Source organism: Phyllobates terribilis, unplaced genomic scaffold (genome assembly GCF_046119375.1).
Source record: "Phyllobates terribilis strain yellow unplaced genomic scaffold, ASM4611937v1 Scaffold_5__5_contigs__length_657084704, whole genome shotgun sequence".
NCBI lineage: Eukaryota > Metazoa > Chordata > Amphibia > Anura > Dendrobatidae > Phyllobates > Phyllobates terribilis.
The window spans coordinates 269,184,938-269,473,295 of record NW_027362765.1 but is presented as its reverse complement, the minus strand read 5'-3'; the positions used below and the strand labels follow the sequence as shown (position 1 = coordinate 269,473,295).

Here is a 288,358-nt window from a genome sequence, read left to right as displayed (position 1 = left end):
CTGTATCTTCAGTTGTGACAGCATATCCAGTATGAAACCTGCCAGAGGTGTCAGCATATCTAGATCCATCCGTATATAACGTAAGTTCTGGGTCATCCAAGGGTACTTCCCCCACTAGAACAAGTGGAGTTGACTCCGCAGTAATTTGTTCCGGACAATCATGCGGTGGAGCCTCTTTCCCCTCTCCTTCTGGTGCTGGTAGCAGGGTGGCTGGGTTGATGGTGGTGCACCGGTGTAATTTCACATTTTCTGGCAAAATCAACGAACACTGCAGCCGCAGGTGTCTCTGTGTAGACAGATGTTAAGGTTGCTGTGTGGCGTGAACTGCTTGTAGACAGCTGGGGGAGGCCCTGGCTACCGGGTCCAGATGCGCTGAGTAATAACCGACTGGGCGCTGCTTTGTACAGTGTCTCTGTGTGAGTACTCTGGCTGCATGCCCTCCCATCTCAGAGACATACAGATGGAAAGGTTGAGCATAGTCCGAATTTCCAAGGGCAGGGGCTGTCATTATCCTTGACTTTAGTTGCTCAAAGGCTTGTTGCAGCTGTTCTTGGTGGTCCTTGTTGTTTACATCAGTCAGAGTGTCTTCTTTTAATGCATCATATAAGGGCTGCATCAGATGTGAGGCGTCTGGGATTCATTGTCTGCAATATGTACATAGTCCGAGGAACCGTTGCAGCTCTATGGGATCTTTTGGGAATGGTAGTGCGTAGATGGCCGTCTTCCTTTCTTCTGTGAGATGTCTGGCACCCTGAGTAAGGCAGTGGCCTAAGAAGACCACTTGACCGAGGCAAAACTGAAGTTTCGAGGCTGAGACTCGACAATTCAGTTATGCTAGATGCTTGAGGAGGCTAACACTGGCCCTGATGGACACTTGCTCCGTGGGGGCACACAAAAGAAGATCATCCATGTATTGTAAAAGTACTACCTTTGTGGTGCTACAACACCGGGTTTACGTGCTCCACAATTATAGCACGTCTTGCGCCATCCTGGATTAGTGACCCAACACACATTACAGAGCCAACCGTCTGGGTTATATGATGGTGGCTGGCTCTCATTGGGAAGTGTAGGGTATTTAATCTCCTTAGGTAAAAATTGCTCAGTTTCCGGATTGAGGGGCTGGGGTACTGCTACATTTGTGGGGGTAGGGGATGCTTCTTTAGGGGCTTCGGAGTTGGTTTGTGGACACATAAGTTGGGAAGGAGAATCTACTTCCGCCTCTATTTTTTTCCCATCAGCTTCATTTTGTAACATAAAACAGACAGTCTTCGTTTTTTATTATTAGCAATCCACTACACAAAGACTGTCAGTTTCTGTTTGCATTTACATATCAGGGCAGGCAAATGACTTGGACAGTGATGCCGCAGGGTGCGAGGAATAGCCCTAATCATCCAAGTACCCTTGGATGACCCAGAACTTACGTTATATACGGATGGATCCAGATATGCTGACACCTCTGGCAGGTTTCATACAGGCCAAAGGAAAACGTGTGAATATATTTACTGACTCGAGATACGCATTCGGGATTGCACATGATTTTGGGGAAATCTGGGCAAGGAGAGGATTCGTCACGACTGCAGGTTCTCCAGTGAAAAATGCTGAAAGCGTCAGTCAATTGATGGAAGCAGTACAACTACCAAGACAGTTGGCTGTTGTAAAGGTAAAAGCTCATACCCGACCAGGTGCCCTTGAAGCAAGAGGTAATGCACTTGCTGATCTCCATGCTAAGCGAGCAGCTCTTCTTCCGACATCCATGTCCATGGCTGTTATGCGGCAACAGGCCAAACAACTAAATTCTGTGCCAACCCAGCATCAACCTGCAGAAGAGCATCAACCGATCCCTCCAATCACAAAGCTACGCTCCACACAGCAAAAAGTCTCTAAAGAAGAATGCCAGTCATGGAAGGAGGTGGGTGCTAAGTTGATAGATGGGCTATGGAAGAAGGAACAACTGTATTGTTTGCCTCGACTTCTATATCCAGCCATTGCGGCCTGGGCCCATGGACCGGTACATCGAGGGAAGAATCAAGCTTTGCTACTGGTACAGAAGCTGTATTGGGCTCCAGGAATTTCTACCATTGTTGAGTGCACAGAACAAAGGTTGCACAATATGCCAAACCTGCAACCCAGGTAGATTACAGAAAGTACCGACAAAACACATTGCCAAACCAGAGTATCCGTTCCAACGATTGCAAGTTGATCACAGTACTCTCCCTAAAGCAGGACGATATGAATACTGCTTAGTGGTAGTGGATATGTTTTCCAGTTGGCCAGAAGCATTCGCCGTTCCAAACATGACTGCCAAGACTACCGCCAAGAAGTTGATCTCTGAAGTTGTTTGCCTGTATGGAGTCCGAGAGGTTATCGAAAGTGATCAAGGACCAGCTTTTTCCTCATGCGTGTATCAAGAAATACTTACCATGATCGGATTAACAGTGGCGCTGCATACTCCTTATCATCCACAGTCAAGCGGCAAGGTGGAGAGATTGAATGGCACACTGAAAAGGCAGTTGACCAAAATGATGCAGGAGACTACGGCCCAGTGACCTGAGCTCCTTCCCATTGCACTATATCACATACGCACCACACCCATAGGGAAACACAAACTGTCACCCTATGAGATACGATTTGGGTCACATACAGCTATAGCTAGATTTACCCCACAGCAATTATCAGAAGAAACAGATTATGTTGTGCAATATGTGATTCAGATTGCCAAAGCCTTAACTAACACCCATGCGTTAGTATCATCTTCTATTCCAGATCCAGCTGATGCAGAAGGTTGTCATACCCTCAAGCCTGGAGATTATGTGTATGTGAAGAAGCTTGTTAGGAAATATGGACTAGAACCACTGTATGACGGACCATACCAAGTGCTCCTGACAACCGCAACAGCAGTAAAACATGAATTTTCTGAATATAAGTCTAGTGATCCAACATGTGGCAATCCGAATGTTGGATATTGTAGCCCCCTGGGACAAATGCCTTCATGGTGTATGTTATCAAATAACACCGTTTTTATTGATTTGGTACATAAATTAGTATTACAGCACTCTGCTTTATGGGACCTGCCATCAGTCACATATTGGGTCTGTGGGAATAATGCATACAAATGGTTCCCAGTCGGAGTATGGGGAATGATGACCTTTACCCGCATGCCCCAACCAACCTCACGTCTGAAGATCAGAGCTTTATGATTATATCAACTAACAAGGGGGGATGGACATGTCGCGACAGCCTCAATTGGTAACAAGGGCACTGATTGAGTGAAGACCAATGTCCCTCAGGCTCAAAGCATGACCCTGAGATAGCACCTCTATTGTTGATAATAACATAATTTTTAGGGGGAATGTAAAGGACATATTGATACTCATGCTAGAGCAACTCCATTTTGTCTGCTTGCTTTAAAATCATGTTATTATTAGTGTTGAGCGAACATGCTCGACACTGCTCGGTACTCGCCCGAGCATCACGCTACTCGGGATGTTCGGCGAGCACCGAGCATTTCCGGGTTACTCGGGCGGGAGCTCGGGTCTCCGCCCTGCATGTTTGGTGCTCTTTACAGAGCCAATGAACATGCAGGGATTGCCAGCCAGTCACTGTAATGCCGCAGCCATGTTGATTGTGGGCATTACAGTGATTGGCTGGCCACACAGCGTCACCTCGAGTATTTAAAACCGGGCGCCGCCATCTTGGACACAGTCGCTCCGGATCAGACAGTGTAGGGACAGCGCTGCTGATTTAGGGAGAGATATATCCTGCAAAATAGTTAGTGTAGGGTCTGTAAAGGCTGCCAGATCAAACAAACAGTCCTTCTCAGGACTAATATCCATCCCAGGTATATCAGGCAGGCAGGCAGGCTGTATAGGAGACGCAGTGGTTATACCAGCAAACGCTGCATTACAGTCCTGTGTGCTGCTCCTGTTGCTGAAATTGCTGGACTTAGCTCCAGGTCCCGGGGGCCAGGAAAAATCCTTTTTTTTATCTAAATCCTCTTTTTTTTTTCCTCCTTCACAATGTACAAATACCCATCTTATTAACCTTTGTCCCCCCCCCCCCCCAAAAAAAAAGTGTGCCTCTGATCTTTCAGACACAAATATATCTGTTGAAAATAGTCTGGTGTAGGCCAGAGAAATAGAAGTGTGGTTTTGCAGTTCTATGGGCCATTTGTATCTAAAAAAAACAGTTTGAGTGTGTCGCTCACTGTTCAGCCGCAAATATATATATTTAAAAAAGTCTGGTATACACCAGTAAATTATTACTGTGGTTTTGATGTTCCACGGTAAAACATCTCTATTATCCTGTTTTTGGCATTTTTTGCTGTATAAAAATAATAATAGTGTCTCCCTGATTTTTCGGACACAAATATATCTGTTGAAAATAGTCTGGTGTAGGCCAGAGAGACAGAAGTGTGCTTTTGCTGTTCCATGGTAAAAAATCTGTATTATCCTGCTTTTTGCATTTTTTGCTGTAAAAAAAAAAAATAATAGTGTCTCCCTGATTTTTCAGACACAAATATATCTGTTGAAAATAGTCTGGTGTAGGCCCGAGAAATAAAAGTGGGGTTTTGCAGTTCCACGGTACAAACCTCTGTATTATCCACTTTTGGGCTATTTGTATCTAAAAAAACAGTTTGAGTGTGTCGCTCACTGTTCAGCCGCAAATATATATATATTTTAAAAAGCCTGGTATACACCAGTAAATTATAACTGTGGTTTTGCTGTTCCACAGTAAAACATCTCTATTATCCTGCTTTTGGCATTTTTTGCCATAAAAAATAAATAGTGTCTCCTGATTGTTCAGACACAAATATATCTGTTGAAAATAGTCTGATGTAGGCCCTAGAAATACAAGTGTGGCTTTGCAGTTTCACGGTTCAAACCTCTGTATTATCCACTTTTGGGCCATTTGTATCTAAAAAAAACAGTTTGAGTGTGTGGCTCACTGTTCAGCCGCAAATATCTATATTTAAAAAAGTGTGGTATACACCAGTAAACAATAACTGTGGTTTTGCCATCCCACGGTAAAAAATCTCTATTATTCAGGTTTTGGTAGTTTTTTCCGTAAAGAAAAACAGTAGTGTCTCCTGACTGTTGTGACACAAAAATATATCTGTTGAAAATAGTCTTGTGTAGGCCCGACATCCCAGTGTGGTTTCACAGTTCCACGGGTCAAATCGCTGTACTATCCAGTTTTGGGCCTTTGGTATCTAAAAAAAAAGCAAAGCAGTTTGAGTGTGTCGCTCACTGTTCAGCCGCAAATATCTCTATTTAAAAAAGTGTGGTATACCCCAGTAAACAATAACTGTGGTTTTGCCATCCCACGGTAAAAAATCTCTATTATTCAGGTTTTGGTAGTTTTTTTCCGTAAAGAAAAACAGTAGTGTCTCCTGACTGTTGTGACACAAAAATATATCTGTTGAAAATAGTCTTGTGTAGGCCCGACATCCCAGTGTGGGTTCGCAGTTCCACGGGTCAAATCGCTGTACTATCCAGTTTTGGGCCTTTGGTATCTAAAAAAAAAGCAGTTTGAGTGTGTCGCTCACTGTTCAGCCGCAAATATCTCTATTTAAAAAAGTGTGGTATACCCCAGTAAACAGTAACTGTGGTTTTCCTCTTCCACGGTTCTAATCTACTCTTTATTACCCTTTTTCCATTGATAGTGCAAGTGTAAGCTATTTTACTTCATTTACAATGGGCAAGGCGCGTGGCAAGGGACGTGGAAGTGGACGTTCTGGCGATGGTTCGTGCAGAGGACGGGGCCGTGGCCAAGGTGAAAATGTGCCACAACCAACAGCCACATCTTCTCGCTCCCACTTCTTGACCGAATTACTAGGGAAGCACAGAACAACACCAGTATTCAGAACTGATCAGTGTGAACAGGTTATTAATTGGATAGCAGACAATACTTCCAGTTACCTGGGCACCACCACCTCCGGTCTGTCTTCCACACGGTCAACTCTTAGTAGCCGTGAGTCTCGACTGCATACTCCTCCTCACCCTGATGCTCCTTCCTCCCACCATGCCGAGTGTCGTCAGACAGCAAGTGATCCCACACTTGGACACTCTGAAGAGCTGTTCACTGGTCCATTTCCATATTTGGGCCCCTCGCCTGATACGCTTGAAGTGGTGGAAGAGGAGATCCCATGTTGCGATGCCCAAATATTTGAACAGCCACGGCCACAGGAAGTCGACGTTGGCAATCTGTCACAAGAGGTGGACGATGACGAGACACAATTGCCAGGAAGTGAGGAGGAGGATCGTGGTGCGCAAGTGGAAGAGGAGGAGGTGGTGGATGATCTAGTAACTGACCCAACGTGGAAGGAGGACATGCAGAGTGAGGCCAGCAGCACACAGGGGGAGGGAGGCAGAGTACCCCAACAGGCAGGAAGAAGCAGTGTGGTGGCCGCAGACAGAAGGCAGGCAACCGTTCCCCGTAACACCAACACGAGGGACGTTGCCAGTGCAAGCGGTAGGTCTTCCAGAGTCTGGAATTTTTTTAAAGACTCTGCTGATAACCCCAAAAAGGCCATATGTTCCACCTGCCATGCCAGCATCAGCAGGGGTGACAAAACTACTAGCCTGACCACCACCAGCATGATCAGGCACATGGCAGCAAAGCACCCGACTTTGTGGGGCGAAACCCAGGGTCCACGACCAGTGTCAGCGGGTGTCACCACTGCTTCTTCCACTGTTGTGCGTGCAATAGAACCCCCTGTTGTGTGTGCAAGGCAATCCCCTGTCCATACTGCATGTAAAGATGCCCCCTCCTCTCAGTCTTCACTTGTTATGGCAGTTTCTCAAGAAACAGCATCAACGTCCACGTCCCACCGCAGCGTTCAATTGTCCATATCCCAGATCTTTGAACGAAAGCGGAAATTCGCACCTAACGCCCCACAGGCCACAGTCCTAAATTCGCACATTTCACGACTGCTTGCATTGGAAATGATGCTTTTTAGGCTGGTGGAGACGGAATCCTTCCGCAATCTTATGGCGGTGGCCGTCCCTCGGTACTCGGTCCCCAGCCGACACTATTTTGCCCGGTGTGCCATCCCCGCACTACACAAGCACGTGTCCCAAAGCATCTGCCGTGCCCTCAACAACGCAGTTACTGGGAGAGTCCACCTGACAACGGACACGTGGACAAGTGCTTGTGGCCAGGGACGGTACATCTCTCTGACGGCACACTGGGTAAACATAGTGGAAGCCGGGACCCAGTCGGACCTTGGGACGGAACACATCCCCCCCACACCGAGGATTGCGGGCCCTATGTCAGTCAGAGTTGCCCCCACAGTGTACAGCTCCTGCGCATCCTCCTCCTCATGTTCAGCCTCCATCTCAGATATCACCACATCAGTTACAAGCTGGAAGCATTGCAGTACTGCCTCCGCCAAGCGGCAACAGGCTGTGCTGAAACTCATAAGCTTAGGTGATAAACCTCACACTGCTTGTGAGTTGTGGACAGCTGTGAAAGAGCAGGCAGATCTGTGGCTGAGACCGCTGAACCTACATCCCGGCATGGTCGTGTGTGATAATGGCCGTAACGTGGTGGCGGCTCTGAGGCGAGGTGAGATCACACACGTACCATGCCTGGCTCATGTGCTTAACCTCGTAGTTCAGCGGTTTCTTAAATCGTACCCCGAGTTGCCAGATCTGCTCGTGAAAGTACGCCGCCTGTCAGCTCATTTTCGCAAGTCGGCTACAGCTTCCGCCGCCCTTGCTGTGTTGCAGCAGCGTTTGCAGCTTCCGGCACACCGACTGGTGTGTGATGTCCCCACACGTTGAAACTCTACCCTCCACATGTTGCAAAGGATTTGTGAGCAGAAGAGAGCAGTTGTGGAGTACCAGCTGCAACAAGGCCGTCGATATTCAGGTCAGACTCCACACATAAGACCGCAGGAGTGGACCTGGATGTCTGACATATGTACCATCCTGACAAACTTTGAGGAGGCCACCAAGATGGTGAGTGGCGATGACGCCATCATTAGTGTCAGCATCCCACTTGTCTGTCTTTTGCAACGCTCTCTGCAGAGAATTAAAGAGGAGGCATTGCAGCCAGAGTATGATGAGATGGATCAAGAAGCCGTAGCGGGCGATTACACACAGCCCAGCCTCATCTCATCCCAACGTGCATTGGGGGACAATGAGGGAGAGGAGGAGGAGGAGAAGGAGGAAGAACAGGAGCTGCTATCATGCGTTGTAGACGGTAGTACCTGTACAAGTGTCATACCGTCGGTTCAGCGTGGGTGGCCTGAGGACAGGGGGGAGGAAGAAGAGGAGGAGGAGGAGAGCATGGTCAGTCGTCATCTTGGTGAGGACACGGAAATCTTGCCCGTTACCAGTCTGGCACGCATGGCTGACTTTATGTTACGCTGCCTTAACCGTGACACTCGCGTTGTCAAAATGTTGGGTGACAGTCATTACTGGTTGGTGACACTTGTAGACCCCCGCTACAAGGAGAACTTTCACTCTCTTATTCCTGAGGTGGAGAGGTCTACAAAAATGGGGCAATACCAGAAGGCCCTTGCTGCAGAACTCTTAAATAAATTCCCATCTGAACATGCTAGCGGCAGAGGTCACAGTTCGTTGCCCAACCAAGGCGTACAGGCGAGAGAGATGCAACTCCAATCCAGCAGAGGCAGGGGAACACTGTCAACGTTCTGGGACAGTTTTCTGACACCCGCCCAGCTTACAGGCCCTGAGGCGCGGGGTACTCTCACAAGGAGTGGAAAGTTTCAAAAGATGGTGAGGGAGTACCTTGCCGATCGTACCAGCGTCCTCCGTGATTCTTCTGTGCCTTTTAGTTATTGGGTATCCAAGCTGGACACTTGGAATGAACTCGCTCTGTACGCCTTGGAGGTCCTGGCCTGCCCTGCCGCTTGCGTGTTATCGGAGCGTGTTTTTAGTGCCGCTGGGGGAATTATAACTGATAAGCGCACTCGCCTGTCAACTGACAATGCTGACAAGCTGACCCTTATCAAAATGAACAAGGGCTGGATTGGGCCAGACTTCTCATCACCACTAAATGACAGCAGAGTAACATAAAGTCAAATCCACTGTGTTATTTCGGGAGGTGTATTCACATGCACCGCTTCACACCCACACATGGGTATACGCTTCCTCGTTTCGGCTGTTTAATCTTCTTCTCCTTATCCTCAGCCTTCACCACCACTATACCACCAGGGTGCCAGCATTGCAAGTTCCTCCGTCCTAATTTTTGCCAGCTTTTGCTGGGAAAGCATAAGCAAATACCATGGAACACCCACTCCCCAATAATGGGACTTATGTTTGTAATATGCTGTACTGCATGGCTCTTGTAAGGGGCATTGCAAGTTGCTCCGTCCTAATTTTTGGCAGCTTTTGCTTGCAAGGCATAAGAAAATACTATGGGACACCCACTCCCCAATAATGGGACTTATGTTTGTAATATGCTGTACTGCATGGCTCTTGTAAGGGGCATTGCAAATTGCTCCGTCCTAACTTTTGGCAGCTTTTGCTGGGAAAGCATAAGCAAATACTATGGCAGACCCACTCCCAAATAATGGGACTTATGTTTGTAATATGCTGTACTGCATGGCTCTTGTAAGGGGCATTGCAAGTTGCTCCGTCCTAACTTTTGGCAGCTTTTGCTGGGAAAGCATAAGCAAATACTATGGCAGACCCACTCCCAAATAATGGGACTTATGTTTGTAATATGTTGTACTGCATGGCTCTTGTAAGGGGCATTGCAAGTTGCTCCGTCCTAATTTTTGGCAGCTTTTGCTTGCAAGGCATAAGCAAATACTATGGAACACCCACTCCCCAATAATGGGACTTATGTTTGTAATATGCTGTACTGCATGGCTCTTGTCAGGGGCATTGCAAGTTGCTCCGTCCTAATTTTTGGCAGCTTTTGCTTGCAAGGCATAAGCAAATACTATGGGACACCCACTCCCCAATAATGGGACTTATGTTTGTAATATGCTGTACTGCATGGCTCTTGTAAGGGGCATTGCAAGTTGCTCCGTCCTAATTTTTGGCAGCTTTTGCTTGTAAGGCATTAGCAAATACTATGGGCCAACCACTTCCCAATAATGGGACTTATGTTTGTAATATGCTGTACTGCATGGCTCTTGTAAGTGGCATTGCAAGTTGCTCCGTCCTAAATTTTGGCAGCTTTTGCTGGGAAAGCATAAGCAAATACTATGGGAGGCCCACTCCCCAATAATGGGACTTATGTTTGTAATATGCTGTACTGCATGTTAAGCGCCCCCTGGGCCGTGTGTACACGTGTGTGGGATACCCGGTGCCGGGTCTCTGGGGTCTGTAGTCTCCGTGGCGGTGACCCGGTCCCGTGGCTCAGGCTGGTCAAACCAGTGGCAGTCTTTCTTAGGTTTTGAGGTTAATTGTCCGACTGCGCCACCCGTGGATTGCGGTCAGGGAGTACCACCGCTGCGAGGCAGACCGCTGAGGCTGGTGTTGTGTGCGCAGCATAGAATGGGATAACTCCCCTCGGGAGGAGTATAGCCTCAGGGCAGTGAGTGTGGATGATGGGGGTGATGGTGCACGAGCGCAGCAGGAACGACTCAGAGTCTTTGCAGTGCAGTTCAGGGTCTTTACTGATGATTATAAGGTAGACCCTCCCGGGAGTACAGGCTAGCATAAGAGGCCTGGTCAGTCTGTGAGCAAGCAGGAGTTCCCCTGGCCAGGTGGAGTTGTAGGCCTCCCAGTCTGTCTGCACTCTTCCTGGCTACCTTGCTGTAAGCGGGTAGAAGTAGCCCACGTCCCTTAGTGTACCGTGTAGTGCTTACCCGTATGGCTGGTGACTTGGGGCCTTCTGTTAGCCTCCGCTCCACGACGGCGGTGCTGGTCCCTTGCTTGTGACTGAGCCTCCGGGCTTCTATGGCCAGAGGACCTGAAATCCCCTGCCGGCTGGTTTCTGCTGCTGGATATATAAGTCCTCACAGCTTCGGACTCCTGTGTCCGGTTCCTATTGTCTTCTGCCAGGGCGAGCTCTGCTCAGCTTCCAGCCCCTGGTCTTTAGCTCCTAGCTCCTACAGAGCTCCTTGCTGTTACTTTCCCTTGCTCTCACTCTGACTCTGACTGTTCTCTGACTCACTCAGCCCCGCCCCAGATCCAGTTTATAAGGGCAGAATTCTCCCCTCACAGGACTGGGGCGGGAGGATGTTGCATGTTTAAGGGATCCTGACCAGGAAACCTCCCACTTGCTCTCCGACGTAATATCTCTATTACTGTGGTGACCAGACCCCTGGGGTGCCACACATGGCTCTTGTAAGGGGCATTGCAGTTCCTCATAATTTTTGGAAAGCCTTCCATTCACTGCTTAGGCCAACTGTGCACGGGAGACCCAGTTGCTATAAATCGAAAAAAAGGTTTAGTTAACGCCCTCTGACCTCCATGTCATTTCCAAGGGGCATTGGAGTGGCTCGAAATTTTTGGTAGGCATTGCACTCACTGTATGCCCTATAACTGTGTAGCCGAACCGCTCCTTTTGTTACAGAAACATATCCTACAAGACATATCTGGTTGACTGGCCTGATATTGATGTGAATGGTTCCTGTTCCTCCTGCTCTTTCTCCTTTGCCACCACCTCATCCATCATTTATCACCTGAAGCTTTGTTTTAACGGGAGTCATAGAACTGGGATAGTAGCAGGAAAACATCCAGCAATCCTCGGAGGAGGTAGGATATGCGCCAAAACGCGGACCACCTCAGGCCTAGCCGCTACTACATACATGCGCTTGCATTCCAAGAAAACAAAGCAGATGCTAACTTCTATCATCATCATCATGCTCCTCACCTAGGCACTCTCAACTCCCCTGATGGAGAAGCCAGGGCCCACCGGAGGAGTCTGGTTCTCTGGTGGGCTCGTCTAATGCTGCCCTAAAGCAGGCCAGGCTAAGAAAAGTGTGGGGGAAGGTGACAGGAGAAATCAGGACGGCTGGGGACCGAGTATGGACACCTGGCCGCCACCTGGCGGCTGGGGACCGAGCGTGGACACCCGGCCGCCGGGCGGCTGGGGACAGAGTATGGATACCTCGCTGCCGAAGCAGCCACGAGGTAGTGGCCAGCTTCGGCCTCCTCCAAACTAAAAGGCCCCATTTCAAGTGAAAGCTAGCAGTATGGTATTGCAGCCTGCGGGTGGGTGGGTGGTTGGCTGCATATTTTCTCTTGCATTGCAAGGAATGGGGAGGTGCAATTGAACACTGCCCTGGGACAAGGACTTGCACGGGGATAGTTGCAAGTCTGCATCTTCTGATGCGGCAAGGATCACTTCTGATGGGCACACTTTTAGACAGTGACCTGGGGGTCAGAGATGCTTCCAGGGGTCTTCCCCATGCTGATCCCTTGTCTTTTCAGCACTGTATGCATGTGTCACAAAGCACATGGCCAGATAAGGTTGTAAAATGTTAAAATGACATTTCACGGTGAACGCATTTGTCACGGTTGAAAGCAATACAAAAGTGCAAAAATGCATGAAAAATGCTACTTGTGAACATAGCCCAAGGTGTGGAGGAGTATTTTTGTTTTTGGTTATTTATTTTACCTTATACACAAGTTTTTACCCTGGAAAGGAAATTCCTTAACATATTTCACAGGAAAACCGTTTCAGTTTCGTTTTTGAACGTTTTATTGTGAGCCCGCAAAAGTGGCTTAATACCTCTGACCACGTTGTTGACAGCAGTGACCTGGGGGTCAGAAATGCTTCCAGGGGCGATCCCCATGCTGCCCCCATGTCTTTTGAGCACTGTCACTATCGTTTTGGGCACTTTTTAGGCTTTCTACAGACTGCCGGGGGTGCTGCCGCAAAAATGCTCGGGTCTCTCATAGACTAACATTGGGCTCGTTGCTCGGGTCGAGCACCCGAGTATCACGGTAAGCTCGGCCCGAGCTTCGAGCACCCGAGCATTTTAGTGATCGCTCAACACTATCAGTTGTCATCTTGGTGAGGACACGGAAGTCTTGCCGTTACCAGTCTGGCACCCATGGCTGACTTTATGTTACGCTGCCTTAACCGTGACCCTCGCATTGTCAAAATTTTGGGTGACAGTCATTACTGGTTGATGACACTTTTAGATCCCCTCTACAAGGAGAACTTTCTCTCTCTTATTCCTGAGTTGGAGAGGTCTACAAAAATGGGGCAGTACCAGAAGGCCCTTGCTGCAGAACTATTAAAAAAATTCCCATCTGAACACGGTAGCGGCAGAGGTCACAGTTCGCTGCCCAACTAAGGCATACAGGCGAGAGAGACGCAACTCCAATCCAGCAGAGGCAGGGGAACACTGTCAATGTTCTAGGACAGTTTTCTGAGACCTGCCCAGCTTACAGGCAATGAAGCGCAGGGTACTCTCACAAGGAGTGGAAAGTTTCAAAAGATGGTGAGGGAGTACCAGCGTCCTCCGTGATTCCTCTGTGCCTTTTAATTATTGGGTATCCAAGCTGGACACTTGGAATGAACTCACTCTGTATGCCTTGGAGGTCCTGGCCTGCCCTGCCCCTAGCGTGTTATCGGAGCGTGTTTTTAGTGCCGCTGGGGGAATTATAACTGATAAGCGCACTCGCCTGTCAACTGACAATGCTGACAAGCTGACCCTTATCAAAATGAACAAGGGCTGGATTGGGCCAGACTTCTCATCATCCCCAAATGACATCAGAGTAGCATAAAGTCAAATCCACTGTGTTATTTCGGGAGGTGTATTCCCATGCATCGCTTCACACCCACACATGGGTATACGCTTCCTCATTTCGGCTGTTTTTTGCTCTTCTCCTTATCCTCAGCCTCCACGACCACTATACCACCAGGGTGACTGTGGTCCATGTTGCCAGCATTGCAAGTTCCTCTGTCCTAATTTTTGGCAGCTTTTGCTTGGAAGGCATAGGCAAAGACTATGGGAGACCCACTCCCCAATAATGGGAATAATGTTTTTAATATGCTGTACTGCATGGCTCTTGTAAGGGGCATTAAAATCGTCTTGTTAAGCTACTGTGACCTCCACGTCTCTTCCATGGGTCGTTAATATTGTCTTTTTATTCCACTGCAACCTCCACCACTCTTCCAAGGGGCATTAAAAGTGTCTTGTTAAGCTACTGTGACCTCCACGTCTCTTCCACAGGGCGTTGATATTGTCTTTTTATTCCACTGCGACCTCCACCACTCTTCCAAGGGGCATTAAAACCGTCTTGTTAAGCTACTGTGACCTCCACGTCTCTTCCACGGGGTATTGATATTGTCTTTTTATTCCACTGTAACCTCCACCACTCTTCCAAGGGGCATTAAAACTGTCTTGTTAAACCACTCTGAACTCCACGTCTCTTCTAAGGGGCATTAAAACCATCTTGTTAAACCACTCTGAACACCACAGCTCTTCCAAGGGGCATTGACATGTTGTTTTTAATTACCTCTAACCTCCACGACTCTTGCAACGGGCATTGCATTTCCTCCTAATTTTTGTCAGCTTTTGCCTTTCAATGCATAGGCGAACACTAAGGGAGACCCACTCCCCAATAATGGGTAGAAGGTTTTTAATACGCTGTAATCCACGTCTGTTTCAAGGGGCATTGCAGTGCCTAATAATTTTTGGAAAGCCTTCCATTCCCTGCTTAGGCCAACAGTGTACAGGAGACCCAGTTGCTATAAATGGAAAAAACGGTTTAGTTAAGGCCCTCTGACCTCCATGTCACTTCCAAGGGGCATTGAAGTGGCTCGAAATTTTTGGTAGGCATTGCATTCACTGTATGCTTTATAACTGTGTAGCTGAACCGCTCCTTTTGGTACAGAAACATATCCTACAAGACATGTGTGGTTGGCTGGCCTGATATTGATGTGAATGGTCCCTGTTCCTCCTGCTCTTTCTACTTTGCCACCACCTCATCCATCATTCATCACCTGAAGCTTTGTTTTAACGGGAGTCATAGAACTGGGATAGTAGCAGGAAAACATCCAGCAATCCTCGAAGGAGGTAGAATATGCGCCAAAACGCTGAACACCTCAGGCCTAGCTGCTACTACATACATGCGCTTGCATTCCAAGGAACAGAAAGCTAAGGAGGTGGATGGCCTGATGATCATGAATAATTTACTCGTTGTGTAGGAGGCCGACCACTGCTGCTGTCTACCTTCTGAACTTTGTGTTGAAGCCTGATTGACCCAGGACCCACAATCCTCTATGTCTGGAGGACGTGTTGCATCACAGTGTCCAACTGTGTCCCGGCTTCCAAAATATTAACCCAGTGTGAAGGCGTCAGTGAGATGGACCATTCCTGGCCACATTCACTTGTCCAAGTGTTTGTGGTTAGGCTGTCCTTCCCACTAAATGCACTGGGGAGGGCACAGGTAATGTTTTGGTATGCGCGCTTGTGTATAAGGCGCACCGGGACAAATAGGGGCGGCAGGGGACCGTTTATGGACACCCGGCCACCCCCACGCTGCTGGGGACTGTGTGTGGGCACCCGGCCGTGGGGCGGCTGGGGACTGAGTATGGACACCCGGCTGCCCCCTGGCGGCTGGGGACCAAGCGTGGACACACGGCCGCCGGGCGGCTGGGGACTGAGTATGAATACTAGGCTACCGACGCAGCCATGACGTGGTGGCCAGATTCCTCCTCCACATGCCTAAAAGGCCCAATTTCAAGTGCAAGCAAGCTAGCAGTATGGTATTGCAGCCTGGGGGTGGGTGGGTGGCAGGCTGCATACTTGCGCTTGTATTGCAAGTTATGGGGGAGGTACAATTGAACACTGCCCTGGGACAAGGACTTGCACGGGGATAGTTGCAAGTCTGCATCTTCTGATGCGGCAAGGATCACTTCTGATGGGCACACTTTTAGGTAGTGACCTGGGTGTCAGAGAGGCTTCCAGGGGTCTTCCCCATGCTGTTCCCATGTCTTTTTAGCACTGTATGCATGTGTCACACAGCACATGGCCAGATAAGGTTGTAAAATGTTAAAATGACATTTCCCGGTGAATGCATTTGTTACGGTTGAAAGCAATGCAAACGTGCAAAAACGCATAAAAAATGCTACTTGTGGACATAGCCCAAGGTGTGGAGGAGTATTTTTGTTTTTGGTTATTTATTTTACCTTATACACAAGTCTTTACCCTGGAAAGGATGTTCCTTAACCCCTTTCCGACCTGGTCAGTAATAGTACGCACCAAGTCGGGAAGGCCGGTTCAGCGGGGGCTCCGGCGGTGAGCCCGCACTGAAGCGAGCACATGTCAGCTGATTATTGGAATCGCAATCCACCCGCGGCTGTTAACATGTTAAATCTCTGACAGTGGCATTTAACTCGCGCTTCCGGGAGTCCTAAGCCCCGCCCATCAGTGACCCCGTCACGTGATCGCGGGTCACCAATGGGTGGGCATGACAACTCAGGGTCTGCAGCAGACGCCTGTGGTTGTCATGTCTCAATTGCTATGAGCGCCACCTAGTGGTCAGCGCTCATAGCAAGTGAGCATTTCTCCTGCATACAAGCGATCTGCTCATCGCTTGTATGCAGTAGAAGCAATCAGACAACTGCTGCTTCTAGTCTCCTCTGGAGACTATAGAAGCAAGCAGAAAGTGTAAAAAAAAAAGTTTTTAAAAAAATAAAAAATATATAAAAGTTTAAGTCACCCCCCTTTCGCCCCATTCGAAATAAAATATATATATATATATATATAAAAAAAAAACACATACACATATTTGGTATCGCCGCGTTCAGAATCGCCCGATGTATCAATATAAAACTTTTTCTCACAAGAACATTTTGTATTTTGTCAGACACTCCGCTCCTGTTATCTAACTAGTTTAGGCCAGGATTGACCTTGTAAAATTTCCATAGTGCTTCGAACTAACGATGATAATATGACCATATATGTGTTTCTGTAATAATTGTAGTAACATTGGTTCAAGCCTGTAGTACAGCAGTAGATGATTGGACATTAATAAACTCAAAACAATATAAAATGCTAAGCAAAATAAATGGGATTAGAGATTTTTTGAATCCTCCCAATACAGAGCATGCATTGCCTCCGTTTGGTTTTCTGTGGATTGCGCAATCAACATAATAATTTGACACTCACATGGTCAACCATGAAGGGTTATTGCCCTCCCTCAACACCATTAGAAAGGAGCGGGTCTGCTATACAGTTATAGGGTATGCAGAGAGTCCAACAGCTGACCAATTTTAGGAAAAACCCCACTAAGAATTTAAAGACACACAGAGCAGTGCCACAGTAACAAGTACGACATGTTCCCATTAGAAAGGAGAGGGTCTGCTATACAGTTATAGGGTATACAGCGACTCCAACGGCTGACCAATTTTAGGAAAAACCCCACTAAGAATTTAAAGACACACAGAGCAGGGCCACAGTAACAAGTACGACATGTTCCAATTAGAAAGGAGAGGGTCTGCTATACAGTTATAGGGTATGCAGCGACTCCAACGGCTGACCAATTTTAGGAAAAACCCCACTTAGAATTTAAAGACACATAGAGCAGGATCACAGTAACAAGGTACGACATGTTCCCATTAGAAATGAGATGGTCTGCTATACAGTTATAGGGTATGCAGTGAGTCCAGCGGCTGACCAATTTTAGGAAAAACCCCACTAAGAATTTAAAGACACACAGAGCAGGGCCACAGTAACAAGTACGACATGTTCCCATTAGAAAGGAGAGGGTTTCCTATACAGTTATACGGTATGCAGTGAGTCCAACGGCTGACTAATTTTAGTAAAAACCACACTAAAATTTTAAAGACACATAGAGCAGGGCCACAGTAAAAAGTACAACATGTTCCCATTAGAAAGGAGAGGGTCTGCTATACAGTTATAGGGTATGCAGTGAGTCCAACGGCTGACTAATTTTAGTAAAAACCCCACTAAGATTTTAAAGACACATAGAGCAGGCTCACAGTAACAAGGTACGACATGTTACCATAAGAAAGGAGAGGGTCTGCTATACAGTAAAAACCCCAGTAAGATTTTAAAGACACATAGAGCAGGGCCACAGTAACAATTACGACATGTTCCCATAAGAAAGGAGAGTGTCTGCTATACAGTTATAAGATATGCAGTGAGTCCAACGGCTGACCAATTTTAGGAAAAACCCCACTAAGAATTTAAAGACAGATAGAACAGGGCCACAGTAACGACAAATTCCCTTTAGAAATGAGAGGGTCTGCTATACAGTTATAGGGTATGCAGTGAGTCCAACGGCTGACCAATTTTAGGAAAAACCCCACTAAGAATTTAAAGACAGATAGAACAGGGCCACAGTAACGACAAATTCCCTTTAGAAATGAGAGGGTCTGCTATACAGTTGTAGGGTATGCAGTGAGTCCAACGGCTGACCAAATTTAGTAAAAACACCACTAAGAAATTAAAGACAGACAGAACAGGGCCACAGTAACGACAAATTCCCATTAGAAATGAGAGGGTCTGCTATACAGTTATAGGGTATGCAGTGATGCCAACGGCTGACCAATTTTAAGAAAAAACCCACTAAGAATTTAGAGACACACAGAGCAGGGCAACAGTAACAATTACGACATGTTCCCATAAGAAAGGAGAGCGTCTGCTATACAGTTATAGGGCATGGAGTGAGTGCAACGGCTGACCAATTTTACGAAAAACCCCACTAAGAATTTAAAGACACATAGAGCAGGGCCACAGTAACAAGTATGACATGTTCCCATAAGAAAGGAGAGGGTCTGCTATACAGTTATAAGGTATGCAGTGAATCCAACGGCTGACCAGTTTTAGGAAAAACCCCACTAAGATTTTAAAGACACATAGAGCAGGGTCACAGTAATGACAAATTCCCATTAGAAAGGAGAGGGTCTGCTATACAGTTATAGGGTATGAAGTGAGGCCAACGGCTGACCAATTTTACGAAAAACCCCACTAAGAAATTAAAGACACACAGAGCAGGGCCACAGTAACAAGTACAACATGTTCCCATTAGAAAGGAGAGGGTCTGCTATACAGTTATAGGGTATGAAGTGAGTCCAACGGCTGACCAATTTTAGGAAAAACCCCACTAAGAATTTAAAGACACACAGAGCAGGGCCACAGTAACAAGTATGACATGTTCCCATTAGAAAGGAGAGGGTCTGCTATACAGTTATAGGGTATGCAGTGAGTCCAACGGCTGACCAGTTTTAGGAAAAACCCCACTAAGATTTTAAAGACACATAGAGCAGGGTCACATTAACAAGGTACGACATGTTCCCATTAGAAAGGAGAGGGTCTGCTATACAGTTATATGGTATGCAGTGAGTCCTACAGCTGACCAATTTTAGGAAAAACCCCACTAAGTATTTAAAGACACATAGAGCAGGGCCACAGTAAAGACAAATTCCCATTAGAAAGGAGAGAGTATCCTATAGTGTTGGCCTATGCAGTGAATGCAAGGGCTGCCAAAAATTTGGAGTCACTTCAATGACCCTTGGAAGAGACGTGGATTAGAGCCTCATAAAAAAATGTTCCCATTAGAAACGAGCGGGCCTCCTATACTTGTAATGCCCATGCACTAAGTGTATGGGCTGACAAACATTTATCTCTGGGGAGTATACATGAACAAACTGTATAAAAAAAAATTTTTACGCTCATCATAAATACCCTTTAAAAATATTATGTGGGTGTTGCATCACCGACCACGGTCACCCTGGTGATATGGTGGTGGAGGATGAGAAGGAGGAGGACAAGAGCAAATAGCCAAAATCAGGAAGCGTATACCCATGTGTGGGTGTGAAATGGTGCATGGGAATACACCTCCCAAGAAAAGACACTGGATTTTGGTTTATGTTACGCTGCTATCATTCGGTGGTGTTGAGAAGTCTGGCCCATCCAGCCCTTGTTCATTTTTATAAGAGTCAGCCTGCCAGCATTTTCAGTTGTCAGGCGGATGCGCTTTTCTGTTATAATTAGTGTTGAGCGAGCACTAAAATGCTCGGGTGCTCGAAGCTCGGCCCGAGCTCGCCGTGATACTCGGCTGCTCGACCCGAGCAACGAGCCCAATGTTAGTCTATGGGAGACCCGAGCATTTTTTCGGCGGCACCCTCGGCAGTCTGTAAAAAGCCTAAAAAGTGCCTAAAACGATAGTGGCAGTGCTCAAATGACATGGGGACAGCATGGGGATCGCCCCAGGAAGCATTTCTGACCCCCAGGTCACTGTTGTCAACAACGTGTTCAGAGGTATTAAGCCACTTTTACAGGCTCATAATAAAACGCTCAAAAACGAAAGTGAAACTTTTTTCCTGTGAAATATGTGAAGGAATTTATTTTCCAGGGTAAAGACTTGTGTATAAGGTAAAATAACCAAAAACAAAAATACTCCTCCACACCTTGGGCTATGTTCACAAGTAGCATTTTTTATGCGTTTTTGCACTTTTGTATTGCTTTCAACTGTGACAAATGCATTCACCGGGAAATGTCATTTTAACATTTTACAACCTTATCTGGCCATGTGCTGTGTGACACATGCATACAGTGCTGAAAAGACATGGGGACAGCATGGGAAAGACCCCAGGAAGCATCTCTGACTCCCACGTCACTGCCTAAAAGTGTGCCCTTCAGAAGTGATCCTTGCCGCATCAGAAGATGCAGACTTGCAACTATCCCCGTGCAAGTCCTTGTCCCAGGGCAGTGTTCAATTGTACCTCCCCCATTCCTTGCAATGCAAGTGACGCGCCCCCTGGGCCAGTGCTGTTAGGGATACCCGGAGCCGGATCAGATGGGGGATGTAGTCTCCGAGTGGCTGTGACCCGGTCCGTGCCCAGGGTGTCAAACTCAGTGTGTGGCAGTCCTACAGATGTTATTAGATGTTCTTTTGTGTCGACTACGCCACCCGTTGAATCGCGGTCAGTACGGCCGCCGCTGCAACAGGGTCCGCTGAGGCTGGTGATGTATGTGCAGCTCAGGTAGTATAACCCCCAACGGGAGGGGTATAGCCTCAGGGGGTCAGTTGCAGAGGATGGGGGTTGTGGTGGTGCAGCGAGGATGGAAATGAGACTCAGAGTCGGGCTGTGCAGTTCAGGGTTTGTTTACTTACTGCAGTTGTTCTGGTCACTCCGGCCTTAAGTGACCACCCGAGCCGCGCTGCGTCCACCAGGTCCTGGACTCAGCCAACCCCCAGGTGATTCTGGAGCGTGGTCCTGAGCTCCCTTTCTGTCTTGTCCTCTTCTCTGGCCTTCCCCACCAGGGATCCACCTATGTCCGGCTCCCTCGGGCCTCTTGGTGGTAAACCCTTGTCTCTGGGTTCCCTGACCCTATTCCTGGTCTGCCTTCCGGGTGGATTTGGTGGGTGATCGTGGCAGATCCTGCCCACGACCTCCGGTTCCTGGCTAAGGTGTGCTGTAGCCTCTGCCAGCTTGGGATCCGGTACCCTGTTGCCAACTCTTCACCCTCTGGTCTAATTTGGGCTCTTGGAGTTCCTTCTTTCTCCCCCTCTGGGTCTTTCTTTCTCCTCTCTCTCTCTCTTGACCTTGGAGCTGCTCTTCTCCTCTGCTCTGACAGACTGACCTCACTCTGCAAAAGACTGACTGACCCTGATCTAAGATGGTTCCCACCTTATATACTCCCTCTATGTGTGAGCTCAGGTGACCAGCACCCAATGAGCTCCTAGCACTACCCAGACTGCTCCCCCTATCTGCCCCTACACTACTGGGATGTTCCACCCCCCTCCCACTCCAGCCAGGAACAGACACTGTCGTACCTGCACATTTCTCTAGTGGGAGTACCATCGGTCTGTTCCCCGGAAATGGGATGTGTGTAGTGCATGCAGCCTACTGAGCTCAGTTCCACACTCCATCCTTACCCGGGAGTGGAATATCACACCTCTGGGTTGAGGTGCAATACCCCTGTAGCAGCCGAATCCTCAGGGTGCTACATTCCCCCCTGGTAAATCACAGCACGCCCTCGGGCTGTAAGATATAAACATCCACAAACATAAATTTTTTTTTTTTTAAAACATAAACATATAAAACATATAAAACATCATCAGCAGCAATAAACTTTTCATATAAACATTCTTGTTTCTGGTTCCTCCGGTCACGGTGCAACTTGTGACCGGGTAAAGTGCGACAGTCTCTTTTGGAAGAAAACAGTTTCCTATCAAACCGGTAGGGGGCGCTTTAGGAAGCGCAACTATATACAAGGGGATATGGCCGCTCTCAGTCCTCGGCCAGGTATTAGGGAGGATTGACCGCTCTCAGTCCTCGGTCAGTGGGAATAGGGACACACGGGATTCAGTTCAATCTGCTGGTCCCAACGGGGACTATATTTTAACTAGAACAATTCTTATACCCTGACGGGTAACTATGTACAGTCTCTCTCTACCGTACTTCAACGACGGCGTCCTCCTGCTCCTTCTTTAGATTCTTCAGACCCGTCCGGGTCCTCTTGCTCCTCCTCACACCGCAGCTCCTCCTCCGTCAGGCGATGCACATGGAGGGCGTAGGGTCCTTTGGCACACTTGTGCCGGGTGAAGGTGACCTCGTCCCCTACATACAGGTCACGACCTCTGTGTCCCTCCGGCAGATGGCTTTCTACGTCTCTGCGGGTTACAATGACGTCGCCGGGGGTCTGATGGTCTCTGATAAAGCCCCATCCGTGCTGCATATTGAACTTTATCACAGTCCCGGTGGAAGGGGGACCATGTGCTGCACGGGGATTCCTCCTGGTCCGGCTCTTCTGCTCCGCGCTCCTTATCTGCGCTTGCTGTTCCCGGACCCGCCTCTCTCTCCGCTCCCTCTCGAAGACCTCGAGCTGCTGGCGGCAGCACTCTGCACGCTTCGCTGCGGCCGCCCGAGTCTCCTGAGTGAACCCCATGAGGTCTTCTCCGGTGGGGTCCCACTCGAACTGTGCCTCCTCTAGCGGGGGCGAGGTCCTCTTTACAGGCTTCGGAGCCGGAATCAGGGGCTCGCACATGGGCCTTGCTCTCTGGAGTTCCAGCTGAATGTACTCCTGGGGCCATATGAAGGGCTGCCCATCCGGGCACGTATGCTGGGCAAATAGATTTTCACCCAGGTGCGGCACTCTAGATGTTGAGGGCGCGTTGATGGTAGCGGCGCCCGGGTTGACCAGGCCTTGCGACCAGGCCTGGGGCACCTTAAAGGCAAAGGGCACCGTAAGAACGGCGGCGCCCTGGGTTATTCGGCCCTGCGACCAGGCCGGTGGCTCCGCGGAGGTAGGGGGCGCTGTTGGTATTGCGGCGCCCGGGGGTACTAGGCCTTGCGACCAGGCCGGTGGTATTTCCTGCTTGGCCACTCTCGAGGTCGAGGCGTGTGACGTCACAGGGGTCGCGGCCGCGGTTTCCGGTTGAGGCCTAGTCGGCGGCGGTGACGATGCAGCGACGGGCACGGCAGGGGGAATTTCGGGCTCTGCGACGGGGAGCTGGGGCAGGCACGCGGTTTCCCGGCTCGGGGTAGAGACGTCCCCTTTACCTGCCTCCGTCCGTTCAGCTCCCTTCTCGGCGCCGTCTCCTGCCTTCATTCCTCCTGCGCCATCCTCAGAGGCGGTCTGTCTCCTCGTCTCGGGTGGCGTGCTCCGCTGACGGATTTCGGTCTGCTGGGCCATCTCTCGGCTCCACTCCGCCAACGTCTCTCGCTGCACCCGGGCCATCCTCCGTGCGAGGCCCTCCAGCGCAGTCTGTGCACACTCCCGGTCTCGGGGGAGCTGTGCTAGGATCTCCAGCAGGCCTTCTGGAGTGGCGACCTGCAACAGGCTCCTGACCACTGGGTCGGTGCTGCCTGACTCTCCCTCCATCTCCGGGTAGGCTCTCTCTGGACTCTCTTCCAGACGTCTTGTCTCCGGGTGCGCTCTCTCCAGACTGCTCCAGGCGACACCCATCTTTGTTCTCTTGTTCTGTCTCCGCCCACATCGAGGGTGGTCCCGGGGCAACTTCAGTTCCAGGGGCAGTTCTCTCACGCTGATGGACACTTCCAGCATCACAGTCTCTGTTGGTGGGCGCGGTTTCCGCTTTTGGCGCCATTCTTCGACCTGGCCCACGATGGGAGGTGGCCTCTTGCCACCCTCTGGCACGCCCATAATGGCGTCCGCTCTTCCAAGGCGGGAAATCTTTGGAAATGGCGGGAATCGTCTCCCAGTGGCGGGAAACTCCATGGATGGCGGGAAAAAGCTGCAAATGGCGGACAACCGGCGGGAAACGACCTGTGATGGGGTCCGTTGGCGGGGACCCTCCGGAACCGGCGGGAGACTTCTTTTTGAGGTAACGGTGAACTTTTCTTCAGGCACGCAGTACCCGGTTGTTGCGGGCACGTTATCCTGCCGACTACGCCAAAGTTGACGCGCCCCCTGGGCCAGTGCTGTTAGGGATACCCGGAGCCGGATCAGATGGGGGTTGTAGTCTCCGAGTGGCTGTGACCCGGTCCGTGCCCAGGGTGTCAAACTCAGTGTGTGGCAGTCCTACAGATGTTATTAGATGTTCTTTTGTGTCGACTACGCCACCCGTTGAATCGCGGTCAGTACGGCCGCCGCTGCAACAGGGTCCGCTGAGGCTGGTGATGTATGTGCAGCTCAGGTAGTATAACCCCCAACGGGAGGGGTATAGCCTCAGGGGGTCAGTTGCAGAGGATGGGGGTTGTGGTGGTGCAGCGAGGATGGAAATGAGACTCAGAGTCGGGCTGTGCAGTTCAGGGTTTGTTTACTTACTGCAGTTGTTCTGGTCACTCCGGCCTTAAGTGACCACCCGAGCCGCGCTGCGTCCACCAGGTCCTGGACTCAGCCAACCCCCAGGTGATTCTGGAGCGTGGTCCTGAGCTCCCTTTCTGTCTTGTCCTCTTCTCTGGCCTTCCCCACCAGGGATCCACCTATGTCCGGCTCCCTCGGGCCTCTTGGTGGTAAACCCTTGTCTCTGGGTTCCCTGACCCTATTCCTGGTCTGCCTTCCGGGTGGATTTGGTGGGTGATCGTGGCAGATCCTGCCCACGACCTCCGGTTCCTGGCTAAGGTGTGCTGTAGCCTCTGCCAGCTTGGGATCCGGTACCCTGTTGCCAACTCTTCACCCTCTGGTCTAATTTGGGCTCTTGGAGTTCCTTCTTTCTCCCCCTCTGGGTCTTTCTTTCTCCTCTCTCTCTCTCTTGGCCTTGGAGCTGCTCTTCTCCTCTGCTCTGACAGACTGACCTCACTCTGCAAAAGACTGACTGACCCTGATCTAAGATGGTTCCCACCTTATATACTCCCTCTATGTGTGAGCTCAGGTGACCAGCACCCAATGAGCTCCTAGCACTACCCAGACTGCTCCCCCTATCTGCCCCTACACTACTGGGATGTTCCACCCCCCTCCCACTCCAGCCAGGAACAGACACTGTCGTACCTGCACATTTCTCTAGTGGGAGTACCATCGGTCTGTTCCCCGGAAATGGGATGTGTGTAGTGCATGCAGCCTACTGAGCTCAGTTCCACACTCCATCCTTACCCGGGAGTGGAATATCACACCTCTGGGTTGAGGTGCAATACCCCTGTAGCAGCCGAATCCTCAGGGTGCTACACAAGTGCAAATGACTCGCCCCCTGGGCCGTGGGGCACTCACAGCCAGGCAATCGGGAAACGATGGGGGTAGTAGTGGCAACCCGGTTCCGTGGCTCAGGGTGGTCAGACCATTGGTAGTCTGCCATGCGCTGTAGGTAATGTCCGACTACGGCACCCGTGGATTGCGGTCAGTGCGAACCGCCGCTGCAAGGCAGACCGCTGGGGCTGATGGTGTATGCAGCTGGGGTAGTGTGACTCCCCACGGGAAGAGTGCGGCCCCAGGGCAGTATAGTAGAAGATGGGGGTGATGGTGTAGGGCGTCCCAGCGCCGTTAGTGCTGGAGGAGCAAGGAGCACACAGACAACAGGTTGCAGTCCATTGTCTTTTCTAGAACAGGTGAACTGACCCACAAACAGGCCCGGCTAGGAGGGGGGGCCTGGACGTCTGATAGCAAACGGGAAATTGGCCCTGGTCAGGGTGAGGGTGTAGGCCTACCGTGCTCTCTGCGCTCCTTCTGGCTATTTCCCTCCTTGTAGTGTAACAGCCCACGTTCCCGAGCTCACCGTGTCCTCTCGCCCGTATGGCTTGCCACTTGGGTCCCTTTCTACTCCCGGTCTGGTACGGCTTTGCTGGTCCCTTCTGCTGTGGTGGAGCCTCCAGGCTTCTTAGGCCAAGGAACATACAGTCCCCTGCGGACTGGTTATCTGCTGTAGGACGTGGAATCCTCACAGCCTCAGACACCAAAGTCTGGTAGATTAGTCTCTTCGTCTGCCAGGACAGGCGCACTTCGCCTCTTGTCCCTGGCTCGTGGCTCTCCTACTGCCACACGTCCTCTTAGGCTGCAACACAACTGTCTGTCCCTGCTCTGGGACACTTCTCTATCCAGAGACAGGTTGTCCAGTTCTCTCTAACCCTGCACCCAGTTCCAGCTTTTATAGGGGCAGCCTGCTCCCCCTACTGGCCTGAGACAGGAGGTATTGCATGCTAATGTTCCCCGGACCAGAGAACCTCCCCCTTGCTCTCAGACACAGCATTATTATATTTGTGGCATCCAGGCCAGGGTGACACACAAATATGCAGCCAACCACCCACCCACCCCCAGGCTGCAATACCATACTGCTAGCTTGCACTTGAAATGGGGCCTTTTAGTTTTGAGGAGGCCGAAGCTGGCCACTACCTCATGGCTGCTTCGGCCACACACGGTCCCCAGCCGCCTGGGGGCGGCCGGGTGTCCATAAACGGTCCCCAGCCGCCCCAATTTCTCCGCGGAACATCCACACAGACTTTTCTTAGACTGGCCTGCTTTAGGGCAGCATTGGAAGAGCCCACCAGAGAACCCGACTCCTCCAGTGGTGCCTGGCTTCTCCATCAGGGGAGTTGTTTGTGCCAAGGTGAGGAGCATGAGATCATAGAAGTTAGCATCTGCTTTGATTTCTTGGAATGCAAGCGTAAGTGTGCAAACTGCCACCCACCCACCCCCAGGCTGCAATACCATACTGCTAGCTTGCTTGCACTTGAAATTGGGCCTTTTAGGCATGTGGAGGCAGACGCCGGCCACCATGTCATGGCTGCGTCGGCGGCCCTTTTATCCATACTCAGTCCCCAGCCGCCCGGCGGCCGGGTGTCCACGCTCGGTCGCCAGGGGGCAGCCGGGTGTCCATAAATGGTCCCCAGCCGCCCCGATTTCTCCGCGGAACATCCCCACACACTTTTCTTAGACTGGCCTGCTTTAGGGCAGCATTGGACGAGCCCACCAGAGAACCCGACTCCTCCGTTGGGCCCTGGCTTCTCCATCAGGGGAGTTGAGAGTGCCAAGGTGAGGAGCATGATGAGGATGATAGAAGTTAGCATCTGCTTTGTTTTCAAGGAATGCAAGCGCATGTATGTAGTAGCGGCTAGGCCTGAGGTGGTCAGCGTTTTGGCACATATCCTACCTCCTCCGAGGATTGCTGGATGTTTTCCTGCTACTATCCAAGTTCTATGACTCCCGTTAAAACAAAGCTTCAGGTGATAAATGATGGATGAGGTAGTGGCAAAGTAGAAAGAGCAGGAGGAACAGGGACCATTCACATCAATATCAGGCCAGTCAACCACATATGTCTTGTAGGATATGTTTCTGTAACAAAAGGAGCGGTTCGGCTACACAGTTATAGGGCATACAGTGAGTGCAATGCCTACCAAAAATTTTGAGGCACTCCAATGCCCCTTGGAAATGACATGGAGGTCAGAGGGCCTTAACTAAACCTTTTTTTCCATTTATAGCAACTGGGTCTCCTGTGCACTGTTGGCCTAAGCAGTGAATGGAAGGCTTTCCAAAAATTATGTGGAACTGCAATGCCCCTTGAAACAGACGTGGATTACAGCGTACTAAAAACCTTCTACCCATTATTGGGGAGTGGGTCTCCCTTAGTTTTCACCTTTGCATTGACAAGCAAAAGCTGACTAAAATTAGGAGGAAATGCAATGCCCGTTGGAAGAGTCGTGTAGATTAGAGGTAAGGTAATTAAAAACAACATTTCAATGCCCCTTGGAAGAGCTGTGGAGTTCAGAGTGGCTTAAGAAGACGCTTTTAATGCCCCTTTGAAGAGACGTGGAGGTCACAGTAGCTTAACAAGACGGTTTAAATGCTCCTTACAAGAGCCATACAGTACAGCATCTTAAAAACATTATTCCCATTATTGGGGAGTGTGTCTCCCATAGTATTTGCTTATGCCTTCCAAGCAAAAGCTTCCAAAAATAAGGACGGAGCAACTTGCAATGTCTCTTACAAGAGCCATGCAGTACAGCATATTACAAACATAAGTCCCATTATTGGGGAGTGGGTCTCCCATAGTATTTTCTTATGCCTTGCATGCAAAAGCTTCCAAAAATTAGGAAGGAGCAACTTGCAATGCCCCTTACAAGAGCCATGCAGTACAGCATATTACAAACATAAGTCCCATTATTGGGGAGTGGGTCTCCCATAGTATTTCCTTATGCCTTCCAAGCAAAAGCTTCCAAAAATTATGAGGAAATGCAATGCCTGTTCGAAGAGTCGTGGAGGTCCCAGTAGCTTAACAAGACGCTTTTAATGCCCCTCAGAAGAGATGTGGAGGTCAGAGTGGTATAACAAGATGGTTTTAATGCCCCTTGAAAGAATGATGGAAGTCCCAGTAGCTTAACAAGACGCTTTTAATGCCCCTCAGAAGAGACGTGGAGAACAGAGTGGTATAACAAGACGCTTTTAATGCGCCTCAGAAGAGACGTGGAGGTCAGAGTGGTATAACAAGATGCTTTTAATGCCCCTTGAAAGAATGATGGAGGTCCCAGTAGCTTAACAAGACGTTTTTAATGCCCCTCAGAAGAGACGTGGAGGTCAGAGTGGTATAACAAGATGGTTTTAATGCCCCTTGAAAGAATGATGGAGGTCCCAGTAGCTTAACAAGACGCTTTTAATGCCCCTCAGAAGAGACGTTGAGGTCAGAGTGGTATAACAAGACGCTTTTAATGCCCCTCAGAAGAGACGAGGAGGTCAGAGTGGTATAACAAGATGCTTTTAATGCCCCTTGAAAGAATGATGGAGGTCCCAGTAGCTTAACAAGACGCTTTTAATGCCCCTTGAAAGAATGATGGAGGTCCCAGTAGCTTAACAAGACACTTTTAATGCCCCTCAGAAGAGACATGGAGGTCAGAGTGGTATAACAAGATGCTTTTAATGCCCCTTGGAAGAACCATACAGTTCAGCATCTTAAAAATAATATTCCCATTATTGGGGAGTGGGTCTCCCACAGTCTTTGCTTATGCCTTCCAAGCAAAAGCTGACAAAAAACAGGATGGAGTAACTTTCAATAATGGCAACACGGACCACGGTCACCCTGGTGGTATAGTGGTGGTGGAGGCTGAGGATAAGGAGAACAGCATAAAACAGCCGAAATGAGGAAGCGTATACCCATGTGTGGGTGTGAAGCGGTGCATGTGGATACACCTCCCGAAATAACACAGTGGATTTGACTTTATGTTACTCTGCTGTCATTTGGTGGTGATGAGAAGTCTGGCCCAATCCAGCCCTTGTTCATTTTGATAAGGGTCAGCTTGTCAGCATTGTCAGTTGACAGGCAAGTGCGCTTATCAGTTATATTTCCCCCAGCGGCACTAAAAACACGCTCCGATAACACGCTAGCGGCTGGGCAGGCCTGGACCTCCAAGGCGTACAGAGCGAGTTCATTCCAAGTGTCCAGCTTGGATACCCAATAATTAAAAGGCGCAGAGGAATCACTGAGGACGCTGGTACGGTCGGCAAGGTACTCCCTCACCATCTTTTGAAACTTTCCACTCCTTGTGAGAGTACCCCGCGCCTCAGGGCCTGTGCGATGGGGGGGTCTGAGAAAATTCTCCCAGAACTTTAACAGTGTTCCCCTGCCTCTGCTGGATTGTAGTTGCATCTCTCTCGCATGTACTCCTTGGTTGGGCAACAACGAACTGTGCCCTCTGCCGCCAGCGTTTTCAGATGGGAATTTATTTAATAGTTCCGCAACAAGGGCCTTCTGGTACAGCCCCATTTTTGTAGACCTGTCTGCCTCAGGAATAAGAGATAGAAAGTTCTCCTTGTAGCATGGGTCTAGAAGTGTCACCAACCAGTAATGACTGTCACCCAAAATTTTGAGAACGCGAGGGTCATAGGAAAGGCAGAGTAACATAAACTCACCCATGCGTGCCAGAATGGTAACGGGCAAGATTTCCGTGTCCTCACCAAGATGACGACTGATCATGCTCTCCTCCTCCTCCTCCTCCTCCCCGCTGTCCTCGGGCCACCCACGCTGAACCGACGGTATGACAGTTGTAGAGGTACTACCGTCTACAGCGCATGATACCAGCTCCTGTTCTTCCTCCTCCTCCTCTTCCTCTTCCTCATTGTCACCCAATCCACGTTGAGATGAGATGAGGCATGGCTGTGTGTAATCACCCTGTATGGTTCCTTGTTCCATCTCATCGTGCTCTGCCTGCAATGCATCCTCTTTGATTGTGAGCAGAGAGCATTTCAGAATACAGAGAAGTGGGATGGTGACGCTAATTATGGCGTCATCGCCGCTCACTACCTTGGTGGAGTCCTCAAAGTTTTGGAGGATGGTACATATGTCTGACTTCCATGTCCACTCCTGAGGTCTTACGTGTGGAATCTGAACTGAATACCGACGGCCTTGTTGATGCTGGTACTCAACAACTGCCCTCTTCTGCCCACAAATCCTTCCCAACATCTGCAGTGTAGAGTTCCAAAGCGTGGGGACATCACACACCAGTCTGTGAGCCGGAAGCTGCAAACGCTGCTCAAACACAGCAAGGGCGGCGGAAGCAGTAGCTGACTTTCTAAAATGGGCATACAGGCGGCGTACTTTAACAAGCAGATCCGGCAGCTCCGGGTAGGATTTGAGAAACCGCTGAACCATGAGGTTAAGCACGTGGGCCAGGCATGGTACGTGTGTGAGCTCGCCTCGCCTCAGAGCCGCCACCAGGTTCTGGCCATTGTCACACACGACCATGCCTGGCTGTAGGTTCAGCGGTGTGAGCCACAGATCTGCCTGCTCTTTCAGAGCTGTCCACAACTCTTCAGCATTGTGCGGTTTTCCACCTAAGCATATTAGCTTCAACACAGCCTGTTGCCGCTTGGCCGAGGCAGTGCTGCAGTGCTTCCAGCTTGTGACTGATGTGGTCATTTCGGAGACGGAGGCTGAAGAGGAGGAGGAGGCTGAGGAGGATGAGGTGCAGGAGCTGTAGACCATGGGGGAAACCCTGATTGACCTAGGGCCCGCAATCCTTGGCGTCGGAAGGACGTGTTCCGTCCCAAGGTCCGACTGGGTCCCGGCTTCCACTATGTTAACCCAGTGTGCCGTCAACGAGATGTACCGTCCCTGCCCACAAGCACTTGTCCACGTGTCTGTGGTTAGGTGGACTTTACCGGTAACTACGTTGTTGAGAGCACGGCTAATGTTTTGGGACACGTGCTTGTGTAATGCGGGGACGGCACACGGCGAGAAATAGTGGTGGCTGGGGAACAAGTATCGAGGGACGGCCGCCGCCATCAGGTTGCGGAATGTTTCCGTCTCCACGAGCCTAAAAGGCAACATTTCGAGCGCAAGCAGTCATGAAATGTCAGAACTTAGTAGTGTGGCCTGTGGGGCGTTGGCTTCATATTTGCGCTTGCGTTCCAAGGACTGGGGTATGGACAACTGAACGCTGCGCTGGGACAAGGACATGGACGTGCTTCCTGATGCTGCTACTTGAGTGTGCAACGACAGGTGCAGGGCAGGAGGCGTCTTCGCATGCACCATGGACAGGGGATTGGCTTGCATGCACAACAGCGGAAGAAGCAATGGTGCCACCCTCAGACACTGTTCCTGGACCCTGGGGTTTGGCCCACAAAGTTGGGTGTTTTGCTGCCATGTGCATGATCATGCTCGTGGTGGCCAGGCTGTTCGTTTTGCCACCCCAGCTGATGCTGGCCTGGCAGGTGGTGCAAATTTCCTTTTTGGGGTTATCGGCAGAGTCTTTAAAAAACAACCATACTCGGAAAGACCTATCAGTTGTACTGGCAACTTCCTTAGTGTTGGTGTTACGGGGAACGGTTGCCTGCCTTCTGTCTGCGGCCACCACACTGCTTCTTCCTGCTTGTTGGGGTGCTCTGCCTCCCTCCCCCTATGTGCTGCTGTCCTCGCTCTGCATGTCCTCCTGCCAGGTTGGGTCAGTTACTATATCATCCAACACATCGTCTTCCACTTCCTCACCCTGGTCCTCCTCCTTACTTTCTGGCAATTGTGTCTCATCATCGTCCACCTCTTGTAACACTTTCCCACCGTCGCTTTCGTGTAACCGTGGTTGCTCAAATATTTGGGCATCGCTACACGCGATCTCCTCTTGCCCCGCTTCAAGTGGACCAGGCGAGAGGCCCAAATCTATAAATGGAAAAGTGAACAGCTCTTCAGAGTGTCCAAGTGTGGGATCAGTCGTCTCTGGGGACTCTTCGCATGGTGGGAGGAAGGAGAATCAGGGTGAGGAATATGCGGTCCAGACTTACGGCTACTGAGACTTGACCGTGTGGAAGACAGGGTGGTGGTGGTGGTGGCTAAGTGACTGGAAGCATTATCCGCTATCCAACCAACAACCTTCTGATAATGCTCTGGGTTCAATAGTAATGTGCTGCGGTCCCCTAGAAATTGGGACAGGAAGGTCCGGCGAGAAGATGTGAGTGTTGTGGCACAACTTCGGCTTGCCCACGGCCTTGTCCTCGGCCTCTGCATGCACCATTACCATCACGTCCAGGTCCCCGTCCCTTGCCATGTGCCTTGCCCATTTTAAATGGAGGACAGTATCTTCCACGCTCACTACAAATGACTGAGTTTAGAGCGAACTTATATGTGATTCGTGTGATGGAGAAACCAGAGTTTAAAATACCTGGCCTGTAGGTAAGTAGTTTGAACAGCAAACTGCGGTGAATTGCTTCACTGACACACTAAAGGAAATTTTTAATGGAGGCCAGAAATGGCAGTATTTTCTGACAACGTATATGTGATCCGTTTGACGGAGAAAACACGGTTTTAAATAGCTGGATTTCTAGCGCTCTAATATGGAAAGGACCTGGCTGTATTCCGCAGTGCCAACAAGCAAATGGTGCAGAATAACAGTGTTCTCTTGATTGCTTTTTAAGCAAATAATGAGGATTAAGATCCAAAGAAAAGTATTCCTGGCCCCTGAGACCTGGGCCTTTGAATAGAAATATCTAACAGCAGCAGAAGGCAGAATTGGAATGGAGCCTCTTGTGCTATATGCACTGCAGTCTGCTATATACACTGCCTGCCTATACACCCTGCCTGCCTGATATCTCTGCAGATGGATTAGTCCTCAGAAGGACTGTTTGTTAAGATGGATATGTGTAATGTACGTTTTTTCTCCCTACACTACCTAATACACAATCAAATCTGTCCCTGACGCGGCAGCAGCTCTCCCTACACTGTCTGATCCGGAGTGACTGTGACGAGCATGGCGGCGCCAGGTCTGATATAGACCTGATGACGCTGTGGGGCCAGCCAATCACTGTAATGCCCACAACCAACATGGCTACGGCATTACACTGCATGGCAGGCAATCCCTGCATGTTAATTGGCTCTCTAAAGAGTGCCAAACATGCAGGGAGGGGACCCGAGTTCCCGCCCGAGCAACCCGGAAAAGGCCACTTGCTCCATGTGCCAGGCCAGCATCAGCAGGGGTAGCAAAACTAGCAACCTGACCACCACCAGCATGATCAGGCACATGGCAGCAAAGCATCCGACTAAGTGGGCTTAACCCCAGGGTTCAGAAACAGTGTCTGCAGGTGACACCACTGCTTGTTTCGCTGTTGAACATGCACGCCAATTCCCTGTCCATGACGCATGCCAAGATGCCTCCCGCCCTGCATCTGTCATTGCACACTCTCAACTAGCACCATCAGCAATCACATCCAAGTCTTTGTCCCAGCGCAGCATTCAGTTGTCCCTACCCCAGTCCTTGGAACGCAAGCGCAAATACGCAGAAAGCGCCCCACAGGCCACACTACTAAGTTCCCACATTTTGCGAATGCTTGTACTCAAAATGTTGCCTTTTAGGCTCGTGGAGACGGAAGCTTTATGCAACCTGATAGCGGCGGTTGTTCCTCGGTACTCGGTCCCAAGAGGCCACTATTTCTCCCGGTGTGCCGTCCCCGCATTACACGAGCACGTGTCCCACAATATTAGGCATGCCCTCAACAACGCAGTTACTGGGAAAGTCCACCTAACCAGGAAAATGTGGACAAGTGCTTGTGGGCAGGGACGTTACATCTCGCTGATGGCACACAGAGTTAATATAGTGGAAGCCGGGACCCAGTCGGACTTTGGGACGGAACACGTCCTCCCGACTCCGAGGATTGTGGGCGCTGGGCCAATCAGGGTTGCCCCCACATTCTACAGCTCCTGTACCTCCTCCTCGTCCTATTCAGCCTCCATCTCCGAAATGACCACATCAGTCAGAAGCAGGAAACACTGCAGCACTGCCTCGGCCAAGCGGCAACAGGCTGTGCTGAAGCTAATATGCTTAGGTGACAAACCGCACACCGCTGAAGAGTTGTGGACAGCTCTGAAAAAGCAGACAGATCTGTGGCTGACACCGCTGACCCTACAGCCAGGCATGGTTGTGTGTGACAATGTCCGGAATCTGGTGGCGGCTCTAGGCGAGGCGAGCTCACACACGTACCATGCCTGGCCCATGTGCTTAACCTCGTGGTTCAGCGATTTCTCAAAACCTACCGGGATCTGCCGGATCTGCTTGTCAAAGTACGCCGCCTGTGTGTCCATTTTATAAAGTCAGCTAAAGCTTCCGCCGCCTATGTGTTTGAGCAGCGTTTGCAGCTTCCAGCTCACAGTCTGATCTGCAATGTCTCCACACGTTGGAACTCTACTCTGCAGATGTTGGGAAGGATTTGTGAGCAGAAGAGGGCAGTTGTTGACTACCAGCATCAACAAGGCCGTTGGTATTCAGGTCAGGCTCCACACGTAAGACCTCAGGAGTGGACATGGATGTAAGACATCTGTACCATCCTCCAAAATTTTGAGGATTCAACCAAGATGGTGAGCGGTGATGATGCCATAATTAGCGTCACCACGCCGCTTCTCTGTCTTCTGAAATGCTCTCTGCTCACAATTAAAGAGGATGCATTGCAGGCGGAGCACGATGAGATAGAGCAAGGAACCATACAGGGTGATTCCACACAGACCAGCCTTATCTCATCCCAACGTGGATTGGGTGACAATGAGAAAGAGGATGAGGAGGAAGAACAGGAGCTAGTTTCCTGCGCTATAGACGGTACTACCTGCACAACTATCATACTACCTGTTCAGCCTGGATGGCCTGAGGACAGGGAGGAGGAGAAAGAGGAGGAGGATGAGGAGGAGAGCATGGTCAATCGTCCTCTTGGTGAGGACATGGAAGTCTTGCCTCTTTGCAGTCTGGCACACATGGGTGAGTTTATGTAACGCTGCCTTTCCCATGACCCTCGTGTTGTCCAAATTTTGAGTGACAGTTATTACTGGTTGTTGACTCTTCTAGACCCATGCTACAGGGAGAACTTTCTGTCTCTTATTCCCTTGCAGGACTAATTTAGTGGTGCAGTACGAGAGGGCCCTTGTTGCGGAATTATTCAAAAACTTCCCATCTGAAAATGCTGGCGGCAGAGGTCACAGTTCGTTGGATAACCAAAGAGTACAGGCGAGAGAGACACAAATGCAATTTAGCAGAGGCAGGGGAACACTGTCAAAGTTCTGGGACAGTTTTCTCAGACCCTCCCATCGCACAGGCCTTGAGGCATGGGGTACTCTCACAAGGAGTGCAAAGTTTCGGAAGATGGTGAGGGAGTACCTTGCCGACCTTACCAACATCCTCCGTGATTCCCCTGTGCCTTATAATTATTGGGGAGCCAAGCTGGACCCGTGGCATGAACTGGTTCTCTACGTCTTGGAGGTTCTGGCCTACCCTGCCGCTAGCGTTTTGTCAGAGCGGGTTTTTAGTGCCGCTGGTGGAATTATAACCGATAGGCGCATTCGCCTGTCAACTGAAAATGCTGACAGGCTGACTCTTATAAAAATGAACAAGGGCTGGATTGGGCCAGACTTCTCAACACTACCAAATGATAGCAGCATAACATAAACTCAAATACAGTGGTTTTTTTTTGGGAGGTCTAACTCATGCACCTCTGTCTTCACACCCAGACATGGCTATATGTTTCCTGATTTTGTCTATTTGCTCTTGTACTCCTCCTTCTCCGCATCCTCACCCTCCACCACCATATCACCACCATATGTACCATATCAACATATCTACGTCTCTTGCAAGGGGCATTGGAGTTCCTCCAAATTTTTGGCAGCCGTTGCTTCACTGCATAGGCAAACACTATGGGAGACCCACTTCCTAATAATAGGAAAATTGTTTTCCGGAGACCCTCTGACCTCTACGTTTCTTGAAAGGGGCATTGGAGTTCCTCCAAATTTTTGGCAGCCGTTGCTTCACTGCATAAGCAAACACTATGGGAGACACACTTCCTAATAATGGGAGCATTTTTTGCAGGAGGCCCTCCAACCTCTACGTCTCTTGTAAAGGGCATTGAAGTTCCTCCAAATTTTTGGCATCAGTTGCTTCACTGCATAGGCAAACACTATGGGAGACACACTTCCTAATAATGGGAGAATTTTTTGCAGGAGGCCCTCGGACTTCTACGTCTCTTGCAAGGTGCATTGGAGTTCCTCCAAATATTTGGCAACCGTTGCATTCACTGCATACCCTTTAACTGTATAGCAGACCCTCTCCTTTCTAATGGGAACATGTCGTTACTGTGGCCCGCTATGTGTCTTTAAATTGTTAGTGGGGTTTTTCCCAAATTTTGGCAGCCCTTGCAGTAACAGCATGGGCATTACCACTGTAGGTGATCTGCTCCTTTATAAATGGGAACATTTTTTTTGCTTGGACCCTCCTCTATGTCTCTTCAAAGGGATATTTGAAGCCACTCCACTCATTAATAATGGGAACAACAAAGCATAGCCGGCTGATGGCTCTCTAACAATAGAGAGGACCGACTGCTGGCCCTTTAAGAATAGTAAGGGCCACTTGATGACCCTATAAAAATGCTAAGCACGGAATCTACTAATTTGCACATTTTTTGCTATACTATTCTTGATGTGACTATTTAATTATCTCATTGTGAGTAAGTACACTGCTCAAAAAAATAAAGGGAACAGTCAAATAACACATCCTAGATCTGAATGAATGAAATATTCTCATTGAATACTTTGTTCTGTACAAAGTTGAATGTGCTGACAACAAAATCACACAAAAATCATCAATGGAAATCAAATGTATTAACCAATGGAGGCCTGCATTTGGAGTCACCCCCAAAATTAAAGTGGAAAAACACACTACAGGCTGATCCAACTTTGATGCAATATCCTTAAAACAAGTCGAAATGAGGCTTATTATTGTGTGTGGCCTCCACGTGCCTGTATGACCTCCCTACAATGCCTGGGCATGCTCCTGATGAGGTTGCGGATGGTCTCCTGTGGGATCTCCTCCCAGACCTGGATTAAAGCATCCGCCAACTCCTGGACAATCTGTGGTGCAACGTGACGTTGGTGGATGGAGCGAGACATGATGTCCCAGATGTGCTCAATCGGATTCAGGTCTGGGGAACTGGCGGGCCAGTCCATAGCTTCAATGCCTTCATCTTGCAGGAACTGCAGACACACTCCAGCCACATGAGGTCTGGCATTGTCCTACATTAGGAGGAACCCAGGGCCAACCGCACCAGGATTTCGTCTCACAAGGGGTCTGAGGATCTCATCTCGGTACCTAATGGCAGTCAGGCTACCTCTGGCGAGCACATAGAGGGCCCTCCAAAGAAATGTCACCCCACACCATTACTGACCCACTGCCAAACTGGTCATGCTGAAGGATGTTGCAGGCAGCAGATCGCTCTCCATGGCGTCTCCAGACTCTGTCACGTCTGTCACATGTGCTCAGTGTGAACCTGCTTTCATCTGTGAAGAGCACAGGGCGCCAGTGGCGACTTTGCCAATCCTGGTGTTTTGTGGCAAATGCCAAGCGTCCTGCCCGGTGTTGGGCTGTGAGCACAACCCCCATCTATGGACGTCGGTTTCTAACCGTTTGTGCAGACACATGCACATTTGTGGCCTGCTGGAGGTCATTTTGCAGGGCTCTGGCAGTGCTGCTCCTGTTCCTCCTTGCACAAAGGCGGAGGTAGCGGTCCTGCTGCTGGGTTTTTGCCTTCCTATGGCCCCCTCCACGTCTCCTGGTGTACTGGCCTGTTTCCTGGTAGCGCCTCCAGCCTCTGGACACTACGCTGATAGACACAGCAAACCTTCTTGCCACAGCTCGCATTGATGTGCCATCCTGGATGAGCTGCACTATCTGAGTAACTTCTGTGGGTTGTAGAGTCCGTCTCATGCTACCACGAGTGTGAAAGCACAACCAACATTCAAAAGTGACCAAAACATCAGCCAGAAAGCATTGATACTGAGATGTGGTATGTGGTCCCCACCAGCAGAAACACTCCTTTATTGAGTGTGTCTTGATAATTGCCAATAATTTCCATCTATTGTCTATTCCATTTGCACAACAGCATGTGAAATTGATTGTCAATCAGTGTTGCGTCCTAAATGGACAGTTTGATCTACTTGGAGTTATATTCTGTTGTTTAAGTGTTCCCTTTATTTTTTTGAGCAGTGTATATACTCCTATATCTGTTGCACTAAGCACTTTATTTAATTCTGGAGCACTTTATTAAGGTCTACTTTTGCACATTGTTCTCTATGGAGTGGCATAGGGGTTCATATTTATAAAGGCCACCAAAATACAACGTGGTAAATTATATTGATATATAACTGATCCACTGATATATTGAACCTGACTATGGTCTCTATTTTCTGAACTTGTATTAATATAGAGTGCAGGCTCCCCTTAGTGGTGTAGTTTGGTATGACTTGGTTTCTTGGAATTTTTTCAAGCTAGTAGTTCTCCCCCTTTTTTAACAATTTTGTCAATAAAGATTGTTATTTTCATTCTACTTGGCTATTTGCTTCCAATGTTTTTGTAGGTTGTTGTATGGCCAGATAAGGTTGTAAAATGTTAAAATGACATTTCCCGGTAAATGCATTTGTCGTAAAAAAATAAATTAATTAAAAAAAAATAAAAAGACAGTAGGATCTTTGTTTAGTATAAAAACCCGACTCGCCAATGTAACCTCAATGTAATCACATTGTTCAGCTCCTGCTCCTCCTCCTCCAGTTCGGCCTCCATCTCCGAAATAACGACATCAGTCACAAGCTGAAAGCACTGCAGCACTGCCTTGACCGAGCGTTAACAGGCTGTGCTGAAGATAACATGCTTAATGCTTAGGTGACAAACCGCCCACTGCTGCAGAGTTGTTGAAAGCTGTAACACACCAGCCTGATCTATGGCTCTCACGGCTTAACATACAGCCAGGCATGGTCGTGTGTGACAATGGGCGGAACCTGGTGACGGAGAAATGACAGCCGGAGTAGATACGGTTTCCCTCTATTCCAGTCCTTTCACCGAGCTAAAGAATATGGCTGTGGTGAAATACAACTCCCACTGAGAAGCAGTTTCAAACTGGAGAAACTTGAACCTACTGCCACTCAGTATCTTCAGCTCCTTTGTGAGAAACTAATGTATTTGGGCAGCCACTCAGTCTACCAAATAAAATTCCTGAGGAGGAAATTGGGGATGGCTTCGACTGGTACTGGGGGCAGTGCTAATACCATGGCGTCGTACCATAGTTCACTGGAAATATTCCAGGTTGGTAGGAGGCAGATTCCCACAGAAAAGTACCAGCAGTAATGTTCAGGGACCCTTGCTCGTGGAAGGCGGAGACGACACCGGGAGAAATAGTGGTGGCTGGGGACAGAGTATGGACACCCGCCCGCCGCCGCCATGAAGTTGTGGACAGCTTCCGCCTCCACGGGCCTAAAAGGCCACATTTCAAGTGCAAGCTGCTGCCCAGAAATCTGGCAGTTTACTATTGCGGAAAAATGATAATTAGCTCATATCACCTGATACTCACTGGAATCCCAGGCTCACGGATTAGTGTCCAGCATACATTTGCAAGGATATATAAATAAGGTAAAATCCGGTGCCACATGCGATAAATCCTTTTATTCCAAAATTAAAAATCACAACATGTCCCTAGGAGGGGAACAACTGGACGCGTTTCGAGGACACAGCCCCTTATTCGTCAGCTTAAAAGGCCATATTTCAAGTGCAAGCAGTTGCCCAGAAATCTGGCAGTTTACTATTGCAGCCTGTGGGTGGGTTGGCTGGCTGCATACTTGCGCTTGCATTCCAAGTAACAGAAAACTAAGCAGATGGTGGCCTCTATCATCATCACGAGTCCTCACCTCGGCACTATGAACTCTCCTGATGGAAAAACCAGGACACATCGGAGGAGTCTCCGGTTCTCTGGTGGGCCCATCCAACGCTGCCAAGAAGAAGCCCTGGCTAAGAAAAGTGTGTGGGAAGGTTCACGGACACTCTATGGCTGCTTTTTTAATGTGACGTGCTTATGCATGTTATTTCTCAAACCGCATTGCAGATCAGGCCATTGTCCAACTTCTTAGTCATGAAATTAAATGTGCAAAGAAAGAGGTTTGTGTGTCAAAGCACCACCGACAAGTGCGAGCTGATGTTGGAGAGGCTGCCATTGCTTATGCAACAAGCTGCATTAGAGGACTTCCTGGGAGAAATGACACCCAGAGTAGGTACGGTTTTCCTCTCTGCCTTTCACCGAGCTAAAGAATATGGCTGTGGTGAAATACAACTCCCACTGAGAAGCAGTGTCAGACTGAAAAACATTGGGAGGATTTGATTCTGAGGGCCCACTTTTCTCCCCCGCTCAAGAGCCTCAAAGCAGCTGCAAAGTTTGCGCTTATCATGAACTCTCCTGATGGAGAAGCCAGAGCCCACCCGAGGATTCTCTGGTGGGCCCGTCCAACCCTGCAGAGAAGCAGCCCTGGTTAAGAAATGTGTTTGGGAAGGTTCCCGGACACTCTATGACTGCATTTTTAATGTGGACTGGCTCCGTAACGTCCCTGGCCACATTCACCTGTCCACGTGTTTGTGGCTATGTGGTACTTCCCACCTAAGTGCACTGGGGAGGGCACGGGTAATGTTGTGGGACCAGTGCTTGTGGAAGGCGGAAATGACACAGGCAGAAATAGTGGCGGCTGGGGACCGAGTATGGACACCCGGCCACCGCCACCATGAGGAATAGTGGCAGCTAGGGACAGAGTATAGACACCCGGCCACCGCCGCCATGAGGTTGTGGACAGCTTGCGCCTCCACAAGCCTAAAAGGCCACATTTCAAGAGCAAGCAGCTGCCCAGAAATCTGGCAGTTTAGTATTGCAGCCTGTGGGTGGGTGGCTGAATACTTGCGCTTGCATTCCAAGGAATGGGGTAGGGACAACTGAACGCTGTGCTGGGACAAGGACGTGGATGGTGATTGTTGCAAGTCTGCAACGACAGGTGCATGGCGGGAGGCATGCGCCAAGGATCACTTATGATAGGCACACTTTTAGGCTGTGACCAGGGAGTCAGAGATGTTTCCAGGGGTCTTCCCCATGCTGTTCCCATGTCTTTTCAGCACTGTATGCATGTGTCTGATGATGTGTCACACACCACATGGCCAGATAAGGTTGTAAAATGTTAAAATGACATTTCCCAGTGAATGCATTTGTCTTGGTTGAAAGCAATGCAAAAGTGCAAAAACGCTACGTGTGAACATAGCCCATGGTGTGGAGAAGTATTTTTGTTTTTGGTTATTTATTTTGCCTTACATACAAGTCATTACTTGTTCCTTAACATATTTCCAAGGAAAATCCATTTTGTTTTTGTTTTTGCATGTTTTATTGTGAGTCCGTAAAAGTGGCGTAATACCTCTGACAACGTTGTTGACAGCAGTGATCTGGGAGTCAGAGATGCTTACAGGGGTCTTCCCCATGCTGTTCCCATGTCATTTGAGCACTGTTCTCATCGATTTGGGCAATTCTTAGGCCCTCTGCAGACCACCAGGGGGAGCCGCCTGAAAAATGCTCGAGTTTCCCATAGACTTACATTGGGCTCGTTATTCGGTCCGAGGACTCGAGCATTCCAATTCGCTCGACTCGAACAACAAGTACTTGAGCATTTTACGCTCGCTCATCACTACTGTTCACTTGTCAGTGGTTTTAACTTTGTGGCTGATTGATGTATCTATAATATATAGTTTATATATTTAGGATTTGAATAACATTTTTTTCATCGGTATCTATGTATTTTTCTTGAAATACCTCCATAATCCACTAGGTGTCACTCAAATGCTGCTAAATTAGATACTTTTCTTGCTATAAAATGTGATTCTGGATGCTGGTCTGATTCTGCTTTGAGATTTTAAATGAATTGGTCTGGTCCTATTCAATGGTGCAGAACATTGGAATAGTTACACCATGATGGTTTGGAGTGCAAAAATTGTAAGAGCAAAATGTGTTTTTTTTCATAATCTGCAAGTATATGTTAAACCTATACTCACTACCAGAAACAAGATTAAAATAGCAGCTAGAAAAGAAGAGGAACTTAAGATCATGTGACAAAATCAAGAAAAATGGCACAATTTTCGTATTGGCAATGAAGCCACTGGTAACAATAATTAAAAAAAAAAAAATCCTTGGGTGCAAAAGGAGAAATAAAGCACAACATATTTTTCCATACAATTTATTAACCACTAGACTACTTAAATAAGCACTCCCAACTATTGTTTTGCTTTAATCCTGTTTATCTATGTAGTGTAGGTGCCGTCGTATACATACTAATAGCAGTCTTCCCCAATTTCCAACACCACTCAGGTCCTCTTCTAGGTCACACGACCACTCCTATTCTTTGCCAGTTCACACAGGGACTATTGTGTGGGGTGCTACTTCTTTCTTAGTGGAAGCTTGTGGAGATTCAGGTTGCATAGACTAACATTGTGAAAGTGACGGCCAGTCAGCTCATAACCCTGTGTGATCCGGTGAGTCGGAATTTAAGTTACATGACCTAGAAGAGGACCAGACCAGTGCTGGAAGTCAGGGAAGACTGCATTCAGTAAGTTTATTAATACATTTACACGACATTATATATAGAGTTAGGATTAGGAAAAAAAATGTTAAATGTTGAATTCAATGAATTTGCTAGATTTTTTAGACCAGCGTAGTTTTTCTATGAAAACTGCCTTCAAGGCTGGTGCTAAATTGCAACTGTTTTTGACACAGGCCACGCACCCATCGATCACTAGGTTTGCCCTTACATCACAGTGCAATGCAGATGAATGGTGCCGCATTGTGATTCCTAGGGTACCACACCTGTGTTAAGCAAGTTGCAACTTGCTATTCGTGGTAACCTAAGGGTTGAAATGCGACCCCGTTCACCTGCATTACACTGTGAAGTAACAGCAGCACACAGTGATCTTGGCCCCACAAACTGTGTCGCTGAAAAAATTACTATGTAGCCCCAGCCTAAAAGATGACGTGTGCTGACAGAACCACTTTAAATAACTTGGAATTAAAAAAAATATGCTATTGGGAAGTTTTATGAATCTTAAAGAGTTTGTCTCAAGATGACAACTATTATCCATATCCGCTAAGAGGCCAAAGCAGATTTACTGCCTGTAAATTGAGGGCAGGTGCCAGGGGCATAAATAGAAATCATGAGGCCCCTTGGCAATAGTCCTATTTGGGCCCTCCACAATAAAATATATATATATATATATATATATATATATATATTCGGGGGGGGGTCACGTAACAACATACCTCACAACCCTGCAGCCCTTACAAAGTTATTTTCCTCCTATTGAAGCCTCTAGATTCCCATTTCATTGCCCCCATAAAGTGTTATGCCAACATAAGTGCCCCCTAAACACTGTATGATAACCCCACAGTGAGTTCCTCAACAGTACCCTCCACATGCACAGTATGATGGTCCTACTGTACACCCCCTGACAACATATGATGACCATAACACAGTATGATGCCCCAATTGTGACCCAAAACACAGCTCTAAACAAAATATGAAGGCTCCAACACAACCCTCCACACAGTAGAATGGACCCAACACAGCTCTCTACACTATATAATGGTCCCCACTAGCCCTCCAAAATAGAATGGTCCCCACACAACCCACCCACAGTATGATGGACCCAACACAAACCCCCACTGTGTAAATGCTTATATACAGTACAATGGCCCCAACATAGCCCTCCAAATGGTGTAATAACCCCCACATAGCCCCATAAACCGTATAACAACCCCCATATAGCCATTTAAACAGTATAATGACTCCCAAATAGCCCTCCAAACAGTATAATGGCCCTCACACAGCCATCCAAATAGGATAATGGTCCCCCGCATATCCCTGCAAACAGTACAATAGTCACCTACATGGTTCTCCATATAGCATAAAGACTCCTACATAATCCTCCATATAGTATAATGGGCCTCACATAGCGCTGCAAATACTAAAATGGACCCGACAAAGTCTTTCATATAGTATATGAACACCACATAGCCCTCCAAACAGTATAATGACCCCCACAATGTACACTTTTGGTCTGTACTGTACATATATATATATATATACACACACACACATATACACACACATACAGTACAGACCAAAAGTTTGGACACACCTTCTCATTTAAAGATTTTTCTGTATTTTCATGACTATAAAAATTGTACATTCACACTGAAGGCATCAAAACTATGAATTAACACATGTGGAATTATCTACTTAACAAAAAAGTGTGAAACAACTGAAAATATGTCTTATATTCTAGGTTCTTCAAAGTAGCCACCTTTTGCTTTGAGGACTGCTTTGCCCACTCTTGGCATTCTCTTGATGAGCTTCAAGAGGTAGTCACCGGAAATGGTCTTCCAACATTCTTGAAGGAGTTCCCAGAGATGCTTAGCACTTGTTGGCCCTTTTGCCTTCACTCTGCGGTCAAGCTCACCCCAAACCATCTCGATTGGGTTCAGGTCTGGTGACTGTGGAGGCCAGGTCATCTGGCGTAGCTCTCCATCACTCTCCCTCTTGGTCAAATAGCCCTTACACAGTCTGGAGGTGTGTTTGGGGTCATTGTCCTGTTGAAAAATAAATGATGGTCCAACTAAACGAAAACCGGATGGAATAGCATGCCGCTGCAAGATGCTGTGGTAGCCATGCTGGTTCAGTATGCCTTCAATTTTAAATAAATCCCCAACAGTGTCACCAGCAAAGCACCCCCACACCATCACACCTCCTCCTCCATGCTTCACGGTGGGAACCAGGCATGTAGAGTCCATCCGTTCACCTTTTCTGCGTCGCACAAAGACACGGTGGTTGGAACCAAAGATCTCAAATTTGGACTCATCAGACCAAAGCACAGATTTCCACTGGTCTAATGTCCATTCCTTGTGTTCTTTAGCCCAAACAAGTCTCTTCTGCTTGTTGCCTGTCCTTAGCAGTGGTTTACTAGCAGCTATTTTACCATGAAGGCCTGCTGCACAAAGTCTCCTCTTAACAGTTGTTGTAGAGATGTGTCTGCTGCTAGAACTCTGTGTGGCATTGACTTGGTCTCTAATCTGAGCTGCTGTTAACCTGCGATTTCTGAGGCTGGTGACTCGGATAAACTTATCCTCAGAAGCAGAGGTGACTCTGGTCTTCCTTTCCTGGGGCAGTCCTCATGTGAGCCAGTTTCTTTGTAGCGCTTGATGGTTTTTGCAATTGCACTTAGGGACACTTTCAAAGTTTGCCCAATTTTTCGGACTGACTGACCTTCATTTCTTAAAGTAATGATGGCCACTCGTTTCTTTGCTTAGAATTTGTATTATGGCAAGAAAAAAACAGCTAACAGTCTATTCAGTAGGACTATCAGCTGTGTATCCATCTGACTTCTGCACAACACAACTGATGGTCTCAACCCCATTTATAAGGCAAGAAATCCCACTTATTAAACCTGACAGGGCACACCTGTGAAGTGTAAACCATTTCCGGTGTCTACCTCTTGAAGCTCATCAAGAGAATGCCAAGAGTGTGCAAAGCAGTCATCAAAGCAAAAGGTGGCTACTTTGAAGAACCTAGAATATAAGACATATTTTCAGTTGTTTCACACTTTTTTGTTAAGTATATAATTCCACATGTGTTAATTCATAGTTTTGATGCCTTCAGTGTGAATGTACAATTTTCAAAGTCATGAAAATACAGAAAAATCTTTAAATGAGTTGTCCAAACTTTTGGTCTGTACTAAATATATATTATATATATATTTTTTGCGCCAACATATTCCGCAGCACTTTACAATTAAGTAGGTACATATAGACAATCTAAACATACAATGTATCACAATTCAACAGTTACAGGAGGAGTGAGGGCCCTGCTCGCAAGCTTACAATCTATATGGAAAAGGGGGGATATATATAGGTTGTATACACACACACACACACACACACACACACACACACACACACACACACACACACACACACACACACACACACACACACACACACACACACACACACACACACTAAATGCTCTCGCTATCCCTACTTCTCTGCTCTTTAGTCTGTCCAGAGTATAGTTTTATATATATACACATGGTCAAAATTGTTGGTACCCCTCGTTTAAGGAAAGAAAAACCCCCAATGGTCACAGAAATAACTTGAATCTGACAAAAGTAATAATAAATTAAAAATCTATGAAAATGAACAAATGAAAGTCAGACATTGCATTTCAACCCTGCTTCCACAGAATTTAAAAAAAAATCAAACTCATGAAATAGGCCTGGACAGAAATGATGGTACTCTCAATATTTTGTTGAACAACCTTTTGAGGCAATCACTGCAATCTAATGATTCCTGTAACAGTCAATGAGACTTCTGCACCTCTCGACAGGTATTTTGGCCCACTCCTCATGAGCAAACTGCTCCGGTTGTCTTGTGTTTGAAGGTTGCCTTTTCCAGACGGCATGTTTCAGCTCCCTCCAAAGATGCTCAATAGGATTTAAGTCGGGGCTCATAGAAGCCACTTCAGAATAGTCCAATGTTTTCCTCTTAGCCATTCCTGGGTGTTTTTAGCTGTGTGTTTTGGGTCATTATCCTGTTGCATGACTCATGACCTGCAACTGAGACCAAGCTTTCTGACATGGGGCAGCACATTTCTCTCTAGAATCCCTTGATAGTCTTGAGATTTCATTGCACCATGCACAGATTCAAGACACCCTGTGCCAGATTCAGCAGACCAGCCCCAGAACATAACAGAGCCTCCTCCATGTTTCACAGTAGGGAGAGTGTTCTTTTCTTGATATGCTTCCTTTTTCCATATATGAACATAGAGCTGATGTGCCTTGCCAAAAACTTCCATTTTTGTCTCATCTGTCCATACGACATTCTCCCAGAAGCTTTGTGGTTTGTCAACATGTAGTTTGGCAAATTCCAGTCTGCCTTTTTTATGTTTTTTTTCAACAATGGTGTTCTCCTTGGTCGTCTCCCATGAAGTCCACTTTGGATCAAACAATGACGGATGGTGCGTTCTGACACTAATGTTCCTTGAACATTAGGAACACACACACACACATAACACACATACACAAGCATATATAAGCATATAGATTATATACAAGTAGGAAAATAGTTTTCATTCCATATCCATGTACTGGAATACATTGGATTTTTTTCTAGAAATTTTATATAATGAATTTTTTTTTTATTCTTTAATTAATATATGAAACCTGTTTTTGTTAGTTTTATCCCTGTCAGATTTTTCTGTTCTGGCATTCATTCATTTGCATCCGACACATTAAAAATGAAGGTTTGTGTAAAGTTAATCTTGCGGATTAGGTTGACATGACTCACACTATTAAGTGTCTATTTACAGCATTGCTTGACATAACTACTAAGAGAAGCTCAATACTTATCACTGGATGTCCGCCCAGAAGTAACAACCTTAACAGCATCATATTCTGAGATCATTCAACAAGTACAGTGTCTTGTTGTACAATACATTACATGATTGTCTTACTAAATATCAGCAATTCTTTTCATTTCTATTAGTTTAACCCTTCCATGTCACAGCTAATTTTCATTTTTTGCACTTTTGCTATTTCCTCATAACTATTTGATTTTGCCATGGACATATACATGAGCTTTTTTTTTTTTTTGCAAAAAATTATACATTTTGAATGGCACCATTAAGTTTACCCTATAAGTTACTGAAAAAAATCCAAGTATCTTGATATGGTAAATAAAGAAAACCTTAAAGGGGTTGTCCAGTCCAAATCGATAAGTCTGCAAGATTTGCCGGTTTATGAGCCTGGATCGGAGGGTATGTATGAGTTATACATACTCCCGGCCAGAGCTAGTCCAGTGGGTGCGGCCTCACTCCATATACTTGTGTCGGGGTGCGGCCTTGCTCAATGCCAGTGTAGAGAGCAAGGCCGCACCCACTATACGGGCTCTGGCCAGGAGTATGTGTAACTCATACATACCCTACCCTCAGGTCCCGGGTAAGAAACCGGTGAATTCCCGCAGTGCATAGTGCGCGCGCTGGGGCGATTCATAAGTCTACAGTCACACAGAGTGACTGCAGACTTATAGATTTGGACAGAACAACCCCTTTAATTCCATCTCTGTTTTGTGGGTTTTATATTAGTATGTTCAGTGTGCAATAATAATAACCCGGCAACATAAATCTTCAGGTCAGTTCGATTATGGCGATACTTAAATTGTATAGATTATTTTATATGTTAGTGGTTAAAAAAAAGTCAGAAATTTTAAAAACATACATTTTTGTTTGTATCATCATTTTCTGAGAACAGAATTTTTATGATTTTCCATCGACGGAGCTGCGTAAGGGCTTTGTTTTGTATGAGGAGCTGTAGTTTTGACTGGTATAATTTGGAGGTAAACTCAGTGCTTTGATTGCCATTTCTTTAATTTTTGTCAGGTCGTATTTGACAAAATGGTGGCTATGTTTTTCCAACATTTACCGTATGGGTACAATTATTTCATATTTTAATAAATCGAAACTTTGTGGAAGTTACAATACCAAATAGCTTTGTTTAATTCTTGATCTTGACCTGGATAAAGGTGGTGGTGAAGGGGTTTGGAGTAGTTTTGGGTTGCTGTTTTTCATATTTTTTCTACTTATCACTAGTGTTGAGCGATACCTTCCGATATCAGGAAATATCGTATCGGATTGGATCGGGCCGATACCCAAAAAGTATCGGATATCGCCGATTCCGATATCGGAAACCAATGCAAGTCAATGGGACACAAATATCGGAATGAAAATAAACCCTTTCTTTCCTTGTAGGTTAATTCTACATGAAGTAAAACAACTAAGAATAATGTAGAATGACATGAAAAGCCGGCAATTCATCAGCGGCATACACCGGTACCCGACAATTTACAACAAAAAGAATAGAGCTTCACACATAGATTAGATAGATAGAAACATGTCAGTCACATATATATGAAGTACAGTGACAGTGTTGCTTACTGTACTTGTCATTTAGTGTAAAGGATTTATTAAAAAAAATATTAGTGTTTTCGTGCACCGTCTCTTTAAAAAAGCCGGCCGGCAATTCAGCATCTGTACCCGACAATTTATAACAGACAGAATAGAGCTTCACACATAGATTAGATAGATAGAAACATGTCAGTCACATATATAAGAAGTACAGTGACAGTGTTGCTTACAGAACTTGTCATTTAGTGTAAAGGATTTATTAAAAAAAATATTAGTGTTTTCGTGCACCGTCTCTTTAAAAAAGCCGGCCGGCAATTCAGCATCTGTACCCGACAATTTATAACAGACAGAATAGAGAATCACACATAGATTAGATAGATAGAAACATGTCAGTCACATATATATGAAGTACAGTGACAGTGTTGCTTACTGTACTTGTCATTTAGTGTAAAGGATTTATTTAAAAAAAAAATTGGCGTGGGGTTCCCCTTAATTTTAGGCTCTAGCGGAGGTTAAGCAGACAGCTGGGGCAAATGTTTGAAGCCTGGGAAGGGGGTAATACCCACGGAGCTTCCCAGGCTACTAATATCAGCCCCCAGCTGAATACCTAGCCTTTACTAGCTATTAAAATGGGGGAACCCCCCCAAAAAAATAACGTGGGGTCCCCCCTAATTTAATAGCTAGCACAGGCTAGGCAGACAGCTGGGGGCTGATATTAATAGCCCAGGAAGGGTGCCATGAATATTGGCCCCCTCCCAGGCTAGAAACACCAGCCGTCAGCCGCCCCAGAAATGGCGCATCCATAGGATGCGCCAATTCTGGCACTTAGCCTCGCTCTTCCACGCTGCCCTGGTGCGGTGGCAGGGGGTAATAGGGTTGGGGTTGATGTCAGCTTATAATGCCAGCTGACATCAAGCCCAGGTTAGTAATGGAGAGGCGTCTATAAGACACCCCCATTACTAACCCCATAGTCAAAGTTAAAAGAAAACACAAACACCCAGAGTAAAGTCCTTTAATTGAAATAAAGACACAATTCTTTATTGTTCTAAATTAAACCATACTTACCATCACGCCCATTCCAGCTGAAGCCAACGATCTCCTGCAATAAAAGAAAAATAATAAAGCAACCTCATCCTTACCTTTCGATGGTTCCCAGGACAGCTCCAGCTCTGCTACATCGAGATGACAGGCTGGACCGCAGCAGAAAGCTGCCATCCAGCCTGTCATCCCGCAGACACTGAGAAGCGCAGGCATGCTTGCGCTCCTCAGTGTCTCTCTGTGACGTCATCCAGATGAGCCGAGTTCATGTCCAATGAACTCAGCTCACCTCATGCACGTCACTGACAGCGTGGGAAAATTCTCCTGCACTCAGCGCTTCAGCGTGAGAATTCTCCCACGCTGTCAGTGACATACATGAGGTGAGGTCATGTCCAATGAACTCAGCTCACCTCATGCACGTCACTGACAGCGTGGGAAAATTCTCACGCTGAAGTGCTGAGTGCAGGAGAATTTTCCCACGCTGTCAGTGACGTACATGAGGTGAGCTGAGTTCATTGGACATGACCTCGGCTCATCTGGATGCCGTCACAGCCAGACACTGAGGAGTGGAAGTATGCCTGCGCTTCTCAGTGTCTGCGGGATGACAGGATGGATGGCAGCGTTCTGCTGCGGTCCAGCCTGTCATCTCGATGTAGCAGAGCTGAAGCTGTCGTGGGAGCCATGGAAAGGTAAGGATGATGTTGCTTTATTATTTTACTTTTATTGCAGGAGATCGTTGGCTTCAGCTGGAATGGGCGTGGTGGTAAGTATGGTTTAATTTAGAACAATAAAGAATTGTGTGTTTATTTCAATTAAAGGACTTTTTTCTGGGTGTTGTGTTTTTTTAAATACTTTACTAGAAATTCATGGTGGTCATGTCTAATATTGGCGTGACCCCATGAATTTAGGGCTTAGGGCCAGCTGATAATGCCAAGCTGGCCTTAACCCCTTTATTACCCAGTGAGCCACCGCACCAGGGCCCTGGATGAGTTGGGTACAGCGCCAGAAGATGGCGCTTCTATGAACGCGCCATTTTCTGGGGCGGCTGCGGACTGCAATTTGCAGCGTGGGTGGCTCAGAAAGCTTGGGTCTCCCTGCGCTGCGGATTCCAGCCCCCAGCTGCCTAGTTGTATCTGGCTGGGCACAAAAATAGGGCGAAGCCCCACGCATTTTTTTTTTAAATTATTTCATGAAATTCATGGAATAATTAAGAAAAAAAGGGCTTCCCTATATTGTTGTGTCCGGCCAGGTACAAATAGGCAGCTGGTGGTTGGGGGCAGCCTGTTCCTGCCTGCTGTACCTGGCTGGACACAAATATAGGGCGAAGCCCCACGTCAATTTTTTTTAAAATAAATCCTTTATTTTAACACTAAATGACATTTGAGGAGTTAATAAAGATGCAGTCCCTAAATTATTATTTATTTTTTAATTAATTTTTCCCAAAACTTTTGACGTGGGCTTCGCCATATTTTTGTATGCCAGCCAGGTACAGCATCCAGCTTCTATGAACGCGCCATTTTCCGGGGTGGCTGCGGACTGCAATTTTCAGCGGGGGGGGCAGAAAGCTTGGGCCTCTCTGCGCTGCAGATTCCATCCCCCAGCTGCCTAGTTGTACCTGGCTGGACACAAAAATAGGGAGAAGCTTCACGTATTTTTTTTTTTTAATTATTTCATGAAATTCATGAAATAATTAAGAAAAAAAGGGCTTCCCTATATTGTTGTGTCCAACCAGGTACAAATAGGCAGCTGGTGGTTGGGGGCAGCCCGTTCCTGCCTGCTGTACCTGGCTGGACACAAATATAGTGCGAAGCCCCACGTCAATTTTTTTTAAATCATTTCAGGAAATTCATGAAATAATTTAAAAAAATTGATGTGGGGCTTCGCCCTATATTTGTGTCCAGTCAGGTACAGCAGGCAGGAACGGGCTGCCCCCAACCACCAGCTGCCTATTTGTACCTAGCCGGACACAACAATATAGGGAAGCCCTTTTTTTCTTAATTATTCCATGAATTTCATGAATTTAAAAAAAAAAAACGTGGAGCTTCGCCCTATTTTTGTGTCCAGCCAGGTACAACTAGGCAGCTGGGGGCTGGAATCTGCAGCGCAGGGAGGCCCAAGCTTTCTGGGCCCCACCCGCTGCAAATTGCAGTCCGCAGCCGCCCCGGAAAATGGCGCGTTCATAGAAGCGCCATCTTCTGGCGCTGTACCCAACTCATCCAGGGCCCTGGTGCGGTGGCTCACTGGGTAATAAAGGGGTTAAGGCCAGCTTGGCATTATCAGCTGGCCCTAAGCCCGAAATTCATGGGGTCACGCCAATATTAGACATGACCACCATGAATTTCTAGTAAAGTATTTAAAAAAAACACAAACACCCAGAAAAAAGTCCTTTAATTGAAATAAACACACAATTCTTTATTGTTCTAAATTAAACCATACTTACCATCACGCCCATTCCAGCTGAAGCCAACGATCTCCTGCAATAAAAGAAAAATAATAAAGCAACCTCATCCTTACCTTTCCATGGTTCCCACGACAGCTTCAGCTCTGCTACATCGAGATGACAGGATGGACCGCAGCAGAACGCTGCCATCCAGCCTGTCATCCCGCAGACACTGAGAAGCGCAGGCTTGCTTGCGCTGCTCAGCGTCTCTGTGACGACATCCAGATGAGCCGAGTTCATGTCCAATGAACTCGGCTCACCTCATGCACGTCACTGACAGCGTGGGAAAATTCTCACGCTGAAGCGGTGAGAGCAGGAGAATTCTCCCACGCTGTCAGTGACGTGCATAAGGTGAGCTCATGTCCAATGAACTCAGCTCACCTCCTGCACGTCACTGACAGCGTGGGAAAATTCTCCTGCACTCAGCGCTTCAGCGTGAGAATTTTCCCACGCTGTCAGTGACATACATGAGGTGAGGTCATGTCCAATGAACTCAGCTCACCTCATGCACGTCACTGACAGCGTGGGAAAATTCTCACGCTGAAGTGCTGAGTGCAGGAGAATTTTCCCACGCTGTCAGTGACGTACATGAGGTGAGCTGAGTTCATTGGACATGACCTCGGCTCATCTGGATGCCGTCACAGCCAGACACTGAGGAGTGGAAGTATGCCTGCGCTTCTCAGTGTCTGCGGGATGACAGGATGGATGGCAGCGTTCTGCTGCGGTCCAGCCTGTCATCTCGATGTAGCAGAGCTGAAGCTGTCGTGGGAGCCATGGAAAGGTAAGGATGATGTTGCTTTATTATTTTACTTTTATTGCAGGAGATCGTTGGCTTCAGCTGGAATGGGCGTGGTGGTAAGTATGGTTTAATTTAGAACAATAAAGAATTGTGTGTTTATTTCAATTAAAGGACTTTTTTCTGGGTGTTGTGTTTTTTTAAATACTTTACTAGAAATTCATGGTGGTCATGTCTAATATTGGCGTGACCCCATGAATTTAGGGCTTAGGGCCAGCTGATAATGCCAAGCTGGCCTTAACCCCTTTATTACCCAGTGAGCCACCGCACCAGGGCCCTGGATGAGTTGGGTACAGCGCCAGAAGATGGCGCTTCTATGAACGCGCCATTTTCTGGGGCGGCTGCGGACTGCAATTTGCAGCGTGGGTGGCTCAGAAAGCTTGGGTCTCCCTGCGCTGCGGATTCCAGCCCCCAGCTGCCTAGTTGTATCTGGCTGGGCACAAAAATAGGGCGAAGCCCCACGCATTTTTTTTTTAAATTATTTCATGAAATTCATGGAATAATTAAGAAAAAAAGGGCTTCCCTATATTGTTGTGTCCGGCCAGGTACAAATAGGCAGCTGGTGGTTGGGGGCAGCCTGTTCCTGCCTGCTGTACCTGGCTGGACACAAATATAGGGCGAAGCCCCACGTCAATTTTTTTTAAAATAAATCCTTTATTTTAACACTAAATGACATTTGAGGAGTTAATAAAGATGCAGTCCCTAAATTATTATTTATTTTTTAATTAATTTTTCCCAAAACTTTTGACGTGGGCTTCGCCATATTTTTGTATGCCAGCCAGGTACAGCATCCAGCTTCTATGAACGCGCCATTTTCCGGGGTGGCTGCGGACTGCAATTTTCAGCGGGGGGGGCAGAAAGCTTGGGCCTCTCTGCGCTGCAGATTCCATCCCCCAGCTGCCTAGTTGTACCTGGCTGGACACAAAAATAGGGAGAAGCTTCACGTATTTTTTTTTTTTAATTATTTCATGAAATTCATGAAATAATTAAGAAAAAAAGGGCTTCCCTATATTGTTGTGTCCAACCAGGTACAAATAGGCAGCTGGTGGTTGGGGGCAGCCCGTTCCTGCCTGCTGTACCTGGCTGGACACAAATATAGTGCGAAGCCCCACGTCAATTTTTTTTAAATCATTTCAGGAAATTCATGAAATAATTTAAAAAAATTGATGTGGGGCTTCGCCCTATATTTGTGTCCAGTCAGGTACAGCAGGCAGGAACGGGCTGCCCCCAACCACCAGCTGCCTATTTGTACCTAGCCGGACACAACAATATAGGGAAGCCCTTTTTTTCTTAATTATTCCATGAATTTCATGAATTTAAAAAAAAAAAACGTGGAGCTTCGCCCTATTTTTGTGTCCAGCCAGGTACAACTAGGCAGCTGGGGGCTGGAATCTGCAGCGCAGGGAGGCCCAAGCTTTCTGGGCCCCACCCGCTGCAAATTGCAGTCCGCAGCCGCCCCGGAAAATGGCGCGTTCATAGAAGCGCCATCTTCTGGCGCTGTACCCAACTCATCCAGGGCCCTGGTGCGGTGGCTCACTGGGTAATAAAGGGGTTAAGGCCAGCTTGGCATTATCAGCTGGCCCTAAGCCCGAAATTCATGGGGTCACGCCAATATTAGACATGACCACCATGAATTTCTAGTAAAGTATTTAAAAAAAACAAACACCCAGAAAAAAGTCCTTTAATTGAAATAAACACACAATTCTTTATTGTTCTAAATTAAACCATACTTACCATCACGCCCATTCCAGCTGAAGCCAACGATCTCCTGCAATAAAAGAAAAATAATAAAGCAACCTCATCCTTACCTTTCCATGGCTCCCACGACGGCTCCAGCTCTGCTACATCGAGATGACAGGCTGGACCGCAGCAGAACGCTGCCATCCAGCCTGTCATCCCGCAGACACTGAGAAGCGCAGGCATACTTCCACTCCTCAGTGTCTGGCTGTGACGGCATCCAGATGAGCCGAGTTAATGTCCAATGAACTCGGCTCACCTCATGTACGTCACTGACAGCGTGGGAGAATTCTCCTGCACTCAGCGCTTCAGCGTGAGAATTTTCCCACGCTGTCAGTGACGTGCATGAGGTGAGGTCATGTCCAATGAACTCGGCGCACCTCATGCACGTCACTGACAGCGTGGGAGAATTCTCACGCTGAAGCGCTGAGTGCAGGAGAATTTTCCCACGCTGTCAGTGACGTGCATGAGGTGAGCTGAGTTCATTGGACATGACCTCGGCTCATCTGGATGACGTCACAGAGAGACACTGAGGAGCGCAAGCATGCCTGCGCTTCTCAGTGTCCGCGGGATGACAGGCTGGATGGCAGCGTTCTGCTGCGGTCCAGCCTGTCATCTCGATGTAGCAGAGCTGAAGCTGTCCTGGGAACCATGGAAAGGTAAGGATGAGGTTGCTTTATTATTTTACTTTTATTGCAGGAGATCGTTGGCTTCAGCTGGAATGGGCGTGGCGGTAAGTATGGTTTAATTTAGAACAATAAAGAATTGTGTCTTTATTTCAATTAAAGGACTTTTTTCTGGGTGTTTGTGTTTTTTTTAAATACTTTACTAGAAATTCATGGCGGTCATGTCTAATATTGGCGTGACCCCATGAATTTCGGGCTTAGGGCCAGCTGATAATGCCAAGCTGGCCTTAACCCCTTTATTACCCAGTGAGCCACCGCACCAGGGCCCTGGATGAGTTGGGTACAGCGCCAGAAGATGGCGCTTCTATGAACGCGCCATTTTCCGGGGCGGCTGCGGACTGCAATTTGCAGCGGGTGGGGCCCAGAAAGCTTGGGTCTCCCTGCGCTGCAGATTCCAGCCCCCAGCTGCCTAGTTGTACCTGGCTGGACACAAAAATAGGGCGAAGCGCCACACATTTTTTTTTTTAATTATTTCATGAAATTCATGGAATAATTAAGGAAAAAAGGGCTTCCCTATATTGTTGTGTCCGGCTAGGTACAAATAGGCAGCTGGTGGTTGGGGGCAGCCCGTTCCTGCCTGCTGTACCTGGCTGGACACAAATATAGGGCGAAGCCCCACATAATTTTTTTTTAATTATTTCATGAATTTCCTGAAATAATTAAAAAAAAATTGAGGTGGGGCTTCACACTATATTTGTGTCCAGCCAGGTACAGCAGGCAGGAACGGGCTGCCCCCAACCACCAGCTGCCTATTTGTACCTGGCCGGACACAACAATATAGGGAAGCCCTTTTTTTCTTAATTATTTCATGAAATAATTTAAAGAAAATTGACGTGGGGCTTCGCCCTGTTTTTGTGTCCAGCCAGGTACAACTAGGCAGCTGGGGGCTGGAATCCGCAGCGCAGGGAGGCCCAAGCTTTCTGGGCCACCCCCGCTGCAAATTGCAGTCCGCAGCCATCCCGGAAAATGGCGCGTTCATAGAAGCGCCATCTTCTGGCGCTGTACCCAACTCATCCAGGGCCCTGATGCGGTGGCTCACTGGGTAATAAAGGGGTTAGGGCCAGCTTGGCATTATCAGCTGGCCCTAAGCCCGAAATTCATGGGGTCACGCCAATATTAGACATGACCACCATGAATTTCTAGTAAAGTATTTAAAAAAAACACAACACCCAGAAAAAAGTCCTTTAATTGAAATAAACACACAATTCTTTATTGTTCTAAATTAAACCATACTTACCATCACGCCCATTCCAGCTGAAGCCAACGATCTCCTGAAATAAAAGAAAAATAATAAAGCAACATCATCCTTACCTTTCCATGGTTCCCATGACAGCTTCAGCTCTGCTACATCGAGATGACAGGCTGGACCGCAGCAGAACGCTGCCATCCAGCCTGTCATCCCGCAGACACTGAGAAGCGCAGGCTTGCTTGCGCTCCACAGTGTCTCTCTGTGAGGGCATCCAGATGAGCCGAGTTAATGTCCAATGAACTCGGCTCACCTCATGCACGTCACTGACAGCGTGGGAAAATTCTCCTGCACTCAGCGCTTCAGCGTGGGAGAATTCTCACACTGAAGCGCTGAGTGCAGGAGAATTCTCCCACGCTGTCAGTGACGTGCAGGAGGTGAGCTGAGTTCATTGGACATGAGCTCACCTTATGCACGTCACTGACAGCGTGGGAGAATTCTCCTGCTCTCACCGCTTCAGCGTGAGAATTTTCCCACGCTGTCAGTGACGTGCATGAGGTGAGCCGAGTTCATTGGACATGAACTCGGCTCATCTGGATGTCGTCACAGAGACGCTGAGCAGCGCAAGCAAGCCTGCGCTTCTCAGTGTCTGCGGGATGACAGGCTGGATGGCAGCGTTCTGCTGCGGTCCATCCTGTCATCTCGATGTAGCAGAGCTGAAGCTGTCGTGGGAACCATGGAAAGGTAAGGATGAGGTTGCTTTATTATTTTTCTTTTATTGCAGGAGATCGTTGGCTTCAGCTGGAATGGGCGTGATGGTAAGTATGGTTTAATTTAGAACAATAAAGGATTGTGTCTTTATTTCAATTAAAGGACTTTATTCTGGGTGTTTGTGTTTTTTTTAACTTTGACTATGGGGTTAGTAATGGGGGTGTCTTATAGACGCCTCTCCATTACTAACCTGGGCTTGATGTCAGCTGGCATTATAAGCTGACATCAACCCCAACCCTATTACCCCCTGCCACCGCACCAGGGCAGCGTGGAAGAGCGAGGCTAAGTGCCAGAATTGGCGCATCCTATGAATGCGCCATTTCTGGGGCGGCTGACGGCTGGTGTTTCTAGCCTGGGAGGGGGCCAATATTCATGGCTCCCTTCCTGGGCTATTAATATCAGCCCCCAGCTGTCTGCCTAGCCTTTGCTAGCTATTAAATTAGGGGGGACCCCACGTCATTTTTTTTGGGGGGTCCCCCATTTTAATAGCTAGTAAAGGCTATGTATTCAGCTGGGGGCTGATATTAGTAGCCTGGGAAGCTCCGTGGGTATTACCCCCTTCCCAGGCTTCAAACATCTGCCCCAGCCGTCTGCTTAACCTCCGCTAGAGCCTAAAATTAAGGGGAACCCCACGCCAATTTTTTTAATAATAAATCCTTTATTTTAATACTAAATGACAAGTACAGTAACCAACACCATCACTGTACTTCATATATATGTGACTGACATGTTTCTATCTATCTAATCTGTGTGATGCTCTATCTTTCTGTTCTAAATTGTCGGGTACCGCTGCTGAATTGCCGGCCGGCTTTTTTAAAGAGACAGTGCATGAAAACACTAGTATTTTTTTAAATAAATCCTTTACACTAAATGACAAGTACAGTAAGCAACACTATCACTGTGCTTCTTATATGTGTGACTGACATGTTTCTATCTATCTAATCTATGTGTGATGCTCTATTCCTTCTTGTCTAAATTGTCGGGTACCGGTGTATGCCGCTGCTGAATTTGCCGGCCGGCTTTTTTAAAGAGAGTGTCTTCTGAGCAGTTTGTCAGCTTTTGGACACCTTTGCAGGTGTTTTCTATGTGTTTCTATGTGTTTTTGTTTGCCTGCCATTGGTTTTAACGGTGTTCGACGGTGTTCTAAGGTGTTCGACGAACAGTTCGACGAACAGTTCCTCGAACATCCCGGTGTTCGACGAACCGAACCGAACCCGAACACTACGGGTGTGGCTCAACACTACTCTTAATATCAGGATTATACAGCCAGTTTGATTAAAGGCAACCTGGCATGTCCAGAAATGTTATATATCTTTCAGATATAGGGTTAATCTGCAGGTAAGAAGCGTTTAAATCCTGTACAGCTTACTGGATCAGCAGCTACAGGGAGAAAATTAAGTTTTATCCTCCCTGTAACATTCCCTCCAAGTCACTGGGGCGGTGCAGGGGAAATATTAAGTCATCTCTTACTATACAGTGAGCACAGTAGTGATAATTTTGACAACCTGCAGCGCAGAGTGTGTATGTAGATTAGGCTGTCAATCGAAGTTTCAAGGAGTGATCACAGTTGACTTTAATAATTAAAAGCTAGGTACAACTTTAAAAACAAAACAACCTTTTAATTATCCTACATACAAATGTAAAATGTGGCAAATGAAATGAAAACTATACACAGAACACATGTTCTTTGTCCTAAATCTTTGTGTATTACATGTTCTATAAGCCCTTATAGAACATGACGACAATCAAAATGAAAGCTCAAACAGCCCTGGTAAAATAAAAGCTGCAAGGTGATTGGTTATTATAGGCAACAAGGACCTTTTCTTCTTTTAGTCAGTTTTGATAAATCTGCTCCCACTATAAAAGCAAAATATAGAAATGAACCGAGATTTTCATTTTTAGCTTGAAGAAGGGGAAGGTCCCTGGAGTCGCTAACGTCTCTGAATCCAGGATGACTTGCTCCCTTGTGAGCAACACAGCAAATATGTGGAAGCTTCTCAGTATCTTTATTGGAATGTACCTTTTAAAAGGTGAAATATGTAATAAGAAGCCATTTTGGAAAGAAGAAAGCGATAACTGTGGAATGTGTCTATTTCTAATGTGTTTTAGAGGAGTGAGCGATCCATCATGACCACATAAATCGAACTGGCTCAAAAAGTTTACACACTATTTATTGAACTTGTTTCATTTTTAGGCGCAAGTTAAATTTATAAAATTACATTCTTAATATATGTTTTAATTAACAAGTCGACAACAATTATATTTTATCCAGAAAATTAAGTTTTATTATTTTTATGCTCAAATGTATCAAGATGACAGATAAAAAATGTACAGAAAAAAAATGTTCAATTTCAAACATTTCTAGTAATGCTTCAAAAAGAGAAAAATAGGACGATAATTGCTACAATAGTCACAAACACAGTGAGCAGCTATGTGTGTTACAGTGGTTAATACCATGTGTCCATCGCATAAGAATTCATAGGAGCTGAAACAGAGACTTTGGGGGGGGGTAACCAAAAAAAAAAAGCATTGGAAATGGTTAACAATTAACTAGAACTGTAAAGAGTACAAAAAAAGTTTCTGTAGACAGACAGGCATTTAGAAATTTAGTCTGAATTCAGACATCTGTGGAACATTGTCTGTGTTATACGGAGTGACCGTGGGTCTCCTGACCTAAACTCCACAGCAGCTTCATAGGCAGATATGAGGCTGCTGACTTTGAGTTGGGATAGGTGCAGCCGGCCCATACATCATGATCCGTACACAGACCGTATTTTACGGGGGTCCGAATTAAGCCCAAGAAGTCTTTCAAACTGGTGTGGCTCTATCTATGCATTAAAGAACCATTCCAGTGTTTTTTCATTGCCAGTCAGTAATGTAAGTAGTGGGAGAATTGAAATTCTTACCCATTGCCGTCTTCTGCCGTTTGCAGCGCTGCTCGCTTCCTCTCCTGCATCACATGACTGCAATTGTGACCAGCTGGCTCACACACTATCTTTTGTGTGGACTGGAAGTCACTTTCTCAATGTCAATTTATAAGACTTAGAACAAGGTACTCAGACTCACATTAAGAAAGGAGCTAAGAGTCCACAGTATGAGCTGATGAGTGAGAGCTGCAGTCAAATGATACATAGGAGGGACTGAAGTGGTGCTGGAAACGGCAGAAGACAGCAACCAGTAAGTATTTTAAGTCACACATTGAACATACATTACTAATTGCTAAAAAGGGGCAATAAAAAACAAACAAAAACAAAAAAACACAGCAGTAGTCCTTTAAACTATATATTTTTTTCGAAACCCTTTTTTGACATTTTGTTAAAATTTTTACTTTTTTGGGATACTTTACAAAAGAATCATATCTTCTTAGATGGAAAACGCACACAATCATCATCACATGATTGCAGGCTGAAAGGTGGCTGTCGGTACATGCTAGAGGTGGTTGATTTACAAGAGGTGCAGATGTGAGACCACTTGTCTAGGAGATTGCACAGGTCCTAGATTGTGATACTCAAATATATCACTAACCCCTATCTCAATTTTGAGCAGTCACTTCTTATCTAACCAAGTCAGCTGAAATGGAGTATAAAATAATCTTGTTTCATCAATATAGCAGACTAATACGCTATACATCATACCAAGTATGGCCACCTGTAAGTATGGTTATACTCAAGAGATAATATCAGGTTGCATGGAATAAAATGACAAGAAATAATAAAAAAAAATAACCGCAATTATAATTATTGTAGTTCTGTGTGTTATATTAATACTACTAATTTAGAAAATCCCAACACACAAGGGGTAACACTTTGAATATTTTGTTTCTGTTTTTGTACAAAAATGTAAGCAAGACGATAAATATCACTTTTATACAACGAGTTGGACATATTCTGACCTGAAGATATAATTATGTGGCCTAGATATGCTAAAGAAACCTGGGGTTCGACTCTGAAAGTTCTGGGTAGAGGCTGGGTATTATTTTATTCCAAAAACGTGATGCCTATAAGTTTTTGAAGTCCTCAAAAAATGCCTACGGGGGTCGATGCATCAATACTGGCATAGTGCACGTTCATGATACGGTAAGAAGGTGCCAAATTCATTAAGAGGCACTTCTGAGTGGCATGAGCTTTGCCGGAAATGCTTATCCATTCAGGGACTGGAGTAGTATTTCTGCCATGGAAAAAGCTGGATGTGTGGGCATGGCCACTACCCGCTGTCCTTCATCGGCTCTGCCCATTTTGGCAAAACTGATTAAATTTGGCGTGAAAATGGTAAAAGTCACAAAAAAATTGCGCAACTCTGTTTCATGGTGTGTATACATAAAACAATGGCAATATAAGCCAAGGCAAATTGGAAATATGGACAACTGTGATGCACCCATTTATGCAACACTGCACGTAAAAAAGCTTTTATTCTCCTTTCTACAACAGGTGGACAGATGGAGAGCAAAAGCCGACAACTATTCCTAAGTCAATAGTCCAGCCTTAAATATGTATTTCATCTCATACAGTGATGGCATATTTGCAAGGATATACTGATACTTTATAGTCAATGGGGGGGTCCATCCTCCGGGATCCCACCATTACTTAGAATAAAGGGGTTAACCCAGCTATGCTATGAAAACAATAAAATTGGCCAAGGGACAAATCTCTCTGTGATAGTTTAACACATTATGAGACAGTAATGCTCCCATAGGGGCCTATATTTTATCTAATTCTGACATCTTTAAGAGGAAGAGGAATAAGTAGTTGCTTCTTGTATTCTTCTTCAACGTCTACAGTTAATCTTTTAGGAGATACTTATAACTCCTCACTACTAAACCATGAGAACTCTGTCAAATTTTGGCAATTCAAGGAATACTGATAAGAATATTACACTATATAAAAGGACAGACATTTTTCTGCTCTAATTGGTTATATAAGAGTCTTTTTAAATTAAATTAAAAGGGAAACAAATCATAAAACTCACACATAAATAAGACATATGGAAGGTGTGCTCAAGTATATGACAATCAATGACAATGTGCTAGTCAGTGTTCCTCATTGTAAATCAATCTGTAGGACATTAGGGACTTAAGGAATTTTGTACCTGTGCTACCTCCACCTCATATCACTGGGGCCTGTATACATCCTGCCATCTATTGATAATTTGAGTAAGTATTGGCAAGTATTTGGACTTCTACACTCCTGGGAGCTAAATGGTCACACCATCTATTGGATATATGTGGGATTAAGATTAAAGGGGTGTTCCCATCTCCAAGATCATATCCCAATATGTAGTAGGTGTAATAATAATAATAATATTAGCAAATACTTCCAGTTAGAAATGTAGTATAGTTATTCTGATTCACTGTCTTTCCTAATATGGAGGACCTTAGGTATCCATGGTTACGACCACTGATATAGTGACAGTTAGTTAGCTAGTGGTCATAACCATGGATACCTAAGGTCCTGCAATGCCTGCACATGAGGAAAGAGACATATCGAATCTGAAGAACTATACTAAATTTGTAATTGGAGGTATTTGTTAATATTATTATTATAACTACTACACATTGTGATAGGATCTTGGAATACCCCTTAAACACAGTTGGTGAAAAGAGAGTTTAAATGGATTTTTCTACTTGTTACTGTATGTACTACTTTATGGGGTCTTCCTTAAGGGCATATAAAACCTTGTGACTGGTAAGGCGACGGCATTGCTGGAGGTGCACCTAAAGTGACCCTAGTGCCTGTATTTATTATAGAGGGAGGTGACCGCCCATTGAAATAATATGAGTTATGGAAATCCACAAACAGGCTAATTTCTTTGACTTGTCAGAATATCGCCACCACCAGCTCAGACATTCGATGTAGATAAACTCCACCTGTGGTTGCACATGACAGTAAAACGATTGAGAACATTACCAATTCTCCAAAAACAAGGCTACAGACAAGAAAAGCACATAGATTTAAGAAAACCTTCACACACACCATACTTTCAAGATATGTTCTGTTAGATACTTTTTGAGGAGTTTGGTACAAAATCTCAGACACGTTATACTATATGTCCATAAATGCAAGAACACAAAAAAATAAAAAAATAAATGGAGAGCTTAAGGGAAAATATATTTCAGAAAAGGCAGCATGTATTTAGTACAACCATGTGAAAAATAGAGATCAAAAACATTAATGAGATATCTTAATATAAGACATTCAAAAAATGCATTAGGTTCCATAAAAATGGTGCAAAGTCCAATGGTTAAGGGTATTGGAATATAAAGATCAGATCTCAGGAAAAAGACATATGTATTAGCATTACTGCTTTTACTGATATAAATCAGTAAGAATATTCAGGGTAAACTTATACACTACTATTTGTAGTACGTGACACAGTGATTTTCTCTCGGATAGGTGCTTCGAATTCCCGTGCCAGGCATTGCTCCTCAAGACCTGCCCTGGGCATAACAGAGTATTAGTTTTGCCCGAATGCTCCTTTAATCTACATGAACTCCCTTTATAGGCGGTAACTTTTATTTATTCGATTATTTATAAGATTATCATCATTTATTTGCATCTGAAATTGGTAATTGTACATTATAAGTGTCAGGCATAATCTGTTCATACATAACTAAAGGTTACTGGGTAAATATCCTATATTAGGGGTTTCAGCAGTTGCCCCATAGTCTAAGAACCCCCGGGTTAAGTGCCCGATGCTACGGACATTATAGCACAAGTTGGTCATTACAATACTCATATACACAACATCAGCACCACAGAAATACATATTAAATACTTTGCGTCTCACATGTTATTATTTCGTTCTCACTTGCCTCATCTTTCTTAATACTGTTCAACCCCGTGGTTATAAGAATACGAGAAAATGGATAGCTCGACTCTTGAAAAGGTAAATTATAATCATTGACTTGTCTGCATTTTAGTAACGGATATCCAATGTTAGTGCTTCAAATTTCAGCAAAGCATCCTAAACTTTAAATGCTGTGTGGTGGGTACTTTTACAAAATAGCTTTTAAGAGTCAATTAGAGCAGAGTTACAGGAAGACGCCAGCGGTGTGGCTCAGGGGCATACCTACAAAAGTGCCAGGCAGGGGGCATCGACAAGTCAGCCTTTTCTAGCCAGTGTCTTCAAATACTCAAAAGAAAAGCCTAAGATAAAGTATAACGCAAAGGCCAGCTATGGCAGGACACCAAGACCATCTGCAGACTGGATCGAGGGGCTGTTAAAAAGAGCCCACCATTAGGGGGATGACCTCTTGATTAAATCATATTTTTGTGTTCAATTTATTTATTTATTTTGAAAATCTTAGATTTTTTTTCATATATCACAATCTGTATTAAAATGAAAATATAGCATTCTTGGAATTTTCACACTGGCCACTGGGGCTTTTTCAGACTTATACTTCCTTTTGTTTAAGGAAACAACAGATGCACATAGCCACAATGGTCAAACCCCAACCCTATCTTTTGTACTAAAGTGTCCAATGAGCCTGTGCATAAGTCTTTATGAAAGGAGAAGAAACGGGGAGTTGTGACATCGCCTTTTGTGATTTGTGGCTCTTCTATTATCACCCATTGTAATACTGCCTGTGATAAGAAAACTTTTATAAACCCTTCCTGAAAGAAGTACGAGTCTAAGAAAGCCCCAGTGGCCAGTGTAAAAATTGGAAGATTACTCGTTTTATTTTTTAATAAAGATCATGATATAAAACAAACAAAAAAGGAGTAACTTTTTTTTTTTTTTAAATACATGTAACGCAAAAACCTGATTGCAACAATAGGTCATTTTCCGATGAGAGCTTTCCTTTAAACCCTACCCTTAGCTTCAATATTTTATTTTAAATTTATGTCATGTCCTGGCTTGTTGCCACTTATTTCAGAACCGCTGGAGTTAAAAAATGAAAATCACATTTCTTCAATACTACGAACAAGTTTTGCAGGTTTTGTCCCTGTGACACATTGCTGAACCCCTCTAGCTTACATGGATGTGGCAGAGAGCGCAAATGGGGCATGATTTGTGAATGTAAGCGAGCCAGCTTTCCTTCTTCTTCAGGAGTAATATGACACAACCGTCTCCCTCTTTTACAAGCAGATGCATCGCCTGCTTTTGGAATGTAGAGATTGAGTTTTTACTTTTGTAAGTGCTTGTAGAAATGGAGGAATGAAAAATACCCTCATTTGTTGGCATTTTAAAACTTGAAATGTCTGAATTCGACTTGTAAAGAAATACATCTGTGTTTAAAAAGTGTCATCAAACCGTTGATAGAAAAAGAATTTCCCACGTTGTAAACATTAGATAAGCCTTTTGCAGGACCTGGCTTAACTGGCCCTAAGAGCTGGCTGCTGAGCACTTTTGTGGCTGGGACGAGCAGGAAAGCTTTCGACCATGCCAGCCATGGGCAAAATATTGGCGAGGAATGGGCCTCATTATTAACTGCTATTAAGATTCACATCTTGTTCACAGTAAGTTGCAGAGAACCGGATACTTCAGTGCATGTTCTGGAGAATACAATACCTCCTTCGCCTTGTCATACATTCTTTGCCAAGTCAAGTAATACTGATAGTGTTTTATTTTATCTTCCTCATTCTGTCATACGTGTCGGATCAGATCTGAAGACGGGCTTTTGTAAAGGTACTTCCAAATGGCATAATAATGCACAGCGGCTGCAAGTGCCACAAAGAGATGCCAAATGGCATGTGCAAAAGGAATGATTCCATCGCTCTTGAAGAACACAACACCCATGCAGTAGATCAGCCCTCCCCAGGCAAGTTCTTGTAAGCCATCTGTGTTATTCTGTAAAGTAAGAGGAAGTGTTATCAATGATTATGGCCAAAAGTACGAACAAAAAAACCAACTCCAAATGAACACTAAAGGCCTCAATGAACATTAGCAAAAAAGTCAACTGTACCTGCATGACTAGCCAACAACTTGATGTGTATATCCTCCTTCTAAGATAAGTAATGTTGGGGTACAAAAGTATACGGCAGTTGGAATTTTTATCATCAGATCCTCTCATTTACGTATGCTTGGCACAAGTGTATGGGGGAGTCGTGAGAGATAGTTGTCTGGCCGACAGCTGTCTAATGTGTGGCCAGCTTAAAGTGTAACCATCATTTTAATTTGTATTTCAGAAATCAAAAGTACACATGAAAATAAACAACTTTGTATTATGTATTATCAGAGAAATCTGCTTCTTCTTCCACGAGGACTGATGTTTTACTCTAAATTTAATGGTAAAATCTGTATTCAGTAAAGACAGATTTTCCCATTCCCGAGATAGGAGATGATAGTAGGCACTCTAATCAGGGCTGTAGAGTCGGTAAGCCAAACCTCCGACCTCTTAATTTCCATGACAGACTCCAACTCCCTCATACATGGCTCATGATTAAGTGATAAATTTACTGTAGCACAGATTCATCTCAGCTAAAAGTCTAGACCCTTAGATCAGGAATAGGACAGACATTTATAGGACATTTCATAACTTTCCCAAATTCTTATGACAAAATATTCCCCACAACTGCACTGGACTACTGTGCCCAATTTATTATATATTTTAGGAGTTGGAGTTGGTCTTTTTTATACCGACTCCATCAAAATGGACACCAACTCCGACCCCACAGCCCTGACTCCACATCTAGGGAGTTGCTGGAGGCAGACACAGAGATTATGACATCAGTTCTCCTAAAACAGAAGTTACAGTTCTCCATAGAATATAGAATTTTATGAACTCAAACTGCCATCTCCTATCTCAGCAATGGGAAAATCTGTATTCACTGAAGACGGATTTTACCGGTGAACTGAGAATTTTGAGAATGATCGGTCCATGAGGAGAAAGAAGTGAATTTCTCTAACATATATTAGAAAGTTTCTTATTTTCACGTGTACTATTGATTTATGAAATAAATTAAAGTGATGGGTACTCTAACAGTTCACATGTTAAAAAGACACAAACTTGAACTACCTATAAATGTCGAGTAACCTTGGGGACACACCTTAATATAGAAAGATGGCTTGACTTTTCAATTAGCAGCAGAGTAAGGTTTTTTTTTTCCAATAAAAACGGGCAATTTTACATCAACACTTTTTCAAAACCTCTTCACTTCTCTGAATAAGATTTATTCTTCTGAACTGCACAAATGTTTCCTACAGCACTACCCACTGAGAAAAAAGCACTTCCAAGGTGAATGACTTGGGTTCTACGGAATGCTATTGTTTACTGGGGATGCGTTGGTCTGAATAATTAATGTAGGTAAAGGAGCCTCCCAAGATATATACATGACGTATTATAAGGTCATATGAATGTGCTATTTTAAGTACTAAAGCAGAAAAGAAACAAAAGGCAGTAGTAAAAAATATATATGTATATCTAAAGAATATATTTTCTAGATTTGAAAACTATGCTTCAAAATGTAAAGGGGTTCTCCTTGGTGCCATTACTCCCTAAGGGCATGGATGAGAATAGGACTGAAATGGGGAAAATTTAGACAGGTCCTCTTCATTCTAGGTCCTATTGGTTGGCCATCAGTCTAATTCCATATTTAAAGAGGTTGACCACTACTTTAGCATTGATGACCTATTCTCAGGATAGGTCACCAATGTCTGATCGGTCGGGGTCCGACTCCCGGCACCCTCGCCAATGAGCTGTTATCAGTGTCAGCACCCGCTGCCCGAAGTACTCACTTGCGAAGCTGGAAATCTTCTGATAGTAGATGCTGCAGGGTACTACACATCTGCCCCCTATTGATTTGAATAGGAGGCGGACGTGTTGTACCAAACCTCTGCCACTATCAGAAAAAAAAATAGCCAGCTCTGCAAATATTTCCGGCCGGCGGCCGCCACCGATAACAGCTGATCGGCGGGGGTGCCAGGAGTCGAACCCCAACAGATCAGACATTGATGACCTATCGTAAGAATAGGTCATCAATGCTAAAGTAGTGGACAAGCTCTTTAACAGGTGATAATACCCCTTTAAGTGGACTCTATTGCACTTATGTAATCCTTAAAACTACAGTTGCAAAATTGCTAAGTCAGGGATAGAAGTTGCCTGTAATTGGATGATAACTTTAAGGCCTCATTCAGAAGTCAGTGTTTTTCATGTACACAAACATGGTACCGGTCTCAGTGTTTTGGATACGTGTCGCTAGAGTTCGGTCAGAGTGTCACCCGTGTGTCAGAGTTTTTCACGTACGTAAATCTTTACCTATCCTTTCCCATGTTGATCATGGACAGCCATTAACTGACCCATAGACTTGTCTTGACACTTTTCATTCACGCTGCCGGGAAAAAAAAAGGACATGTCTACATGATTTTTGCACGGACACATGGTCTGCAAAAAAACAAGGACATGTGAATAGCAGCGTAGAATACGTACCCACTATAACCCATCGGTGAAAAATACGGATAGAACACGTACGTGAAACACGGACATCTGAATGAGGCCTAAAAGATCTCTATAATTTATCTAATACCTGGAGATTGTAACGTAGTTGGCTTTCTCTAGAAAGGTTTTTACTTATTTCTTCTTTAGACAAACTAGACATTAGAGGTTACAGAAATGCATTAAGCGGAGCTCATGTGGGTCATCCAGATCCTAGACTGAAGCGTTCAGTAGAATCTGTTTAGTTCTATTTCGCACGACGCTCAACTCGTGTAAAATAAGAAAGAATGCATTCATTCCATGGATAATATGTATTACGACCTCCATGCACTGGAATGGCAAATATGTGACTCGTGCAGCAGTGTTTTTATGTCTTTCTCGTATGTTTATTAGCGCTCACTTTATGGTTTCCAACTTTTTCCAAATTTTTGAACAGAAAGCTAGAAGATGTGTAATATAAATAAAAGGCAACAAAAGACAAATACAAGTCAATGATTGAAAATTTATGTTCATGTTTCTTTTAAGAACAAATCACCTACTTCAGTATTTCTGTGAATATTGGACCATTTACACAGCCATATATTTGTGATGTGTGACCCAGCCATAAAACATTAAATGACAGGTTAAAGGGAACCTGTCTCGTGAAAAAACATTCTCCTGCAGATATGGGGTCAATCTGTAGGTTAATGGCGTTTTTTCATGTGACAGGTTCCCTTTAAATACAATTGGCAACTTTTGCTCCTTAAAGTGATCTTCCACATCACAATAAAAAAAATCACACTAAATACATAATAGTCAAAACACTTTTTGCCCTTTTTATTTTTCTGCCACTAGTCCATTAATTCCCAGTTCTCTTTTCATATATGTAAAATGGCTGCCAGCTTCCAGTCTGTACACGGTCCTTTTAAGGCCGGATTCACAAGTCTGTATAGTTCCGGTACCGAAAAAAACGGTATCGTAGATATCCGTGTCCGGTGTGTCCGTGTGTGTCACATGTGTGGCAACCGTGTGCCGCATCAGGATCACACAGACCGGCGCCTGGGAATCAGCGCTTCAGTTAGCGCTGTTCCCAAGCGCCGGGTGCTGAAAGCTGCCCTCATCATTGTCTCCAGCTTGCGCTGCGATCAGCACCCGGGACAATAATGAGGGTAGTAGTATGCTTCCACAGTGTCCCTGTGTAAAAATAAGATTAAAATAATAAAATCCTTATACTCCCCTAAGTGTCCTCCGCTGTAATCCTCTGACCGCTGACGCCAAGGAGTCGGAGATAATGAGTCGCTGCAGCGAGCGGCTCCGGAGCTGTGCTCAATAAGTGACAGGACACCGCTCCTGAGCTCAGCTCCGGGGCTGCTCGCTGCAGCGAGTCATTCTCCCCGGCTCCTATGCTGATTGGTTGCATGGATTACAGAGGGGGACACATAGTACAGGTTAGTATATGTATTTTTTAATTTTAATTTTATTTTTACACAGGGACACAGCGGGAGCAGACTACTACCCTCATCATTGTCCCTGCTGGTGCTGATTGCAGCACCGCCAAGGAACCATGATGAGGGCAGCGTTCGGCACCCAGAACTGGGAACAGCGCTAACTGTACCACTGATTCCCAGGCGCCAGTCCATGTCCCACTGATGACATACGGATGCCATCCGTGTGTGTTCAGCGCGAGACCATTTTGCCGGTGTCACCACAACTGCATGAGAGCCCCGAGGACAGCGTGTGCCGACATCGCGGGAACGGCACCAGCACGGGAGGAGAGTATAAGCTTTTTTAAATTTTTTTTCGGGTCCAAGTGAGAAGGGGTTGTCCTAGGAGTGGACAACCCCTTTAATGGTTCACTGCATGTGGGAGGTTTTCTTTTTTCTGACACACCATCAAATTTCACATATTTCATTTCTATAATCACTTGTCAAAAATATTCTTATTTTTGTTAAAGAAAACAGGATTTCACATGAACATAGAAATTCTTACCATTGATGTCACTACTAAAGCTGGAGAAAATCCCATTGCTAGGTAGAAGAGCAATTCAACAATCTTATACCTAGAAGAATGAAATACATTCTTAATAGCTCAAATGTGAAAAAATAAAATGCCAAATCATGAAAGAGCATTCACACACAAATTCACAGGACCAAATTTAATCAGGAACCATGTGTACTCTTAAAGGTTATATGCAACCTCTGTCATGAGAAACATGATTTTTAGATGACTATGTACAGTTTCTGCATTACTTTTGGGAGACGACCTTCCTCTAACTTTTGTCTGGGTAGATTTCAGCTTGGAGATCAGAGGCCATTCCCATGAAGCATGTTCTTACTCTCCCACGGCTTTAGCCAAGGAAATATGAAGACAGACACTCGCGTAAGTTTCAATTAATTTTGGACTTTATTCCATGGATTTGTTGAATACATCAAATGAATGACACGTTGCAGCTTCTGTCCCGAAGCCTTTTTCAAACCTTTGGCTTGAAAAAGGCTTTGGGAAAGAAGCCGAAACGTGTCATTCGTTTCATGTATTCAACAAATCCATGGAATGAAGTCCAAAATGAATTGAAATTTACGCGAGTGTCGGTCTTCATATTTGCATGACAAGTGGGACGCTACCCCTTGACAGGAGCTCCACCATCAGGGTGCCGACTGGAAACTGCTTTAGCCAAGGGATGAAGAACCTTTTTGTCAAAATGCGTCCAAAACTTATAAAACGTCTGTAAAACTACAATTACGAAAGCCCACAATTCCCTTCCCCATGTAGCCCAAGAGATTAACAAGACCCAAGAAGACTTCTAGATTAAATGACTGCCAAAGGACTATTCCAAGAAAAAATTACCCTGAGTGGGGGGGGCACCTATTTTGAGAATTGCAGATGCTAAAACTGTGGTTTGGTGGTAGGAAAAAAGCAGTTAGTTCACTTGACACTCAGTGGCACAAGCGCGCCACAATCAAGCCCTCCACCTCTTCTGAAGTCCTGTACACACAACAGAGCGGAGAACGGCAGGAAAATTGTCACTTGTGCTATAGGTTCACCACCCATGGTTTAGGAAGTGTGCCTGTGTCTTCTTTACTACTGCACACTGACATGGCTGTGCAAATCATAATTTCCGGGACAAAAATTAAGCACCGATGCCTCTATTGTGCTGTGTAAGATGCTGAAGCACAAGAAAGCGGAAGAGCTGTATACTTTAAACAATCATTTTTAATCACGTCTGCAATATTTTTTTAAAATTTATTAGACATGCTAAAAAAAAAGCTGCAAAAGGTACATGTCTCTAAAGATGAGCATTCTTACTTTCAAAGTAAGTACACCAATCCTATCAGGTCAACAAGGTCAATTTAATAATTTAGACAGTTTACACTGTGAAATGTGGGAACACATGTGCCCGTTAGTCGCCTAAGCACTAACAGTGCACATAGTTGCCAACTATCTGCCTGTTGTGTCTTGATCTCTGCCGGCACAGAGTGGTCTCAGACTGCTCCTGCCATTGATTTAGTGGATTCTGCTGATGTCGCTTTGACAGAGCATTGGCACTGCAGCTCTGCTCTGTTGACGAGGCGTGACTGCTGGAAGTCATGCTGATTGCAAGCCGGCATCCCGCTGCCTAACTGCGAGGAGCTGTCAATCAGCATGACACCAGCAGTCATGCCCCAACGACAGAGCAGCCCGGAAGAACGAGTGCTGCTCTGTTGACGTGCAGCAGCTGAATCGCCGACAGAAGCAGTCAGTGAACGCTCTGAGCCTGCAATAGGTACAAAAGGCAGGCAGTTGCCTCTGTTAGCAACTACTTGACTGTTTATTTTTAGGCACATAGTAAAAACAACAAAAAAAGAAAATTCCTGGACAACCCCTTCAACTTTTGAGACAGTGCTCGGTCATATCGGTATATTGATATAAAAGAACACAGACTGGTGTAGACAAAATACATAAAACAAAGAACAAAATAAAAGGTACAAACTTACCTTTCATGATATAGAAACACATAAATAGTTCCGCCTACAGCCATCAACCAAATAAACCACCTCATGTGAGAGGCCATGGGTCCCAGCTCACGTAGATTTAACCTTAACACACGAGGAAACATTAATAGGTTAGAATTCAGTAAACTTCCGCTAATGCCAGAGATTCCAGGAGAGAATAATTATAGGTTACTAAAAACAAAAGCCAATAATATCACAATGGAAACATTACTCCAATTATGCAGGGACTACTGTCTACAAGAAGAAATTAATATGATGATTCACCATGATATGTAGAGAATGTAGAGAAGCATTCATATATTATATATATATATAGGATGAGTAACATCTAGAGCAACGCGCCGGCTCGGTGTGTCGTCAATGGTGGTTCGCGTCAAAGTTTAAAATGCATAGAAGATTTTGGATAACCGTATGAAAAATACTACCCCAAAAGATACCAAAATAGGGAAACATGGATCTTAACCCCTTTGACTGGAGTTAATGAACTGATGACATAGTGAATAGACCAGGTTACTGAGTGGGTCATGTGATTTAAAGCACTTAATGAAATATACTGTTCCTAAAAAGGTTGTCAGGGTATCAATATCAGATCGATGAGAATACGACACCCAACAGCCCCCATGATCAGTTATAAGCGGCTGGATGTAACCTGTGAACAGAGTTGTACAGCACAGCTCCATTCATTCAATGTGTAGTGGCCATTGCTGAGAAATGCTCTTTAACTCTTACAATTTTAATTTCAACTCATTCTAGGATTAGGAGTCCAGTGGGCCATCATACTTACTGATGGTTAGCCATCTCTGTAAATACAGTTATATAAGGAAGGCTGTTGATCACTGACTAGACCACAAGAACGTGATTAATGTGTAGAGGCCGCTGTTGAGCGTTGCCCCTCAGCTCCGAGAATTTTAAACACTCACTTTAGGATTAGGAGTCCAATGGGAGGTCCAACTTACTGATTGTTAGCCATTTTTTGTGTATATAAAGGAAGGAAGACTATATAAGGAAGACTATTGATCACTGATAAGACCACAAGAAGGATTTTAAAGCTTTAGTTCCCACAATGAGTTTTTTCTACGTCTTAGTTTCCAGCAAAGTGGATCGGATTTATAGGAATCTCATGACTATTGTCCTTTTTTTGCTGCTGTAAATTGACATGCCATGTCACTTTCTTTTATGTTTTATGTGAAGATTTTCCCCATAGAACTGCATTAGCTGTAGAAAATCCACACAAAAAAATATAAACATATATGCGTTTTGCTGTGGAAATGCACTAAAAAATGAACATAAACCAAACATGACTCGATCAGTAAAGTTTTGTCAAGCCAAATACCAGGCAGTATCAAAAACACAGCAGCTTTATTTGACACATGACATACCAAAAAGAGACAAAAAACGCAGTGTCAAAAAAGCGATAAAAACACAAGTAACCTAATTTACCTAATAGGAGCAGTAAATCTTCATCATCAAAAACTCAAATACCGTATTTTTCGGACTATAAGACGCACTTTTTTCCTCCAAAATTTTGGAGGAAAGTGGGGGGTGCGTCTTCTAGTTCGAATACTATATACATAGCTGTGCGTGGTGGTGGGTGTGGGAGAGCGGCAGCGGGGGATCAGCGTAGCACAGGGGGCAGAAGCCGCCTGCTGCAGCCTAGCGCTGTGCCCACTACTAAAGAAAATGAATATTCCCTGCTCCCCAAGTCCATGGGAGTGGAGAGCAATGAATATTCATTTTTCTTAATAGCCGGCAAACTGTACTGCAGCGCGGCTCCTGCTGCCGCTCTGCGGTCTGTGTGCCCGCTATTAAAGCTCATGAATATTCCCTACAACCCACTCCCATGGGTTGTAGTGAATATCCATGGTCTTTAATAGCAGGCACACTGACCGCAGAGCGGCAGCAGGAGCCACGCTGCGGTACAGTGTGCCGGCTACTGAACAAACTGAATGGTCACTGCTTCCCACGCACAGAGTCCCGGCGTGGGGAGCAGTGACTATTCCAGCACAGCGTCTCACACTGTGTGAAGGCGCATGACAGGGATGCCATGCGCGGCTCACACAGTGAGAGTGTCGGCATCAGAGCGGGAGAGCGCTAGAGGAGAGAGGAGGAGAGTACGATTGTTTATTTTTTTTGTAGGCAGCGTGATGGGGGCTCAACGGATGCCATGCATACCAGGATGGAGGGCCTCAAGGGGTGCCATGCATACCAGGATGGAGGGCCTCAAGGGGTGCCATGCATACCAGGATGGAGGGCCTCCAAGGGGTACCATGCATACCAGGATGGAGGGCCTCCAAGGGGTGCCATGCATACCAGGATGGAGGGCCTCCAAGGGGTGCCATGCATACCAGGATGGAGGGCCTCCCGGGGGTGCCATGCATACCAGGATGGAGGGCCTCCAAGGGGTGCCATGCATACCAGGATGGAGGGCCTCCAAGGGGTGCCATGCATACCAGGATGGAGGGCCTCCAAGGGTTGCCATGCATACCAGGATGGAGGGCCTCCAAGGGGTGCCATGCATACCAGGATGGGGGGCTCCAAGGGGTGCCATGCATACCAGGATGGGGGGCTCCAAGGGGTGCCATGCATACCAGGATGGGGGGCTCCAAGGGGTGCCATGCATACCAGGATGGGGGGCTCCAAGGGGTGCCATGCATACCAGGATGGGGGGCTCCAAGGGGTGCCATGCATACCAGGATGGGGGCTCAAGGGGTGCCATGCATACCAGGATGGGGGCTCAAAGGGGTGCCATGCATACTAGGATGGGGATGGGGGTCAGGTATACCAGGATGGAGGGGCCATACATACCAGGATGGAGGATATTAACAGAATTGGGGGACATTACCCCAATACCAGTGTCAGCAGCAGACCCCCTCCCCCATAACAGGGCATCATGACCACATTTTTTGCTTAAAATTTTTTTTCCTATTTTCCTCCTTTAAAACCTAGGTGCGTCTTATGGTCCGAAAAATACGGTAGCATTGTGGGAACTTAGCCTAAAGGGATATATTACAAGTAATACTCAATCTATTCCCACAAAACTATATATAGTGGGTACGGAAAGTATTCAGACTCCTTTAAATTTTTCACTCTTTGTTTCATTGCAGCCATTTGGTAAATTTTAAAAAGTTCATTTTTTTCTCATTAAAGTACACTCTGCACCCCATCTTGACTGAAAAACAAAAATGTAGAAATTTTTGCAAACTTATTAAAAAAGAAAAACTGAAATATCACATGGTCATAAGTATTCAGACTCTTTGCTCAGTATTGAGTAGAAGCACCCTTTTGAGCTAGTACAGCCATGAGTCTTCTTGGGAATGATGCAACAAGTTTTTCACACCTGGATATGGGGATCCTCTGCCATTCTTCCTTGCAGATCCTCTCCAGTTCCGTCAAGTTGGACGGTGAACGTTGGTGGACAGCCATTTTCAGGTCTCTCCAGAGATGCTCAATTGGGTTTAGGTCAGGACTCTGGCTGGGCCAGTTAAGAATGGTCACAGAGTTGTTCAGAAGCCACTCCTTTGTTATTTTAGCTGTGGGATTAGGGTAATTGTCTTGTTGGAAGGTGAACCTTTGGCTAATTGAGGTCCAGAGCATTCTGGAAGAGATTTTCATCCAGGATATCTCTGTACTTGGCCACATTCATGTTTCCTTCAATTGCAACCAGTCGTCCAGTCCCTGCAGCTGAAAAACACCCCCATAGCATGATGCTGCCACCACCATGTTTCATTGTTGGGATTGTATTGGGCAGGTGATGAGCAGTGCCTGGTTTTCTACACACATAGAACTTTTTCGTGATAATTCTAAGTGTTATCTTGGTCTCATCAGAGCAGAGAATCTTATTTCTCATAGTCTGGGAGTCCTTCATGTGTTTTTGAGCAAACTATGCAGGCTTTCATATGTCTTGCACTGAGGAGAGTCTTCCGTCGGGCCACTCTGCCATAAAAGCCCGAATGGTGGAGGGCTGCAATGATAGTTGACTTTGTGGAACTTTCTCCCATCTCCCTCCTGCATCTCTGGAGCTCAGCCACAGTGATCTTGGGATTCTTCTTTACCTCTCTCACCAAGGCTCTTCTCCCACAATTGCTCAGTTTGGCTGGACAGCCAGGTCTATGAAGACTTCTGGTGGTCCCAAACGTCTTCCATTTAAGGATAATGGAGGCCACTGTGCTCTTAGGAACCTTGAGTAATGCAGAAATTCTTTTGTAACCTTGGCCAGATCTGTGCCTTGCCACAATTCTGTCTCTGAGCTCCTTGGGCAGTTCCTTTGAGCTCATGATTCTCATTTGGTCTGACATGCACTGTGAGGTCTTATATAGACAGGTGTGTGCCTTTCCAAATCAAGTCCTATCAGTTTAATTAAACACAGCTGGACTGCAATGAAGGAGTAGAACCATCTCAGGATCACAAGGAAATGGGCAGCATGTGACTTAAATACGAGTGTCTGAGCAAAGGGTCTGAATACTTATGACCATGTGATATTTCAGTTTTTCTTTTTTAATAAATTTGCAAAAAAAATTTTCAGTCAAGATGGGGTGCAGAGGGTACTTTAATGAGAAAAAAAATGAACTTTTTAGAATTTACCAAATGGCTGCAATGAAACAAAGAGTGAAAAATTTAAAAGGGGTCTGAATCCTTTCCCTACTCACTGTATCAATCTGCTCAGCTTTTTTTGCTCTATAGTACAATACCATTAAAACATTGTAAAAGTGTTTTCACCACGGTAGCTTGTAATAGCATTGTGCTTAAAAAAGTGGTTAGGAAAAATGTCCATTCAAATTTCAAGGGGATTAATACAAGAAGGATAACATTCCTGAATACGCCATGCAGGTGACACTCTCAGCATTAACGCCCGCTAATTGGAATTCTAATACCCACCATGGAGCATAGGATGCCGCAATGAAAAAGTAGATGACCATTCTGTCACACATGTGGAAACAGTGCTCTACAGCTCTGGAAAGAAGAAAAGAAAGCTCATCTAGACAGTTCTGTAAATGATCTGCTGTCACATAAATAATGCAATATATTAGGGAAAGTGGCCAATTGTTCTGCTGCTTGGTGACAACGCTCCAGTGAGCTCATTCACAAAGTCAAAAGGGAAAGAAAAAAAAAATGTGGTGAGCTCCATTATGGTATGCCAGCTTACAAGAGCGGTGGAAAAATGACAGGCTGTATGCTATGCATCATTAATGAAGATGACACTCCACCATTTACAGATATATATTCCAGTACACACATGTCAAACTCTGGTCCGTGGGTAAAATCTGGCCCACAGGGTGATTTTATTTGGTCTACGACACCAGAAGCACCCCCCCTATGTGGGGCCCATTATACTGTATGGAGGACTATGTGGGGCCCATTATACTGTATGGAGGACTATGTGGGGCCCATTATACTGTATGGAGGACTATGTGGGGCCCATTATACTGTATGGAGGACTATGTGGGGCCCATTATACTGTATGGAGGACTATGTGGGGCCCATTATACTGTACGGAGGACTATGTGTGGCCCATTATTCTGTAAAGAAGACTTTGTGGGGCCCGTTATACTGTACACTGGTTGGCCCGTAACTTTGTCAAAGTTTTTCATTTTGGCCCTTTGTGTTTTTAGTTTGACATCCCTGGTCTAGAAGAAGTAATCAACCAAGGACAAACAATAGAAGTAGATCATAAAAAGAAATGCAAATACAAGAACTGGGCTGTTCTGTGACCTAATCTGCCACTATGGTCAATTTCTTCATATTTGTTCTCCATCAGTCAGTGAAGCCCCAATGACTCATGTAACGTATAACCAAAAAAAGCACTATTTACAGTCGCTTTAGGGTAATAAAGGGATCAACTTGCTTATCTTTTAAAAGGGTCATATATATATGGTTTAGTATAGTAGAAGTTTCTGATAGGCTCTCTTTAACCTTTAGGGTAACAATAATGGACTCATCACATAGCGTTACATACCTAAGATGACTTTTCTTCCAGGTGACTATGTGAAACACAGTGGAAACTATAAAAAGGGCACACAAGCCCATTCCATAAATCCATGCCGTTATCTTTTCCCAACGATCATCTGACATGCGGTGTAATAAAGCACTTCCCACAATAGATGGGACGATGAGGAACTGTAAAATATAGATATTTGTAACGGATCATGCACAGACGAGGCATAAGGGTTTTATCACCTATGAGAAAACAGACTTTCATTGTGTATACATACTTTATTAAGATACGAGGTTAGAAAAGTCATGATATTATACATTATATTTGCAAAGATTTCCAACTTTTATGGAAATAGAGCTTAATGACAGTAAGAGTCTTGCTTGCTTGAAAACATTGATCTAGGGTAGTGAAGAGACTGAGCTGTCAGACACCATTAACAGGAAAGAGTTGGAGGATTTCTGGAATAGGAAAGCAATCTTTTTTTTTTCAATTTTATATAACCCCTTTAATACGTTTAATGGGTGCAGTTTTGCTTCATCTTTGGTAAATTGCATGGAATTGGCCAAATTCAGCTTCTTAAAGGGAATCCGTCGGGAGGTTTTTTTGCTATGTAAAATGAGAGCAGCATTATATTGGACAAGGAATCCTGATTCCAGGGATGTATCACTTACTGGACTGCTTAGTGCAGTTTTGATAAAATCCCTGTTTTTTCAGCTGTAGATGTAGCAGAGCCAAGACTTGTGTGCTGTGTATAACCCCGCCCACACCTCTGATTGCACAGTGCACACAGCAAGCTGCCAATGTCAGCAAGCTGCCAATCAGTGGTGGGGGCGGGGCTACACAGATTAGCCTGACTAGTGTGACCTATTCATGTAATGGTAATCTCCTGTTGGTAAAACATTAATTGAATGGAAACTACAACACGCAGCTTAGTAAGTGACACATCGCTGGAATCAGGCTCTATTGCCTTATATTATGCTGCGCTCAGATAAACTGCTGACAGATTCCCTTTAACATACCTCCCTCCCCCAAGTACCGTATATTCCTATTTATCATAATTAATCTTTGGGAATGTGATAGCATTATCAAAATACTTATCAGGTCACATTCCCCTTGAGTCTCAGTACAAACAATGCTGGAACAGAAGTGACTCAACCAGTGGATTCTAGGAAAGTGGCAAAGAAAAAGGTTTGTCAGCTGAGATAAGACTATCGCCAGATACTGCTCACCCTACTAGATTTTGTGTCAGTAATGTTGATCTTCAAAGGTCAGACAAATGCGGAGATGTGACATATATAACAATGCAACATCCATCCACTTGTTCCTTGTGGGTCCTGCACACATGAATCTTACTGTATAGATTTTAATTTCTGGGGTATGGAAACATATAAATGCTACCATAAGTATTAGAAATGTTCTCCGTGAATATTACCAAGAGATTAACAAATGTTAAAAGCAAATTACCCATCGTTATTCGTGGCCAATATCTCTTTTATTAGTAGTTATAAGAGGTCCGTGTTGTTTGACTTCAAATCAAAATATAGTCCAGAATACAGTGTACACAGCTGTATTTGCCACTGGGCCCAGAAGGTCCGATGCCTATGGTGGCAAGTTGCGGCGCCAGCGTGAAAGAAAAAAAAAATGAATCACCCCTCTCCTCAGCCAGATCTAATAACAAACCTTGCGTCCTTGCAGAGAGGAGGGGATTGCATTAATTTATATTAACATCTTTAAGACACAAATACAAATGAAGATGCAAGTCCATCTGTGCTTCCGGGTTTCAGAGGAGCAACAATGAGCTCCCTACCCAGACGTGCAGCATCGTGGTCACACTGTTGATGTCACTGCAGCGTGATGAGGTCACTTTATCATGCTGCTGATGCCATTGAAGTGCTACAGAGGTGACAAAGATGGGGGAGACTGAAGAAGATAAGCACTCCATGGAGCCGGAGATACAAAGGAATTTTACTATAAATGGGGGTGGGAGTGTTCAGCATACAGAGTAAGGAATAGTGTGACTGCACAGTACAAAGAGGGGGTAGCGTGAGGGTCAGAGTTTAATAAGGGGGCTCAGTATGGAGAGGGACACTGAAGGGGGGCACAGTATGGGGAAGGGTTAGCATGTGTGAGGAAACAGTGTAAAAAGAGTGCACAGTTTGTAGAGGGGGCAGTGTGGAGTGACATAAGGGGGTAAGCCTAGTGTGGAGAGGGGCTAGCAAAAGTGGCCAGTGTGAAGATATGTAGTGGAGACAGTGTGGAAGCCATAGTTCAAAAGGAGGATGATGTGGTGGGTATAATTCATAAGGGAAGAAGATGTGGCAGTCATAGTATATAATGTGGGGACGGTGTGGAGGCCATGTACCATAAGTGACAGTGTGGGAGTTATGTATTCATGCACTGAGGATGATTCTGGTGCTGTATTCATGTACTGATGGTGGTTCTGATCCTGTAGCAAATAGATGTAGTAATCTCCACATGCACACATGTACAACACAAAGATTGAAAATACAGCGGTTTGAACAAGGCCATATATGGCAGCCAAACAAGTGATTGACTAAAGACCCTACACACATTACATTGCTGTCTGTCAAACAATTGAACGGCCAATAATTCAGGCGATTGTTCAGCCATCAGAGCTCCCTATAAGAGAGCTGCGGTGGTAGTCTCAAGTCTGAAATTGGACATACCAGATCCTTATCTTCCCTGACATCGTGTGTCAGGGGACTCTATACACATTAGACTGTCAAGCTGAACTTGTTGATATTCGACAGGTTCAGTCCACCTAAAGCCCCCGTCTCACATAGAGATATCGCTAGCGAGATCGCTGCTGAGTCAAGGTTTTGGTGACGCAACAGCGACCTCACCAGCGATGTCGCTATGTGTGACACTTTGCAACGATCAGGCCCCTGCTGTGAGGTCGCTGATCGCTGGAAAGTGTCCTGGACCATTTTTTGGTCGTTGGCCTCCTGCTGGCCGGCACACATCGCTGTGTGTGACGAGCGGAACCAACGATCAGGCTGGTATCCATGGTAAACATCCGGTTACTAGGGGCACGCGCGCACTTAGTAACCCGCTGTTTACCATGGATACCACTCTGCTACGGTGCGCGGGAGGTTACCGCTCACCTTAGCAGAGTCGTATCCATGATAAACATCGGGTTACTAAGTGCACGTATACCCCTAGTAACCCGATGTTTATCATGGATACGACTCTGCTAAGGTGAACGGTAACCTCCCGCGCACGGTAGCAGAGTGGTATCCATGGTAAACAGCGGGTTACTAGGGGCACACGCGCACTTAGTAACCCGATGTTTATCATGGTTACGAGCCTGCTCCTGCTTCAGCAGCAGGCTGGTAACCGGGAGCAGGACATCGTGGAACGATTCTTTCCACGATATCGCTGCTCCCCTGATCGCTGGTGAGCCTGCCTGTTTGACAGCTCAACAGCGATGTATTAGCGACGCAGCAACGATCCCTGACAGGTCATATCGTTGTCGGGATCGCTGCTGCATCGCTTAGTGTGACGGGGCCTTTAGTCTAATCTGTATGGGGGATTTAACTACTATCTAAAGAGTATGGGCACTTTTAGTCCGACTTACCAGTAGGGGATGTGACCACTTAAATTGACTAGGGCAGCATGAACGCCAAATACGGCCCTGCAGTTAAGCAATTCACTGTTTTTTTTATGACCAGCAAAATTAGCACCTACTTTAAAGGGAATCTGTCATCCCCTGGGAGATATCAGACCTCTACTATGGGCATACAGGTTATAGAAAAGTAAATCTATACTTACCTTTATGGCCCATGGTAGAGGTTTGATTGCAGAGAAATGTGTTTTTATCAACTCGGTTTTGCACAGGCTTAGTGTCCCACGGACACCACAAAATCCCGGTCTACCTTTTTAGTTATCCCCGCCTATGTGTTATTTACCATATTCCCCCCTCCCCTGTACGTCACAGGGCCCTATGACGTGCACTGGTCTCCCTCAATTCCTGGGCATGCACAAAGCACCGCTCACATAGAGCACACTTCGTTTCCTCCCGGCCTCGTCTGTCTGTGCACTGCGCTGCAGGGTTCTATTGCGCAGGCGCCAGGAAGTGACAGTGACTCAAAAAAAAAAAACAAGTTGATAAAAACACATTTCTCTGCAATTAAACCTCTACTATGGGCCATACAGGTAAGTATAGATTTACTTTTCTATCAACTGTATGCCCATTGTAGAGGTCTGATATCTCACAGGGGGTGACAGATTCCCTTTAAAGAGGACATGCCAGTTCTCTTGACATTTCTGTGTTTATATTTCTTATGAAATAATGCTTACAACTGGCTTATTCCAGCCCCTTGTCATATCTACTGGAAATGCATGAATATATTGAAAACTGGGTGTTAGCTTTATCAGCGGGAAGTTCTCATTCATAAGTTGTTCAATCAGTGCGGACAGTGTCAGAGTCTATAGGCAGAACGCACTGAAGATGGCCCCTGTGCAAGAGCAATTTGTGGGCCCTTTGCAGTCCATAACTCATTATAATGCACAATATCACTTGTTTTGGAGGTCAAAATGTGTCCCTGACCTCTTGGGCCCCTGTGCGGCTGCACAGGTTGCACCAATGATATGTCCGCCCCTGGCAGAACGTTCAATTGCCAATTTGTTATATACATTTCCAGAAGGAATAACAGAGGAACAGCACATTGCCAAGTTCGGAGACAGGAAGCTAGAATTTTTAAAAACTTTGGGAAATGCCGACGTATTTACCAACATGTCATGATAGCTGACGGGTCCTTTTATGTGTACATTGATCCGCTTGGATTCAAATAAACCCACTGCCCAACCCATGTGATAAATGAAGAGATGAAGTTACTCATCAGCAGTTTACATTCCATTAGGTAAATCGGAGTTATTGTTTATTGTCTACTTGACTCACATACGGTTTTACTCAACAGCAAACAAAAAACATCTCATGTGCTACTGCTTCTAAAAAGGGACACACACATATACATATATATAGTGTGTGTGTGTGTGTGTGTGTGTGTGTGTGTGTGTGTGTGTGTGTGTGTGTGTGTATGTATGTATGTATGTATATATATATATATATATATACCTCTTAAAGGGGCATGCGCCTCTTAATGGGGTTTTCCCACAGACAAAGTACATTATTAAACAATATATCTTGGAATAATAATATGTTCCACAATTGGATGTGTTTTAAAAAAAATGTTCCTGTGCTGAGAAAATCTCATAAATGTGTCCCTGCTATGTACTGTGTAATGGCTGTGTCTCACCATGTAGAGCTGCTCCAGTTCATGGTCGTCACATACCACAGCTCCTGGTCAGGAGGAAGCATAAATTACTAATAAGGGAGTATACAGGTAAAAACAGCAGGGCCTCAAAGCTGCTGTTTTCTGAGGTAACACATTTCCATGTCTGTTTTATCACAGAAGTGTTTCTGTAGAGTCACCAGTCCTGTGAGCACATCATAAATCAAGTTGGTGACATAAGTTCAGAGGATGCTGGAGTTCCTTCCTCACTAATTTATGATTAGCTTTGAGGGTTGGAAATGTGCAGAAACAATCATGTGTTACCTCAGGGAGGGAAATGTTTTACCTTAGAAAGTAGCAGTTGTGAGCCCATGCTGTTTCATCTCTATACTTATCATAAATGACATATGCTCCACCCAGGTCAGGAGATGTGCAATGTGCCAACCATAAACTGGAGCATCTCTGCATGGTCGAACACAGCCATTACACTGTACACAGCAGGGTCACATTTATCAGATAACCACAGAACAGGACACCTTTTTTTTTTTTTTTTTTTTTTTTAAACACATACAATTGTGGAACTTATATATTATTCCAAGATCTATTGATTAAAATGTAGAACCCCTCTAATAAATTTGTCACATCTTTGGTGTGCAGCACAGCAAGAAATGTTATACCAGTCGGAGACTGAAGTACAGTTCTGTCGTAAATTACATCACTTTTTTGGTGCAAATAATGAAGAATTAGTCTGCCACACTTGGGAACGCCCCATCATAGATAAGCCCTGCCATCTTTTTAAAAAGTTGGCGGAGTCAACCAGGACTGGTGTATAAACCCCAAAAGTTGAAGTTTTTTGGTGCAATTATGAAAAATTGGCAGTTTTATGCTAGAAAACTGCTTGATGAATTGACTGGTTTCGAAAATCCATGAGGAAATATCTTATTAGTGGCACTCATTTTGGACCTCAATGAATAAAACAAGAGTAGAGAACAGCAATAAAGAAAGTGTACTTCTCTCTGAAGTACCCAGATCACCTGGAGATTACACAGACAAGGAATTGAATTCATATACTATCTTATTTCTCCTGCGGGGGCACTGCAGGAAACTGAAAACCAGTGGACAAGTTTCCTCTGTTTACCACTGATCACTTAGATTCCCAGCTGGAGGAACATTGTGTAATCATTTTCGGTTTGAATCTCTTCTTGGGCTGAGGTCCTAAGTTGTGTTTGTCCAAGTCACAGCTGTTTACAAAGCCTCTTCCAAAACTCCCAGCGGCTTTCCACTGCATCATTAACTATCATTGTGAATTATTAGGAAATTGCTTGCTTACTGGTGATAGCAGCAGGGTTTCTGCAAAAGATCATAAATTGATAATTCTTTTAGTACTGCTGTTGTCTATTATGAAGATAGTGCTCACTGTCTGGCCTCCGTCCTGGTAGTATTCATCCTTTTCCGTCAAGTGTGCACCTACCCTAAAAGCTCAGTTGTCATCTTTGGTCCAAATGTTGGCTGTTTGCTGGGTGGGTAGAACAAATAAATGCGTCTCAATGCGTTATCCTCTATCTGGATGTCTGGCTCTGTCTACTGCACATGTCCTCTTCATGAACCTCTGGCTGTCACATCAGATAAGAACAGATCTTTCATCTGTTTGCATTGGTAAAGGCTGATGCTTGAAAATTATATTTCTTCTGATGCTCAGCATTTTTTGCAATGGTCAAACGTGACAATTTAATTCTCAGCTTAGTCAAATCTATAGGCTTTAGTTCTCCGCCTGTAGCCTTGGCAGTGGCTCAAGACTACAGATAAACCTTCAACTTTGCAAGTACTTTAGATAATGAATTTCATAAAAAGTAATTTTCTAATATAATTTTTTAATTGCAGCTTATTCTTTTCGCGGCCGAATCATTCCAATAATAACCTGCAGGGAAATATTACCTCCCTGCATTTACCCTGTAAACCATCTCCAGTAGATACAACTTCACTACCATCCTAACCAATTATTCTACTGTCTCAAAACATCTTAAAATCACATAAAAAAACAAAACAAACTTACAATAGAAGAAAAGCCATAATTCTAAACTATTAGAAAATATTAAGTATTGCTTTACTTGTTCGTTTTCATGCATTTTATAAGTAAAAAAAAATACGCAAAGATGAACATTCCCGAAAGTAATCTGGAAAAGGGATAAGGTAATATTAGCATGTGGTTCATAGATTGGCCATTTGATACAGTTTTCTCATCATTACAGCAGGACTCAGATCTAGAACCACGTTCATTTGATTGGGGGATAAGGGGCTACACGTTGACGTCATCTGAATCATTATATTTAGGATTACAATGCATGACTGTGACTTGCGCGGCCTGATAAGTGACAGAGAGGATGAGCAGACACATCCACCTCTTTATTCAATCGATAGATGAGTCACTCTGGCTTCACGAGGGCAGATGTTACTTTATCGGTCAGTCAAGCCTTCTTTTTTTCTATTTCTCATGGGAAATTACAATACCTGATGGATTCTCTTCTTCTTCAGTTAGTCCACGCTTTGCAACAAAGTCATTGGTCATGATCTACTCAAAAAGCTACTCTAGTTTGTTGCTCAGAAGGCATAAAACGCTGAATCTCTGCCTGAGTGTGCGCACAGACCAGTGTACAGGCTCATTAGAAAGTCTATTTTTAGAGGAAAAGATCAATGGTGATGCAGTTTCTTAACTGATAAAGAGGGCCTGTCACTTGATCCAAAAAACTGGGTTAAAGGTCTTGTAAAAATCCATAAGCTCCCCTGATTCTGACGCTCTTTACCATTGTGCGCTGCGTCCCTCCATTGCAGAGATATTCACATTTATCTCTTCTGGAGTGCATCATGTGAAATCTCTTCATGTAGTGCAACAGGGCGTTTCTTCAGAGTCTTTTCTCGGGGCGTGGGCTTTCACCCCTCCCTCCCAGACACTGCCAATCACAGCTTATCTAGTAATCCAGCAGTCTTAGACGCTGCTGAGCTGTGATTGGCAGTGTCTGGAAGGGAGGGGTGAAAGCACACGCCCCCAGAAAAGACTCTGAAGAAACTCTCAGTTGCATTACAAGCAGAGCTTTTACATAGTGCACTCCAGAAGAGACAAATGTGAATATCTCTGCAATTAAGCGATGCAGCGCAAAATGATAAAGAGCGGCAGAATCAGGGGAGCTCTGGTATTTTTACAAAGTATTTTACCCAATTTTTTTTAGCAAGTGACAGGTCCTCTTGTTGTTTACAATCCAGTTTCTCTACTAAAAGATCAGTCACATTCATTGGCGAATCAGCCACTGACAAGAAGCTTACAGGGCACTGTATCATTTGGAAGACATTGTTGCTCGAGAGAATCGACTCAACTAGGTTATTGCACAACTTTCCTTGCCCTACATCACTGGCGGTACAACTTTGTGACCAGGGCTTCAAAATCTTATAGGTGAATGCATATAGGAAACTTCATCGGGTATAGTTCTGGTTTTAGGATCCAATGTTCCACTGTCTATCACACATAGTTGTTTGAAGGTGCAGGACATTTTGTGCCAAGAACCCCCATAGGTTGGCGCAATTTGTAACCATAAATTGGTATTGCTTAGTGACACCTGTTTTCTCCATCCTATCATCACTGATGACTTACAGGGAAGGTGGGGGAGTCATCTATGTAACTCTGGAATTTTCCGTTCGCATACTGAAATGTTGTATATGGCCAGCAAATGAGCTTGTATCCTAATTATGGAGCGCTTACAAGATATGAACTAAATGATGCGTGCAAGTCTTGTTTAATTATTTACAGGGAGAAGGAAACTTTTAGCAGTAAGAGCGAGGACTTGAAATGCTCGATGCAATTACTAAATGTTCCTGTTGGCTGTGGTGTGACCATACTAAAGATTTATGACCCTGTTTTTAATCTGTTTGAAGCACAACAACAAAGTATAAAAGTGGTGGGAAAGGCAGAATTTGCAACCCTTTACAGTATTTAGAGATATTTTCAGACAAGAAATCATAGAATAAATGTTCAACACCAAGCTGGTGACTGGAAAAGGAGGCTCCCATCACCAGCCCCAGACCTCGGGTAACAGGATCAGGGGCCAAATGGACAACTCCGATTTAGTTGTACCCATTCACTTGTACTCTAAACTGCTGTAGAATCCCCACTGCAAATCTGCAGAAAATCCTGAACATGTGAACACAGCCTTACCTCCATGTAGTGATGGTCATGCGGATTCCAGAACTCTCACTTACTAGTAGTCATGCACTAGATTAGATGAAGTCACACATTATTTGTGGCAGTACTTAAAATGGACCTGTCACCAGAGTGACCAGATTTTTCTCTTATTTTATTCTTTCTGCTCTTTTTTAATCTGCCACATGGTTCCAGAGATATGGGCCATTTTATTTAGTGCTATTTTTTTTTTTTTTACCAAGGGGACGTTGCTCACAGGGTAATTATGCAGAGCAGCCTAAAGACACACACCAGAGAATCCTGTGAGTCACACCCACTTGGTAAAGACCATAGAAATGAGCAGTTAATAAAAAATAGAAAAGAAAAACAAAATGGTATGCTTATGGGAGCAGCAGAAATTAAATACGAGCAAAATGTGGCCACTTTTGACCTGAAGACAAGTCGCCTTTAAGGCTCACCTACACGTTAGATAAAAGCTGAACCTACTGATTTTGGCCAACCATGTAATGTGTAGGGGAGCCTGCTGACTTTTCCCTGACAGATGGTCAGGGGAGAGAAGGTTCCAGCCATTAGAATATCAACTGACGACAATTTTGTTCAGAGGGGAGATAAGTCACTCAGACGGGTCTTGCAGTGGCTCTCTCAGAAAACAGAAGAGTGCTTGACCGACATGGGGGTCTCTGCTGTCAGATGAACAATGTGAACTCATGTGTATAGGGGCCTTGAGTCATGGTGAGTCCTCTCATGAAAGGCAGGCTCGCCCTCCGGCTGCTGATTGGCGGCGCTTGTATAGCAAGGACTCCACAATGCACATACAGTGCTGGCCAAAAGTATTGGCACCCCTGCAATTCTGTCAGATAATACTCAGTTTCTTCCTGAAAATGATTGCAATCACAAATTCTTTGGTATTATTATCTTCATTTAATTAGATTGCAAGGAAAAAACACAAAAGAGAATGAAGCAAAAATCAAATCATTGATCATTTCACACAAAACTCCAAAAATGGGCCAGACAAAAGTATTGGCACCCTCAGCCTAATACTTGGTTGCACAACCTTTAGCCTAAATAACTGCGAACAACCGCTTCCGGTAACCATCAATGAGTTTCTTACAATGCTCTGCTGGAATTGTAGACCATTCTTCTTTGGCAAACTGCTCCAGGTCCCTGATATTTGAAGGGTGCCTTCTCCAAACTGCCATTTTGAGATCTCTCCACAGGTGTTCTATGGGATTCAGGTCTGGACTCATTGCTGGCCACCTTAGAAGTCTCCAGTGCTTTCTCTAAAACCATTTTATAGTGCTTTTGGAAGTGTGTTTTGGGTCATTGTCCTGCTGGAAGACCCAAGACCTCTGAGGGAGACCCATCTTTCTCACACTGGGCCCTACATTATGCTGCAAAATTTGTTGGTAGTCTTCAGACTTCATAATGTCATGCACACGGTCAAGCAGTCCAGTGCCAAGGGCAGCAAAGCAACCCCAAAACATCAGGGAACCTCCGCTATGTTTGACTGTAGGGACCGTGTTCTTCTTTTTGAATGCCTCTTTTTTTTTCCTGTACACTCTATGTTGATGCTTTTTCCCAAAAAGCTCTACTTTTGTCTCATCTGACCAGAGAACATTCTTCCAAAACGTTTTAGGCTTTCTCAGGTAAGTTTTGGCAAACTCCAGCCTGGCTTTTTTATGTCTCGGGGTAAGAAGTGGGGTCTTCCTGGGTATCCTACCATACAGTCCCTTTTCATTCAGACGCCGACGGATAGTACGGGTTGACACTGTTGTACCCTCGGACTGCAGGTTTGCTTGAACTTGTTTGGATGTTAGTCGAGGTTCTTTATCCACCATCCGCACAATCTTGCATTGAAATCTCTCATCAATTTTTCTTTTCCGTCCACATTTAGGGAGGTTAGTCACAGTGCCATGGGCTTTAAACTTCTTGATGACACTGCGCACAGAAGACACAGGAACATTCAGATCTTTGGAGATGGACTTGTAGCCTTGAGATTGCTCATGCTTCCTCACAATTTGGTTTCTCAAGTCCTCAGACAGTTCTTTGGTCTTCTTTCTTTTCTCCATGCTCAATGTGGTACACACAAGGACACAGGACAGAGGTTGAGTCAACTTTAATCCATGTTAACTGGCTGCAAGTGTGATTTAGTTATTGCCAACACCTGTTAGGTGCCACAGGTAAGTTACAGGTGCTGTTAATTACACGAATTAGAGAATCATCACATGATTTTTCAAAGGGTGACAATACTTTTGTCCACCCCCTTTTTTAGGTTTGGTGTGGAATTATATCCAATTTGGCTTTAGGACAATTCTTTTTGTGTTTTTTTCATTAAAGACAAATTAAATGAAGAGAATAATACCAAAGAATTTGTGATTGCAATCATTTTCAGGAAGAAACTGAGTATTATCTGACAGAATTGCAGGGGTGCCAATACTTTTGGCCAGCACTGTATATAGAGGGGAGAACTACGGCATTTGGCGAAATCATACCACCATGAAATTATAGGATACATGGATTGAGATCTCTCTCAAAATGTATCGTGTCTTTAAGTTGAAAAGTCAGGCATTCACTGAACCATGCCATCACCCTTCACACAGAAATGCTTGGGAAACCTTCTGGTGAAGAGGACACACAAGAACTAAGATCTAAACAAGCAAGTTTATTATTTCCTTCCAGGTCCGGGCTGGCCCCGTGCCACATCTGCAGCAATAAAGCATAGAAAGCGTTTAGTACTCTTCCCTTTTACAAGGTGACTGAAAATACTTATTTTATTTTCCTGAACAACCACCAATAGAGGTCATGTAACTCCTGAAGAAAGTAGTAAAACGCTACTCAATTATATAATCCTTGCTTGTGGGATGAATAAATTTTCTAGCACCCACTGTAGTACCAGAAGGACTCCCGAACACCAATTAACAGGAATAATGTGTGGAAAAAGGCTCCTAAAGAAAATCATCAACCTTAAGACAGCTACCTAAGGCCTTATCAAGACGTCAGTATTTCTGACCGTTATTTCATCAGTATTTGTATGCCAACACCAGGAGTGCCTCCAAAACACGGAACAGGTGTCAAGCTTTCAATTATAGTTTTTCTCTGTCAGTTCCACTCCTGGTTTTGACATACAAACGATGCAAAACACTGACGTGGGAATAAGCCCTAAATGTCTACATCACCTCAAGGAAGTGCTGTGTGAACTATGGTAAAACGATCAAATATGGTGAAATAAAGCAACCACAAGCTGTGGTACATTAGGTTCTTTCCAGCATGGGCCTTAAACTAGGTGACCAACTATGATGGTCATACGAACGGAGGCAAAATGTGAAGATCCAGCAAACTGAGGAGCTGGAGAATTAGGTGTGTAGATCAAGAAGATAAGTCAAAGCAATTTCTTTATATTTTTTAGGTGGAAATATAATTTTCTAAGATGTATCATGGGACAGATTAGGAAATTATGTGATGTATATTGTCCAGCTCTACATTTACTACAGGATTCCCATAAATTTAATGACAATGTCCACTTACTGCATGTGTGTAGCAGTTGGCAGCATGTTCGTAGCAGGTCGGCTTATAGCGGCTGTTTGCTGGGGCTCTGTGGTTCATGAACCTGGGGAGAGAGGAAATCATTACAATCAAGGCTGCAGGAGTCAGGAGGTGCTGAGTTTTCTTTGCAGAACAATTACAGTGGCATGTAAAAGTTTGGGCACCCCTGGTCAAAATTACTGTTATTGTGAAGATGAAATGAAATGATCTCTAAAAGGCCTAAAGTTAAAGATGACACAATTTCTTTGTATTTTAGGCAAAAAAAAAAAATAGATGGTCATCTTTTACATTTGAAAAATTACAAAAAGGAAAATGGGCCGATGCACAAGTTTGGGCACTCTTGGAGATTTGTGTGCTCAGATAACTGTGACCAAGGTTTCCGACCTTAATTAGCCTGTTAGGGTTATGGCTTGTTCACCATCATCATTAGGAAAGGCAAAATGATGCAAATTTCCCAGCTTTATAAAAACCCAGCATCCTCAAACCTTATGCCAAAAAACAGCTGCCATGAGTTCTTCTAAGCAGCTGCCTAGCACTCTGAAAATGAAAATGGTGGAGGCCCACAAAGTAGGAGAAGGCTATAAGAAGACAGGAAAGCGTTTTCAAGTTGCCCTTTCCTCAGTTCGAAATGTAATTAAGAAATGGTAGTTATCAGAAAGAGTGGAGGTCAAAATAAGGTGTAGAAGAACAATCAAAATTTCAGTGAGAGCTGCTCGTAGGATTGCTAGAGAGGCAAATCAGAACCCCTGATTGACTGCAAAAGACCTTCGAAAAGATTTAGCAGATTCTGGAGTTGTGGTACACAAATATGGCCTTCAAGGAAGAGTCATCAGAAGAAAACCTATTCTGCTTCCTCACCATAAAATTCAGACTTAGAAGAACATCTAAACAAGACTGATGCATTTTGGCAACAAGTCCTGTGGACCGATGGGGTTAAAATAGAACTCTTTCGCAACAATGATAAAAGGTATGTGTGGTGAAAAAGGAGAACAGAATTTCATGAAAAGAACATCTTGCCAACCATTAAGCATGGGGGTGGATCAATCATGCTTTGGGGTTGTGTTGCAGCCAATGGCAAGGGGAACATTTCAGAGGGAAGAATGGATTCAGTGAAACTTCAACAAATTCTTGATGCAAATATAACACCATCTGTAAAAAAAAAGCTGAAGTTGACAAGAAGATGACTTTTACAAATGGATAATTATCCTAAACACACAACAAAATCCACAATACACTACCCCAAAAGGCGCAAGCTGAAGGTTTTACAATGGCCCTCACAGTTCCTGATCTGAACATCATTGAAAATCTGTGGCTAGACCTCAAGATAGCAGTGCATGCAAGACGACCCTGGAATCTCACAAAATTAGGAAGGAAGAATGGATGAAAATCCCTCAAACAAGAATTGAAAGACTCTTGTCTGGCTACACAAAGCATTTACAAGCTGTGATACTTTCAGAAGGAGATGTTACTAGGTACTAACCATGCAGGATGCCCAAACTTTTGCATTGGCCCATTTTCCTTTTCGTGATTTGTAAAATGTAATAGATGAAAATATTTTTTTTTTGCCTAAAATACAAAGGAAATGTGTCATCTTTAATTTTAGGCCTTTTAGAGATCATCTCACAATAACAGCAATTTTGACCAGGGGTGCCCAAACTTTTACATGCCACTATATATCAGTCTTATATGACAGAAAGTGATGGCATCAATCTCAGCACCACATGAAGTTGATATATTGCTTCTACTTTTGTGCCGATATTGACATAAAATGAAGTGATTTTAGTCAATTTTGAGTTAATGCTTAAGTGTTCCTTGCGATAGTCCTCCTCATTCCAAATACAATCCAGCATATCTGCAGTTTATCCAATGATCGTCACAGACATCATACTGATGAAAAATATACATCTCACTCAAATTTTGACACATTGCTACCATGTGAATTATAATGCTAAAAAAAAATAAATTCAATTTTTACTTGTTGCTATGACAACGTATAGGCAATGACTGTAATTTTGGTACTTTCAGTACTGAAGCACACCATAACATTTAGCACAAAATGTCCTCTTCTAAATATAGGCAGCATAATCCATTATCCAAGATGTTATTTTCCAGGATCCATTATCCGAGCCGGCACCAAGTAAGCAGACGCACAGACCCACGGAGACTTTGTACGCCGCCGGTGTCTGCTGGTAACCTATGAATTCCAGAGGCACTGAATATAAATTTAGGAGGCACTGGGAAGAAACATTATCTTCCTTATATATACATTCTGTGCACCGACAGAAAGGCAAAAAACACCCTGAACAAAAAAGGGAAAAAGCTACTAAATTAGATTCAGTGTGCTCTGAGTGTTGAGAAAGGCCTCATTCAGATGTCCATAAGCAAAAACCCATACGAGCGTCATCGGGGCTTTGGGTCCGAGCGTCATCGGGCCTTTGGGTCCGAGCGTCATCGGGCCTTTGGGTCCGGGCAGTTTTTACCATCAGTGTTTCATCAGTGATTTTCACATATAGTCAAGATAAATAAAGGACAAAGCTTCTCATATCCATTACATTGGTAATTATGGACTGCACATGGATGCCATCAGTGATTTTCACGAGCCACAGACTGGAATTGGTAACATTGATCTGTGACCGACTTGTCTCCATGATTTTTTTGTAGATATGAAAACCTGACACTCAATTGTAGTTAAAAAGAAATCATTTTATTTTGCAAAATGCAATCCAGAATGAGAAAACGTTTCGGTCCAATAACCATACCGTCATTAGTTCACAGACTGCCCATGAGAAAACCACTTGGTTGAAGGTCGCGCTGTGGAGTATCTGCGGTGAGGAATGGAGAAGCCAAGTGGCAAATTTTCATATCTACATCTTTATGGGTTAGGATCCTACAGTCCAGAAGTACCATGTTCTACATTATCCAAGATTTTTTTGGACACACGGTCCGCAAAAAAAACTGAACGTGTGAATGGCCCCATGGACTACAATGATATGTGTTATTACCATGAAAAGCTGGATAGAACACTTATGTGACTCTGTGACGTCTGGACAAGACCTAACCATTAATATGGCTCTCCATTACAACACTCACAGGTGTTGTCACCAAGCTTTTCAAAAAGTTGTAAACTGCAAATCGGCCGGAATAGCCTCCTTAATCTGTAACTACGTACTATTATGTCTTGAGACTGGCGTATGGCGTAGTCTCAGAAGCTGAGCCCGCTCTATGCGAGGCAGATGCCAGCTGTGTTACACAGCCAGCAGCTGCCTCTAACAGCAGTGACCGGAACTAGGTCATATCACTGCTGTTAACCCCTTAAACATCACTGACAATCACTGAAAGGATATTGCTATTTGTACTATACTTTGTAAGGCTTTATGCACACATCAGTAGTTTTGGATCTCATCATTATTTGTATGCCAAAACCAGAAGGGTCTCCAAAACACAGAACAGGTGTCAATCTTTCAATTATAGTTTTTCTCTAAAAGTTCCACACCTGGTTTTGGTATTCAAACACTGATGCAAAATATTGACCAAATACGGATGTGTGAATAAGCCTCAACACTGATAGAAGATTATGGTTTGTACTGTAAACTGAAATACTGCAGTATGCAGTATATACTGTAGATCAAGCGTGAGAGAGAGAGACATTTCGTAGCACCGCACCAGTGAAAGTCTGATCTATCAATCAAAATATAGAATTGTTTAACCAGTATGAAATATCAGAGTAAAAAAAAAAAAATTGAAAATCGCAAAGATCGCCTTATTTTGGTCAATGCACCAGCCACACCTTCCACTCTTTGTTGACATGCTGAAAAAGTGATGTTACGACTACAGAGAATGCGACTTCAGCAGCCAATGACTGTGCTCAGCCAATGTAGATGGCATGAGCCACTAAGCCCAGTGATTGGCTGCAGTGGTCACATGTGGTGCAGTCATGATATCATCGCTGCAATCTGTAAACAATCACCAGAGGTAGCATCGCAGATTGGGCATCGATAAATAAAACTCTTATATTAAACAAAAACAGGCCAATAAGCTTTAAAAAGTTATAAATGGGAAAACCTCTAATTCTGCAGCGAGCCATGTACTGTGAAGCTAAATGATTTAATATTTTATTGAAATTCAATTTCAAAAAGTAAAAAAGGTCTTTGAAGGGGGTCTATATCTTTTAGTGCCTTATACAGTAGTTCCAGCAAAGTGAATGTGATTTCCTAAAGCAGTTAAAAATAACTGTCATGGGTGTGTCAGATGTACCAGAAAGTCGCTCTGCATCTGGCTGCGGAAGGTAACTGCATTTGGCATTGCAGAAGCCTTCTTAATCCTTCTGAATTTTGGAACCAGCGGCAACCTCCCTCCTGCTCTGATTGACACACCCTGGTCTGAGTGTTTATAAACTCTCAGTCTACTTCAGGGAGTCGCTGGTGATATTCTCATTTTCCCTTGTGAAGGCTTGGAGCTATAGCAGTCGGCTAGCTTCCTCTCTGGTGCCCTTGGAGGACATTTGGTGTTATCCATCTGGTGTCTGCTCAAGCTAAGTTTCCCTCCTTTTGTTTGTCTTCCTTGTTGTTTTTAGTTTATAGTGGGGACTGACCAGTGCTCACCCCCCCTCTCTATCTAGGGCCGAGCTCTAGGGATATATAGGGCTTAGGTTTCCTGCTCGGCGATTGGTGTGGAACCAATATTGGGACGGTAGGGTAGGCAGGGTGTTATTAGATTTGCCTAGAGGTCTCCACTCCCCCTTTCCCTAGTGTTTGGGCTTCCTTCCCCTCATCCCTTCGTGTTGCACTTAGTCTTTCCCACACTGTGCGTGACAATAACATATCAAAAAAGAACAACACATACCGCAGCCGGAAAAAAACACTAAAGAAACGCAATGAAAAACACGTAACCTAATTTAGCCAATTCGTGCAGAAAATCATGGGAACGTAGCCTTAAAGACACATTTCTAGTGCTTCAGTGAAACATAGCATCATTGAACCTGGCAGCCACTGCTTCTGAAAAAGATATCAGTCAGGGGGGTGCACTGATTAACAATAAAAAAGAATAAAAATAAATAAATACAATTTTGAGGGTGGTGACTGCTGGCCAAAATAATTTTTTGACCATTGTGTTTTTAGCAGTTAAGTGCACAAAAATTACTCAGTCTAATGGGAAAGTGGGAGTGGGAAAATAGTACAGCTTTTGCTTTGTGATCATAAGAAACAACAGGGCTGGCTTATGTATATTGAGATGTATGTTCTTTTTGGATAAGAACTATTTGCGTAACTCATCCTAAAGGCACAGCCTCAGGTCTACATTACCTAGAATTGCACAGGAAGGCAGGTGCAGACAGATCACTCAGTGATCCAAAGACTGGAGGGATGTACTGAAAAACTGGTCTAGACAATTACTAGTCCAGAAGACGTAATCTGCTATTGTCGAAGGGTTTCTTCCATTCCACACAGAGTGGGCGATGATATAAAGGCATGAGCACACAAGCCCGGGGAAAATATTCCACTACCTTTTGTTATCCTATAGATATAGTTACCGATGTAAGATGTCATGAGCACCTTTTAAAGATGCAATCTTTTACCTTCATTGAATTATTTGGAGCTATTTTACAAAAAACAGCTATATAAAAATCATTCCTTATTTTCTTAACCGCTTTTCTTTTTCAAGTTTGTTAGTGCTTGTGTGGTTTACAGGAAAGGCTTTTAACAATAATTAATTTCCGTCCATTTGTAGAAAGCTAGTATGATAAGGGCCGATACAACTAAGTGGTTAAGCCAGAAAACTGGAATAAAATGCTTTGAAAAGCTGTGCAAAGTTGAGCAAAAAAGTTGCGACTTGACATTTTCATGCCAGTCCCGGCCAACTTTATCAAAGAGGGCAGAGCATGGGTGGGATGGGGCGTATCAGCGCCCACCCAATTCAGGAAAACTTTAGTGGCGCAGCTGAATTCATTAAGTGGCTTACAACTATTAATGACTTTGGTACATCATACTCCAAAACAACCCTTCATTAAGACTGGCGAGTGCTTAGGATCATTAAGTCTTTAATTCAAAAATAAGCCGCATAAACACACTGCTCAATGATGTTAAAAGGGGTTTTCCCACGAACAAAAGTTAATTTTAATCAATGGCCGTGTCTGACCGTGTACAGGAACATGGTCTGATCATACCACATCTCCTTTGCAGTGGAGGACGCAAAAGAGTATACAGACATTACAGCAGGGGATCACAGCTGATTCTTTCTTTGAAGTAAAACATTGTTAAAAACAGACAGTGAAATTTTTTACCTCACAAAAAGAATCATCAGTGATCCCATGCTGTAATGTCTGTATAGTCTTTTGCATCCTTACCTGCCCAGGAGATGTGGTATGATCAGACCATGTTCCTGTACGGTCAGACACAGACATTGATTAAAATTAACTTTTGTTCGTGGGAAAACCCCTTTAAATAAAACCTTAAACCAAACATTGGATCTTAAAGGAACAAAAGATTGAAGTTGAAAATCTTTACTGATAAATCGGGTAATTTGTTGATTGCCTGTACCAATCCAGTCTGTGACTGGGAATGCTCCTGATGAGATGGGGGATGGTATCCTAGGGAATTTCATCCCAGATCTGAATGATTATTCTGGCACTGCCTACACGCTCTGGATACATGAAACCAGCATTTTCCTGCAACACTGAACTAGCTTAAAGAGGTTCTCCAAGAATATAAAAAGATGGACCTGCCACGTAATGAAAATGGTAGCCCGTCCTAGGCACGTGTCAGAATAAGCTGCAGTCTGAAGAAACACAGCTTCCAATACTTGTATCTCATCTGACAGAGAATCTGTAATGTAGGCACATATACTGGAGCTGTCGGAGAGGTGTGTGACAGGAGAAGAAATAAATCTTCTCCTCGGCTGACTGAGCACGGAGGACTGAGGCTGGAGACAAAAAATCCTTAGGCACCTTTCATCAAGACTGGCATTGTGATGAGGGGGCATCAGAAGCCACATGCTTCTTAATGAATCAGGCATGTCTTAAAAGTGTTGTGTACCTCGCCACTAATTTTACTCCAGTCAGAGACTACAGTAAAGTTTTTGTCAAAGTATGCCACAGCTAGTCATGAATTAGATGAGCAGGCGTCACTGTGCCCTGTCCCACCCCAGCTCCACCCATTTTGGTGGAGCTGGCCAAAACTGGCATAAAAACCTAGCGATGCACAAAGATTTTGTGACTTTTCAGAGTGTTTTACGCCAGATTTCTGGCAGTAAACACTTTGATGAATCGGTGCCTTTGTGCTCAGTCAGACCAGATTTATTTTTTTCTGATGTCACAGCCTTTTTCCTTAGTGCATGGAGGTACATATGCTTATGATACTGGTCTTCTGTCAGTTGAGGCACAGGTCTCAGGAGCGGAGCTTCTTCAGACAAAAGCCCAACACATGAACAGGCTAGGCTGCTGGTTAAATTAAATGATGGAGGCCACTTTATTATATTCTTGGAGAACCCATTTAAGGTATGACAATGGTTCTGAGGATTTTTTTCCCCCAATACTTAACAGCAATCAGGTTAAGTTGCCTATCATGTGTAGGTTTGTGTGACCCTTGAAAAACATACCATTAACCCACCACCCAACCGATCATGGTGGATGATGTTGCAGACAATATAACGTTCATCAAGGCATCTCTCGACTCTTGTCTATTATCTACTTTCATCCGCGACGAGAACAGGATACCAATGGTGGACCTGCCAATCCTGTTTTTTTTTATGAATGCCAAATCGAGCTGGTCTGTGAACACAGGTTCACTACAGAAAATTGTGTGCTCATTCCACCTTCATAGAGTCTGTTTCACCCAGCTTGGTCAGAAACATTCACACCAGTAGCCGCTGATAGTCATTTTGTAAGGCTCTGGCAGTGCACCTCCTGTTTCTCCTCACACCCAGATAATGGTCCTCCTGCAGGGTTTATGCCTCCTAACTGCACAGATTGATATCCCTGAAGTATAATTAACTCGGGGTTAGGCTAAGCTGCTTAGGTGTTCCCTTCAGGGGTTTCTTACATTTTTACAGTGTAAATGTAAGAGGAGCATACACTCAAATTAACTCTGCGCAGAGACCCGTTTTTTGGTCTATCACAGTATACTGTAATTTCTTTCTAGGTCTACTTCACCTGTCTCCACCTCTTCATCTGCTCCATTAGCTGTGGCCAAGTAGTATTTTAGGTTAAAGGGAATCTGTCAGTAGGATAAACCCTCCTAAGCCGTCTACATGGCCACACAGGTCATAGGAAGCTGAATAAAATGATACCTTGATAGCTCTAATCTGATGTTTTATAGAAATCCACTTTTTCTTATATATAAATGAGCTGTTCAGGACCATGGGCCGGACACTGATCTGCATAAGAATCTTCCTCCAAAGCTTATTTTACTTGAAAGGAAGAGTTACAAGTGTGATGTATAATGGCCGCTCTCTGCTCTCCTGATCTCCCTGCAGAGCTGTGTGTGATTATACCCGACACATCTGCAGGTCCCTCTCTCAGCTTCCATCTCACAGGCAGACAGGGTTGCAATGTTGTGTGTAATACAGCAGAGCTGCAGGAAATGTGTTTGTAAGAAGACAAAGTTCAGTTCTACTGAAAACATGGATTTCTATGGAATAAGACATCAGATCGCAGATATCAAAGTATCATTTTATTCAGCTTCCTATGACCTACATGCCTATATAGACATACTACTTAGGAGGGTTGATCCTACTATCAGACTAAAGTGATTTTCCTAACAGTAGATATTGTAATAATTGTACAGCTCATGAAAATATAAAGTGGATTGTCCAGAACGAACACGTGATAGGTCATCAATATGAGATCAGTAGGGTCCTGACTCCTAGCTCCCCCACCGATCAGCTAACATCTGCTCTGGCCGGGCCAAATGTAAGCAATGTGCAGTTATCACAGCTCTTGACAATCTTTAGTGGCTGTTGCCGAGTACGGCCCTTTAATATTATCTGATATTTAAATGTAAGAAAAAGATGATTCATAGAAGCATAGTGTATCAATCTGAGGATTCACATACTTAGAGGAGAGCTGTTAGACACATACTACATCATTCTCCTCACCATCAAATCCTTGGTCCATTCTTGGCATAGTGATCCCCTGTTCTCTGACCAACAATGTAGCCTAATCGCCTTTACCCTGCTTGCTAAAGGACCACAACGTGTGCAGCAGCACATCAAAAGCTGCCAAAACTACTTGGGAAGACTGACTCAAGAGCAAACCAGTACTAGTTCACCTACCTGCTCAAGACGACATAAAATAATTGTATTCTACCTACCTATCTGCAGGCAAATCTACTGGGGTTTCTATTTTAGCTGCCATATGGGGATGGAGAAACAGATGAGGGAGCTTTAGGGGCTATTTTTTGATGTTAGACAGAAAAGGAGACAGACATCGACTGCTGTGGTTACTGACAGATGCAGGTTGTGTAATACAGCTGAGGATGGAGCAGGCTCAGCTCTTTAGCCCGCTCCACACACCCTGACCATGCAGCATTACCGAGGTTGAGCTTTTGGGGATCTCATGGGTCGACACTTTGCTTCCTCCTGAGAGACACCTTAAAATATGTCATGGCAGAAGAGGCCCTGGAGAGGAACTACACAAAGTACATTAATAGTATTCTCATTGTTTAACAGGTAGTAAGGTTCACATCCAAATGATGTAAATGCAAAGTATGGTCCCTTGCAGGACTTTACCTTCTTTTCTGGAAATGCAAATTGGAGATGCTATGAATGGATTTACAATCCGCACGTCCTTCAGCTTTACTTAGAATCATAGAATCATAGAATGGTAGAGTTGGAAGGGACCTCCTGGGTCATCTGGTCCAACCCCCTGCTCAAAGCAGGATTCACTTCCCCATCAGTGGGTTTAGAAATTCAAAGTACTGGTTCTGGATGACATGCAAGCCTCAAAAAAGCCCATAATCCATTGACATGTAGATGGACCATATGTGGAGACTCTGGACTTTACGGAAGGCATATTGTCCTGGCAGCCAAATCTGAAGGTTTCTTTCGTGGGGGCATTATCTGCTAACAAGGAGTCATTTATAAATGTGCAGAAGGAATACAGAGGAACACTACTACTTGGGGTACTAAAAATACTATTACAGATGTAGCAAACCGTAATTTGACATCCTTGGGCCATCAGTTGCTCTAAGCCTGGCAGTCTGTATTCTGCTGAAAGGGCCTCAGCACATTATCGGAACCATTTTAAGTCTGGCACTCAGTTTTCTTATTCTTGTTGCCCACTATTCCTTTACACTAGCCTAACATCCCGTCCACCTACGGATATTCCTTGTCCCGAACCTTCTTTTCCGGCATGGTTCACGCTTTAAAGACTGCATTCTAGAAGTATTATTATGGACATAGAAAACAATTCGGCGGCCGAGCTTGGATTTGAAAGAATACAATTGTGGAAATTCTACGAAGATGATTTCAGAGATCACATATAAAAAAAAAACTGCTAGATTTTGGAAACCTTGACTGTCCAATCCCACTCCCCCAAACAGGCGACAAGCCGCCTAATCTGAAAAAAAAAAAGGAAAACAGTAGAAGCCGTAATGCATGAGTGGGAGTAATCCCTCACTGAGGAACAATAGGGAATATTTTGCGTAATCCTATTTATCTTTAAACACTGCTTTAGCTTAGCTTGTTTTTCGCCAAGCCAAGGAACTTGCTATATAATTATCTTCCTTGCTGCTCCATAAGCCCTGCGTGTGTGTGTGGGTTACATCCCTGAGGCCCAAAATGTTACTATTGTGTAAATCGGACTTAGGTTTGCATAAGCCTGATGACTATATCGAAAGAGGACCCTTTGATCTCCCGGCAGGTCTGTTTCAGTATTCCTTCTGCAGCTTCTTTTCTTAAGACATCTGCTTCTGATGCTCCCCATGGAAATGTAAGAGAAGATGGACAACTGGGTGGTACTATCATCTCTTTTTCTGCAAAATACCCCCCCTGAAGAAGAGAATATATTGGGATAGAAATTAAAGCAACATGCTTAAAAGAGAAAGGGAGACAAAGACTTCACAAAGTAACTCATAGTTCATCTTCTAGGGATCTATCAACAGGTTTAGGGTTCTTTTCAAACATGTGAACCTTGCTCTGGATTTTTACTTTTCCACTGCAAGCCATTTACAACATACAGGGGAGTTTATTGTAAAAACCCATTTATTTGGACAGCAATGTAATAGGCCTTTGTTTTTTCTGTGACAATCAGCAACTAATTTGAATCTGATCTTCGCATTAATAAACCTGAATGAAATCCCAAATCACTACATGAAGCCACATAAAACAAATTAAAGGGTTATTCAAATCATCAATCTTCAAGAGTGCACTGCTCCCCAGCCTCCTGGCTTCCTAATTGCTGGGAGCAGTGCGCTCCTGAATGATTGACAGATTGGTCCAGCGCATTGGTTGTGGTGTTGACCTGAACTGTGCGCTGTCCAATGCTTCAAGCAGAGACAGCTTAGCTTCGGCAGAACTGGAGGAGCACAGTGACCATGAAAATCTGGCCAGCTCCAGAGAAGTGCTTACAAGCTCTATTGGAAAAAGCTGGTAGGCAATGCCCTCCTAGCCTAATAAACAGCCACCTCTGAAGACTGCAAACATGGCCAGTAACCTAGGCAACGAGCGGAAAATAATAAAATTAAAAATCCCTCAATTTTTTTTCTTAGAACAGAGGATTTTTAAATAACAAGTAGATTGCAAAGTTGATTATTTTTTTTGCAAGCACTTTGCAATTTTAACCATTTATAATGTTGTGAAAACCCCCTTCTGATAGGATTTACAAGTTTAAAAAAAAGCATCCTTTTTGACAACCTACTGATTTCAATGGGTCTAGTTCTTCGGCTGTGGCGCTGAAGGGAAACTGAATAGTGATGGTCCTTCTACAAGAGTGTTCCCCAACTTTGGTCCTCAAGGGCCACCAACAGGTGATGTTTTCAGGATTTCCTTAGTATTGCCCAGGTGATTGAATTCTTGCTTGCCCAGGTAATGCAGTTATCACCTGGGCAATATTAAGGAAATCCTGAAAACATCACCTGTTGGTGGCTCTTGAGGACCAGAGTTGGGGGAACACTGGCTCTGTAGGTTCTGTCTAGTAGTCTCAGCAGCTGACCACCACTAAACCCTTCTAGAAAGAAGAAAAAAGCCTGTGCAAAGCAAGCACTGTAATGTAAAGTCACTTGTCAAGAATCTGTCAGTCAGCAAAGTGCATCAAAAGCGAAAAAAAACACAAGAGAACAGGAGATCTTCAAACAATACATCTGCCGGACTCCCTAATCAGTCTGCCGTCACATTACTCAGGGACACGTCATTTCAGCAGCTTTCCTCTGAATGTCTACAAATATGTTTTAATAAGCCATTCTGACAAACAGTCCAAATAGAGAAGAAAAAAAAAGATCCATCAACAGCAGCTTGTTAATAGCTTTCTGGTATCAAGAGTATATTTGTCTCCCTCAAACATAATGACAAAACAAGGTTACAGGGATGACAGATGCTAGATTAGCTGACTGTATAACCAATGGGAAGATGGAGCTTTACATAAAAATAATGTGTCTTTTAGGGGAAAAAAATAATGTAGTTCAGATTCTGCAAATCAGAGAGGAATACAGAAGTTCTCTTACAAAAGCTGATGAGAAAACCAGCAGAATCCTGTGTCAGGTCTCAGTGATCCAAGTGTGCTAAAGGTTACTTGAGGTTGCCACGAGCCCTGGAGACATCTGCTAATAGCACTCCAGACACAAGGAGCTGCTTATCTGATACATATACGTGCCTTCCAACTGAGAAACCATTTCTGGTGCTTCTTAGGGTATTCTTATGAAGTAAGAAGTCTTATGAGTGTCTATCAGCGGCTTCCGAAGATGCCAAGTGGTTAAAGGAAATGAGCGGACCATTCTTCAGGTGTTTTCAGCTCTGAAGACACTCTATACTTATACAGGTCACGAGACGCCCAGGAGCGTATTCTTAGCGTTTTTGCTTGAAATAACACTAGCACCTTCTTCACTGTTGCATGGAGTTAAAGGGGTTGGCCAGTCCAAAGCGGTAAGTCTGCAGGCATTCTGGGTGACTGCAGACTTATGAATCCCCCTAGTGCAGACACTTTGCATTGTGCGGAGTCACCGATTTCTAACCCAGTACTGGAGAGTATGTATAAGTTATACATGTCCCCGGCCAGTGGGAAGGCCTCACTCAATACAATTGTATGGAGCGAGGCCACGCCCACTAGACGGGCTCTGGCCGGTAGTATGTATAACTCATACATACCCTCCGGTCCCAGCTCAGAAACTGTGTGTGAGCTGGGGGATTCATAAGTCTACAGTCAAACAGAGTGACTATAGACTTATCGATTTGGACCGGACAACCCCTTTAAAAGGGAATTCGGCAGCATATTTTTGTTACGTAATCCGAGACCAGCATAGTGTAGGGGCTGAGAGTCTGATTCCAGTGACGTGTCACTTACTGGGCTGTGTGTTGCTGTCTCAGTAAAATCAGTATTTTATCAGCAGGAGATTATCACTAGAGGACTAGTTGTCTCGTGCTTCCTAGTCCAACTCTGCCCTTCACCAACGATTAGCAGCTTTTTGGCAACGTACAGTGTACAAAGAAAGCTGTCAATCAGTGATGTGGGGGGGGGGGGTATACAGAGCTAAGCATTCTGAGCACTGCTAGATCTACAGAAAACTGATTGTATCAAAATGTCAGAATGCAAACCAGCAAGTGATGCATTGTATGGAATCAGGGTCTCTGCCCCTATATCATGCCGCTCTCAGATTACCGTACTTTTTTCCACCAAAATTTTGGAGGAAATTGGGGAGTGCGTCTTATAGTCCAGATGTACGGGGATAGGGGAGCCATGCATACTATCAGCATGGGGATGGGGGCCAAGCATAACAGGAATGGGGGCCAAGCATAACAGGAATGGGGGCCAAGCATAACAGGAATGGGGGCATATATATACCAGGATGGGGGATATCAGTACAGAATTGGGGGACATTACCCCTATAACAGTGTCAGCAGCAGACCCCCTCCCGCATAACAGTGCATCATGACCACATTTTTTGCTTCAATTTTTTTTCTATTTTCCTCCTCTAAAACCTAGGTGCGTCTTATAGTCCGAAAAATACGGTATATAGCAAAAACCTGGTAACAGACGCCCGTTTAAAGAAAAAAAAAAAAAGAAAGAAAAAGTACAGAAATCTCCAGTTACAAAAAAAAAACTGGAGAATTGCTAAAAAACAAAAACAATCCCACCAGCAGTCAAAACCATCAAAAAAGCACTCAGGGAATAATGAAAATATGCTATAAAAAAAAAAAAAAAAAAAAAAGATACTTCGGGAAATGTGATCATTTTTTTCCCAAATTGGTTTTATCCAGCTGCACTGGGGTATATGAGTTTGGAGGGAGCAATTGTCTCAGGCGTCTCATCCATAAGTATTCAATGTTACTGATCCCTCCTTAAGAATATTCCAAGTACTGATGCCAGCTATCGTTCTCTAAACAGCAGCGCCTGGCATCTGCCAACAAGTCTCATTAATCTTCAAGTATTCCACCCGAATCGGACACAAGGCAAGCTAATTGGAAGATTGCTTAGTCCAGCTAGTCATCACCTGGCACTACATCAGATGTTCATTAGAAAGCCTACAGGGGTCCAAGGAAGCCAACATAACATGTGCTATAGTAAGGCAGCCCATCAAGGACTATATATGCTGAGCGATCTTCAAATAATGTGAGAACATCAATTATTGAGTTGATCAACATTTTTTGGTAGAGGCACAGAAACCATGTAGTAGCAGTGGTTTAGTCCCTCTACAGTGCACCCTTTGGCATATGTCTGAGGGATCATTCACAAATCTGTGTGAAGTGTCTGTGTGCTGTTTGATTTTTTTTTTTGATGGACAGAACTTGGACGGACTGAGCCGTCTTGTTCTAATCCCCAACATCAGATCAGAATAGGAGATTCTCGAAGTTTCACCAATCTCAATCTCGGATCCATGGTTAGAATAGGACATAACTCCGAGTGCTGTCCAATAAATCACCATACAACACTTTGACATTTCACAAGAATGTATGAATGCACCATGAGGCCTCGTCCAGATTGCTAGAATAACAGACCGTGGAATGACCAACATTAATATACGTGCAAGTGGCAGGCAGGTCCCATACCTGCATATAGAACTTCACAAATACATTATAGTGAGTCGAGAGCATCATACGTTTGCAACCAGGGGCGTAGGGGCCCGCCGACGCCAGCAAATACTTCAGCTGAAGTGTATTGCCGCGCACAGACCCATCGGGTGTGGGTGAGGTTATACAGAGCTGGTATATCTATAGCAAATAAAACGGAGATTTTATCAAAACTGCAGCAAGCAGCTCTGTAAGTGACACACTGCCTGGAATTTGGCATTATCCATCATTCTGCTCTCAGATGTGGTTCAAAAGCCTAGTAACAGATTCCCCTTACAAACTTCTTTACTCAATAAACTATAGTATACAATACAAAACTATATCAGCAAATTACAGGCAGGTATTAGTAATCAGCTGTTGTCACCAGGGAAGTCCTAGCTGCTACCTAGGGATAGAGTATTTCAAGACAGTCATTAAAATGAATGGTTGTCCATTAGAGTGGAGCAAATTGATTCTCAGGATCCACTCAAGCGGCCACACCAGTAGCTCATTGCTATCGAACTAGAGTCGAGGCAAACCTCCTCTTATCTGCTGGCATCCCTATCACCGCTCCAATTTGGTAGACCTGGCGTAATGTCTTGCCGAGAAGATGATGTTGCGTCGGACCTAATAATTAGAACAATAGCCAGGGATGCCTGCTAGTAGGAGGAGGTTTGGAGAGCTCTAGCCAGAGGCCACAAACTAACCATGGGTGGCTTGGCCAGGGTCAAGCGAATGATTTTGCTCATCTCTGTCCATGTAATGCAAGGGTTGCCTTAGCAGCTCTCCGGTGTGGCACACTGGAAGCCAAGGTGGGTGTTCAAGTGCAATTCATAAGTCCTAAAAGGGCATAAGGACAAGGGATTTTCCGATGAGACAACTCTGTCCATGTCTTCATGTTGAAGATATAGAAAAAAAATCCAAATCCACTATTGCATTAGACATTAAATAAATCCTTTCACTGCGAGTAGACAACTCAATGCAATGGGTCAGAAATGTAGCTGTCAAAACGCTGTTACTGAGGAAATAGACAAAAAAGAACAGCGAGAATGGAAATCAGAGACATCGCCTGTAAGCTAATGAATTACATCTGAGATCTATGGGGATAACAAAAGGCAAGAGGTAAAGCAACAAAGTCATTCTTCATATTCTTCAAACATGGGGGATCTGGGCAGGTTTGAGGAGGTATAAGAATATCTAGATTCTAGGATTTGTTTTTTGATTGATGGCATTATCACAAGTAGAGCTGGAGTGCCACATGTTGGACATCAATGCTCTAGACTATGGAATATATATAATAGGACAACAGGAAATACAAGCAAGAAATACCTGTTCTTGATCTGTATAGAAACCGATTACTCATCACATAGCCCTTAATAAGCCCCCCTACAGCAGATGGATGGTGGGATCTCAACTAGCGTTAGAACTGCCAGGATGTTCTGAAGGAGGTGATGAAAAATGCTGAACGTCAGAAAATAAACCATCTGCCTACTGTCACTGTCATTTTGGTCTATAATAAGAGAAGGCAGGGAGCAGACAGTTCTGCAAGGAGGCAGATATACGTTATCAATAATGTTCTAGAGGTCATTGATGGAGAGCAGCACGATAGTAAGTGAACTTTGGTCAGTCATTCCATATCAAGGTGACTGAACACAAGAAACTAAGGGCAGGTTTCCTAACCATTTGGTGTATAGTAACTGCCGTGTGCCTCATTTATTAGACTTCTTGCACAATACTAGAAAGTGTCAAGAAACAGGTTTAGCTAAGGGCGTTTGTAAGATACACCAAATTTACTAAAGATTTGCTTCAGATTGGCTTAAAAAGTGGTGGAAAAGTAAGCCAACTAATAGTGTAGAGACGAGACGGGTTTACTTTCCAAGCCACTCTGATACACGTGCTGCATTTTATCACTGTCTAACTACAAGACTCAACAGTAAACCCGTCCCCCGTGTGCCAACTATAAAAAGACAAAACTATAATAAAATTATTAAAATAAATACATACAACGATCTCCTGAATCTTCGATACAAATGATACATTTCTAACTAATCACTTCTGGCTGACATTGTAACATTGCATCACACTACAGAATACTTAAAAGATCATTTTCTCCTTTGACTCAAAGTTGAATGCAGTATTTAATAAAAATCAGGATTCTTTAATGCTAATATTTGAATGAACAATCTACAGGTTTCATATAAGAAAAAGTTTAAAACAAACTAAAAACAGACTCACAAAACACACACAATAATATGAAGACACATCTAATTAGTCAAATACATATATAAAAGTAAGAGTCCACCCTTCTTACCAGGACCAAAAGAACATATTCACCACAAGTGCTACATAAAATAGGCTACCTTCCTACGGAGAACATGATGAGATGAATGGCCAGAGACAATCCTGAAGTCCAAACAAAGAATCATTCAAGGCTTAAAGATCGGAATCCAAGTCTTATCTCCATAGAGGTTGGTGCACCAATGAGAAGGTCTGGACCCAACCTGCCACTGATGGAGCTGCCTTGTTAATAGAGAAGCCAATCGATGGGAACACCGGCACCTTTACCCCTCCTCACAATGAAGTAATCCGTCTATGCTCATGTTGGTATTCAGCTCTGCCCACCAGTCTGAAACAAGTGATGCCCAACTTGGATTTTTGCTACAAGATTTCCTAGGCACTAGGTCAATTAGAGCTACAGACCCTATGTCACTGGACCAGGGTACAAGTCAGAATTCCCAATCTAGTCCTGTAGAAATCTAACACATGCATTACTAAAGGATCTAATAAAACAATCCAGAATCCATACAAAAAAATATTCAGCAAGATGAAATAATACAAAGTCATGAAACCGTTTATGGGTTAAAGTGCCTAAATATGATCAGGAAAATAAATACACATAGCATCATCCTATGGCCACAAGAAATTATGCGTGTCGTAGATGGGTATACACCCTTTAATATTTTAATACTACTTGAGAGTATATGTTTGTTTTAACTTTACCATTAAAGGTTATATTTTAGGGATCTTTTTTCTCTTTCGGTTTATATATGTACAACACCATGAAATCAATGGTGCTCTAATAAATAATAATAATTATAAAAGGTCCAGTCTGGGAACTAGTCCGATTCTATATATGATCATATTAGATGGCATTTAAGGTGAGAGGACCAGGCAAAGCACCTGTACCTTGCCCTTTACTGTATATGATGATATGTTGTACATGGAACCAGTCTGGGCACCAGCGCCATGCTCTCCTCTGCATCTATGGTTAGATAGTAGAGATGATGTAAGGACCTGTTTGGCCAACAGTTCTCTATTCTGCATATGTTACTAAGTGGTATTCATGGAGGGAGGACTAGTCTGGACACTAGTGCCATGACATATACCGTATAAGATGATAAGTGGTATACATGGAGAAAGGCAAGTCCGGGCACTAGTGCCATGCTCTACTAAATGAAGAGTGTTGTACATGGAGAGAGGACTAGTCTAGTAGTACAGTGCCATGCTGTAAGCAGTATCCTTTCTGAAATGACAGAGAACCATTTGCATTAGATCAGATAACTTATTTAAATTCAACAAAGTACAGTAGTGACCAAAGGTTGTAAGATTGACACAAGTTTTGGTTTTCACAAAATTTGCTGCATTGGTGTTTTTAGATCTTTTAGTCAGATGTTTCTATGGTGGCATTACCTGAGAAAATAACTTTGCAGTACAATGATTTGACCGTAGAGGACTGGAGTATAGTTATACACTCTGATGAAGCCCCATTTAATCAATTTGGGACATACAGCAGAATGATTGTCTGGAGAAGAAAAGCTGATTACTACCATGAGTCCTGTGTCATTCATGTGTGGGGCTTTCTTTCATCCAAGGGAGTGGAGTCACTCACAATTTTGCTGAAGAACATGGCTATGAATAAAGAATGGCATTTAAACCTCCTCCAAGAGCAACTTCTCCCAACAATCAAAGAGGAATTTGGTGAAGAACAATTGAAGACCTGTGGTCATCCCTCAAAAAGCAGATGGTCAAACAAAAGCACAGAAGTTGTGATAGACCAAAAACACTGATAAGAGTAACATCTGAGGAAAAGATCTAAACACACTGAAGCAGTTAACTTGGTGAAAACCAGTGTCAAAATTTTTAGCCATGACTGTATGTTACAAATATGCAAATACCCTCTTCAGAGAGGACTAGAACACTAGTGCCATCTATTGGAAGTAACAATCCTAAAAGTCAATATCGACCCTTTAACAAGCCTTATCACATGACTTAGGATAAAAGCTAAACCAGTCGACTTATGGGTTGAATGCCCCTCATCAGTACAAATCAGGAGGTCAGACATTTACAGTCTTAAATTCCTTACGCTGGTTTGACACTCTCCATAAGGAGAAAGCTTCCAGCTTAAACTGTATATAATGATACATGGTAAGGGGATCAGTCCGGGCCCAAAGGTATGATGGCACCTGGTATAATGATCAGAGGATGAGGCTGTTTTCCTGTGCCATGATATGTACAGAGATATATATTTCATGGCACAGGAAATCAGACTCACCCTCTCATCAAGTATACCAGGTGTCATCATACATAGAATATACGGTATATGATAGGTGACATACATGGTAAGAGGACCAGTCTGGGCACCATCACCAATGCTCTATATGATGGGTGGTATACATGATGAAAGGAGCAGTATATGCACCAGTGCAATGCTCTATTCTATATATAGATAAAAGGACCAGTGTGGGCACCAGTACCAGGCTCTACACCAGTGCCATGGTATGAGTGGTATATATGGAGCCAGGACCAGTGTGGGCACCAGTGCCATGGTATAAGATGAGTGGTATACAGAGACATGACCAGTGTGGGCACCAGTGCCATGGCATGAGTGCTACACATAGGCAGGACCAGTGTGGGCACCAGTGCCGTGGTACATATGGAGACAGGACCAGTGTGGTAACCAGTGCCATGGCATGAGTAGTATATATGGAGACAGGACCAGTGTGGGCACCAGAGCCATGGCATGAGTGGTATATATGGAGACAGGACCAGTGTGGGCACTAGTGCCATGGCATGAGTGGTATATATGGAGACAGGACCAGTCTGGGCAACAGAGCCATGGTATGAGAGGTATATATGAAGACAGGACCAATGTGGGCACCAGAGCCATGGCATGAGTGGTATATATGGAGACAGGACCAGTGTGGGCACTAGTGCCATGGCATGAGTGGTATATATGGAGACAGGACCAGTGTGGGCACTAGTGCCATGGCATGAGTGGTATATATGGAGACAGGACCAGTGTGGGCACCACAGCCATGGCATGAGTGGTATATATGGAGACAGGACCAGTGTGGGCACTAGTGCCATGGCATGAGTGGTATATAAGGAGACAGGACCAGTCTGGGCAACAGAGCCATGGTATGAGAGGTATATATGGAGACAGGACCAGTGTGGGCACCAGAGCCATGGCATGAGTGGTATATATGGAGACAGGACCAGTGTGGGCACTAGTGCCATGGCATGAGTGGTATATATGGAGACAGGACCAGTGTGGGCACCAGAGCCATGGCATGAGTGCTACACATAGGCAGGACCAGTGTGGGCACCAGTGCCATGGTATGAGTGGTATATATGGAGACAGGACCAGTGGGGGCACCAGTGCCATGGCATGAGTGGTATACATAGGCAGGAGCAATGTGAGCACCAGTGACATGGCATGAGTGGTATACATAGGCAGGAGCAGTGTGGGCACCAGTGCCATGGCATGAGTGGTATACATAGGCAGGAGCAGTGTGGGCACCAGTGCCATGGCATGAGTGGTATACATAGGCAGGAGCAGTGTGGGCACCAGTGCCATGGCATGAGTGGTATACATAGGCAGGAGCAGTGTGGGCACCAGTGCCATGGTATGAGTGGTATATATGGAGACAGGAGCAGTGTGGGCACCAGTGCCATGGTATGAGTGGTATACATAGGCAGGAGCAGTGTGGGCACCAGTGCCATGGTATGAGTGGTATACATAGGCAGGAGCAGTGTGGACACCAGTGCCATGGTATGAGTGGTATACATAGGCAGGAGCAGTGTGGGCACCAGTGCCATGGTATGAGTGGTATACATAGGCAGGAGCAGTGTGGGCACCAGTGCCATGGTATGAGTGGTATACATAGGCAGGAGCAGTGTGGGCACCAGTGCCATGGTATGAGTGGTATACATAGGCAGGAGCAGTGTGGGCACCAGTGCCATGGCATGAGTGGTATACATAGGCAGGAGCAGTGTGGGCACCAGTGCCATGGTATGAGTGGTATACATAGGCAGGAGCAGTGTGGGCACCAGTGCCATGGTATGAGTGGTATACATAGGCAGGAGCAGTGTGGACACCAGTGCCATGGCATGAGTGGTATACATAGGCAGGAGCAGTGTGGGCACCAGTGCCATGGCATGAGTGGTATACATAGGCAGGAGCAGTGTGGGCACCAGTGCCATGGTATGAGTGGTATACATAGGCAGGAGCAGTGTGGGCACCAGTGCCATGGTATGAGTGGTATACATAGGCAGGAACAGTGTGGGCACCAGTGCCATGATATGAGTGGTATACATAGGCAGGAGCAGTGTGGACACCAGTGCCATGGTATGAGTGGTATACATAGGCAGGAGCAGTGTGGGCACCAGTGCCATGGCATGAGTGGTATACATAGGCAGGAGCAGTGTGGGCACCAGTGCCATGGTATGAGTGGTATACATAGGCAGGAGCAGTGTGGGCACCAGTGCCATGGCATGAGTGGTATACATAGGCAGGAGCAGTGTGGGCACCAGTGCCATGGTATGAGTGGTATACATAGGCAGGTGCAGTGTGGGCACCAGTGCCATGGCATGAGTGGTATACATAGGCAGGAGCAGTGTGGGCACCAGTGCCATGGCATGAGTGGTATACATAGGCAGGAGCAGTGTGGGCACCAGTGCCATGGTATGAGTGGTATACATAGGCAGGAGCAGTGTGGACAGCAGTGCCATGGTATGAGTGGTATACATAGGCAGGAGCAGTGTGGGCACCAGTGCCATGGCATGAGTGGTATACATAGGCAGGAGCAGTGTGGGCACCAGTGCCATGGTATGAGTGGTATACATAGGCAGGAGCAGTGTGGGCACCAGTGCCATGGTATGAGTGGTATACATAGGCAGGAGCAGTGTGGGCACCAGTGCCATGGTATGAGTGGTATACATAGGCAGGAGCAGTGTGGGCACCAGTGCCATGGTATGAGTGGTATACATAGGCAGGAGCAGTGTGGGCACCAGTGCCATGGTATGAGTGGTATACATAGGCAGGAGCAGTGTGGGCACCAGTGCCATGGTATGAGTGGTATACATAGGCAGGAGCAGTGTGGGCACCAGTGCCATGGTATGAGTGGTATACATAGGCAGGTGCAGTGTGGACACCAGTGCCATGGTATGAGTGGTATACATAGGCAGGAGCAGTGTGGGCACCAGTGCCATGGTATGAGTGGTATACATAGGCAGGAGCAGTGTGGGCACCAGTGCCATGGCATGAGTGGTATACATAGGCAGGAGCAGTGTGGGCACCAGTGCCATGGTATGAGTGGTATACATAGGCAGGAGCAGTGTGGGCACCAGTGCCATGGCATGAGTGGTATACATAGGCAGGAGCAGTGTGGGCACCAGTGCCATGGTATGAGTGGTATACATAGGCAGGAGCAGTGTGGGCACCAGTGCCATGGTATGAGTGGTATACATAGGCAGGAGCAGTGTGGACACCAGTGCCATGGCATGAGTGGTATACATAGGCAGGAGCAGTGTGGGCACCAGTGCCATGGCATGAGTGGTATACATAGGCAGGAGCAGTGTGGGCACCAGTGCCATGGTATGAGTGGTATACATAGGCAGGAGCAGTGTGGGCACCAGTGCCATGGTATGAGTGGTATACATAGGCAGGAACAGTGTGGGCACCAGTGCCATGATATGAGTGGTATACATAGGCAGGAGCAGTGTGGACACCAGTGCCATGGTATGAGTGGTATACATAGGCAGGAGCAGTGTGGGCACCAGTGCCATGGCATGAGTGGTATACATAGGCAGGAGCAGTGTGGGCACCAGTGCCATGGTATGAGTGGTATACATAGGCAGGAGCAGTGTGGGCACCAGTGCCATGGCATGAGTGGTATACATAGGCAGGAGCAGTGTGGGCACCAGTGCCATGGTATGAGTGGTATACATAGGCAGGTGCAGTGTGGGCACCAGTGCCATGGCATGAGTGGTATACATAGGCAGGAGCAGTGTGGGCACCAGTGCCATGGCATGAGTGGTATACATAGGCAGGAGCAGTGTGGGCACCAGTGCCATGGTATGAGTGGTATACATAGGCAGGAGCAGTGTGGACAGCAGTGCCATGGTATGAGTGGTATACATAGGCAGGAGCAGTGTGGGCACCAGTGCCATGGCATGAGTGGTATACATAGGCAGGAGCAGTGTGGGCACCAGTGCCATGGTATGAGTGGTATACATAGGCAGGAGCAGTGTGGGCACCAGTGCCATGGTATGAGTGGTATACATAGGCAGGAGCAGTGTGGACACCAGTGCCATGGTATGAGTGGTATACATAGGCAGGAGCAGTGTGGGCACCAGTGCCATGGCATGAGTGGTATACATAGGCAGGAGCAGTGTGGGCACCAGTGCCATGGTATGAGTGGTATACATAGGCAGGAGCAGTGTGGGCACCAGTGCCATGGTATGAGTGGTATACATAGGCAGGAACAGTGTGGGCACCAGTGCCATGATATGAGTGGTATACATAGGCAGGAGCAGTGTGGACACCAGTGCCATGGTATGAGTGGTATACATAGGCAGGAGCAGTGTGGGCACCAGTGCCATGGCATGAGTGGTATACATAGGCAGGAGCAGTGTGGGCACCAGTGCCATGGTATGAGTGGTATACATAGGCAGGAGCAGTGTGGGCACCAGTGCCATGGCATGAGTGGTATACATAGGCAGGAGCAGTGTGGGCACCAGTGCCATGGTATGAGTGGTATACATAGGCAGGTGCAGTGTGGGCACCAGTGCCATGGCATGAGTGGTATACATAGGCAGGAGCAGTGTGGGCACCAGTGCCATGGTATGAGTGGTATACATAGGCAGGAGCAGTGTGGGCACCAGTGCCATGGCATGAGTGGTATACATAGGCAGGAGCAGTGTGGGCACCAGTGCCATGGTATGAGTGGTATACATAGGCAGGAGCAGTGTGGGCACCAGTGCCATGGTATGAGTGGTATACATAGGCAGGAGCAGTGTGGGCACCAGTGCCATGGCATGAGTGGTATACATAGGCAGGAGCAGTGTGGGCACCAGTGCCATGGTATGAGTGGTATACATAGGCAGGAGCAGTGTGGGCACCAGTGCCATGGTATGAGTGGTATACATAGGCAGGAGCAGTGTGGGCACCAGTGCCATGGTATGAGTGGTATACATAGGCAGGAGCAGTGTGGGCACCAGTGCCATGGTATGAGTGGTATACATAGGCAGGAGCAGTGTGGACACCAGTGCCATGGTATGAGTGGTATACATAGGCAGGAGCAGTGTGGGCACCAGTGCCATGGCATGAGTGGTATACATAGGCAGGAGCAGTGTGGGCACCAGTGCCATGGTATGAGTGGTATACATAGGCAGGAGCAGTGTGGGCACCAGTGCCATGGTATGAGTGGCATACATAGGCAGGAACAGTGTGGGCACCAGTGCCATGATATGAGTGGTATACATAGGCAGGAGCAGTGTGGGCACCAGTGCCATGGTATGAGTGGTATACATAGGCAGGAGCAGTGTGGGCACCAGTGCCATGGCATGAGTGGTATACATAGGCAGGAGCAGTGTGGGCACCAGTGCCATGGTATGAGTGGTATACATAGGCAGGAGCAGTGTGGGCACCAGTGCCATGGCATGAGTGGTATACATAGGCAGGAGCAGTGTGGGCACCAGTGCCATGGTATGAGTGGTATACATAGGCAGGAGCAGTGTGGGCACCAGTGCCATGGTATGAGTGGTATACATAGGCAGGAGCAGTGTGGACACCAGTGCCATGGTATGAGTGGTATACATAGGCAGGAGCAGTGTGGGCACCAGTGCCATGGCATGAGTGGTATACATAGGCAGGAGCAGTGTGGGCACCAGTGCCATGGTATGAGTGGTATACATAGGCAGGAGCAGTGTGGGCACCAGTGCCATGGTATGAGTGGTATACATAGGCAGGAGCAGTGTGGGCACCAGTGCCATGGTATGAGTGGTATACATAGGCAGGAGCAGTGTGGGCACCAGTGCCATGGTATGAGTGGTATACATAGGCAGGAGCAGTGTGGGCACCAGTGCCATGGCATGAGTGGTATACATAGGCAGGAGCAGTGTGGGCACCAGTGCCATGGTATGAGTGGTATACATAGGCAGGAGCAGTGTGGGCACCAGTGCCATGGTATGAGTGGTATACATAGGCAGGAGCAGTGTGGGCACCAGTGCCATGGTATGAGTGGTATACATAGGCAGGAGCAGTGTGGGCACCAGTGCCATGGCATGAGTGGTATACATAGGCAGGAGCAGTGTGGGCACCAGTGCCATGGCATGAGTGGTATACATAGGCAGGAGCAGTGTGGGCACCAGTGCCATGGTATGAGTGGTATACATAGGCAGGAGCAGTGTGGGCACCAGTGCCATGGTATGAGTGGTATACATAGGCAGGAGCAGTGTGGGCACCAGTGCCATGGTATGAGTGGTATACATAGGCAGGAGCAGTGTGGGCACCAGTGCCATGGTATGAGTGGTATACATAGGCAGGAGCAGTGTGGTAATCCTCCTCCTGGACAGGGCAGGAGCAGCACATCTCCCAGTAAGGCAATGAGTGGGGGGCTCAGCCATGGTGGCAACGTGGGCTTCATCTGTGCAGCCTGTGAATGAATGAACAGGGCTGTGCTGCACACTGTGCTGGCTGGGGGCGGCCATGGAGGGGAGGCAGCATGTGCCAGTGGAGAATACAGCCCCCTCCTCCCATCCACCATCGGGGAAGCCCGGAGCCCCCTCCGCTGAGCCCCTCTCTCTCCATCACTCACCGTTTGAAGTCCTTGGCCACCATTTCTGAGCCGCTTCAGGGAAGCTGACAGGCGGTGATAGCCGGAGAGATGGAGCCCACATCGGACAGGCGGCAGGCAGAGCCCGGACACTGGCACCGCCGAGCGCCCCACTCTCCAGTCAGCCGGGCTCTCACCCCGCCCCCTGCTCAGTCCACCGCACTAATCCCCGCCCCTCACAGTGACATCACCCTCTCACGCCAATCATTGGGACACACACCCGATGAAAGCCGGCTGTGTGATTGACATCTCTTCTTGCTCCGCCCCTTTCCTGTTTAACCGGTTCATCTCCTCTAATAAGAGCGACTCAGTGAGAGAAAATGAAGACAGGACCCTGACGGGCGCTTCCCCACTTGCGGGAACTCTGTGGTTTATTCCTTAAATTTACACTGTAATTATGATAGATTCTATGATAAAAGCTTATATCAGGGGGTGGACGTGCGCTCTGTGCTAAACAGCCCCAACAAGTGCTGGCATCTGACCCTGAGGAGCATTGCGCCCATTGACGGGCTGTCTGTGACTACTACACCCAGTGATGGGCTGTCTGTGACTACTACACCCAGTGACGGGCTGTCTGTGACTTCTACACCCAGTGACGGGCTGTCTGACTACGACACCCAGTGACGGGCTGTCTGTGACTACTACACCCAGTGACGGGCTGTCTGACTACGACACCCAGTGACGGGCTGTCTGTGACTACTACACCCAGTGATGGGCTGTCTGTGACTACTACACCCAGTGACGGGCTGTCTGACTACGACACCCAGTGACGGGCTGTCTGTGACTACTACACCCAGTGATGGGCTGTCTGTGACTACTACACCCAGTGACGGGCTGTCTGTGACTTCTACACCCAGTGACGGGCTGTCTGACTACGACACCCAGTGACGGGCTGTCTGTGACTACTACACCCAGTGACGGGCTGTCTGACTACGACACCCAGTGACGGGCTGTCTGTGACTACTACACCCAGTGACGGGCTGTCTGACTACGACACCCAGTGACGGGCTGTCTGTGACTACTACACCCAGTGACGGGCTGTCTGACTGCGACACCCAGTGACGGGCTGTCTGTGACTACTACACCCAGTGATGGGCTGTCTGTGACTACTACACCCAGTGACGGGCTGTCTGACTACTACACCCAGTGACGGGCTGTCTGTGACTACTACACCCAGTGACGGGCTGTCTGTGACTACTACACCCAGTGACGGGCTGTCTGACTACTACACCCAGTGACGGGCTGTCTGACTACGACACCCAGTGACGGGCTGTCTGACTACTACACCCAGTGACGGGCTGTCTGTGACTACTACACCCAGTGATGGGCTGTCTGTGACTACTACACCCAGTGACGGGCTGTCTGACTACTACACCCAGTGACGGGCTGTCTGTGACTACTACACCCAGTGACGGGCTGTCTGTGACTACTACACCCAGTGACGGGCTGTCTGACTACTACACCCAGTGACGGGCTGTCTGTGACTACTACACCCAGTGACGGGCTGTCTGACTACGACACCCAGTGACGGGCTGTCTGTGACTACTACACCCAGTGACCGTCTGTCTGACTACTACACCCAGTGACGGGCTGTCTGTGACTACTACACCCAGTGATGGGCTGTCTGTGACTACTACACCCAGTGACGGGCTGTCTGACTACTACACCCAGTGACGGGCTGTCTGTGACTACTACACCCAGTGACGGGCTGTCTGTGACTACTACCCCCAAGTGACAGCATGTCTGTGACCAATACACCCAGTGACGGGCTGTCTGTGACTACTACACACCCAGTGATGGGCTGTCTGTGACTACTACACCCAGTGACGGGCTGTCTGTGACTACTACACCCAGTGATGGGCTGTCTGTGACTACTACACCCAGTGACGGGCTGTCTGACTACTACACTCAGTGACGGGCTGTCTGTGACTACTACACCCAGTGACGGGCTATCTGTGACTACTACACCCAGTGACGGGCGGTCTGTGACTTCTACACCCAGTGATGGGCTGTCTGACTACAACACCCAGTGACGGGCTGTCTGTGACTACTACACCCAGTGACGGGCTGTCTGACTACTACACCCAGTGACGGGCTGTCTGTGACTACTACACCCAGTGACGGGCTGTCTGACTACGACACCCAGTGACGGGCTGTCTGTGACTACTACACCCAGTGACGGGCTGTCTGACTACTACACCCAGTGACGGGCTGTCTGTGACTACTACACCCAGTGATGGGCTGTCTGTGACTACTACACCCAGTGACGGGCTGTCTGTGACTACTACCCCCAAGTGACAGCATGTCTGTGACCAATACACCCAGTGACGGGCTGTCTGTGACTACTACACCCAGTGACGGGCTGTCTGACTACTACACCCAGTGACGGGCTGTCTGTGACTACTACACCCAGTGACGGGCTGTCTGACTACGACACCCAGTGACGGGCTGTCTGTGACTACTACACCCAGTGACGGGCTGTCTGACTACTACACCCAGTGACGGGCTGTCTGTGACTACTACACCCAGTGATGGGCTGTCTGTGACTACTACACCCAGTGACGGGCTGTCTGTGACTACTACACCCAGTGACGGGCTGTCTGTGACTACTACACACCCAGTGATGGGCTGTCTGTGACTACTACACCCAGTGACGGGCTGTCTGTGACTACTACACCCAGTGATGGGCTGTCTGTGACTACTACACCCAGTGACGGGCTGTCTGACTACTACACTCAGTGACGGGCTGTCTGTGACTACTACACCCAGTGACGGGCTATCTGTGACTACTACACCCAGTGACGGGCTGTCTGTGACTACTACACCCAGTGACGGGCTGTCTGTGACTACTACACCCAAGTGACGGGCTGTCTGTAACTACTACACCCAAGTGACAGGATGTCTGTGACCAATACACCCAAGTGACGGGCTGTCTGTGACTACTACACCCAGTGACGGGCTGTCTGTGACTACTACACCCAGTGACGGGCTGTCTGACTACTACATCCAGTGACGGACTGTCTGTGACTACTATACCCAGTGATGGGCTGTCTGTGACTACTACACACCCAGTGATGGGCTGTCTGTGACTACTACACCCAGTGACGGGCTGTCTGTGACTACTACACCCAGTATCGGGCTGTCTGTGACTACTACACCCAGTGATGGGCTGTCTGTAACTACTACACCCAAGTGACAGGATGTCTGTGACCAATACACCCAAGTGACGGGCTGTCTGTGACTACTACACCCAGTGATGGGCTGTCTGTGACCACTACACCCAGTGACGGGCTGTCTGTGATTACTATACCCAGTGACGGGCTGTCTGTGACTACTACACCCAGTGATGGGCTGTCTGTAACTACTACACCCAGTGATGGGCTGTCTATGACTACTATACCCAGTGATGGGCTGTCTGTGACTACTACACACCCAGTGATGGGCTGTTTGTGACTACTACACCCAGTGATGGGCTGTCTGTGACTACAACACCCAGTGTCGGGCTGTTTGTGACTATTACACCCAGTGACGGGCTGTCTGTGACTGCTACACCCAGTGGCGGGCTGTCTGTGACTACTACACCCAGTGACAGGCTGTCTGTGACTACTACACCCAGTGACGGGCTGTTTGTGACTACTACACCCAGTGATGGGCTGTCTGACTACTACACCCAGTGACGGGCTGTCTGTGACTACTACACCCAGTGACGGGCTGTCTGCGGCTACTACACCCAGTGATGGGCTGTCTGTGACTACTACACCCAGTGATGGGCTGTCTGTGACTAATACACCCAGTGACTGGCTGTCTGTGACTACTATACCCAGTGACGGGCTGTCTGTGACTACTATACCCAGTGACGGGCTGTCTGTGACTACTACACCCGGTGATGGGCTGTCTGTGACTACTACACTCGGTGATTAGCTGTCTGTGACTACTACACCCAGTGACGGGCTGTCTGTGACTACTACACCCAGTGATTAGCTGTCTGTGACTACTACACTCAGTGACGGGCTGTCTGTGACTACTACACCCAGTCTGTGAGGGCACCCCTCCATCCTGCCTGTGCGCAGGGGCGGACACAGGTGTCCTCTCATGTTGGAAGCTTTCCGCCACATGCGGTTCTGCTGCACTCTTTCTGACTTCTAAAATCCGCCACAATTAAAATATAGTGCAGCTTTACTTGTAAACACAAACACCTGATGTTTCCTATAGGGAATCCTCCGCATCATACAGATAACGAACCAGGGACTGGAAAACGCATCAAAACGGGGAGAATGCCAGAAAATGTACGAGGCGCTGCAGATTATCCTACTGACTGAGGATAGCAGCATGCGGGCATACGGGCAGAAACCACAGCACAGCGTGTACACATCGTGTGATACCAGAGATATGTACCGGAGGTCATATATGAGGGCAGATCTTCAGCTGGAAGTTTACCTATAGGTCTCTCTCTATCTGTCCATATATTTATCCATTAGTGATGATCGAGTATGTTTCATTAACTCTTTCCGGCGAGTACGCTCGGGTGCTCGTCGAGTATTTCGGCGTGCTCGGCATTCATTTTATTGTTGCCGCAGCTGCAAGTGTCATGGCTGTTAGACAGCTGTGACACATGCAGAGATCGACTGACGGACAGTGAACTATCAGATCTATCTATCTACAGTGGGTACGTAAAGTATTCAGACCCCTTTACATTTTTCACTCTTTGTTTCATTGCAGCCATTTGGTAAGTTCATTTTTTTTCTCATTAAAGTACACTCTGCACCCCATCTTGACTGAAAAAAACAGAAATGTAGAAATTTTTGCAAACTTATTAAAAAAGGAAAACTGAAATATCACAGGTCATAAGTATTCAGACCCTTTACTCAGACACTCATATTTAAGTCACATGCTGTCCATTTCCTTGTGATCCTCCTTGAAATGGTTCTACTCCTTCATTTGGAAAGGCACACACCTGTCTATATAAGACTTTACAGCTCACGGTGCATGTCAGACCAAATGAGAATCATAAGCTCAAAGGAACTGCCCAAGGGGCTCAGAGACAGAATTGTGGCAAGGCACAGATCTGTCCAAGGTTACAAAAGAATTTCTGCATTACTCAAGGTTCCAAAGAGCACAGTGGCCTCCATAATCCTTAAATGAAAGAAGTTTGAGACCACCAGAAGTCTTCCTAGGCCTGTCCGTTCTGCCAAACTGAGCAATTGTGGGAGAAGATCCTTGGTGAGAGAAGTAAAGAAGAACCCCAAGATCACTGTGGTTAAGCTCCAGAGAAGCAGTAGGCAGATGGGAAAAAGTTCCTCAAAGTCAACTATTACAGCAGCCCTCCACCAGTCAGGCCTTTATGGCAGAGTGGCCGGACGGAAGCCTCTCCTCAGTGCAAGACATATGAAAGCCCACATAGAGTTTGCTCAAAAACACATGAAGCACTCCAAGACTATGAGAAATAAGATTCTCTGCTCTGATGAGACGAATATAGAACTTTTTGGTGATAATTTTAAGCGTTATGTGTGGAGAAAACCAGGCCTTGTTCATCACCTGCCCAATACAATCCTAACAGTGAAACATGGGGGAAGCAGCTTCATGCTATGGGGGTGTTTTTCAGCTGCAGGGACAGGACGACTGGTTGCAATTGAAGGAAACATGAATGTGGCCAAGTATAGAAATATCCTGGATGAAAACCTCTTCCAGAATGCTCTGGACCTCAGACTTGGCCGAAGGTTCATCTTCCAACAAGACAACGACCCTAAGCACACATCTAAAATAACAAAGGAGTGGCTTCAGAACAACTCTGTGACCATTCTTGACTGGCCCAGCCAGAGCTATGACCTAAACCCAATTGAGCATCTCTGGAGAGACCTGAAAATGGCTGTCCACCAACGTTCACCATCTAACCTGACTGAACTGGAGAGGATCTGCAAGGAAGAATGGCAGAGGAGCCCTCCCTCATGGCTGTACTAGGTCAAAAGGGTGCTTCTACTCAATACTGAGCAAAGGGTCTGAATACTTATGACCATGTGATATTTCAGTTTTTCTTTTTTAATAAATTTGCAAAAATTTCTACATTTCTGTTTTTTTTCAGTCAAGATGGGATGCAGAGTGTACTTTAATGAGAAAAAAATAAACTTTTTAGAATTTACCAAATGGCTGCAATGAAACAAATAGTGAAAAATTTAAAGGGGTCTGAATACTTTCTGTACCCACTCTATCTATCTATCTATCTATCTATCTATCTATCTATCTATCTATCTATCTGACGCGCCCCCTGGGCCATGTTCAGGGGATACCCGGAGCCGGATCTGGATAGGGGTAGTAGTCCTTGTGGCGGTGACCCGGTCCGTGCCCAGGGTGTCAAACTAAGTGGCAGTCTATGGCAGTAGATGTTAACTTGGATGTCGACTACGCCACCCGTTGAGTGCGGCTTTGCAGCCGCCGCTGCAGAACAGTCCGCTGAGGCCGGTGGTATGGGTGCAGCGATGATGGGATAACCCCCAACGGGAGGGGTATGGCCTCAGGGCAGCAGGTGAAGATGATGGGGGTTGTGACGGTGCAGTAAGAAGAGTCAGAGTCAGGAGATGCAGTTTCAGGGTTTTTACTCACGGGTGTTCTCTCAGTCACTCTGGCCTTGAGTGACCACCCGAGCCGTGCTGCGTCCACCAGGTCCTGGACTCGGCTAACCCCCAGGCAGTTCCGGAGCGTGGTCCTGAGCTCCCTTCTCTCTCTCTGTCTCTGGCCGTTCCCACCAGGGATCCACCTTTGGCCGGCTCCCTCGGGTCTCTTGGTGGTCAAACCTCCTCTGGGTTCCCTGACCCTATACTTGGTGTGCCTTTCTGGTGGATTTGGTGAGGGTCGTGGCAAATCTTGACCACGACCTCCGGTCCCTGGCTGAGGATAAGTGGCCTCCACCAGTTCGGGTTCCGGTACCCGTGTCCGCCAACCCTTCACCCTTTTTGGTCTGATTCTGGGTTCTTAGGGTTCCCTCTGGTCTTCCACTCTGGGCCTTTCTTTCTCCTCTCTCCTCTGCAGGCTTGGCTCTGGAGCTGGGCCCAACTGGAGACACAGCTCCCAGTCAGCCCTCCTGGCTGAGCTCCTCTGCTCTGCTCCTCCTCAGACTGACTGACTGACTGACTCTGTCCTAAGATGGTGCCCACCTTATATACTCCCTCTATGTGTGAGCCCAGGTGACCAGCACCCAATGAGCTCCTAGCTTTACCCAGAGTACTCCCCCTATCTGCCCCTACACTACTGGGATGTTCCACCCCCCTCCCACTCTAGCCAGGGACAGACGCTGTCGTACCTGCACATATACTTGGTGGGAGTACCGTAGTTCTGTCCCCCGGAAATGGGATGTATGTAGTGTATGCAGCCTACTGAGCTCAGTCCCGCACTCCATCCTTACCCGGGAGTGGAATACCACACCTCTGGGTCGAGGTGCAATACCCCTGTAGCAGCCGAGTCCTCAGGGTGCTACATATCTATCTATCATCTGTCTGTCCATTTGTCTATCTATCTATCTATCTATCTATCTATCTATCTATCTATCTATCTATCTATCTGCTCTTAGACTAGTCATCCAAAACACACAGTCCCCAGACGTCTCTAAATGCACCATAATTCAACAAACTTTAGGGACCTGCCATGTGCAAAAACACAATTTACCTGTAGATATAGGGTTAATCTGCAAGTAAGTAGTGTAAAAATGCTGCCTGGATGTCGCACTGAAAGTGAAGCTACCTGGAGAAAATGAATTTATATGCCCCTGGAGCCCCTGGCTTTCAGTCATTGGGGCTGTGCAGGGAGTGGCTACAGTACTTTGATTGACAACTCGCTCTGCAGCGTGTGTGTGCAGTGCAGACTGTCAGTCAATGTGTCGGGTAGTGATTGCTGAGCTGATATATGAGATCCAAAATTGTTGAAAAATATCAACAATCTCAATATCTTCAGAAATACCGTATTTTTCAGACCATAAAACTCACTTTTTTCCCCCAAGTTTGGGAGGAAAATGAGGGGTGCATCTTATGGTCCTAACGTAGAACTTACATGATAGTTGTGGTAGTAGTGGAGCGGGGATAGCAAGGCCCTCCGTTCCCTCCCTCCTCCACGAACTCGGCGGCGGCAGCAGAAAAGGAGACTCTACAGGCCAGTGTCTGGCTGGGGTCCAGTGAGCAGTGTGGCGTGGCAAGGCGGCGTGAGCGGCTTTCTGGTGTGCGTGGCCATCTTCCAGGAGCTGTGATCCACAGGAAAATGGCTGCTTGAGCCAGCGCATGCGCAGACTGGTAGCTCGATGTCTCTAACTCAGCCTGAAGTTCTCTGGTTGTTGTACATGGTTACCTACATTTCAAAGTTTTTTGATTGTTCCACAAGTAACAAACTTCTTGATTATATTTCAAACTGTTGAAGATGGGATGCCTAGATATTTGGAGATAGTCCTGTACCCTTTAGACTGCTTGTGCTTGGTGATAATAGCAATTCTGGTCTGCTCAGACTACACTCTTTTCTTTGTCATTAGGAAAAAGGATCAGAAGAATAGAATTGGCCTTTTTTCAGCATCAAAGTCACCATGCAAAAATTAAACAAAGCCATGTGAGCACTGACAAGGTGGGGACAGGTGACTTAATTTTTGTTTAAATACTTCTGGAAAGCCAATAGATTATTAATGACTATTAATGAACTTTCTTTTGTGTAACGCTTCCCACATTGTGTAACGCTTCCCGGATACTCGCCTGAGCATCTCTGTGCTCGACAAGCTCGGAACACGGCGAGTATTTCCGGGTTGCTTGGGCGGGAACTCGGGTCCCCTCCCTGCATGTTTGGCGCTCTTTAGAGAGCCAATAAACATGCAGGGATTGCCTGCCATGCACTGTAATGCCGTAGCCATGTTGGTTGTGGGCATTACAGTGATTGGCTGGCTGCACAACGTCATCAGGTCTATATAAGACCTGGCGCCGCTATGCTCGTCACAGTCTACCCCAGAACCAGGCAGAGTAGGGAGAGCTGCTGCTGCGTCAGGGTGAGATTTGCTTCTTTATAGTTAGTATAGGTATTCCACAACATATATATATATATATATCCAACTGAACTAACAGTCCTTCTGAGGACTAATCCAGCTGCATATATTCAATGGTGATAGCAGGAGTTAGGCAGGCAGGTAGGGTATGTGGCAAACTGCAGTGCATGATACTGCACAAGAGGGTCCATTGAACGTCCTGTTAGTATAGGTATTCCACAACATATATATATATATATATATATATATATATATGCAACTGAACTAACAGTCCTTCTGAGGACTAATCCAGCTGCATATAATCAGTACTAGGCAGGCAGGCAGTGTATGTGGCAGACTGCACTGTATGATACAGCACAAGAGGGTCCATTGAATGTTCTATCTGCTGCTGCTATAATAATTACAGATATTTGTAGACATAGCCCCATATATCAGGGGCCAGGGCAAATTTTTTTTTTATCTTAATCCTGGTTATTTGCTTAAAAAGCAATCCAGAGTACACCATTTTTCTGCTCCATTTGCTTGTTCTCACTGCAGAATAAAGCCAGATCTGTTCCATATTTCAGCGATAAAAATCCAGAAATTTAAACTGAACGTGGAAAATATTGACCTCCTTTTCCAGTGTGTCGGTCAAGCTATTCATACTAGGTGTCTATGAAGAATAGTATTAGCAAATTACAGGCCTGCTATTTGAAACTGTGGTTCTCCGTCAGACATAACACCTATAAGAGTGTTCCAAAATCAGCCATTTCTTCCATCTTCATTTCGTTGCAGTGTGTCGGTCAAGCTATTCACACTAGGTCTCTGTGTAGAATAATATTAGTAAATTACAGGCCTGCTATTTAAAACTGTGGTTTTCTGTCAGACATATCACCTATAAGATTGTTCCAAAATCAGACATTTCTTCCATTTCCATTCTGTTGCAGCGTGTTGGTCAAGCTATTCACACTAGGTGTCTGTGAAGAATAGTATTAGTAAATTGCAGCCTGCTATTTAAAACTGTGGTTCTCTGTCAGACATCTCACACATAACTGCGGTTCAAATCCAGCCATTTTTAGTGAACGTAGGGAAAATATTGTCCTCCATTTATAGATTGTATTGGTGTGTCAGTGTACACCATTTTACAACTCCATTTGCTTGTTCGCAGAATACAGACAGATTTTTTTAGTTTTATTCATATTACTGTATTGTGGAAGCAGAGGAACTTTTTTCAATGATCAGATGCACATGATCCATATGACTGCCGTAATAATACAGAAATTTTGTGGAGCGTGCCAAATATTCCACTCCTTTTAAAGTCAGCCACATGTGTTTTGTTGAAGCAATTGACACTTGGTCACTGACAAATACCATACTATTAGGTGACTGTCTAAAACCGTGGCCATCAGATGTTATCCCATATGACTGCCCTAATAATCCAGCAATTATTGTGAGCGTGTCAAATATTGCACTCCATTTAAAGTATTGCAGTTGAGGGTTCAAACCTATTTTCAGTTGGCCGCTGACAAATAGCATATCTGTGAACAATGTTGTCAGAGTATTACGCCACTTTTGCTGACTGCCCAAAAAAAACATACAAAAAACAAGCTAAAGTGGAAAAAAATGTTAAGAAACATTCTTTTCAGGGTAATGACTTGTATATAAGGCCAAAGAAATAAAAAAAAATAAAGTTATGGACTGTGGAAGATGTTTATGAGACCAGAATGAACACTCATGTGTAGCTGGTGATGATACCACCGAGCAGCAGCACCTGTTCCCATTGTAAATGCCTCTGACAGCGTTATCGATAGGGAATAGAATAGATTTTAATTTTTTTTTGGCAGCACCAGCAGCACGCAGTATAAGGCAATAATACCTGGCTGGATCGGTGTAATACGCTATCCATACTTCGATACCTCACCCATAAAAGAATTTCAGATAAGACAGTTAATATTCTAGAACATAGAACCTATTTGAATTGTCCTTCCCATTATTAATAAATGTCTCTCATATACTGTCATTGCTTATGCAACAATTTCAAGGGCTGCCAAAAAGTAGGACGCAATCCAATACAGATTAGAAGAGACATAAAAAAATAAATAAAAACACAGAAGGATCTTTCTTTAGTATAAAAAAACACTCGCCAATGTAACCTCAATGTAATCACGTTGTACACCTCCTACACCTCCTCCTCTAGTTTGCCCTCCATCTCCAAAATGACAACATCAGTCACAAGCTGGAAGCACTGCGGCACTACCTTGGCCAAGCGGCAACAGGCTATGCTGAAGATAATATGCTTAATGCTTAGGTGACAAACCGCTCACCACTGCAGAGTTGTTGAAAGCTGTAACACAGCAGCCTGATCTGTGGCTTTCACCGCTAAACATACAGCCAGGCATGGTCGTGTGTGACAATAGACGGAACCTGGTGGCGGAGAAATGACAGCTGGAGTAGATACGGTTTCCCTCTATGCCAGTACTTTCACCGAGCTAAAGAATATGGTTGTGGTGAAATACAACTCTCACCGAGAAACAATGTCAGACTGAAAAACATTGGGCCCACCAGAGGATTTGATTCTGAGGGCCCACCTTTCTCCCCTGCTCAAGAGCCCCATAGTGCTACAAAGTTTGCGCTATCATGAACTCTACTGATGGAGAAGCCAGGGCCCACCAGAGGATTCTCTGGTGGGCCTGTAAAACCCTGCCGAGAAGCAGCCCTGGCTAAGAAAAGTGTGTGGGAAGGTTCCTGGACACTCTATGGCTGCTTTTTTACTGAGGGGGAAACCCATGCAAACACGGGGAGAACATATAATATCCTTGCAGATGTTGTTCTTGGTGGGATTTTAATCCAGGACCCCAGCGCTGCAAGGCTTCAGTGCTAACCACTGAGCCACTGTGCTGCCCTCTCTGTTATCCCTCTGATATCTAACATGCTGGAGAAACTTTCACCTACTACCACTCAGTATCTTCAGCTCCTTTGTGAGAAACTGATGTATTTGGGCAGCCACTCAGTCTACCAAATAAAATTCCTGAGAAGGAAATTGTGGATGGCTTCGCTACTGGTACTGGGTGTCAATACCAAACCACTGGAAATATTCCAGGCTGGTTGGAGCCAAGCTGATTCCCACAGAAAAGTAACCAGTAGCAAGCTAAGGAGATGGTGGCCTCTATCATCATCACGACCTCACCTCGGCACTATGAACTCTCTTGATGGAGAAGCCAGGGCCCACCGGAGGAGTCTCCGGCTCTCTGGTGGGCCCGTCCAACCCTGCCGAGAAGCAGCCCTGGCTAAGAAAAGTCTGTGGGAAGGTTCCTGGATACTATGGCTGTTTTTTTTTTTTACTGTGGACTGGCTCCATGCCATCCCTAGTCACATTCACCTGTCCACGTGTTTGTGGTGAGGCGGTCCTTCTCAGTAAGTGCACTGGGGAGGGCACGGGTAATTTGGGACTCGCGCTTATGGAAGGCGGAGACGATACCGAGAGAAATAGTGCCATGAGGTTGTGGAAAGCTTCTGCCTCCGCGACCCTAAAAGGCAACATTTCAAGTGCAAGCAGTCCAGAAATGTGACAGTTTAATATTGTCGCCTGTGGATGGGTGGTTGGCTGCATACTTGCGCTTGCATTCCAAGGACTGTGGTAAGGACAACTGAACGCTGCAAAGGGACAAGGACATGGACGGTGATAGTTGCAAGTCTGTAATGACAGGTGCAGGGCGGGAGGCATCTTCGCATGCGCCATGGACAGGGACTGGAGTGCACGCACAACAGCGGAAGAGGCAATAATGTCACCCGCAGACACTGTTTCTGGACCTTGGTGTTTGGCCCAGCTAGTCAGGTTCTTTGCTGTCATGTGCCTGAGCATGCTGGTGGTGTTCAGGCGGGTAGTTTTGGTGCTCTTGCTGATGCTGTCCTGGCAGATGTTGCAAATGGCCTTTTTGGGGTTATCTAAACAGTCTTTAAAAAAGAACCAGACTCAGCAAGACCTAACAGTTGTACTGGCAACTTCCGTCGTGTTGGTGTTCCGGGAGCTATTGCCCGCCTTGTATATGTGGCCACCACACTGCTTGTTCCTGCCTGTTGTGGTGCTATGCCTCCCTCCCCCTGTGTGCTGCTGTCCTTGCTCTACATGTCCCCTTGCCAGGTTGGGTTAGTGGCTTTATCATCCACCACTTCGTTTTCTACTTCCGCACCCTGGTCCTCCTCCTGATTTTCTGTTCATTGTGTCTCATCATTGTCCACCTCTTGCGACAATATTTGCACTTTCACACCGTCCCTTTCGGCTGACCATGGCTCCTCAAATCGCTACATGTGATTCTCTGTTGCCCTGCTCGAAGCTGGCCGGTCGAGAGACCCAAATTTATCGGTGGCAAAGTGAACAGCTCTTGGGGTAACCCTGGACTCTAATCTCTCCTTCAAACCACATATCCAAGCTCTTTCCACTTCCGAGAGGACCGAGCGAGAGGCCAGAATCTATAAATGGAAAGATGGACAAAACAGCTCTTTGAAGTGTTCAAGTGTGGGATCAGTTATCTCAGGGCACTCGGAATGGTGGGAGGAAGGAGGCTCAGGGTGAGGAAGATGCCGACTCCAAGTAAAAAAAAATCTCCCAGATCCGCACATTCCTCAGCCACGAATCTACAAAAACACTAGTGCACGCGCTCTCCTCATCTCCCTTCTCGACGACTGCAACTTCCTGCTCTGCGGCCCCCCTTCTAACACTCTTGCATTTCTCCTAAACTCTGTTGCTCGACTAATCCACCTGTCCCCTCTCTATTCCCTAGCCTCTCCTCTCTGTCAATCCATTCACTGGCTCCCCATTACCCAGAGACTCCAGTTCAAAACCCTAACCTTGGAATGCAAAGCTATCCACAACCTGTCTCCTCCACACATCTGTGACCTAGTCTCCCTGCAACCAACCTCCGATCCTCAGAAGGACCACTTCTCTACTCCCCTCTTATCTTCTCTTCCCACAATCGCATACAAGATTTCTCCTGTGAATTCCCCCTTCTCTGGAACTCTCTACCCCACCATTTCTGACTCTCGCCTACTCTTGAAACCTTTAAAAGGAAGCTGAAGACTCACCTCTTGCGACATGTGTACAACCTGCAGTAACCCTCGCTCCACCATACTGCTGCAAGACCAGCTCTATCCTCACCTACCGTATCCTCACCCATGCCTTGTAGACTGAGCCCTCGCGGGCAGGGTCCTCTCCTCTCCTGTAACAGTCTCTGTCACATTTTGTTTAAAATTATTGTAATTGTTTTTTGCGATGTATACTCCTTTTTGACATGTAAAGTGCCATAGAATAAATGGTGATAAAGTAATAATAATAATGTAATCCAGACTAACATCTACTGAGACTGGACGATGTGGAACACAGGGTGGTGGTGGTGGCAAACTGACTGGAAGTATTATCTGCTATCCAACCAACAACCTTTTCACACTGCTCTGGCTTCAATAGTGGTGTTCTGCGACCCCCTAGATATTGGGACAGGAAGGTAGTTCGACATGACGTGGGTGTTTGTTGTGCTCCCTCTGCAGGCACAGTTGCCCACGGCCTCTGCGCGTACTATCACCATCACCATAACGTCACTTTAGGCCTGCAGCCTTCAGAACGGAAGGGCCCGGGTGGAGCAACGTGATGATGTCATCTCGCCGGGACTCTGACGCCTTTGCGTGTCCCGGCAGGATGACATCTTTGATGTCTACTAAGAGGGCCATCATAAATTGTGGGGGCTACTAAGGGAGCGCTGTTACAGCATGGGGGCTACTAAGTGAGCTGTCATACAGAGTGGGGGCTATTAAATGGGCTCTCATGCATATAAGGGGCTACTTAGGGGGGCCATCATACATAGTGGAGGCTACTAAAAGCGACCATCATACAGCATGGAGACTACTAAGATGGCCGTGATACAGTGTGGGGGCCATAGGGGTTACTGTGGTTTTGTCGTACAGTGTTGGGGTATCACGCTGGAGCAAGCAAAGGACTGCACCCTGCGCTCCCTATCGTACCTAAATGGGTCCTTACTCCCGTGTGCGATCACATGCCTAAGCCCTGGCTGGCCCTGAGGTAGCCCTAACTAGTGAGTAGGTCAGCTAGACTCTAGTCTCACTACTTAAGTAAGGAAACACAGGGAGGGAAACAAACAGGGAAAAATAAAACAACAAATTGAACTCTACAGCTTAAACTGGAACAACTTCCAGGGGGTCAGCATAGAAAACCTATAACCGGCACAGGAGAGAGCTAGTTTGAGTTTAAATAATGGAAGGGACTGGCAGCAAAATGCAGCATCTGAGGTTAGAGCCATATGGAATCCCAGCAGGATCAAAAAGGAACTCTTAACCCCTTCCAGACTAAATGAAAATCAATTCGCTTCACTCAAGTTAATCGAATAGCAAACCCCACAGAGGACTTGCGATCTGCCAATCTCTGCGAACTTCTGATCCCAGATCCTTCAGGATCAGGTTTATGCAGATGAGCTGCATGGAAAGAATGAACCAACCTACTGGCATTAACTTCCGATGCTGGTACCCACATTCTCTCCTCTGGACCATAACCCTTACAATGCACCTAGTACTGAAGGGAATGATGAACAAAACAAAAAGCAACAATACTTGCTACCTGAAATTCCAAATTGTGATTCACTATGACCGGAGTAGGCAGTAAGGGTGATGGTTCCGATGACACAACATATTTTTTGAGCAACAATCTATGAAACACATTGTGGATTTTAAGTGCTTGCGGTAACTCAAGGCGAAAAGTCACAGGATTAATGACGGCGACCACCTTATACAGACCAACAAACCTGGAACTCAGTATCCAGGAAGGAACTTTTAATTGAATATTTCTGGTAGACAATCACACATAGTCATTTACACATAGGTCCGGATGTAGCATACGTTTTTTTTATCAGCCATGCATTTATATCTGCCCCCCATAATCTTCAGGTTGTTCTGTACTCCTTGCTATACAGAAAAGAGCAATGGAGAAAAAAGTTCCTCCACAGGAACCCCTGAAGACCTACTGAAAGTACAAAACTGAGGGTGAAAACCGTATGCACCAAAAATGGTGACTTACCAGTGTACTCATGACGATGATTGCTTACCGAAAATTCTGCCAAAGGTAAGTAAGATGACCAATCTTCCAGGTTTTCTGAAACGAAACACCAAAGGTAGGTCTCTAAGCTTTGATTTATAAGTTCGGTCTGACCGGTCGATTGAGGATGAAAGGCTGAGGAAAAAGATAGATGCACCCCCAGGCAGGAACAAAAAGCCCTCCAAAATCTAGATACAAACTGGGTGCCCCGATCTGAGACCACATCGGAGGGAACCCCATGAAGCTTCATAATCTCACTGATAAACATTTGGGCCAAGGTTTTGGCAATGAAGTGTGCCATTTTGCCAAAATTGTCCACCACCACTAAGATCATCATTTTTCCAGAGAATGAAGGAAGATCAGTAACAAAATCGATAGACAGATGTGTGCATGGTTTATTAGGAATAATTAATGGTATAAGAGACTCGGACAGACGAGTATGCTGGGGTCTTAGAATGCGTACAAATATTGCAGGTAGACACAAAATCAACATCATGATGTAACCTTGGCCTTCGACAAGAAAGGAGGTCCAAAGTTGCTTTGATACCCTGATGACCTGCAAGAACCGAGTAATGCTGTTCTCCAATATACTGTACATGTAGGCTTCAGCCTAAGAGTGGATTCACACTAGATAGGTTCCCAGCAAAGAGAACCGCCTTATCGTGGCTGCCAGGTACACATGAATTATTCATATTTGCTAGAGCAGTAATGCAATTCAAATTTCATATTTCATGTTTGCATACTATAGCGCTATAGAGTGCTACTTTATTTGTTAGTTATATATGGAGATGGCTACTCTTAGTAAGCACCTGTACACACCAGTTTTCTGTTTTGGAGGTGACGGTCAGTCTGTTTATATTTCTAAAATTTTAAGACGCAAATTTAAAAGCACAAATAATTTTCCTGGGGGAAAAGAAGCAGGGGCGTCCCCTTAGCCTTCAACATCTTCCCCTCAAGATCTAAGCAAATGGTGGAAATGACCACTCTCTCTTGTAGAATAGGAACAGAGTCAACTATCTTCCCCGGGAAACTCTGAAACAAGGCATCAGCCTTGATGTTCTTTACCCCAGGACGTTAAGTGACAAAGAAATTAATCCTAGTGAAAGATAAAGACCATCTAGCTTGCCTCGGAGTGAGACATTTAGCTGATTCCAGGTACAACAGATTTTTATGGTTGGTAATCACCATGACACGGTGAGCTGCGCCCTTCAGAAAATGACGCCATTCCTCAAAAGCCAACTTAATAGCCAGAAGTTATCTATGACCAATATCATAGTTTTTTTTCAACTGGCGATAATTTTTTTTAAGAAAAAAAGTGCATGGACGCCACTTACCAGGACATGACCCGTGTGATTAAATTGCCCCAACTCCCACCTCATACGCATCAACATAAACAATAAACGGCTGAGAAGCATCGGACTGAATAAGTACTGGTGCCGTGACAAAACATTTCTTCAGGGAAATAAATTCCGGGTGGGCAAGGACGCACTAATTAGAAAAATCCGTGCCCTTTTTGGTCATGTCAATGAGAGTTTTGACAATCAAAGAAAATTGATTGTCAAAATAGTAATAGTAATGGGCAAACCCCAGAAAACATTGTAAGGCTTTCAGATTTTCCAGCAGATCCCATTCCAGTACTTCGCGGACTTTATCAGGGTCCATCCAGAAACCCGAAGACGATATGAGGTATCCTAAAAATTGCACCTCCTGAGAAAACGCATTTTCTTGAATAGACTTTTTGCATATTCAAAGTAAGCACTGCAGGTCACTTTTTGCCCAGATTTTGCTCTGATTTTTAAGATTTATTAATATTGCATGCACTTTTCTGGCACTTTATTAGACTGTGGAAATCCATTAAACAGTAAAAAAAAGACAACCTTTAAAATTTAGCCACCAAATACTCCTATAGGAGTTGTGTGGATTGTTTAAAAAGATACAGTCACCCACAGACATAATGTACATCCACTGAACCTCTTGTCTTGTTGCATATGCCATCCCAATGAACAAACATAGGCAGTTTAAAATCAGAAGCAAGTTCAGAGAAGAGCTACCAGGTTGGTGAGCAGACTGTAAACTATGTCCTACGAGGAACGTTAAGGGTCTGGAAATGTTTAACTTGCAAAAAAGAAGGCTAAGAGGAGACTTATTAGCTGTCTACACATGTCTGAAGGGATGTCACAGTGTAGAGGAAACATTCTTATTCTCATTTGCACATGGAAACATGAGAAGCATTGGAATGAAACTGAAAGGGTGAAGATACTGATTAGATATTATAAAAAACTTTTTAACAGCGAGGGTGATCAATGAGTGGAACAGGCTGCCACGAGGGGTGACGATTTCTCCTTCACTGGAAGTCTTCAAACAGAGGCTGTACAGACATCTGTCTGAGATGGTTTAGAGAATCCTGCATTGAGCAGGGGGTTGGATATGATGACCCTAGATGTCCCTTCCAACTCTAACATTCCATTATTCTATGAGGATAGGCTAGAAATGTAGAACTCCATGGAGGTGGAATTATCAACAGCTATATATGCCAGTGTTTGGGAGTAAATAAAAACCTCATATATTTTGACTAGTGTTGAGCGAACATGCTCGACACTGCTTGGTACTCGCCCGAGCATCACGCTACTCGGGATGTTCGGCGAGCACTGAGCATTTCCGGGTTACTCGGGCGGGAGCTCGGGTCTCCGCCCTGCATGTTTGGCGCTCTTTACAGAGCCAATGAACATGCAGGGATTGCCAGCAAGTCACTGTAATGCTGCAGCCGTGTTGGTTGTGGGCATTACAGTGATTGGCTGGCCGCACAGCGTCACCTCGAGTATTTAAAACCGGGCGCCGCCATCTTGGACACAGTTGCTCCAGATTAGACAGTGTAGGGACAGCGCTGCTGATTTAGGGAGAGATATAAACTGCGAAATAGTTAGTGTAGGGTCTGTAAAGGCTGCCAGAACAAACAAACAGTCCTTTTCAGGACTAATATCCATCCCAGATACCAGGCAGGAAGGCTGTATAGGAGACATAGTGGTTATACCAGCAAACGCTGCATTACAGTCCTGTGTGCTCCTGTTGCTGAAATTGCTGGACTTAGCACCAGGTGTCGGGGGCCAGGAAAAATCCTTTTTTTTTCATCTAAATCCTCCTTTTTTTTTCCTCCTTCACACTGTACAAATACCCGTCTTATTAACCTTTTGTTGTGTCCCCCCCCCCCCAAAAAAAAGAGTGTCTCTGATTTTTCAGACACAAATATAACTGTTGAAAATAGTCTGGTGTAGGCTAGAGAAACAGAAGTGTTGTTTTGCACTTCCACGGTTCAAACCTCTGTATTATCCATTTTGGGCCATTTGTATCTAAAAAAAAAAACAGTTTGAGTGTGTCGCTCACTGTTCAGCCGCAAATCTATATATTTAAAAAAGTCTGGTATACTCCAGTAAACAATAACTGTGGTTTTGCCATCCCACGGTAAAGAAAAACAGTAGTGTCTCCTGACTGTTGTGACACAAAAATATATCTGTTGAAAAAAGTCTTGTGTAGGCCGGACATCCCAGTGTGGTTTCGCAGTTCCATGGGTCAAATCGCTGTACTATCCAGTTTTGGGCATTTGGTATCTAAAAAAAAAGCAGTTTGAGTGTGTCGCTCACTGTTCAGCCGCAAATATCTCTATTTAAAAAAGTGTGGTATACCCCAGTAAACAATAACTGTGGTTTTGCCATCCCACGGTAAAAAATCTCTATTATTCAGCTTTTGGTATATTTTCCATAAAGAAAAACAGTAGTGTCTCCTGACTGTTGTGACACAAAAATATATCTGTTGAAAATAGTCTTGTGTAGGCCCGACATCCCAGTGTGGTTTCGCACTTCCACGGGTCAAATCGCTGTAATATCCAGTTTTGGGCCTTTGGTATCTAAAAAAAAAGCAGTTTGAGTGTGTCGCTCACTGTTCAGCCGCAAATATCTCTATTTAAAAAGTGTGGTATACCCCAGTAAACAATAACTGTGGTTTTGCCATCCCACGGTAAAAAATCTCTATTATTCAGCTTTTGGTAGTTTTTTCCGTAAAGAAAAACAGTAGTGTCTCCTGACTGTTGTGATACAAAAATATATCTGTTGAAAATAGTCTTGTGTAGGCCCGACATCCCAGTGTGGTTTCGCAGTTCCATGGGTCAAATCGCTGTACTATCCAGTTTTGGGTCTTTGGTATCTAAAAAAAAAGCAGTTTGAGTGTGTCGCTCACTGTTCAGCTGCAAATATCTCTATTTAAAAAAGTGTGGTATACCCCAGTAAACAATAACTGTGGTTTTGCCATCCCACGGTAAAAAATCTCTATTATTCAGCTTTTGGTATATTTTCCGTAAAGAAAAACAGTAGTGTCTCCTGACTGTTGTGACACAAAAATATATCTGTTGAAAATAGTCTTGTGTAGGCCCGACATCCCAGTGTGGTTTCGCACTTCCACGGGTCAAATCGCTGTACTATCCAGTTTTGGGCCTTTGGTATCTAAAAAAAAAGCAGTTTGAGTGTGTCGCTCACTGTTCAGCCACAAATATCTCTATTTAAAAAAGTGTGGTATACCCCAGTAAACAATAACTGTGGTTTTGCCATCCCACGGTAAAAAATCTCTATTATTCAGCTTTTGGTAGTTTTTTCCGTAAAGAAAAACAGTAGTGTCTCCTGACTGTTGTGACACAAAAATATATCTGTTGAAAATAGTCTTGTGTAGGCCCGACATCCCAGTGTGGTTTCGCAGTTCCACGGGTCAAATCGCTGTACTATCCAATTTTGGGCCTTTGGTATCTAAAAAAAAAGCAGTTTGAGTGTGTCGCTCACTGTTCAGCTGCAAATATCTCTATTTAAAAAAGTGTGGTATACCCCATTAAACAATAACTGTGGTTTTGCCATCCCACGGTAAAAAATCTCTATTATTCAGCTTTTGGTATATTTTCCGTAAAAAAAAATAGTAGTGTCTCCTGACTGTTGTGACACAAAAATATATCTGTTGAAAATAGTCTTGTGTAGGCCCGACATCCCAGTGTGGTTTCGCAGTTCCATGGGTCAAATCGCTGTACTATCCAGTTTTGGGCCTTTGGTTCAGGCACAAATATCTCTATTTAAAAAAGCGTGGTATACCCCAGTAAACAATAACTGTGGTTTTGCCATCCCACGGTAAAAAATCTCTATTATTCAGCTTTTGGTAGTTTTTTCCGTAAAGAAAAACAGTAGTGTCTCCTGACTGTTGTGGCACAAAAATATATCTGTTGAAAATAGTCTTGTGTAGGCCCGACATCCCAGTGTGGTTTCGCAGTTCCATGGGTCAAGTCACTGTACTATCCAGTTTTGGGCCTTTGGTATCTAAAAAAAAAGCAGTTTGAGTTTGTCGCTCACTGTTCAGCCGCAAATATCTTTATTTAAAAAAGTGTGGTATACCCCAGTAAACAATAACTGTGGTTTTGCCATCCCACGGTAAAAAATCTCTATTATTCAGCTTTTGGTAGTTTTTTCCGTAAAGAAAAACAGTAGTGTCTCCTGACTGTTGTGACACAAAAATATATCTGTTGAAAATAGTCTTGTGTAGGCCCGACTTCCCAGTGTGGTTTCGCAGTTCACGGGTCAAATCGCTGTACTATCCAGTTTTGGGCCTTTGGTATCTAAAAAAAAAGCAGTTTGAGTGTGTCGCTCACTGTTCAGCCGCAAATATCTCTATTTGAAAAAGTGTGGTATACCCCAGTAAGCAATAACTGTGGTTTTGCCATCCCACGGTAAAAAATCTCTATTATTCAGCTTTTGGTAGTTTTTTCCGTAAAGAAAAACAGTAGTGTCTCCTGACTGTTGTGACACAAAAATATATCTGTTGAAAATAGTCTTGTGTAGGCCCGACATCCCAGTGTGGTTTCGCAGTTCCACGGGTCAAATCGCTGTACTATCCAGTTTTGGGCCTTTGGTATCTAAAAAAAAAGCAGTTTGAGTGTGTCGCTCACTGTTCAGCCGCAGATATCTCTATTTAAAAAAGTGTGGTATACCCCAGTAAACAATAACTGTGGTTTTGCCATCCCACGGTAAAAAATCTCTATTATTCAGCTTTTGGTAGTTTTTCCGTAAAGAAAAACAGTAGTGTCTCCTGACTGTTGTGACACAAAAATATATCTGTTGAAAATAGTCTTGTGTAGGCCCGACATCCCAGTGTGGTTTCGCAGTTCCACGGGTCAAATCGCTGTACTATCCAGTTTTGGGCCTTTGGTATCTAAAAAAAAACAGTTTGAGTGTGTCGCTCACTGTTCAGCCACAAATATCTCTATTTAAAAAAGTGTGGTATACCCCAGTAAACAATAACTGTGGTTTTGCTATCCCACGGTAAATAATCTCTATTATTCAGGTTTTGGTATATTTTCCGTAAAGAAAAACAGTAGTGTCTCCTGACTGTTGTGACACAAAAATATATCTGTTGAAAATAGTCTTGTGTAGGCCCGACATCCCAGTGTGGTTTCGCAGTTCCACGGGTCAAATCGCTGTACTATCCAGGTTTGGGCCTTTGGTATCTAAAAAAAAAGCAGTTTGAGTGTGTCGCTCACTGTTCAGGCGCAAATATCTCTATTTAAAAAAGTGTGGTATACCCCAGTAAACAATAACTGTGGTTTTGCCATCCCACGGTAAAAAATCTCTATTATTCAGCTTTTGGTAGTTTTTTCCGTAAAGAAAAACAGTAGTGTCTCCTGACTGTTGTGACACAAAAATATATCTGTTGAAAATAGTCTTGTGTAGGTCCGACTTCCCAGTGTGGTTTCGCAGTTCCATGGGTCAAATCGCTGTACTGTCCAGTTTTGGGCCTTTGGTATCTAAAAAAAAAGCAGTTTGAGTGTGTCGCTCACTGTTCAGCCGCAAATATCTCTATTTAAAAAAGTGTGGTATACCCCAGTAAACAATAACTGTGGTTTTCCTCTTCCACGGTTCTAATCTACTCTTTATTACCCTTTTTCCATTGATAGTGCAAGTGTAAGCTATTTTACTTCATTTACAATGGGCAAGGCGCGTGGCAAGGGACGTGGAAGTGGACGTTCCGGTGATGGTTCGTGCAGAGGACGGGGCCGTGGCCAAGGTGAAAATGTGCCACAACCAACAGCCACATCTTCTCGCTCCCATTTCTTGACCGAATTACTAGGGAAGCACAGAACAACACCAGTATTGAGAACTGATCAGTGTGAACAGGTTATTAATTGGATAGCAGATAATACTTCCAGTTACCTGGGCACCACCACCTCCGGTCTGTCTTCCACACGGTCAACTCTTAGTAGCCGTGAGTCTCGACCGCATACTCCTCCTCACCCTGATGCTCCTTCCTCCCACCATGCCGAGTGTCGTCAGACAGCAAGTGATCCCACACTTGGACACTCTGAAGAGCTGTTCACTGGTCCATTTCCATATTTGGGCCCCTCGCCTGATACGCTTGAAGTGGTGAAGAGGAGATCCCATGTTACGATGCCCAAATATTTGAACAGCCACGGCCACAGGAAGTCGACGTTGGCAATCTGTCACAAGAGGTGGACGATGACAAGACACAATTGCCAGGAAGTGAGGAGGAGGATCGTGGTGCACAAGTGGAAGAGGAGGAGGTCGTGGATGATCTAGTAACTGACCCAGCGTGGAAGGAGGACTTGCAGAGTGAGGCCAGCAGCACACAGGGGGAGGGAGGCAGAGTACCCCAACAGACAGGAAGAAGCAGTGTGGTGGCCGCAGACAGAAGGCAGGCAACCGTTCCCCGTAACACCAACACGAGGGATGTTGCCAGTACAAGCGGTAGGTCTTCCAGAGTCTGGAATTTTTTTAAAGACTCTGCTGATAACCCCAAAAAGGCCATATGTTCCACCTGCCATGCCAGCATCAGCAGGGGTGACAAAACTACCAGCCTGACAACCACCAGCATGATCAGGCACATGGCAGCAAAGCACCCGACTTTGTGGGGCGAAACCCAGGGTCCACGACCAGTGTCAGCGGGTGTCACCACTGCTTCTTCCACTGTTGTGCGTGCAATAGAACCCCTTGTTGTGTGTGCAAGGCAATCCCCTGTCCATACTGCATGTAAAGATGCCCCCTCCTCTCAGTCTTCACTTGTTATGGCAGTTTCTCAAGAAACAGCATCAACGTCCACGTCCCACCGCAGCGTTCAATTGTCCATATCCCAGACCTTTGAACGAAAGCGGAAATTCACAGCTAACGCCCCACAGGCCACAGTCCTAAATTCGCACATTTCACGACTGCTTGCATTGGAAATGCTGCCTTTTAGGCTGGTGGAGACGGAATCCTTCCGCAATCTTATGGCGGAGGCCGTCCCTCGGTACTCGGTCCCCAGCCGACACTATTTTGCCCGGTGTGCCATCCCCGCACTACACAAGCACGTGTCCCAAAGCATCTGCCGTGCTCTCAACAACGCAGTTACTGGGAGAGTCCACCTGACAATGGACACGTGGACAAGTGCTTGTGGCCAGGGACGGTACATCTCTCTGACGGCACACTGGGTAAACATAGTGGAAGCCGGGACCCAGTCGGAACTTGGGACGGAACACATCCTCCCCACACCGAGGATTGCGGGCCCTATGTCAGTCAGAGTTGCCCCCACAGTGTATAGCTCCTGCGCATCCTCCTCCTCCTCCTCATGTTCAGCCTCCATCTCGGATATCACCACATCAGTTACAAGCTGGAAGCATTGCAGTACTGCCTCCGCCAAGCGGCAACAGGCTGTGCTGAAACTCATAAGCTTAGGTGATAAACCTCACACTGCTTGTGAGTTGTGGACAGCTGTGAAAGAGCAGGCAGATCTGTGGCTGAGACCGCTGAACCTACATCCCGGCATGGTCGTGTGTGACAATGGCCTTAACCTGGTGGCGGCTCTGAGGCGAGGTGAGATCACACACGTACCATGCCTGGCTCATGTGCTTAACCTCGTGGTTCAGCAGTTTCTTAAATCGTACCCCGAGTTGCCAGATCTGCTCGTGAAAGTACGCCGCCTGTCAGCTCATTTTCGCAAGTCGGCTACAGCTTCCGCCGCCCTTGCTGTGTTGCAGCAGCGTTTGCAGCTTCCGGCACACCGACTGGTGTGTGATGTCCCCACACGTTGGAACTCTACCCTCCACATGTTGCAAATGATTTGTGAGCAGAAGAGAGCAGTTGTGGAGTACCAGCTGCAACAAGGCCGTCGATATTCAGGTCAGACTCCACACATAAGACCTCAGGAGTGGACCTGGATGTCTGACATATGTACCATCCTGACAAACTTTGAGGAGGCCACCAAGATGGTGAGTGGCGATGATGCCATCATTATTGTCAGCATCCCACTTGTCTGTCTTTTGCAACGCTCTCTGCAGAGAATTAAAGAGGAGGCATTGCAGCCAGAGTATGATGAGATGGATCAAGAAGCCGTAGCGGGCGATTACACACAGCCCAGCCTCATCTCATCCCAACGTGCATTGGGGGACAATGAGGGAGAGGAGGAGGAGGAGGAGGAGGAGGAAGAACAGGAGCTGCTATCATGCGTTGTAGACGGTAGTACCTGTACAAGTGTCATACCGTCGGTTCAGCGTGGGTGGCCTGAGGACAGGGGGGAGGGGGAAGAGGAGGAGGAGGAGAGCATGGTCAGTCGTCATCTTGGTGAGGACACGGAAATCTTGCCCGTTACCAGTCTGGCATGCATGGCTGACTTTATGTTACGCTGCCTTAACCGTGACCCTCGCGTTGTCAAAATGTTGGGTGACAGTCATTACTGGTTGGTGACACTTGTAGATCCCTGCGACAAGGGGAACTTTCACTCTCTTATTCCTGAGGTGGAGAGGTCTACAAAAATGGGGCAATACCAGAAGGCCCTTGCTGCAGAACTCTTAAAAAAATTCCGATCTGAGCACGCTAGCGGCAGAGGTCACAGTTCGTTGCCCAACCAAGGCGTACAGGCGAGAGAGATGCAACTCCAATCCAGCAGAGGCAGGGGAACACTGTCAACGTTCTGGGACAGTTTTCTGACACCCGCCCAGCTTACAGGCCCTGAGGCGCGGGGTACTCTCACAAGGAGTGGAAAGTTTCAAAAGATGGTGAGGGAGTACCTTGCCGACCGTACCAGCGTCCTCCGTGATTCCTCTGTGCCTTTTAATTATTGGGTATCCAAGCTAGACACTTGGAATGAACTCGCTCTGTACGCCTTGGAGGTCCTGGCCTGCCCTGCCACTAGCGTGTTATCGGAGCGTGTTTTTTTTGCCGCTGGGGGAATTATAACTGATAAGCGCACTCGCCTGTCAACTGACAATGCTGACAAGCTGACCCTTATCAAAATGAACAAGGGCTGGATTGGGCCAGACTTCTCATCACCACCAAATGACAGCAGAATAACATAAAGTCAAATCCACTGTGTTATTTCGGGAGGTGTATTCACATGCACCGCTTCACACCCACACATGGGTATACGCTTCCTCGTTTCGGCTGTTTTATCTTCTTCTCCTTATCCTCAGCCTCCACCAGCACTATACCACCAGGGTGCCAGCATTGCAAGTTCCTCCATCCTTATTTTTGGCAGCTTTTGCTTGCAAGGCATAAGCAAATACTATGGGACACCCACTCCCCAATAATGGGACTTATGTTTGTAATATGCTGCACTGCATGGCTCTTGTAAGGGGCATTGCAAGTTGCTCCGTCCTAATTTTTGGCAGCTTTTGCTTGGAAAACATAAGCAAATACTATGGGAGACCCACTCCCCAATAATGGGACTTATGTTTGTAATATGCTGTACTGCATGGCTCTTGTAAGGGGCATTGCAAGTTGCTCCGTCCTAATTTTTGGCAGCTTTTGCTTGCAAGGCATAAGCAAATACTATGGGAGACCCACTCCCTGTAATGGGTCTGGGAGATGGAACCTCTGTGCAACTATACAAGGGGGCAGTCCTTATAAGGAAGCGGGTGGCTCCCAGGGAAGATGGGCAGGTAGTCACGGCAAGTGACAGGGACAGTCTCTGGGTAGAGGGGCAGGTAGTCACGGCAAGTGACAGGGACAGTCTCTGGGTAGAAGGGCAGCGGGCTGGTGGCTGGTGAACGCTCCCAGGTGAGCAGGCGAGAGTCTCTGGACAGGCAGGTGGTCACGGCAAGTGACGGCAGAACCTCCAGGTAGATTAGCAGACAGGTAGCGGGTGGACGCTCCCAGGTGAGCGGGCAAGAGTCTCTGGACAGGCAGGTGGTCACGGCAAGTGACGGCAGAGCCTCCAGGTAGGCTAGCAGGCAGGTAGCAGGTGAGCGCTCCCAGGTGAGCGGGCAAGAGTCTCTGGACAGGCAGGAGGTCACGGCAAGTGACGGCAGAGCCTCCAGGTAGGCTAGCAGGCAAGTAACAGATGAGCACTCCCAGGCGAGCGGGCAGGCTGGTCCATAGACAGACTGACAGGTGTCGGAGAGCAGATCGTCGGACCGCAGGCTTGCAAGCTGGTAAGCGGATATCAGGCAGGTATCAAGCAGGAATCTGGCAGATGACTGGCAGGTAACAGGCAGGAATCAGGCAGGTGATTGGCAGGTCACTGGCAACGGAACCTGGGGGCTGAAGCAGAGTGAAGGCTTTGCAACAACATTGCTCGGGCACCTCCATTTTGGAGGAGGTGCCTAATATATGGGAGGTCCTCCGGCAATTGGCCGGGGACTCCTTAGGACGGCGCGCGCGGTCCCTTCAAGAGAGGGGGAGCGCGCGCGCGCGCCCTAAGCACACTGCCGGGGAAGGAGCGCATGCCGGAAGCAGCGGGGAGAGAAGCGCTGGAGGACGCCGCGCCAGGAGCGGGGAGGTGAGAGAGACGGCGTCTCTGCCTAGTACGGGGCAGAGACGCCGATGCTACAGTACCCCCCCCTTTAGGCCCCCTCTTTTTTTGGCCAGAAAGAAATTTTTCAAGGAGAAGCGGGGCGTTGATGTTCTCCCTGGGTTCCCAAGTTCTCTCCTCAGGACCAAACCCCTTCCAATCTATCAGAAAAAAGGTCTTTCCTCTTACCCTCTTGGAGGCCAGAATACTCTCTACCTCAAAGACGTCATCAGCGGAAACCGGAGCAGGAGGGGCACCTGGATTATTGGAAAAAGAGTTAAAGACAACGGGTTTGAGGAGAGATACGTGGAAGGAGTTGGGAATCCGTAGGGTGGCCGGGAGTTTTAATTTGTAGGCCACAGGGTTAATTTGCCTGAGAATTTCGAAGGGACCGATGAATCGAGGGCCCAACTTGAAGGAGGGTACTTTGAGCCGCACATGTTTGGACGAGAGCCAAACCTTGTCTCCCGGACGGAATTGAGGCGGATCCACACGTCTCTTATCAGCATATCTCTTCATCCGCTCAGAGGACAGAAGAAGAGCGGACCTGGTACTCTCCCAAATAGTAGAAAATTCGCTGACAAGAGACTCCGCAGCAGGGTTGTCCACAGAAACGGAGACAGGAAGCGGAATCCGGGGGTGCTGGCCATAGACAATAAAGAACGGGGACTTGGAAGAGGATTCGCTCTCGTGGTTATTATAAGAGAACTCGGCCCAAGGAAGGAGATCCACCCAATCAGAATGGTGGGCATTAACAAAGTGCCGGAGATAGCTGGTAAGGATCTGATTGATCCGCTCCACTTGACCATTGGACTGAGTGTGGTAAGCGGAGGAGAAGTCCAGGGTGACGTCCAGCAGTTTACATGTGGCTCTCCAGAAGCGTGAGGTAAACTGAACCCCTCGATCCGACACGATGTGGAGGGGTAGGCCATGGAGACGGAAGATATGGCGAATAAAGTCCTTAGCCAGCTCAGGTGCAGACGGAAGACCAGGCAGGGGAATTTAAGTGGGCCATTTTAGAGAAGCGATCCGCGACCACCCAAATGACAGTACACCCGGCAGAGACAGGAAGATCGGTAATGAAGTCCATAGCGATGTGTTGCCACGGGGCAACAGGTATGGGAAGCGGCAGGAGATGACCAGCTGGTAAGTGTCTGGGAATTTTGTTGCGGCCACAAGATGAACAGGCAGAGATGAAGTCTACCACATCCTTACTCAGGGTAGACCACCAGTAATGCCGGGAAATGAGTAGGAAGGTCGTCTTTTGGCCGGCATGGCCAGCTAGTTTAGAAGAATGACCCCAGCGAAGAACCCTCTCACGGTCTGGAGGCGCCACGAACGTCTTGCCGGGTGGAAGACGAGTCAAATCCAATGGGGCCACATTCATCACCTTGGAGGGGTCGATAATGTGCATAGGCTCCTCCTCTTGGTCGGAGGACAGGAAGAATCGGGACAAGGCATCAGCTTTGACATTTTTGTCCGCCGGGCGGAAATGAAGGATGAAATCGAAGCGGGCAAAGAACAAAGACCACCGGGCCTGACGTGGATTAAGTCTCTGGGCATTTTGGAGATATGCCAGGTTCTTGTGATCCGTATAGATGATCACCGGGTATAGAGCCCCTTCAAGCAGGTAGCGCCACTCCTCCAGCGCCAATTTAACGGCAAGCAGTTCTCGGTCTCCTATGGAGTAATTGCGCTCAGAGGAGGAGAAGATTTTAGAGAAAAAGCCGCAGGTTACCATTCTCCCGGAGGAAGACTTCTGGGTGAGCACCGTTCCGGCTCCAGAGGAGGAGGCATCAACCTCCAGGTAGAACTGTTTGTTGCAGTCCGGACGGTGCAGCATAGGGGCAGAGGAGAAGGCTTGTTTCAGGGAAAGGAAGGCCTCTTCAGCTTCGGATGACCATACCTTGGGATTAGCTCCCTTACGGGTGAGCGCAGATATGGGCGCAGTCCGTGACGAGAAGTGAGGAATGAAGAGACGATAGTAATTAGCGAAGCCCAGGAATCGCTGTATCGCCTTCAAGCCCTCCGGACAGGGCCACTTTAGGACAGCAGAGAGCTTCTCGAGATCCATTCGCAAGCCTGTCTGGGAGATAACATAGCCCAGGAAAGGAAGAGAGGTCTGCTCAAAAAGGCACTTCTCGTATTTTGCATAGAGGTGGTTCTGCCTGAGCCTAAGCAGGACCTGACGAACATCCCTCCGGTGTGTGGGAAGATCCGGAGAGAAGACCAAGATGTCGTCCAGGTATACCACCACGCAGGAGTAAAGAAGGTCACGGAAGATGTCGTTGACCAGTTCTTGGAAGACGGCGGGAGCATTGCAGAGACCGAAGGGCATCACACGGTACTCATAGTGTCCGTCCCGGGTATTAAATGCTGTTTTCCACTCGTCTCCCTGACGGATACGGACCAGGTTATACGCTCCACGTAGATCCAGCTTGGAGAAGATCCTGGCGCCTTTAAGACGATCAAATAACTCAGAGATGAGCGGAAGGGGGTATTTATTTTTAACCGTGATCTGATTGAGTCCTCTATAGTCAATACAGGGGCGTAGCGAGCCGTCTTTCTTTTTGACAAAGAAGAATCCGGCTCCAGCCGGGGAGGTAGATTTCCGGATAAATCCCCTAGCCAGATTCTCTTCAATGTACTCAGACATGGCCCGGGTCTCGGCTGCAGACAACGGGTAGATACGCCCACGGGGAGGAGTGGTTTCAGGTACCAGGTCGATCGGGCAGTCATATGGCCTATGGGGTGGCAATGTCTCTGCTTCCTTCTTACCGAAGACGTCCGCATAGGGTCTGTAAGGAGCCGGGAGACCTGGTAAATTAGCTGGAGTTGGCGGAGGGCGAGCTGGGCGGACCGGAACCAGGCAGGTCCTATGGCAGTCTGGACCCCATCGGAGTACTTCACCGGATCACCAGTTCAATACGGGTTCGTGTGTCTGGAGCCAAGGTAGACCTAGCAACAGGGAGTGAGAAAGTCCGGACAACACATGGAATGAGATTTCCTCAGAGTGCAGCATTCCCACCTGCAGGGTTATGGGTTCAGTGACGAGCAGGATGGTCTCTGAGAGAAGTCTTCCATCCACGGAGGCGACTGATAATGGTTCAGCCAGGGACTTGGTGGGAATACGGTATCTCTCTACCAGAGACTGGGAGATGAGGTTTCCAGCAGCTCCAGAATCCAGGTGGGCGAGTTCAAAGTGACGGTTTTCTTCCCAAGCAATAGAGACCGGTAAAGTCAGAGACGGAGAGGGCTTACTTTTGTCTAGGACGACCTCTCCGAGCGGTCCTAGACACTGGCGTTTCCCGGCTTCTTCGGGCAGGAACGGATGAAGTGCTCCATACTGCCACAGCAGAAACAGCTTCCCTCGGCTCGGCGAGATTCTTGGCGAGATCTGACCATCTTGGTCTGGTCGATCTGCATAGGTTCAGGCGAGAGCGCCCGCGGAGTGACTGATTGAGAGGCAGGTCTCAGGGAAGTAGGAGCAGAGCAAGAAAAGTCTTTCTCTCAGGTAGTCTCTTTGGCACGTTCTTGGAACCGGATGCCAATCTGGGTAGCTAGTGACACCAGGTCATCCAGAGTGGTAGGAATGTCCCGACCAGCTAACTCGTCCTTAATCCGACCGGAAAGACCCTCCCAGAAGACGGACACCAGAGCCTCATTTTCCCAGGCAAGCTCAGAAGCGAGGGTGCGGAACCGTATGGCATATTGGCCCACGGTGAGACTCCCTTGGCGGAGACGTAGCAGAGAGGAGGCAGAAGAGGTTTTCCGTCCAGGTTCATCGAAGAGATTCCGGAAAGCAGCGAGGAAAGACGGCAGGTCGGACACCAGGGGATCCCCTCTCTCCCACAGGGGATTTAGCCATGCCAGTGCCTCCCCAGTGAGATGGGACATGATGAAGGCCACCTTGGCCCGGTCGGAGATGAACTGGTATGCCAATAGCTCAAAGTGCAGGGTGCACTGGTTTATGAAACCCCGAGCTAAAGTAGGTTCGCCGGCAAAGCGTGGAGGTGCCAGAAGCCGAGGTCCATAGTCGGGTACCATGAAGGGACTGGATTGCGGTACCGCAGGAATGGGCACGGCTGGACCAGAGGTAGACATAGACAAGTCACACAATGCGCCTAGACGAGAGTTAACGGATCGTAGATAGGACAGTATGCTGAGTTTTCTGACGTAAGACTTCCAGGTGCAGATTGGAGATCTGGGGGCCACCGGGTTCCATGGCCCGAGCAAACTGTAACGGGTCTGGGAGGTGGAACCTCTGTGCAACTATACAAGGGGGCAGTCCTTGTAAGGAAGCGGGTGGCTCCCAGGGAAGACGGGCAGGTAGTCACGGCAAGTGACAGGGACAGTCTCTGGGTAGAGGGGCAGGTAGTCACGGCAAGTGACAGGGACAGTCTCTGGGTAGAAGGGCAGCGGGCTGGTGGCTGGTGAACGCTCCCAGGTGAGCGGGCGAGAGTCTCTGGACAGGCAGGTGGTCACGGCAAGTGACGGCAGAACCTCCAGGTAGACTAGCAGACAGGTAGCGGGTGGACGCTCCCAGGTGAGAGGGCGAGAGTCTCTGGACAGGCAGGTGGTCACGGCAAGTGACGGCAGAGCCTCCAGGTAGGCTAGCAGGCAGGTAGCAGGTGAGCGCTCCCAGGTGAGCGGGCAAGAGTCTCTGGACAGGCAGGAGGTCACGGCAAGTGACGGCAGAGCCTCCAGGTAGGCTAGCAGGCAAGTAACAGATGAGCGCTCCCAGGCGAGCGGGCAGGCTGGTCCATAGACAGACTGACAGGTGTCGGAGAGCAGACCGTCGGACCGCAGGCTTGCAAGCTGGTAAGCGGATATCAGGCAGGTATCAAGCAGGAATCTGGCAGATGACTGGCAGGTAACAGGCAGGAATCAGGCAGGTGACTGGCAGGTCACTGGCAACGGGACCTGAGGGCTGAAGCAGAGTGAAGGCTTTGCAACAACATTGCTCGGGCACCTCCATTTTGGAGGAGGTGCCTAATATATGGGAGGTCCTCCGGCAATTGGCCGGGGACTCCTTAAGATGGCGCGCGCGGTCCCTTTAAGAGAGGGGGAGCGCGCGCGCCCTAAGCACACTGCCAGGGAAGGAGCGCGTGCCAGAAGCAGCGGGGAGAGAAGCGCTGGAGGACGCCGCGCCAGGAGCGGGGAGGTGAGAGGGACGGTGTCTCTGCCTAGTACGGGGCAGAGACGCCGATGCTACACTCCCCAATAATGGGACTTATGTTTGTAATATGCTGTACTGCATGGCTCTTGTAAGGGGCATTGCAAGTTGCTCCGTCCTAATTTTTGGCAGCTTTTGCTTGCAAGGCATAAGCAAATACTATGGGAGACCCACTCCCCAATAATGGGACTTATGTTTGTAATATGCTGTACTGCATGGCTCTTGTAAGGGGCATTGCAAGTTGCTCCGTCCTAATTTTTGGCAGCTTTTGCTTGCAAGGCATAAGCAAATACTATTACTATAGGACACCCACTCCCCAATAATGGGACTTATGTTTGTAATATGCTGTACTGCATGTGACGCGCCCCCTGGGCCGTGTGCACACGTGTGTGGGATACCCGGTGCCGGGTCTCTGGGGTCTGTAGTTTCCGTGGCGGTGACCCGGTCCCGTGGCTCAGGCTGGTCAAACCAGTGGCGGTCTTTCTTAGGTTTTGAGGTTAATTGTCCGACTGCGCCACCCGTGGATTGCGGTCAGGGAGTACCACCGCTGCGAGGCAGACCGCTGAGGCTGGTGTTGTGTGCACAGCAGAGAATGGGATAACTCCCCACGGGAGGAGTATAGCCTCAGGGCAGTGAGTGTGGATGATGGGGGTGATGGTGCACGAGCGCAGCAGGAATGACTCAGAGTCTTTGCAGTGTAGTTCAGGGTCTTTACTGATGATTATAAGGTAGACCCTCCCGGGAGTACTGGCTAGCATAAGAGGCCTGGTCAGTCTGTGAGCAAGCAGGAGTTCCCCTGGCCAGGTGGAGTTGTAGGCCTCCCCGTCTGTCTGCACTCTTCCTGGCTACCTTGCTGTAAGCGGGTAGAAGTAGCCCACGTCCCTGAGTGTACCGTGTAGTGCTCACCCGTATGGCTGGTGACTTGGGGCCTTCTGTTAGCCTCCGCTCCACGACGGCGGTGCTGGTCCCTTGCTTGTGACTGAGCCTCCGGGCTTCTATGGCCAGAGGACCTGAAATCCCCTGCCGGCTGGTTTCTTCTGCTGGATATATAAGTCCTCACAGCCTCGGACTCATGTGTCCGGTTCCTATTGTCTTTTGCCAGGGCGAGCTCTGCTCAGCTTCCAGTCCCTGGTCTTTAGCTCCTAGCTCCTACAGAGCTCCTTGCTGTTACTTTCCCTTGCTCTCACTCTGACTCTGACTGTTCTCTGTTCTCTGACTCACTCAACCCCGCCCCAGATCCAGTTTATAAGGGCAGAATTCTCCCCTCCCAGGACTGGGGCAGGAGGATGTTGCATGTTTAAGGGATCCTGACCAGGAAACCTCCCACTTGCTCTCCGACGTAATATCTCTATTACTGTGGTGACCAGACCCCTGGGGTGCCACACATGGCTCTTGTAAGGGGCATTGTAGTTCCTCATAATTTTTGGAAAGCCTTCCATTCACTGCTTAGGCCAACAGTGCACAGGAGCCCCAGTTGCTATAAATGGAAAAAAAGGTTAGTTAACGCCCTCTGACCTCCATGTCATTTCCAAGGGGCATTGGAGTGCCTCAAAATTTTTGGTAGGCATTGCACTCACTGTATGCCCTAAAACTGTGTAGCCGAACCGCTCCTTTTGTTACAGAAACATATCTTACAAGACATATCTCGTTGACTGGCCTGATAATGATGTGAATGGTCCCTGTTCCTCCTGCTCTTTCTCCTTTGCCACTACCTCATCCATCATTTATCACCTGAAGCTTTGTTTTAACGGGCGTCATAGAACTTGGATAGTAGCAGGAAAACATCCAGCAATCCTCGGAGGAGGTAGGATATGCGCCAAAATGCTGACCACCTCAGGCCTAGCCGCTACTACATACATGCGCTTGCATTAGAACAAAACAAAGCAGATGCTAACTTCTATCATCCTCATCATGCTCCTCACCTTGGCACTCTCAACTCCCCTGATGGAGAAGCCAGGGCCCACCGGAGGAGTCTGATAGTCCGGTGGGCTCGGCCAATGCTGCCCTAAAGCAGGCCAGGCTAAGAAAAGTGTGGGAAAGGTTACCGGGACAAATAGGGGTGGCTGGGGACCGAGTATGGACACTCGGCCACCCCCTGGAGGCTGGGGAGCAAGCGGGGACACCCGACCACCAGGCGGCTGGGGACTGAGTATGGATACCAGGCCGCCGACACAGCCATGGCGTGGTGGCCAGATTCCGCCTCCACATGCCTAAAAGTCCCAATTTAAAGTGCAAGCAAGCAGTATGGTATTGCAGCCTGGGGGTGAGTGGCAGGCTGCATACTTGCGCTTGCATTACAAGGAATGGGAGAGGTACAATTGAACACTGCCCTGGGACAAGGACTTGAATGGGGATAGTTGCAAGTCTGCAACGACAGGTGCAAGGTGGGAGGCATCTTCGCATGTACCATGAACAGGGGTTTGGCATGCACACACTACAGTGGAATAGGCTCTCCTTCCCACTAAATGCACTGGGGAGGGCACAGGTAACGTTTTGGTATACGCGCTTAATCTTATGTATTAGGCACACCAGGACAAATAGGGGCGGCTGGGGACTGAGTATGGATACCTCGCTGCCGAAGCAGCCATGAGGTAGTGGCCAGCTTCGGCCTCCTACAAACTAAAAGGCCCCATTTCAAGTGCAAGCTAGCAGTATGGAATTGCAGTCTGGGGGTGGGTGGGTGGCAGGCTGCACACTTACACTTGCATTACAAGAAAACATAGCAGATGCTAACTTCTGTCATCATCATCATGCTCCTCACTTTGGCACTCTCAACTCCACCGATGGAGAAGTCAGGGCCCACCGGAGGAGTCTCGTTCTCTGGTGGGCTCGTCCAATGCTGCCTAAAGCAGGCCGGGCTAAGAAAAGTGTGTGGGGGGATGTTCCAAGGAGAAATAGGGGCGGCTGGGGACCGTTTATGGACACCCGGCTGCCCCCAGGCGGCTGGGAACTGTGTGTGGACACCCGGCCGCGGGGCGGCTGGGGACCGAGTATGGACACCTGGCCGCCGGGCGGCTGGGGACTGAGTATGGATTCCAGGCCGCCAACACAGCCATGACGTGGTGGCCAGATTCCGCCTCCACATGCCTAAAAGGCCCAATTTCAAGTTCAAGCAAGCAAGCAGTATGTTATTGCAGCCTGGGGGTGGGTGGGTGGCAGGCTGCATACTTGCGCTTGTATTGCAAGGAATGGGGGAGGTACAATTGAACACTGCCCTGGGACTAGAACTTGCATGGGGATAGTTGCAAGTCTGCATCTTCTGATGCGGCAAGGATCACTTATGATGGGCACACTTTTAGACAGTGACCTGGGAGTCAGAGATGCTTCCAGGGGTCTTCCCCATGCTGTTCCCATGTCTTTTCAGCACTTTATGCATGTGTCACACAGCACATGGCCAGATAAGGTTGTAAAATGTTAAAATGACATTTCCCGGTGAATGCATTTGTCATAGTTGAAAGCAATACAAAAGTGCAAAAACGCATAAAAAATGCTACTTGTGAACATAGCCGAAGGTGTGGAGGAGTATTTTTGTTTTTGGTCATTTATTTTAACTTATACACAAGTCTTTTCCCTGGAAAGGGTGTTTCTTAACATATTTCATAGGAAAAAAGTTTCACTTTCGTTTTTGAACGTTTTATTGTGAGCCCGTAAAAGTGGCTTAATACCTCTGACCACGTTGTTGACAGCAGTGACCTGGGGGTCAGAAATGCTTCCTGGCGCGATCCCCATGCTGTCCCCATGTCATTTGAGCACTGCCACTATCGTTTTGGGCACTTGTTAGGCTTTTAAAAGACTGCCGGGGGTGCCACCGCAAAAATGCTCGAGTATCCCATAGACTAACATTGGGCTCGTTGCTCGGGTCGAGCACCCGAGAATCACGGCGAGCTCGGCCCGAGCTTCGAGCACCCGAGTATTTTAGTGCTCGCTCAACACTAATTTTGACACACTCAATTTTGCAACTTTTCTTTTCTCTTGACGCTTTAGAAAAGGGAAATGAAATGTGGGCAGTGTAATGAGGAGAGGGCGGGTCAGAAAGTTTCAAACAAATTTATTATTTTTGAAGACAGAAACGTCATGTACGTTTTATAATATACGTGTGGCTGCAGATTCTGAATATAGGGAGAACTAAAGTGAGCCTCAGGAATTCCATTAGTAAGCACAGGTCAAATGTGAAATATGACTATATGAATCTTCTCGTGTCCTGACATGTCCATGACCGTAAGTTGGCATAACTGTAGTGAGAAGATTCCCATTGATAAAATAGGTTTGAAACTTTAAAAGGGCTTTCCACTATCAGGACAACCCTTTTCCAAATCCAAAAGTATTTAATAGAAAATAAAAAAACTTACACTCACCTCCCACGTTGGTGCCATTCCAGCAATGTCAGCGATGGGTCTCCCAGTGCTCCTGTGACATTGGTATGTTACGTGAGCGCTGCAGGTGCTCAGCAGCCGCTAATGGGTTGCTGCGTTCTCACTTCCTTTGGACCAAACTCGATGAATAATAATAACACCAACAACAGAAAAATGCAAGAACAAGAAATAAAGGAGAATCCTTTTTATTAAATCTATAAAAACTCAAAAAGAAATATATATGTACAGTATAATAACATTGAGACATCACAGGTAAGTACACAGAATAAAAGGAATGGGGGACACCTAGTAAGTATGTATCATGAACTGACCTGTAAAGGCTCACAAAATATGGCCAAAATGTATAAATTCATATTAATATAATTATGTGCATACACACCATAATTGACGAAGTAAGGTGAGGAGTAGGTAGCTAGGTCTAGTCCAGGTATGCCATTCGAAAAGGGGAGCTACAGTTATACGTGTGTACGTACACCCATAAACATGCACACCCCAAGCGAAATGTAAGGCAAGTACAGTAGCTGCAAAACGTGTTTCAGGTGTGGTGGGACTCTGGCTGGTTACCTGGTTTTTGACTGGCATTGCTCTTTACGGCTTTGCAGACATCGGCACTGTCCCCAATGGGGCTCACAATCTTGATTCCCTATTAGTGTTGAGCGAGTATGTTCTATTAACCCTTTCGCCGAGTATGCTCGGGCCGAGCTCCGAGTATTTACAGCTGCTCGGTGATATGGTTGAATCGCTCCCGTGTGCATGATTTGCGACTGTTTGACATTTTTATTACATGTGTAGCACCCTGAGGATTCGGCTGCTACAGGGGTATTGCACCTCAACCCAGAGGTGTGATATTCCACTCCCGGGTAAGGATGGAGTGTGGAACTGAGCTCGGTAGGCTGCATGCACTACACACATCCCATTTCCGAGGAGCAGACCGACGGTACTCCCACTTAGAAATGTGCAGGTACGACCGAGTCTGTTCCTGGCTGGAGTGGGAGGGGGGTGGAACATCCCAAGTAGTGTAGGGGCAGATAGGGGGAGCAGCCTGGGTAAAGATAGGAGCTCATTGGGTGCTGGTCACCTGAGCTCACACATAGAGGGTGTATATAAGGTGGGCACCATCAAAGAACAGGGTCAGTCTGTCAGCCTTTGCAGAGGAGTCACAGGAAGAGGAGCAGAGCAGATCCAAAGAGAGAGAGTGGAGCAGAAGGAAAGACCCAGAGGGGGAAGCAGAAGAGAGGACTCTAAGACCCCAAATTCAAGCTACGGGTGAAGAGTCGGCATCAGGGTACCGGAACCCAAGCTGGTGGGGGCAAAAACACACCCCAGCCAGAGACCGGAGGCCGTGGGCAGCGTCTGCCACGGCCACCCACCACATCCACCACGAAGGCATACCACGTGGAGGGTCAGGGAACCCAAGGCCAAGGGTCACCCAACAGAAGGCCCGAGGGAGCTGGACCTGGGTGGATCAATAGTGGGGACGGCCAGAGAAAGGACAGAAGGAGAGCTCAGGGTCACGCTCCGGACTCGCTTGGGGGTTGGCTGGATCCAGGACCTGGTGGACGCAGCACGGCTCGGGAGGTCACTTGAAGCTGGAGTGACCGGAACATCAGCAGTGAGTAAATACCCTAAACTGCACAACCCGACTCTGTCTTCCTTTAACACCTATGCTGCACCACCACAACCCCCATCCTCTGCACCTGACCCCCTGAGGCTATACCCCACCCGTTGGGGGTTATACCATCACAAGCTGCACCTACACCATCAGCCTCAGCGGACCCTGCTGCAGCGGCGGCCATAGTGACCGCAACACAACGGGTGGCGTAGTCGACAATAAAGAACTTATAACATCTGTAGGACTGCCACATACAACTGAGTTTGACACCCTGGGCACGGACCGGGTCACAGCCACTCGGAAGACTACAACTCCCATCTGATCCGGCTCCGGATATTCCCACTAACGAATATGGCCCAGGGGGCGCGTCAACTTTGGCGTAGTCGGCAGGATTACGTGCCCGCAACACCCGGGTACTGCGTGCCTGAAGAAAAGAACGAATTTACCTCAAAAAGAAGTCTCCTGCCGGTTCCGGAGGGTCCCCGCCATCGGACTCCATCACAGGTCGATTCCCGCCGGTTGTCCGCCATTAACAGCTTTTTCCCGCCATCTGCAGAGTTTCCCGCCACTGGGAGACGATTCCCGCCATTTCCAAAGGTTTCCCGCCTTGGAAGAGCGGACGCCATTATGGGCGTGCCAGAGGGTGGCAAGAGGCCACCTCCCATCGTGGGCCAGGACCGAAAATGGCGCCAAAAGTGGAAACCGCCCCCACCAACAGAGACTGTGATGCTAGAGGTGTCTGTCAGCGTGAAAGAACAGCCCCTGGAGCTGACAGTCACCAAGTGGCCCCGGGACCGCCCTCGAAGGGGGAGGAGACGAAAGGAGAGAACGAAGATGGGTGCCGCCTGGAGCAGTCTAGAGCGAGCGCACCCAGAGGCAAGAAGCCTGGAGAAGAGTATCGGAGGAGCTTACCCGGAGATGACGAGAAAGCAGAGCAGCACCGGCCCGTTGGCCAGGAGCCTGCTAGAAACAGAGGAGGGAGAGCAGAGCAGCACCGGCCCGCTGGCCAGGAGCCTGCTGGAAGCAACTGTAGGAGAGCAGAGCAGCACCGACCCGCTGGTCAGGAGCCTGCTGGAAACAACGACCCCACTAGGACTAGTGGAGGTCCTAGCACAGCTCCCCCGAGACCGGGAGTGTGCACAGACCGCTCTGGAGGGCCTCGCAAGGAGGATGGCCCGGGTGCAGCGAGAGACGTTGGCGGAGTGGAGCCGGGAGATGGCCCAGCAGACCGAGACCTGTCAGCGGAGCACGCCACCCGAGACGAGGAAACAGACCGCCTCTGAGGATGGCGCGGGAGGATTGAAGGCCGGAGACGGCGCCGAGAAGGGAGCCGAACGAGTGGAGGCAGGTAAAGGGGACGTCTATACCCCAAACCGGGAAACCGCGTACCTCCCCCAGCTCCCCGTCGCAGAGCCCGAAGTCTATCCTGCCGTGCCCGTCGCTGCAACGTCACCGCCGCAGACTAGGCCTCAAACGGGAGCCGCGACCCCTGTGACGTCACACGCCTCGACCCCGGGCGTGACCAAGCAGGAAGTACCACCAGCCTGGTCGCAAGGCCTAGTACCCCCGGGCGCCGCAATACCAACAGCGCCCCCTACCTCCGCGGAGCCCCCGGCCTGGTCGCAGGGCCAAGTAGCCCAGGGCGCCGCCGTCCTTACGGTGCCCTTTACCTTCCAGATACCCCAGGCCTGGCCGCAAGGCCCGGGCAACCCGGGCGCTAACACCACCGCGCCCATAAGACCTAAAGTGCCGCATCTGGGAGAGGACCTGTACGCCCAGCATACGTGCCCGGATGGTCAGCCATTTATATGGCCACCGGAGTTCCACCATCCCCGACTCCAGAGAGAGAGGCGGGTCCGGGAACAGCAAGCTCAAGTAAGGAGCGCGGAGCAGAAGAGCCGGGCCAGGAGAGACCCCCGTGCAGCGCATAGTCCCCGCACCACCGGGACTGTGATAAAGTTTAACATGCAGCATGGGTGGGGCTTCATCCGAGACCACCGCACCCTAGGCGACGTCTTCGTGACCAGGAGAGACGTTGAGTCCCACCTACCGGAGGGACACAGAGGTCGTGACCTTTACATCGGGGACGAGGTCACCTTCACCCGGCACAAGTGTGCCAAAGGACCCTACGCCCTCCATGTGCATCGCCTGACGGAGGAAGAGCTGCGGTGTGAGGAGGAAGAACAAGAGGACCCGGACGGGTCTGAAACTAGAGCCAAAGGTAACAATAAAGAAAGAGCAGGAGGACGCCGTCGCTAAGTACAGCGAAGCAGGAGCTGTATATAGTTGCCCGTCGGGGCACCATAAACTGAAACTGAAACTGTTGCTGTTGCTAAAAATAGTCCCCGTTGGGACCAGCAAGTGTGAACTGTTACCCGTTTAACCCCTAAATCCCACTGACCGAGGACTGAGAGCGGTCATTCCTCCCTAATACCTGGCCGAGGACTGAGAGCGGCCATAATCCCCTGTAAATAGTTGCGCGTCCTAAAGCGCCCCCTACCGGTTTTATAGGAAAACCAGTTTTCCAGAGAGACTGTCGCACTTTACCCGGTCACACGTTGCACAGTGACCGGAGGAGGAGCCTGAGGCGACGAGAATGTTTTATTTGCTAATATATGTTGTTTTATATGTTTATGCAAAAATTTGTATGTTTTTGGTGTTATGTCTTACAGCCCGAGGACGTGCTGTGATTTACCAGGGGGGAATGTAGCACCCTGAGGATTCGGCTGCTACAGGGGTATTGCACCTCAACCCAGAGGTGTGATATTCCACTCCCGGGTAAGGATGGAGTGTGGAACTGAGCTCGGTAGGCTGCATGCACTACACACATCCCATTTCCGAGGAGCAGACCGACGGTACTCCCACTTAGAAATGTGCAGGTACGACCGAGTCTGTTCCTGGCTGGAGTGGGAGGGGGGTGGAACATCCCAAGTAGTGTAGGGGCAGATAGGGGGAGCAGCCTGGGTAAAGATAGGAGCTCATTGGGTGCTGGTCACCTGAGCTCACACATAGAGGGTGTATATAAGGTGGGCACCATCAAAGAACAGGGTCAGTCTGTCAGCCTTTGCAGAGGAGTCACAGGAAGAGGAGCAGAGCAGATCCAAAGAGAGAGAGTGGAGCAGAAGGAAAGACCCAGAGGGGGAAGCAGAAGAGAGGACTCTAAGACCCCAAATTCAAGCTACGGGTGAAGAGTCGGCATCAGGGTACCGGAACCCAAGCTGGTGGGGGCAAAAACACACCCCAGCCAGAGACCGGAGGCCGTGGGCAGCGTCTGCCACGGCCACCCACCACATCCACCACGAAGGCATACCACGTGGAGGGTCAGGGAACCCAAGGCCAAGGGTCACCCAACAGAAGGCCCGAGGGAGCTGGACCTGGGTGGATCAATAGTGGGGACGGCCAGAGAAAGGACAGAAGGAGAGCTCAGGGTCACGCTCCGGACTCGCTTGGGGGTTGGCTGGATCCAGGACCTGGTGGACGCAGCACGGCTCGGGAGGTCACTTGAAGCTGGAGTGACCGGAACATCAGCAGTGAGTAAATACCCTAAACTGCACAACCCGACTCTGTCTTCCTTTAACACCTATGCTGCACCACCACAACCCCCATCCTCTGCACCTGACCCCCTGAGGCTATACCCCACCCGTTGGGGGTTATACCATCACAAGCTGCACCTACACCATCAGCCTCAGCGGACCCTGCTGCAGCGGCGGCCATAGTGACCGCAACACAACGGGTGGCGTAGTCGACAATAAAGAACTTATAACATCTGTAGGACTGCCACATACAACTGAGTTTGACACCCTGGGCACGGACCGGGTCACAGCCACTCGGAAGACTACAACTCCCATCTGATCCGGCTCCGGATATTCCCACTAACGAATATGGCCCAGGGGGCGCGTCACATGGGAGGAATGTCTATTTCTTACACATTCCTCACATGTAATAAAGCTGTCAAACAGTTGCAAATCATGCACACGGGAGCGATTCAACCATATCACCGAGCAGCTATAAATACTCGGAGCTCGGCCCGAGCATACTCGGACAGAACATATTCGCTCAACCCTATTCCCTATCAATATGTGTTTGGAGTGTGTGAGGAAACCGGACAACCTGGAGGAAACCCACACAAACACGGGGAGAACATACAAGCTCCTTGCAGATGTTGTCCTTGGTGGGATTTGGAGCCAGGACCTCAGCGCTGCAAGTCTGCAGTGCTAACCACTGAGCCATTTTGGCCATGTTTTGTGAACCTTTATAGGCCATGATATATTATATTGCATGCCTCCTGACGAAGCCACTTCCGGGCGAAACGCGCGTCGAGGCTGCTTCACACCCCCCAGCATCTCAGTGCACTCTGCTCAAGCTCATATTGACATGGCACAAGGTAACAGATATCCTATAGGGCTGGTGCCCTTGATCTGACAGTGGAGATATTCTTATAGTATAACCTTTGAATCGATAGTCTACTATTCTCTCTTTATGTGATGTGTTATACCCCTGGTTGTTACTGATTCATAAGGATATCGCCGTGAATATTAAGTACTTTATCCATTTACTGCCATTGATGCCCCTTATGTGAAGGCATCTTTTGATATGACCTAGGTTGGAAATTTTTATTACCTGACTCGCTCATTATTTGTTTCTTATGTGATGTGTTATACTTCTGATTGTCACTGATCCATAAGGATATCGCTGTGAATGTTAAACACTATATCCATTCACTGCCATTGATGCCCCTTATATGAAGGCATTTTTTGATGCGATCTAGGTTGGGAAATTACCTGACTTGCAGCTCATACTTACATCTGTTATATAACTTATGCTGATTTGGGGATGTTAGTCTCTCTGCAGGATTGCTTCCATCTTATCCTGCTTCTATAGCCTCCCTCTCCCTCTCCTACCCTCCCTTTTCGATTCATTGTCTTTGTAGTATTTTAAATATTACTCAATAAAAATTTATATTTTTACATTAAATCCCTCCTTTTTATCATTTTGGGCTTACCAATAGGCAGATAGAGATACTATTTAAAATTTGGGGAGTCTCTCCCCCTATATTTAACTTTCTTTTCCCAAAATAGACTATATCTCGGTCTTTCTAGTTGTACGGGGATTACGGACCATATATTATATGGTCATTTTGTAGGTTTTCATTAAGTTCATGATATATACTTACCAAGTGTCCCCCATTCCTTTTATTTTGTGTACTTACCTGTGATGTCTCAGTGTTAACATATTATACATACAGTACAGACCAAAAGTTTGGACACACCTTCTCATTTAAAGATTTTTCTGTATTTTCATGACTTTGAAAATTGTACATTCACATTGAAGGCATCAAAACTATGAATTAACACATGTGGAATTATATACTTAACAAAAAAGTGTGAAACAACTGAAAATATGTCTTATATTCTAGGTTCTTCAAAGTAGCCACCTTTTGCTTTGATGACTGCTTTGCACACTCTTGGCATTCTCTTGATGAGCTTCAAGAGGTAGCTACCGGAAATGGTTTTCACTTCACAGGTGTGCCCTGTCAGGTTTAATAAGTGGGATTTCTTGCCTTATAAATGGGGTTGGGACCATCAGTTGTGTTGTGCAGAAGTCAGGTGGATACACAGCTGATAGTCCTACTGAATAGACTGTTAGCTGCTTTTTTCTTACCATAATACAAATTCTAAGTAAAGAAAAACGAATGGCCATCATTACTTTAAGAAATGAAAGTCAGTCAGTCCGAAAAATTGGACAAAACTTTGAATGTGTCCCCAAGTGCAGTTGCAAAAACCATCAAGCGCTACAAAGAAACTGTCTCACATGAGGACCGCCCCAGGAAAGGAAGACCAAGAGTCACCTCTGCTTCTGAGGATAAGTTTATCTGAGTCACCAGCCTCAGAAATCGCAGGTTAACAGCAGCTCAGATTAGAGACCAGGTCAATGCCACACAGAGTTCTAGCAGCAGACACATCTCTACAACAACTGTTAAGAGGAGACTTTGTGCAGCAGGCCTTCATGGTAAAATAGCTGCTAGGAAACCACTGCTAAGGACAGGCAACAAGCAGAAGAGACTTGTTTGTGCTAAAGAGCACAAGGAATGGACATTAGACCAGTGGAAATCTGTGCTTTGGTCTGATGAGTACAAATTTGAGATCTTTGGTTCCAACCACCGTGTCTTTGTGCGACGCAGAAAAGATGAACGGATGGACTCTACATGCCTGGTTCCCACCGTGAAGCATGGAGGAGGAGGTGTGATGGTGTGGGGGTGCTTTGCTGGTGGGGATTTATTCAAAATTGAAGGCATACTGAACCAGCATGGCTACCACAGCATCTTGCAGCGGCATGCTATTCCATCAGGTTTGTGTTTAGTTGGACCATTATTTATTTTTCAACAGGACAATGACCCCAAACACACCTCCAGGCTGTGTAAGGGCTATTTGACCAAGAGAGAGAGTGATGGGGTGCTACGCCAGATGACCTGGCCTCCACAGTCACCAGACCTGAACCCAATCGAGATGGTTTGGGGTGAGCTGGACCGCAGAGTGAAGGCAAAAGGGCCAACAAGTGATAAGCATCTCTGGGAACTCCTTCAAGATTGTTGGAAGACCATTTCCGGTGACTACCTCTTGAAGCTCATCAAGAGAATGCCAAGAGTGGGCAAAGCAGTCATCAAAGCAAAAGTTGGCTACTTTAAAGAACCTAGAATATAAGACATATTTTCAGTTGTTTCACACTTTTTTGCTAAGTATATAATTCCACATGTGTTAATTCATAGTTTTGATGCCTTCAGTGTGAATGTACAATTTTCATAGTCATGAAAAAACAGAAGAATCTTTAAATGAGAAGGTGTGTCCAAACTTTTGGTCTGTACTGTACATATTTCTTTTTTGAGTTATATATTTATTAAACATGATTCTCCTTTATTTCTTTGGGCTTGTATTTTTCTATCATTGGGGTTATTAAATATATTGTGTAATGCATACCAGCCTTTATACTTGGATCGTGGCTATAGGTGTTTAAAACTTTATGGACATCCAATGGAACAAAAACAAATGCAGCCCATTAGCGGTCGCTGATCGACCAAGAACTTACATGCAAATTAGCCTGGAGGTGCATTGAGGGCGTTTCAATACACTCCTACTGTTACATAAGGTATGGGAAAGACTAAGTGCAACACAAAGGAAAGAGGGGGAGGAAGCCCAAACACTAGGGAAAGGGGGAGTGGAGACCACTAAGCAGATCTAATATCACCTTACCTACCCTACCGTCCCTATATAGGTTCCACACCTATTGTCGAGCAGGACCCTAAGCCCTGGATGTCCCTAGAGCTTGGCCCTAGATAGGGAGTGGGAGGGGTGAGCACTGGTCAGGTGCCACTAAAAACTAAAGACAACAAGGTAGACAAACAAGGGGAATAAACTTAGCTTGAGCAGGCACCTGAGGAGTAATGCCAACTGTTATCCAAGGGCACCAGTGAAGAAGCTAGCCGACTGCTAGCGCTCCAAACATGCACAAAGCTACATAGAAGTATCACCGGCGATTCCCTGGAGCAAACTGAGTGTTTTTAACTCGCAGGAAAGGGTGTGTCAATCAGCAGCAGGAGGGAGGTCGCCGCTGGGTCCTAAAGGAAGAAGAATTAAGAAGTTGTTTGTAATGCTCAGCGCAGTGACCTTCTACAGCCCAATCTATAGCGACTGTCTATTACACCTGATACACCCGTGACACCTACAAAACTTATACATATTTTTTTATTGTTGCTCTATGATCTATACAACAATACCCCTAGTTTCAGTAATAAAATCTTCCTGACAGGTTCCTTTTAAATCTATAGGTCTAATGAATCCATTGACAACATACATTAAGTAATGTCTTTTTATTTCAGCTCCATTTATTGTAACTTTTTGTTAGATATTAAAGAGAATTTATCATGAGGATTTTATTCCTTAAATTAATGACATGTACTGTATGTACAGGCACTTTGAGCCTGATTTTATTCGTACTGGAGGATTTGTGCTCATGGCTCCAAATGACCTAACCAACTAAAAGTTCCTAGGGCTCATGTGCTACTGCTAAAATATTTATAGGTATGTGATGGAAAAATTAAGCTAAAAATCCCCCAGAATATTGTGACAAACTGGTTGCTATGAATTGGAAACCTGACAATCCAGTGTAAATAGCTGTTGGCAATTAGTAGACATTTTTTACAGATGATGCAGACGCTTAGCTTAAAGGGGTATTCCCATCTTCAAAATCCTATCCCAATTAGAAATGTAGTATAGTTCTTCAGATTCGCTATGTCGCTTAGCTCATGTAGGACATTGCAGTAGCTTAGGTATCCAGGTTATGACTACTAAGCGCTGTTTAACTAAATGTCACTATATGAGTGGTCATAACCATGTATAACTAAGCTACTGCAATGCCCTACATGAGGCAAGTGACATAGTGAATCTGAAGAACTATACTAATAATAATAATAATTTTATTTCAATAGCGCCAACATATTTCGCAGCACTATACATTGTAGAGTTGATTTGTACAGAAAATAAAAGACATTACAGAATAACAATAATCACATAAATCAACAGATACCAAGTGGAGTGATGGCCCTGCTCTCAAGCTTACAATCTATGAGAAAATAGGGGAGATGCGAAAGTTGGATGGTAACAATTGCTTGTATTGTACGGTCCAACCATCAATATAATAAATAGGATGTGCATGTGATGCTGCATGAACCGGTCACCAACCAGTATGTGTATGGACACAGAGGGCTATTAAGTGCATGTAGGATGTGTGAACAGATGATACGAGGGTCCTGGTTTTGAATAAATTTTATATGGGCAAAACAGGGATATTTAGATAAGTATGTTGGGATGATAGGCCAGTCTAAAGAAATGCGTTTTTAGACCGCGCTTAAAACTGTGGGTGTTGGGGATTAATCGAAGTGTCCTGGGTAGTGCATTCCAAAGAATTGGTGCAGCACATGAGAAGTTTTGGAGATGGGAGTGGGAGGTCCGGATTATTGAGGATGTTAATCTTAGGTCATTAGCAGAACGGAGGGCACTGGTAGGGTGGTAGACTGAGACAAGAGAGGAGATGTAGGGTTGTGTTGACGCGTGGAGTGCTTTGTGGGTGAGGGTGATGAGTTTATATTGAACTCTGTAGCGGATGGGCAAACAGTGCAACGACTGGCACAGGGTAGAGGCATCGGTGTAGCTGTTGGCGAGGAATATGATCCTGGCTGCTGCATTCGGTACAAATTGGAGAGGGGAGAGTCTAGTAAGAGGGAGACCGATTAGTAGAAAGTTGCAATAGTCCAGACGAAAATGAATAAGAGCTACAGTAAGAGTTTTTGGAGAGTCAAAGGTAAGAAAAGGTCGAATTGTAGAAATGTTTTTTGAGGTGTAGATGACATGAGCGGGCTAGTGATCATATGTGGGGAGTAAATGAAAGATCTGAATCAGGTATGATCCCAAGACAGCGGGCATGTTGTTGGGGAGTTATGGTAGAACCACACACGGAAATGGCAATATATCGGACACAGGTAGGTTAGTGGAGGGAGGACACACAAGGAGGTAGAGTACTACATTTCTAATTGGAGATATTTGCTAATATTATTATTATTACACCTACTACATATTGGGATATGATCTTGGAGATGGGAATACCCCTTTAAAGCTGGAATGGGATTGTGCTGAGAGCAGAAAGGGTCCAAGAAGCAGAGTCACCCCCTTGCCCATCTTAAGCATTTTTACTCAGATTTGTCTAAAAATATAATTAGGTTTCATTTGGACACAAAGATTTTTTTTAACACAACATTTCAAAAGCCAAATCTTTATTAAAATTTTCAACCAACTTAGCTGTATGGGGGCTTGCTTTCTTTGAGACAAGCTGTATTTTATTAGATAAAAGATGCAAAAGCGCAATAGTAGGTAGTTATGCTCACCTTTTAGGGTTGTGTGTGACATAGCCACTGAAATAGCATAGATTCCAACTGCTGCAGCTTCCAAGGAATAGTACTGAAATATACTAATGGTAATGGAAGTTACCTGCTCTGCTGGATAAATGACAAGACACGGTGGAAAATGAAAGGTTGGTTTATTGTCAACGCGTTTCAGAGTCACTCCCTGACTCTGAAACGCGTTGTCATTTATCCATCAGCACAGGTTGCTTCCATTATCCGTGGCACATTTCAAGCTGTATTTTATGGTACATATAATGTAGAACTTTAGTTTAATCTTTTTATATTGAGGGTTACAAATTCTGTCAAGGTTTTTGGGGTTTAGGGGTCTTACAGTGCTAATATTTTGAGCCTGTGCTATCCCTGTGAACAGCTTGAATCCTGTGCTTTCCCCATGGACAGCTTAAGTCCTGTGGAATCCCTGTGGACAGCTTGAGTCCTGTGGTAGCTGTGTGGACAGATTGAGTCTTCTGCTAACCCCGTGGACAGTGTGAGTTCTGTGGGATCCTTGTGAACTGCTTCAGTCTTGTGTTATCTCAGTGGACTGCTTCAGTCATGCACAATCCCATGGACATCTTGAGTTCTGTGCTATCCCAGTGGACAGCTTCATCCCTGTGCTATCCCCATAGACAGCTTGAGTCCTGTACTATCCATGTAGACAGCTTCATTCCTGTGCTATCCCCGTAGACAGCTTTAGTCTTGTGCTATCCCAGTGGACAGCTTCATTCCTGTGCTATCCCCATAGACAGCTTTAGTCTTGTGCTATCCCAGTGGACAGCTTTAGTTCTGTGTAATTCCCGTGGACAACTTGAGTCCTGTGCGATCCCTGTGTACTGCTTCAGTCCTGTACTATCCCCGTAGACAGCTTGAGTCCTGTACTATCCCTGTGGACAGCTTCAGTCCTGTACTATTCCTGTAGACAGCTTGAGTCTTGTGCTATCACAGTGGACAGCTTCATCCCTGTGCGCTCCCCGTAGACAGCTTGAGTCCTGTGCTATCCCTGTGGACAGCTTTAGTTCTGTGTTGTTCCTGTGGACAACTTGAGTCCTGTGCGATCCCTGTGTTCAGCTTCAGTCCTGTACTATCCCCGCCGACTTCTTTAGATTTGTGCTATCCCCATATACAGCCCAAGTCCTGTGTTATACCTATAGACATGGACCGCTTGAATCCTCTAAAGCAGAAGCCTACCTCATTTAATAATGTCCCACAAATTGGACTGCAAATATTAAATTATCTCTCAAGCAGATTTAGATAAAGTCCATATATCAGAAAAGTAACCAGAACGTGTTTGTGCAAAATATGTTCTTATCCTTAGCTAAACATGTTATCAGTATTACTGAGTCTAATATGATACAGTTATAATGACTTATCACCTAGTACTACACTTGTTCATGGTGAACTTACTTCCTGGGTTATGTTTTTCTAAAGCGTGGTAGTAGTAGTAGTCATGACTTGTGTGTTTGTCGTTACTGATAATAATCCAGCCGCAGTAATACTACATATGTGTTACCCATGGGAAATGTCAATTGTTGTATAACAGTAATAATTACCAGCCCTATGGGAGAACTACAGCTAAACATTGTCTACACAACCACAGACACAACACAATGTTATGCAACCTAGTGCCTGGGCATAATGTAAAAACCAAACAAACTCCAAGCTGAGAAGTACAAGGACTGTTCACGAGACACATTGGATTATGGTATTTTTCTATTTTTCCACTTTAGTCACATGAGCGTTCATATACTGTAAAAACATATATGGTTTCGTGCTATTGCACAATTAAAAAGAGAGTGAAACTGGCTGAGTAATATCAATGGACATGATGCTAAGATAGGGCTGAAAATCAATAGTAGTTCTGTACATAATCATACATTGAACAACCCCAGTCCACAGAGGCGTAAATAGATTCTGATGGCCCCAGTGTAAAATATGGACCTGGGCCCCCACCTGCATATTCATCTGATGTATGGGCCCTTGTAGTGTTCCAGATCCTGTAAAGACATATATGTTTGCCCTCTCATGTAACAATGTCCCCCATCCTGTAATAATGTCCCCGATCCTGTGCCTCTTTCCTGTAATAATATACTCCATCCTGTAACTCTTTCCTGCAATAATGTCTCCAATCCTGGCCCCTTCCTGTAATAATATCCCCAATCCTAGGCTCCTTCCATGTATAATGTCCCCCATCCTGGTATAATGTCTCTGTCCTGGGCCCCTGCCTTATATAATGTCTCCCTTTCCTTGTATAATGTTCGTCATTCTGGGTCCCTTACTGGTATAATTTCTCCTTTTCCCGGTATAATATCCTCCATTCTGGGCCCCTTCCTGTTACAATGTCTCCCTTTCCTGGAATAATGTCCTCCATCCTGGGCCCATTCCTGGTATAATTTCTTACTTTCCTAGTAAATTGTCCTCCATCCTGGACCCCTTTCTGGTATAATGTAGCCCATCCTGGGCCCCTTCCAGTAAAATATATCGTCCATCCTGGTATAATGTCCCCTATCCTGAATTGCTTACAGTAATATATGTCCCCCATCCTGGTATAATGTCCCCCATCCTGGGCCTCTTCCAGTAATATATGTCCCCCATCCTGGGCCCCTTCCAGTAATATATGTCCCCCATCCTGGTATAATGTGCTCCATCCTGGCGCTCATCCAGTAATAATTTCCCTGTTCTGCTGCTCTTCTCCAATAAATCTAAAAACTAAAATAAACGATTCCCACAACATATGGCATCCTCTTCCATAGCTTTCGCAGAAAACGGCAGCTGGCTTCAGCATGCAAGAGACAGGCCAGCTACCAGCCTCTGATTTTCCTGCAGTGTGTATTGCAGTGCAGGGACCCGGCAGGTCTCTGCACCGCAATACATTTCAGCTGAATGAGCGTTCTCAGATGCACATCCATCTGGAATAGCTGCTGGCATCGGCGGACCCCCTTCCCGCACAGGCCCGATCGTGGTTGCATTCTCTGTGACCACGAACATTATGCCCCTGCCAGTACACCAGAATTTGTCCTACTATTACTGCACATATAAAGGGGTGAAACTATTGGGTGCAAATATAGCAGTGGAACCCAAATCCAGCTGATTAATGTATACAGAGCATTACTGGGAGACTGCAGTTTACATCCAGTATTAAGTTAACATCTACAGTAGATAAAGCACTATAAGGGCTTCTGACAGGTTGAATCAGCACTGACTTTAACATCCTCACTACTGCAGACATTCAGAAAGAGTCCCCATGGAACAATTATGTAATGAGAGTCTGGAGGGAGGCTTATGATATGTTGATTGGCATCTGAGCTGCTCTTTCCTGTGACAAAAATTGTACAGTGAATTATTGTCAGCTTTCTAATATGACTTATTAGATGGCAAATTCAAAGTAGATTTCTGAAATATTATTAATTGACATTAATGGGGCTGAGAAGGCAAACCCACAACAAAGTCCTGAATCGATAGATTCCAGCACTCCTTTTTAAAGAGATACAGTTACAATAAAAAAAAAAATATTTAAACCCATTGCAAATTAAATCTATTAGCAAAATTTGATAATTTTCTTCTCTTTGCAATAAACCAAACAAGGAACAATTCAATTCTTAGCACTACTAATATAACAAAGGTTCTCTCCAAATTCTACAGAAAATGTAACTTTTACTGTCTACTGCAGTCTCAGAATTATTCATGACAAGCATCTTTAGTACTTAGTTGAGAACTTTTGGCTTTTATGACCTGCTGCAAATGTGATGTACAGCCAGACGCCAGCTTCTAGCAGTTTTCCTGAGGAATCTTTGCCTATTCCTCCTGGGCAATGGTCTTCCGATCACTAATATTCTTGGGTTTGTATTCTGCCGCTGCCTTCTTTAAATCACACTAAAGATTTGATTTTCTATGGGTTCAAGTCAGGTGACTGTGACGGCCACTCTAGAATGTTTCAAGACTTCTTCTGAAACCAAGTCCTGGTGGACTTTGAGGAATGCGTGGGATAATTTTCCTGTTGGAAGGTCTAAGGATGCCCAAGCTTTGGCTTCCTCACAGAAAGCATGACGTTTTTTCTTAGGATTTCCTGGTTCTTGATTGAATCCATCTTGACCTCTACATGCTGCAGATTTACAGTACAGGAAGAAGCTAAACAGCCCAGAACATCACCAAGCCACCTCCATGCTTCACTTTAGGCAGGTGGTTCTTTTCACTGTATGCTTCATTCTTCCTCCTCCAGATATATGTTTGATCCATAGGATAAAAAAACTCCAGTCTTGTTTTTTTGCTACCAAAAAATCCCAATTCAAAAAATAACTTTTGCTTGTTTATACAGTTTTGAGCATGTTGGAGCCAGCTTTTTTTGTACTTCTGAGTCATTGGAAGAGTTCGGGCATGGAGACCTTCAGTGGTTAATATTTGTGTTACTGAAATCTAAATGTCTGCTGTCACCAAATCTTACTGCAGTTCTTTTTCAGTCACTCGAGGGTTTTTGAATACCTGCCTTCTCACGAATCTGGTGGTAGCCAGTGATGGCTTTTTCTTTCTGTCACTTCCAAGTAGTGTAGCCAGTGCTCTTTTAAAGGGATGTTGTCAAGGTTAAATTTCAAGAGAGCACTTTATCCTTGCCTCCCAGCTGTTTGCCAGGAGGTGGTGTGCTGCTGTAGATTGATAGTTTGAGTCAGTGGCATGGTTGAGCCTCTGGCCCAAACTGTACATTCTCCCATGTTGCAAGCAGAGGCAGCTTTACCTCTGCAGCATCGACGGAGATCAGGTATGCTGAAACTAACAGGATCCAGTGATCTAAGCAGCTTCAGAGATGCTCTTGTGAGCAGTGATAGGCTGCAGTGTTCACACAGAATAACAATGTCCCGCAAGCGACTGGAGACCTGACACCAACATCATGAGACGAGTACACATGAAACTACAACATTTAAGGAGGGATTCTCCAAGTAGTGGCCAACCCCTTTCTATTTGAAAACCATACAATCTACAAATAGAGATGGGTTTGGACCCATGCGGCTGCTGGTATGTGACAGTAGACATACCAGCATTTCATAATACATTTCTACAAATAATTAAAATCTCCTTTATTAATTTACTTTTGTAAAAAAATAGTTTCTGTCTTTTGACTAAATTATCATGATATCATATTTTTGCTTATTTATTTTTTATATTATCATTATTATACAGTATATTGTCATTATTATTGTATTAGATCCCAGTTTAAAATATCTATTTGTCCTATATCAACAATGCATTTATATGAGGTCTTGAAAAAGAAATATGACACTATGGCAATGAAGCAGCCAGGGGTGACCGAATGGATACGATTCCCCGAAATCCATCAGGGTAACATACTGCATTCATTCACTCGGACAAAGGCTATTGTCCCTGCTCAGTGAGCTTGATATAAAAAATTGATGTCAAAGGGAAATACACTGTGTCCCTCATTGTATCCATGTATCTCTTAAAGGGAAGCTGGTGCATTTTTTCATTCGGAAGCTGGTGCATTTTTTCATTCCATTTGGCAATACAGCCATGTAGTATCTAAATAGGACTGCAAGAAAACTATCCACGTTATCTTTTAAAGTAAAAACAACAATCAGATCTAAATAAGTTAAATTTCATATGTGTATGTAAAAATGAAATTTTAATGCTTCCATTTATAAAGCAGCTAGTGTCCCCTCTCAAAATTGTGCTCTCATCGCCTACTACCACTAGGCCGTGTCCAGTGTTAACACTGATGTGTTGCGCTTTACTTCTGATGCCGTGTTCATGCAGCCATATGATGGAGTCACATGGGCACATTGTACCTGGCTTACAGCCCCTGTACTTGCGGAGTTACTTATCCTTAAAGGGGTTGTCCACAACTCCTTCTTGATCTAAATATTTGGCGCTGGTAAAATAAAAAAGCTTCTACTCACCTCCCATGCCGACGCCGTTCCAGCGGTGTCGGCATTTGCGGTTCCGGGGCTCTCTTGCGGTTGTTTTGACATATAGCGCCCAATCAGCGCTGGCGTCACTGTCCCCGCCTCCTGTCGATTTAAACGTGAAGAGTAAGTGAGAAAGCAGTTGAACCCTGACATCCTCTTGATGTTCGATTTGCCCGAAGGCTGGAATATTTATTATCATTTAACTTTATTTTCTCAATTTTTTTCAGTTTTTGACTGTATTTATTTTACATTTCTATGTGCATCAATTTGTTTATGCAGTTTGCTATACACTGTTTGTTCTATGTACAGTGCATCTGCGGAAGGTCTATGCACAGACCGAAACGTTATGTTCTCACTGTGGACTTCAACTCTCAATTAAATCACCTATATTTGAGTGGCAAGTTGTTGCTACATATATTGCGATGGATTGGGCTCCTACTTGTGCACCTATACACAGGAGTGCCGTGTGCAGCTGTACATGTGGGAGTCAGGAGAGATAGCTGTCTGCTGAAAATTGTTCTATCAACAGCTAATGTGTATGACCGGCTTGTTCTTGTATATTTGTATACACCACGATCACTTAGTGATAAATAAATTAGTGTATAGAAAGTGATGGCCCTTGATCCCTAAGAACTAGGTATGTAAATTATATTATTTTTATTTGATCAAACTAATACTTTGGAGAATCATAATATTGGAGCCAAGGCTTTTTAAATCTCCATTAGGCAGTTTTTAAGCAATAGCTGAGAAAGGATGGAAATGTATTTGATAACATTTGCAAACCAAGCAATGTCCACATCCCTGTGCCCTTTGAATCCATAATGAAGCTTTGATAAATAAGCCTTGGTACAGAGCTGCTGCATAAAACAAAGTTGATGCCAAGTCTTTTATATCTGCCAGTGAGATCCAAGGTTGCCAACTTAATTTTTTTTCTTTTTTTTTCTGGACAGCTTATCCAAAATATCACGGACAGCCAACATTTTTCATAGAAAACTATAATAAAGCATTAAAATTTTAAGTAGTACATGTCTACACCCGTTAATACTGATAGATAGACATTAGCTACATTCACGGTGAACGTTAAAACGATGATATTCAGAGTCATAATAATCTGTACAAATTTCTCTAACATAAAAAAAATAACTGCAGCACAAAATATTCTTTATGGACAGTGGGAAAAAATGCCCTATTTTTACAGATTGTCCTGACATTTCTGGATGATTGACAACCTTGGTGAGATCTTCTGTTTGTGCTAATGCAGAGGTGTCAAATTTAAGCACACAGAGGGCCAAAATGAAAAACTTGGACAGAGTCGCGTGCCAACATACAAAATAATGGGTCCCACATAGTCCTCTATACAGAATAATGGGCCCCACATAGTCCTCTATACAGAATAATGGGCCCCACGTAGTCCTGCATACAGAATAATGGACCTTAAATAGTCCTCCATACAGAATAATGGGCCTCACATAGTCCTCCATACAGTATAATGGCCTCACATAGTCCTCCATACAGTATAATGGGCCCCACAAAGTCCTCCATACAGAATAATGGTCCCACATAGTCCTCCATACAGTATAATGGGTCTCACATAGTCATCCATACAGAATAATGGCCCCACATAGTCCTCCATACAGTATAATGGTCCACACATAGTCATCCATACAGAATAATGGGCCCCACATAGTCCTCCATACAAAATAATGGACTCCACAAAGTCCTCCATACAGAGTAATGGCCCCACATAGTCCTCCATACAGAATAATGGCCCCACATAGTCCTCCATACAGTATAATGGGTCTCACATAGTCCTCCATACAGAATAATGGCCCCACATAGTCCTCCATACAGAATAATGGCCCCACATAGTCCTCCATACAGTATAATGGGTCTCACATAGTCCTCCATAGAGAATAATGGCCCCACATAATCCTCCATACAGTATAATGGGCCCCACAAAGTCCTCCATACAGAATAATGGGCCTCACATAGTCCTCCATACAGAATAATGGCCCCAAATAGTCCTCCATACAGTATAATGGCCCCACATAGTCCTCCATACAGCATAATGGGGCTCACATAGTCCTCAATTCAGAATAATGGCCCCACATAGTCCTCCATACAGAATAATGGCCCCACATAGTCCTCCATACAGTATAATGGCCCCACATAGTCCTCCATACAGCATAATGGGGCTCACATAGTCCTCAATTCAGAATAATGGCCCCACACAGTGGTGTTGGTTTTGGTGTCGCGGGCCAAATATAACCACCTTGCGGCCAGATTTGTCTCACAGGCCGGAGTTTGTCACGTATGTGCTAATGTCATTGTTATTTTTTGTCAAACACATGCACATATTATAGGATAGTGCTTGTAAAACAAAGCACTTGTTAAATTTTGCAGTTGTTCTTGAGATATTAACACCATTCTTTTGTTTTTAGCTTGTAGCCTAGAAGACCGACCATTGCTGATGTCTAACTTGTGCTGAAGACAGCTGGGATTAGAAGGTAACAATGTGAGCTAGTAATCTTGGTCAGCTGCAAACACGATAGATGTTGTGCTGATTACCAGCGGTGGTTGGTTTCCAAGGCAATGAGCTGTAAACAAATGAAAAGTATTAATATCTCAAGAACAGCTAAAAATTTTAATAAGCCGTAAATTGTAAAACTGCTTGTATTTACTAGCTCTATCGGACAATACCCATTTAAAGTGAAGGTGTCCGTAATATCAATCCTTCCAAGCTGTCTATATGGGCATCTAGGTCATAGTTAGCTGAAGAAAAGCATGAATCAGAGCTTGGCTAGGTGAGTACCGCCAGGTATTTATTTCTCTTAAACACTCCGGCATTTCATAGAAATCATAGTCAGAAGATTGCGCCGCGAGAGAGGAGTTGAGACAAGTTGACTCCGCTGTTGCTTATCCCTGCCCAGCTGCAGGTTTCTCACTGGTCTCTCCCATGTGTGCACACAGAGAGACCTATCAGTCACCTGGAGCAAGGCAGGCACGAGCTGCAGCAGACTCATCTCATCTCTCCCGATGTGATTTTCTGTGAATTCTCTGAAATGCTGGAACGTTTCAGAGAAATAAATACTTGGCTGCACTTCCCAGTCAAGCTCTGATTCATATTGCCTACGGTTTGTGCAGCATGAATCGCGTGATAGGTTCCCTGCAAGATGACTGATGACCGGAAGAGGCCACTGGGTGCCTTATAAATTATATCTAAATGTAAATGATAATGCAAAGCATCAATATTTTAGGAGGATTTCAATATGCAGAGTACTGCTCCTTAAAGGGGTTGTTCAGGTTTATCATGAAAGTCTGCAGTCACTCTATGTGACTGCAGACTTGTGAATCCTCAGATCGATTTTACACTGCCAACAGCGAGACCGGGCGGTCCTGTGACCACAGATATGTGATATGCATGCTCCCAGCCACATTCCACCTAGATGTGTGGTCTCACTCAATTCACTTGTATTGAGTGAGGCCCCGCATGTCTAGTAGAAATGTAACCGGAAGTATGCATATCACATACTTCGGGTCCCATGACCGCTCGGTTTCGCTGCCGGCACTGGAGAATCTTCACAGAGCGCGCTGCGTGCATTACGAGGTTTCACAGGTCTGATGTCACATAGAGTGACTGCAGACTTTTGTGAAAAACCTGAACAACCCCTTTAAGAAAATAAATAAATGCAAACTTGGACACGTTAAGCTAATTTTGTAGCTAACTGGCTTTAGACCAGAAGGAAAGTACAGTACACACATGAAATAACATCCTGGAGAGGAGGAAATTGCAGCTTGCTTTGTTGCAATCTAATTATAACCTTGGTTTTACATCAGAATACGGTAAACAAGTTACAGGAAGTGTTTGCTTTTTGGATTTACTTAACTAAAGAAACCTAATGCTTGTCATTTAGCAATGCTAGTATTTCAGTGTACAGTGTGAAAAAATGATGCCAACAGTAATAAAAAAAATAAAAAGTAATAAAAAAAAATATTACAAAATATATTGTATATCAAAATCAGTATCCGTAACTTGAAGGGCATGTCCACAGTAGTATAAAAGTCATCATAAATGTGAGTCTGAGTTGTCCTTTCCTATCTTACAATATATATATATATATATATATATATATATATATATATATATATACAGTACAGACCAAAAGTTTGGACACACCTTCTCACTTAAAGATTTTTCTGTATTTTCATGACTATGAAAATTGTACATTCACACTGAAGGCATCAAAACTATGAATTAACACATGTGGAATTATATACTTAACAAAAAAGTGTGAACAACTGAAAATATGTCTTATATTCTAGGTTCTTCAAAGTAGCCACCTTTTGCTTTGATGACTGCTTTGCACACTCTTGGCATTCTCTTGATGAAACAGAAATGTAGAAATTTTTTGCAAATGTAATAAAAATGAAAAACTGAAATATCACATGGTCATAAGTATTCAGACCCTTTGCTCAGTATTGAGTAGAAGCACCCTTTTGAGCTAGTACAGCCATGAGTCTTCTTGGGAATGATGCAACAAGTTTTTCACTCCTGGATTTGGGGATCCTCTGCCATTCTTCCTTGCAGATCCTCTCCAGTTCCGTCAGGTTGGATGGTGAACGTTGGTGAACAGCCATTTTCAGGTCTCTCCAGAGATGCTCAATTGGGTTTAGGTCAGGGCTCTGGCTGGGCCAGTCAGCAATGGTCACAGATTTGTTCTGAAGCCACTCCTTTGTTATTTTAGCTGTGTGCTTAGGGTCATTGTCTTGTTGGAAGGTGAACTTTCGGCCAAGTCTGAGGTCTGAGGTCCAGAGCAATCTGGTTTTCATCCAGGATATCTCTGTACTTGGCCGCATTCATGTTTCCTTCAATTGCAACCAGTTGTCCTGTCCCTGCAGTTGAAAAACACCGCCATAGCATGATGCTGCCACCACCATGTTTCACTGTTGTGATTGTATTGGGTAGGTGATGAGCAGTGCCTGGTTTTCTCCACACATACCGCTTAGAATAATCACCAAAAAGTTCTATCTTCGTCTCATCAGACCATAGAATCTATTTTTGCATAGTCAGTCTGGGAGTTTTTCATGTGTTTTTAGAAAACTCTATGAGGGCTTTCATATGTCTTACACTGAGGAAAGGCTTCCGTCGGGCCACTCTGCCATAAAGCCCGACTGGTGGAGGGCTGCAGTGATAGTTGACTTTGTGGAACTTTCTCCCATCTCGCTACTGCATCTCTGGAGCTCAGCCACAGTGATCTTGGGGTTCTTCTTTACCTCTCTCACCAAGGCTCTTCTCCCATGATTTCTCAGTTTGGCTGGATGGCCAGGTCAAGGAAGACTTCTGGTGGTCCCAAACGTCTTCCATTTAAGGATTATGGAGGCCACAGTGCTCTTAGGAACCTTGAGTAATGCATAAATTCTTTTGTAACCTTGGCCAGATCTGTGCCTTGCAACAATTCTGTCTCTGAGCTCCTTGGGCAGTTCCTTTGAGCTCATGATTCTCATTTGGTCTGACATGCACTGTGAGCTGTGAGGTCTTATATAGACAGGTGTGTGCCTTTCCAAATCAGGTGCTATCAGTTTAATTAAACACTGCTGGACTCCAATGAAAGAGTAGAACCATCTCAAGGAGGATCACAAGGATATAAAAATAAAGATTATTATTATTATTATTATAAATGGACAGCATGTGGCTTAAGTACGAGTGTCTGAGCAAAGGGTCTGAATACTTATGACCATGTGATATTTTGTTTTTTCTTTTTTAATAAATTTGCAAAAATGTCTACATTTCTGGGTTTTTTTCAGTCAAGATGGGGTGCAGAGTGTACTTTAATGAGAAAAAAATGAACTTTTTAGAATTTACCAAATGGCTGCAATGAAACAAAGAGTGAAAAATTTAAAGGGGTCTGAATACTTTCCATACCCACTGTACATATATATATATATATATATATATATATATATATATATATACCCCTCTCTCTCTCTCTCTCTCTCTCTCTCTCTCTCTCTATATATACTGTGCAGTTCAGATTTTGGCTGATGCTACAATGTATATATACACACATACAGTATGCACAAATAACTACCATTACAGCTTCTCCATAGGCTTTCATCCAGCTTTCTTAGGGCTCACTCATGCACATAATCGTAGTAAACATAACTGTAGCACTGATCCCAAGGGAAACCATCTAAATAATGTTGCACTGTATGACAGCATACGTGGTGCATATGTGCATATGGCTCCACAGTAACTCTTTCTGCGTCGTTGCTTGCTCTAGGGATCAGAGATTACAGAGTAACACATAATCATACAACTTAAACAATAGGAGGAATGAGGGCCCTGCTCGAAAGTTTACAATCTATAAGGAAATAGAGGGACACAAAAGGTATGAAGTGCTTGTTATGTATGATCCAGCCATCATTCAAACATATCACCGAGCGTCTATAAATACTCGGTGCTCGGCCGAGCATACTCGGCGAAAGGGTTAACAAAACATACTCGCTCATCACTAGATCAGAGTAAACTGACACTGATCAAACTCTGATCGGAGTGTGATCAATGTCATTACCATAAACGATCTGATTATCATTGATCGTGTGAACGAGCCCTTAATGTTATCACTACATAAAGAAAAAATAAAGGGGTTGTTTCTCTACTAAAAACAGCCAGTCCTCCAGCCAGTTTTGCACCAGGAGCTTACTTGGCCAAAAAGATATGATTTACATAGGGACTGATTGCCCAGCACTTATAGAAATCATATGTTCTTGGACAAATAAGTTCCTAGTGCAAAACTGGCTGGAGGACTGGCCGTTTTTAGTAGGGAAAAAACCTAATCATCATCAGCCCCAAAAGTCAGCCAGCAGCCAGTTCTGGACCAGAGGAGGGAAATATGAATATTTAAAGGGGTTATTCACTACTTTAACACTGATGACCTATCCTTAGGACAGGTCATCAATGTCTCATTGGTGTTGGTGTGACACCTGGAACCCCAGCAGATCAGAAGTTCTCGGTGTCAGCAGGAACCGCTCAGTTACAGAACTGAACAGCTCAACCTACTGTATAGTGGCCACATGCGGGTCCTGCACATCCGCCCCTTATTGATTTAAATAGGTGACAAATGTGCAGTACCCGGCTGTGGCCACTATACAGTAGGTGGAGCTGTGCTGTGTCATAACTGAACTGTGAGAACAGCTGATCTGCGGGGTGCCAGGTGTCACAGCCAGTTCTTCACAGATCAGACATTGTTAAGAGTGGACAACCCCTTTAAATTTACTAAATGTGTCTCTGGGCTGGGAAAGAACAGGAACTAACCCAGCGACCCAGACTGCTGCAGATTAGGGCAGGAAGGACAGCACACTGCGGCTGACTGCTGGTCTGGAGCATATTAGGCGGCCGCCAGGGGCGTACATAGAAATCATGAGGCCCCATAGCAAAAGTCCTAATAGTCCTGTACATAGTATGATGGCCCCACATAAAGTCCTGCACATAGTATGATGGCCCCACATAAAGTCCTGCACGTAGTATGATGGCCCCACATAAAGTCCTGCACATAGTATGATGGCCCCACATAAAGTCCTGCACATAGTATGATGGCCCTGCATAGAGTCCTGCACATAGTATCATGGCCCCACATACAGTCCTGTACATAGTATGATGGCCTCACATATAGTCCTTTACATAGTATGATGGCCCCACATACAGTTCTGCACATAGTATGATGGCCCCACATACAGTTCTGCACATAGTATGATGGCCCCACATACAGTCCTGCACATAGTATGATGGCCCCACATACAGTCCTGTACATAGTATGGTGGCCCCGCATACAGTCCTGCACATAGTATGATGGCCCCACATATAGTCTTGTACATAGTATGATGGCCTCGCATGCAGTACTGCACATAGTATGATGGCTCCACATACAGTCCTGCACATAGTGTGATGGCCCCGCATACAGTCCTGTACATAGGGTGATGGCCCCACATACAGTGTTAAACGTACTCCGCTAGGTTCAGATAGGGCGAGATGGGTTTCATGAATTCTTTGGAATCCTGAGGGAACTGTTACTCAGGGCAACCATAGGCTGCAGCTTCTCTCAGGCACACACACGATAGATTCAATTACTGGCCAGTGGAACAGTGGAATTTAATCTGAACCACGGCCAGTGCAATTTAGGGATATTACAGCAACAATTTTCATTACAGTACAGTCTGAGTTTCTTGAGCAACCGGCTCCAGTAACAATACAGTAGTTTCTTCACAAGGCACAGTTTTATAGTCTCTTCAGTAGCATAATTCAGCATAGATTAGATCTATTAGCAGCACATTTCTATGCATACACAACCACAGGATTTTCGTTCAGGACTAGTGTTGAGCGATACCTTCCGATATCGGGAAATATTGGATCGGATTGGATCGGACCGATACCGAAAAAGTATCGGATATCGCCGATTCCGATACCGGAAACTAATGCAAGTCAATGGGACAGAAATATCGGAATGAAAATAAACCCTTTCTTTCCTTGTAGGTTAATTCTACATGAAGGAAAACAACTAAGAATAATGTAGAATGTATTGGGGGAGGTGGGGGAGACAATAAAGGCATAGAGGTTTAGCCCAATCAAATGCAATAGCAGGAATTCATATTTTTTTTAAGATGTTCTGAGTTACGGAAATATTGACTATGTTAAGTATTTTTATATTTTGTCAGATATTTATGTTTCACTACTTCTATGCTCTTCACCTTCTCGTACTTCTCCCACACTTTCTCCTTCATCATCCTCAGCATCTTTTTCATCCTCTTCTTCTTCACCTTCTTCATCTTCTTCTTCTTCACCTTCTTCGTATTATTCTTTTTTTTTTACATTCTTCATATTCTACTTCTTCATCTTCTTCATATTCTTCTTCTTCATCATATTCTTATTTGTGACAGGCATTCCTGTAGTTGTTATCTATAAAAGTTTGAACATTACACCTTTTGTTCTGCCCGTCACAAAAGATTTACAACAGGATTTGTCCGTGTTCAGTTTGGCCTGCAGCAGCAGGTCTTTTCCAGGGGCACCACGAGGAGGAACGGACTCACCCCCATACACTGCTTAGTCATCTTCTGCTTATAATTTAGATATTATCTTTTGCTCTGATTTTTACTCTTATGCTTAATGTTCTTCCGCTTTTTGTTCTGCAGCTTCTTGTATTTCTGCTTCTTGGTTTTCTGTCTCTTGTTCTTGTGTATCTTGGTGCTTGTATTCTCTTCTTTGTCCTCTTGGTCAACTTCTTCAGGGTCATCTTCTTGGTCTTCTTCGGGGTGGTCTTCAGGGTCGTCGTCTTCGGGGGTCCTCGTCTTCGGGGTCCTCGTCTTCTTCGGGTTGGTCTTCTGGGTCCTCGTCTTCGGGGTCCTCGTCTTCTTCGGGGTGGTCTTCAGGGTCCTCGTCTTCTTCGGGGTGGTCTTCAGGGTCCTCGTCTTCAGGGTCGTTGTCTTCGGGGTCCTCGTCTTCTTAGGGTTGGTCTTCAGGGTCCTCGTCTTCAGGGTCCTCGTCAGGGAGATCCAGAGTGATTACCAAGAACCATTTCAAAAAGCTTGAACTTGGAAATGTAGCAGAAGGTACAAGAAAGCTGAGGAACTACCGAGAACCAGCTGATGGTACTGGAACCCGGATGGGTAGCAGAAGGTACAAGAGCCAATGGAACTGCCGAAGACCAGCTGACGGTACTGGAACTCGGTTACTAAGCAGGAGGTACCTGTGCCAGAAAGCACTACCAAGGACCAGCAGACGTTGGTGGAACTTGGATACCGAGAAGGAGGCACCTAATCCAAAGGCACTGCCGAGAACCAGCTGACGGTACTGGAACCCGGATGGGTAGCAGAAGGTACCCATGTAAAAAAAAGTTCAAGGCCGCGAGCCGGCCGCAGTTACCAAAACCCACAGTCCTACAGGGGGTGCTTGTCCTATAGGCACTATGGAACCAGCCTTCATTGCCAGATCCTGCAGCCCACATAGGAGTCACCTAAACTGCAAGCACCATAGAGTCGGCTAACCCGACCGCAACACGACAGGACAACGCATTGGAGGCAAAGTGATGTTGACACTACCCGGAAACAGCTGGCGTGCTGGAACCAGGCTGGGCAGGAGGGAGTACCCGTGCCAAAGACACTGCCGAGAACCAGCTGACGGTACTGGAACCCGGATGGGTAGTAGAAGGTACAAGAGCCAATGGAACTGCCGAAGACCAGCTGACGGTACTGGAACTCGGTTACTAAGCAGGAGGTACCTGTGCCAGAAAGCACTACCAAGGACCAGCAGACGTTGGTGGAACTTGGATACCGAGAAGGAGGCACCTAATCCAAAGGCACTGCCGAGAACCAGCTGACGGTACTGGAACCCGGATGGGTAGCAGAAGGTACCCATGTAAAAAAAAGTTCAAGGCCGCGAGCCGGCCGCAGTTACCAAAACCCACAGTCCTACAGGGGGTGCTTGTCCTATTGGCACTATGGAACCAGCCTTCATTGCCTGATCCCGCAGCCAACATAGGAGTCACCTAAACTGCAGGCACCATAGAGTCGGCTAACCCGACTGCAACACGACAGGACAACGCATTGGAGGCAAAGTGACGTTGACACAACCCGGAAACAGCTGGCGTGCTGGAACCAGGCTGGGCAGGAGGGAGTACCCGTGCCAAAGTCACTGCCGAGAACCAGCTGACGGTACTGGAACCCGGAAGGGTAGTAGAAGGTACAAGGGCAAATGGAACTACCGAGGACCAGCTGACTGTACTGGAACCCGGATGGGTAGCAGAAGGTACAAGAGCCAATGGAACTGCCGAATACCAGCTGACGGTACTGGAACTCGGTTACTAAGCAGGAGGTACCTGTGCCAGAAAGCACTACCAAGGACCAGCAGACGTTGGTGGAACTTGGATACCGAGAAGGAGGCACCTAATCCAAAGGCACTGCCGAGAACCAGCTGACGGTACTGGAACCCGGATGGGTAGTAGAAGGTACAAGAGCAAATGGAACTACCGAGAACCAGCTGGCGGTGCTGGAACACAGGGTAAATGCTAAAAACAGAGTGGAGCCAGAGGTGTAATTGGAGCAAGTTTTAAATCAGTAGTACAGTGGATGTGGACAAAGCAGGAGAATTTGCCGGACACACAGCAGGGGAACAGCTGACGTTACTGAACCCCAATAACACTGGAGCAAGCGTTGACTGTGCAGACGGCACTTCTGAGCAGCAACTAGCGGTATTGGAGCCCAGGGTAAATACTAAAAACAGAGGAGCCAGAGGTGTATTTGGAGGAGGTTTTAAATCAGTAGTACGGTGGATGTGGACAGAGCAGGAGAAATTGCCGTCTGCACAGCAGGGGAACAGCTGACGTTACTGAACCCCAATAACACGGCAGCAAGTGTTGACTGTGCAGACGGCACTTCCGAGCGCCAACTGGCGGTGTTGGAGCTCAGGGATAATACTGAAAACAGAGGAGCCAGAGGTGTAATTGGAGCAACTTTAAAATCTGTAGTAGTGAGAATGTGGACAGAGCAGGAGAAATTGCCGTCCGCACAGCAGGGGAACAGCTGACGTTACCGAGCCCCAATAACATGGCAGCAAGTGTTGACTGTGCAGACGGCACTTCCGAGCGCCAACTGGCGGTGTTGGAGCTCAGGGATAATACTGAAAACAGAGGAGCCAGAGGTGTATTTGGAGGAGGTTTTAAATCAGTAGTACAGTGGATGTGGACAGAGCAGGAGAAATTGCCGTCCGCACAGCAGGGGAACAGCTGACGTTACTGAACCCCAATGACACGGCAGCAAGTGTTGACTGTGCAGACAGCATTTCCGAGCGCCAACTGGCGGTGTTGGAGCTCAGGGATAATACTGAAAACAGAGGAGCAAGAGGTGTAATTGGAGCAACTTTAAAATCTGTAGTAGTGAGAATGTGGACAGAGCAGGAGAAATTGCCGTCCGCACAGCAGGGGAACAGCTGACGTTACTGAACCCCAATGACACGGCAGCAATTGTTGACTGTGCAGACGGAACTTCCGAGCGCCAACTGGCGGTGTTGGAGCTCAGGGATAATACTGAAAACAGAGGAGCCAGAGGTGTAATTGGAGCAACTTTAAAATCTGTAGTAGTGAGAATGTGGACAGAGCAGGAGAAATTGCCGTCCGCACAGCAGGGGAACAGCTGACGTTACTGAACCCCAATGACACGGCATCAAGTGTTGACTGTGCAGACGGCACTTCCGAGCACCAACTGGCGGTGTTGGAGCTCAGGGATAATACTGAAAACAGAGGAGCCAGAGGTGTAATTGTAGCAACTTTAAAATCTGTAGTAGTGAGAATGTGGACAGAGCAGGAGAAATTGCCGTCCGCACAGCAGGGGAACAGCTGACGTTACTGAACCCCAATGACACGGCATCAAGTGTTGACTGTGCAGACGGCACTTCCGAGCACCAACTGGCGGTGTTGGAGCTCAGGGATAATACTGAAAACAGAGGAGCCAGAGGTGTAATTGTAGCAACTTTAAAATCTGTAGTAGTGAGAATGTGGACAGAGCAGGAGAAATTGCCATCCGCACAGCAGGGGAACAGCTGATGTTACTGAACCCCAATGACACGGCAGCAAGTGTTGACTGTGCAGACGACACTTCCGAGCGCCAACTGGCGGTGTTGGAGCTCAGGGATAATACTGAAAACAGAGGAGTCAGAGGTGTAATTGGAGCAACTTTAAAATCTGTAGTAGTGAGAATGTGGACAGAGCAGGAGAAATTGCCGTCCGCACAGCAGGGGAATGTAGCACCCTGAGGATTCGGCTGCTACAGGGGTATTGCACCTCAACCCAGAGGTGTGATATTCCACTCCCGGGTAAGGAAGGAGTGTGGAACTGAGTTCGGTAGGCTGCATGCACTACACACATCCCATTTCCGGGGAACAGACCGACGGTACTCCCACTTAGAAATGTGCAGGTACGACCGAGTCTGTTCCTGGCTGGAGTGGGAGGGGGGTGGTACATCCCAAGGAGTGTAGGGGCAGATAGAGGGAGCAGCCTGGGTAAAGATAGGAGCTCATTGGGTGCTGGTCACCTGAGCTCACACATAGAGGGTGTATATAAGGTGGGCACCAACTAAGAACAGGGTCAGTTGCAGAGAGAAAGTCAGGAGCAGAGGAGAAGAGAGACCCAGAGTGAGAGAGGAGAAGAGAGAGAGACCCAGAGGGGGAAACAGCAGAAAAGGACTCCAAGATCCCAACTTAAATCCCCGGGTGAAGAGTCGGCACAGGGTACCGGAACCCAAGCTGGTGGGGGTAAAAACACTCCCCAGCCAGAGACCGGAGACCGTGGGCAGCGTTTGCCACGGTCACCCACCACATCCACCACGAAGGCATACCACGTGGAGGGTCAGGGAACCCAAGGCCAAGGGTGTCCCAACAGAAGGCCCGAGGGAGCTGGACCTGGGTGGATCAATAGTGGGGACGGCCAGAGAAAGGACTGAAGGAGAGCTCAGGGTCACGCTCCGGACTTATTTGGGAGTTGGCTGGATCCAGAACCTGGTGGACGCAGCACGGCTCGGGAGGTCACTTGAAGCTGGAGTGACCGGAACATCAGCAGTGAGTAAATACCCTAAACTGCATAACCCGACTCTGTCTTCCTTTAACATCTACGCTGCACCACCACAACCCCCATCCTCTGCACCTGACCCCCTGAGGCTATACCCCACCCGTTGGGGGTTATACCATCACAAGCTGCACCTACACCATCAGCCTCAGCGGACCCTGCTGCAGCGGCGGCCATAGTGACCGCAATACAACGGGTGGCGTAGTCGACAATAAAGAACTTAATAACATCTGTAGGACTGCCACATACAACTGAGTTTGACACCCTGGGCACGGACCGGGTCACAGCCACTCGGAAGACTACAACTCCCATCTGATCCGGCTCCGGATATTCCCCCTAAAAGAATATGGCCCAGGGGGCGCGTCAGGAACAGCTGACGTTACCGAACCCCAATAACATGGCAGCAAGTGTTGACTGTGCAGACGGCACTTCCGAGCGCCAACTGGCGGTGTTGGAGCTCAGGGATAATACTGAAAACAGAGGAGCCAGAGGTGTAATTGGAGCAACTTTAAAATCAGTAGTAGTGAGAATGTGGACAGAGCAGGAGAAATTGCCGTCCGCACAGCAGGGGAACAGCTAACGTTACTGAACCCCAATAACACGGCAGCAAGTGTTGACTGTGCAGACGGCACTTCCGAGCACCAACTGGCGGTGTTGGAACTCAGGGATAATACTGAAAACAGAGGAGCCAGAGGTGTAATTGGAGCAACTTTAAAATCTGTAGTAGTGAGAATGTGGACAGAGCAGGAGAAATTGCCGTCCGCACAGCCGGGGAACAGCTGACGTTACTGAACCCCAATGACACGGCAGCAAGTGTTGACTGTGCAGACGGCACTTCCGAGCGCCAACTGGCGGTGTTGGAGCTCAGGAATTACAGTTCAGGTGGTAGAAACATGAACAGAACAGGAGACCTGGATACTTTTGCCAACAATTATTTATTCTGGAAGAGGACTGGCAAATTCATGAGAGATCCAGGCCTTGTTCATTTTGAGAAAAGTAAGCCGGTCAACGTTATCGGAGGATAGTCGCATGCGACGGTCTGTTAGTACACCACCTGCGGCACTAAAGACGCGTTCCGATAATACACTAGCAGCAGGGCAAGCTAGCACCTCCAATGCATACTGACTTAGCTCTGGCCATGTATCTAGCTTACAGACCCAAAACTTGAAGGGAGAAGAGCCGTCTGGGAGTACACTAAGAGGGCAAGACATGTAGTCTGTCACCATCTGACGGAAACGTTGCCTCCTGCTGACTGGAGCCGTCTGTGATGGTGTAGACATTTGTGGCGGCGGGGACACAAAACTTTGCCACATTTCGGCCATACTGGTCTTGCCTTGTGCTGAGGCTCTGCTTCTGCTCCCTCTTTGTGCAGAGCTTCCTCCACTGCCTCGACGCACTGAGCTGCTTTGTAAAGCACTAGCAGCACTGCTCTCGGTTGGAATGGAGAACATGATGGAATGCACCAGTGCGTCTTGGTACTCCCGCATTTTACGCTCCCGGTTCAACGGTGTTATGAGGCTTTGTAAGTTGTTCCGGTAGCGAGGATCTAGGAGGATGGACACCCAATAATCAGCCGTGTTGAGAATGTGGGCGATGCGGCGGTCGTTTCTCAGGCACTGCAGCATGAAATCAACCATGTGCTGCAGACTGCCAACTGGCCAAGAAACGCTGTCCCCTGCTTGAGGCGTGATCTCTGCCTGCTCTGCATCACCCCACCCTCGCTCTAGATACTGACTACTAGAGCATTGTGTACCTCCCTCCTCTGGACAGATGTCTTCCTCATCCATTGACTCCTCCTCATCCTCCTCACAAAGTGTCCCCTGCCTAGGCCTTTGTGAGGAACCACGTTGCGCAGACTGTAGAGAAGCAGATGGTATTTGTGACTCCTCATCCTCCACCTCTTCCAAAACCTCGTCCCTTAGTGCTTGCAGTGTTTTTTCAAGCAGGCAGATAAGGGGGATAGTCATGCTGACTAGTGCATCATCTGCACTCGCCATCCGCGTGGAATAATCGAAGGCACGCAAAACGTGGCAAATGTCCTTCATAGAGGCCCACTCAGTGGTCGTGAAGTGTGAACGGCGCGCACTGCGACTTGTTTGCGCCTGCTGCAGCTGGTACTCCATTACTGCTGCCTGCTGCTCACACAACCTCTCCAACATATGTAACGTTGAATTCCACCTGGTGGGTAGGTCACATATGATGCGATGTTCCGGAAGACGTAATCGGCGCTGCAGAGCTGCAATGCGTGATCTTGCATTGCTGGAACGCCGCAAGTGAGCGCACTCTATGCGGACCTTGTGAAGCAGTGCATCAAGATCCGGATAGTCCCTCAAAAAACTCTGCACGACCAAGTTGAGCACATGTGCCAGACATGGGATGTGAGTGAGGTTGCCTAGGCCCAGAGCTGCCACCAGATTTCGGCCATTGTCACACACTACCATGCCTGGCTGGAGATTCGCTGGCACAAACCACACGTCGCTCTGCTGCTTGATGGCATTCCAGAGCTCCTGCGCTGTGTGGCTTCGATTCCCCAAAGAAATTAATTTTAATACGGCCTGTTGACGTTTGGCCACGGCTGTGCTCATATTGGTCACCATAACAGGTAACCGTTCACGGGTCATTGTGGAGGTAGACCGTGACGGTTCCTGCAGCGCTGATTCAGAGGAACTGGAGTATGAGGAGGAGTCAATGTGTACAGACTGGATTCCTGCAATCCTTGGAGTTGGCAGAACACGTACAGCGCCACTCTCAAGATCTGTACCCGGCTCCATAACATTTACCCAATGGGCAGTGAGGGAAAGGTATCGTCCCTGTCCATGCTTACTGGTCCACGCATCGGTGGTCAGGTGGACCTTGCTACTGACGGCGTTTTGTAGCGCATGTTTAATTTTTCCCTCCACATGATGTTGCAGGGCAGGGACGGCTTGCCTGCTGAAATAAAATCGGCTGGGCACGTTGTATTGTGGGACTGCCAATGCCATAAAGTTACGGAATGTGTCAGTCTCCACCAGCCTGAATGATAGCATTTCAAGGGCCAGTAGTTTAGCAATGCCAGCATTCAGAGCCTGTGCTCGGGGGTGGTTTGCCGAGTATGGGCGCCTTTTCTCCCATGCCTGTGCTAACGATGGCTGTAGACTGGCCTGGGAGTGTGAGGATGACTGGGAAAGTGGTGCTGTGGGTGGAATTACACTGTGTCTCTGTACAACAGTGCCAGAGATTCTTCCATGGCGATCCTGTGAGGAAGCCGAACCAGCTGTGTGTGAGCTGGAGGAAGAGGCTACAACACGAGCTGAAGAGGTGGTAGGTGGCGCTGTAGGTTGGCCTAGGTCTTCAGTGTGTTTTTGTAACTCCACCACGTGCTTGGTCCGCACATGTTTCCACATATTTGTGGTATTGAGGTTGCTGACACTTTTCCCTCTTTTCACCTTCTGATTACACAGCTTGCATTTGACAAAGCAAATGTCATCTGCAACTGTGTCAAAAAAGGACCAGGCACTGCAAGTCTTGGGAGCGCCCGCTTTGGATTTTGGAAGAGCCATGCTCCTAATGGGTGCCGAAGTGGAGGCTATAGGCAACCAAGTCTGCCCCCTCCCTCTCCCTCCTTTTTGGGCTGTTCGGGGAATCTCTCCCTCAGAGCTGCTCCCACCACCTTCCTGTCCCTCACGCCATGATGGGTCAAGGACCTCATCATCTACACCACCCTCTTCAAACAACTGCTTCTCCTGGGTAGTCTCGACAGCACAGTACGCACCAGAAAGTGGCACCTGAGTCTCATCATCAGATGCGTACTGAGGTGTGCTGCTGACCATAGGCACTGGCCCACCCGCCTCTTCAGATTCAGAGAGACAAAACGGTTGCGCATCACTGCATACTACCTCTTCTTCAAATTCTCGAATTCTGCTTGGCTGGCCCCCTCTTTCCAAGCCAAGAGATTCAGAGAACAGAAGTAGAGATGGCTCCTGTCCAGGGCTCTCTGACTGCCTGGGCAATTTGGCAGGTGGTGAAGAGACAGATGGGTGCTCTTCAGTGCTCAGGACCTGAGAGGATCTGGAACTAATTGAAGTCGATGCGTTAGCTGCCATCCATCCGACAACGGCTTCAATTTGGTCCTCCCGCAGCAGTGGGGTACGGCTAGCTCCTACAAAGCTGCGCATAAAGGACTGTTCCCTGGTAAAACTGGGGGATGCTGAGTCACTGGTGCCCGCAGCAGGCACAGAATCCCCACGTCCTCTCCCTGCAGGCACAGAATCCTCACGTCCTCTCCCTGCAGAAACTCCACGCCCACGCCCACGCCCACGACCACATGCCTTACTCCCTGCCTTCTTCATCTTGGTAGACTGATAAAGATAGGCAGAAAAGTACTAAGGGCTTAGTGTGCTTATTCCTGAACAGCTGCTAACAGGTATAAGAAACACTAATTTTATAAAGTGTGCACTAGACTTTAATATGAGCTAATGTGGCCTACACAACTGTAAAGTGGAGTGTTTGGTGAACTTTATTTAGGTTTTTTTTGTCACAAAAAGACACTGGATGTGCCTAAAGATGTAATAACGATAGTATCACAAACTTTTTGTAGCTATTACAATGTAGGAAGGTAACCTACAATGCAATAGATGAGGCTGCAAAAAATAGGCTAATACTAATCTGGCTGGGGCTGCAGGGCCTAATGCTGCAGAAAGGCTCCTCTAACTACTCCTATATAGTGTGTTTGGAACCAATTTAGCTGAATACAGATGGAACCACCACACTAATAGGAGAAATCAGGAAAAATTATGAATTGGCAAAAAAGGACAATGTATGAGGCAGTGACACACACTGAGTGCACTACAACCAGACGTGGTTGAAGCACACACTACAGGGTGAGCTGCACTCACACACCAGACCTTGCAGACAGCGGTGAACAGTACAGATGCAGAGCACTGTGCACTAGCGCTGCAAGACCAAAAAAATTTATCTATCTACTCCTATATAGTGTGTTTGGAACCAATTTAGCTGAATACGGATGGAACCACCACACTAATAGGAGATATCAGGAAAAATTATGAATTGGCAAAAAAGGACAATGTATGAGGCAGTGACACACACTGAGTGCACTACAACCAGACGTGGTTGAAGCACACACTACAGGGTGAGCTGCACTCACACACCAGACCTTGCAGACAGCGGTGAACAGTACAGATGCAGAGCACTGTGCACTAGCGCTGCAAGACCAAAAAAAATTCTCTATCTACTCCTATATAGTGTGTTTGGAACAAATTTAGCTGAATACGGATGGAACCACCACACTAATAGGAGATATCAGGAAAAATTATGAATTGGCAAAAAAGGACAATGTATGAGGCAGTGACACACACTGAGTGCACTATAACCAGACGTGGCTGAAGCGCACACTACAGGGTGAGCTGCACTCACACACAGAGACCTTGCAGAAAGCGGTGAACAGCACAGAGAACTGTGCACTAGCACTGCAAGGCACAGCGATTTATAAAGTAGCTTGGGTAAAGCATAATAGACCAAATAGGTAGCTAAAACTGTCCCTCAGAACAACAGCATCCTATCCCTAGCTGAATTCACAGCAGAGTGAGCTCAAAATGGCGGCGGCGGCTTTTATAGTGCATCATGACATCATTTCAGCAGCCAATCACAGCCATGCCATTAGTTAAGATGCCTACATGCCTAACAGGATGTGCCCACACTTCTTAGGATCCTCATTGGCTGAATAAAATGAAAATGGCTCATTGCATTATGGGAACTTCCGATTCCGGTATACGATATTGCAAAAGTATTGGAATTAAGTATCGGAATTCCGATACCGCGAATATCGGCCGATACCCGATATTTCAGTATCGGAATGCTCAACACTATTCAGGACACAATAGTGCACAGCATTCTTTATCCTGCATGAATATGGAGGGGGAAGGGAGGGTTTGATGAGGGAGATGATCCCTGTTACACAATTCCTTCCAGTCCTTATCTTCCTGCCCGATAATACTCTGCACTGTTAGTTCAGGGAGTTTATCTGACCTGTTTTTAGTTTCCCTCCTGATCTGAATCCTGTTCAGTTGCCTTCTGTCAGATCCAGTTAAAACACCACCTTTCTCTTCGGCTTCAGCCAGACTACAATAACAAGTTCCCCAGAATCCCCCAGGTGCTCTGCTAAAACACTCCCTGTCTCCTGTGTTAACACCTCTAGTTGCTGGATGCTTCTGGAGCACAACACTTCCTGTCTCCTGTGCCTGTTTTACTTTTAATAGTTGCTGGATGCTTTTGAAGCAATAGCACTCCTTCTGCATGTCACAACAGTCCTGCACATAGTATGATGGCCTCGCATATAGTCCTGCACATAGTATGATGGCCCCGAATACAGTCCTGCACATAGCATGATGGCCTCGCATACAGTCCTGCACATAGCATGATGACCTTGCATATAGTCCTGCACATAGTATAATGGCCTCGCATATAGTCCTGCACATAGTGTGATGGCCCCGCATACAGTTTTGCACATAGTGTGATGGTCCAGCATACAGCCCTGTGCATAGTATGAAGGCCCCGCATACAGTTCTGCACGTTATAAGATGGCCCTACAAACAGTTCTGCATGTAATAAGATGGCCCAACAAACAGTTCTGCACGTAATAAGATGGCCCCACATACAGTTCTGCATGTAATAAGATGGCCCCACAAACAGTTCTGCACGTAATAAGATGGCCCCACAAACAGTTCTGCATATAATAAGATGGCCCCACATACAGTTCTGCATGTAATAAGATGGCCCCACATACAGTTCTGAGCGTAATAAGATGGCCCCACAAACAGTTCTGCACTTAATATGATGGCTCCACATATAACGGCCCACAATTGATGGCCACCACATAGTATGATGGCCCCCACATATGATGGCCCCTACAGTATGATTGCCCCTACAGTATGTTGGTCCCCACAGTATGATGGTCCCCACAGTATGATTGCCCCTACAGTATGATGGCCCCCACAGTATGATGGCCCACACAGTATGATGGCCCCCATAGTGTGATGGCCCCACAGTATGATGGCTCCCACAGTATGGTGGCCCCCACATTATGATGGTCCCTATAGTATGATGGCCCACACATATAATGGCCCCCACAGTATGATGGCTCCCACAGTATGATGGCCCCCACATATAATGGCTCCCACAGTATGATAACCCCCACAGAATGATGGCCTCCACAGTGTGATGGCCCCACAAAGTTCTGTTTGATAAAGAAAATAAATAAATAATTACCTACCTTGTTCCCTGCTGCTCTGGCTGGGCTGCGGGTGGCTGCTGTGTTGCTGGGGCCGTGGCTGCAGCGTTGCTAGGGCCGGGTGCGGGAGAGCAGAGTGCAGCTCTCTGCTCACAGAATGCGCTGCCGCTGACACATAGCAGTGTCAGCACGTTCCCAAACTTCCCTTCGCAAGCCACATGACATGTCACATGTGTGTCTCGCAGCGTGCGTGAGCCCTGGCCCGGTGATGCCGAGCCACCAGTACAGGCACCCGGAAAATTAAAGGGGCCGGCAGCCGTAAAAACGGGCTAGCGGCTTCCCAAGCAGTGAAACACCTCGGCCTACCGGGAAAGTGCCCGTAAGGGCGGATTAGCAATCTGGGCCTGGTAGGAATAAATTATAGAAAGTACCAGATCCTGAAGAAAATTCAAGAAGGACAGAGAGCAGTTAGATTGGCGAGGGAATAATCTTACTAAACAAATGTGTTTTTACAGCACACTTAAAGCAGTGAATAATGGGAATTAATCGCATTGCTCATGGTAGTGCATTCCAGAAAACTGGTGTCACATGGGAAAAATCTTCTAAACAGGAGTGGGTGGTTTGGACTGTGGGGGATGTTAATCTTAGATCATTTGCAGAATGAAGAGCATGGGTAGCATGGTAGACAAAGATGAGGGAGGAGATGTATGGTGGTGCCGAACTGTGGTGAGAGTGATAAGTTTAAATACTCTGAAGCGGATGGTTAACCAGTGCAATGACTGGCACAGGGTGAAGGCATCAGTGTAGCGGCTGGAGAGAAATATAAAATGCATTTAGAATATTTTAAATCCATCTTTAAATTCATATGTTAAAATGTTACAATTCACCAAAATATTGTGTTGCTGAGTACATTGCCACTTTAGTAAAGCAGAAAGCCATCTTAGTATTGACTAGATGTTTGAACGTACATTTTCCATGATAGATGTAAGAACAACGTTCGGGTGCTCTATAGTCATTTTTATTTCTGATTGTTATGGCAACTGCAATTATTTGAAGCCTTCAACATTAACCCAGTCTCAGTTACTATGGGAACCGTTTTCAGTCTGTGATATCTTTCTCCTGTCCATGTTACTAACACATAAATTGCAGCAATAAGTTATAGTTGTTATGTATGGATTTTTTCCTGCACACAGTATTGGTTTGTAATAATCTATTAGCTTTCATCACACCACATTTATCCTCTATGGCAAATATTGTTATGTCAATAAATAGTATATAAATGAAAGCACCAATACTCCTACAGCTGTCCAAGAGTACACAAATGCAAAATAGATGCTCTTTAGCATACATTCGTATGGCTTATGTATGCCATTGATTTGAATACCTTTACATATTCCAGTTTTACCGCTATCGTCAAGAGAGAAAAGAAAAAAAATGGATCTGTCAAATGGATGGGTATGTATATGGAAGCTAAGCCAATTGCAGGCTTGGATACAGCACTCTGTGAACAGCCAGCTTCTTTAACAATAACCTTTTGTGGCTTATCCTCCTTGTGGAGTGTGTCAATGACTGCCTTCTGGACATCTGTCAAGTCAGCAGTCTCCCCATGATTGTGGAGCCTACTGAAACAGACTAAGGGACCTTTTTAAACGCTTAGGAAGCCTTTGCAGGTGTTTTTTATTAATTATTTTAATTTACTAAGATAACGACTTTTGTGTTTTCATTGGCTGTAAGCCATAATCATTAACATTAACAGAAATAAATAGTGTTGAGCGAGTATGTTCTATTAACCCTTTCGCCGAGTATGCTCGGGCCGAGCTCCGAGTATTTACAGCTGCTCGGTGATATGTTTGAATCCCCGTGTGCATGATTTGCAACTGTTTGACAGTTTTATTACATGTGAGGAATGTCTATTTTTTACACATTCCTCACATGTAATAAAGCTGTCAAACAGTTGGAAATCATGCACACGGGAGCGATTTAACCTTATCACCGAGCAGCTATAAATACTCGGAGCTCGGCCCGAGCATACTCGGTCAGAACATACTCGCTCAACCCTAGAAATAAACCCTTGAAATAGATCACTCTGTTTGTAATGACTCTATATAATATATGAATTTCACATTTTATATTGAAGAACTGAAATAAATTAACTTTTTGATGATATTCTAATTTAGTGAGATGCACCGGTATATCTTTTTAATATATCTAAAAAACTTTTACTTGAACTCCTAATAAACATATATTGACATCATTTTGTTAGCAGTACATTAAATTATAATATACTGTACATCTACATCTATAGTACACACAAAAAAATGACAGAGATTTGAGAAAAAACACAAATAGGAAAAGTCACAGCCCCAATTCTTGAAGTCTATTTTATATGTGTTTATTTGTTGTTATTCTTTACTGCTTCGTGGGAGGAGTTTAGCGATTACAAATGATTTTGCCTAATTAATCAATTGCAACTTTTTAAACCCTTTATGACCTATGACATATAGGGCCTCCTTTTTGGTGCGGGCTCCGGTGATGAGCCCGCAACTTTTCAGACACATAACAGCTGATTTCATCAGCTGACATGTGCCCTTAACGGCTGTCAACATGTTAAATGCCATTGTCAATCTCTGACATGATCGTGCCGGAATCTGCTTAATTAGCTCCGCCCATTGGCGCCCCTGTCACGTGATTGCGGACCCCCTATGGGTTGGCATGACAACCCGGGGTCTGCAGGAGACCCCTGTGGTTGTCATTGCCGAACTGCTATGAGTGCCGCCCCGTGGTAGCAGATTATAGCCCAGCTATGTGTAACACAAGTGATCGGATGATCGCAGCTTCAAGTCTCCTAAGGGGACTATTGAAGCTAGTGAAAAGTAAAAAAAAAGCTTTTAAAAATATAAAAAAATATATAAATGTTCATATCACCCCCCTTTTACTCCATTCAAAATAAAACAATAAAAAAAATCAAAAATACACATATTTGGTATCTAGAGATGAGCGTTGTTCTACTCGAACTGTTCGCCAATCTCAAATTCGAGCTGTTTTGGGCGGTGTTCGAGCCGGTCGGCGAACACGAACAATTTGAGAAAAATTCAGCTGTTCGAGGTTATGTTCGATAACTGTTCGTGCACCAAAATCATAACTGGATTTTTTCTCAGTAATGATGAAAATTAATGTTAATACGCAGTTTGAGTGTACAGCGGGGCGGGGGGAGGGGCAGGGGATGGATCTCTGCAGGAACAATGAAGATCTCCATTTTTTTTTCTCTTTCCCGCATTTGCAGTGGGGAGGTGCAATCTGTCAGCCTATCAGCAGCGCACACACGGAGCGAAGTGCTTTTTTTCACACAAGCAAGGGCATGTGTGATTGGCAGTGTATGTCACATGTCCTTGCCCTATAAGACCAAGCCATTTTCCCCGTCGCCACCATTTTCTCACTGCTGCAGCTGCGTGTTAGACGGCACCGCTGTTGCTGTGTGCGCTATACCTTGTTAATTTCAAGCCAATTTTCGCACAAATATACAGATAGCTTGGGAGTAGGGAATAGTTGTGATTGCAGTCCTTTTAAGGACTAGGTTACAGCATTTCCTACGACTTTTATCAAGCAGGTCTGTGCTCTTAAATAGATAGATTGTGGGAGTAAAGACTAATTGTAATTGGAGTCCTTTTCAGGACTAGGTTACATCAGTTCCTATCAGTTTTTGCCAGGCAGGTCTGTGCCAGTGCTGTGCAAGTTTTTTTCACAGCATTTGGCTGAATCTAGCAAAGCTAATCCTTTTTGGCCTATTGCAGAGTGTGTTAGTCAGTGGAGTAGCCTATCTGTGTTGCAAGATATACCACCTGTGTATAGAATACCAATTTTTTTACTGCACCTAGTGAAGTAAAATCTTTTGGGCATAGCATCATTCTATTAGTCCATCTATACTGACCTCCATCAGGTTGCAAACTGAATATAATTTTTTTCTGCATCTAGCTCTGAAAAAATATTTGGGCTTCTAGCGGTGTGTGGGACTTGGTCTATTAGTCCATCTATACTGACCTCCATCAGGTTGCAAATTAAAAATATTTTTTTTCTGCATCTAGCTCTGAAAAAATATTTGGGCTTCTAGCAGTGTGTGGGACTTGGTCTATTAGTCCATCTATACTGACCTCCATCAGGTTGCAAATTAAAAATAATTTTTTTCTTCATTTATCTCTGAAAAAATATTTGGGCTTCTAGCAGCGTGTGGGACTTGTTCTATTAGTCCATCTATACTGACCTCCATCAGGTTGCAAATTAAAAATAATTTTTTTCTGCATCTAGCTCTGAAAAAATATTTGGGCTTCTAGCAGTGTGTGGGACTTGGTCTATTAGTCCATCTATACTGACCTCCATCAGGTTGCAAATTGAATAAAAAAATTTTCTGCATCTAGCTCTGAAAAAATATTTGGGCTTCTAGCGGTGTGTGGGACTTGGTCTATTAGTCCATCTATACTGACCTCCATCAGGTTGCAAATTAAAAATAATTTTTTTCTGCATCTAGCTCTGAAAAAATATTTGGGCTTCTAGCAGTGTGTGGGACTTGGTCTATTAGTCCATCTATACTGACCTCCATCAGGTTGCAAATTAAAAATAATTTTTTTCTTCATTTAGCTCTGAAAAAATATTTGGGCTTCTAGCAGTGTGTGGGACTTGTTCTATTAGTCCTTCTATACTGACCTCCAGCAGGTTGCAAATTGAATATAATTTTTTTCTGCATCTAGCTCTGAAAAAATATTTGGGCTTCTAGCGGTGTGTGGGACTTGGTCTATTAGTCCATCTATACTGACCTCCATCAGGTTGCAAATTAAAAATAATTTTTTTCTGCATCTAGCTCTGAAAAAATATTTGGGCTTCTAGCAGTGTGTGGGACTTGGTCTATTAGTCCATCTATACTGACCTCCATCAGGTTGCAAATTAAAAATAATTTTTTTCTTCATTTATCTCTGAAAAAATATTTGGGCTGCTAGCAGCGTGTGGGACTTGTTCTATTAGTCCATCTATACTGACCTCCATCAGGTTGCAAATTAAAAATAATTTTTTTCTGCATCTAGCTCTGAAAAAATATTTGGGCTTCTAGCAGTGTGTGGGACTTGGTCTATTAGTCCATCTATACTGACCTCCATCAGGTTGCAAATTAAAAATAATTTTTTTCTTCATTTATCTCTGAAAAAATATTTGGGCTTCTAGCAGCGTCTGGGACTTGTTCTATTAGTCCATCTATACTGACCTCCATCAGGTTGCAAATTAAAAATAATTTTTTTCTGCATCTAGCTCTGAAAAAATATTTGGGCTTCTAGCAGTGTGTGGGACTTGGTCTATTAGTCCATCTATACTGACCTCCATCAGGTTGCAAATTAAAAATAATTTTTTTCTTCATTTAGCTCTGAAAAAATATTTGGGCTTCTAGCAGTGTGTGGGACTTGTTCTATTAGTCCTTCTATACTGACCTCCAGCAGGTTGCAAATTGAATATAATTTTTTTCTGCATCTAGCTCTGAAAAAATATTTGGGCTTCTAGCGGTGTGTGGGACTTGGTCTATTAGTCCATCTATACTGACCTCCATCAGGTTGCAAATTGAATAAAAAAATTTTCTGCATCTAGCTCTGAAAAAATATTTGGGCTTCTAGCGGTGTGTGGGACTTGGTCTATTAGTCCATCTATACTGACCTCCATCAGGTTGCAAATTAAAAATAATTTTTTTCTGCATCTAACCCAGCCAATAGTTTTGGCCTAATACCACAGTTTGGCCACTCAGCTCTGCTCGGTTACCATCCATTGTTTTTTTGTGCAAACAACTCCAGAGTTGTGAATTAGTTAACCACCAAAATGAGTGGAAAAAGGCCTGCTGCTGGTGGAAAGGGGAATAGGCGTGTTGGGAAGGGGAAAAAAGGTTGTGTCCGTGGGGTAGGTGCAGAAGAAATACCATCTTCCAGCCAAACTAAAATGTCTACTTCTTTTAGCGGACAATGTGATAAGATCCCTTTCTTACGGCCACGCCAATCGCTACAAATTCCAGATGAGGCACAAAAACAGCAGGTGCTTCAACGGATATCAAGTGCTCCTTTAAGTGGGCTCTCCTCCACATCAACTTCAACATCACAAATACTCCAGTCCTCAAAGGTGTCACCCAAATCGCACTTGCTTCCTCACAGCTCCCAAATCTCCAGCTGCCCGTCTGAGTATGAGGTAGAACAGATGGTTGAGTCTGCAGAGCTGTTTACTCATACTATAGCCTGGGAATCAGAGGTCGACTCCAGCGCTTCTGTGAATCCAGACGAGGAAATGATCTGCACTGATGCCCAGAATCTTTATGAGTCGGATCCAGGACCAGACGCAGAAGGTTCTGACCATAATGTAGACCCTCATTCCCAAACTGTAACTCCTGTTGGTGGAGACAATGAGGAAGACGATGATAAGACTCAAATACCTGATTGGAGCGACAACTTTAGTTTTTTGTCAGGGCAGGAACAGGTTGGCTCTGAGGACGACGGGTGTGATAACGCACAGGGTGATGATGATGAGGTCGGAGATCCCACTTACTGTCAACCCACAGTCAGCCAAGAGATGAGGTCAGCAGAGGAGGTGGAGGAAGATGCTAGTGACGACGAGGTCAGGTTGCGCCTTCCTGGACAGAGACGTAGTACTGGAAGCACGTCAACAACTGCATCCTCAAACACAACTCTGCCTCTCACCACAAGTCGTGGTGGCTCTTCAGGTCGCATGGGTGCTAAGCCTTGCATAGCCTGGGCATTTTTTCAGATCGATAAAGATGACCCAACTCGTGTTATCTGTAACATTTGTCAGCAAAAGCTAAGTAGAGGCCAAAAAATACATAGTTTGAGTACTTCATGCATGAACCGGCACATGGACATGAAGCATAAGTTGCAGTGGGAAGCTCAGTGTGCTACAATGCGGCCTAGCCGGCCGGGCCAACCACCGTCTGCCATATCTTGTGCATCCGCGGCCTCTTCATCCTCTGTGACTGGGGGAACAGCAGTCACACCTGTTTTGGGGCGCAGACCTGCCACCTCTTTACCCGCAACAGCCAGCGTGATTGGCAGGTCATCATTTTCTTTGGAGGTGGTAACACCAGCTGGTCTTGAGCGCTGTCCGACATCGATAGCACCACCTTTGGATCAAGGCAACCTAACATGTCCGCCTGCATCTTCCTCACAGACCGGCAGTTTGCCGGGGACACCCTTATCAACCCCGTCTAAGCACAATAGCCAGCCCTCGGTCCCTCAGATGTGGACAAGTAAAAGACCATTTCCTCCTAGCCATGAGAAAGCTAAGAGGTTGAATTTCACCATCTGCAAGATCTTGGCTACAGAAATGCTGCCTTTCCGCCTGGTGGACACAGAGGATTTTCGAGACCTTATGTCCGTCGCAGTGCCCCAGTACCAGATGCCCAGTCGGCACTACTTCTCAAAGAAAGGTGTGCCTGCGCTCCACCAGCATGTCGCACACAACATCACCGCTTCTTTGAGAAACTGTGTGTGTGACAGGGTGCATTTCACCACAGACACTTGGACGAGTAGGCATGGACAGGGGCGTTACATGTCGCTGACTGGGCACTGGGTAACTATGGTGACAGCAGGACAAGGGGCTGCTGTCCAAGTCTTGCCGTCCCCACGAGTTGTGCGTCAATCCTTTTTATGTCAAAGTTCCTCCACTGCTTCTGCCTCCTCAACCTCCTCTCGGTCTTCCACCTGCACCCAAAGCCTGTCTGGTCATGCCACAAGCTTTCTAACTGCGCAGAAGGGATCCTGCACACCTCCTTACTATGCTGGCAGTAGGGCTCAACGTCATCAGGCGGTTTTTACATTGAAATGTCTGGGAAATGTGAGTCACACAGCTGAGGAGTTGTGGTCAGCTCTGGAGAACCAATTTCATGAATGGTTGTCTCCACTGGACCTGAAACCAGGGAAGGCCGTGTGCGACAATGCTGCAAACCTGGGTGCGGCCCTTCGCCGGGGCAATGTCACACACGTGCCTTGTATGGCTCACGTGTTGAACCTGGTTGTCCAGCAATTTTTAGCCCACTATCCCAGACTAGATGGCCTTCTGCAGAGGGCACGGTCGCTGTGTGCTCACTTCCGCCGTTCGCATCCCGCAGCTCAGCGACTTACATCTCTACAGAAGTCGTTGGGCCTGCCACTTCACCGGCTAAAATGCGATGTGCCTACCCGGTGGAATTCAACTCTGCACATGTTGCAGCGACTGTGGCAGCACCGACAAGCCCTGGTGCAATACGTTCTGACGTATAGCCTGGGCCAACGAGATTCAGAGGTGGGGCAAATCACGCTGGAGGAGTGGTCTCAGATCAGGGACCTATGCACCCTTCTGCACAGTTTTGAAATGGCGACGAAGATGTTTAGTGCTGACGATGCCATTATCAGCATGACTATTCCGGTGATTTACATGCTGGAGCACATGTTAAACAGAATTCGGAGTCAGGTGGTGGCACAAGAGGAGGTGGAGGAAGTAGAGGAGGAGGAGTTGTATGTGGAAGGGCTAACATCTGCAAGGTCCAGACAGTCGGCAGCACCAAGGCGGCAGGCATGTGAGGGTGGGGGAGATGATTTTACCAGGGCGCATGGTAGCAGCCAAACTAGTGAGGAAGGTGCAGGAGCCCAGGAAGAAGTGGAGGACGAACTGATGGAAGACTCATCAGATGAGGGAGACCTTGATCACATTTCTGTTGTGCGAGGTTGGGGGGAGAGGACAGAGGAAGGAAGCATGATTGTTACCTCGCCACCAACACAACAGGGACTTGGTGCTCCTGGATGCGCAACACACATGAGTGCCTTCTTGCTGCACTACCTGCAACATGACCCTCGAATTGTGAGAATTAGAAATAATCCTGACTACTGGGTTGCCACACTGTTAGATCCCCGGTACAAAAGTAAATTTGCAGAAATTATTCCTGCCATAGAAAGGGATGCACGCATGCAGGAGTATCAGCAGAGACTGTTGCAGAATCTTACATGTGCTTTTCCACAAAATACCAGTGGTGCACGTAGTGAATCTCACAGTTCCAACTTGCCAACCGTGGGACCGTCAAGTGTTCAGCACTCAAACCGTAACAGAACCACAGTATCTGCTGGTAACATCAATTTTGCGGAATCATTTCACCACTTTTTTAGCCCATCCTTTGCAAGGCCACAGGAGACAAGAAGTCTGACACATAGTCAACGCCTAGAGACGATGGTACAGGAGTATCTCCAAGTAAACTTTGAAGCCACGACTGTGTCACTGGACCCTTGCTCTTTTTGGGCTTCCAATCTGGATAAATGGCCGGAGCTAGCCACTTACGCCTTGGAGATCTTGTCATGCCCCGCAGCCAGCGTTCTGTCTGAACGTGTGTTCAGCGCTGCTGGTGGTGTGCTGACAGATAAGCGCACGCGGCTCTCCACTGATAATGTAGACAGACTCACGTTCATAAAGATGAACAAATCATGGATCCGAAACGACTTTTCTACCCCTGTGTCATCCTGGGGAGAGTAAAAGCTTGATGATTGGTTAAAATCACCCTACCAACCGTTTTAAGCTTTCAAATTACTAATCATGTTTATCTGTATCTTGACTGGAAAATAATTTGGGCTTTGTAGCAGTGTGCAGCACTGATCCTATTAGGCCATCTATAATAAGCTTCACCAGATTTAAAATTAAAAATAATTTTTAGCTGCATCTAGCCCGGAAAATAATTTTGGGGCTCCGAGATGCGCAAGACACATAAGTGCCTACTTGCTGCACTACCTGCAGCATGACCCTCATATTGTCAGAATTCGAAGTAATCATGACTACTGGGTTGCCACACTCTTAGATCCCCCAAACTTTTCGATCAACCTTTTCATTTTAATAAAGACCAAAAAAATGGTCATTTTTGAAATTATAAGCATTAGCAGGTTGTTAGAAACTGAAATCAAACAGTTTTCAACTCAAAACTTTATTCTAGGTGATGTTACATTTTCACATAGGACCCCTTGTTCGAAAGGAGCTTCTGAACTCTCTCGTCCATTGAATTTGTCAGGTTTTGGATGGTTTCTGCTTCAATTGTTTTGCATGAGGACAGAATACAGTCCCAGAGCTGTTGCTTAGATGTGAACTGCCTCCCGCCATCATAGACACTCCTTTTAATGATGCTCCAAAGGTTCTGAATGGGGTAGAGGTCAGGGGAGCATGGGGGTCACACCATAAGTTTGTCCCCTTTTATGCCCATATCAGCCAGAGATGCAGATGTTTTATGTGCAGCATGAGATGGTGCATTATCATGCAGAAAAATGATCTTGCTGTGAAATACACGGTTCTTCTTCTTGAACCATGGCAGGAAGTGCTGTTTGAGAAAATCCACATACATTATGGAGTTCATCTTTAGCGCCTTCAGGGATCCTAAAGGGGCCGACAATCTCTCTCCCCATGATTCCAGCCCAAAACATTACTCCACCTCCTCCTTGTTGGCGCTGTAGCCGTGTTTGCGTGGGGTGTCCATCAACCAGCCATCCTCCACTCCATTCATCTGGACCATCGAGCGCTGCACGGCACTCATCCGTGAACAAAACAGTTTTGAAATCAGTCTTCATGTAATGTTTGGCCCACTGGAGCCGTTTCTGCTTGTGTGAAGTGGATAGAGGAGGTCGACAGGATGGCGTATGCACAGCTGCAAACCTCTGAAGGACCCTGCATCTTGTTGTTCGGGGGACGTTGGAGGCACAAGCAGCTTAAAAAACTTGTCTGCTGCTATGACAAGGCTTTTTTGCCGCTGCTCTTTCAACCTGACGTAATTGCCTGTAGGAAAGAGTCCTCAATTTGCCCTTATCAGCACGCACACGTGTGTACTGTGAATCAGCTACATACTTCTTGATTGCCAAGACACTTCATCCTGATCATCGCACAATGTTGATTGTAGTCATGCCTTGACCTAAACACTCCACAATTTGTTGCTTCTCAGCAGCCGACACATCCTTTTTCTTTCCCATTTTGGCAGAAAATGTAGGCTGCTTAATAATGTGAGAGAGCCTTCTTAAGTAGTCTTGCCTTTCATTGGACACACCTGCCAAACTAATTAGCACAGGTGTCTGCAATTGCTTACAGTGATATAAAGAGCCCTGACACACATCACCATCAATGAGTTTAACTGACAAACAAACAAATTCTTCCTTTATCACTCCTAAACACTTTTTGCATAATAATTTGGAACGCGGTGTACATGTGCTTTTCCACAAAACACCAGTGGTTCACGTAGTGAATCTTACAGTTCTAACTTGCCAACCGTGGTCTGTATGGAATTGTTCAATAAAGGGCCCAAAATTAAGATAACATAGATGGGAGAGGTCTCTATGAATAGGAATTCCTAAGTATTTGATACCCTGTGAGGGCCAGGCAAAGGGAAAGTTGGACTGGATGGAATCCTATATGGATTTAGGGAGGGAGACATCGAGGGCCTCAGACTTCGCTGCATTGATTTTAAAATTTTACCATGTAACAAAGTGATCTATTTCAGCCATAACAGCAGGGATGGATATATGTGATTGAGTGATATATACTAGGACATCATCAGCAAATTGAGAGCACTTGTACTCGGTGCCTCCCACCTCAATCCACCTAATATTGGGGTTATGGCGAATTGATGAGAGCAGGTGCTCCGTCACTAGGATGTATAAGAGAGGGGACAGAGGACATCCCTGCCTTGTCCCATTGGTGATTGTGAAAGGTGATGAAAATGTTCTGACGCACCCCCTGGGCCTTGGGACACCCGGAGCCGGACCCTTTTTGGTGGATGCTGGTGGTTGTAGTCTTCGTGGCGGCGATCCGGATCCGTGGCTCAGGGCGGTCAAACCAGTGGCGGAACTATTTATGTGGTTTTGATGTTTAAATGTCCGACTATGCCACCCGTGGATTGCGGTCAGAGTGAACCGCCGCTACAGGGCAGACCGCTAAGGCTGGTGTTGTGGGTGCAGTAGAGCGTAGCATAACTCCCCACGGGAGGAGTATAGCCTCAGGGCAGTGTATGCGGAGGATGGGGGTGATGGTGCAGGGCAGCAGCAGTAACGACACGGAGTCAGTGATGCAGTTCAGGGCCTTTACTCACAGTTCTTATTATCCAGACCACGTCTGCAGGTAACGGCTGCCCACGTCGTACTGTGCTCACCAGGTGAGGGGCTCAGACAACTCCCAGATAACTTTGGAGCGCTTCACAGGACCCCCTTTGTGTGTCCTTTGTCTGGCCTTTCTTACCAACACTTCTGTCCGGCTGCCTCGGGCCTCCTCTTGGTAAACTTGGCGCCAGTTTCCCTGACCCTATGTGGTGCCTTTCTAGCGGGTGGAGCAAGGGGCTGCGCCACATAAAATGTCAGAGCCTCCGGTTTCTAGCTGAGGGTCGTTTCCTGCCTCCACTAGTTCGGGGACCGGTCTCCCCCTTTGGCCTGACCCCTCCACGCAGGTGGATTCGGGCGTGCGGTGGCGACTCGCCCGTCCGCACCCCTGGGATCCCTTCATTCCTCGTTCCTGGAGCCTTCTCCGCTCCTCTTCCTTCCTTCTCCCTCTTGCAGGCCTGGGCCTCTGTTACTAGGCCCGCCTCCGGAGCAGAGCTCATGCAGAGCCCCTGCTCCCTGCCACTTCTGCTCAGACTTCTCTGCACTGAACTAAGATGGTGCCCACCTTTTATACTCCCTTCTCAATGCACCCAGGAACTGCTTCCTCCCTGCTCCTGCACTGCAGGGTTCCCCTTCCTCAGTGTTCCCTCCCCCCACTCCAGCCAGGGACAGGGACTGTCGTGCCCATCTCAGGGGCATATTGGTCGCCCTGCCCCACGGCAATGTGGTGTAATGCATGCAGGTGTCGGGTCCTGATCCACACTCCATCCTTATCTGAGAGTGAGATATCACACCTCTGGGTGAGGTGCAATACGTCTGTAGCAACCGAGCCCTCGGTGCTACAGTTCCATTTATCTTCAGCCTAGGTGACGTATTGTGATACAGGGCCGTGATTTTGGCTATAAAAGGGTCCCCTAGACCCCTACCCCAAGCTTTTTAAGAGAATCATATATGGCGTGCCAGGAGACTCTATGGAATGCTTTCTCAGCATCCAACGAGAGTATCTACTTACAAATTTTTAACTGCATCTAGCCCAGGAAATATTTTGTGCCTAGTAGCAGTGTCTGCTAGTCAGCGGATTATCCCGGCTGTTAAGCAAGCTACACCACCTGTAGTTTGGACACTTAATTTTTTCAAAGGAAATGCTTCGGGACCACGGGATACTCAGTGAAGAGCATCAGGAGGCACCCCAAGGCATAGGGGCTGGGACTGGCACTAGGATGCCTTGCGGTGGACAGCCGAGCTCGATCCTTATAAAAGCTTTTTAACTGCAGCAGCTTTAGTGGACGCTACTGGAGCTGGAATTACGCGGCTGCTGGCATGAGACTTGCCCTCCAATAGATCCTTGTAAATGGATTTAAAGTGTATTCATTCAAATTAGAGGGACAATTTAAATTAAAAAGCTTAGAGCTGCCTCCACCACAGGGGGGCTCTCTCGACCCACCAGCGGACAGGCACCAGTATTGGGAGAGGGGGGCTGGCCGTCAGGGTTCACCGCGGCTCTGGCACAAACCCGGCGACACGGAGGTGGCACGGGCAGGAGCGGACTGGCCGTCTCGGCTTCTCACTTTTTGGATTTTAGAAGGGCATGACATGCCTATATCTGTGTCTCCCCCTCCTTTTACTCCTCCACCTCTTTTCTTTTCGCATGACTATATGTACTTGTCACTTTTCCATGTGTTAGTTGTGTCTTCTGAGCAGTTTGTCAGCTTTTGGACACCTTTGAAGGTGTTTTCTATGTGTTTCTATGTGTTTTTGTTTGCCTGCCATTGGTTTTAACGGTGTTCGAAGGTGTTCGACGAACAGTTCGACGAACAGTTCGGCGAACACACGGGTGTTCGACGAACCGAACCGAACTCGAACACTACGGGGGTGGCTCAACACTATTGGTATCGCCATTTTCAGAAACGCCTGATCTATCAAGATATAAAAAGAATTAACCTATTAATCTGATCAGCAAACTGCAGAAACGCCTGATCTATCAAGATATAAAAAGAATTAACCTATTAATCTGATCAGCAAACTGCGTAATGAGAAATAAATTAAAATGGCAGAATTACTTTTTTTTGTTCACCACAACACTGCAATAAAATGCAATAACGGGTGACTAAACGCTTTGGGCCTCGGATATTGGCGCCTTTTTTTATTTTTATTTTTTTACAAAATTTGGATATTTTTTCACCACTTAAAAAAAACAAAACCCATAAATCTTTGGTATCTACGAACTCATAATGACCTGGAGAATCATAATGGCCGGTCAGTTTTAACATTTAGTAAACATGGTAAATAACAAAAAACATTTCTAGAATTGCACTTTTTTTGCAATTTCATCGCACTTGGAATTTTTTTTACAGTTTTCCAGTAAACTACATGGTAAAATGAATAGTGTTATTCAAAAGTACAACTCTTCCCGCAAAAAAACAAGCCCTCATATGGCTATATTGACGTAAAAAAAAGAGTTATGGCTCATAAATTATGTGCTATATGGCTGATCTACAAGAAGCTGCACAATATAATTAGACAAAGGTAGAATTTATAACATATACTTGAAGAGGCGACTTCCTAAAAACTTATTTGCTGAGGATTCATCTATCAAGGTACAATAGAGACTAACATCCTCAGACATGGTATTATTTTTGAAGGAAAAAGAAGGTATTTACAAAATCAGATCCAGTGGGAGGTAGAGCATTTGGAAATATTTACTGTATATACAGTACAGACCAAAAGTTTGGACACGCCTTCTCATTTAAAGATTTTTCTGTATTTTCATGACTATGAAAATTGGACATTCACACTGAAGACATCAAAACTATGAATTAAGACATAAATTTAGCCGAAACAAGTCTCTTTTGCTTGTTGCCTGTCCTTAGCAGCGGTTTCCTAGCAGATATTTTACCATGAAGGCCTGCTGCACAAAGTCTCCTCTCAGGCTGTGTGCCCACGATGCGTTTTTTAAGCGTTTCCGCAGCGGCAAAAACACTGCAGAAACGCTTAAAAAACGCATGGTAGAAGGCCTGCCTACTTTGAAGAACCTAGAATATAAGACATATTTTCAGTTGTTTCACACTTTTTGTTAAGTATATAATTCCACATGTGTTAATTCATAGTTTTGATGCCTTCAGTGTGAATGTACAATTTTCAAAGTCATGAAAATACAGAAAAATCTTTAAATGAGAAGGTGTGTCCAAACTTTTGGTCTGTACAGTATATATATATATATATATAATGTATACAGTATTTTTTACTGGATTTCCCATTGGGGTGCTACACTAATCCGTCTTTGGTCACGGCCCCACTATCAGTATTTGGTCAGTATTCTGTCAGTATTTTTTCTCAGGAGTGGGAGCCAAAACTCGGAGTGGGTGAAAAATGCAAAATTGGTGACTTGTTCCTGTTATACCTTTTCTCTGATAGTTCCTTACCTCGTTTTGGCTTCAACTTCTGAGAAAAACTAATGGCCGAATACTGACTGAATACTGATAATGGGGCTGCAGCCTTTAACAGACTCTGGCACTGGTCCTGTCTAGTGAAGAGCAAGCATGCTTGATACTGCTCGGTGCTCGCACGAGCATATCACTGCTCGAGATGCTCGGCGCTCGCCGAGTATTTCCAGGGTTGGTCGGCGGGAGCTTGGGTCCCCTCCCTGCATGTTTGGCGCTCTTTAGAGAGCCAATGAACATGCAGGGATTGTCTGCCACACTCTGTAATGCCGCAGCCATGTTGGTTGTGGCATTACAGTGATTGGCTGGCCGCACAGCGTCATCAGGTCTATATCAGACCTGGCGCCGCCATGCTCGTCACAGTCACTCCGGAATCAGACAGTGTAGGGAGAGGTGCTGCTGAGCTAGGAAGAGATTTGCTTGTTTCTTAGTTAGTGTAGGTGTTCAAAACTATGTTAGAGACACATATCCATCTAAACAAACAATCCTTCTAAGGACTAATCCATCTGCAGAGATATCAGTGTTAGGCAGGCAGGCAGGGTATATAGCAGACTGAAGTGCACATAGCAAGAGGGTCCATTCCAGTTCTGTCTGCTGATGCTTTTATAGATATTTGTACAAATAGCCCCAGGTATCAGGGGCCAGGAATATTTTTTTTATCTTAATCCTGATTATTTGCTTAAAAAGCAATCCAGAGAAGACACTTTTTCTGCGCCATTTTCTTTGTTGGCACTGCAGAATACAGCCAGGTCCTTTCCATATTACAGCGCTAAAAATCCAGCTATTTAAAACTGTGGTTTGTCCGTCACACGAATCACATATAATTAGACTGAAAATATTGCCATTTCTGGCCTCCATTGAAATTTTGTTTCAGTGTGCCAGTGAACTTAATGACATGAGGTTGGCGCTGTTAAAAATAGTTACCGACAGGCCAGCTATTTAAAACTGTGGTTTGTCCGTCACACGAATCACATATAAGTGCACTCAAAATTCTACCATTTCTGGCCTCCATTTAAATTTTGTTGCAGTGTGTTAGCGAAGTTATTGACACCAGGTCGCTGTTAAAAATAGTTACCCACAGGCCAGGTATTTAAAACTGTGGTTTTCCGTCACACGTATCACATATACACTGTGTTCCAAATTATTATGCAAATAATATTTTCTCAGATTTTCCCAAATTACCTATATGAATTGCAGTCATTGTAATTTTCCAGTCAAATAACTATTAGGGTACAATTGAAAGGTTTTTGTACAAACTGCCTATGATAACAGTATATTTTTAAAAAAATAAAAAACTCAAACTGCACTCAAAATGCATGTTCCAAATTATTATGCACAGCAGAGTTTTCAACCTTTTCATTTTAATAAAGAACAAAAAAATGGTCATTTTTGAAATTATAAGCATTAGCAGGTTATTACAAACTGAAATCAAACAGTTTTCAACTCAAAACTTTATTCTAGGTGGTGTTACATTTGCACATAGGACCCCTTGTTCGAAAGGAGCTTCTGAACTCTCTCGTCCATTAAATTTGTCAGGTTTTGGATGGTTTCTGCTTTAATTGTTTTGCATGAGGACAGAATACCCTCCCAGAGCTGTTGCTTAGATGTGAACTGCCTCCCGCCATCATAGACACTCCTTTTGATGATGCTCCAGAGGTTCTCAATGGGGTTGAGGTCAGGGGAGCATGGGTGCCACACCATAAGTTTGTCCCCTTTTATGCCCATAGCAGCCAGAGATGCAGATGTGTTATGTGCAGCATGCACTCCTCCTCTTCAGCATCCATCTCCTGAATGACCACATCAGTCGCAAGCTGGAAGCACTGCAGCACTGCCTCGGCCAAGCGGCAACAGGCTGTGCAGATGGCTCACATCGCTGAACCTACAGCCAGGCATGGTTGTGTGTGACCATGGCTGAAACCTGGTGGAGGCTCTGAGGCAAGGCGAGCTCACACACGTACCATGCCTGGCCCATGTGCTTAACCTCGTGGTTCAGCAGTTTCTAAAAACCTACCCAGATCTGCCTGTGTGCCCATTTTAGAAAATCAGCTACAGCTTCCGCCGCCGTTGTCATGCTTCAGCAGCATTTGCAGCTCCGGCTCACCGACTAACGGGTGATGTCTCCACACATTGGAACTCTACATTGCAGATGTTGGGAAGGATTTGTGAGCAGAAGAGGGCAGTTGTTGACTACCTGCATCAACAAGGCTGTTGGTATTCAAGTCAGACTCCACACATAAAACCTCAGCAGTGGACATGGATGTCAGACATCTGTACCATCCTCCAAAACTTTGAGTACTCCACCAAGATGGTGAGCGGCGATGACGCCATAATTAGCATCACCATCCCGCTTCTCTGTCTTCTGAAACACTCTCTGCTCTCAATTAAAGAGGCTGCATTGCAGGCGGAGCATGATGAGATGGAGCAAGGAACCATGCAGGGTGATTACACACAGCCCAGCCTCATCTCATCCCAACGTGGATTGGATGACAATGAGGAAGAGGAGGAGGAAGAACAGGAGCTAGTTTCCTGCGCTATAGATGGTACTACCTGCACAACTGCCATACCGTCTGTTCAGCGTGGATGGCCAGAGGACAGGAAGGAGGCGGAAGAGGAGGAGGAGAGCATGGTCAGTCATCCTATTGGTGAGGAAATGGAAGTCTTGCTTCTTTGCAGTCTGGCACACATGGCTGAGTTTATGTTACGCTGCCTTTCCCATGACCCTCGCGTTGTCCAAAATTTTGGGTGACAGTCATTACTGGTTGGTGACACTTCTAGACCCACGCTATAGGGAGAACTTTATGTCTCTTATTCCTTTGCAGGACAGGCCTAATAAAATGGGGCAGTACGAGAAGGTCCTTGATGCGGAATTAGTGAAAAAATTCCCATCTGAAAATGCTGGCGGCAGAGGTCACAGTTCGACAACCAAGGAGTACAGGCGAGAGAGACACAAATGTGACGCGGCCACAGGGCCGTGAGGTACTCGGTAGCCGGGCCGGCCGGTGCTGGGGATGTCACAGTGGCAGTGACCCGGTCCGTGACCCAGGGTGGTCAATTAAAGGAAAACTATAAAGGGGAATAAAGTTTTTAGAGATAATGTTCGTGACGCCACCTGTGGTATGCGGCTATATGGGGCCGCCGCTGCGGTGCAGATCCACTGGAGCTGATGGTCACGCAGCAGAGTTGGTTCAGCTCTCCACAGGCAGAGCTAAGTTCCAGGGCAATATAGATGATTTTAAGAGGTAGATGTTGTAGGTGCGGTGTAATGCAGGGCTGGTGATGGCGTAGCAATTATTCAAGGACACAGTGGGGTGCAGTCTTCAGGTTTTACTCACAGTTGTTCAAGACTCCAGGTTACAGTTACCGGTGTGTAACCGCCCACGTCGTCCTGTGTCCTCCGGGGTAGAGGTCCAGCAATCTCTCAGGTATCTCAGGAGCACTTACACGGGACCCCGTTCTATGTACCTTTCCCGGTCGTCTCACTCTGCTGGCTCTCACCCTCCTGCCCTGCGCCCCACAATCAGTGTCCCAAGCCAGTGGCCTTGGGCCTTGTCGGGCGACGTGCTCTCAGTCCCCTGGACCCTATGCGGCCACCTTTTCGGCGATGATTTTGTGGATTTTGTCTGCAACACCTTGAAAACGCTGCAGCCTCCGGTTGGTTCGCTGAGTCTGGTTGTTCTCCACTAGTTTGGGGCCGGTCCCCTTCTGCGGACTGATCTTTCCACGTCAGCGTGAATTCAGGCGCATGGGTGGCCTCTGCACTCACCGTGCCCCTGGGTTCCCTTGTCTTCCTGAAGCCCTCCTCACTGCTCCTCTCTTCTTTCTCTCTCTCTCTCTCCTCCTGGGCCTCTCTTACTAGGCCCGACTCCCCTCACTCTACTGAACTCCTGCTCCAAGCACTGGAGCCAGGAGCATGGACCCTTCTGCAGTCCTCTCCTGAGCAGGACTGGACCCTTCTAGATGTTTCTTTCTGTCTCTTATACCCTTTCTGTCTGTTCTCCACTAAACTTCTTCCTCCACCCACACCCACTACATGGTTCCCCCTCTCTTGGTTCCCCCCCTTCCAGCCACTGACAAGGCTCAGCAGTGGACAAGTGCATCTTGCCCCTCCTGCTGGTCTGGAGTGGTGTAGTGTTGGATGCAGATGTGTGGGTCCCGGGTAGTACTCCCTCCTTACCTGAGAGTGGGGTACCATACCTCTGGGTGAGATGCAGTACCTCTGTGGCGACTGGACCCACAGGGGCGCCACATACCCCCTCCGTTAAACACAGCATGTCCGTGGGCTGGAACAGAGTAAAAACACGGGTATTTTAGACATGCAAAAATTTTTTAGAATGCATTCACATAGAAGAACAATCAGAACTTTTCTTCCCTTTATGGGAGGCACTTTTCTTGAACATTACAGGTTACTATCATTATATAAACTACTTTAAATTTCAATCAATATAAAATCACTTTAAATAACTTTTTATCAAATGTAAAACATTCTTCAGCAGGCTACAGTGAGATCCTTAACCGGGTGTCCATCTCACTGGTGAAGATGCAAAGTGGGGGGACCCGTCCACAACAAACCCCCAACGTAGGCCCTGGGTGTGCCTGCAGGGCATAGGTGATCCACCTGTTGGACCACGTCTTTGGCCACGCCAAACGGGTTTTTGTTCAGTGGTCTTTATAAAACCAACAAGAAGCACCTTAAGAAGTGCTAATGTGGTGCCCCTGCGGGTTCAGTCGCCACAGAGGTACTGCATCTCAACCAGAGGTGTGGTATCTCACTCTCAGGTAAGGAAGGAGTACTGCCCGGGACCTTAACACCTGCATCCCACACTACACTACTCCAGACCAGCAGGAGGGGCAAGATGCGTCACTTCCCTGCTGAGCCCTGTCCCTGGCTGGAGTGGGGGGAACCAAAGTAGGGGGAACTATGTAGCGGGTGTGGGTGGAGGGAGAAGATCAGGGGAGCATTGAAAGAAGTGATATAAAAAGGGATGGAACCATCTAGAAGGAGTTCAGTGCAGTTCTTCAGTGAGAGGAAGAGTTTGGAGCAGGAGCTCTGCAGGAGCTCTGCTCAGGGAAAGCACGGGCCTGAGTAAGGAGGCCCAGGAGAAGGAGAGGAGGAAGGAACGGGAGCAGAGAGAAGGCTCCAGGAAGAAAGGATCCCAGGGGTACAGGCAGTGCTGGAGGCCACCCGTACGCCTGAGTCTACCAGGTGGTGGAGGGATCGGGTTGTAGAGGGGACCGGCCCCTAACTAGTGAGAATTACAATATTCAACTAGGAAACCGGAGGCTGCAGTATTTCAGGTACTGCAGCCACAAGCCACATCTGTCTCACCAAGAAGGTGGCCATAGAGGACCCAGGGACAGAGGTCGCCCGGAAAGGTCCGCGGTCACTGGATTGTTACACTAGGTGTGAGGTGCAGGGAGACGGCCAGAAGAAACACACAGAAGGGGGTCCCGTTATGTACTCCGGAGGTACCTGAGGGTTGGCTGAGCCCCTGCCTGGTGAACGCAGCATGACGTGGGAAGTTATGATCTGCAGTTGTAACCAGGAGCAAAGTGAAAACTGTGAGTAAATCCGGAAGACTGCACCCCACTGTCTCTGTCAATTATTACTGCTGCGCCATCACCCCCTGCACTACACTGCACCACGAGTGATACTTCCATAACAGCAACATCTACACTGCCCTGGAGTTAAGCTCTGCCTGTGGAGAGCTGAACCAACTCTGCTGCATTCACACCAGCTCCAGAGGATCTGCTTCGCAGCGGTGACTCCCTTTAGCCGCATACCACAGGTGCCGTCATGAACTGTATATAAGAACTATAAATCCCCTGTAAATAAGCCCCTTTTATTGACCGCCCTGGGTCACGGACCGGGTCACCGTCACTGTGAAATCTCCCCTAGCAACGACCGGCCCGGCAACAAGTACCCCACGGCCCAGGGGGCGCATCACTAACTATTTACAAATAAAGTTTTTGGCTGCTCAACTTCCACAACCTATAAGTCTTTGTACCTTAACCGGGTACACTAAATAAACAAACTTTTCAAACTCAGAATATATGATTATTAATACCCTTCCGGGTAACTATTTACAGTCTTTAACCTTTAACTAATGGTTGCTTCGTTCAGTCTTAATAGTGGTGCTCCCTCCAGGGGAGTGATCCACCACTAGATGGCCGAGCCGGGTCATCAGCCTCAGAAGGCTGGGGAATGTCCTCCTCTTCCACCACTCTGTGAACATGGAGGGGGTACCACCCACGTTCTCCTCTGTGCCGGGTATAAATAACTCTGTCACCAGGGTAAAGATCCTGTGCCGGGTGTCCCTGCTGTAGGTGGGACTCCACATCTCGCTGGTTTACAAATAGGTCCGTGGCCAGTTCAGGCTCCCGGATGAAGCCCCATCCTCCTTCCAGGTCAAATTTGACCACGGTTCCCTTGGCGCCGGGACTGGGTTTGGCCAGCTTGACTTTGCGAGCCCGGGTTTTGGCCTGCATGTTGCAGGCCTCCATTGCCTCCCACCGCTCCTGACGTTCCCGCCGCTCCACTGCCAGCTTTCGGAGCTCCCGCTTGCAGTACTTTTCCCTCCTGAGGGCCTCGGCTTGGTTCTCCCCCAGGAATCCCATAAGGTCACCCTCCGGGTTGTCCCACCTGAGCTCCTCTCCTTCTCCTTTTCAGGCAACCGGGGGCGCTGGCATTGGCAGCAAAGGGGCACTCTGCTGATCCTTAACCTTCGCGGACCAGTCCCACGTGGCACGCCCGTACACCCAGCCAGATATAGGGGCAGGTGGTTCATCAAGGGGGCCTAGGAGGATGCCAGTGCTGTCGGCGCATGGGGCAGGGTGTTGTCATTACCTGATCTCGCGGCTGCTCCGGTACTGCATGGCGCCTCCGGGTTCAGGACAGGCTCCGCCGGGGCTGGGGTGCTGGTGGTTGCACTCAGAAAGGTCCGCTGCGGGGTTGGTTTTACCATCAACTTGTCCTTCCACTGCGCGACAGCAGCCTGCTGAGCTTCCTCCATCCGCCGGCCCAGCTCCTGTACCTCAGTGCGCAGGAACCCCATATCCTCCAGGGGTAGCTTGCCCAGGACCCCCTCCAGGTTGAGGGAGGAATCTGTTGGTTGCAGGCCACGGGCGGGAGTCTGGTTCTTGTCTGCGTCCATGGTGCCTGCCGGGTGTGTTCTGTCTCCACTGCCGGTGGCCCAGCCCTGTATCCAAAGTTTTTCTTCTCCTCTCCCCTTTTGAGTGCGTTTCCACTGCAGCTTGCTGTCAGACACACCAGGGGGCGGCTCCCCCAGACTGATGGACAAGTCGATGTATATGGCCACAGATGCATGGGGCGGGCTCCGCTTTTGGCGCCATTCCGGTACACGGCCCACGATGGGAGGTTTCTAGTCATCCTTTATCACACACATAATGGCGCCCGTTCTTCTGGGGCGGGCGCCGCATTCAGTATTGAAGCACAGTCTATAGGCGCACGAGACCCATTGTAACAGGTCTGTTCATCCTGTTCGTGATGCCAAAATTGACGCGCCCCCTGGGCCGTGGGGTACTCGGTAGCCGGGCCAGTTGGTGCTGGGGATGTCACGGTGGCAGTGACCCGGTCCGTGACCCAGGGCGGTCAATTAAAGGAAAAGTAAAAAGGGGAATAAAGTTTTTAGAGATAATGTTCATGATGCCACCTGTGGTATGCTGCTATATTGGGCCGCCGCTGCGGTGCAGATCCACTGGAGCTGATGGTCATGCAGCAGAGTTGGTTCAGCTCTCCAGAGGCAGAGCTAAGCACCAGGGCAGTATAGATGATTTTAAGAGGTAGATGTTGTAGGTACGGTGTAATGCAGGGCTGGTGATGGTGCAGCAATTATTCAAAGACACAGTGGGGTGCAGCCTTCAGGTTTTACTCACAGTTGTTCAAGACTCCAGGGTACAGTTACCGGAGTGTAACCGGGGTAGGGTCCAGCAATCTCTCAGGTATCTCAGTAGCACTTACACGGGACCCCGCTCTATGTACCTTTCCCGGTCATCTCACTGCACTGGCTCTCACCCTCCTGCCCTGCGCCCCACAATCAGTGTCCCAAGCCAGTGGCCTCGGGCCTTGTCGGGCGACGTGCTCTCAGTCCCCTGGACTCTATGCAGCCACCTTTTTGGCGATGTAATTGTGGATTTTAGCTGCAACACCTTGAAAATTCCTCCGGTTGGCTAGCTGAGCCTGGTTGTTCTCTACTAGTTTGGGGCCGGTCCCCTTCTGCGGACTGATCCCTCCACGTCAGCGTGAATTCGGGCGCACGGGTGGCCTCTGCACTCGCCGTGCCCCTGGGATCCCTTCTGTCTTCCTGGAGCCCTCCTCACTGCTCCTCTTTTCTTTCTCTCTCTCTCTCCTCCTGGGCCTCTCTCACTAGGCCCGACTCCCCTCTCTCTACTGAACTCCTGCTCCAAGCACTGGAGCCAGGAGCATGTATCCTTCTGCAGTGCTCTCCTGAGCAGGACTGGACACTTCTAGATGTTTCTCTTTGTCTTTTATACCCTTTCTGTCTGTGCTCCACTGAACTTATTCCTCCACCCACACCCACTACATGGTTCCCCCTCTCTTGGTTCCCCCACTTCCAGCCAGGGACAGGGATCAGCAGTGGACAAGTGCATCTTGCCCCTCCTGCTGGTCTGGAGTGGTGTAGTGTTGGATGTAGATGTGTGGGTCTTGGGTAGTACTCCTTCCTTACCTGAGAGTGGAGTACCACAGCTCTAGGTGAGATGCAGTACCCCTGTGGTGATTGGACCCACAGGGGTGCTACAAATGCAATCCAGCAGAGGCAGGGGAACATTGTCAAAGTTCTGGGACAGTTTTTTCAGACCCTCCCATCGCACAGACACTGAGGCGGGGGTACTCTCACAAGGAGGTCAAAGTTTTGGAAGATGGTGAGGGAGTACCTTGCTGACCGTACCAACGTCCTCTGTGATTCCTCTGTGCTTTATAATTATTGGGTATCCAAGCTGGACACGTGGCATGAACTTGCTCTCTACGCCTTGGAGGTCCTGGCCTGCCCTGCCGCTAGTGTATTGTCAGAACGGGTTTTTAATGCCGCTGGTGGAATTATAATCGATAGGCGCATCCGCCTGTCAACTGAAAATGCTGACAGACTGACTCTTATAAAAATTAACAAGGGCTGGATGGAGCCAGACTTCTCAACACCACTGAATGATAGCAGCGTAACATAAACTCACATACAGTGTCTTTTTTTGGGGAGGTATAACTCTTTTCCCATGCACCTCTGTCTTCACACCCAGACATGGGTATACGCTTCCTCATTTTGTCTATTTGCTCTTGTCCTCCTCCTTCTCCGCATCCTCATCCTTCACCACCATATCACCACCATATGTACCAGATCAACATATCTACGTCTCTTGCAAGGGGCATTGGAGTTCCTCCAAATTTTTGGCAGCCGTTGCTTCACTGCATAGGCAAACACTATGGGAGACCCACTTCCTAATAATGGGAACTTTGTTTTTAGGAGGCTCATGATCTCTACATCTCTTGCAAGGGGCAAATTTTTGGCAGCCCTTGCAATCACTGCATACGCAATAACAGTATAGGAGACCCACTCGTTAATAATGGGAACAACAAAGCATAGCCGGCTGATGGCTCTCTAACAATAGCGAGGGCCGACTGCTGGCTCTTTAAGAATAGTAAGGACCACCTGATGGCCCTATAAAAATAGGATTGTGACTTTCAGTGTCCCTCCATCATAAATAAAACAGGATGTCACATGCTACATGGCCAGATAAGGTTGTAAATTGTTAAAATGACATTTCCCGGTGAATGCATTTGTCTTCGTTGAAAGCAAGGCAAAAGTGCAAAAACGCATCAAAAACGCTACGTCTGAACATAGCCCAAGGTGTGGAGGAGCTTTTTTGTTTTTGGTTATTTATTTTGCCTTATATACAAGTCATTACCCTGGAAAGGATGTTCTGTAACATATTTCCCAAGAAAATCCATTTTGGTTTAGTTTTTGCATGTTTTATTGTGAGTCCGTAAAAATGGCGTAATACCGCTGACAACGTTGTTGACAGCAGTGCCCTGGGAGTCAGAAATGCTTTCAGGGGTCTTCCCCATGCTGTTCCCATGCCGTTTGAGCACTGCTCCCATCGATTTAGGCAATTTTTAGGCCCTCTGCAGACCACCGGGGGGAGCTGCCGGAAAAATGCTCGAGTTTCCCATAGACTTACATTGGGCTCTTTACTCGGACCGAGCATTCCAATTTGCTCAACCCGAGCAACGAGTACCCGAGCATTTTAGTGCTCGCTCATCACTAGTCCTGTCCTTTAGAAGAAACAATTCAGCAAGAAATACAAGTGCTAATACTAATCTAAATTATAGGAGAATTTGCTGCCCTACGTCTTGCCTTAAAACATAAGTTTATTTCTACAATATTATAAACACATTACCCATAGGTACATACATTTAAATATATACAAAATAGATAAAATGGATAGGGAACATGGGAAAGGAGAAAAGGGAAAAAAAAACAAAACTATTAATAACTAAATAATAAAGAAAAAACAAGATCCAAAGAAAGAAAAGCAGAAATATTAATAAAAAAAAACAAAAATAAATAAAAAGTACAAAAATTGAGAAAAAAAGATGCGCTGAATGTTCCAAGAGTCCAAACATACATATGGCGTGCCCCCTGAGCCGTGGGGTACTCGGTAGCCTGGCCGGTCGATGCTGGGGGATGTCACGGTGGCAGTGACCCGGTCCGTGACCCAGGGCGGTCAATAAAAGGGGAAAAGTAAAAAGGGGAATAAAGTTTTTATAGAGATAACGTTCATGGCACCACCTGTGGTATGTGGCTATATGAGGCCGTCGCTGCGGTGCAGATCCTCTGGAGCTGATGGTGATGCAGCAGAGTTGGTTCAGCTCTCCATGGGTAGAGCTTAGCTCCAGGGCAGCGTGTAGTGATGCTATGAGGTAGATGTTGCTGGTGCTGTGTAGTGCAGGGCTGGTGATGGCGGAGCAATTATTCAAGGACACAGTGGGGTGCAGTCTTTAGGTTTTACTCACAGTTGTTAAGTTCCTCAGGTTACACTTTCTGGATTATAACCACCCACGTCGTCCTGTGTTCACCAAGGAAGGGGTCCAGCAGCTCTCAAGTATTTCAGGAGTACTTAAACGGGACCCCGTTCTATGTACCTTTCCCGGTGGTCTCACTGCACTGGCTCTCACCCTCCTGCCCTGCGCCTCACAGTGTCCCAAGCCGGTTGCCTCAGATCTTGTCGGGTGTCCATGTAGATTCGTTCTCACAGGTGGCTTCCTGCACTCCCCGAGCCCCTGGGATCCCCTCTGTCTCTGGAGCCTTCCCTTTGCTCCCGTCCTCTTTCACTCTCTCTCCTGGGCCTCTCAAACTAGGCCCGACCCCTCTCTCTCCTCTCAACTCCTGCTTCAAGCACTGGAGCCAGGAGCCTTGACCCTTCCACTGCTCTCCTGAGCAGGACTGGCCCTTTCTAGATGGTTCCCTTTCTTCTTTTACTCCTACTGACGGTGCTCCCCTCAGCTGCTTCCTACACCCACACCCACTACATGGTTCCCCCTCTCTTGGTCCCCCCCCCCTTCCAACCAGGGACAGGGCTGAGCAATGGATTCATGCATTTTGCCACTCCTGTTGGTCTGGAATGGTGTAGTGTTGGATGCAGATGGGTGGGTCCCGGGTAGTACAACATCCTTTTCTGAGAGTGGGGTACCACACCTCTGGGTGAGATGCAGTACCTCTGTGGCGACTGAACCCGCAGGGCCGCCACACATACAGCTAGCCCCAATTAGTCCTGGGTATTGTAATTAGAGATGAGCGGTGTTCGACTCGAACTGTTTGCCAATCTCAAATTCGAGCTGTTTTGGGCGGTGTTCGAGCCGTTCGGCGAACACGAACGATTTGAAAAAAATTCGGCTGTTCGAGGTTATGTTCGATAACTGTTCATGCACCAAAATTATTACTGGATTTTTTCTCAGTGATGCTGAAAATTAATGTTAATACGCAGTTTGAGTGTACAGCGGGGCTGGGGGAGGGGCAGGGGATGGATCTCTGCAGGAATAATGAAGATCTCCATTTTTTTTTCTCTTTCCCCCATTTACAGTGGGGAGGTGCAATCTGTCAGCCTATCAGCAGCGCACACACGGAGCGAACTGCTTTTTTTCACACAAGCAAGGGCATGTGTCATTGGCAGTGTATGTCACATGTCCTTGCACTATAAGACCCAGCCATTTTCCCCATCACCATCATTTTCTCACTGCTGCAGCTGCGTGTTAGACGGCACCGCTGTTGCTGTGTGCGCTATACCTTGTTAATTTCAAGCCAATTTTCGCACAAATCTACAGATAGCTTGGGAGTAGGGAAGAGTTGTGATTGCAATCCTTTTAAGGACTAGGTTACAGCATTTCCTACGACTTTTATCAGGCAGGTCTGTGCTCTTAAATAGATAGGTTGGGAGTAAAGACTAATTGTAATTGCAGTCCTTTTCAGGACTAAGTTACATCAGTTTGTATCAGTTTTTGCCAGGCAGGTCTGTGCCAGTGCTGTGCAAGTTTTTTTCACAGCATTTGGCTAAATCTAGCAAAGCAAATCCTTTTTGGCCTATTGCAGATTGTGTTAGTCAGTGGAGTAGCCTATCTGTGTTGCAAGCTACACCACCTGTGTATAGAATACCAATTTTTTAACTGCACCTAGTGAAGTAAAACCTTTTGGGCATAGCATCATTCTATTAGTCCATCTATACTAACCTCCACCAGGTTGCAAATTGAATATATTTTTTTTCTGCATCTAGCTCTGAAAAAATATTTGGGCTTCTAGCAGTGGTGGGACTTGGTCTATTAGTCAATCTATACTGACCTCCATCAGGTTGCAAATTGAATCAAATTTTTTTCTGCATCTAGCTCTGAAAAAATATTTGGGCTTCTAGCAGTGTGTGGGACTTGGTCTATTAGTCCATCTATACTGACCTCCATCAGGTTGCAAATTAAAAATAATTATTATCTGCATCTAGCTCTGAAAAAATATTTGGGCTTCTAGCAGTGTGTGGGACTTGTTCTATTAGTCCATCTATACTGACCTCCATCAGGTTGCAAATTCAATATAATTTTTTTCTGCATCTAGCTCTGAAAAAATATTTGGGCTTCTAGCAGTGTGTGGGACTTGGTCTATTAGTCCATCTATACTGACCTCCAACAGGTTGCAAATTCAATCTAATTTTTATCTGCATCTAGCTCTGAAAAAATATTTCAGCTTGTAGCAGTGTGTGGGACTTGTTCTATTAGTACATCTATACTGACCTCCATCAGGTTGCAAATTCAATATCATTTTTATCTGCATCTAACCCAGCCAATACTTTTGGCCTAATACCACAGTTTGGCCACTCAGCACTGCTCGGTTCCCATCCATTGTTTTTTGTGCAAACAACTCCAGAGTTGTGAATTAGTTAGCCACCAAAACGAGTGGAAAAAGGCCTGCTGCTGGTGGAAAGGGGAATAGGCGTGTTGGGAAGGGGAAAAAAGGTTGTGTCCGTGGGGTAGGTGTTAAAGCAACAGTAACATCTGCAGAAGAAAGACCATCTTCCAGCCAAACTAAAATGTCAACTTCTTTTATCAGACAATATGATAAGATCCCTTTCTTACAGCCACGCCAATCGCTACAAATTCCAGATGAGGCACAAAAACAGCTGGTGCTTCAACAGATATCAAGTGCTCCTTTAAGTGGGCTCTCCTCCACATCAACTTCAACATCACAAGTACTCCAGTCCTCAGAGGTGTCACCCCAATCGCACTTGCTTCCTCACAGCTCCCAAATCTCCAGCTGCCCGTCTGAGTATGGGGTAGAACAGATGGTTGAGTCTGCAGAGCTGTTTACTCATACTATAACCTGGGAATCAGAGGTCGGCTCCAGAGCTTCTGTGAATCCAGACGAGGAAATGATCTGCACTGATGCCCAGAATCTTTATGAGTCGGATCCAGGACCAGACGCAGAAGGTTCTGACCATAATGTAGACCCTCATTCCCAAACTGTAGCTCCTGTTGGTGGAGACAATGAGGAAGACAATGATGAGACTCAAATACCTGATTGGAGCGACAACTTTAGTTTTTTGTCAGGGCAGGAACAGGTTGGCTCTGAGGACGACGGGTGTGATAACACACAGGGTGATGATGATGAGGTTGGAGATCCCACTTACTGTCAACCCACAGTCAGCCAAGAGATGAGGTCAGCAGAGGAGGTGGAGGAGGATGCTAGTGACGACGAGGTCAGGTTACGCCTTCCTGGACAGAGACGTAGTACTGGAAGCACGTCAACAACTGCATCCTCAAACACAACTCTGCCTCTGACCACACACATGGATATGAAGCATAAGTTGCAGTGGGAAGCTCCCTGTGCTACAATGCGGCCTAGCCGGCTGGGCCAACAACCGTCTGCCACATCTTGTGCATCCGCGGCCTCTTCATCCTCTGTGACTGGGGGGACAGCAGTCACACCTGTTTTGGGACGCAGACCTGCCACCTCTTTACCCGCAACAGCCAGCGTGATTGGCAGGTCATCATTTTCTTTGGAGGTGGTAACACCAGCTGGTGTTGAGCGCTGTCCGACATCGATAGCACCACCTTTGGATCAAGGCAACCTAACATGTCCGCCGGCATCTTCCTCATAGACTGGCAGGTTACCGGGGACACCCTTATCAACCCCGTCTAAGCACAACAGCCAGCCCTCGGTCCCTCATATGTGGACAAGTAAAAGACCATTTCCTCCTAGCCATGAGAAAGCTAAGAGGTTGAATTTCACCATCTGCAAGCTCTTGGCTACAGAAATGCTGCCTTTCCGCCTGGTGGACACAGAGGATTTTCGAGACCTTATGTCCGTCGCAGTGCCCCAGTACCAGATGCCCAGTCGGCACTACTTCTCAAAGAAAGGTGTGCCTGCGCTCCACCAGCATGTCGCACACAACATCACCGCTTCTTTGAGAAACTCTGTGTGTGACAGGGTGCATTTCACCACAGACACTTGGACGAGTAGGCATGGACAGGGGCGTTACATGTCGCTGACTGGGCACTGGGTAACTATGGTGACAGCAGGACAAGGGGCTGCTGTCCAAGTCTTGCCGTCCCCACGAGTTGTGCGTCAATCCTCTTTATCTCAAAGTTCCTCCACTGCTTCTGCCTCCTCAACCTCCTCTCGGTCCTCCACCTGCACCCAAAGCCTGTCTGGTCATGCCACAAGCTTTCTAACAGCGCAGAAGGGATCCTGCACACCTCCTTACTATGCTGGCAGTAGGGCTCAACGTCATCAGGCGGTTTTTACTTTGAAATGTCTGGGAAATGTGAGTCACACAGCTGAGGAGTTGTGGTCAGCGCTGGAGAACCAATTTCATGAATGGTTGTCTCCACTGGACCTAAAACCAGGGAAGGCCGTGTGCGACAATGCTGCAAACCTGGGTGCGGCCCTTCGCCGGGGCAATGTCACACATGTGCCTTGTATGGCTCACGTGTTGAACCTGGTTGTCCAGCAATTTTTAGCCCACTATCCCGGACTAGATGGCCTTCTGCAGAGGGCACGGTCGCTGTGTGCTCACTTCCGCCATTCGCATCCCGCAGCTCAGCGACTTACATCTCTACAGAAGTCGTTGGGCCTGCCACTTCACCGGCTAAAATGCGATGTGCCTACCCGGTGGAATTCAACTCTGCACATGTTGCAGCGACTGTGGCAGCACCGACAAGCCCTGGTTCTGACGTATAGCCTGGGCCAACGAGATCCAGAGGTGGGGCAAATCACGCTGGAGGAGTGGTCTCAGATCAGGGACCTATGCACCCTTCTGCACAGTTTTGAAATGGCGACGAAGATGTTTAGTGCTGACGATGCCATTATCAGCATGACTATTCCGGTGATTTACATGCTGGAGCACATGTTAAACAGAATTCGGAGTCAGGTGGTGGCACAAGAGGAGGTGGAGGAAGTAGAGGAGGAGGAGTTGTATGCGGAAGGGCTAACATCTGCATGGTCCAGACGGTCGGCAGCACCAAGGCGGCAGGCATGTGAGGGTGGGGGAGATGGTTTTACCAGGGCACATGGTAGCAGCCAAACTAGTGAGAAAGGTGCAGGAGCCCAGGAAGAAGTGGAGGACGAACTGATGGAAGACTCATCAGATGAGGGAGACCTTGATCACATTTCTGTTGTGCGAGGTTGGGGGGAGAGGACAGAGGAAGGAAGCATGATTGTTACCTCGCCACCAACACAACAGGGACTTGGTGCTCCTGGATGCGCAACACACATGAGTGCCTTCTTGCTGCACTACCTGCAACATGGCCCTCGAATTGTGAGAATTAGAAATAATCCTGACTACTGGGTTGTCACACTGTTAGATCCCCGGTACAAAAGTAAATTTGCAGAAATTATTCCTGCCATAGAAAGGGATGCACGCATGCAGGAGTATCAGCAGAGACTGTTGCAGAATCTTTCATGTGCTTTTCCACAAAACACCAGAGGTGCACGTAGTGACTCTCACAGTTCCAACTTGCCAACCGTGGGACCGTCGAGTGTTCAGCACTCAAACGTAACAGAAACACCGTATCTGCTGGTAACATCAATTTTGCGGAATCATTTCACCACTTTTTTAGCCCATCCTTTGCAAGGCCACAGGAGACAAGAAGTCTGACACATAGTCAACGCCTAGAGACTATGATACAGGAGTATCTCCAAGTAAACATTGAAGCCATGACTGTGTCACTGGACCCTTGCTCTTTTTGGGCTTCCAATCTGGATAAATGGCCGGAGCTCGCCACTTCCGCCTTGGAGATCTTGTCATGCCCCGCAGCCAGCGTTCTGTCTGAACGTGTGTTCAGCGCTACTGGTGGTGTGCTGACAGATAAGCGCACGTGGCTCTCCACTGATAATGTAGACAGACTCACGTTCATAAAGATGAACAAATCATGGATCCGAAACGACTTTTCTACCCCTGTGTCATCCTGGGGAGAGTAAAAGCTTGATGATTGGTTAAAATCACCTCACCAACCGTTTTAAGCTTTCAAATTACTAATCATGTTTATCTGTATCTTGGCTGGAAAATTATTTGGGCTTTGTAGCAGTGTGCAGTACTGATTCTATTAGGCCATCTATACTAAGATCCACCAGATTTAAAATTAATAATGATGTTTATCTGTATCTTGGCTGGAAAATAATTTGGGCTTTGTAGCAGTGTGCAGTACTGATTCTATTAGGCCATCTATACTAAGCTCCACCAGATTTAAAATTACTAATCATGTGTATCTGTATCTTGGCTGGAAAATAATTTGGGCTTTGTAGCAGTGTGCAGTACTGATTCTATTTGGCCATCTATACTAAGCTCCGCCAGATTTAAAATTACTAATCTTGTTTATCTGTATCTTGGCTGGAAAATAATTTGGGCTTTGTACCAGTGTGCAGTACTGATTCTATTAGGCCATCTATACTAAGCTCCACCAGATTTAAAATTACTAATCATGTTTATCTGTATCTTGGCTGGAAAATAATTTGGGCTTTGTAGCAGTGTGCAGTACTGATTCTATTATGCCATCTATACTAAGCTCCACCCGATTTAAAATTACTAATCATGTTTATCTGTATCTTGGCTGGAAAATAATTTGGGCTTTGTAGCAGTGTGCAGTACTGATTCTATTAGGCCATCTATACTAAGCTCCACCAGATTTAAAATTAATAATAATTTTTAGCTGCATCTAGCCCAGAGAATAATTTTGGGGCTCCTAGATGCGCACTACCTGCAACATGACCCTCAGATTGTCAGAATTCGAAGTAATCCTGACTACTGGGTTGCCACACTATTAGATCCCCCACACTCTTCAATCAACCTTTTCATTTTAGTAAAGAACAAAAAAATTGTCATTTTTGAAATTAGAAGCATTAGCAGGTTATTAGAAACTGAAATCAAACAGTTTTCAACTCAAAACTTTATTCTAGGTGATGTTACATTTGCACATAGGACCCATTGTTCGAAAGGAGCTTCTGAACTCTCTCGTCCATTGAATTTGTCAGGTTTTGAATGGTTTCTTCTTCAATTGTTTTGCATGAGGACAGAATACCCTCCCAGAGCTGTTGCTTAGATGTGAACTGCCTCTCGCCATCATAGACACTCCTTTTGATGATGCTCCAGAGGTTCTGAATGGGGTAGAGGTCAGGGGAGCATGGGGGTCACACCATAAGTTTGTCCCCTTTTATGCCCATATCAGCCAGAGATGCAGATGTGTTATGTGCATCATGAGACCGTGCATTATCATGCATGAAAATGATCTTGCTGTGGAATACGCGGTTCTTCTTCTTGAACCATGGCAGGAAGTGCTGTTTGAGAAACTCCACATACATTATGGAGTTCATCTTTACCCCTTCAGGGATCCTAAAGGGTCCGACAATCTCTCTCCCCATGATTCCAGCCCAAAACATTACTCCACCTCCTCCTTGTTGGCGCTGTAGCCGTGTTTGCGTGGGGTGTCCATCAACCAGCCATCCTCCACTCCATCCATCTGGACCATCGAGCGTTGCATGGCACTCATCCGTGAACAAAACAGTTTTGAAGTCAGTCTTCATGTATTGTTTGGCCCACTGGAGCCGTTTCTGCTTGTGTGCAGTGGATAGAGGAGGTCGACAGGATGGTTTACGCACAGCTGCAAACATCTGAAGGACCCTGCATCTTGTTTTTCAGGGGACGTTGGAGGCACCAGCAGCTTCAAAAACTTGTCTGCTGCTATGACAAGGCTTTTTTGCCGCTGCTCTTTTAACCTGACGTAATTGCCTGTAGGAAAGAGTCCTCAATTTGCCCTTATCAGCACGCACACGTGTGTACTGTGAATCAGCTACATACTTCTTGATTGCCAAGACACTTCATCCTGATCATCGCACAGTGTTGATTGTAGTCATGCCTTGACCTAAACACTCCACAATTTGTTGCTTCTCAGCAGCCGACACATCCTTTTTCTTTCCCATTTTGGCAGAAAATGTAGGCTGCTTAATAATGTGGGACAGCCTTCTTAAGTAGTCTTGCCTTTCATTGGACACACCTGCCAAACTAATTAGCACAGGTGTCTGCAATTGCTTACAGTGATATAAAGAGCCCTGACACACATCACCATCAATGAGTTTAACTGACAAACAAACAAATTCTTCCCTTATCACTCCTAAACACTTTTTGCATAATAATTTGGAACACAGTGTACATGTGCTTTTCCACAAAACACCAGTGGTTCACGTAGTGAATCTTACAGTTCTAACTTGCCAACCGTGGTCTGTATGGAGTTGTTCAATAATGGGCCCAAAATTAAGATAACATAGACGGGAGAGGTCTCTATGAATAGGAATTCCTAAGTATTTGATACCCTGTGAGGGCCAGGCAAAGGGAAAGTTGGACTGGATGGAATCCTGTATGGATTTGGGGAGGGAGACATCGAGGGCCTCAGACTTCGCTGCATTGATTTTAAAATTTGACCATGTAACAAAGTGATCTATTTCAGCCATAACAGCAGGGATGGATATATGTGATTGAGTGATATATACTAGGACATCATCAGCAAATAGAGAGCACTTGTAATCGGTGCCTCCCACCTCAATCCTCCTAATATTGGGGTTATGGCGAATTGATGAGAGCAGGTGCTCCGTCACTAGGATGTATAAGAGAGGGGACAGAGGACATCCCTGCCTTGTCCCATTGGTGATTATGAAAGGTGATGAAAATGTTCTGACGCGCCCCTTGGGCCTTGGGACACCCGGTGCCGGACCCTTTTTGGTGGATGCTGGTGGTTGTAGTCTCCGTGGCGGCGACCCGGTTCCGTGGCTCAGGGCGGTCAAACCAGTGGCGGAACTATTTATGTGGTTTTGATGTTTAAATGTTCGACTACGCCACCCGTGGATTGCGGTCAGAGTGAACCGCTGCTGCAGGGCAGACCGTTGAGGCTGGTGTTTTGGGTGCAGCAGAGCATAGTATAACTCCCCACGGGAGGAGTATAGCCTCAGGGCAGTGTATGCGGAGGATGGGGGTGATGGTGCAGGGCAGCAGCAGTAACGACACGGAGTCAGTGATGCAGTACAGGGCCTTTACTCACAGTTCTTATTATCCAGACCACTTCTGCTGGTAACGGCTGCCCACGTCGTACTATGCTCACCAGGTGAGGGGCTCAGACAACTCCCAGGTAACTTTGGAGCCCTTCACAGGACCCCCTTTGTGTGTCCTTTGTCTGGACTTTCTTTCCAACGCTTCTGTCCGGCTGCCTCGGGCCTCCTCTTGGTAAACTTGGCGCCAGTTTCCCTGACCCTATGTGGTGCCTTCCTAGCGGGTGTAGCGAGGGGCTGCACCACATAAAATGTCACAGCCTCCGGTTTCTAGCTGAGGGTCGTTTCCCGCCTCCACTAGTTTCGGGGACCGGTCTCCCCCTTTGGCCTGACCCCTCCACGCAGGTGGATTCGGGCGTGCGGTGGCGACTCGCCCGTCCGCACCCCTGGGATCCCTTCGTCCCTCGTTCCTGGAGCCTTCTCCGCTCCTCTTCCTTCCTTCTCCCTCTTCCAGGCCTGGGCCTCTGTTACTAGGCCCGCCTCCGGAGCAGAGCTCATGCAGAGCCCCTGCTCCCTGTCACTTCTGCTCAGACTTCTCTGCACTGAACTAAGATGGTGCCCACCTTTTATACTTCCTTCTCAATGCACCCAGGAACTGCTACCTCCCTGCTCCTGCACTACAGGGTTCCCCTTCCTCAGTGTTCCCTCCCTCCACTCCAGCCTGGGACAGGGACTGTCGTGCCCTTCTCAGGGGCATATTGGTCGCCCTGCCCCACGGCAATGTTGTGTAATGCATGCAGGTGTCGGGGTCCTGATCCACACTCCATCCTTACCTGAGAGTGAGATATCACACCTCTGGGTGAGGTGCAATACTTCTGTAGCAACCGAGCCCTCGGGGTGCTACAATTCCATTTATCTTCAGCCTAGGTGACGTATTGCGATACAGGGCCGTGATTTGGGCTATAAAAGGGTCCCCTAGACCCCTACCCCAAGCTTTTTAAGAGAATCATATATGGCGTGCCAGGAGACTCTATGGAATGCTTTCTCAGCATCCAACGAGAGTATCTAATTACAAATTTTTAACTGCATTTAGCCCAGGAAATACTTTGTGCCTAGTAGCAGTGTCTGCTAGTCAGCGGATTATCCCAGCTGTTAAGCAAGCTACACCACCTGTAGTTTGGACACTTAATTTTTTCAAAGGAAATGCTTCGGGACCCCGGGATACTCAGTGAAGAGCATCAGGAGGCACCCCAAGGCATAGGGGCTGGGACTGGCGGTAGGACGCCTTGAGGTGGACCGCCGAGCTCGATCCTTATAAAAGCTTTTTAACTGCAGCAGCTTTAGTGGACGCTACTGGAGCTGGAATTACACGGCTGCTGGCATGAGACTTGCCCTCCAATAGATCCTTGTAAAAGGATTTAAAGTGTATTCATTCAAATTAAAGAGACAATTTAAATTAAAAAGCTTAGAGCTGCCTCCACCACAGGGGGGCTCGCTCGACCCACCAGCGGACAGGCACCAGTATTGGGAGAGGGGGGCTGGCCGTCAGGGTCCACCGCGGCTCTGGCACAAACCCGGCGACACGGAGGTGGCACGGGCAGGAACGGACTGGCCGTGTCGGCTTCTCACTTTTTGGATTTTAGAAGGGCATGACATGCCTATATCTGTGTCTCCCCCTCCTTTTACTCCTCCACCTCTTTTCTTTTCACATGACTATATGTACTTGTCACTTTTCCATGTGTTAGTTATGTCTTCTGAGCAGTTTGTCAGCTTTTGGACACCTTTGAAGTTGTTTTCTATGTGTTTCTATGTGTTTTTGTTTGCCTGCCATTGGTTTTAACGGTGTTCGAAGGTGTTTGACGAACAGTTCGACGAACAGCTCGGTGAACACATGGGTGTTCGACGAACCGAACCGAACTCGAACACTACGGGGGTGGCTCAACACTAATTGTAATCCATGTAAACAGCATTACCTGCGCAAATACTGTATGGCATTACACACTGACTGTGGTTCCAGGCAATATGCTACTGTATTTTGCCTCATTTGAATAGTTAACAAGTAATATTGCCACATGAACAGAAACACAGAGCAGACTTCAAAGAAAGTGATATGTAACTTTTTATTAGAGCTGTTAAAAGTTCTATTCTGCCATTTCTAGGAATGCTAGCTAACATGAATTTTTAACAAGTCCTCTTTTTTTTTTTCCAGTTAAGCAGGTTCTACTATTTGTCAGCCAAAAGCTTTCAGGGCATGTAGGAAGTTGCAAATTCTTTGATATATTTTATCTATTTATGGGTTCTGTTGATCTGAATGGGAACATTTTAAATGTCAATTTGCATTTTGTAATGTTTCTATTTTGAAAAAACAAAAGCTTTGTGTGCTATGAAGAGAGATACAGGTGCATCTCACAAAATTAGAATATCATCAAAATGTTAACTTATTTCAGTTCTTCAATCCAAAAAGTGAAACTCATTATATAGAGTCATTACAAACAGAGTGATCTATTTCAAGTGTTTATTTCTGTTAATGTTGATGATTATGGCTTACAGCCAATGAAAACACAAAAGTCATTATCTCAGTAAATTAGAATACTTTATAACAACAGCTTGAAAAATGATTTTAAAATCTGAAATGTTGGCCTACTGAAATGTATGTTCAGTAAATGCACTCAATACTTGGTCGGGGCTCCTTTTGCATCAATTACTGCATCAATGCGGCGTGGCATGGAGGCGATCAGCCTGTGGCACTGCTGAGGTGTTATGGAAGCCCAGGTTGCTTTGATAGCAGCCTTCAGCTCGTCTGCATTGTTGGGTCTGGTGTCTCTCATCTTCCTCTTGACAATACACCATAGATTCTCTATGGGGTTAAGGTCAGGCGAGTTTGCTGGCCAATCAAGCACAGTGATACTGTTGTTTTTAAACCAGTGTAATGCAGGTGCCGGAATGCAACGCACAGAGACACAAGGCGAGAACAGTCAGAGATACTGTAATTGTAAACAGTTTTATACAACAGGTATTCTGAAACATGGGATTAGCAACAAGGGTAATGAACAGTGGTTTGAAATATCAGCAAAATGCCAAATTTCTCCAAGTAAGGCGCAGTCTCTTAAAGTAAGGCGCAGTCTCTCAAAGTAAGGTGATGCCCTAAATCATGGGAGACACCACGCAAGTTCTTTAACTGTGCATTTGGCCCTAGCGGAGGTCACCGGTTATTCCCGCTAGGCCGTGAGTCTCTTCCGGACAAATTCAATTAGATCACGTTGTGCTACTTTAGCCCCAACCGTTCCCCTCCCAACCTGAGTGCATAAACCCAATTGTCCCCGGTACCGTGGGTGAACAGTGGAAGTGACGGCCCTGCTCACGTATGCAGCTCCTCTGCTTCCGCTGGCGTGACTTTCCTGGGGCAACCGTCTCTCAACTCCTCTCTGCTTGGCCGTTGGAGGCAGTCTCTCGAGCCTTGGATAGGGGGGTCCAGGCCTCGTCTGTCGGCGGGCGACGTCGGGTTCCGCAAACTCACTCAGCACCGCGATCAGGTTCCTAGTCCCCTCAGCAGGCACAGCACTCGGGTCACAACTGTGAGGGATCCGGAGATCTTTTACCGGTGCCCGGCTGGAGCACCTCTCAGGCCTCAGGATTTGGCCTGTCACGTGGGGTTTCTCAGGAGGCAGGGAGCACGTCTGCTCCTTTCTGCTGCTTGGCGCCAAAAACCCCTCAGGTTTGGCGCGCTGGCCTCTTATCTCCTGGAACTCCTTCCTGGAAGTCACCTGATCGGGTCCAGCATCTGAACTTTCCCTCCCTGCAACTTCCCTTGCATATTTTGTTTCCGCTTGACTGTATCTGGCCAGTAGATGGCAGTCTCGCTCCATCCTTGAAACGTCATGTTGAAGTCCTTTTACAAGCTTTCTTGCCTGTTCTACACCAGGTATTGGTACTTTTGGCAGTGTGGACAGGTGCCAAGTCCTACTGGAGAATGAAATTTCCATCTCAAAAAGCTTGTCAGCAGAGGGAAGCATGAAGTGCTCTAAAATGTCCTGGTAGACGGCTGCGCTGACTTTGGTCTTGATAAAACACAGTGGACCTACACCAGCAGATGACATGGCTCCCCAAACCATCACTGAGTGTGGAAACTTCACACTTGACCTCAAGCAGCTTGGATTGTGTGCCTCTCCACTCTTCCTCCAGACTCCGGGACCTTGATTTCCAAATGAAATGCAAAATTTACTTTGCATTACTTAGTGTGTCAGTGACTGCCTTCTGGAAATCTGTCAAGTCAGCAGTCTTCCCCATGATTGTGGAGCCTACTGAAACAGACTAAGGGACCTTTTTAAATGCTTAGGAAGCCTTTGCAGGTGTTTTTTCTTAATTGTTTCAATTTACTGAGATAATGACTTTTGTGTTTTCATTGGCTGTAAGCCATAATCATCAACATTAACAGAAATAAACACTTAAAATAGATCTCTCTGTAATGACTCTATATAATATATGAGTTTCACTTTTTGTATTGAAGAGCTGAAATAAACTAACATTTTGATGATATTCTAATTTTGTGAGATGCACCTGTGTATCTTAGGAATCCTTTGAATCCTGAGGCTGTTTCTAGACATGATGGCATGCTGGTTTTACTCACCCGTCTCAGCTCTAGTGCCAGGCCTTATTACCTTCTCTTATGGCCAACTTACTATGTACAAGTTGATGCTGGGTTCCTGCAGTACTCTGCAAGCATCTCTGATGTCTGCATCCAAGGCCTTTTAAGGCTGTCTAAGGTACCCATGTGTGCTTAAGTATTTAAGAAGCATAGCTCCCAGTTACAACGTGTTTCTCGGGAGTTTGTCTCATCATCCATTTCACTTAGCTTCATCTCTGCAAACTCCTGTCTAGATTCCAGAAACCAATTACTACTTGTGAACTCAGACAAGTGAATTCTCTTCTGTCTTAGCGCTGCTGCTACAAGCTGTAACGAGGTGGCACGGGGTGGTAGTCGTGGGCGAGTCTACTGAACAACCTTCAGCGAGCACCCCGGCACCTCGCACATGAATAAACGGATAGAGTCAGTGCTTTTAAATAAAACCAACTTTACTGACAGATTGCAGTGTACAGGCAGGTGCAGCAGATATTCTCAGGCCCAGGTCTTATGCAGGGACAATAAGCCGTTTCTCTACCTTCTGACTCAGTTTATCACAGCAGGCAGACTTTCATCTTCAGCACACCCTCTGTCCTGGTTGCCGCTTGTCCTAGGGAAGCTGTGCTACTCGGATAACGCTCCTATCCCTTTTCCACAGTCCCTGTTCTCTCTCGCTGTGCTACTAGGATATATATATATATATATATATATACAGTGCTGGCCAAAAGTATTGGCACCCCTGCAATTCTGTCAGATAATACTCAGTTTCTTCCTGAAAATGATTGCAATCACAAATTCTTTGGTATTATTCTCTTCATTTAATTTGTCTTCAATGAAAAAAACACAAAAAGAATTGTCCTAAAGCCAAATTGGATATAATTCCACACCAAACCGAAAAAAGGGGGTGGACAAAAGTATTGGCACCCTTTGAAAAATCATGTGATGCTTCTCTAATTCGTGTAATTAACAGCACCTGTAACTTACCTGTGGCACCTAACAGGTGTTAGCAATAACTAAATCACACTTGCAGCCAGTTAACATGGATTAAAGTTGACTCAACCTCTGTCCTGTGTCCTTGTGTGTACCACATTGAGCATGGAGAAAAGAAAGAAGACCAAAGAACTGTCTGAGGACTTGAGAAACCAAATTGTGAGGAAGCATGAGCAATCTCAAGGCTACAAGTCCATCTCCAAAGACCTGAATGTTCCTGTGTCTTCCGTGCGCAGTGTCATCAAGAAGTTTAAAGCCCATGGCACTGTGGCTAACCTCCCTAGATGTGGACGGAAAAGAAAAATTGACGAGAGATTTCAACGCAAGATTGTGCGGATGGTGGATAAAGAACCTCGACTAACATCCAAACAAGTTCAAGCTGCCCTGCAGTCCGAGGGTACAACAGTGTCAACCCGTACTATCCGTCGGCGTCTGAATGAAAAGGGACTGTATGGTAGGATACCCAGGAAGACCCCACTTCTTACCCCGAGACATAAAAAAGCCAGGCTGGAGTTTGCCAAAACTTACCTGAGAAAGCCTAAAACGTTTTGGAATAATGTTCTCTGGTCAGATGAGACAAAAGTAAAGCTTTTTGTAAAAAAGCATCAACATAGAGTGTACAGGAAAAAAAAGAGGCATTCAAAGAAAAGAACACGGTCCCTACAGTCAAACATGGCGGAGGTTCCCTGATGTTTTGGGGTTGCTTTGCTGCCTCTGGCACTGGACTGCTTGACCGTGTGCATGGCATTATGAAGTCTGAAGACTACCAACAAATTTTGCAGCATAATGTAGGGCCCAGTGTGAGAAAGCTGGGTCTCCCTCAGAGGTCATGGGTCTTCCAGCAGGACAATGACCCAAACACACTTCCAAAAGCACTATAAAATGGTTTTAGAGAAAGCACTGGAGACTTCTAAGGTGGCCAGCAATGAGTCCAGACCTGAATCCCATAGAACACCTGTGGAGAGATCTCAAAATGGCAGTTTGGAGAAGGCACCCTTCAAATATCAGGGACCTGGAGCAGTTTGCCAAAGAAGAATGGTCTACAATTCCAGCAGAGCATTGTAAGAAACTCATTGATGGTTACTGGAAGCGGTTGTTCGCAGTTATTTTGGCTAAAGGTTGTGCAACAAAGTATTATGCTGAGGGTGCCAATACTTTTGTCTGGCCCTTTTTTGGAGTTTTGTGTGAAATGATCAATGATTTGATTTTTGCTTCATTCTCTTTTGTGTTTTTTCCTTGCAAGCAAATTAAATGAAGATAATAATACCAAAGAATTTGTGATTGCAATCATTTCAGGAAGAAACTGAGTATTATCTGACAGAATTGCAGGGGTGCCAATACTTTTGGCCAGCACTGTATATATATATATATATGTACATCCACAGCCTCTGTTCGGTCCTCAGCTCCTGCTGAGGGCTGTCGGCACTCTCTCTCTCTCCCCCGTACCTTCTAACCCTGGCCTGGGTCTATGGCTGCTGGACTCTGCTTAGTGCCTAGTCTCTGTCCTCGGATCCGCGCACCTTCTAACCCTGGCTCAGGTCTCTGGCTGCCGGACTCTCTGGTACTCACATGGACCCTTGATGTCTCGTGTACTGGCCTCTTCTCTCAGTGCATTTACACCATCACTGGTCCTTACTCATGGGCTTACGGCCCCACTGCTTCGACCTGTCCGCAGTCCCGACCTGTCACGAGCAGGTCCACCACTGCCTCAACTCCTTCTTTGCGGGGACACCCCCGTCTTCACACAAGCTCCCTTTCTCTGGAGATCTTCTCTGACACCTTGTTCTGGGCATGGCCGCCCGGACACTGCCACCTGACTTCCTGGCTCCTGTCTCTAAGCTCACTGCCTCTGCTCCTGCCTGCTATGCTCCTCCCCCTGGCCAACTCTGCCATGCTGCTGTAACTAGGCAACTACTGCTCTGTACAATACAGGGAGAACACATAAAAGCATCAACATTAGATTAGACATTACACTCACACGGGGACAAGTACTGCTGCACGTGGAAATAATAACAGGGAAAAGTCCTTCTTAAAGGGGTGGTGGCGTCCATCCCCCTTACAAAGCTACAAGTAACTTGCTCATATCTGCTAACAAAGTACCTGATTGCAAATACAGTATGTCTGTGTTATTAACCATTGCCCTGATGAAAGTTCTTGATTGCATACATGTCTGCTATTAACCATATACCTGCTACAAGGTCATAATTGCATAAATGTCTGCTATTAAGCATATCCCTGCAGTAAGTTCCTTATTGCATAAGTTTCTGCTATTAACCATATCCTTTCTGCAATTTCAATACTTCTTTGCTGTTCCTTTGTGTGATAGACATCTAGCAGCATCTAGTACTTCCCATTTCGCTTGCTCTTCTGCTGTCATACACACTCTGCTGTCCTGGTACTCACTCTTACATGGAATGTCTTTTTCTGCTGAATCATCGCTTCTGGTTCTTGCTGCTGTTAAGTGGCGTGGGGCAGTAGTCGTGGGTGAGCTACTCATCTCTTATGCCCTGGTACGTTACATGAAAGTGGGGGCCCTGCCTGGGTGTGTGCATTTGTACTATGGGGGCAATGCACCCTTGCAGGCCTCATGTAACTGATAACTTTGGTTGGCCAGGACCAGATGTTTTACAGTTCAATGAGGGAGACCACCAGTCAAAAATAAACTTTTTACTGAACGATAACTTGATGGCAATTATATACTGTAGATAGCGGGTACACATCTTGATGAACGTTTCCTTCACAATATGTGGCATTTTTCACACACAGTTTCAATTCCTTCCTCTTTACTCACCTGTCCTCTATCTTCACCATTCCTCACTACTTCACCACAACCCAGCTCAGTAGTACAGGTCAGCTAGCAAGAGTCCTTTACTCAAACCACGGTCTGCGTCTCCTTTCCTCTCAAAGGAATTATATTGCCTATATGGCTGGTACTTATCTTCTTTGTCCCTGACGCTTTGGAAGTTCTGCATGAGGCACTCTCTTTATCTCAAGTACTCTGTCCTGTCTTGACCAGTTACCTCTTGGAGTTACAAACTTTGGACCGTACTGCTAGGTGTTCATTTCAATTAGTCGGTCACTTCTCACCTTTCTTCTACTGGGATCTTGCTATCTTCTGTCAGAGTCTCCTCCCACGTTAGGGACACCCACATCATGCAACACTGCTCAGATCAGACCTTAGGTCTACTTTGTATGCACACTGGGCCCTATCTCCCAGGAATCTGTCTCTGTCCCTTGACCATAGCCCCTCCCACTCTGGGCTAGTCCCAACCACTAACTCAAACTCTCCCTACCGTCAGGCAACACACAACATTATCACAAATAACACATGTCACAATTCACAATACAACATTACACTTGTTCTTCAAGCGGGAATGTGGGCAATATGTCCATCTCCTTACACTGTTGACCCCAAGCTATGGTTAAGAGAATCCACCTACCTAGGTGACCCCATAACAGCTGGCAACTATGCCCTTTGACATGTACACTCAAGCAGAATATATTCAAGCAGAATGCCATGCAAATTAGTTTAAGCCAGCTTGTTTGTGTGGCGCTTGAATTCTCAGTCAATTAAAAACATCATAATTTTTAATTTTTAATGTAATGTATATAATATGTATTTGGAGAAGAAAGCAGAAGTTCCACATCCTCCACAGCTTTCTCTGGATACTTGCCAGTTTCAATTTCACAACTACCAGGAAGGGAGGAAAACATAAGTGTTTACGAAATAGGTTTTCTGCAATAAAATTCCATTAGGAAAGAAAAAAATGTAAATTAAGAATAATCTTCCTACTATTAAACCACAAAAAGTGAAGAGGCTGCACTGACACTTATACAAATATATCATTACTATGGGATATTAAGCAATCTCAAGTATACTTCATATATAGTTGCTTGCATGTGCATATATAGCTACTTGCACCTTTTTGTATCAGCTTAAAATTAATTGAAAAATGAATAATAATAATAATAATCTTTTTATTTACATATTCCACAGCGCTTTACAATTCAGACAATTTAGAGACATTAGTGGCACTGTCCCCATTGAGGCTCACAATCTACATTCCCTATCAGTATGTCTTTGGAGTGTGGGAGGAAACCGGAGAACCCGGAAGAAACCCACGCAAACATGGGGAGAACATACAAACTCCTTGCAGGTGTTGTCCTTGGTGGGATTGGAACCCAAGACTCCAGTGCTGCAAGATTGCAGTGCTAACTACTGAGCCACCGTGCTGCCCACCTGCTGTTATTACATTCTGTAGTTACTTGAGGGGTGGTCTGTAAAGTTTTAATGAAATCAGTTGAGGGGCAACGGTCACATCAGAAAACTTTTGAAATGTTACAGGGACAATTTTAATTCTTGGGCGTCTGGGTGGTGCTGAAACTTTCTCCAGTCACTGAAACTAAGGGGCAGAAGAGCCCAGTCTAGCATTGCTCTCTTCAGTTATACATAGTTAAGCAAAGACGATCCAATAGACTTACTATTAGACCGTCTTCAGATAACACAACTTCTCTGAGGGTTTCTGATGCTTTGATTTAATGTGGGGTCAAGATTTAAGCCACCTAAACCCATTCAAACACATCTATTCACAAGTCACTATGACATGCTGATTTCAATGGACTGCTAGTTCAAGGTAAACCAAAATATATGATTGACTTTTCCTGAAAATAACAGCTCATCATATGGCTGCTGCAAGTGAACCTATGCCATCAGTATGTCAGGACCTCGAGTCTTGAGTATTATAGGTTAACAACTTGTTTTAAGTTGGACATTTCCAATGGATAAGAATATGGTCCTCTTGTTATTTCTTCTATTTTGCTGCATACATGCACAACACACTGCCCATGAACCACGTGTCCACAAAGCAATTCTATATAGTCTGTAAAGTGAAAAAACACCCACATTCTTATTTTGTCTTTTTTTTTTATAAGCATTAAAGTGGTGGTTGTCTCATCTTATACCTACAGTTTAAGTGGTAACCTTTCTCCTTGTGGAGAGTGATGTATCGGCTCTGGCACGTCAAGGTAAGGAGGCTTATTCGCCGTGCAATGCTACTCTGGGACATTTAATATGCAAATTGCCTCTTCAGAGAAAAAGAGGACTTGAACTCTATAGCGCCACCTATTGGAAGCAGCAATCCTACAAGTCACAATCGACCCTTTAACGAGTCGTGCAATATAACATGATAAAAGCCAAATCAGAATCTCAATTTGCAGACACGGTGTACCTACAGGCGTCAATGGAGAGTGCAAGATGCAAGCACAGTCACTTCGCCTCTGAAGAAGCACCGTGGAAGCAGCTTGTAACAGTAGTTGGGGAAATCTGCATCTATGGAATATATGAAATATATTGTGGATATGCCATGAATGCTTGAAATGCGAAAAAAAAAAACATTTACTTCAACAAATTAAGATGAAGTAAACTAACATTAGCTCACATAGACAAGAATATAGATTGGTCCCAGCAGAAGAGTTTATATTTGTATATATTATTTTTAAAATCACCTTCCCAACAGAACAATGTGTAGTTTGTTGGCAAATGTACCACGGAGGTGGTTCTAACTGCTTAGGAAATATGATATGTTTGTAATGTAGAAATGTTTGCCAGGGGCTGTGAATACACATTCATTTACTGTACAGCAAACACAATGTATGAAGTGTCAGCGGCAGGATTTCATTTCTGCCAGCCGAGATGTTTACATGATTGATAATGCATTCGCTATTGAACTCCAGTGTTTGCTTTTTATAATGTGTTACTTTCATGTTTAGTCTGAGCAGCTAGAAAAATGATTTTGGATTGTTTAGATAGTGGGGAAATTCACAGATCTGCAATAGAGAATAATGTGTTTTTTCATTTTTAAGATAATTTTAATTGAAAAATTGCAATTACCGTATTTTTCGGACTATAAGACGCACCTAGGTTTTAGAGGAGCAAAAAATGTGGTCATGATGCCCTGTTATGGGAGAGGGGGTCTGCTGCTGACACTGGTATTGGGGTAATGTCCCCTAATTCTGTTAATATCCTCCATCCTGCTATGTATGGCCCCTCCTTCCTGGTATACGTGGCCCCCATCCCTTCCTAGTATACCTGGCCCTCATCCCCATCCTGGTATGCATGGCACCCCTTGGTCCCCCATCCTGGTATGCATGGCACCCCTTGATACCCCATCCTCGTATGCATGGCACCCCTTTATTCCCACATAGCCCTCCAAATATTATAATGGCCCCCACATAGCACTCCATATAGTATACTGGGCCCAATATGGCCCTCCATATAGTATACTGGGTCCCACTTGTTAAAAGCAGCTTCATCAGTGTATATTCCAAAAAAAGATTAGGTGAGAGGTCTATAAAATGTGGGAGCTATTATATGTTTAGAACCTTTGAACTCCCAGGTTCTTAGTCATAACTTAGAACCAGGGAGTTCAAAGGTTAATAACTTAGCTATGACTATGAACCAGGGAGTTTAAAGGTTCAAAACGCATAATAGCTCCCACATTTTATAGACCTAATGTTTTTATGGAATATACGCTGATAAAGATGCTTTTAACAATTTTGGAATAGTCATTGATTTTATCTACCCATGTGTGCTGGATCCCCTACCACCTTGGTGGGATAGACTCTCCCAAGTGCTCCTGGTGCACCGTTTCCTATAATAGACGGCAGATAGGAGGGTGAAATGAATAATTTTTCTCCTCTTTTTTTATGATTTGGCTGCTATCACAGAGTATAATGCGGGGTGCATGGGGTCACATTGTGGCCCATAAGGCACTGTAACCATATCTGAAAAGTCACAAAAAATCCAAACAGTTCTAATTTTTTGCAACTTGCTTGTCATTTTCAGTTTCTTGCAGGTCTCAAGGCAACCCCAATCACGTGCATTATGTTGAGATGTAGCAGGGACATAGAGCGATCTTTGGCCGTCCATATCAAGGCAAAATTCAATGTGTAACCCCATCCTTAAAGCACATTAGTAGGTTTTCAATAAGAGGCTGTCTTGGTGTATTAATGGGCAACACACCAGTTCCAATTATTTCACATAAAATGTCATCGAAAGCTTCTCTTATATTTTATTGATGTCTTCCTTCCTCTTGCACCTAATTTTCTTTATTATAAGTTAAAAAATGAAATTATAGTTCAAAAAGTTAATCTGTTGAATATAAAGCTAGCAAGATTGTCATGTCCCATGATTTGCCCCTTTTTTGGATGTCTGTCCTTCCTCTCTCCCTGTAGTTCTGATGTAGCTCTGATGACAGTAACCTCTCCCTTCTTCTTCCTCATTCTGTATGTCATCCATGCTAAGAAGCACATGTGTCTGCATCTCTGGTTCAAAATAAGTTCTTTTTACCTACTATAATTGTGTATAACTACAAGAATTCAGCTGGAAAATAAATCTTCTTCTGGATTCTTCATACATGCCTCCGCAGTCGAGTTCAAGCTAGCTGATGATATATCTAAGTGTGAGTACTGGTTCATACTGAGGCAGCCTAGAAACTGTGTCTCAAGCACCCTACACTTGCAGCCTAGTTATAGAGTCCGAATAAGGATATTAAATTATATCTGAAGCATGTATTTTTTTCACCTCTTTATAAAGTATTGGTGAGGCCTCCTCTTAAGTGGGTTTGATATTGATAATCTATCATTAAGTATAGGTCATTAATATCAAATCAGTGGGGATCCAACACCCCCACCCATCAGCTGCTAGCAGCTCCAACTTTATTAGGAATCAATCATCTTTGTTCTTTGACTATGTTAGACAGTCTAACATGAATGTCTATTAGGATTCAAGATATAAGTGATCCAGTGCACAGAATGTGAATGTATTGATTGTTTTTCTAGCTGTCTAATCATGTAGTGGATTAGCTCTCATCCAGGATACTATATATCTCACCTTTGACCGTAAAGTTGTCAGTTGGAAAATTGCTGTTACTGCAATCACCTATTATCTTCAGGCCGCAGACGTAAATTACCTTCAGATCTGATCAGCCCATGTTAATCCTTGGATGCAATAAATTAAATCACAAATTCATTGAAGCATGTTATAAATTGTATTCTGATTGGACTAGTGTTAATTATTGAAGACATCCATTAGATAGCAGCTCTAATGTGTCATCTTAAATTAGGAGAAAAAGGCCTCATTCACACCTTTTTTTTCACAGATAAAATAAGTACTCGTTGTAGTCTCTGATGCTTGTCTTGGTCTGTTGTTTTTTACGGGTCCATTTGTTCTAACATAAATCATGGAGACATCGGTTTTGAACATCACCCATAGGGCTCATTCAGATGAGCATAGTATACATACTTGTACTGACCTAAGTTAAGTTAATCAATAGGGATGTTCAGATAAGAGTTTTTCACATGGACTTAAGGCCCCGTCACACAGAACGAGATCGCTAGCGAGATCGTTGATACGTCACGGTTTTTGTGACGCAATAGCGATCTTGCTAGCAATCTCGTTATGTCTGACAATGATCAGGCCCCTGCTGTGAGATCGCTGATCATTACAAAGCTTCCTGGACCATTCCTGGGTCATTGCGCTCCCGCTGGGCAGTGTGCATCGCTGTATTTGACACCTTATCAACGACCTCGTTAGCGATTCAGAACTGAGACACGTAGGCGTGCATAAATTGGACTTTTCCGCGCCCCTCGTCCCCGATTGGTGGTCGCTACAGCGTTCTCATTTTCCGCCGTGCATAAAGAAGGCAACAGAATAGCGATTCCATCCTTGTAGATCCTAGCAGAATTCTCCGGGCTGTTGATATCCGTTCATTTGACTGAGTCCTGATTTTGCGGATCATTGTAGCGTTCTCCGGCTGTGACTGGCCGTACATCTGGTCTTGTTCTTTTTATGTAATTTTATGCACGCCTTTGTGACACAGTACAGTCCCTATCAAGGTGTGGATCGTTGAAATAGCTGCTGTGTGAAAGCGTCCCAACGACCGCTGAGATCGTTAGTTAGATCGCTGGGGCGGCCGAAATCGTTGGGAAGTTCTGCATGTTTGACAGCTCCCCAGCGATCACGAAACGACTCTACAGCGATCCCAAAACCGTGACGTAATAACGATCTCGCTAGCGATCTCGTTATATGCGAAGGGGCCTTTAGTGTGAAAACTAATCTCTTCCCTCTTTCGTATTTTGGGTGAGATTCTCCTACTCAAATCTATGGGTACTTAAAAAATTGGGTCCCATACAAATCATCTCTTAAGGATCAGTAATTTTATGGATACATTGCAATTATTAACATAGGAAACTGTGTTTGGTCTTCTAAAAATTTTCAAATGCTGACGTATACATATGGAAGGCTTTCGGATGTCATAAGGATGTAAAATTTGAACATACGCATGACAGACATATGGATGGAATACAGATGACAATACTGATGATAATAGTCTGTTTTTTTTCTGGATGAAAATCGGATGTACTTTCACGCATTTGACTGAACTTGGCCATAAAAGCCTATGGATCCATGAAAATCTAATGGTGTGTTTGCACTGAGTCTTTTTGCTGAGTTTTTGGAGCAGAAACTGAGATTAAACTCTCCAAATGCTCCTCAAAAACTCGAAACTCTTCAAACACTTGGAGTTTTCGCTGAGATTTTGCTCCAAAAACTCAGCAAAAAGATTCTGTGTGAACATACCGTAAACAAGGGGTGCACAACTCGAGTCCTCAAGGGCCAGGAACAGTGCATGTTTTCAGGACCTCCATAGTATTGCACAGGTGATAATTTAATCACTGCACAGGTGATGATTCCAACACCTTGTGCAATGCCAAGGAAATCCTGAAAACATGCACTGTTGGTGGCCCTTGACTGGAGTAGTGCACCCCTGCCCTAAACAAACCCTAAGGCTATGTTAAAATGAGGGTATTTATAAGGTCATTGTATGCAATGGACTGCATGGGGACAGCACACAGAACAATTTTTTACCTTATTTGTTAGTGCCCTTTTATGTTCTGCATAGAAAAATTGCAACATGCTAGATCCAGTATAATCTCAGTAAATGTGATGACCATTATATTCCACAGCTTGTGATATCATTTTGCATGTTCCTCTTAAAATGTTTATTGTTGTCATGCTTGTGCCATGTAATTGTCAGTGTCCTATCTTGATATGCGCTTGGACTGGAACTGCCTTAGCTTCATTATTATCAAAGGGCCTTACACAAATGCATACATAGTATTGGACACCATACACTTTTATTTTCAAAGTTGTAGGTAGTTAAGCTTCCATGAATATTAGTGGCATAATTTTAACCAAGATACAAGGCCCGATTCACCAAAGCTTTTACACCAATATTGTGGCTTAAAAAGCTTTGAAAAGTCAGATAATTTTGCCATAACGTGAGGCTGCAATAAAATTTTGCGACTTTTGGCATTCTTGTGCCATTTTTGCCCAGCTCCAAAAAAGTAAGCGTGGTGAGACCGGATTTGGCGACTGCTGTTGGTCAAACTCATGACGAGCGGTGGCGTTCACTTCGCCACAAATGTTACTCTAGCAGGGACTAGAGTAGGATTTGTGGTGAGGCACAGACAGAAGTGTATGCCACTTGTCCGACGCTCCTGATTCATGAAGGTACGTCTGACTCCAGCACACCTTTTCATCAAGACCAGTGTGAACTATGTCAGTCTTGATAAATCGGGCCCATGAAGATGCTTTTTGTTGTATTTTAATTTTATTTTTACTTTTAAAGTAGTATTATAGTTCATCCGATATTTTATATATAGAAAGGTGCCAATAAGTCCAACTTTTTCTGCAAATATCACAACATCATACAGCTTTTTTGATGATAAAATCACAACATCATACAGCTTTGTCAATGAAAAATGGAAGAAAATTCTCTCACTATCAGGACCCAAAATAAACTTGCCCTTAATAGATTAAAAATGTGCACCCGTGGCAGACAGGTATTGGAAGTGCCCTTTATTCACCAGGTTGCAAAGGGGTAAGTAAATTGTAGTCATAGCTTGGAAGAAGGTGTGTTCCTATCATTGTGGGCCAGTATGAACAGGATAAAATGAAATTGAAAATGTATCACATAGAAATCAGAAAAAAAGGAGGGAGTGAGAGATGATATCTTGAAGACGTATTTCTTGTTTATTTTGCCGTCATGATAAAATGGAAAGCTACACATAAAATTGATAGTTATGGTTTAAACAAAAATATATAAATAATACATTAGTAACTGATGGGAAGCAATAAATATTTGTGCTGTTAAATCTCCTTCTGTGGACAGACGTGACTGACTTCACAAGTGATTGCATTTGGAATCATCTATAGACTTTCCGTAAGAAGATCATTGGTGTCAATCCAAAAACCACAAAGCAAAAAGCACTCCAGATCACTAAGCATTGATCATGTGCTAACACTTACTTGTTGGACTTCTTTCAATTTCTTTGTAATACTTTCCAAATGAGTTCCTAAGATGGCAAGCCAAAGTTATCTTGCTTTCAGTTCAGATTGTCTACTTGGAAAGAGTTTCACGAAGACAATCCAAAAAATGCAAATAAGTGAGAAATCCCATTTATCTACTCGTCATCCTTGTAAAAACATTCCTTTTTAGTTTATTTACCTAGAACTCTAAGTACGGTGAAATAATATTTTTTTTATGTAAGAATTTTATTAACATATCCCTAATTCTGGCCCTAGAACCAATCCCCAGCCGTCACCATAGTTAGGGTTAGAAAAAAGTACAAAAATATAAAAGTAGGTCTTAGTAATGAATGAAAATAGTATTGAAACATGCATAGTATAATATTTAACCATATATGATTCAAGGTTAGGCTTAGATCTTTTTTAGATAGGGTATAAACACTCTTCATAGGCAGCATCTGAAAAGACAAAGCTCACTTCATTATACTGAGCTTTGTCTTTTTGCTAGCTGTCTATGCAGAGCGCAGAAGTGGATGATAAACTCATCTTGCCTTCTGTGCTCTGAATAAGCACCTTCATGCAGTCACTCTTTCCAAGAAGAGAAATGGCACCTGTAGGTGCCAACTACTTGACAATTGGAGGGTGGTAATATTTTTCATGCATATATACTTTGGAGCCCAGGAACCCCTCTGCCCCCCATGCTACACAATTACCTTCTACATGTGGTTTCAGATAGTCATTTTACCAGTCTCACAGAAATGATTGTAGAGGTAATATGTCAGGTATATAAGTACACTAGTGTCCAAATGGAAAGAAGCTACTGGGAGCTGCTGACAGATCAACGGGTCCTGTGTGGAGATCCATAATTGAGAAAGTACTAATAGATAAATAAATTATACTGTTGCGCTAATAACAATATAAGAATAGACAATAAAAAATGCTTCCTATGCAGGCAAAATACACGCACTTAAAGGGTTAATATATAAAGAGCTAATAAAAGTATTGTTTCTCCATAAAATGAAAGTCCACTTAAATGAAATAAACAACTTATTGTGGAACAGTGTTAATGCCAGGTAATTCATAGGCGCTATGATTTGTATATAGGTTGAAAAATACGAACATACAGTTTGTGAGGATGGTCCCTTATTTAGGTTCATACAGTCCTGATGGAGGGTGCGGGTTGCCGATTTTCTCGGACGCACATTCAGCTGAAGTTTATTACTACATGTGTATTAATACACGCTGCCGGCCAATCAGAGGCCAGCAGATGACGTTGGCGTGCACCCAACCGTGGGTGCATGGAAGTGACGTCATGCACTCCTGTCACTTGAACGCTGAAGTCAGCTGCCGACTTCAAGAGGATGCCACGTGGTGGGGGAGCGGATGGAAGGCGAGTATTTTTTTTTTTAAATCAGTGAGTACACCATGGCCATATTGCTACATGGATGACTATGGGCTGTGCATTATACTATATGGATGACTATGGTCCGTGCATTATATTATATGAAGGATATGGGCTGTGTATTATACTAATATGGAGACTACATTATATTATATGGAGGACTATGGGCTGTGAAATATACTATATGGGGTACTATGGGCTGTGCATTATACTATATGGAGGACTATGGGCTGTGCATTATACTATATGGAGGACTATGGGCTGTGCATTATACTACATGGATGACTATGGGCTGTGCTTTATACTATACGGAGGATATTGGCTGTGCATTATATTATATGAAGGATATGGGCTGTGCATTATACTACATGGATGACTATGAGCTGTGCATTATGCTATATGAAGGACTATGGGCTGTGCATTATATTATATGAGGGATATGGGCTGTGTATTATACTAATATGGAGAACTATAGGCTATGCATTATATATAGAGGTGCATTATACTATATGGAGGAATATGGTGGGTGCATTATATTATATGGAGGACTATGTGGTGCATTATACTATAGGGAGGACTGTGGGCTTTGCAATACACTATATGGAGGACTATGGGGAGTTCAATTCTGCTAAGGGTCCCATGACTTTTATGTACACCCCTGGTGAGTATAATGGTTTATTTTGTTCTATACATTACAGAACAGCAGCAGAATGGAGGACATATACTACGATGGGTGATATATATACCTGGATGGGGCCCAGGATAAGGGATGTATATACCAGGATGGAGGACATCTATCTATCTATCTATCTATCTATCTATCTATCTATCTATCTATCTATATATGCATATATAGCTAGATTGATATATATATAGATATAAATAAAATCAGGAAGGGGGCCCGGTCCAAATCTTGTACTGGGGCCCATCAGACTCTAGTTATGCCGCTGAGTGTTCCTGAGCAGTAAGTGAACCCACGGCTCTCCGGCTGGTAGAGTCCCTGGTAACCATGAGGGCAGATGTAGCGTGTCATGTCACAGCTGCTTGCTACGGGATCCTGTGGAGTCCAGAAACCTCTGCGTTTTGGGGAATCTCGGTCCACTCCGTCAGTGGATGCTGGATACGAGCCACAGGAGGAGATTTAAAGCTGGGAACCCTTCCCATATGGACGATTACTCCAAGAAGAAAAGCAGGAGGGCAGCAGAGAGAAAGCTTATGCATAAAATAACTTTAGCTTATACATGTTATTGTTGAATTAAATGGTAAGATAATTAAAAGATATATTAACTTTATTAATTTAAACAAATAAAAAAAATATATACAGTACAGACCAAAAGTTTGGACACACCTTCTCATTTGAAGATTTTTCTGTATTTTCTTGACTATGAAAATTGTACATTCACACCGAAGACATCAAAACTATGAATTAACACATGTGGAATTATATACTTAACAAAAAAAGTGTGAAACAACTGAAAATATGTCTTATATTCTAGGTTCTTCAAAGTAGCCACCTTTTGTTTTGATGACTGCTTTGCACACTCTTGGCATTCTCTTGATGAACTTCAAGAGGTAGTCACCGAAAATGGTTTTCACTTCACAGGTGTGCCCTGTCAGGTTTAATAAGTGGCACTTCTTGCCTTATAAATGGGGTTGGGACCATCAGTTGTGTTGTGCAGAAGCCTGGTGGATACACAGCTGATAGTCCTACTGAATAGACTGTTAGAATTTGTATTATGGCAAGAAAAAAGCAGCTAAGTAAAGAAAAATGAGTGGCCATCATTACTTTAAGAAGTAAAGGTCAGTCAATCCGAAAATTTGGGAAAACTTTGAAAGTGTCCCCAAGTGCAGTTGCAAAAACCATCAAGGGCTACAAAGAAACTGGCTCACATGAGGACCGCCCCAGGAAAGGAAGACTAAGAGTCACCTCTGCTTCTGAGGATAAGTTTATCCGAGTCACCAGCCTCAGAAATCGCAGGTTAACAGCAGCTCAGATTAGAGACCAGGTCAATGCCACACAGAGTTCTAGCAGCAGACACATCTCTTCAACAACTGTTAAGACTGGAGGAGACTTTGTGCAGCAGGCCTTCATGGTAAAATAGCTGCTAGGAAACCACTGCTAAGGACAGGCAACAATCAGAAGAGACTTGTTTGGGCTAAAGAACACAAGGAATGGACATTAGACCAGTGGAAATCTGTGCTTTGGTCTGATGAGTCCAAATTTGAGATCTTTGGTTCCAACCACCGTGTCTTTTTGCGACGCAGAAAAGGTGAACGGATGGACTCTACATGCCTGGTTCCCACCGTGAAGCATGGAGGACTAGGTGTGATGGTGTGGGGGTGCTTTGCTGTTGACACTGTTGGGGATTTATTCAAAATTGAAGGCATACTGAATCAGCATATATACCACAGCATCTTGCAGCGGCATGCTATTCCATCCGGTTTGCGTTTAGTTGGACCATCATTTATTTTTCAACAGGACAATGACCCCAAACACACCTCCAGGCTGTGTAAGGGCTATTTGACCAAGAACGAGAGTGATGGGGTGCTACGCCAGATGACCTGGCCTCCACAGTCACCAGATCTGAACCCAATTGAGATGGTTTGGCGTGAGCTGGACCGCAGAGTGAAGGCAAAGGGCCAACAAGTGCTAAGCATCTCTGGGAACTCCTTCAAGATTGTTGGAAGACCATTTCTGGTGACTACCTCTTGAAGCTCATCAAGAGAATGCCAAGAGTGTGCAAAGCAGTCATCAAAGCAAAAGGTGGCTACTTTGAAGAACCTAGAATATAAAACATATTTTCAGTTGTTTCACACTTTTTTGTTAAGTATATAATTCCACATGTGTTAATTCATAGTTTTGATGCCTTCAGTGTGAATGTACATTTTTCATAGTTAAGAAAATACCGAAAAATATTTAAATGAGAAGGTGTGTCCAAACTTTTGGTCTGTACTGTATATACAAAAAGAAGGCACTTACATATAGGAAGATTAAAAAATATATAAATAGAACATGAGTTACACTAACCAGATAAAGACCTGGATTTCTTATTCATTCACTTGTGGTAGGTATTCAATATTTCTATAACGTAAGCACAAGCGACCCCAACATTTTTTTGATATATATATTTATATAGAGGTGTAGGAATCTCTAGGGAAATGTGGTGAAAACCCTAAGGCTCTGTGCACACATTGCACAATTGGTGCATTTTTGTTGCGTTTTTTTCTGCATGGATTTGTGGCAAAACCTGTAGCAAAACCTGATGCCAGCAAAGTGAATGAGAAACCTGAAGTCTCATGCACACATTGAGTATTTGTGACTTGCAGATTTGGTGCAGAAAATAATTTGCAGCATGTCAATTCTTTGTGCATTTTTCACCATTGACGTCACTCAAATCAGTCAAAAATGCAGGGCAAAAAGGCATGGGAAAAACGCAAGTATTTTCCATTGCGTTTTTGCTGCCAACAAATTCCTAGAGATGCAGAAACGTTGCAGAAATTTCTGCAATCAAATACTCAACGTGTGCACATACCCCAAGACACACATTTTTCTATTGTTAGTCTTTTATTTGTTATTTTTAATACGTTGTGTGAAAGTTTAGATGTATTAAAAAGCATATATTATGCCATACAGATGTAATTTCAACTATACCCTGGAGTTGGATGTTATAACAATATATATATACAAAAAAAGAGTATGTCATGTCAAAAAATTATGAAAAATGAACAAAATGATAGGGAAGGGGGTATTTGAACGTAAACAATAATGCACTATCAAGAGGTAAATTGTTCAATATCATTTCTATACCTTTTTTTTGAAAATTATTCGTACTCGAATAAATCACCCAGTTTGAAAACATATATACAGGTGCATCTCACTAAATTAGAATATTATCGAAAAGTTTATTTATTTCAATTCTTCAATACAAAAATTGAAACTCATATATTATATAGAGTCATTACAAACAGAGTGATCTATTTCAAGTGTTTATTTCTGTTAATGTTGATGATTATGGCTTACAGCCAATGAAAACACAAAAGCAACAACAGCTTGAAAAATGTTTTTAAAATCCAAAATGTTGGCCTACTGAAATGTATGTTCAGTAAATGCACTCAATACTTGGTCGGGGCTCCTTTTGAATCAATTACTGCATCAATGTGGTGTGGCATGGAGGCGATCAGCCTGTGGCACTGCTGAGGTGTTATGGATGCCCAGGATGCTTTGATAGCAGCCTTCAGCTCATCTGCATTGTTGGGTCTGGTGTCTTCCTCTTGACAATACCCCATAGATTCTCTATGGGGTTAAGGTCAGGTGAGTTTGCTGGCCAATCAAGTACAGTGATACTGTTGTTTTGGCAGTGTGGACAGGTACCAAGTCCTGCTGGAGAATGAAATTTCCATCTTCAAAAAGCTTGTCGGAAGAGGGAAGCATGAAGTGCTCTAAAATTTCCTGGTAGACGGCTGCGCTGAGTTTGGTCTTGATAAAACACAGTGGACCTACACCAGCAGATGACATGGCTCCCCAAACCATCACTGATTGTGGAAACTACACACTAGACCTCAAGTCCACTTGAAATAGATCACTCTGTTTGTAATGACTCTATATAATATATGAGTTTCACTTTTTGTATTGAAGAACTGAAATTTTTGATGATGTTCTAATTTAGTGAGATGCACCTGTAGATACCACTATATATTAAGTGGATATCTCAATTGTGTAAGAGAACAGATGTAGTTGGACGGTGATTGGTTTATCAATGCAAGCTGTCACTCCCAAAACTGTGCTAAAAAAGTATATAATTCAATATTATGATTAAGGCCTTTTGGGATCAAGGTGTTCAGTAAGAAAATCCATCTTGATTCTGCTTTTGACATTTGGCCTATGTAGTCCTCTCCCCTCCATTGTCTCGGGACAACCTGAATCCCATAAAATTTGAAACCTTTGTGGGATTGATTACGGGCCTCCCTAAAATGTCAGGAAAGTGGATGACCTTTGAGCCCTTTCTTAATATTGTTAAGATGTTTTTTTATCGATTTAGACAGCATTCGTTTGGCTTGGCCTACATAGATTTTTTTTCACGGACAGTCTATAATATAAATGAGCTCCGTCATGGAGCATCTAATATTATCTTTGATCTCATATCTTTTTTGTCTCTTCTGAATTTATGAATTCCTTTTGGAGGGACCTTTTCATTAAACACTGTTTACAGCAGGGGCTGTAGCCACAAGATAAAAAAAACCTGATTGGGAAGGATGATTTGGCTTTGTTTTGTAGGCATAATGCTGCCTTTACTATTGGGTGCAGTTCAACTACCCAAAGTTTGTGCATGTCTAAAGACAAACTTGGGATGGGTTGGTAAAATCTCCCCAATATTCTTATCTTGTTTTAAAATATTTAGAAATCATTTTCTTGAAAGCCCACAGTTATTGCGGTACTGTGTAATAATGGCAACTTGGTCAATCTGTTCCTATATGCTTAGGGGTGTTGATGACTCCCTAGTGGTACAGTGGCATATAAAAGTTTGGACACCCTTGGTCAAAATTACTGCTATTGTTAACAGTTAAGCAAGTTGAAGATGAAATGATCTCTAAAAGGCCTAAAGTTAAAGATGACACATTTCCTTTGTATTTTAGGCAATATATATATATATTGTCATTTTTTACTTTTTAAAAATGACAAAAAGGAAAATGGGCCCATGCAAAGTTTGGGCACCCTGCATGGTTAGTACCTAGTAACACCCCCTTTAGAAAGTATCGCCACTTGTAAACACTTTTTGTAGCCAGACAAGAGTATTTCAATTCTTGTTTGAGGGATTTTCATCCATTTTTCCTTGGAAAATTCTTCCAGTTCTGTGAGATTCCTTGGTCGTCTTGCATACACTGCTATTTTGAGGTCTAGACGCAGATTTTCTATGATGTTCAGATCAGGCGACTGTGAGGGCCATTGTAAAACCTTCAGCTTGCGCCTTTTGAGGTAGTCTACTGTGGATTTTGACATGTGTTTAGGATCATCATTATCCATTTGTAGAAGCCATCCTCTTTTCCACTTTTTTACAGATGGTGTTATGTTTGCATCAACAATTTGTTGAAATTTCATTGAATCCATTCTTCCCTCTTCCTGTGAAATATTCCCTGTGCCATTGACTGCAACACAACCCCAAAGCATGATTGATCCACCACCATGCTTAATGGTTGGCGAGATGTTCTTTTACTAAAATTGTGTGCCCTTTTTTCTCCACACATACTTTTCATCATAGTGGCCAAAGAGTTCTATTTTAACCTCATCGGTCCACAGGACTTGTTTCCAAAATGCATCATGCTTGTTTAGATGTTCTTTTGCATACTTCTGATGCTGAATTTTACGGTGAGGACGTAGGAGAGGTTTTCTTCTGATGACTCTTCCATGAAGGCCATATTTGTGCATATTTTACAACTGATATATAAATCATTGCACCTATGAATTACCTGGCATTAATACTTTGCCGCAATCAGCAATTTAATTAATAATTTAAGTGGACTTTTATTTTATAGAGAAACACTACGTTTATATATTAACCCTTTATGTGCGTATGTTTTGCCTGCATAGGAAGCTTTTTTATTGTCTAACTATCATCACAGATAGCAATATCTCTAGTAATGGGCTTCTTTTCTAGTATAATCCTATATATTTATATATATATATATATATATATATATATATATATATATATATACCGTATAGAAATTTCTTTTTTTTCGCCATCTTTTATTTATTAGCCCGACAGAATCATTTATTTGTTGGTTCTAGAGGTGATCACACATATGCATTGCCTTTCCATTCATACATAGGACTTTGGCATCACCATTCTCTTGATACGTAGAGATCCCAATGTTCATCCAGTACCGATGATACAGTTATCAACTATCCATTTGATAGGAGACAAATGTATTTAGTAGAAAATACCTTTAATGTACAGTACAGACCAAAAGTTTGGACACACCTTCTCATTTAAAGATTTTTCTGTATTTTCAGGACTATGAAAATTGTACATTCACACTGAAGGCATCAAAACTATGAATTAACACATGTGAAATTATATACTTAACAAAAAAGTGTGAAACAACTGAAAATATGTGTTATATTCTAGGTTCTTCAAAGTAGCCACCTTTTGCTTTGATGACTGCTTTGCACACTCTTGGCATTCTCTTGATGAGCTTCAAGAGGTAGTCACCGGTGGTATGTGGTGCATATCAGAATGCTCTTTATCATGAAAAATTTGTGCAGAGGCGCAATCTGAGGAAGAACGTTAGCTATGTTCAAGGTTTTTCTCAACGTCACCATGCATTAACCCTTGATGTAAATGTCAGCAATGTAAATAATGTTGGCAGCAAAAACGTCTACTATAGATTTTGCCAGATATTAATGATGAGAAAAATCTGTGGAGAGTGTACAAACACAGGCTAAGAGCATATCCAATGTCAAATCTTAATGCAGCTTTTCTATATTGATCTGAAGTTTAGTCACTTGGTGTCACTCAGGTGAATGCACCTGCATCAGCCATCTATGCCAGTACTACCTCGTTGACATAAGAAGGTCGATAAGGCTGTAGACATTTGTGGTGACATGCATGTCAAGATGTTTTTATGGCACTCTTCCAAAACCTCTGTTTATTCATTTGTGGATACATTTACACAAGATAAGAGATCACCAGAGATCCTAGTGAAAGGAGAAACAAATACAGAATTGGGAAGTTTACATAAAACGGCAAATTCTACATGTTTTATTATCACCTGCCAAAATCATTATCTTGTCCATGTTTATGGCAAACCATACGTGATTGAGGGATCAGAGGAATGAAAATATGATGGTGTTAATGTCATTCTCCATACATAGAAATGTAAATAGTATTATTCACACAACTGTGTCCGTTTTCCGACAATCCCCATGATGTTTTTTTTTTATTCCTTTGCGTTCCATGTGTTCTTTTTACCATCTGTATATCATCCTTTTTTCTCATGTGCAAAATAAAAAATTGCATGCATGTTTCCAAACGTTTTTCCTAGTGGCCAGTAAGTGTAAGTGGCCAGTAAGTTTTCTTCTAGTGGCCAGAATGGGTCTCCATAGGCTTTATACAACGGGATCATCAAAAGAAATGATGGACTACATCAGACCTGTGTGGGACCCTTATTTTCAAATAAATTGATGAAAGAGGGACAGTGTCTTGTTTTTATTTCTCTCTTTTTATGTTTTTCAGATTTCCAATTGAGGACTACGTCGGACCTGCATGGTTTTTTTTTTAATAAATTGGTGAACCAGGGAAAGAGTTGGGGAGTGTTTTTTAAATAAAGTATTTTTGTGCGTGTGTGTTTTTTTTTATTACTGGGTTAGTAATGGGGGTATCTGATAGACGCCACTCCATTACTAACACCAGAGCTTGGTACCAGCTGTGATTTTTGACAATTCACAACTGACATCAACCCCAAGCCCCATTACCCCGATTGCCACCACACTCTCCAGAATTGTGATGCACCACTTCTGAGGCGACTGCAGGCTGGTATTTTTAGGTTGGGAATGGCCCAATAACCAGGGACCTTTCCAGCTTGATAATATCAGCACACAGCTGTCTGCTTTACCTTTGCTGTGTAACATCCCTGGCGGCGTGCTGGCATGGCTTACCACCTCCCATCATGCAAGACCGCCATCTTACCTATCAGTCTAGGCTGCACACTTTGCTCCAGTACCTGCTGTGTGCATGTCTCTTGTCTGATTACTTAGGGCGGCGGCGTGGTTACTGCCTGTTTCTTATAGTTACTGTGTGCACAGTCCTAATACGTCCCCAGCCTATTGCTGTGAGTCACTGGATACTTAAACCCCCTCCATCTAGTAGGAGGTGCCTGAGCAACACTTTCAGTGTGTTCTGTGCAGCTGAGTTGTCAGGTCCTGTCCTGTATCTTGTCTGTTTCTGCCACCCTGGGGGCTGTATACCCAGGCCTGTTACCTGTATCTGTGACTTCTAGTCTGTTTCCGCCACCCTGGGGGCTGTATACCCAGGCCCGTTACCTGTATCTGTGACTTCTAGTCTGTTTCTGCCACCCTGGGGGCTGAGTTCCCAGGCTTGTTCCTGTATCTTGTTCCTGGTTCAGCTCCTGTCTGAACAGTGTCCTAGCCCGTTACTTGTTTGCCTCTATCTCCTTATCTTCCCTTTTCCTGCAGTGTCTGAACCTGCACCTAATGCCAACTCGTTGTCTCTGTACTTCTGTTTGTGAGTTTAGTGTCCACTCGCTAATTCATTGTAAGTACCTTGTGTGTATTTGCTCTGCTCTGCTTGTTTACCGCACCGGCGGGTTCTGCTCTGCTTGTCTACCACACCGGCGGGTTTTGCTCTGCTCTGCTTGTTTGCCGCACCTGCGGGTTTTGCTCTGCTCTGCTTGTCTGCCACACCTGTGGGTTTTGCTCTGCTCTGCTTGTCTGCCGCGCCTGCGGGTTTTGCTTTGCTCTGCTTGTCTGCCGCACCTGCGGGTTTTGCTCTCCTCTGCTTGTCTACCGCACCTGTAGGTTATGCTCTGCTCTGCTTGTCTACCGCACCTGCGGGTTTTGCTCTGCTCTGCTTGTTTACCGCACCTGCGGGTTTTGCTCTGCTCTGCTTGTCTACCGTACCTGCGGGTTTTGCTCTGCTCTGCTTGTCTACTGCACCTGCGGCTCTGTTCCTGTATCCCAGTCTGTACTGGTCCCTATCCTGCCTGCGTTCCTACCTGCCAGTACCCACCTGTCTGCACACCAGCTGTGCCTGCCAATACCCACCTGTCTGCATACCAGCCGTGCCTGCCAGTACCCACCTGTCTGTTTGCCAGCCTAACCTGCCTGTTCCTGCACTCCCTGGTGTGGGTCAACAGCTGTGACCGGGGTCTGACCTGGAGTAGCACCTGGTCCCTCTGCTCGGTTCCTCCCTGGATCACAGAGTCGACTGAGCTGCCGCGTGACCTTGGTCGGACCGAGTTGATACTTAGTCACGCCCCTCCATGCACTCCCTCGGTTCATGGTCCAGTGGGATCACTAACCACGCTCACGTCAGTCAGTCCGGGCGTGTGCGTAACAGTTTGCTCAGGCCATGGTCCCCGTTGAGCCCCACGGCCCTTCGCTCTCTGAGACATTTGAATTCTTGTCTGGTGAATACGTGCACCAAGGAAAAAAATTTTCTCAAGCTGAGGTCCAGGCGATTTACGCACCAGCCCAAATGGAGCTATCAGCACTCGTTCCTGCGGATCCACCACGGTACTACGGGGATCCAAATCAAAGCCGTGTGTTTGTGGAGCAATGTATGTTGCATTTCAAATTCTATGCTCACTATTTTCCCACTGATCAGGTTAAAGTAGCATTTATGATGTCCTACTTAGCGGGTGATGCCTTGAATTGGATCACCCCCCTATGGGAAGCATGGGATCCTATCGTCTCTGACCTGCAGGCCTTCCTGGTGGCCTTTCTAATGGTCTTAGATGACCCTAACCCTGAGGCTTCTGCTAAAGCTTCCCTTCCCAATAAACTGAAGCAGTCCTGATGGGTGATGCGTGTAGGTGGCCCACCAGCTCTCCAGCCTGAAAAGACTACTGCTGCCCACACAGAATCCACACAGGATGACAATGCTCCACAGAATACTTCTCTTCCCAACCTCAAGAGGCAGTCCAGACGTGCAAGGCTTAGAGGTAAACCATCACGCCAGGTTCTGTCCTCCCAAAGACCTCCTTTTGCCCAGCCTGTAGAGGCAGCTACCCGCACAGAATCCATGAAGGATGACCATGTTCGTCAGGCAAAGCAGAGGCCGGAACTCAGTCACAAAATTGGATTGCGGTCCCGCTGCGATTGTTTGGGACACCCTGACGGTCTCTGTCCAGCGAAGGTTGGAGAATCCCAAGACATTAGGCCTGTAGGAGAGGCTGCCCGTGGCGTTAGTGTTTCCTCTCCACAGATGACCGTGACTGTCTCCGTGGCAAGTGAAGGCCTCGGATTAACCGGAAGTTTCGGGCGTAAAGCCTTGAAGAGTCAGTGTCTGATTCCCGTCCGACAACTCCAGAATCCGGTGTGGGCATTGTCAGCGGAAGGACGAGCCCTACTTAGAAACAGTCAAAATATGTCTGTACAAATTAAGCTCCAGATTGGAGCATTACACATGAAGAAGTTCACATTCTAGGTGCTGTCTGGTTTACCCACAGGTCGTCCAGAGCCGAGAGATCTAGTGCCCACTCAGGTCTGGAAATCCTGCATGGTGTTTCCTGGGGGACTGCTGAGGTACAAGGGGTGTTCAGTCCCCATATCTTCAGGACAGTCAGCAGTGTCTTCTTCTTCACCAGTAGTGTTGAGCCACCCCCGTAGTGTTCGGGTTTGGTTCGTCGAACACCGGGATGTTCGTGGAACTGTTCGTCGAACACCTTAGAACACCGTCGAACACCGTTAAAACCAATGGCAGGCAAACAAAAACACATAGAAAACACATAGAAAACACCTTCAAAGGTGTCCAAAAGCTTACAAACTGCTCCGAAGACACTCTCTTTAAAAAAGCCGGCCGGCAATTCAGCAGCGGCATACACCGGTACCCGACAGTTTTGAACAGAAAGAATAGAGCATCACACATAGATTAGATAGATAGAAACATGTCAGTCACATATATAAGAAGTACAGTGACAGTGTTGCTTACTGTACTTGTCATTTAGTGTTAAAGGATTTATTAAAAAGAATAATAGTGTTTTCATGCACCGTCTCTTTAAAAAAGCCGGCCGGCAATTCAGCATCGGTACCCGACAATTTAGAATAGAAAGAATAGAGCATCACACATAGATTAGATACATATGAACATGTCAGTCACATATATAAGAAGTACAGTGACAGTGTTGATTACTGTACTTGTCATTTAGTGTTAAAATAAAGGATTTATTAAAAAAAAAATTGGCGTGGGGTTCCCTGTAATTTTAGTCTCTAGCGGAGGTTAAGAAGACGGCTGGGGCAGATGTTTGAAGCCTGGGAAGGGGGTAATACCCACAGAGCTTCCCAGGCTACTAATATCAGCCCCCAACTGAATACCTAGCCTTTACTAGCTATTAAAATGGGGGACCCCAAAAAAAATTACGTGGGGTCCCCCCTATTTTAATAGCTAGCAAAGGCTAGGCAGACAGCTGGGGGCTGATATTAATAGCCCAGGAAGGGTGCCATGAATATTGGCCCCCTCCCAGGCTAGAAACACCAGCCGTCAGCCACCCCAGAAATGGCGCATCCATAGGATGCGCCAATTCTGGCACTTAGCCTCGCTCTTCCCACTGCCCTGTAGCGGTGGCAGTGGAGTAATAGGGCTGGTGTTTATGTCAGCTTATAATGCCAGCTGACATCAAGCCCAGGTTAGTAATGGAGAGGCGTCTATAAGACACCCCCATTACTAACCCCATAGTCAAAGTTAAAAAAAAAACACAAACACCCAGAATAAAGTCCTTTAATTGAAATAAACACACAATTCTTTATTGTTCTAAATTAAGCCATACTTACCATCACGCCCATTCCAGCTGAAGCCAATGTCTTCTGCAATAAAAGTAAATGTAACATCCCTGGCAGCGTACTTGCATAGTGCGCCACCTCCCACTATGCAAGACCGCAATCTTACCTGTCTGTCCAGTCTGCTATTCCTGCTCCTGTACATGCTGTTTGCATGTCCCTTGACTGACTGCTTAGGGCGGCGGCCCGGTTACTTCCTGAGTCTTATAGCTGCTGTGTGTGCACCCCTAATGCGTCTCCAGCCTATTGCTGTGAGTCACTGGATATTTAAACCCCCTCCACCCAGTAGGAGGTGCCTGAGCAACTCTTACCCTCAGAGAGCTCCTAGCCTCTGATGTGCCAGGTCCCGTTCTGTTTTTCCTGCCTGTCCGCCTTCCTGGAGGCTGTATTCCCAGGCCTGTCTGAACACCCTCTTAGCCTGTTCGTCCCGCCTTCTGGGGGCCGCATACCCAGACCTGTTATCTGTGTCTTCTAGCCTGTTTGTCTGCCATTCTGGGGGCCGCATACCCAGACTCGCTCCTGTATCTCGCTGCAGTGTCAGTTCCTGTCTGAACACTCAGTTCCTGTCTGTATACTCTCCTAGCCTGTTTGTCTCTGTGTCCGTACCTTCCCTTTTCCTGCAGTCTCTGAACCTGCACCTAACTCCCACTCGATATCTCTGTACTTCTGTTGTGAGTTTAGAGTCCACTCGCTACTTCATTGCAAGTACCTTGTGTGTATCTGGTTCTGCCTGTCCCTTCCTTTCTGTTCCATGTGAACAGAGCCCTGTCCTCTCTGATCTGCCTTGCTCACCGCTCCGGCGGTTCCTGCCTGCTCTGCCTTGCTCACCGCTCAGGCGGTTCCTGCCTGCTCTGCCCTGCTCACTGCTCCGGCAGTTCCTGCCTGCTCTGCCTTGCTCACCGCTCCAGCGGTTCCTGCCTGCTCTGCCTTGCTCACCGCTCCGGCGGTTCCTGCCTGCTCTGCCTTGTGCCCCACTCCGGCGGTTCCTGCCTGCTCTGCCTTGCTCACCGCTCCGGCGGTCCCTGCCTGCTCTGCCTTGCTCACCGCTCTGGCGGTTCCTGCCTGCTCTGCCTTGCTCACCACTCCGGCGGTTTCTGCCTGCTCTGCCTTGCTCACCGCTCCGGCGGTTCCTGCCTGCTCTGCCTTGCTAACCGCTCTGGCGGTTCCTGCCTGCTCTGCCTTGCTCACCGCTCCGGCGGTTCCTCTCTGCTCTGCCTTGCTCACCGCTTCGGCGGTTCCTCTCTGCTCCGCCTTGCTCACCGCTCCGGCGGTTCCTCTCTGCTCCGCCTTGCTCACCGCTCCGGCGACCCCTCTCTGCTCTGCCTTGCTCACCGATCCAGCGGTCCCTCTCTGCTCTGTCTTGCTCGCCGCTCCGGCTGTCCCTCTCTGCTCTGCCTTGCTCACCGCTCCGGCGGTTCCTCTCTGCTCTGCCTTGCTCACCGCTCCGGCGGTTTCGCCCTGCTCTGCTTGCTCACCGCTCTGGCGGTATCTCTCTGCTCTGTCTTTCCCACCGCTCCAGCGGTTCCTCTCTGCTCTGTTTGTCTACCGCATCTGCGGTTCTGTTCCTGAGTCTCAGTCTGTACTGGACCCTATCCAGTCTGCACGCCAGCTGTGCTTGTCAGTACCTCCCCGTCTGTACTCCAGCCGTGCCTACCTATACCCACCAGTCTGTGTGCCAGTCTAACCTGCCTGTTCCTGTATTCCCCGGTGTGGTTCAACAGCCGTGTCCGGGGTCTGACCTGGAGTAGCACCTGGTCCCTCTGCTCGGTTCCTCCCTGGTTCACGGCGTCGTTAGCCGTCGTGCGACCTTGGTCGGATCGGGTGGATACTTAGTTACGCCCCTCCAGGCACTCTCCGGTTCATGGCACAGTGGAATCACTAAATCACGCACACGCCAGTCAGTCCGGGCGTGTGCATAACAGTTTGCTCAGGCCATGGTTCCCGTTGAGCCCCACGGCCCTTCGCTCTCAGAGACATTTGAATCCTTGTCTGGCGAATACGTGCACCAAGAATTTTTTTTTTTCGCAAGCTGATGTCCAGGCGATGTATGCACAAGTCCAAATGAAGCTATCTGCACTCGTTCCTGCGGATCCGCCACGGTACTATGGGGATCCAAAACGAAGTCATGCGTTCGTAGAGCAATGCCTGCTGCATTTCAAGTTCTATCCTCACTATTTTCCTACCGATCGGGTTAAAGTGGCATTTATGATGTCCTACCTAGCGGCTGATGCCTTGAAATGGTTCACCCCCCTATGAGAAGCATGGGACCCTATCGTCTTCGACCTGCAGGCCTTCCTGGTGGCCTTTCTAATGGTCTTCGATGACCCCAATCCTGAAGCCTCTGCTAAAGCTTCCCTTCCCAATATCCCGGAGCATCCCCGATGGGTAATGTGTGTGGGTAGCTCACCAGTTCTCCAGCCTGAAGAGACTGCTGCCCACCCAGAGTCCACACAGGATGACTATGCTCCGCAGAGTACTTCTCTTCCCAACCTCAAGAGGCAGTCCAGACATGAAAGGCGTAGAGGCAAACCATCTCACCAGGTTCTGTCCTCCCAAAGACCTCCTGTTCCCCAGCCTGCAGAAGCAGCTACCCGCACTGAATACATGAAGGTTGACCATGTTCGTCAGGCGAAGCAGAGCCCGGAACTGAGCCACAAAATCGGATTGCGGTCCCGCTGCGGTTGTTTGGGACCCCGTGACGGTCTTCGTCCAGAGAAGGTTGGAGAATCCCAAGACATTAGGCCTGTAGGAGAGGCTGCCCTTGGCGTTAGTGTTTCCTCTCCACAGATGACCGTGACTGTCTCCGTGGCAAGTGAATGTCTTGGATTAACCGGAAGTTTCGGGCATAAAGCCTTGAAGAATCTGTGTTTGATTCCCGTCCGAAAACTCCAGAAGCCGGTGTGGGCATTGTCAGCGGAAGGACAAGCCCTACTCAGAAACAGTCAAAATATGTCTGTACAAATTAAGCTCCAGATTGGAGCATTACACTTGAAGAAGCTTACATTCCAGGTGCTGACTGGTTTACCCACAAGTCGTCCAGAGCCGAGAGATCTAGTGCCCGCTCAGGTCTGGAGACCTTGCATGGTGTATCCTGGGGGACTGCTAAGGTACAAGGGGTGTCCAGTCCCCATATCTTCAGGACAGTCAGCAGTTTCTTCTTCTTCACCAGATCTGCTAGTCGCCGACTCGCTGTGCTCTGAAGTCTCCGAAGGAAGAGAAGCGGAGGCAATGTCCCCACACAGTCTCGACGATTGTACCAATGATCTGGCTTCAGGTACCATCCCGCCTCACAGATATGTCATCCCTGAAACCAGATTGAAGATGGTCCCAAGGCAAGGACCCTCCATCTCTAATAAATCTGGTCTCAAGTGCATAAAGGCGGTACCTACCTCCAAGTCTCTGCCGCCCTCCAACCAGGTGGAGGAACCCCAGTTGCCTCCTGAATCCTCCGGGATGCTACCTGATAACAAATGGAGAGAGACCTTTCTGCACCCTGTACCTGGTACTTCGCCCACTTCATCCAGTAAGCTTGGCAAAGTGTATGTAAAGGTGGTGGTTAGCACCGAGTCTCTGCACCCCTCCAACCCGGTGGAGGATCTCCAGTTGTCCCGTGAATCTTTTGGGGTGCTACCCGATATTAACAAATGGAGAGAGACTTTCCTGTGTCTTGTTCCTGGTACTTCACTCACTTCATCTGTTGCTGAGGGTGGCTCGATGGGAGGAAGCAGCCTAGTCACCAAGATAGTGAGACCAGTTTGGTTCCTTCTAGTGGACAGAAGAGATAATCTTCTTGAAGAGAAGGATCGGCCTCCAAATTCTCTGCAGAAAATCCTTGCAGGCTTGAAGAAGAGGGGGCATAAAGGGGGGGGTACTGTAACATCCCTGGCGGCATGCTGTCATGGCTTACCACCTCCCACCATGCAAGACCGCCATCTTACCTATCAGTCTAGGCTGCCCACTTTGCTCCAGTACCTGTTTTGTGCATGTCTCTTGTCTGATTGCTTAGGTCGGCAGCGTGGTTACTGCCTGTTTCTTATAGTTACTGTGTGCACAGTCCTAATGCGTCCCCAGCCTATTGCTGTGAGTCACTGGATACTTAAACCCCCTCCACCTAGTAGGAGGTGCCTGAGCAACACTTTCTTTCAGTGTGTTCTGTGCAACTGAGTTGTTAGGTCCTGTCCTGTATCTTGTCTGTTTCTGCCACCCAGGGGGCTGTATACCCAGGCCTGTTACCTGTATCTGTGACTTCCAGTCTGTTTCCGCCACCATGGGGGCTGAGTTCCCAGGCTCGTTCCTGTATCTTGTTCCTGGTTCAGCTCCTGTCTGAACAGTGTCCTAGCCCGTTACTTGTATGTCTCTATGTCCGTATCTTCCCTTTTCCTCCAGTGTCTGAACCTGCACCTAACTCCAACTCGTTGTCTCTGTACTTCTGTTTGTGAGTTTAGTGTCCACTCGCTACTTCATTGTAAGTACCTTGTGTGCATTTGCTCTGCCCTGCTTGTTTACCGCACCTGCGGGTTTTTCTCTGCTCTACTTGTCTACCGCACCTGCGGGTTTTGATCTGCTCTGCTTGTTTGCTGCACCTGCGGGTTTTGCTCTGCTCTGCTTGTCTGCCGCACCTGTGGGTTTTGCTCTGCTCTGCTTGTCTGCCGCGCCTGCGGGTTTTGCTCTGCTCTGCTTGTCTACCGCACCTGCGGGTTTTGCTCTGCTCTGCTTGTCTGCCGCACCTGCGGGTTTTGCTCTGCTCTGCTTGTCTACCGCACCTGCGGGTTTTGCTCTGCTCTGCTTGTCTACCGCACCTGCGGTTTTGCTCTGCTCTGCTTGTCTACCGCACCTGCGGGTTTTGCTCTGCTCTGCTTGTCTACCGCACCTGCGGGTTTTGCTCTGCTCTGCTTGTCTACCGCACCTGCGGGTTTTGCTCTGCTTTGCTTGTCTACTGCACCTGCGGCTCTGTTCCTGTATCCCAGTCTGTACTGGTCCCTATCCTGCCTGCGTTCCTACCTGCCAGTACCCACCTGTCTGCACATCAGCCATGCCAGCCAATACCCACCTGTCTGCATACCAGCCGTGCTTGCCAGTACCCACCTGTCTGTATGCCAGCCTAACCTGCCTGTTCCTGCATTCCCTGGTGTGGGTCAACAGCTGTGACCGGGGTCTGACCTGGAGTAGCACCTGGTCCCTCTGCTCGGTTCCTCCCTAGTTCACAGAGTCGACTGAGCCGCCGTGTGACCTTGGTCAGACTGAGATGATACTTAATCACGCCCCTCCAGGCATTCCTTGTTTCATGGTCCAGTGGGACAATAACCACGCTCACGCCAGTCAGTCCAGGCGTGTGCATAACATGCTGGTTATCAAAAATAGGGAGGACCCATTGCTTTTTTAAATTATTTATTAGGTTAAACCACGCTAAACACCCTTTAGTGCCACATGAAAGACACTAAATGGTAGAGTTTATTATATGTAGGGGGCTTGTGTAATTATATTTCTGCACGATATCTATCTATCTATCTATTAGTGTTGAGTGAGTATGCTCGACACTGCTCGGCACTCGCCCGAGCATCTCGCTACTTGGGATGTTCAGCGAACACCGAGCATTTCCGGGTTATTCGGGCGGGAGCTCGGGTCTCCGCCCTGCACGTTTGGCGCTCTTTACAGAGCCAATGAACATGCAGGGATTGCCAGCCAGTCACTGTAATGCCGCAGCCATGTTGTTTGTGGGCATTGCAGTGATTGGCTGGCTGCACAGCGTCACCTCGAGTATTTAAAACCAGGCGCCGCCATCTTGGACACAGTCGCCCGGGATCAGACAGTGTAGGGAGAGTGCTGCTGAGTTAGGGAGAGATATATAGTGCGAAATAGGTACTGTAGGGTCTCTAAAGCCTGCCAAATCAAAGAAACAGTCCTTCTCAGGACTAATATCCATCCCAGATATCAGGCAGGCAGGCAGGCAGGCTGTATAGGAGACGCAGTGGTTATACCAGCAAACACTGCATTACAGTCCTGTGTGCTCCTGTTGGTCAAATTGCTAGACATATTCCCCGGTCTCAGGGGCAAGGAAAAGTTCTTTTTTTTATCTAAATACTGTATTTTTTTTTCCCTCAGTCAGACTGTACAAATACGCGTATTATTAACCTTTTGGTATCTCCCCCCCCAAAAAAAAAAATTGAGTGTGTCTGTGACTGTTCAGACACCAATATATCTGTTTAAAAGAGTCTGGTGTAGGCCAGAGAAATAGAACTGTGGTTTTGCAGTTCCACGGGTCAAATCTCTGTATTATCCTGCTTTTGGCATTTTTTGCCGTAAAAAAAACCTGTAATAGTGTCTCCATGACTGGTCAGACACCAATAAATCTGTTTAAAAGAGTCTGGTGTAGGCCAGAGATATAGAACTGTGGTTTTGCAGTTCCATGGGTCAAATCTCTGTATTATCCTGCTTTTGGCATTTTTTGCCGTAAAAAAAACCTGTAATAGTGTCTCCATGACTGGTCAGACACCAATAAATCTGTTTAAAAGAGTCTGGTGTAGGCCAGAGATATAGAACTGTGGTTTTGCAGTTCCACGGGTCAAATCTCTGTATTATCCTGCTTTTGGCATTTTTTGCCGTAAAAAAAACCTGTAATAGTGTCTCCATGACTGGTCAGACACCAATAAATCTGTTTAAAAGAGTCTGGTGTAGGCCAGAGATATAGAACTGTGGTTTTGCAGTTCCACGGGTCAAATCTCTGTATTATCCTGCTTTTGGCATTTTTTGCCGTAAAAAAAAACTGTAATAGTGTCTCCCTGACTGGTCAGACACCAAAATATCTGTTTAAAAGAGTCTGGTGTAGGCCAGAGAAATAGAACTGTGGTTTTGCAGTTCCACGGGTCAAATCTCTGTATTATCCTGCTTTTGGCATTTTTTGCCGTAAAAAAAAAACTGTAATAGTGTCGTCTCCCTGACTGGTCAGACACCAATATATCTGTTTAAAAGAGTCTGGTGTAGGCCAAAGAAATAGAACTGTGGTTTTGCAGTTCCACGGGTCAAATCTCTGTATTATCCTGCTTTTGGCATTTTTTTCCATAAAAAAAACTGTAATAGTGTCTCCCTGACTGGTCAGACACCAATATATCTGTTTAAAAGAGTCTGGTGTAGGCGAGAGAAATAGAACTGTGGTTTTCCTCTTCCACGGTTCTAATCTCCTTTTTCTTACCCTTTTTCCATTGATAGTGCGAGTGTAAGCTATTTTTTATAATTTACAATGGGCAAGGCGCGTGACAAGGGACGTGGAAGTGGACGTTCTGGTGATGGTGCGCGTAGAGGACGGGGCCGTGGCCAAGGTGAAAATGTGCCACAACCAACAGCCACATCTTCTCGCTCCCACTTCTTGACCGAATTACTAGGGAAGCACACTACAACACCAGTATTGCGAACTGATCAGTGTGAACAGGTTATTAATTGGATAGCAGATAATACTTCCAGTTACCTGGGCACCACCACCTCTGGTCTGTCTTCTGCATGGTCAAGTTTTAGTAGCCGTGAGTCTCGACCGCATACTCCTCCTCACCCTGATGCTCCTTCCTCCCACCATGCCGAGTGTCGTCAGACAGCAACTGATCCCACACTTGGACACTCTGAAGAGCTGTTCATGGTCCATTTCCATATTTGTGCCCCTCGCCTGCTCCGCTTGAAGTGGTGGAAGAGGAGATCCCATGTAGCGATGCCCAAATATTTGAACAGCCATGGTCACAGGAAGTCGACGCTGGCAATTTGTCACAAGAGGTGGACAATGACAAGACACAATTGCCACGAAGTGAGGAGGAGGATCGTGGCGTGCAAGTGGAGGAGGAGGAGGTGGTGGATGATCTAGTAACTGACCCAACGTGGCAGGAGGACATGTAGAGTGAGGCCAGCAGCACACAGGGGGAGGAAGGCAGAGTACCCCAACAGACAGCAAGAAGCAGTGTGGTGGCCGCACACAGAAGGCGGGCAACAGTTCCCCGTAACACCAACGCGAGGGATGTTGCTAGTACAAACGATAGGTCATCCAGAGTCTGGAATTTTTTTAAAGACTCTGCTGATAACCCCAAAAAGGCCATTTGTACCACCTGCCATGCCAGCATCAGCAGGGGTGACAAAACTACCAGCCTGACCACCACCAGCATGATCAGGCACATGGCAACAAAGCACCCGACTTTGTGGGGCGAACCCCAGGGTCCACGACCAGTGTCAGCGGGTGTCACCACTGCTTCTTCTGCTGTTGTGTGTGTAATAGAACCCCCTGTTGTGCATGCAAGGCAATCCCCTGTCCATACTGCATGCAAAGATGCCCCCTCCTTTCAGTCTTCACTTGTTATGGCAGTTTCTCAAGAAACAGCATCAACGTCCACGTCCACGTCCCACCGCAGCGTTCAATTGTCCATATTGCAGAGCTTTGAACGAAAGCGCAAATTCGCAGCCAATGCCTCACAGGCCACAGTCCTAAATTCGCACATTTCAAGACTGCTTGCTTTGGAAATGCTGCCTTTTAGGCTGGTGGAGACGGAATCCTTCTGCAACCTTATGGCGGTGGACGTCCCTCGGTACTCGGTCCCCAGCCGACACTATTTTGCCCGGTGTGTCATCCCCGCACTAACAAGTACGTGTCCCAAAACATCTGCCGTGCCCTCAACAATGCAGTTACTGGGAGAGTCCACCTGACATCGGACACGTGGACAAGTGCTTGTGGCCAGGGATGGAACATCTCCCTGACGGCACACTGGGTAAACATAGTGGAAGCCGGGACCCAGTCGGACCTTGGGACGGAACACATCCTCCCCACACTGAGGATTGCGGACCCTATGTCAGTCAGAGTTGCCCCCACAGTGTACAGCTCCTTCGCATCATCCTTCTCCTCCTCCTCATGTTCAGCCTCCATCTCAGATATCACCACATCAGTTACAAGCCGGAAGCACTGCAGTACTGCCTCAGCCAAGTGACAACAGGCTGTGCTGAAACTCCTAAGCTTAGGTGATAAACCTCACACTGCTTGTGAGTTGTGAACAGCTATGAAAGAGCAGGCAGATCTGTGGCTGAGACCGCTGAACCTACATCCAGGCATGGTCGTGTGTGACAATGGCCGTAACCTGGTGGCGGTTCTGAGGCGAGGCGAGATCACACACGTACCATGCCTGGCTCATGTGCTTAACCTCGTGGTTCAGCGGTCTCTTAAATCGTACCCCGAGTTTCCAGATCTGCTCGTCAAAGTAAGCCGCCTGTCAGCTCATTTTCAGAAGTCGGCTACAGCTTCCGCCGCCCTTGCTGTGTTGCATCTGCGTTTGCAGCTTCCGGCACACCGACTGGTGTGTGATGTCCCCATACGTTGGAACTCTACCCTCCACATGTTGCAAAGGATTTGTGAACAGAAGAGAGCAGTTGTGGAGTACCAGCTGCAACAAGGCCGCCGATATTCATGTCAGACTCCACACATAAGACCTCAGGAGTGGACCTGGATGTCTGACATATGTACCATCCTGACAAACTTTGAGGAGTCCACCAAGATGGTGAGTGGCGATGATGCCATCATTAGTGTCAGCATCCCACTTGTCTGTCTTTTGCAACGCTCTCTGCAGAGAATTAAAGAGGAGGCATTGCAGCCAGAGTATGATGAGATGGATCAAGAAGCCGTAATGGGCGATTACACACAGCCCCGCCTCATCTCATCCCAACGTTCATTAGGGGACAATGAGGGAGAGGAGGAGGAGGAGGAAGAACAGGAGCTGGTATCATGCGCTGCAGACGGTTGTACCTGTACAACTGTCGTACAGTCGGTTCAGCGTGGGTGGCCTGAGGACAGGGGGGAGGAGGAGGAGGAGGGGAGCATGGTCAGTCGTCATCTTGGTGAGGACACGGAAGTCTTGCCCGTTACCAGTCTGGCACGCATGGCTGACTTTATGTTACGCTGCCTTAACCGTGACCCTCGCGTTGTCAAAATGTTGGGTGACAGTCATTACTGGTTGGTGACACTTTTAGACCCCCGCTACAAGGAGAACTTTCACTCTCTTATTCCTGAGGTGGAGAGTTCTACAAAAATGTGGCAGTACCAGAAGGCCCTTACTGCAGAACTGTTAAAAAAATTCCCATCTGAACACGCTAGCGGTAGAGGTCACAGTTCGTTGACCAACCAAGGCGTACAGGCGAGAGAGATTCAACTCCAATCCAGCAGAGGCAGGAGAACACTGTCAACATTCTGGGACAGTTTTCTGAGACCCACCCAGCTTACAGGCCCTGAGGCACGGGGTACTCTCACAAGGAGTGGAAAGTTTCAAAAGATGGTGAGGGAGTACCTTGCCGACCGTACCAGCGCCCTCCGTGATTCCTCTGTGCCTTTTAATTATTGGGTATCCAAGCAGGACAGTTGGAATGAACTGCCTGTGTACGCCTTGGAGGTCCTGGCCTGCCCTACCGCTAGCGTGTTATCGGAGCGTGTTTTTAGTGCCGCTGGGGGAATTATAACTAGTGTTGAGCCACCCCCGTAGTGTTCGAGTTCGGTTCGGTTCGTCGAACACCCGTGTGTTCGCCGAACTGTTCGTCGAACTGTTCGTCGAACACCTTCGAACACCGTTAAAACCAATGGCAGGCAAACAAAAACACATAGAAACACATAGAAAACACCTTCAAAGGTGTCCAGAAGCTGACAAACTGCTCAGAAGACATATCTAACACATGGAAAAGTGACAAGTACATATAGTCATGCGAAAAGAAAAGAGGTGGAGGAGTAAAAGGAGGGGGAGACACAGATATAGGCATGTCATGCCCTTCTAAAATCCAAAAAGTGAGAAGCCGACACGGCCAGTCCGTTCCTGCCCGTGCCATCTCCGTGTCGCCGGGTTTGTGCCAGAGCCGCGGTGGACCCTGACGGCCAGCCCCCCTCTCCCAATACTGGTGCCTGTCCGCTGGTGGGTCGAGCAAGCCCCCCTGTGGTGGAGGCAGCTCTAAGCTTTTTAATTTAAATTGTCTCTCTAATTTGAATGAATACACTTTAAATCCATTTACAAGGATCTATTGGAGGGCAAGTCTCATGCCAGCAGCCGCGTAATTCCAGCTCCAGTAGCGTCCACTAAAGCTGCTGCAGTTAAAAAGCTTTTATAAGGATCGAGCTCGGCTGTCCACCGCAAGGCATCCTACTGCCAGTCCCAGCCCCTATGCCTTGGGGTGCCTCCTGATGCTCTTCACTGAGTATCCCGTGGTCCCGAAGCATTTCCTTTGAAAAAATGAAGTGTCCAAACTACAGGTGGTGTAGCTTGCTTAACAGCCGGGATAATCCGCTGACTAGCAGACCCTGCTACTAGGCACAAAGTATTTCCTGGGCTAGATGCAGTTAAAAATTTGTAATTAGATACTCTCGTTGGATGCTGAGAAAGCATTCCATAGAGTCTCCTGGCACGCCATATATGATTCTCTTAAAAAGCTTGGGGTAGGGGTCTAGGGGACCCTTTTATAGCCAAAATCACGGCCCTGTATCGCAATACGTCACCTAGGCTGAAGATAAATGGAACTGTAGCACCCTGAGGGCTCGGTTGCTACAGAGGTATTGCACCTCACCCAGAGGTGTGATATCTCACTCTCAGGTAAGGATGTAGTGTGGATCAGGACCCGACACCTGCATGCATTACACCACATTGCCGTGGGGCAGGGCGACCAATATGCCCCTGAGATGGGCACGACAGTCCCTGTCCCTGGCTGGAGTGGGGGGAGGGAACACTGAGGAAGGGGAACCCTGTAGTGCAGGAGCAGGGAGGAAGCAGTTCCTGGGTGCATTGAGAAGGGAGTATAAAAGGTGGGCACCATCTTAGTTCAGTGCAGAGAAGTCTGAGCAGAAGTGGCAGGGAGCAGAGGCTCTGCATGAGCTCTGCTCCGGAGGCGGGCCTAGTAACAGAGGCCCAGGCCTGGAAGAGGGAGAAGGAAGGAAGAGGAGCGGAGAAGGCTCCAGGAACGAGGAACGAAGGGATCTCAGGGGTGCGGACGGGCGAGTCGCCACCGCACGCCAGAATCCACCTGCGTGGAGGGGTCAGGCCAAAGGGGGAGACCGGTCCCCGAAACTAGTGGAGGCAGGAAACGACCCTCAGCTAGAAACAGGAGGCTGTGACATTTTATGTGGCGCAGCCCCTCGCTACACCCGCTAGGAAGGCACCACATAGGGTCAGGGAAACTGGCGCCAAGTTTACCAAGAGGAGGCCCGAGGCAGCCGGACAGAAGGGTTGGTAAGAAAGGCCAGACAAAGGACACACAAAGGGGGTCCTGTGAAGCGCTCCAAAGTTATCTGGGAGTTGTCTGAGCCCCTCACCTGGTGAGCACAGTACGACGTGGGCAGCCGTTACCGGCAGACGTGGTCTGGATAATAAGAACTGTGAGTAAAGGCCCTGGACTGCATCACTGACTCCGTGTCATTACTGCTGCTGCCCTGCATCATCACCCCCATCCTCCGCATACACTGCCCTGAGGCTATACTCCTCCCATGGGGAGTTATGCTACGCTCTGCTGCACCCACAACACCAGCCTCAGCGGTCTGCCCTGGAGCGGCGGTTCACTCTGACCGCAATCCACGGGTGGCGTAGTTAGACATTTAAACATCAAAACCACATAAATAGTTCCGCCACTGGTTTGACCGCCCTGAGCCACGGAACCGGGTTGCCGCCACGGAGACTACAACCACCAGCATCCACCAAAAAGGGTCCGGCTCTGGGTGTCCCAAGGCCCAGGGGGCGCGTCAGAACATTTTCATCACCTTTCACAATCACCAATGGGACAAGGCAGGGATGTTCTCTGTCCCCTCTCTTATACATCCTAGTGACGGAGCACCTGCTCTCATCAATTCGCCATAACCCCAATATTAGGTGGATTGAGGTGGGAGGCACCGAGTACAAGTGCTCTCTATTTGCTGATGATGTCCTAGTATATATCACTCAATCACATATATCCATCCATGCTGTTATGGCTGAAATAGATCACTTTGTTACATGGTCAAATTTTAAAATCAATGCAGCGAAGTCTGAGGCCCTCGATGTCTCCCTCCCCAAATCCATATAGGATTCCATCCAGTCCAACTTTCCCTTTGCCTGGCCCTCACAGGGTATCAAATACTTAGGAATTCCTATTCATAGAGACCTCTCCCATCTACAGTACAGACCAAAAGTTTGGACCCACCTTCTCATTTAAAGATTTTTCTGTATTTTCATGTCTATGAAAATTGTACATTCACACTGAAGGCATCAAAACTATGAATTAAGACATGTGAAATTATATACTTAACAAAAAAGTGTGAAACAACTGAAAATATGTCTTATATTCTAGGTTCTTCAAAGTAGCCACCTTTTGCTTTGATGACTGCTTTGCACACTCTTGGCATTCTCTTGATGAGCTTCATGAGGTAGTCACCGGAAATGGTCTTCCAACAATCTTGAAGGAGTTCCCAGAGATGCTTAGCACTTGTTGGCCCTTTTGCCTTCTCTCTGCGGTCCAGCTCACCCCAAACCATCTCGATTGGGTTCATGTCTGGTGACTGTGGAGGCCAGGTCATCTGGCGTAGCACCCCATCACTCTCCTTCTTGGTGAAATAGCCCTTACACAGCCTGGAGGTGTGTTTGGGGTCATTGTCCTGTTGAAAAATAAATGATGGTCCAACTAAACGCAAACTGGATGGAATAGCATGCCGCTGCAAGATGCTGTGGTAGCCATGCTGGTTCAGTATGTCTTCAATTTTGAATAAATCCCCAACAGTGTCACCAACAAAGCACCCCCACACCATCACACCTCCTCCTCCATGCTTCATGGTGGGAACCAGGCATGTAGAGTCCATCCGTTCACCTTTTCTGCGTCGCACAAAGACACGGTTGTTGGAACCAAAGATCTCAAATTTGGACTCATCAGACCAAAGCACAGATTTCCACTGGTCTAATGTCCATTCCTTGTGTTCTTTAGCCCAAACAAGTCTCTTCTGCTTGTTGGCTGTCCTTAGCAGTGGTTTCCTAGCAGCTATTTTACCATGAAGGCCTGCTGCACAAAGTCTCCTCTTAACAGTTGTTGAAGAGATGTGTCCGCTGCTAGAACTCGGTGTGGCATTGACCTGGTCTCTAATCTGAGCTGCTGTTAACCTGCGATTCCTGAGGCTGGTGACTCGGATCAACTTATCCTCAGAAGCAGAGGTGACTCAGTGTCTTCCTTTCCTGGGGCGGTCCTCATGTGAGCCAGTTTCTTTGTAGCGCTTGATGGATTTTGCAACTGCACTTGGGGACACTTTCAAAGTTTTCCCAATTTTTCGCACTGACTGACCTTCATTTCTTAAAGTAATGATGGCCACTCGTTTTTCTTTACTTAGCTGCTTTTTTTCTTGCCATAATACAAATTTTAACAGTCTATTCAGTAGGACTATCAGCTGTGTATCCACCAGACTTCTGCACAACACAACTGATGGTCCCAACCCCATTTATAAGGCAAGAAATCCCACTTATAAAACCTGACAGGGCACACCTGTGAAGTGAAAACCATTTCCAGTGACTACCTCTTGAAGCTCATCAAGAGAATGCCAAGAGTGTGCAAAGCAGTCATCAAAGCGAAAGGTGGCTACTTTGAAGAACCTAGAATATAAGACATATTTTCAGTTGTTTCACACTTTTTTGTTAAGTATATAATTCCACATGTCTTAATTCATAGTTTTGATGCCTTCAGTGTGAATGTACAATTTTCATAGTCATGAAAATACAGAAAAATCTTTAAATGAGAAGGTGTGTCCAAACTTTTGGTCTGTACTGTATGTTATCTTAATTTTGGGCCCTTTATTGAACAACTCCATACAGACCACGGTTGGCAAGTTAGAACTGTAAGATTCACTACGTGAACCACTGGTGTTTTGTGGAAAAGCACATGCACACTGTGTTCCAAATTATTATGCAAAAAGTGTTTAGGAGTGATAAGGGAAGAATTTGTTTGTTTGTCAGTTAAACTCATTGATGGTGATGTGTGTCAGGGCTCTTTATATCACTGTAAGCAATTGCAGACACCAGTGCTAATTAGTTTGTCAGGTGTGTCCAATGAAAGGCAAGACTACTTAAGAAGGCTCTCTCACATTATTCAGCAGCCTACATTTTCTGCCAAAATGGGAAAGAAAAAGGATGTGTCGGCTGCTGAGAAGCAACAAATTGTGGAGTGTTTAGGTCAAGGCATGACTACAATCAACATTGTGCGATGATCAGGATGAAGTGTCTTGGCAATCAAGAAGTATGTAGCTGATTCACAGTACACACGTGTGCGTGCTGATAAGGGCAAATTGAGGACTCTTTCCTACAGGCAATTACGTCAGGTTGAAAGAGCAGCGTCAAAAAAGCCTTGTCATAGCAGCAGACAAGTTTTTGAAGCTGCTTGTGCCTCCAACGTCCCCCGAACAACAAGATGCAGGGTCCTTCAGAGGTTTGCAGCTGTGCATACGCCATCCTGTCGACCTCCTCTATCCACTTCACACAAGCAGAAACGGCTCCAGTGGGCCAAACATTACATGAAGACTGATTTCAAAACTGTTTTGTTCACAGATGAGTGCCGTGCAGCGCTCGATGGTCCAGATGGATGGAGTGGAGGATAGCTGGTTGATGGACACCCCACGCAAACACGGCTACAGCGCCAACAAGGAGGAGGTGGAGTAATGTTTTGGGCTGGAATCATGGGGAGAGAGATTGTCGGCCCCTTTAGGATCCCTGAAGGCGCTAAAGATGAACTCCATAATGTATGTGGATTTTCTCAAACAGCACTTCCTGCCATGGTTCAAGAAGAAGAACCGTGTATTTCACAGCAAGATCATTTTTCTGCATGATAATGCACCATCTCATGCTGCACATAAAACATCTGCATCTCTGGCTGATATGGGCATAAAAGGGGACAAACTTATGGTGTGACCCCCATGCTCCCCTGACCTCTACCCCATTCAGAACCTTTGGAGCATCATTAAAAGGAGTGTCTATGATGGCGGGAGGCAGTTCACATCTAAGCAACAGCTCTGGGAGGGTATTCTGTCCTCATGCAAAACAATTGAAGCAGAAACCATCCAAAACCTGACAAATTCAATGGACGAGAGAGTTCAGAAGCTCCTTTCGAACAAGGGGTCCTATGTGAAAATGTAACATCACCTAGAATAAAGTTTTGAGTTGAAAACTGTTTGATTTCAGTTTCTAACAACCTGCTAATGCTTATAATTTCAAAAATGACCATTTTTTTGGTCTTTATTAAAATGAAAAGGTTGATCGAAAAGTTTGGGGGATCTAAGAGTGTGGCAACCCAGTAGTCATGATTACTTCGAATTCTGACAATATGAGGGTCATGCTGCAGGTAGTGCAGCAAGAAGGCACTTATGTGTCTTGCGCATCTCGGAGCCCCAAAATTATTTTCCGGGCTAGATGCAGCTAAAAATTATTTTTAATTTTAAATCTGGTGGAGCTTATTATAGATGGCCTAATAGGATCAGTGCTGCACACTGCTACAAAGCCCAAATTATTTTCCAGTCAAGATACAGATAAACATGATTAGTAATTTGAAAGCTTAAAACGGTTGGTAGGGTGATTTTGAACAATCATCAAGCTTTTACTCTCCCCAGGATGACACAGGGGTAGAAAAGTCGTTTCGGATCCATGATTTGTTCATCTTTATGAACGTGAGTCTGTCTACATTATCAGTGGAGAGCCGCGTGCGCTTATCTGTCAGCACACCACCAGCAGCGCTGAACACACGTTCAGACAGAACGCTGGCTGCGGGGCATGACAAGATCTCCAAGGCGTAAGTGGCTAGCTCCGGCCATTTATCCAGATTGGAAGCCCAAAAAGAGCAAGGGTCCAGTGACACAGTCGTGGCTTCAATGTTTACTTGGAGATACTCCTGTACCATCGTCTCTAGGCGTTGACTATGTGTCAGACTTCTTGTCTCCTGTGGCCTTGCAAAGGATGGGCTAAAAAAGTGGTGAAATGATTCCGCAAAATTGATGTTACCACCAGATAATGTGGTTCTGTTACGGTTTGAGTGCTGAACACTTGACGGTCCCACGGTTGGCAAGTTGGAACTGTGAGATTCACTACGTGCACCACTGGTATTTTGTGGAAAAGCACATGTAAGATTCTGCAACAGTCTCTGCTGATACTCCTGCATGCGTGCATCCCTTTCTATGGCAGGAATAATTTCTGCAAATTTACTTTTGTACCGGGGATCTAACAGTGTGGCAACCCAGTAGTCAGGATTATTTCTAATTCTCACAATTCGAGGGTCATGTTGCAGGTAGTGCAGCAAGAAGGCACTCATGTGTGTTGCGCATCCAGGAGCACCAAGTCCCTGTTGTGTTGGTGGCGAGGTAACAATCATGCTTCCTTCCTCTGTCCTCTCCCCCCAACCTCGCACAACAGAAATGTGATCAAGGTCTCCCTCATCTGATGAGTCTTCCATCAGTTCGTCCTCCACTTCTTCCTGGGCTCCTGCACCTTCCTCACTAGTTTGGCTGCTACCATGCGCCCTGGTAAAACCATCTCCCCCACCCTCACATGCCTGCCGCCTTGGTGCTGCCGACCGTCTGGACCTTGCAGATGTTAGCCCTTCCGCATACAACTCCTCCTCTACTTCCTCCACCTCCTCTTGTGCCACCACCTGACTCCGAATTCTGTTTAACATGTGCTCCAGCATGTAAATCACCGGAATAGTCATGCTGATAATGGCATCGTCAGCACTAAACATCTTCGTCGCCATTTCAAAACTGTGCAGAAGGGTGCATAGGTCCCTGATCTGAGACCACTCCTCCAGCGTGATTTGCCCCACCTCTGAATCTCGATGGCCCAGGCTATACGTCAGAACGTATTGCACCAGGGCTTGTCGGTGCTGCCACAGTCGCTACAACATGTGCAGAGTTGAATTCCACCGGGTAGGCACATCGCATTTTAGCCGGTGAAGTGGCAGGCCCAACGACTTCTGTAGAGATGTAAGTCGCTGAGCTGCGGGATGCGAACGGCGGAAGTGAGCACACAGCGACCGTGCCCTCTGCAGAAGGCCATCTAGTCTGGGATAGTGGGCTAAAAATTGCTGGACAACCAGGTTCAACACGTGAGCCATACAAGGCACGTGTGTGACATTGCCCCGGCGAAGGGCCGCACCCAGGTTTGCAGCATTGTCGCACACGGCCTTCCCTGGTTTCAGGTCCAGTGGAGACAACCATTCATGAAATTGGTTCTCCAGAGCTGACCACAACTCCTCAGCTGTGTGACTCACATTTCCCAGACATTTTAATGTAAAAACTGCCTGATGACGTTGAGCCCTACTGCCAGCATAGTAAGGAGGTGTGCAGGATCCCTTCTGCGCAGTTAGAAAGCTTGTGGCATGACCAGACAGGCTTTGGGTGCAGGTGGAAGACCGAGAGGAGGTTGAGGAGGCAGAAGCAGTGGAGGAACTTTGACATAAAGAGGATTGACGCACAACTCGTGGGGACGGCAAGACTTGGACAGCAGCCCCTTGTCCTGCTGTCACCATAGTTACCCAGTGCCCAGTCAGCGACATGTAACGCCCCTGTCCATGCCTACTCGTCCAAGTGTCTGTGGTGAAATGCACCCTGTCACACACAGAGTTTCTCAAAGAAGCGGTGATGTTGTGTGCGACATGCTGGTGGAGCGCAGGCACACCTTTCTTTGAGAAGTAGTGCCGACTGGGCATCTGGTACTGGGGCACTGCGACGGACATAAGGTTTCGAAAATCCTCTGTGTCCACCAGGCGGAAAGGCAGCATTTCTGTAGCCAAGAGCTTGCAGATGGTGAAATTCAACCTCTTAGCTTTCTCATGGCTAGGAGGAAATGGTCTTTTACTTGTCCACATCTGAGGGACCGAGGGCTGGCTATTGTGCTTAGACGGGGTTGATAAGGGTGTCCCCGGCAAACTGCCGGTCTGTGAGGAAGATGCAGGCGGACATGTTAGGTTGCCTTGATCCAAAGGTGGTGCTATCGATGTCGGACAGCGCTCAACACCAGCTGCTGTTACCACCTCCAAAGAAAATGATGACCTGCCAATCACGCTGGCTGTTGCGGGTAAAGAGGTGGCAGGTCTGCGCCCCAAAACAGGTGTGACTGCTGTCCCCCCAGTCACAGAGGATGAAGAGGCCGTGGATGCACAAGATATGGCAGACGGTGGTTGGCCCGGCCGGCTAGGCCGCATTGTAGCACACTGAGCTTCCCACTGCAACTTATGCTTCATGTCCATGTGCCGATTCATGCATGAAGTACTCAAACTATGTATTTTTTGGCCTCTACTTAGCTTTTGCTGACAAATGTTACAGATAACACGAGTTGGGTCATCTTTATCGATCTGAAAAAATGCCCAGGCTATGCAAGGCTTAGCACCCATGCGACCTGAAGAGCCACCACGACTTGTGGTGAGAGGCAGAGTTGTGTTTGAGGATGCAGTTGTTGACGTGCTTCCAGTACTACGTCTCTGTCCAGGAAGGCGCAACCTGACCTCGTCGTCACTAGCATCTTCCTCCACCTCCTCTGCTGACCTCATCTCTTGGCTGACTGTGGGTTGACAGTAAGTGGGATCTCCAACCTCATCATCATCACCCTGTGCGTTATCACACCCGTCGTCCTCAGAGCCAACCTGTTCCTGCCCTGACAAAAAACTAAAGTTGTCGCTCCAATCAGGTATTTGAGTCTTATCATCGTCTTCCTCATTGTCTCCACCAACAGGAGTTACAGTTTGGGAATGAGGGTCTACATTATGGTCAGAACCTTCTGCGTCTGGTCCTGGATCCGACTCATAAAGATTCTGGGCATCAGTGCAGATCATTTCCTCGTCTGGATTCACAGAAGCGCTGGAGTCGACCTCTGATTCCCAGGCTATAGTATGAGTAAACAGCTCTGCAGACTCAACCATCTGTTCTACCTCATACTCAGACGGGCAGCTGGAGATTTGGGAGCTGTGAGGAAGCAAGTGCGATTTGGGTGACACCTTTGAGGACTGGAGTATTTGTGATGTTGAAGTTGATGTGGAGGAGAGCCCACTAAAAGGAGCACTTGATATCCGTTGAAGCACCTGCTGTTTTTGTGCCTCATCTGGAATTTGTAGCGATTGGCGTGGCCGTAAGAAAGGGATCTTATCACATTGTCCGCTAAAATAAGTAGACATTTTAGTTTGGCTGGAAGATGGTCTTTCTTCTGCAGATGTTACTGTTGCTTTAACACCTACCCCACGGACACAACCTTTTTTCCCCTTCCCAACACGCCTATTCCCCTTTCCACCAGCAGCAGGCCTTTTTCCACTCATTTTGGTGGTTAACTAATTCACAACTCTGGAGTTGTTTGCACAAAAAAACAATGGATGGTAACCGAGCAGAGCTGAGTGGCCAAACTGTGGTATTAGGCCAAAACTATTGGCTGGGTTAGATGCAGAAAAAAATATATTCAGTTTGCAACCTGATGGAGGTCAGTATAGATGGACTAATAGAGAAAGTCCGACACACTGCTACAAGGCCAAATATTTTTTCAGAGGTAGATGCAGAAAAAAATTATATTCAGTTTGCAACCTGATGGAGGTCTGTATAGATGGATTAATAGAACAAGACCCACACACAGCTAGAAGCCCAATATTTTTTCAGAGGTAGATGCAGAAAAAAATATATTCAGTTTGCAACCTGATGGAGGTCAGTATAGATGGACTAATACAACAAGTCCCACACACAGCTAGAAGCCCAATATTTTTTCAGAGGTAGATGCAGAAAAAAATATATTCAGTTTGCAACCTGATGGAGGTCAGTATAGATGGACTAATACAACAAGTCCCACACACAGCTAGAAGCCCAAATATTTTTTCAGAGGTACTGTAGATGCAGATACAAATTATTTTTAATTTGCAACCTGATGGAGGTCAGTATAGATGGACTAATACAACAAGTCCCACACACAGCTAGAAGCCCAAATATTTTTTCAGAGGTAGATGCAGAAAAAAATATATTCAGTTTGCAACCTGATGGAGGTCAGTATAGATGGACTAATACAACAAGACCCACACACAGCTAGAAGCCCAAATATTTTTTCAGAGGTACTGTAGATGCAGATAAAAATTATTTTTAATTTGCAACCTGATGGAGGTCAGTATAGATGGACTAATACAACAAGTCCCACACACAGCTAGAAGCCCAAATATTTTTTCAGAGGTAGATGCAGAAAAAAATATATTCAGTTTGCAACCTGATGGAGGTCAGTATAGATGGACTAATACAACAAGTCCCACAGACAGCTAGAAGCCCAAATATTTTTTCAGAGGTACTGTAGATGCAGATACAAATTATTTTTAATTTGCAACCTGATGGAGGTCAGTATAGATGGACTAATACAACAAGTCCCACACACAGCTAGAAGCCCAAATATTTTTTCAGAGGTACTGTAGATGCAGATAAAAATTATTTTTAATTTGCAACCTGATGGAGGTCAGTATAGATGGACTAATAGAACAAGTCCCACACACTGCTGGAAGGCCAAATATTTTTTCAGAGCTAGATGCAGAAAAAAATTATATTCAGTTTGCAACCTGATGGAGGTCAGTATAGATGGATTAATAGAACAAGACCCACACACAGCTAGAAGCCCAATATTTTTTCAGAGGTAGATGCAGAAAAAAATATATTCAGTTTGCAACCTGATGGAGGTCAGTATAGATGGACTAATACAACAAGTCCCACACACAGCTAGAAGCCCAAATATTTTTTCAGAGGTACTGTAGATGCAGATAAAAATTATTTTTAATTTGCAACCTGATGGAGGTCAGTATAGATGGACTAATACAACAAGTCCCACACACAGCTAGAAGCCCAAATATTTTTTCAGAGGTAGATGCAGAAAAAAATATATTCAGTTTGCAACCTGATGGAGGTCAGTATAGATGGACTAATACAACAAGTCCCACACACAGCTAGAAGCCCAAATATTTTTTCAGAGGTACTGTAGATGCAGATAAAAATTATTTTTAATTTGCAACCTGATGGAGGTCAGTATAGATGGACTAATAGAGAAAGTCCGACACACTGCTAGAAGGCCAAATATTTTTTCAGAGCTAGATGCAGAAAAAAATTATATTCAGTTTGCAACCTGATGGAGGTCAGTATAGATGGATTAATAGAACAAGACCCACACACAGCTAGAAGCCCAATATTTTTTCAGAGGTAGATGCAGAAAAAAATATATTCAGTTTGCAACCTGATGGAGGTCAGTATAGATGGACTAATACAACAAGTCCCACACACAGCTAGAAGCCCAAATATTTTTTCAGAGGTACTGTAGATGCAGATAAAAATTATTTTTAATTTGCAACCTGATGGAGGTCAGTATAGATGGACTAATACAACAAGTCCCACACACAGCTAGAAGCCCAAATATTTTTTCAGAGGTAGATGCAGAAAAAAATATATTCAGTTTGCAACCTGATGGAGGTCAGTATAGATGGACTAATACAACAAGTCCCACACACAGCTAGAAGCCCAAATATTTTTTGAGAGGTACTGTAGATGCAGATACAAATTATTTTTAATTTGCAACCTGATGGAGGTCAGTATAGATGGACTAATACAACAAGTCCCACACACAGCTAGAAGCCCAAATATTTTTTCAGAGGTAGATGCAGAAAAAAATATATTCAGTTTGCAACCTGATGGAGGTCAGTATAGATGGACTAATACAACAAGTCCCACACACAGCTAGAAGCCCAAATATTTTTTCAGAGGTACTGTAGATGCAGATACAAATTATTTTTAATTTGCAACCTGATGGAGGTCAGTATAGATGGACTAATACAACAAGTCCCACACACAGCTAGAAGCCCAAATATTTTTTCAGAGGTAGATGCAGAAAAAAATATATTCAGTTTGCAACCTGATGGAGGTCAGTATAGATGGACTAATACAACAAGTCCCACACACAGCTAGAAGCCCAAATATTGTTTCAGAGGTACTGTAGATACAGATACAAATTATTTTTAATTTGCAACCTGATGGAGGTCAGTATAGATGGACTAATACAACAAGTCCCACACACAGCTAGAAGCCCAAATATTTTTTCAGAGGTAGATGCAGAAAAAAATATATTCAGTTTGCAACCTGATGGAAGTCAGTATAGATGGACTAATACAACAAGTCCCACACACAGCTAGAAGCCCAAATATTTTTTCAGAGGTACTGTAGATGCAGATACAAATTATTTTTAATTTGCAACCTGATGGAGGTCAGTATAGATGGACTAATACAAGTCCCACACACAGCTAGAAGCCCAAATATTTTTTCAGAGGTAGATGCAGAAAAAAATATATTCAGTTTGCAACCTGATGGAGGTCAGTATAGATGGACTAATACAACAAGTCCCACACACAGTTAGAAGCCCAAATATTTTTTCAGAGGTACTGTAGATGCAGATAAAAATTATTTTTAATTTGCAACCTGATGGAGGTCAGTATAGATGGACTAATACAACAAGTCCCACACACAGCTAGAAGCCCAAATATTTTTTCAGAGGTACTGTAGATGCAGATAAAAATTATTTTTAATTTGCAACCTGATGGAGGTCAGTATAGATGGACTAATAGAGAAAGTCCGACACACTGCTAGAAGGCCAAATATTTTTTCAGAGCTAGATGCAGAAAAAAATTATATTCAGTTTGCAACCTGATGGAGGTCAGTATAGATGGATTAATAGAACAAGACCCACACACAGCTAGAAGCCCAAATATTTTTTCAGAGGTAGATGCAGAAAAAAATATATTCAGTTTGCAACCTGATGGAGGTCAGTATAGATGGACTAATACAACAAGTCCCACACACAGCTAGAAGCCCAAATATTTTTTCAGAGGTACTGTAGATGCAGATAAAAATTTGTTTTAATTTGCAACCTGATGGAGGTCAGTATAGATGGACTAATAGAATGATGCTATGCCCAAAAGATTTTACTTCACTAGGTGCAGTAAAAAAATTGGTATTCTATACACAGGTGGTATATCTTGCAGCACAGATAGGCTACTCCACTGACTAACACACTCTGCAATAGGCCAAAAAGGATTAGCTTTGCTAGATTCAGCCAAATGCTGTGAAAAAAACTTGCACAGCACTGGCACAGACCTGCCTGGCAAAAACTGATAGGAACTGATGTAACCTAGTCCTGAAAAGGACTCCAATTACAATTAGTCTTTACTCCCACAACCTATCTATTTAAGAGCACAGACCTCCCTGATAAAAGTCGTAGGAAATTCTGTAACCTAGTCCTTAAAAGGATTGCAATCACAACTATTCCCTACTCCCAAGCTATCTGTATATTTGTGCGAAAATTGGCTTGAAATTAACAAGGTATAGCGCACACAGCAACAGCGGTGCCGTCTAACACGCAGCTGCAGCAGTGAGAAAATGGTGGCGGCGGGGAAAATGGCTTGGTCTTATAGGGCAAGGACATGTGACATACACTGCCAATGACACATGCCCTTGCTTGTGTGAAAAAAAGCACTTCGCTCCGTGTGTGCGCTGCTGATAGGCTGACAGATTGCACCTCCCCACTGTAAATGCGGGAAAGAGAAAAAAAAATGGAGATCTTCATTGTTCCTGCAGAGATCCATCCCCTGCCCCTCCCCCCACCCCGCTGTACACTCAAACTGCGTATTAACATTAATTTTCATCATTACTGAGAAAAAATCCAGTTATGATTTTGGTGCACGAACAGTTATCGAACATAACCTCAAACAGCCGAATTTTTATCAAATTGTTCGTGTTCGCCGAACGGCTCGAACACCGCCCAAAACAGCTCGAATTTGAGATTGGCGAACAGTTCGAGTAGAACAACGCTCATCTCTAATTATAACTGATAAGCGCACTCGCCTGTCAACTGACAATGCTGACAAGCTGACCCTTATCAAAATGAACAAGGGCTGGATTGGGCCAGACTTCTCATCACCACCAAATGACAGCAGAGTAACATAAAGTCAAATCCACTGTGTTATTTCGGGAGGTGTATTCCCATGCACCGCTTCACACCCACACATGGGTATACGCTTCCTCATTTCGGCTGTATTTTGCTCTTCTCCTTATCCTCAGCCTCCACCACCACTATACCACCAGGTTGACCGTGGTCCGTGTTCCCAGCATTGCAAGTTCCTCCGTCCTAATTTTTGGCAGCTTTTGCTTGGAAGGCATAGGCAAAGACTATGGGAGACCCACTCCCCAATAATGGGAATAATGTTTTAATATGCTGTACTGCATGTCTCCTGTTTGCCAGCATTGCAAGTACCTCCGTCCTAATTTTTGGCAGCTTTTGCTTGGAAGGCATAGGCTAAGACTATGCGAGACCCACTCCCCAATAATGGGAATAATGTTTTTAATATGCTGTACTGCATGGCTCTTGTAAGGGGCATGAAAACCGTCTTGTTAAGCTACTCTGTACTCCACGTCTCTTCCAAGGGGCATTAAAACCATCTTGTTAAGCTACTGCGACCTCCACGTCTCTTCCAAGGGGCATTAAAACCGTCTTGTTAAGCTACTGCGACCTCCACCACTTTTCCAAGGGGCATTAAAACCGTCTTGCTAAGCTACTGCGAGCTCCACGTCTCTTCCAAGGGGCATTAAAACCATCTTGTTAAGCTACTGCGACCTCCACCACTTTTCCAAGGGGCATGATATTGTCTTTTTATTCCACTGCGACCTCCACCATTCTTCCAAGGGGCATTAAAACCATCTTGTTAAGCTACTGCGACCTCCACGTCTCTTCCAAGGGGCATTAAAACCGTCTTGTTAAGCTACTATGACCTCCACCACTTTTCCAAGGGGCATTGATATTGTCTTTTTATTCCACTGCGACCTCCACCATTCTTCCAAGGGGCATTAAAACCGTCTTGTTAAGCTACTGTGCCCTCCACCACTTTTCCAAGGGGCATTAAAACCGTCTTGTTAAGCTTCTGCGACCTCCACGTCTCTTCCAAGGGGCATTAAAAACGTCTTGCTAAGCTACTGCGACCTCCACCACTTTCCCAAGGGGCATTGATATTGTCTTTTTATTCCACTGCGACCTCCACCATTCTTCCAAGGGGCATTCAAACCGTCTTGTTAAGCTACTGCGACCTCCATGTCTCTTCCAAGGGGCATTAAAACTGTCTTGTTAAGCTACTGCGACCTCCACCACTTTTCCAAGGGGCATTGATATTGTCTTTTTATTCCACTGCGACCTCCACCATTCTTCCAACGGGCATTGCATTTCCTCCTAATGTTAGTCTGCTTTTGCTTTTCAATGCATAGGCTAACACTAAGGGAGACCCACTCCCCAATAATGGGTAGAAGTTTTTTAGTATGCTGTAATCCACGTCTGTTTCAAGGAGCATTGCAATTACTCATAATTTTTGGAAAGCCTTCCATTCACTGCTTAGGCCAACAGTGCACAGGAGACCCAGTTGCTATAAATGGAAAAAACGGTTTAGTTAAGGCCCTCTGACCTCCATGTCACTTCCAAGGGGCATTGGAGTGCCTCAAAATTTTTGTTAGGCATTGCACTCACTGCATGCCCTATAACTTTGTAGCCGAACCGCTCCTTTTGGTACAGATATTGATATTGATGTGAATGGTCCCTGCTCCTCCTGCTCTTTCTCCTTTGCCACCACCTCATCCATCATTCATCACCTGAAGCTTTGTTTTAACGGGAGTCATAGAACTGGGATAGTAGCAGGAAAACATCCAGCAATCCTCGGAGGAGGTAGGATATGCGCCAAAATGCTGACCTCCTCAGGCCTAGCCCCTACTACATACATGCGCTTGCATTCCAAGAAAACAAAGCAGACGCTAACTTCTATCATCATCATCATGCTCCTCACCTTGGCACTCTCAACTCCCCTGATGGAGAAGCCAGGGCCACTGGAGGAGTCTGGTTCTCTGGTGGGCTCGTCCAATGCTGCCCTAAAGCAGGCCAGGCTAAGAAAAGTGTGGGGGAAGTTCCAAGGAGAAATAGGGGCGGCTGGGGACCGTTTATGGACACCCGGCAACCCCCAGGAGGCTGGGGACCGTGTGTGGACACCCGGTCGCGGGGCGGCTGGGGACCGAGTATGGACACCCGGCCGCCCCCTGGTGGCTGGGGACCGAGCGTGGACACCCGGCCACCGGGTGGCTGGGGACTGAGTATGGATACCTCGCTGCCGAAGCAGCCATGAGGTAGTGGCCAGCTTCGGCCTCCTCCAAACTAAAAGGCCCCATTTCAAGTGCAAGCTAGCAGTACGGTATTGCAGCCTGGGGGTGGGTGGGTGGCAGGTTGCACACTTACGCTTGCATTCTAAGAAAACAAAGCAGATGCTAACTTCTATCATCATCTTCATGCTCCTCACCTTGGCACTCTCAACTCCCC

General features: G+C 46.1%; 1 protein-coding gene and 1 long non-coding RNA gene across 4 annotated transcripts; one reads left to right on the top strand and one right to left on the bottom strand.

The window, feature by feature from the left end:
• Positions 1-61,092: 61,092 nt before the first annotated feature.
• On the bottom strand, positions 61,093-118,945 carry MMD (monocyte to macrophage differentiation associated). Of its 3 annotated transcripts, none has more exons than XM_073684137.1 (7): positions 118,751-118,945; positions 92,445-92,526; positions 79,497-79,657; positions 78,419-78,493; positions 73,526-73,627; positions 71,544-71,613; positions 61,093-66,991 (listed from the first exon to the last, which is right to left on the bottom strand). In XM_073684137.1, exons 1-7 carry the CDS (start codon positions 118,771-118,773, stop codon positions 66,788-66,790), a joined length of 717 nt encoding a protein of 238 aa, XP_073540238.1. In that variant the 5' UTR covers positions 118,774-118,945; the 3' UTR covers positions 61,093-66,787. The 3 variants fall into 3 exon arrangements, with proteins under 3 accessions (XP_073540238.1, XP_073540240.1, XP_073540239.1); XM_073684139.1 differs by lacking the exon at positions 118,751-118,945 and adding an exon at positions 109,963-110,202; XM_073684138.1 differs by lacking the exon at positions 118,751-118,945 and adding an exon at positions 110,012-110,202.
• Positions 118,946-127,269: 8,324 nt separating this feature from the next.
• On the top strand, positions 127,270-243,121 carry LOC141271118 (uncharacterized). Its single transcript, XR_012321836.1, has 5 exons — positions 127,270-127,363; positions 176,110-176,175; positions 195,900-195,955; positions 240,678-240,734; positions 242,554-243,121. It is a non-coding gene; the product is annotated as an uncharacterized lncRNA (long non-coding RNA).
• The last annotated feature ends 45,237 nt before the right edge of the window (positions 243,122-288,358 follow it).

Excerpts from the sequence above, each read along its gene's own strand:
- MMD (XM_073684137.1), bottom strand. The coding sequence starts at position 118,773 with ATGGTGGCCAAGGACTTCAAACG. Across the intron at positions 78,494-79,496 it reads TGGAAGAAAAGTCATCTTAG|AGCTGTAGAGCACTGTTTCC; the intron begins GTATGTAACGCT and ends TCTTCTTTCCAG. Across the intron at positions 73,628-78,418 it reads GCGGCATCCTATGCTCCATG|GTTAAATCTACGTGAGCTGG; the intron begins GTGGGTATTAGA and ends TCGTGTGTTAAG.